This window comes from Prionailurus bengalensis, chromosome C2, assembly GCF_016509475.1.
Source record: "Prionailurus bengalensis isolate Pbe53 chromosome C2, Fcat_Pben_1.1_paternal_pri, whole genome shotgun sequence".
Lineage (NCBI taxonomy): Eukaryota > Metazoa > Chordata > Mammalia > Carnivora > Felidae > Prionailurus > Prionailurus bengalensis.
Window position 1 is genome coordinate 37,048,481 of NC_057350.1, and position 288,358 is coordinate 37,336,838.

Below are 288,358 nucleotides of genomic sequence, written 5' to 3' on the forward strand. Positions count from 1 at the left end.
TCCTTTGTTTCCATGTATCATCTCTGATCCACACCCCTCTCTCTTTACTCAGAATTTCTCCTCCTGGCTCAGCTATAATCCCTACCAATAGGGTAGACAAAACTAAGTGACTAACACTTTTTATCAGACACACTTGGGATGGGTGCTAGTGGATTTGACTGGTATTAAAAAAATAAATCACAGGATCGTCTGTGTTGATGGTGATGGAGTTGCAGTCAGTTAACCTGAATTTGGCTATATGGGGTGAAGTGATCATACATCCTACGGCACATTTAGGAATAGGAGCTGTCAAATATAACGTTATAGATAGAGTGCCTTATGTATTTATATGAACTTCTTTGGATATACACAGATTCACAACTTGGCCTGGGACTACAGGATCAGAAAAAATCAAAGGATTTTTGAGGTGGGAAAGATAGAAAGTTCTGTGCTTTCATCTTCCCCCATTCCTCATTCTCACGTTTGATCTTTGAAACCTTTCCAATCAAGTCCCTAGCTTACTTTATTTTATATGCAACATGAGGGTACAATCATTTTAAAAATTAATCCATACTTTCAATTAAACATTTTTATCACATATTTTGAATAACAGGTGCTTCAATTACTCATTTTAATTTTAATGTGTGATCACTGTTCTGAGGGTATGGCAGAAATATGGTATGCCCTTGTACTATGTTTCCTTGCTTTTTCTTTTTCTTTGTTTCCCTGTTTCCTTCCTTCCTTCCTTCCTTCTTTCCTTCCTTCCTTCCTTCCTTCCTTCCTTCTTTCCTTCCCCCTCCCTTGCTTCCATCCTTTTTCTTTTTTTTTTACATTGGTAGTCACAATATGTATAATTTGCTCTCTCAAACTTTTAATTATATTATCCAAAGCTGTTTCAGATACAAGATAAATAAAGCATAGAGTATGTGTCAATCCCAGTTAACAATAATTTGTAGCAGCCTGGGGTTATTGGTGTAGGTTCAATATAATCTACTTGCTAGGTATGGTGGGACTCTTAACTGTGCAAAAATTTTCCCCAAGCCATTTTCAAATGAATTCTCTCCTATTGAAAATGAGTATAATTTATTTTCCTTATATCAGTTTCATAGGATGCCAGGGTAATATGTGTTCTCTCTGTCCATCAGTGTATGATGAGTACTTGCATTTCAATATGTTTCATATACCTAGGGAGGAAGACTTGGAGGTCTCACAGAAACATTTGCCTTAGCATCCCAATACCTTTCTGGACTGGAAACTGATTTTGGGGTTTGATTATTTGTCTGTTTTGTGGCTGTGTGTGATATGTGCATATTACACACACACACACACACACACACACACAGTTTTCTACATGAACCACTTTAATTCTTTCTGTAAATTCCCACAGAAACTTCCATTACCAAGAACTCCATAGGATGGCATTTTTATTGTCTAGTCATCTAAGACTCTGTTTGCCTATTCACATATTACAAGGCCACTAGCTACCACCCAACAGTCTGCAAATATTCAAACAGTGCTCTAAGCACCCAAGCCTAATTTTTCTTCTACCACAAAGTAAACAACTCTCAGCTCTGACCTTCTGTCACTAAGATTTTACCATCTGCAGGGTGTACTGTAGATGATTTCCAGTATATAAGGACAACCTCAACTGGGATCCAGGTAATCTGTTTTGTCTCAGTTGGGGAGAATCATATTGTTCAGCTTATGAAGCAATGGAAGCAGGAAAGTCCTTTTAGTGCTCTATAGTCAGTCCTATGGGAAGTGAGTTAATCTGCTCATGAACAAGGTAAATTCCTTTGAGTTTTCCCTCAGCATGCCCAAGAATATACTATTTCCATCCTACGAGTGATCTTTGGTGAGCATCAGCTTCTCTGTTTTAATTTCTCTTATGTCACCCCAGTCATGATCAGTATTTCTGGATCCTGAACTGATGCCCTTTTATAGTTGGAGCAGTTTACACCAATATCCTATAAAAAGGTGGTGTATGTCTATTTAATAAAGAACAGTTGCATAGATAGCCTTTGAGTACAGAACTCCCAGGAATTTCAGACTGGACTGACACTTGAATTTTAGTTGGAATTATCACTTAGTGAGTTTTAGTACTGGTGACCACAGTCCTTAACTTTTCCTATGATTCTTTGTCAGAGGTGGCAAATCATGATATTATCAAGGTAGTGTATTAACACACTATATAATGGTTATCAAGTCCAAGTACGGTATCATTAGATTATGGCAATTCAAATACCCCTGTAGCAAAACAATAATTGTGTACTAAATTCCAATCCAGAAGAATGCCACATAGGGCTGCCAGATAAAATACATTATTTGTCCCATGCAATATCTAAGACATACCAAAAAAAAAAAAAAAACGGTATTTTTTAATCTGAAATTCACACCTAACTGGGCTTCTATGTTTTATTTCAAAATCTGGCAATTTTACCTTTGTGCCTGGATGGAATCCACGTTCATAGGAAAATGAAGGTATTAGCCTTGTGACACACTGTCCCCTTTAGCTTGTGGCACTTCCTACAGAGTCTACCCTTTATCAAGAACAGGTGAATCAACCTAAGGAATAACCTTTTTTTAATTCTGTTAGTCTATTGTCAAACTCCTGGAACCATCTATTTTGCATATTGACCACACAGGAGTGATAAAAAGGACCCAGGAGGAATTAAAAATCACCGTTCAACCATTTCCTCAATCTTAGTAGTGATCTCTCATTGCCCTCCGGGAATACTACATTGCTTAATGTTTTCTGTAGAGGAGAGAGGGGACAAGTTCAACAGTTAGCTTCACCAATTACCTGAAATGAAGAACAGATTTAGTCTGTGAAAAAGGTAAACGAAACATGTCCCATTCACACAAATATCAAACCCAAATTATTTATTCAAGTAAAGTCTATGTGACCACAGACTAATCTCTCGAGTCCAACTTTACAACTTGTTATTCCAACTTCACTTTAATTTCCTCTACCACACATCTCCACATGCTCCCAGAATAGCCTTCACACCTATCAGACTGCCATCTGTATCCACAGGGGGTAGGCGGGTGGTTATATTGAACTTATGCACCTAGAAAATCTAAAATGTGTTGTATACCATGCCCTGGACATGTCACCCATTATGCTATTGATGGGGTTCAGGACATGCTACCCCAAACTATGGCAATTTGCTATATTAAATATTTTTAGCTAAAGAAATTTTTTTATGTTTATTTATTTTTGAGAGACAGAGAGAGCATGAGCAGTGGAGGAAGAGAGAGGGAGACACAGAATCCAAAGCAGGCTCCAGGCTCTGAGCGGTCAGCACAGAGCCCGATGCAGGGCTTGAACTAATGAACCATGAGATCATGACCCAAGCTGAAGTCTTACGCTTAACCAACTGAGCCACTCAGGTGCCCTTAAAAGAATTTTTTAATGACAGAAGCAGTAAGGTCTCTCTGATCTTCCCCATCCCTGCCCTTCCTCCCTGAAAGTCATCATAAAACTCCCACGTAATAGGTACCCTCCCTATACCAGGAGGAGGGAAGACATTCTTATCACTAGGTATGGGGAGATGGAGGTGGAGGTGGGGGGTTGTACAAGAAATCTGTGCAAACAAACCTTAAACTATTCCTCGTATTCCTAGTTACTTCTTTACCATTTTTATTACCCCTACCTAAACCCTTCTGTCTTGTCAAATCTTCACAAATTTATTGTTTCTTTTTCCTGCTCTGGTCAATTTTTGGTTCTTCATTTTTTTTCAATGTTTGTTTCTTTTTGAGAGACAGAGAGAGACAGAGGATGAGTGGGGGAGGGACAGAGAGAAAGGGAGACACAGAATCGGAAGCAGGCCCCAGGTTCTGAGCTATCAGCACACAGACCAACACAGGGCTGGACCTCATGAGCATGACCTGAACCAAAGTAAGACGCTTAACTGACTGAGCCACCCAGGTGCCTTGGGTCTTAATTTCTTATGAAGGCTTCCCCATACATGTAAAAATGTAATAAAATTTGGATGCTTTTCTCTTATTTATCTGTCTTTGTCAGTTTACCCAGCCAGGAACCTTATAAGGGTTGAGGAAAACTTTTTTCCTCCCTTATCTTATTATATGCCAATACTGTCCCAGGCATTGGGCATATAGGTGATTTTAAATATAGTTAAACATAGACATATACCTATAACATACCTGAATGTAAAAGTGACTTTTATATTTTCTATCTTTTTATGATCACATATAAACTAAGATCTACAGTGAAACCAACTCTTTAGCAAGTTAATGAATGAGGGTTTTATTGTGTTTTTATTTTAAAAAGTAATTTTCAAGATCCAGTTTCTCTATGTAAGGGTCAATGTATAAACACATTGAATAGATGTATTACTATTTTCATTTAATAATTAGTTATTAAGTGCCTACAACTACTCAGATATCTTACTAGATCCTGGGAGTACCAGAAATAAAAACAAAAACAAAAACAAACAAACAAACAAAAAAACCCACAATAGTTTCAAGTCTAAAAGGTAAAATATTCCCATAATTTGTGGCTGGGAAACTACAAGATGTAAATGACTAGCAGGTATTAACTATCCACTAATTCGCCATTTCCCTTTTTCATTTAATTTCACATGTTATTGAGAAACTAATTATTTGGGCAAAAACAAAGAAGCTTTTTGAGACCAGAATGGAGACAACTAGGGAGAGGTTGGAGATTTGGGTAAAGGCCAGATTGTGTATGGCCTTATTTCTCACGTGAAAAGACTTTCCATTATCCTAAAAACAACAGAAAACCATTAACTGTGGGGAGAAGATAATTATCAGATGTACATACCTAATAAGACTCTGGTTATAGTGTAGAAGCATGATTAGAGATGTAAGAATTGGATGCAAATACATAATGTTGATTGTCATGGCTAAAATGGTTCAAAACTATACTGACTGATTTCATCTCAAATTCTTGACCATAAATCTCAAGTGAGCCTCTGATACTGTTGGGCAGGCACACTACATGATAGTTACTCCCTCTTACGCTCTTCTAATAACTCTTTAAGATGTTCTCTTTTCTTCTCAAACTTGTAACATCTACTCTGCTAAATTACTCCTCAGCTTGTGACCTTGCTTCTTATCTCATTTTCAAGCAGAAGACAACTAACTTGCTCAAACTCCTGTCCTCCAATAAAGGTACCCATATTATCCACCTTCTCTCTGTATATTAAAATGAATAGTTTGTGCTGTAGTCTAAAGACAACTATGCCACTTGGGCACCAGATTTCATTTGAGAGGCCTGTATTGCCTATCCAAAGCAAGGTAAGATTCTTTTCTCTGTCCTATACCATCAGCTTTTCAACTCTACTAGATCATACCTGTCATTACACAAGCAAAATATTCTCTCTCTCACCTTATAAAATCCTCTTGAGGTTTCACTGTTTAATATATATATATATATATATATATATATATATATAGGATAATTCCTTCATAGAGTCATTGATGCTTGCTTTCTCTGATATATCTCTTCCAATTCTTTCTTTCATTGTAGTGCTAAATAAATTATCTGGGCTTGTTTTCCTTTTTTGACCTTTTACAATAGAACTTATCGGATACATTAAAACTTAAAGAGAATTATGTAGGGGTGCCTGGATGGCTCAGTCAGTTGAGCTTCCAACTTCTGCTCAGGTCATGATCTCACGGTTTGTGAATTCGAGTCGTGAGTCGGGCTCTGTGCTGACAGCTCAGGGCCTGGAGCCTGCTTCAGATTCTGTGTCTCCTTCTCTCTCTGCTCCTCCCCTGCTCACACTCTGTCTCTCTCTCAAAAGTAAATAAAGATTTAAAAAATTTAAAAAAATAAAGAGAATTATGTAATAAACCTACATATATACGTCAGCCAGTTGCATTGATTATTAACTTACAGACAGTATTGTCTCTCTCCCACTCTCTCTCCTCATTTTAAATTATTTTGAAGCAATTTATAGATATGGCTATCTACCCATAAACGTGCTAGAATGTCTCTCTAAAAGATAAAGGCTTTCAAAAATTCACAATATTATTTTAAAACAGCAAAAATATTCATTTAATAATAAAAGGCTCAGGTCACGATCTCGCGGTCCGTGAGTTCGAGCCCCGCGTCAGGTTCTGGGCTGATGGCTCGGAGCCTGGAGCCTGTTTCCGATTCTGTGTCTCCCTCTCTCTCTGCCCCTCCCCCGTTCATGCTCTGTCTCTCTCTGTCCCAAAAATAAATAAACGTTGAAAAAAAATTTTTTAAAAATAATAAAAGGCTCAAACTGCCCTAAATTTTTCACAAATGTGTTTCTTTCCAGTCTGTTTGATTGAATCAGTATCTAATAAATTAGTAAATACTTTGTAATTGATTGGAAATTTATTATGTCTAGAATAAATCCGGATCTTTTTGTGATATCAGCCAAGTGATTACCCCTTGGTTTTATTAATTCATTAGTCATCCTTTCTTTCTTTAATTTCACACCAATTATGTGTTTGACCACGCAACTACATAGAAAATGTTCTTGTTAAGGTCATCAAAGACCTCTGTTATTAAGCACAATGGTAAATTTTCTGTCCACAACTTACTTTGACATGTTAGCAACATCTGACACCACTGTCCAGTACTCATCCTTAACATGCTTTCATCATTGGCCTTCCAGGAAACCACATACTACTTTGGTTTTCCCTCCCACCAGACAAGCTACTCATTCTGTTTGCTCTGCTGGCTTCTCTTTTTCCCAAATACTATTGCTGGTGTGTCTCAGTCTGTGGATCTACACCCCTTTTTAGTAATATCAGCTTATGGTTAATATCTCATCCAGTCTCATGGCTTTAAATATCATATATTATACACTGACAACTTTAAGATGTAGATTTCCAACATAGGTCTTTTCTCTAAACTTCTTCATACATAACCTCTTCATTTGTTTGTCTCTTTTGTTTCTTAAATCCCACATATCAGTGAAATCCTTTGATATTTGTCTTTCTCTGACTGACTTATTTTGCTTACCATAATACACTCTAGCTCCATCCATGTTGTTCCAAATGGCATTATTTGACTTTTGAGGCCTTATATTGAGGGTATGTTGCTCCATTAACATATACTTAACTCATTTGTTTTTATTCTTTCCAAATTGAAACCTATAAATGAGGATATTCAATACTCTGCCAACTCATCTTCTCTGCATCAGGAAACTGGGGAGTTATAAGGAGTACCATGACACTCATGCTGAACCTCATAGTTAGCGTTTTTCAAAGCATACTGTATGTTAGATTAATTTTCTCTTTGATTGTTACCGGTAAACTTTAAATCTTTTTTTCTCAATTTTGGGGTGCCTTTGTTAAATTATAAAGGTATTTTCTCTGATATTGCAAAGTTATCTCTGTATTAATACCTGACTTACCCTTAGTTTTATAAACTATCAAATTGAGCTATTAGCAATACTTGTCTCATAGTCCTGTTTTGGATGTTACCTAAGTAATGAAATGTATAATGTTTGGTGGATAGACCTGCACAAAGTTGTTGACACAAATCAAATTAAACTATTGTTATCACTCACTTCTAAATATGGTACGGAAATGTGACACATATACAAACAAAATTATATTAGAGAAAGAGATAACATTTCCAAATGTATTTATCATAGAAGTTTCCTTTGGATATTTTCTTGAAACAAGACGTTAAATATATTTTAGGCTACATAAACAAAAAAAAAGCCTACACATATCTTAGAATGGGTATGGAGAAAAACCTTGCCTTCTAAAGTAAAAGTAGCATTTTTAATTTTAGAAATTGTATTCTAATGAAGCAGATGGAAAAGCTGTAGGTAAACTTCAACTGCCATTAATTATGTATATCTGTTGGATTTCAACAGCTGGTATCATTATAAACATTATTAGCCTTATTAGGTATGTATGTAGCATTTTATTTGCAAGATGCTTTATAGTGTTTAATTAACGCACAACAGTCTTAAGAAATGGATGAGGTGGTTATTTTAAATTCCTAGTAATGGAAACCAAACGTACAATGATTATCTCTACAACTAATGCGGTTGGTATTTTGGGTGCAAAATAAATTCAAATTCCTAAGTAAGTGCTTATAATCATGTTCTATATTCTTGAAATTCAGCTTTTATGCAAATATTATAATGCTATTTTATTACTCTGTCATTTTCATGTTTCTGACATTTTTCCTTCATTCAGTACTTTTTGAATAGTTTTTTTTGGGGGGAGGGGTGTTGGTTTTATTTTTTTCCTCTACAGAAAAATGTTCATGTAGGAAATCTACAGCAATATAGTAAACATTATTTATTGCATTAATTTTACTTTAAAAATGTGACAAAGGCAAAAATTTATGTATCATAAAATATTAAGGTTTACTTTCCAAGATATCTTCTTCTATTGAAAACCATCAAAGTTCCATCCACAGTTTTTGTCACAATTATTTGTATTAATCAGAATCTAAAACTCAGGGTTTGCAAATGTGTTTATTGTAACGGTGCAGAACTCCTGATGCCTAGAGTAATATCCAGTCAGTTTGGGTTGATTGAATAATTAATACCCACTCAAAACTGAATGACATTACTCTGTGGATCAGAACTCTAAACCTAATTGTGAGGATTGGATTGTGGAGATGATGACTTTTGCTCTCCTTAAAACAGTGAAGACTCAAGAATATATAATTCTCTTTATAAAGTTTCATGCATGTTTAAACACTTTTAAAATACTTTAAAACTGGGGTTCCTGGCTGACTCAGTTGGTGAAGCACACAACTCTTGATCTCAGGGTTGTAAATTCGAGCCCCATGTTTGGTATAGACACTATTAAAAATAAAATCCATAAAAAATGGAATGAAATATTTTAAAACTATATTTATACAGCAATCAGAATGTGAATGGTTAATAGAATGACATCAAATCAAAGATCATAAAATAATTTATATAAACGTGATAATATAAGTTGATACAATGTATTAATTAGTTTAAATTAGTATACATAGACCTTTTAATTAAGATGTTAATTAGCTAGTTATAGGTATTTAAATATATTCTTTCCTTTTCTACATTTACTATCTCCTTCTCCCTTATTTATTTTTTTTTTATAAATTTTTTTTCTCAACGTTTATTTATTTTTGGGACAGAGAGAGACAGAACATGAATGGGGGAGGAGCAGAGAGAGGGAGTCACAGAATCGGAAACAGGCTCTAGGCTCTGAGCCATCAGCCCAGAGCCCGACGCGGGGCTCGAACTCACGGACCGCGAGATCGTGACCTGGCTGAAGTCAGACGCTTAACCGACTGCGCCACCCAGGCGCCCCTCTCCTTCTCCCTTATTAACCAATCTTCTCATTACCACAATCTCTAGAAAATACATACTCCACACAAGGACAAGTACAAGTTAAAAGGTATGGTGAAGGAAAATTATATAAAAAGAATTATTGCTACACGGTTCTTATTAAAATAAAAACAGAGAGATATACCATTTCTATATTTATTGTAAGGGTCATCAGGGTGAATTGTAAAGTACCATATAGAATTATTAACTTCAGACAGTTCAACTGAAATAAAAACTATATTAGTGCATATAATGCATTCTTATATTGCCTTAGGGAAAGTACCGTACAGTAATCATCACCACCAGTATTTACTAAATAGCCATTTATAAATTGGTACTACCCAAAATCCATAAAATAGGTTTAGGAGTGATACCTGTGCCCTGAGGGCATAATATCTGAGACAAATATAACTTTATGAAAAAATGCCTAGTATAGACTAAAATATTCACTTTTCATTGGGACAAAAACTTAAGTGTACTTTGTAACGTAATGAAGAATAATATGTGACCTTCTCAGAAATTTGTTATATCAATTCTGGAAATAATCACTAACTCCAGCATAAGCAAATATTTGCATAATAAAAATAAATAAGGGGTATATTATAATTTCAAAAAAGAACTTCTATTTTGAAATTGGATTAAAGACAAAGGTGTTTATAGTAAGATTAATTTTCAAAACTGTAAAATTAAAGACACCAGTCATAGTAATTAAAATGGATTTTCAATTACACATGTATTCACAATCCCTTTAAAGAGAAAACTTCATGAATAAGTCTATTATCCAAATTTTAATCTTTTGAATTATGTACTTTTCAACGTGTTTTTTTCCAACAACGTACTTTTTAAAGGAAAGCCTGAAGTAAGTTAATTCCTCTCTAACAAATAAAAACTATAAATGTAATTCACTTTGGTTGGGTGGGTCTCTGTTGCCAATAAGTTACCTATTGGTGATTGATAATGTATCTTGGAACAATGGTTCTCAAACTTTGCTGCTTTTTATAATCACCTGGGAGGTTTAAAAAAATCCATGTCTAAGTTGCACTTGCATGCCTACTAAATCAGATTTTCTGGAGTTAAAAAAAAAGCATCAGTACTTGCAAAAAAAATTCTGTTTCCAATGCTTAGCCAATTTCTTAGAACAGTATTTGCCAAACTTAAAATGTAATTTGTAATCTAAGAGGTCTGAGGCAGGGCCCAAGAGTCTGTGTTTCTAACTAGCTCCCAAGTGATGTTGCTGCAGGTCCTTGGACTTCACCTTGAGAAGCCAGGTCACAGAGCACCTTTATCAATTCATCACTCAAATACTATTTCAAAGTTTAACACTGTATGTGTTTTTCTGATAAGAGAAAACAGCATTATGTAAAATTTGTTACTTCTTTCTTCCAAAATCGGTCATTTAGTATAGTGCCGTTAATGTTAGCTTTATTAAAATCTTAAAAAATTGTTGATCATAAGTTTAAATTATTTTTCATATAGGTATTTTTCTTAATGTTTATTTATTTATTTTGAGATAGAGAGAGCACACGAGCTGGGTAGGAGCAGAGAGAGAGGGAGAAAAAGAATCCCAAGCAGGTTCCTTGTGATCAGTGCCAGGCACCCCCATTTTTTATATGAGTATTTAGAAATACTTCCTAATGTGAAGACATATTGTCATCTTGGTAGACAGTTTTGTACGTTAAGCCTGTTCTAATTCTTCTATAATATTTTTCAAAGAGTTACAACTTGTGTAAAATTAGAATTCCTTTAGTCCACAGAAGCTTGAAATAATTTAAAAACATTTTTAGGAAGTTTGTCCATGTGAGTCTAATGTTTCACTGTATTATTTTATTTGAGTTAACCAAAAAATAGCAGGTTCCAGATTATCTTCTTTCATAATAATTACAATAATAATATGTTATAAGCACCCTTCATCTGAAAATTTTAAAAGTCAAATCTTATAACCTGTTTGTAATGTAAAGATGGCTTAATAAATTTACCATATTTTGGCTTGGTTATTGAAGGAAAAATTAAAAAGGAATACAACCAATATGCATCCTGTGCCTATAATTCTGAAAATTGTGTTTGTTTTTGTTTTTGTTTTTTACTGTATGCTGAGGAGATATTAGCAGCATTAATTTGCTTCTTTAAATTTACTTTGCTCTTGTTACTAATATTCAGCAGAAAAATCTCATTTACCTTCACTTAATTACATTATATTAATCAAAGCAATACATCTATGCAGCCATTTCTTTTCTAGTTATCTTCATATCTGATTAATATAAGTGGTTTTTTAAAATGATCCTGCAAGTATATTAAACATTAGGTGAAATGGTAATTGAACCTATTTTGATTTTGAATATTGACATCCTGGGTTAGAAGAGGAATACATTATAATTCTCTAAAACTGTTTCTTAATCACATCACTTGATAAAGTTGAGTAGAATGTATGTTATCCCTAATTAAGTACTTGATATTTTTTATTGTCAGAACTACTACCACCACTACCATCACAATCCCAATAAGAAAAGTGTAAATCATCCTTCGTTTGGTAAGGAAGACACTGTTTGAGAAAGAACAAATTTTGTTGAATTTTTAATTAGGACAGAACAGCCACACAGTCTTTTTTAAAATATATGAGCCAGGGGGAAGTGGGAAATATATCAAATTAATGTGTATTAATATCACCTATTAAAAGAAAACCTCAGGTAACATTCCCTAGAATTATAAAACCGAGGTATTCGTCAATGTGTTAAACTAACTCACTTCCATGCAGTGGTTGAGGTGAATTAACTACTGTCATATTGAAATAACACATGCTATGGTAGATGCATAATGACTTCTTGGGAAACAGATGCCAATTAGAAAGTTACTCTTATTACCTCTTCTGCAGCATGCATTGATAACGAGGTCCACAAGTCATGGCACCAAGGCGTAAGTTTCCTTTCTTTCTCATATTTGAAAACAACTGGAAAAAGTTATCTGACACAATAATCCAATCTCCCCTAATCAATAGTGCTATGGTTTCTCAGATCTTAATATATTTTTTTCTGAAAAGATATTCATAAGCTTTTAGTTTTGAATGAAATTTATCTTAGAATCTTGAGAACCTTAGAAGGAAATCAAATTATATACCTAAAAATATAATAATTGTAACTGAAAAATTATACATGAACAATTTTGATTATTATATATTTAGATATAAACTATGGTGGCACTATGAGCAAGAAACCATCACAGTGTAAATAATGTTGAAATTATAAGTAAATTCCAAAGCTAAAAATTAGACTTAAATTTATAATTCTCATGTCCTTTCATTTTTCTTTTGAAATAATTTTATATGCATAGAAAAGATACAAAATAATACAGATTATTTCCTCTGCACCCTTCACCCAGCTTCCCCTAATATTAACACCTTGAAAAATAATGGTATGATTAAAACTAAGAAATTAATGTTAGCACCATGCTATTAACTAAACTACAGATTTTATTTAGATTTCATCAGGGGCAGCTGGGTGGCTCAGTTCAGATTCTGTGTCGGCCTCTTTTTCTGCCCCTCCCCCACTCACGTTCTGTCTCTCTCAAAAATAAACAGTACAAAAGAAAATTATTTAGATTTCATCAGTTTTCCACTAATATTCTTTCTCTGCACCAGTCCAATCTAGGATTCAAAACTGAATTTAGACAACATATCTTCTTGGTTTCCTCTAATCTGTGACAGTACCTCAGACTTGTCTTTCATGACCCGGACATTTTGAAGGATACTGATCAGATATTGTCTACACTGCCCTTCAGTTAGGGTTTGACTGAAATTTCTCATGATTAGATTTAGTGATACGCTTTTTTTTTTTTTTTTTTGTAAGAATAGCATACAGAATTGCCCTTCTCAGTAAATCTTATCAGTCATACATAGGATGTCTGGTTATTGAAGATACTAACCTTGATCATTTTATTAAAGTTGTGTTTTGAAGTTATTATGTGGTAAAATTATTTTTCCCTTTACAACTCAGAAATATCTTGAGACTCTTTAAGAATATATTAGTATCTATTTCTTTTCAAACTTCCGACCACAAATTTTAGTAGTTATTGTGAATCTTGCCTTCTTCAGTTATTACTGTGGGGTTCTAATGTTGATTTTCTATTTTCCTCATTCCTTCTACATCATCCATTGGGAATTTTCTCTAAGAGGGAACACTGTCATGTTCCCAATAATTTATGTATTCCATTTTGTTTTAATCTATAAAAATGTGGACTCATGTTAATTTGCTCTATAGCTTACAACTTGATATTATTATTATTTTCCTGCTCTAATTTTCCTGCTCTCAGTTTTAGTCAGAGAGTTCTTTCAGAATGCCTCATCTACCCTTTCTACATGCACATATATCTATGCTTATGTCTACATATACTTCCACAACTATGTTTTTATCTATCTATATCTATATCTATATAGTACTTCCCTATTTTTTATCATTATAAGTTTTTCCAGATTCACCTTGATTTTTCTGCCACAGCCCTAGAATCAATAATTTATTTAAGGAGAAATGGCATTTAGAGATGAATATCAATGCTCACTGCTAAATGTGCTCATTCTTACAAGAGTATCATTTCTAGGGTCTCTCAATAAAAACAGAGCTAGGAAATATAACCACATTATATTATATGTATATAATATAATGCATGGATAGTTAAATCAATAGATCAATCGATAGATAGATAGATAGATAGATAGATAGATAAATGAGTCCTTACATGTGATACCAGAGAACCTATTTCTCCAACAGTGAAAAACTGTGTCCTACTTATTTACAATATGTTTATTTATTTGTTAATACTAGGATATCCATAAAAGTCTTAGAATTGTAACCTATACACCTGTGAAAAAAAATTACTAAGTATTATTTATAGAATATAGTATCTATGTAGTTTCTTTTCTTTAGTCTTATATTATCCAGCCAAAATACTGTTTTCCAAAGTCACATAGGTTAGTTCTTTTCATCCCCACATTTTTCAGTGTAGTTGTCAATTTGAATTGTACTTAATTCATAACTATATCCTACTCTCAGTCCTCCTCTGTCTGGACTGCATCTTATCTAGGTTGAATTCATAGGTTGAAGTCTAACCCCCAATAAGTATTTGCAATAGGGTCTTTAAGGGGGTAACTAAGGTTAAATGAGCTCCTAAGGGGCCCTAATTCAATAGGAGTGGCACCCTTATAAGAAGAGACATAGGGAGTGTGCCCACTCATGTAGGGACATAACAAATCAGTGGCTGCCTGCAAGCCAAGAGAGGCCTCAAGAGAAACCCTGTTCAAAGTAAACTGGAATATTATAAAGCCCTAGAAAACAAAGCAAATAACAGAAATGCTTGAGTTTAAAATGATACTGTGACTGGGTTTATATTCAACCAGCTGGAAGTGAAACTCCAGACTCCAAAATAATTCATATTTTGAAAGAAAAAGAGAAAGAGAGAGAGAAAGGAAGGGAGGAAGGGAGGGATAAAGGCAGGAATGGAGGGAGGAAGGAAGGAAGGAAGGAAGGAAGGAAGGAAAGGAAACACTAGAAATTTTCTAAAGTATGGCCTCTGTTACACACAGGAAAAAAAAAAAAAAACATGACTGGATTCCAATGGATTCCATCCTGCTTTCCTAGAGCTCAATGAAGAATAAATAAAATAGAGATATACAAGAATTTGGCATCTATAAAAAAGCAAGATGAAGCATAAAAGGATAAGTAGGAAAAAGAAAGCACAACAGAAAAACAGAGAGGTTGGGAAGCCTAAGATGACCCTCATCCAGATCGCCTTCCCCTAGAAGGTGAATTTCCCCGGTCATGAAGACTGGGCAGTCATTCTCCATCTCATCTGCACAGAACCAAGATTTGCCCCGGGGGGGGGGGGGGGGGCGGTGGGTGGTGGTGGTGGCGTAATCCTTCCCTAGCCGCTGAAATGAAGATGCCAGAGCTCCCAAAACCTTGGGTGAAAGTTAAAGAAACTTCAGTGCAAGAGGCCACCTCTACTAGTAACATCCTAAAAGTTCCCAAACCTGAACATGTATCAGACTCTAGAGAACCTTCTTGGGGTTGGGGCGTGGGGGAGGGAGTAAAGAAAATTACAAAAATGAAAAGGACAAACATACTTACTTGACCACGTTCCAAATTGAACTCCCAAATGCCTTCTAAGTCTCCTTCTCATTCTCAATAGAGCCAACACCATAGATCCCAATGAAGATCAGTGACTCAGGAGGTGGCCTAGCCCACCAATGAGGCCATTTCTCAAAGAACTCCACAGGACAGGTGTCTCCTCCACCAGACAGGCGTCTCCTCCATCAGACAAGTATCAACCACAAGGCATAACAGGAGAGATCTCCAATGAAACAAAAATATGCTCATCTGCAACCTTGTCTGGGAACAACATACTGTCCTCCTTTTATGTCACCATCAAGGAAACCTCCCACAAGAATATCCAGTCCTCCCGGTAAAACTAACAGGTTATCTTCCACAAGTCTTCCAAGAAGGTGCCGGCTGTAAGCTTCAGCAACTCTCCCGCCAAAAACGTTTCCCTCAGCACTGTACAATCCAACTACACAAGAAAAAGACGTGCTTCTGTCTCTCCAGACAGAACTTCAAGTAAAATGATAAAACTTAAAGGAACTGAGAAAAGACAAGTCCTTTACCAGCACTCAAACCTAGAAAAGTAGTTGTTGAAACCAAAAAAAAAAAAAAAAAAAAAGTTAAAGAGAAAGTAGAGTGATACAAGCAGCAGCAGATTCGGTTCAAGACGCAAAGATGGCCAACAAAACTAGCAGCCTTTATATGACTCAAGCTCTTTCTCTCAGCAACTTGTGACTCTTGAGGTCCCATGTGAATTATAGAGACAGGCAGGCTGCAGAAACACCCTCCTTCCCAGGGTGCCTATCCACGAAAGTGCCGGAAAGAGATTTCCCTTGCTGCAGAGGGGGGAATTGCCGTTACCGCTGCATCAGAGGGCAACGTTTTTCCTCCTTCTTTCTTCCCCTGTCTCTCCCTTCTCCCCCATCTCCTCTCCCACATCCGTGCTCACCTTCCCCAAGAAGACACTCATTCTAGAACACAGAGGACATATTCTCCAGAGAAGAACCGTCTCCGCCCAACCTCCTAAACAAAAGCATCACTCTCGGAACCACAGCAATGCAGAGGCTCACCCCATTCTTCACAAAGAAGCTTAGCAGTCACCAAGAAAAATTTGCCTTTATTATCAGAAAAGCATAAGAAAGGGCCTTCCCTGAGCCCATTTAGCCAAGAAGCACCATCACTACAACCAACCAGTGTTTGCCCTCACCACCACCTTCAGATCACCATAGCACCCTTCACTGTTTTCTGCCCAGTCACCCCCACCTTAAGAGTAGCAGCAGCAGCTTACCACAAAGAAAGCAGTCCATATCTTCAAGTCTTGGGGCCAGGACTCTGGAATTCCAAAAGGTGAGAAAACAAAATAAAACTAGGCAGCATCGGCATCCCCAGTTTATAAGAAGAGTTATCAAGCTCCAGATCTGTCTCAGGATCTCATGATCTGCCGCAATCTCCATCCCTGATGTCACCCAGTAACAAAGAAAACACAAGAAGGAAAAGACTGCGGCTACTCATGTGCAGGTATTCTAGCCCCTGCAGCCATTTCTGTTACTGCAAGCACAACAGCACTGGGAACTCCAGGGACTGAACTGGAGCCTAAGGGGAGACTGAAAGTGAAGCCCAGGGTAACGTAGAAAGTGCCCGGAGATCAATGGGGTAGGCTGATGGATTCCCTACATTTGGAAATATTTGGTATGATGTAAATTATATTTCATTTGTACAACATGGATTTATATTGCAAAAGGTATAGCATTTTAGTGGCATTTATTAACAGCTGAATAATTCATTTAGAGTGAAATACTTTAAGCCAAAAATTTCTTTAAGAAGGCTGTGGGGGCACCTGGCGCAGTTGGTTGAGTCTAACTCTATTTGGGCTCAGGTCATGATTACAGGATCTTGGGATTGGAACCCCAAGTTGGGCTCCGGGCTGAGCGTGGAGCCTGTTTAAGATTCTCTGTCTCTCTCTCTCTCTGTCTCTGTCTCTCTCTCTCCCCTTCTGCCCTGCTGCCCTCTCTCTCTCTCTCTCTCTCTCTCTCTGTCTCAAATAAATTAAATTAAATTAAATTAAATTAAATTAAATTAAATTAAATTAAGATGGATTTAAATATGGTTGGCATTCTTGCTTCCTTTCAATGCCCATGGCTATTCCCAGGGGATTTTTTTTGTATTTATTTACTTTCTCTCATTTGAGTCTTAATGCCCTTTTAAGTTATGATGATTTTGACCCTTTTATAGTTTATAATCTTTCCCAGAAATTTAACCATTGGTGAACAATGAATAATAACACATGAACAAAATGAACACAACAATTATATATAAACAAAATTGTAAATGAATTTTAATGACACAATCTTTACTGTTTATTTACATAAGTATACAAAATATAACACCTATACTATACACCTTTTTCAGAAATAGAAGAGGAAGAAATACTTCCCAACTCATTTTAAGAGACCAGCATTAGTTTAATACCAAAATATTTCTGGTAATATCTTTCCAGAAATGAAATTGCAGACCAATAGCCCTTTTAAACACACTACATATAGGTGTCATGTTTTCTTTAATGGAGAATTTTAACTATGAATTCAATTTATCTGATAGTTATTGAGCTATTGATTATTGGTTTCTTCTTGAGTGATTAGCATTTATATTAACATGCATTTTAGACTTTAATAAGTAATTACTACATTGCTTTTCAATAAGGCTATTTTAATTTACTGTTTCCAAAAGCAATGTATGAGAATTTTGTTTTCCCTACAATGCTAAAGAAGTAGTCATAATCACAGATTTTAATATTTAAGCTGATGTTGTAAAGCATTATCTCATTGTTATTTTATTTTACAATAACATGACTAGTAGTGACTAGGTAGTATCTATGACTACTTACATTTATTGCTATTTTGAATTTACTGTTCTACAACATGCTTAATCATCTTTGCACCACTTTCTTTTTGCATACTTATGCTGTCGATGACATATCACAGGCTTTATTTCCTATGTACATATAATTTTTATATTTATTTCCTATATAAATATTTGTTTGTCTAGTTGTGGATTGTGATATGTAAATCTCATCAAGCAGGAATCAGCATACGGACCAAATCTGGCCCATCTCTCATTTTATACATAAAGTTTACTGAACTACAGCCACATTCATTTCTTTATGACTGACTACCCGTGGCTGATTTTGCATTACAGAACTGAGCAGAGTGGAGTATTCACAATAGGGACTGTATGGACCAAAACACGTCAAATAATTACTCTGTGGTCCTGTACTGACCCCTGCCATAGACCACAGGTAATAGGATTTAGAACTAGAAGAAAATAAAACATATATTTCATTTTCTATTTGCAACTAAGGAGACAGAATTAAAGCATGGAATAATTGGCCTAATTAAATATATCTAGTTACTCTAACCAAGATGAGAACTCTAGCCTCTTGGTTTTCATTTTCATCATTTCTGTACCTGTATCTATTTTTCAAAATCTGTAATTATGGCCAATTACTATGTAAACATTAAAGAAAATCAATCTTTGGCAAAATAAATACTCAGGAGACTGCAAATATTTTACCATAACAGTATCTTGCCTGAAATATAAGTGGTGAAATTAAAAGATTGTTATTTTAAAATATATGATGATGACATATACCTTATAATAGAAACTATCAATTTAAGAATAGAATCAATATCTAAAAACAACACTTTTGTTGGGGAAGGTAAAAGATTTTCCACTATAGTGTTTGACAGCATTTAAATTATTTTTTAAATGTAACTCACATAGCATAAAGAATTAGAAATGATATAATATTAATAACAGGCATAATGATCAAGAACAGCATAGTTAAAGAATGTTAGGAAATGACATCACACCTTTGTCCTTATCACTCTTCAAGGATTCTACTACTAACTCTTTTTGTTTTCCACGATGAACTTTATATAATAAGCATTTTTTAGTTACCATCTTTTACTTAAGATAATTGAATATATATGTATTAGTTTGCTAGGACTATCGTAACAAATACCTTAGACTGGGTGACTTAAATAATAGAATTTTTTTTTAACAATTTTGGAAGCTAGGTCCAAGAACCAATGTGTCATTAGGATCGGTTTATGAAGGGCTTTCTCCTAGGCTTGTAGATAGCCATATCTTTGTGTATTCACATAGTTTTTCTCCGTGTTTCCACATGTCTGTATCCAAACATACTCTTCCTACATGGACATCAGTCATAATGGATTAGGGTGCTCCCATATAACCATAGGACCCACTCATTTTACCTTAATTGTATCTTTAAAGACCCTGTCTCCAAATACAGTCACATTCTAAGGTACTGAGGGTTAGGACTTCAACATATGAATTTGAAGGCAAAACAATTCTACCCATAACAATATATGACCCTTATTGTCCCACATTATTTGGTGACATTTTTTTGGCTATTTAAACTACATATTCATGAGAGAGATTGCAAAGTCTATATTAATGAAATATATAAAAATCTGAAGAACAAAGCCAGGAAAGTCTATATCAGAGCAACAATATTTTAGTTCTTAGCAGTTAGGCTTTTTCCCTAGGCTGTGAAACAAGTGTCTGTGCCTTTGCATAGCAAAGCTTTCCCAAGAAAGAAGTTATATTAAATTGTGGATATAGTGGTACATTCTCAAGAAGAATAATTCAGATGCTGGCTTCCTGCACGTTGTTGATACAACTTGTGTTAGATTCAAACATAGAGGTCACTTATATACATTAAATATTTCCTTGATATGGAATGAAACTAAAAAAAGTAAAGAGATGTTTCACAGATCTAAACTTTAGGATATGGAGGAAAAGAATGGCACTGTAAAAATTTTTTAAAAAGCTAAGATGAGCAAGCTAAGATCTACATGTGTAATTAAGGTATGCATTCTGAGTTCTGTTTACGAGAAAGTTATCTATTAGGCAGAAGTTTGTTGAATTTTTTTGTCTGGTAAGTGATACTTAAAATAATTGTTGGCTTCAGGCCTGCTAATTCTAAAATGATCAGTTCCTTCTGTATGATTTAATTATTTTTTCATTCCAAATTTTGTCTTGTTATTTTTTCCATAAATTTAAAGGTACCATGATCACAATCTGTCACTAAAACCCACACAGAGAGGAAAATTAAAGATAGTCAAATTTATTCATATGAAAAATGAAACTATTCATTTCATAGGCCTAAGATTATCTACATATGTAATTTCAGATCTATCATGATTTACAGTGTTTATGTTCTATTGTTCTTATCAGTATCTCTTCAGTTACTCAATTTATTTATGTTAGTTACTAATTTTGCTGACTTTGTTATGCTTTACCCTCATAAAGAGTTCTTTCCACTTAGGCAACATAGATTATCTAATAATTAACATTAATAATAATAAAATAATAAACAGCATCTAAATTTTTGTGACAGTAACTACTATTTCTATATTTAATATATTTCTATACTTCTACAAAAATTTTCCAGAGGATTTTCAAATGACACATTTCATAATCATAACCATAATTATCTGAAAATAAAATTAGATTCACCATACAAAACCATCAATATCTGCTGAAAGCTCCGTATGACATACCTGTTCTCAGAAGTCAATGTATCTACATTTTGAGGATTCCTGGACAGTTCCCTCTTAAGATCCCTAATTCTCATGGGTAACTTTTTATTTTATAAACTGGGAAACAAAGGGGGTGAAACAATTTATTTGTATGCACATAGTAGGAGAACAGACTTCCCAGGTCACTTGACTTCTTTTTACATTTGTATTGCATGATCCCAAACAACGTGTGAAATCATTATTCTAAGACACATATCTTAAAATTATTATTTTGTAATTATGCTGTCATTATTTCAACAATAGAAAAGTATTCCTCAATGTACATAATGAACAGCTAAGTTTGTATAAAGCCAAAGGTCACTAATATAGAATTTCTGAGGTTCAGCCACATTTTATATTAAATTTGGTGAAAATAACATCCTCATTTCTAAAAATTTTATAGAGCTAGAATAGCCCAAAACTATTCAGGTATAAAAGAAATAAATGTTTTTGTAATGCTGCAGTATATTATAAAACATTGATGTGCATTTAGTTTTTTGACTGATTGTTATTATAAGCCTTTATTTCATAGGAAATTAATTAAAAATGTAATGTTCGTGAATGACTCTGCTTAATGATACTCTTTATATAGCTTCAGAGCTTGTGGCTACTGTATTAGGTTTATTTCAAAAAAAAAAAAAAGTTTAAAGCCCTGCAGCTATCTGTAGCATTCAGAATCTTTGTTTTCATAAGGAAAGGCATATCTGAGTACAGACAATAATCTTTTCAAGTTTTAAGGTTGCTGTGAGCATTTGCTCCTACTGAGGATCAACTGCCTTAAGCTGCAAAGAAATCACAACCTTCAATCCTCCTGCTAATAAGAAAATCCAAAATGGCAGAAAATATTTTTGTAGTTTCTAAGATAACTTGTGAAGACCTTAGCTGCTTGAAAGTATAGAAAATGCCAAAGAAAAGAAACACAGGCAATTAAAGAAAACTATCTCTTAAACACAATTCAAAATGGAAAGCATATAAAAATGAGAGTGAAAAAAAAAGCATGACAATCTTATTTTCAAATTAAATAAATATCTTTAGTAATATAATCTGGCTTTTATAATATCAGATTTTTTTAATTTTTTAAAATGTTTATTAGAGAGAGAGCAAAGGAGGGGCAGAGAAGGGAGACAGAATCTGAAGCAGGCTCCAGGCTCTGAGCTGTCAGCACAGATCCTGACACAGGGCTCCAACTCACAAACTGTGAGATCATGACATGAGCTGAAGTTGGATGCTCAAACCGACTGAGCCATCTAGGCACCCCTGTAATATCATATTTAAACACATGCTATTAAACTAAAGTTTTCATATAATAAGTTTTTTTTTCATTTGGCTTTCAAAAAGAGGCTAGCCAAAAATTATAGGCAAGATGGCGGCTTAGGAGGACGCTGGGCTCACCGCACGTCCTGCTGATCACTTAGATTCCATCTACACCTGCCTAAATAACCCAGAAAACCTCCAGAGGATTAGCAGAACGGAGTCGCCAGAGCCAAACTCACACGAGAGGCCCACGGAAGAGGGTAGGATGGGCGGAGAGGCGGTGCGCGCTCCATGGACTGGTGGGAGGGAGCCGGGGCGGAGGGGCAGCTCGCCGGCCAAGCAGAGCCCCCGAGTCTGGCTTGCAAAAGCGGAGGGGCCTGACGGACTGTGTTCCCACAACAAGCGCAACTTAGCGTCTGGGAGGTCATAAGTTAACAGCTCTGCTCCGAAAGCGGGAAGGCTGGAGGACAAAGGGAGGGAGAGCTGCTGAGCCCCCTGACAACAGAGCTCAGTTTGGTGGGGAACAAAGGCGCTCGCCAGTGCCATCTCCCCCGCCCATCCCCCAGCCGAAATCCCAAAGGGAACTGGTTCCTGCCAGGGAACTTGCTCGCTCCGCGCAAACACCGAACTCTGCCCTTCTGCGGAGCCAAACCTCTGGCAGCGGATCTGACTCCCTCCCGCTGCCACAGGGCCCCTCCTGAAGTGGATCACCTAAGGAGAAGCGATCTAAGCCTGCCCCTCCTGCCCCCGTGCACCTTGCCTACCCACCCCAGCTAATACGCCAGATCCCCAGCATCACAAGCCTGGCAGGGTGCAAGTAGCCCAGACGAGCCACACCACCCCACAGTGAATCCTGCCCCTAGGAGTGGGGAAGAGAAGGCACACACCAGTCTGACTGTGGCCCCAGCGGTGGGCTGGGGGCAGACATCAGGTCGGACTGCGGCCCCACCCACCAACTCCAGTTATACACCACAGCACAGGGGAAGTGCCCTGCAGGTCCTCACCACACCAGGGACTATCCAAAATGACCAAGCGAAAGAATTCTCCTCAGAAGAATCTCCAGGAAATAACAGCTAATGAGCTGATCAAAAAGGATTTAAATAATATAACAGAAAGTGAATTTAGAATGATACTCATAAAATTAATCGCTGGGCTTGAAAACAGTATACAGGACAGCAGAGAATCTCTTGCTACAGAGATCAAGGGACTCAGGAACAGTCACGAGGAGCTGAAAAACACTTTAAACGAAATACATAACAAAATGGAAACCACCACAGCTCGGCTTGAAGAGGCAGAGGAGAGAATAGGTGAACTAGAAGATAAAGTTATGGAAAAAGAGGAAGCTGAGAAAAAGAGAGAGAAAAAAATCCAGGAGTATGAGGGGAAAATTAGAGAACTAAGTGATACACTAAAAAGAAATAATATACGCATAATTGGTATCCCAGAGGAGGAAGAGAGAGGGAAAGGTGCTGAAGGGGTACTTGAAGAAATCATAGCTGAGAACTTCCCTGAACTGGGGAAGGAAAAAGGCATTGAAATCCAAGAGGCACAGAGAACTCCCTTCAGACATAACTTGAATCGATCTTCCGCACGACATATCATAGTGAAACTGGCAAAATACAAGGATAAAGAGAAAATTCTGAAAGCAGCGAGGGGTAAACATGCCCTCACATATAAAGGGAGACCTAGAAGACTCGTGACTGATCTCTCTTTTGAAACTTGGCAGGCCAGAAAGAATTGGCACGAGATTTTCGGGGTGCTAGACAGAAAAAATATGCAGCCAAGAATCCTTTATCCAGCAAGTCTGTCATTTAGAATAGAAGGAGAGATAAAGGTCTTCCCAAACAAACAAAAACTGAAGGAATTTGTCACCACTAAACCAGCCCTACAAGAGATCCTAAGGGGGACCCTGTGAGACAAAGTCCCAGAGACATCACTATAAGCATAAAACATACAGACATCACAATGACTCTAAACCCGTATCTTTCTATAATAACACTGAATGTAAATGGATTAAATGCGCCAACCAAAAGACATAGGGTATCAGAATGGATAAAAAAACAAGACCCATCTATTTGCTGTCTACAAGAGACTCATTTTAGACCTGAGGACACCTTTAGATTGAGAGTGAGGGGATGGAGAACTATTTATCATGCGACTGGAAGCCAAAAGAAAGCTGGAGTAGCCATACTTATATCAGACAACTAGACTTTAAATTAAAGGCTGTAACAAGAGATGAAGAAGGACATTATATAATAGTTACAGGGTCTATCCATCGGAAGAGCTAACAATTATAAATGTCTATGTGCCGAATACCGGAGCCCCCAAATATATAAAACAATTACTCATAAACATAAGCAACCTTATTGATAAGAATGTGGTAATTGCAGGGGACTTTAACACCCCACTTACAGAAATGGATAGATCATCTAGACACACGGTCAATAAAGAAACAAGGGCCCTGAATGAGACATTGGATCAGATGGACTTGACAGATATATTTAGAACTCTGCATCCCAAAGCAACAGAATATACTTTCTTCTCGAGTGCACATGGAACATTCTCCAAGATAGATCATATACTGGGTCACAAAACAGCCCTTCATAAGTTTACAAGAATTGAAATTATACCATGCTTACTTTCAGACCACAATGCTATGAAGCTTGAAATCAACCACAGAAAAAAGTCTGGAAAACCTCCAAAAGCATGGAGGTTAAAGAACACCCTACTAACGAATGAGTGGGTCAACCAGGCAATTAGAGAAGAAATTAAAAAATATATGGAAACAAATGAAAATGAAAATACAACAATCCAAACGCTTTGGGATGCAGCAAAGGCAGTCCTGAGAGGAAAATACATTGCAATCCAGGCCTATCTCAAGAAACAAGAAAAATCCCAAATACAAAATCTAACAGCACACCTAAAGGAACTAGAAGCAGAACAGCAAAGGCATCCTTAACCCAGCAGAAGAAGAGAAATAATAAAGATCAGAGCAGAAATAAACAATATAGAATCTAAAAAAACTGTAGAGCAGATCAACAAAACCAAGAGTTGGTTTTTTGAAAAAATAAACAAAATTGACAAACCTCTAGCCAGGCTTCTCAAAAAGAAAAGGGAGATGACCCAAATAGATAAAATCATGAATGAAAATGGAATTATTACAACCAATCCCTCAGAGATACAAACAATTATCAGGGAATACTATGAAAAATTATATGCCAACAAATTGGACAACCTGGAAGAAATGGACAAATTCCTGAACACCCACACTCTTCCAAAACTCAATCAGGAGGAAATAGAAAGCTTGAACAGACCCATAACCAGTGAAGAAATTGAATCGGTTATCAAAAATCTCCCAACAAATAAGAGTCCAGGACCAGATGGCTTCCCAGGGGAGTTCTACCAGACGTTTAAAGCAGAGATAATACCTATCCTTCTCAAGCTATTCCAAAAAATAGAAAGGGAAGGAAAACTTCCAGACTCATTCTATGAAGCCAGTATTACTTTGATTCCTAAACCAGACAGAGACCCAGTAAAAAAAGAGAACTACAGGCCAATATCCCTGATGAATATGGATGCAAAAATTCTCAATAAGATACTAGCAAATCGAATTCAACGGCATATAAAAAGAATTATTCACCATGATCAAGTGGGATTCATTCCTGGGATGCAGGGCTGGTTCAACATTCGCAAATCAATCAACGTGATACATCACATTAACAAAAAAAATGAGAAGAACCATATGATCCCGTCAATCGATGCAGAAAAGGCCTTTGACAAAATCCAGCACCCTTTCTTAATAAAAACCCTTGAGAAAGTCGGGATAGAAGGAACATACTTAAAGATCATAAAAGCCATTTATGAAAAGCCCACAGCTAACATCATCCTCAACGGGGAAAAACTGAAAGCTTTTTCCCTGAGATCAGGAACACGACAAGGATGCCCACTCTCACCGCTGCTGTTTAACATAGTGCTGGAAGTTCTAGCATCAGCAATCAGACAACAAAAGGAAATCAAAGGCATCCAAATTGGCAAAGATGAAGTCAAGCTTTCGCTTTTTGCAGATGACATGATATTATACATGGAAAATCCGATAGACTCCACCAAAAGTCTGCTAGAACTGATACATGAAGTCAGCAAAGTCGCAGGATACAAAATCAATGTACAGAAGTCAGTTGCATTCTTATACACTAACAATGAAACAACAGAAAGACAAATAAAGAAACTGATCCCATTCACAATTGCACCAAGAAGCATAAAATACCTAGGAATAAATCTAACCAAAGATGTAAAGGATCTGTATGCTGAAAACTATAGAAAGCTTATGAAGGAAATTGAAGAAGATTTAAAGAAATGGAAAGACATTCCCTGCTCATGGATTGGAAAAATAAATATTGTCAAAATGTCAATACTACCCAAAGCTATCTACACATTCAATGCAATCCCAATCAAAATTGCACCAGCATTCTTCTCGAAACTAGAACAAGCAATCCTAAAATTCATATGGAACCACAAAAGGCCCCGAATAGCCAAAGGAATTTTGAAGAAGAAGACCAAAGCAGGAGGCATCACAATCCCAGACTTTAGCCTCTACTACAAAGCTGTCATCATCAAGACAGCATGGTATTGGCACCAAAACAGACACATAGACCAATGGAATAGAATAGAAACCCCAGAACTAGACCCACAAACGTATGGCCAACTCATCTTTGACAAAGCAGGGAAGAACATCCAATGGAAAAAAGACAGCCTCTTTCACAAATGGTGCTGGGAGAACTGGACAGCAACATGCAGAAGGTTGAAACTAGACCACTTTCTCACACCATTCACAAAAATAAACTCAAAATGGATAAAGGACCTAAATGTGAGACAGGAAACCATCAAAACCTTAGAGGAGAAAGCAGGTAAAGACCTCTCTGACCTCAGCCGTAGCAATCTCTTACTCGACACATCCCCAAAGGCAAGGGAATTAAAAGCAAAAGTGAATGACTGGGACCTTATGAAGATAAAAAGCTTCTGCACAGCAAAGGAAACAACCAACAAAACTAAAAGGCAACCAACGGAATGGGAAAAGATATTCGCAAATGACATATTGGACAAAGGGCTAGTATCCAAAATCTATAAAGAGCTCACCAAACTCCACACCCGAAAAACAAATAACCCAGTGAAGAAATGGGCAGAAAACATGAATAGACACTTCTCTAAAGAAGACATCCGGATGGCCAACAGGCACATGAAAAGATGTTCAGCGTCGCTCCTTATCAGGGAAATACAAATCAAAACCACACTCAGGTATCACCTCACACCAGTCAGAGTGGCCAAAATGAACAAATCAGGAGACTATAGATGCTGGAGAGGATGTGGAGAAACGGGAACCCTCTTGCACTGTTGGTGGGAATACAAAGTGGTGCAGCCGCTCTAGAAAGCAGTGTGGAGGTTCCTCAGAAAATTAAAAATAGACCTGCCGTATGACCCAACAATAGCACTGCTAGGAATTTATCCAAGGGATACAGGAGTACTGATGCATAGGGCCACTTGTACCCCAATGTTCATAGCAGCACTCTCAACAATAGCCAAATTATGGAAAGAGCCTAAATGTCCATCAACTGATGAATGGATAAAGAAATTGTGGTTTATATACACAATGGAATATTACATGGCAATGAGAAAAAATGAAATATGGCCTTTTGTAGCAACGTGGATGGAACTGGAGAGTGCGATGCTAAGTGAAATAAGCCATACAGAGAAAGACAGATACCATATGGTTTCACTCTTATGTGGATCCTGAGAAACTTAACAGGAACCCATGGGGGAGGCGAAGGAAAAAAAAAAAAGAGGTTAGAGTGGGAGAGAGCCAAAGCATAAGAGACTGTTAAAAACTGAGAACAAACTGAGGGTTGATGGGGGGTGGGAGGGAGGAGAGGGTGGGTGATGGGTATTGAGGAGGGCACCTTTTGGAATGAGCACTGGGTGTTGTATGGAAACCAATTTGTCAATAAATTTCATTTAAAAAATAAATAAATAAATAAATAAACGCAAAAAAAAAAAAAGAGGCTAGCCCTTTCTACTACAGGATATATCCTGAGGGAATCACAAACTAAAAACAAACTACATAATTAAAAAAAAATCTGTATGTAAACCACACAATAATCTATCTTGTATGCATAGCTCAATGCATAGAGAATGTCTAGATAATTATAGCTAAAATGCTAATGAAAATAATGTAACTTAAACTTTTGCATTTGTATTTTTGAAAATTGATGTTTGTTTTGCCATACCGATGTTTTTTACGAAACGAATAAGAAATCCATTGTATAATTATTCCTAAATTTAGATCTCCAACCCTGATATATTTCTGAACTTCAGACTCATATATTGGATATCTATGTTAGTAAGTGTAATGGGCAGTTAAACTTAACATTATAACACTCTTAAATTCTACCATTAAACATGTTTCTCCCACAATATCCTCCATTAAGATGGAGGTAAGTGGCAAAGTTTATTTTCTAGTCTCCCAGGACAAATATCTTGTAGTTATCCTTGATTTCTCTTTTAGTAAACACCCTAAATTCAAACCTTGACAAAATCTTGTCAACTTCAATTTCAAAAGATAGCCAAAAACACCACTTTTCCCTACTTACACTGCTGACATCTTAGTCTAAGCCACCATTACCTCTTGCCTGGATGTCCTAACTGGTCTCCAGGGTCTTGCCCCTGTTCTTTTAAGATTTATAGCCAACAAGGCAGGCAGAGATAACCTTTTATAAGTAAGTTTTTCACATCTTCTGTTCAAAATCGTCTGAAATGATTTCTGATACTTAGCAGCATAAAATATCAAATCCTTATCATAGTACTGCAGAGGCTACCCGACATCCATTTTTGCCCAGTTTGTTCTATCCTCATTAATAGAATTCTGATTTCTTTGAAGTGATAATGTGATTATCCCCAAAACTTTATTTCCTATCATGCCTTACAGATAGGGTCCAAAAAGATGTAAGCTGACATTTTACGGTAATTTCAGGAATGTTCCTACAATAGTGGCAGGTTCAATCGGCACTCCTTTTTGCTTTTATTTGTTTGTTTGTTTGTTTGTCTTTGGTCTTTCCTCATTACAGTGTTATGGAATATAATTATGCTATTTAAACTGGTCAAATATCTTATAAGAATAGAGACCATGCTCTATGGATGGTGTAGAAGATAGCTATAATTGCTATCTGAGTTTTTGATGAAAAACTAGATCCATCATAAAAGCCCTGGACCTCGTATTATGCAATAAAGTTTTTAAAATATAAATTTAAAAATGAAGGGTTTCCAGGGTGGCTTACTTGGTTAAGCGTCTGACTCTTGATTTCAGCTCAGGTCATGATATTACAGTTTGTGAGGTCGAGCCCCACATTGGGCTCTGCTATGACAGTGCAGAGCCTGCTTGGGGTTCTCTCTCTCTCTCTCTCTCTCTCTCTCTCTCTCAATCTCTGTCTCTGCCCCTCCCCTGCCTGTGTGCATGTTGTGTCTCCCAAAATTAATAAATAAATAAACTTCAAAAATTTTTAAAAATTAAATAAAAGTGAAATAAGTCACTATTTGAGTGTTCTATTACATGTAGCTGAACTTAGTCCTTACTGGACACATTTGATCTTCAAAGACCTAGATATATCTGTTTCTAATGCCCTAAATAACCACCTGTATTAGTTTGCTAGGGCTACTATAACAAAGAGCTACACACTGGGTAGCTTAAAAGAAGAGAAACATTTTTGTCTCACAGTTTTGGAGTATAGAAGACTAAAATTAAGGCGTCTGCAGTATTATACTTCCTCTGAGACTGTGGGTAGAATCCTTCCTTGCCATCTACTAGCTTCTCGGTATAGCCAGCAATTTTTACATTCCTTGGCTTGCAGCTACATCAGTCTAATCTCTGCTTCCCTCATCATATAGCCATCCTCATATATTGTCTTCCTTCTGTGAATGTCTGTGTCTATGTCCAAATTTACTTTTTTTTATAAAGTCACCAATTGTATTGGATTAAGGGCACAATCCAATCCACAATTAACACTGCCCCTAGTGATTTTTTTTGCCTGATCTTTGTATTAATACAGCATAATGCAATTCTTTATTGAATATTCCAAGTGTGCCCTTGTCTTGGAGTGTTGGAGTAGTGGATAGAATGGTGGCTTCCATAAAGACAATGACTACCCCTTAATACTTGGAACCTGTGATTGACCTTATTTGAAAAAAGTGTCTTTGGAAGTTTAATGAAATTAAAGATGAGATAAATGAAATGATCCTGGAATACCTGGATGTGCCTTAAAGTTAAAGTCCTCCTAAAAGAGTACTACTACTGGAGGAGAAAACAGAGAAAGCAGGAGAAGACAAGGAAAGAGGTGGGAATTATGCCAAAAGCCAAGGATACCTGGTGCCACTAGAAGGTAGGCGGGGCAAAGGATTCTCTGCTAGAGCCTCCAGAGGAAGTGTGTCCCAGCTGACACCTTGATCTCTGACTTCTGATCTGTAAAATTATGAGATAAGACCTGAAACTATAAAAATCTTAGAGAATACAGGCAAGTAACCTCTTTTGTTGCTGCAGCAACATTTTCCTAGATACGTCTCCTAAGGGGAAGGAAACAAGCAAAAGTTAACTATTGGGATTACATCAAAATAAAAAGCTTCTGCACAGGAAAGGAGATAATTAACAAAACTAAAAGGCAACAGACAGAATGGGAGAAGATATTCGCAAATGACATATTGGATAAAGGGTTAGTATCAAAAATCTATAAAGAACTTATCAAATTCAACACCAACACCCACAAAATAAAAAAAAAAAGTGAGAAGACATGAATAGATATTTCTCCAAAAGACATCCAGATGGCCAAGACGCACATTAAAAGATGCTCAAGATCACTGATCATCAGGGAAATACAAATCAAAACTATAATGAGATATCACCTCACACCTGTAAGAATGGCTAAAATCAACAACAAAACAAACAACATATGTTGGCAAACATGTGGAAAAAGGCGAACCTTCTTGCACTGTTGGTAGGAATGAAAACTGGTGCAGCACTCTGGGAAACAGTATGGAGGTTCCTAAAAGTTAAAAATAAAACTTCCCTATGATCCAGCAATTACGCTCCTAGGTATGTACCCAAATAATACCCAAAGAATATGAATTGCAAGGGATACGTGTACCCCAATGTTTACAGCAGCATTATCTATAATAGCCAAACTATGGAAACAGACCAAGTGTCCATCGACTCATGAATGGATAAAAAAGATACGGTATGTATAAATATTTATATATATACATATATATAAATTAAAATCTTGCCATTTGCAATGACATGGAAGGAGCTAGAGAAAATTATGCTAAGCCAAATAAGTCAAAGACAAATACCATATGATCTCACTCATATGGAATTTAAGACACAAAAGGGGAAAAAAAGAGAAAAGGAGGCAAACTACGGAACAGACTCTTAGCTAAAAAGAAGAAACTGATGTTTGCCAGAGGGGAGGTGGGTGGGGGGTATGGGTAAAATAGGTGATAGGCATTAAGGAGATCCCTTGCTGTGATGAGCACCCTGTGATGTACAGAAGTGCTGAATCATTATATTGTACATTTTAAACTAATATTACACTATATGTTAACTAGCTGGAATTTAAATAAAAACTTCAAAAAATAAAACTATAAGATAATAAATTTCTCTTCTCTTTGAGTCATCCAGTTTGTAGGAATGTGTTACAACAGCCTCAGGACTTCAATATAGAACTTTTGCATAAGCTCGTCCTTTGTCCTAGAACAAATTTTTCTTACGTATTTGCTATAAATTTTGCTTCCTAACTACATTCAAGTCTCAAAGGTTTGTTTTTTATCAACCTTACATATAGTTTTCATCATCTCACATATCACATATCTCTGTTATTTTGTGTCTGCTTCTCTCACTAAAATAAAGGAAACATGAGAGCTGAAACTTCATTATCATCAGCTCTTAGAAGATGCCTACATCAGAGTAGACACACAGTAAATACTTGGTTGATCTAATGTAACTAATTAGGAACTAATAAGTATTGATTAAACTAATGAACAAAACTGAAAACATTAAACTGACCTCTACATGTGGTTTTATTTAGTCTTATTTTAATCACTAGGAAAATGAAAAGTCATGACTTTCATAATTACATCTCAGTTTATCCTTTATGATGTTAGGGAATGGTATCAATAATATGAAATGGATAGGAAGACAAGAGCACTACAATTTATTTATATATTTTCATTTTCCAAGCAGCACTTTCTTTAATTCACTATTTAGAAGAAAGACATATTGACTTCAGGCAAGTGTGTTATTCTGAAAATATAGAGCATATATATTTTTATGTATAAAATAAGCTAATAAGTTTGTGAAACATCAGCTATTCATTTTTAAACTTAAATAGATACACAAAAATAGACTTTTTTACATCAATGCTATGTTGTTCACAATATATATGTAACCCTTCATTTGTAGTCTCATCAACCTTCCAGCCAAATCCTGATACTACTAAGGGCCTTGAGACAGGACTTGGCAAAGTATGGAAATGCAGAGACAGAGTACAGAAAAAGTGAATCGTTAGCCAAGAAGCGTTTGGAATCCTAAAAACAGCTTCAGTGGAAGAGTATTTTGAAATCATAATATGAATAAACATGATTGAATAGTCACATGCATCTTTGGTGAGTGTGTAATAGAATAAAGAGGGCAAGATGCCTATGCCAGAGATGGACCTCTAAAAGGGAAACAAACAACAAATATCCTGAGATGAATGTGGCAAATCTCCTTATAGTTTAATTAATAATAACACTGTCTGTGTCTTTTATTCTGTCCTATGCATCATAGCTTATTTAATAATTTAAATTTAAATCAAGAAAGTTGATATTCTATTAATTAGCTTCTCAAAATTTTATGTGACTTGAAACAATTTAAGTGGTAAGGAGAAGGTCTATAATATTACCCTCTACTGCTAGTAATATGTAAACTGTACGTTTACTAAAAATGTGCTATTTTACTAAAATATTATATATAAGCAATTAAAATTCGATTTTATGGTATCAAATAAAGCCATCTTACAGGAGGTTCTCAAAGCCACTTCTTCTCCTTAAAAAAAAAAAAGAATTTTGTTTTTTGAAATGTCAATTTATGAGTTCCACAAAAAGCCTATTTTTAAAAAGTAATTTTTTAAAAAATGTTTTATATAGTTGTGTGCATGTGTTTGCCCTCTGATTCTAAATGCTATGAGAGCTTTGGGGAACAGTGGCTATTTGTTCATTTGTGGAAATATTTAAGAATAATTTTAATATACAAAATTTACTCATTATTTTGAAATATATCTTACTATATCTTTATCAGTCCAAGAAGAATATTTTTGGATAAATGTTTATCTTTCTAAAAATAAGATTCTATGAAATATGATAAAATAAACAGGAAGAAAATTTGTTACTTCAAGGAATACATTTATAATTTTAAAATCATATCTTAATATAGATTAATCAGAATTTTATATTAATTTGTTTCTTAAAGTAAAGAACTGGTGTATACAAGTGGTCTTCCTAGAAGAGTTTTAATATATCATTAAGGCTCTTTATATGGAGATAGATAAATAGATAGATTATGTATACATTTATGCACAAAAAGCATACATAAATGTATCCACACATTGAAGTCTTATTTTTTTCTCATTCTCATTCATTTTAAAATAGAAACCAGAATAATTTAGAGTGAATTAGTACATAGCATCAGGGACAACACTAAAGGCACAAGTGTTTTCATGTCTGCTGTATGGGAGCCAGAGCTATTCAGATTTGCTGCAAGCTTCTTCCATAAAAATAACCCAAGAGACCGCATTCTTATACCACTTGGGGGTACCTCTGATGGTACATATTAATTTATATTGGCAGGAAGTTTTGGAAGTCAGCCATTTGCCAGCTTTCCAAGTACAAATTGTATAGCTACAGATGTTGCAGCAGTAGGTAGGTACAGAAAAGTAGAAACCATGAAAAATAAAAATGAATTACTATTATTTTTTTAGAGTTTGTATGTAAATAATTGAGGGATGATAACATTTTCAAATTGAAAGACTAATTTCAAAGCTTATTTGAGCAAATTAGTCTGTGTATAAATAAAATAAATTAAGCTTCACTCAAGTGCAGAAATATAAGTTTAAAATTTGGATCTACAAATAAATGGCAAAGAAAAATATGTCGATTCAAAAAATGGGCTGCTTCTGAAGGGGAGAATCTTTGCTTATTCAAAAAATGGGCTGCTTCTGAAGAATCTTTGCTTGTTCAAGAATTCTCAATCTATCTGTATAAATGTATATAAAACCACTAATATACTTTCAGTGTCATTGGCAAGAAAACCATAAACTATCATTTCCATTCAATGGTTTACAGCTAAATGGTTTAAAATATGAATTTGGCAAGGGAAGAGAAAGGGGGAAAAAATGAGATCTATGACCTGAATTGTTCACACAGAGATATCATTTTAATAGAGTTTTTAAAAGCATTTTATTCAATCTTAATATCCCAAATTTGAAAGATAATTAATCTATTTCAACTATTCATACCTCCTCATAACCCAGTTTAAGCCAGTTCCCATAAGAAATATTAACTCTCATTATTATTGAAAATTGCATATCTTTAAATTAACCCATTGATTTGCTAATTACACTGTACTCTGGAAAATTCTTCTGTTAGCTTCACTAAAGAACAGAGGAAATTATTAGGGTGCATTTTGAATTCTGTTTTTTTACGCATTTAAATAATGATTATATTTGTAAGTTATGTTTGTGATTTAAATACTATTTTAATTCCATTGAATATGAATGATAGAATCATATATCGTTTATAGGAAAGAACATTGTCTTCAAAACCATTGCTCTAGGAAGCTTTAAATCCACTGATATCCTTGCCATTTATGGCCACTATATTTCAACGTATAGATTTTGTTTAGCTTTTAAACTGACTTAAAGGTCTGACAATATCAATTATTCTTCCTTTGAGGGTGAATATGATTTTTGAAAATGAAAATGCACTAATTGAATAAATTTATGGTGAAAATAAATAATGCAAAGTAATGACATATGCACTCTTGGAGATAACAGTATTAAGGTTCCAGTAGAGGTGGAATTTAATCCTATGACTACAAATAAAAACAATATGGCTTTATACAATTCAAATGAACTTTCATGTTTAGGTTTGTCTACAAAATGGATAGTTTAGGGGCATCTGGATGGCTCAGTTGGTTAAGCATCCAACTCTTGATTTCTGTTCAGGTCATGATCTCACAGGCATAAGATCAATAACTCCATTGGGCTCCACACTGAATGAGGAGCCTGCTTAAGATTCTCTCTCTCCCTCTCCCTCTGCCCCTCCCTTGCTCACATATGCAGGAGCTCTCTCTCTCTCAAAAAAAGAAAAAACAAACAAAACAAAATGGATAGTTTATATCAATTTACTTCATTTTCAAAGCTGAATTTAAAATTATTATGTTACTTATTACATGTAAAATAGATTGTATTTATTTAAATATTATCAGATTGTAGAAAATGTTGCAGCATATGAGAAAAGAAAAGTGGAAGTCCCCTGTAATCTTTTTGTCTTGCAAAAACTAGTGTTAATATATACATATAACATTATATGTATATAAAAGATATCATACTAAAGAAAAATGGAAGAGAGAACACTTTTTAATAAAAGAAGTAAATATTTTCTTTTTTTAAATATATTTTTTAGTGTTTATTCACTTTTTTGAGAGACAGAGATAAAGTATGAGCAGGGCAGGGGCAGAGAGAGAGGGAGACACAGAATCTGAAACAGGCTTCAGGCTCTGAGCTGTCAGCACAGAGCCTGACGTGGGCTGAAACTCACGAACCGTGAGATCATGACCTGAGCTGAAGTCAGATGCTCAACCTACTGAGCCACTCAGGCACCCTTAGAAGTAAACATTTTCATCTTTGGGCCAAGATGGAGTAACAAGAGCCAGATTTATCATCCTAACTTAAACAAATAGAATCTAGATAACATCTGAAAGACTGTTTTCAGACATTAGACAACAAACAGCACAGAACTGTGAGTCCCTGACACACGGGGCCAAAAAAAAAAAAAAAAAGATAAGTCCTGAGAAAAAGAAAATCAGAACTTATCTCATAAGTGAAAAATAAGGCAGACTGGGGCACCTGGGTGGCTCAGTCGGTTAAGCTCCGACTTCAGCTCAGGTCATGATCTTACAGTCTGTGAGTTCAAGCCCCAGCGTCAGGCTCTGTGCTGACAGCTCAGAGCCTGGAGCTTGCTTCATATTCTGTGTCTCCCTCTCTCTCTCTGCTCCTCCCCTGCTCATGCTCTGTCTCTCTCTTTCTCAAAAATAAATAAAAACTGGGGCGCCTGGGTGGCGCAGTCGGTTAAGCGTCAGACTTCAGCCAGGTCATGATCTCGCAGTCCATGAGTTCAAGCCCCGCGTCAGGCTCTGGGCTGATGGCTCAGAGCCTGGAGCCTATTTCCGATTCTGTGTCTCCCTCTCTCTCTGACCCTCCCCCGTTCATGCTCTGTCTCTCTCTGTCCCAAAAATAAATAAACGTTGAAAAAAAATTTAAATAAATAAATAAATAAATAAATAAAAACTTTAAAAAAATATTAAAAAAAATAATAAGGCAGAAAATCAGAAAGGACATAGAAGAGTAGAACAATATGTCCTAATTAAGATTTATAGAACAACACAATCAATGGCAGTATAATACACATTTTTTCCCAAGTGTAGATGGAATATTTACCAAGATAAACCATAATTTGGCCCAAGAGTCAAGTCTCAATAAATGTAAAAGGAAAAACAGCATGGGATGTATATTCTCTGAACACAACAGAATTACAAAATAAATCAAAATGAGAAGATATCTGGAAAATTCCCACATATTGAAAATTAATCAACAAACTTCAAAATAATCCACACATTTAAAAAGAAATACAAATGAAAGTTTGAAATTATTTTAAGCTGAAATACAAAAAAACACTTTTAAATAACAAAATATGTCAGATACAGCTAAAAGAGTATATAAAGCAAAATTTGTAGCATTGATCACATTAGTAAAGTAATAAGGTCAGGACATCTGGGTTGCTCAGGCCATTAAGTGTCTGACTCTTGATTTTGGCTCAGGTCATGATCTCATGGTTCTTGAGATAGAGCCTCATATTGGCTCAGAGCTGACAGCATGGAGTCGGCTTGAGATTCTCTCTCTCTCTCTGTCTCTCTCTGCCCCTCCTCTACTCATTGTCTCTCTCTCTCTCTCTCTGTCTCTCTCTTTCTCCAAATAAATAAACAAACATTAAAAAAAGAAAAAGAAGGAAAGTAGAAAGGATTAAATTCAATGAGTAAGTTTTCATCTTTAGAAATTATAAAAAAAGCGAATTGAACTCAAAGCAAGAAAAGAATTAATAATTATAAAAATTGAAATCAAATGAAATCAATGAAAAGCATAATAGAAAGCAGAGTAGAAAAATAAACCAGAAATTTCTTTCTTTCTTTCTTTCTTTCTTTCTTTCTTTCTTTCTTTCTTTCTTTCTTTCTTCCTTTCTTTCTTTCTTTCTTTCTTTCTTTCTTTCTTTCTTTCTCTCTTAACATCAATACGATTGATTATAGCCATACTGATCAGGAATAAAAAGGCCAATGTTAGAGAAAAGAGAATAGGCATTACATGGGTAATAAAGAAATACAAATTATGACATGCATATTAATGTATGAATTATGAAAAACTTTATGGTAATAAATTCAACAAGTTAGATATAAATATATTATCTGAAAGATAAAAACTATCAATATAACAATGTATAGCAAGATAACAATGTAACAAACTCCATAGAAGATATTGATAATCTGAACAGCCATATCTCTACTTAAAAATTGAATTCATAGTTAAAGATGTCCTACTTAACATTTAAGGAATATTTGTGCAAATTCTTCTCAATCTTTTCCAGAAAATGAGAGACAACAACACGTCCCAATATTTTTTTTTAATTTCAATGAGCTATACATGAGAGTATTCCTATATGCTTATTTTCCCTCCTAAGCTTTTATTTAAATTCCAGTTAATTAGCATACAGTATGGATGAAAGATCTAAATGTGAGGCAGGAAACCATCAAAATCCTAGAGGAGAACACACATAGACAAGTAACCTGTTTGACATCAGACATAGCAACATCTTCCTAGTTATGTCTCCTGAGGCAAAGGAAACAAAAGAAAAAAAATAAATTATTGGGATTTCATCAAAATAAAACTACCTCTGCACAGGGAGGGAAACAATCAACTAAAACAAACAAACAAAAACTACAGAATGGGAGAAGATATTTACAAGTGACATATCTGATAAAAGGTTAGTATCCAAAATCTATAAAGAACATCAAACTCAACACCCAAGAAACAAATAACCTAGTTTAAAAATGGGCAGAAGACATGAAAAGACATTTTTGCAAAGAAGACATGCAGATGGTCAACAGACATATGAAAAGGTGCTCAATCTGCCAATTCTTTTTATGAGACCAAGAGTGATTCCCAAAACAGACATGACACTACAAGAAAAGAATAATATAGACCATTATTGCCCATTAATATAGACCCAAAGAACCTTACATTTTTAGCACATGGAATTCAATGATTTATAAAAAATATAGTACCCACATTGGAAAAACCGAGTTCATTCCAGAATGCACAATTAGTTTAAAAGAAAACTCAACCAATGGAACTTATAATATTAACACATTCAAAAAGAAGTACCAGTTGAACATTTCTATAGATCCAGAAAAAACATTTGAAAGAGTTCAACACCCATTCATTATAAATTCTCAAAACTGAATGAAAATTCCTCAACCTGAAAAAGAATTTCTATTAAAATGTGCAGCTAACATTATACTAAACAGCGAAAGCCTGAAAGCTTTACCCAAATTTCAAAAACAAGGCAAAAATGTGTTTTCACTACTTTTAATTAACAATATACTGTATAACCTAGCCAGTGCAATAAGAACATAAACAAAAACAATGGAGGAGCACCTGGTGGCTCAATTAATTAAGCGTCAGACTTGGACTTAGGTCATGATCTCTGGGTTTGTGAGTTTGAGCCCTGTGTCGGGCTCTGTGCTGACAGCTCTGAGCCTGAAGCCTACTTCAGATTCTGTGTCTCCCTCTCTCTCTGCCCCTCCCCTGCTTGTTCTCTGTCTCTCCCTCTCTCTCTCAAAAATAAACACACATTAAAAAAAAATCGATGGAATACTGGTTGGAAAGGAAGAAATAAAAGTGTTCATTTTATTGGATGGCATAATTTATATAGAAAAATCAAGGGAATCCATACAAAGTCTCTGAGAACTAATAAGGAGATTCAGCTAATCTACCATAATCAAGTTGTAGTTTTATATAATAACAAATAATTGGAAATTCAAGTTGAAGTATACTACTGTTTACAATTATAAATTATTTAGAAATTTATTTTTTTTTAATTTAACAAGATATGGACAAGTTTCATTAACTAAAAGCTACATAAACATTGCTGGAAGGAATTAAAGACAATCTAAAAAATGAGGACATATACCATATTACAAATGTGGAAACTCCATATTATTAAAAAGACAATCCTCAACAAGTTGATCTCTAAATTGAATGCCATCCAAATGAAAACCCAATAGGGTAGAGTTTTAGGAGAGGGAAGAGGTAAAAATTGACAAGCTGATTATATGGAAAATCACAAAATCTAGAATAGCAACAATTTTTGCCAAGAAAAAAAAACAAGGTTTTAGGACTGTAGCTTCCTGATGTAAAGACTGACTGTGAACCTACATTGTGACTGTCAATAGGTTATTGACATCAGGATAGATATGTAGATCAGTGAGGAAAAAATAGAAACCCCTGAATAGATTTACCTGCATAGGGTTAATTACTTTCAGCAGAGGAGCAAAGAAAATTCAACTAAGAAAAGATGGTCTTTTCCAAAAAATGCTTTTGAAACAAGTGAATATTTATGCAAAAAAGAAATCATAAAATTTACCTAACACCATATACAACATTTAACTTAAAATGGACCAAAGATAAATATAAGAACTTACATTAGAAGAAAACATGGGTGCTATTAGACACAAAGACAGAAAAATCGATGTAAGAAATAGAACAGAGAATACAAAAAACACATCTAGCAATATGCAATTTGGAGTAAAATTTCAAAAATTATACAGAATGCTTAAAAATCAAGAGATGGCCAAAGTAAATGGAGATTGCCTGAGTTTTCACAACTTAAAACGATTTGACTGAGAACTAAGACCACCTGCATCAACATAACTATTTGCTCCAAGATACTTTTACTCAGGAAGTTAAGTAACTTCTGTGTTTGCATGAGGAAGTTCTTGCAAAACAGTTTGTACAGGTATACACTTTTCTCATCTGGGCAAAGGGCTGTCTACCCAGAACATCAATTGTTCACTGAGATAAACAGTTCAGTTATCTGAGCAAGTATTTGACCACTAAAAGTTGCTTCAGTCTTGCCTCCATGGAACAGACTTTACCTAATCCCAATTAATTTCCAACAATGGAAGTCTTGTCTTAAACTGCTCATCACCAAATCCAAAAATTCTCTACATCCTTCTCTAACTTTTCCCTTTTGACACACCGTAAAGAATGTCAAACTATTTCCAGTTGATAATGTAAAAAAATGAAAGGAACTCCTTATAAGTGAAGAAAAATATACATAAGACAAGACTAGGCCTCTGAAAAAAAAACACAACAAAAATCTATTTTGACACAGAAAAAAATGCTAACATGAAATCACATAAACATTTTAAGGATTCACTAAGAAATTTGGTTTTGTTGCTAGGGAAAATTAAATGTCACAAAGGAGTCTTGGATAAATAAAAATAGACCATTTCAAATTTTATGGTAAATAGTCAATACCATAATAAAATACCAATGCAACATATTATAGTATAATGTAAGACAATTCAATATAACATAGTGAAAATATAATTCCTGAACAGATATCAATATGTTTATAAATTTGAAATTTAGTGAACTAAGTTTTCAATAAAACAAAGTTATTAGAACACTATTAGTAAACTGTTAGTAATTAGAGTAATTAGAAATTAACTAAGACAGCATAAAAGTAATGGAATTTTGCATAAAACAAAGAGTCTCACAAATAGCAATTCAATTAAAAAATGCCACATCTAACTTGAAAACAGAAAGAAAACACAACATTAAGAAGGAAAGGAGATTTAGTGAAAAAGATGTAGGAGAAATTTTTAGAAACACTACAATGTTCAACTCTAAAAGAATAATTTAGAAGATATAAAGATGATTTTCTAGAAAAATTAAATTACCAACAGAAGGTAATTTATACTGATAGGCTGACAAGTTAAAATAAATTTACAAAACAAATGAGCAAAGGGGAAAAGAGAGAAGAGCAGAGAGGCATCCCAGAAACAGACTCTTGTTTTTATTCAAAATACTCATTTATTTTAAGAGAGAGAGAGAGAACACAAGCAAGGGAGGGGCAAAGAGAGATGGGGAGAGAGAGAGAATCTCAAGCTGGCTCTGCACTATCAGCACAGAGCCCCACTTGGAGCTCGAACTCACGTACCCTGAGATCATGACCAGAGCCAAAATCAAGAGTCAGATGTTTAACCAACTGAGCCACCCTTGCGCCTCTCAACAGACTCTTAACTATACAAAACAAACCGATGGTTACTAAAGGGCAGGTGCATAGGGAATGGGGGTGGGGATTAAGGAGTACACTTCTGATGAGCACCAGATGTTGTATGGAAGTGTTGAGTCACTGACTATATTGTACCCCTGGCATTAATACTACACTTTATGTTAAGTAACTAGAATTTAAATAATAACTTTGAAAAATTATAACTAGTTTAAATAAATAAATAAATAAATAAATAAATAAATAAATAATAAAATTTGTAAGGCTTGTCAAAATTTAAGATCCTTAAGAAAGGCCATTTGGTAAGGTTAGGGTATAAATTACCGAGCTCGTCATTTGGAAGGTATCAGAGAAAATTTTCTATATAAGTTTTTAGCTTGCCAGCCTGAGCCAAGGAAATGAAATCCTTCCCTGCATTTTGGGCAGAATCTGTGTTTTGGGACCCACCCACAAAATATTTGTCTCCTCCTAATGTGAGTGATATCAAATCAATATAGGGATAACATCAACATTTCTGATTTTAGAAAGTGCTTTCTAATCAATTGTATGGATATAACTTTGATACAAAGAATCACAACAATAAAACCTTAATTCCAATATTCTTCATAAGGGGTTTCATGGGCTACTGATTCCTTGGAAGGTGTGTGTGTGTGTGTGTGTGTGTGTGTGTGTGTGAGAGAGAGAGAGAGAGAAAGAGAGAGAGAAAGAGAGAAAGAGAGAGAGAGAGAAAGAAACAGAGAGAGAGAGAGAGAGAGAGAGAGAGAGAGAGAGAGATCTAAGTTCCAAAACTTTGTTCCAGTTTTTCAGGGTCCCAAAGTCCCTCCTCATCCTTCTCACAAAGCAGGTTTCATTTGCTACATATAGAAAGATCATGATTAACACATCTCTGTTTCTAAATTCTTCAATGGCTTGTTTCATCTGGCTGGCTTTCCTCTTCCTCTCTTCCTGAATTTCTAATGAGTCTTAAAATCAAAAGTCCATCAGAGCACCAGGTTAAAAGAATATTCTTCCTACACTTTGCTCTATTTTTCTCTTTTGTTTTGTCGCTCTTGCTTTCTCAATCTTTTACATTTTCCTCCCTTCAATTTCCCCTTTACTTTGGCCTTTTATCTCCATGTACAAACAAATAAAGTACCATTCAACTCTACTACCCTATGTCATCATCTTCTTTTTCATCCTTGAACTCTTCCAAAGATTAATTCACAGTATGCTGCTTTCACTTATCAGCCATTCATTCGCAACAAGTTTCTACCTTTGTTAACATATAATAAAAACAGTTCTCTGCCTTTCCATCATTCTTCATACAAATAGCATGGCCCAAGGGGATATACTAATAAAAATTCAAATCACAACTCTGGGATCTTAGATATGTTAGTCTTTATAATGTTTAGGTTTCATGTATATAAAATTTCTTTATTTTTATATAATTCTTTGATAAAATATATGTAGAAATGTTTCTGTAAAAAGCATCACTCATGTTGTTTTACTTTAATCAATCTTTATAGCTTCTGAACTTGCTTTTGTATGTAAACATTATCTTCTAAAACTTTTCAGTTCTGTTACCTTATGGTTTTGTTTTTTTTTTTTTTTTTTGATTATCTTAATCAGGATTATTCATTGAAAACTTAGGATTCTAAAAATGTCAGGAGATAGAAAAAAGTGGGGAGCCATTGAACTCTACAGGTAGCTATAAAGGGAACAGGAAAAATGCAGTTGGCCTGGAGAGGAATGGAGCAAAATTGTCAGGATCAGAATCCATTGTTACAGGATAAACAAGTTATAAAGATAAGCATGGTAGAAAGAGTATCATGGGAATAAACTAGAGAAATGTAGTCCAAGTGTATGATAAATGTTTGGGTAAGTGCTGAACAAATCACAGTATAGTCAGGCAACATATATCTCATTGGTAATTGTGAAATGCCATTTATCCCAGTAGAAATGATAAGGAAAAACAACTATGGCTTAAGTTCAGGATGTCTTAGAACCCAAAGAACAGACAAAAAGTCAAGCCTGAAGATTTAGAAAGAGCTGCTTGAGGAAATGGAGTCCAAGCTAAGATCCAAAGGCTTTTCTAATAAAGAGGAAAAACGTGAATTCCTTTTGGATGGAGAGTGAAAATACAGCCTTATAAGAATGTTGTATTGGACACACTCAAGTGTGATGACAGTGGCATTGAAGAGACAGGGTAGGTCAGTTGGTGCTGTGGCTTGATGAGCCTTATGAACCCTGTTGAGGTACTTGGACTTATTCTTAAGCAAACAGATGACAGTGAACTCTCTCTAGTTTTACATATATGCAGGTCATAGAAGATCATAGGCACAAAATATATTTCTTGAAAGTCTGATTTTTGTGTGTCAAATGAGTCATCAAGGTCACCTCATAATCTGTTGTTCATACCAAGAATACATGTGTTACTCTTTGAACAGCTATAAAAATCCATGCATAATACTCCAACTGGTTCTACATTATAATGATAAAACAAGAGTTCAGAAACAAAATAAAAAGGCTTTTGTCTTCATGCTTTATAATAATGATCTAAAAAGACTAAAAAGAAAAAAAAATGATTTTAGGAGTAGTTATTTCAGACTAAGAATCATTCAACCAATCTCAAAATCTGTTATGAGATGGCTGCAAAATACAGCATAAACAGGCTTTCTTTTTATACCAGGATTTTAAGAATTATCATTTATCTCTATTTCCAACTCCTTTTCCCAGGCAGATCCCTGACTACAACCTTCCAAAGGTTTGGCTGGTTCCTTGAATATTTCTGTCTCTGAAATTCTATGTTGATATTTTTTGACTAATAGAATTTATCCCTTTTTTGAGATTCAAATTTATCCTTTGAAAATAATTAGCATGATTATAAACATCTGTATTCTCTGGAAGTTACCCAGAAATGCTAAGGAAAGTATATAAATTATTAGGAATTTATGTTAATATTATATTTAATATTATCTTGTATCTATTTGATTTTATTGACTGTTTTTTTCTGTCCATGTGTTGAGCCTTGCAGTTAGCCATTCCTGGGCTCCAGTTATAATTATTATTGGACATAGAGTAATGCATCATGATGATAACTTCCTAACTTAAAATTTCATGGCTTATTGCACTTCCTTTTATTTTTAAGAACAACAGCATTTTGTTCATTACAATGCTTCTATTTAGCAAGTTTCAAAAACTGAGACTTTTGCACTACAGTCTTCTGAGGAACTTTGAACCCAACCTACTTCAATAATAGCCAGCTGACTGGGGTCTGTCTGGAGGACCTAATTGGTATGAGTGACGCACAGTAGAAGACAGCAGCTCAATTTGTATGCAAGCGTCAGTGTAAGAAGTATGACACTCACAGTGAGAGCAGAAAACAGCAAGCCAACAGTTCAGGACTAGTCATTCAAATGGACTCAAGGTCACTTCCTTTTGTCTATGTTTTTTACAAAGAGTTACTTAGAGATGGGAAATGGAAGAAATGAATTTTTCATGAAAGATAGTGCCCGAGGAAAAGGAAGAAAAATGTCTATTTCATTGTGCAGACCTAGAGCAAAGCAAAGGCAGGTTGGCTACAAAAAGTCCCGGGCAAAGCTTGACTCTTTCTTCTACCACAGAGTTGGATGAATGGAGCTTGGCAGTGAGTAATAATGTATCAATTTCCCTTAGGTATACACCTGGATGGTAAAAGAATATAAGAAAAACATCTTTCATCCAGAGCCAGGGAATGATTCAGAATTTCCTGTATCAAGATCAAAATCTAAAACTGTCTATATTATATAATATATGACATTTTTTTAATATTCAAGGAAATTTTCACCCATATTTCTGTGTGTTTGGAAATTTTGCAATATTTTCATTACATTTATATTATAAATTAGAGTTCATAATTATAAGGGATATTTTAAAGAAGTATATCAGTAATATCTTCTTCCTTATTGCTAGTACTCTAAGCAATCTCTATAGGTCCCACTGTGACTCCTATGACCTTATGTAAGGAATAATAAAAGAGAAATGGATTTTAAAAAAGAAACAAAGAAGGAAAGAGAGACAACAGTGAGAAAAGTAAAAAAAAAAAAATTGAGGGGCGCGTGGGTGGCGCAGTCGGTTAAGCCTCCGACTTCAGCCAGGTCACGATCTCACAGTCCGTGAGTTCGAGCCCCGCGTCAGGCTCTGGGCTGATGGCTCAGAGTCTGGAGCCTGTTTCCGATTCTGTGTCTCCCTCTCTCTCTGCCCCTCCCCCGTTCATGCTCTGTCTCTCTCTGTCCCAAAAATAAATAAACGTTGAAAAAAAATTGAATGAAAAAAAGGATGGAAGGAAAGAAGGGAGGGAGGAAAGAGCAAAAGACTGACTTTACAATAGAAGACATATGATTATATAGTAGTAACAAATTAGACAATAAGTGTGTAAGTGTTATAATTAGTAAATAGTATCTTAAGCCACCCAAGAGTTATATGCATTTAAGATGTTAGAATAACCATCTGAACTGAATATATTTCTAGGTGTTATTTAAGTGAACATAAATTTATTCCAATGAATATTTTTGATTGTTTAATATATATCAGCCCTACTCATATCTACCCATTTACCACTGGTTTTTCTTCTTGAACCCTAATACAAATGAACCCTACTTACGTCAGAGTTGCTTGATTTTCTCTGATACTAAACTCTTTCTCATTTTTTTTTCTTTTTTCTTTCTCCTCTTTCCTGCTTCCTTCTTACTTTTGTTCTTTTGTTCCACTTTCTTTTTCTTTTCTTTTCTTTTACCTGCTTCCCTTCCTGCCTTTCCTATTCTATTTTCTTTCCTTTAATTACCTGCAATACACACCACATGAGATTTCACATTTTCCAGTTGGAGGTTTCGTTAGGCTGATTATTAAAAGTTTGGTCACTATCATCTATATTAACAAAGTAACAAGAGGCAAAATGACTAAAACTGTCTAAATAATGGCAGGTAATTAAAAGGATAAATGAAATTAACTGAACAACAGTTTGAAATAAAGAGTAGGAAAATTAAACAACACCTGTTTCTTACGAATTGCTATTGGTTTTAGTGCCTAAAAAGGAGATCTGGTAAATTCTGTTACCTTAGGGAACACACTGGCAGTGAGGATGGGGCAGAGCTCTTTCACTGAATATAAATTTTATTTGAAGAAATTACGGTAAGGATCTGAGAATGAGTTCTGCTTTAGGTAAATTTGACACAAAATTTTAGTATGAAAACCAACAAATACCCTGAGACAGAAGTAGTGGAAAATGTTACGATTTGACAAAAAAAAAAAAAAAAAAATCAAAAAACCCCCACCAAATACCAATTTATCCTAATTAAAACAAGAACATATTAGAGCACAGTGACTTTCAGTCACAGTCAACCTTGTACCCACCAGGAATGCGAGGATTTAGAACTCTGCATCTACTACACACCGGAGCTACGAATCCCCAAGAAAGTTTTCTATAAATGTATTTAATTTGTTTAATTGACATCTGAAGGAAATTACTTCAGTATTAAAACATAATTCACTTTAAGTAGAGGTGTTAAAATTCCCTGAATTTATGATATTGAAAGTAAGAAGCTAATTCTGGCCACCATCTCCACATTTAAAAAAATCATTACAGGGGGCACCTGGGTGGCTCAGTCAGTGAAGCGACCGACTTTGGCTTATGTCCTGATCTCACTGTTTGTGAGTTTGAGCCCTGCGTGGGGCTCTGTGCTGACAGCTTAGAGCCTGGAACCTGGAGCCTGTTTCAGATTCTGTGTCCCCTTCCCCCCCCCCCCCCCCCCGCTTGTGCTCTTTCTCTCTCAAAAAATAAACATAAATTTTTTGAAAAAATAAAAAAATAATTTAAAAAAATTATTATTTAACTCCACTTTCCATCTTGTATCATGTATGTGTCTCACACATTCTAGCTTCTAGATGATGGATCTATAGGAAGCACTTTTACGAAAAATAAAATTGCATGTAGCATGCCTATGAAATTATAATTTTTCTACATAGAAGAAATCTAAATATGGTGCATATGGCACTCCTGTCCTCTCCTGGAGCATGTGACATAGGTCAAATAAAAGATTTGTTGATTTTTCTTTAATTTTAATCTATCACTATGCAATTCTTTAACAACAAAATTCTTGATAGTTATCAAGTACATATTAGGACTCATCTGAAGAAGAGTGTCCATTAAATGTTTATATAGGTTGAACTTGGTAATTCCTATAATTCTTGAAAAAATATTAAATAATTTACTTTACACTTTGTATTTTCATTGAACTAAAATTTTATGATCTTTACATTTTTTTTAAAAATTTTTTTTTTCAACGTTTATTTATTTTTGGGACAGAGAGAGACAGAGCATGAACGGGGGAGGGGCAGAGAGCCAGGGAGACACAGAATCGGAAACAGGCTCCAGGCTCTGAGCCATCAGCCCAGAGCCTGACGCGGGGCTGGAACTCCCGTACCGCGAGATCGTGACCTGGCTGAAGTCGGACGCTTAACCGACTGCGCCACCCAGGCGCCCCTATGATCTTTACATTTTAAAGAAATTACTGCACTAGCAAGTTTATTGGTTAAAGACAGCTCTCTCCCCCCTCCATAAGTCCATTACTGTAAGGGCACAAGGATCCTGTTTCATATTTCTATTTCGGATCCAGTGAGAGCATCTGGCGCATAGTAGGGGCATCCATTTATAGACTACAGATTACTATGGTACTATACCTGTTCACTTGTTTTCCTTTGTACCTTCCATATTGAATAAGAACACAACTGTTGAGAGCATTTAATTGTGTGAGTTCATAGAATGAAACCTCATATCCTCTTGTGTGTCTGTGTTGCTGGGAGACCTAGGTTACTGCCTACAATATGTTTTTGTACTGAATAAAGCTGCGGAAACCCAATCCAACAGTTTTTGGCAAGGAAGCTCCTTTTCATCATGAACCACCCTCCCTTGGGACTTGGACAGTCTTCTCTCCTTGGAAGGCTTAGGCATTTGTAACTTTTTACACCTACTATGTCCCTTGAGATATAGTATTTCCCCAGATTTCAAGAGAAAAGTTGGATTGACATTTTCTCACATTATTTTTTCACACTTCTTCCAATTTTCAAGAAAATAAGAACCACTTGATAGCTAGGCCAAGTGCTATTGCTGCTTCTGTTATTAACTCTTTACTATAATACCACGACTTAATCTACCTAAGCTAAATTGTCATATTCTTAGCCTTCTATTAAAATATTTCTTTGAATTCACCTGAGTTTCTTTGACAACAATTCTCAATACATGGCTTAATGATTCCAGGTACATCAGCATGAACATTAACTTTTGGATCTTTATCCTTTACCTTACATAACTTTATAGTTTTACCATGAAAGTAAATAATAATTTTCTCACTATTATCAGTAATGGTATTTTGATTAAGATATTATTTTGCACATGTGCTGCTGAAATACTGCAACCCTAACTTATTTTGAACTGTCTTTTCTATTTTTCATGCTACAGAGACAGGGGGAGAGTACAGTTACCATTATGTAGCATTTCCCTAGTTAATATTTAAAACATTGTGGGGAGCCTTTTCAAAATCACAGCATTATATAAGTTTCTTTGCTAAAGTTCTTATCTTCCACAAACTTACACCAGTAATTGGCAAACATTTTCTGCAAAAGGCCAGATAGTAAATATTTTAGTTTTTCAGGCCATATTTCAGGTTTCTATCACAACCACAACTCTACTTTTGGAATAAAAACAACAACAACTACAACAACAACAACAAACAGCCACCGAAAAGAAACAAATCAGCAGGGCTGTTTATGTGGCTTTATTTCTGGATACTTGATATTAGTTTGGTAGGGCTGCCATAATAAAATGCCACATACTGAGTGGCTTGAGTACCAGAAATTTATTTTCTCACAGTTCTGAAGGCTACAAGTCCAAAATCAAAGTGTAGACAGTGTTAAGTAACGAAAATTAAACTGAATAAATTCTACAGCTCTAATTGGCTTTATTAAATGATTTATGAATCAGGCAGCATCCCATCTAGTAAGTAGAGGCAAGATCTGAGGAGTTGTACAGAATGTCAGGTTTTTTTTTTTTAACCTTTATTTATTTTTAAGACAGAGAGAGACAGAGCATGAACGGGGGAGGGGCCTAGAGAGAGGGAGACACAGAATCGGAAGCAGGTTCCAGGCTCTGAGCTGTCAGCCCAGAGCCCGACGTGGGGCTCTAACTCACGGACCACGAGATCGTGACCTGAGCTGAAGTCGGGGGCATTTAACCGACTGAGCCACCCAGGCGCCCCAGAATGTCAGGTTTTTATAGAAGGAAAGTGGCAAAAAAATTACTAGCAAAAGAAAAGGATTATTCTAGGCAAAGCTTGAGGGGGAAAAGCAAGTGGTTTATGCAGGTTCTGTCATCATTCTTTGGGGATGGAGAGGACCCATGTGGCAAACTCATTGGCATCTACCAGAAAATTCCTAACTCACCCATTAAGAATGTATTTCTGGGGCACATGGGTGGCTCAGTAGGTTAAGGGTCCAACTTTGGCTCTGGTCATGATCTCATGGTTTATGAGTTTGAGCCCAGCGCCAGGCTCAGTGCTGATAGCACAGAGCCTGGTGCCTCCTTCAGATTCTGTGTCTCCCTCTCTCTCTGCCCCTCCCCCATGAATGCTGTCTCTGTCTCTCATAAATAAATAAACCTAAAAAAAATTTTTAAAAATAATGTATTTCTTTTTTTTTTTTTTTAATTTTTTTTTTCAACGTTTATTTATTTTTGGGACAGAGAGAGACAGAGCATGAACGGGGGAGGGGCAGAGAGAGAGGGAGACAGAATCGGAAACAGGCTCCAGGCTCTGAGCCATCAGCCCAGAGCCCGACGCGGGGCTCGAACTCCCGGACCGCGAGATCGTGACCTGGCTGAAGTCGGACGCTTAACCGACTGCGCCACCCAGGCGCCCCAAAAATAATGTATTTCTGAGGAAGTTTGAGATTGCAGTTAGATTAGCAATTAAGCCCCTGTTTGGGGATGCCTTTTAAGCCTATGGTTTTCTTTTTAACAACAAGTTTAGTTACCTCTGAGATCTTTTTGGCATGCAGATAACACCTTCTGATGCCCTCACATGGTCTTTCCTCTCTGCACTCGCATTCTTCATGTCTCTTTGAGTATCCAAATTTCCTTTTATTATAAAGACACAAGCCATATTGGAGTAAGACCTACACTAATGGCCTCATTTTAATTTAATTGCCTCTTTAAAGGCTGTATCCAAATATAGTCAACATTCTGAGGTACCGGGTGTTTAAATTTCAACTTGTGAATTTGGGGGCAAATATAATTTTTCTACAACTTTGCTCATAACAACACTGAAACTTGAATTTCATATCATTTCCAAGTAACCTAAAAGATTATTATTTAAAAAAATATTTTCCAAACATTTAAACTGTAAAAACCTTTGTTAGCTCTCAGGTCAGGCCCTACAAAAACAGGCAGCAGGACAAATTTCACCCATAGGCCTTGCCAAATTCTGCCCTAGAGAATTATTCCTTCCCTTAAACATTTCACTTGTATCTGAAAACAGTAAGTCAAATTATATACATTATATAGTACATTGGTGCTTTCCTGTTAAGAAGACACTGTTTTCATTATAATTCAATTTTATATATAAACAACAAAAATAACCCAATATATGCGATTAGTATCAGGTTCTCCAATTTTATCAGACTACTCTTGCAGGGTATAATTTAGTTTATGTTCATATTTTAACTCTTTTTACAAAGATATGCATGTAGTGCTCTCTTTGGTGGCAGCACATATATAGATATACATGTAATAATAATGCCTTACATTTGCATATTAAAATTTACTATTTAGTTTGATTTGATTTAGTTAGTTTGATTTTCATATTTTTGCTTTTCAGTGTAGTGATAGTGCCTTGCTTAATTATCTTGTCAGTGTTAAATAACCAAGCATAATTTCTGCTCCATTGTTGATGAGCATTGCATATAAATAAATGAAAAAAGGCAGACATCATTCTCAGATTATGTATAGATAAACTAAGACTCAGAGACTTTAAATGATTATCACACGATGAGTATGTTCAAAGCTGTAATAGGACAAGAGATTTCTAGTATTTTAGATTACTTAATGGGATAAAGACATACCAATCAATGCACTTTATTTTATATTTACTAATATAGTCATATAATATTCCAGAATAGAAAGATGCATCATTCATGAATATTTACTATCATTTTTTCTATATAGAATGATAAACTATTCAGGACATTGAGCATAAGATTAATATATATGATTTTTTTTTAATATATGAAATTTATTGTCAAATTGGTTTCCATTTATATTTTTAAACCATATTTTGTTACAAGAATCCAAAAATAATTAAGGCATCATCTCTCAGTTTTCTAAATAGGAGAAATAGTCACGAAAACATGTGGTTATCATATTATAAGAAATGTGCAAATATAGATCTATAAAAATTTAAATTGTACATCAAAAATATATACACTTTGGGTCATATCTGGAGAAAACTGACAAAGGTGGGGTGCCTGAGTGGCTCAGTCTATTAAGCATTGAACTCTTAACTTCTGCTCAGGTCACGATCTCCGTCATGAGATTGAGCCCTGAGTTGTGCTCCACACTGGGCGTAGAGCCTGCTTAAGATTCTCTCTTTCCCTCTTCCTCTGCCCCTCCCTTGCTCATGCTCTCTCTTGAGTCTTTCTCTGAAGAAAAAAAAAAAAGCTGACAAAGGAAGTAATATTTGAGAAAAACCTTGAAATAAAGAGTGTTCCAGTTCATCATGACAGTCTGTGCATACACATTCAGGTCTCTTTTCACCTCATTTCACATTAAAAAAAATTTTTTTTCAACGTTTTTTATTTATTTTTAGGACAGAGAGAGACAGAGCATGAATGGGGAAGGGGCAGAGAAAGAGGGAGACACAGAATCGGAAACAGGCTCCAGGCTCTGGGCCATCAGCCCAGAGCCCGACGCGGGGCTCGAACTCATGGACCACGAGATCGTGACCTGGCTGAAGTCGGACGCTTAACCGACTGTGCCACCCAGGCGCCCCTCATTTTACATTTAAATTTCATGAGAAATATAAAAAAATTTAAAAAATGTGATTGTAGCAGTTCTGAGAATTCAGGAGGCGTCTCATGATCATACCAAGAAACTAAATAATTTCTGACAGATTTTATGAAAATGACTAAGAACCCACAACTCCATGCCAGGGAAAATCTCTAAAATGTATGTCACATTGGAATTGCAATGAAATCAACAATAGCAGAGTCTAGAGAATGAAATGGATCACTATAGTCACCAGGGAAACTGAGTAAAAATTCAGGTAAGGCATAATTGAGATAAATGAGATAAAGGAAGTTAAAAAAATGGTTTTCATATGTTGAAGCCCTAGTTTTCCAAAGACTATAATTTTATTTGTTTCTTCAAAGCTTTCCTTAATTGTTACATAAACTAATCCATGATGAGAAGATATCACTAAAACCTTTTGTTTAAATTCATCAGTCTATTATCCATAATTACTTCTTCTTTTTCTATTCATTGATGTTATTAAGTGTGTGAAAGTTTGACTTTTATACTGTTACTTCCTTTTGACAAGAGTGGTAAGTCAATTCAATGAAAAAAGAACAATCTTTTCAAAAAATGGTGTATGGACAACTGAATGCACATATGCAAAACAATACAGTTAGACTCCTATCTTGCATCATACACAAATATTAATTCCAAATTTATCCTAGTTCTAATATTAAGAGCTGAATCTATAATAGTTTTAGAAAAAGAAATAGGAGTAAATCTTTGTTACCTTGGGTTAGGGAATGTTTCCTTATAAATCATATAAAAAGCACAAATAACTACAAGAAAAACAGATAATTGAACTTCACTAAAATTTAAAAATCAAGGACACCATCAAGAAAGTAAAAAGATGATGCACCGAATGAGAAAAAAGAATGTTGCAAATAACATATCAGATGAGGAACTTGTGTCTATAATATACAAAGACTTCTCATAACTCAATAATATAAAGAACCTAATTTAAAAGGATACAAAGGGTTTGAGTAAACATTTATAGGGTAGTATACTTTTTAATAGTTTATTAAGATATAATTTATATAAAATTCACCCATTAAAAGTGCATAAATTAATATTTTAAATTATATTTACAGATATGTGCAGCCATCACCATAGCCAATTTCAGAATATTTTTATTATCTCAAAATGAAACCTAATACTCTTAGCTTTTAACCCCTTGTATCCCTCTACCTCCTCAAGGTATTTATTCTTCAGAAACAAAAATCATAAATAAATCTTAAGCTGATCTCAATGATTTTATCATATTATTATAATATTGGCTTTATTCAAGTACATAAAATAACAAAAACAAATGCATATATGTAATGAGGAATCAATATTTACAAATATAATCAAGAGTAAAATTAAAGATATTTTTAAAAACTACTTTTTACTATTGAATGCCAATACAAAAATAAACTCACAATTATCTTAAACAAAAGGTATTTCCTGGTATTGTTAACAGGATGAACACAACTCATTCCCAGTTTTTCCAAATATCATTTACATAATAACCAACCTACGGCTCCTTGGAAAAATCATTAATTCCAGGTCTGGAGTATAAAGTATTCATGAACAACATTTTACATTAAAAAACAAGGAAGTACATGACAACTTATGATAAGAGTCATGTCAAATGGACAAAAAATCCAATTTTAAGGTGCTCCAATGGCCACAACTGGAATAATTTAAACATCACAAAAAATAATGCCTGAAATTTACTGTTTAAAATTAAATAATCATCCTTTAAATCATAATGATACTGAAAAAAAAAAGAAAAAAACTCATTTAATATCCATGGAGGAAAATATTTCATAACTACTTACTAAAAAGCTACTTATAATGACTCTATCAAGCATTTATCATTTCATATTTTTGAATAATAATTAATTTTTTATTGTTACTAACAATTTTTGAAAAAATTTTCCACCAGTGGTGGTAATCATCATGCCAATTTCTTCCTCAAAAAAATTGATAATTAAAATTATAACTACTTACACTTCCTTTTTAAAGGAAGACTAGCAATTCAAATAAAACCTCAAAGGAATGGCAGATAAATTTAGAAGCAATGATAAACAGAACATCATGTTTTCAACCTATGAGAAAGTAAATGATTCACATAATGATCACTAAAAAATCCTGAAAACATCAGTGAAAAGTTATCAGGGAACAGAATATTTGCAAAGACTCAAAGTATCCCCCAACATGGCACTTGCTGATTCTAAAAAGAATGACATTCTTTTATATTTTTGAGACCTGGTAGTTATATTCTTTAAAATACGGTGTTGATTGTTAAAAATGAGATAGCCTGGTATCAAGTGACCTCTGATGTGATTCCACACAAAGTGCTTAGCATCATCTATGAAATGCTCTTATCACAAATATTTACCCTGTATCCATACCATCCTCTAGGTTACACTAATCTGGCTTCTAGTCTACATGAAATATAGGAAATGGAGAAAGATATTACATAATACTGTGAGAAAACAATCATATACACAGAGAATATGGACCATTCTACAATCAATTAAACAGCTTTGTCTATTTACTTCAATGTTATTTTTTAGAAAAGTGAGGTTAACCAAATGTAAAAACCAAGTGCAATAAGTGAACCTATTTGAAAATATGTGTATAACTGATATTTCTATCATAATGGTACATTTAGGGACACTTAAGTATGAACTAGAAATTAAACAATTCTAAGAAATAATTTTTGAGTAGTTTTAGATTGGAGGATATTTTTTAAAAAGAATGCATACTTAGTGGCAAAGTATTATGATTTTTCAGTTTTTAAACCAATTCCAAATAAATAGCAATACTTCATATGTGATTCCTATACCATTTATCTTTGTGTATCTATATATTTATGTTTAGAACTATACATGCAAATAATGCAGACATGACAAATTTTAATAATTATTAAATAAATTACATCATTATGTTATTCTTTCCATGAATCTTTAAGTTTGAAATTTTGCATAATAAATAGCTGTGAGAATATGGTGACAATTCAGTAAGTCATAATGACAGCTTCATGGTTTTCAAAGTAGAAATGAAAGAGAACATATCATTTAGTTATGCTGCAATAAAACTATCATTAATAATAAAACCATACTTGAAATATTTTTATTGATTAAAATATGACTTTCATAGAACAGATGATCAAAGCAGAACTTGAAAGTTTGATAAAGTTTCCTAAAGTATGGGTATTCAGTAGAAATATATTCTGCTCCAAGGGTCAACAGAAGCAGTAAAGAAAAGGTGTGTCTACACAGGGAAATAGAAAGTAAGATTAATTTACATTGTATTGCCTGACCAGATGGTACTAAATAGCTTGTGCAAGATTTCTGCCACTTGCCTTTTCTTTTTACTCTTTTTTTCCCCACCCTTTTATATTATAGACCTCATTAGCCTCTGAAAAATATAATATGCAATTATTAAATCATATTTTCTTCCTTTAAAGAGTGAATGGACTAACTTCTATTAAAAAGGAGACAGACTGAATTAAGAACTTTATGGGGCGCCTGGGTGGCTCAGTCGGTGAAGCGTCCGACTTTGGCTCAGGTCATGATCTCGCGGTCTGTGGGTTCGAACCCTGTGTCACGCTCTGTGCTGACAGCTCAGAGCCTGGAGCCTGTTTCAGATTATATGTCTCCCTCTTCCTCTGACTCTCCCCTGCTCATGCTCTCTCTCTCTCTGTCTCAAAAATAAATAAATGTTAAAAAAAATGAATTAAGAACTTTACTTAGGCTTCTTATTAGAAACAATATTTTAAACAATGTCATGGAAAAAAGTTTGGAAATTGTTATGGACTCCCATGGAAGTCTCTGTGGGACAGCTCACCACAACATGAAAGTTTGTGTCATTAGAACGAACAGCAAAAACAGCCAGAAGAAGAGAGGGGGAAACTAGACAGAAGACATAGTCTTTTTATAATCTCACTTGTATAATCACACTGTAGGGGAGGTGATTATACCAGAACATGAGTACCAGGTGTCAAAGATCATAGGGAGCCATTTTCAGGAGACTGCCTACCACAAGTGACAAATTCAAAGACCCAATTTCAGAAATTTGTTATTTCCTAACAAATATAAGTTATCCAAACATACACAAAGAGGTATCGGAACCTTAAATAGACCAATTAATATAGAAAACTTTTCAAATATGAATAAATTAATGTTATTGGATCAGTATTTGATGGTTAATTTCTTTTGAGCTTAAAAAAGACCCATATATTAATTATTTAAGCTACCCAGGTTTTTAAAATAAATTTAAATAAGACTAAACTTTCCTAATCATACCTAATAAAGACAGAGTGGTCGATGACATAATTTGATATTGTCCCTACTATTCTCAATGATTATTTTACTTAGACATATGTTTTACTGTTTTATTTCTTTTCATCCCAGTGTAAAGTAATATTCATGCTTTTAGAACCTTTACTGTATGTTCACTACTATATTCCCAGTGACTGGAATAGTGCCTGGAATATAAAGTGTTTTTAGTAATTGACTATATTATTAATTAAAAAATCAAATAAGGTATTATGATTTTATTTCTCTTAAAATCACGTATGTGTCAGAAATAGGCATATTAATCAATTATCTATAGTTTGCAATAGACATCTATGGGAGGAGAAGGAAGATAGTGTACATTAAAAGGGGAGTAATAAGCATCTCTGTATTAGTAAATCGTTGGACTTTTTATGTCTCTGTTGCTCTGGACATTTCATAAATAATAAAATAAATAAACATAAAAGGGTAAAAGATAAATATCTCACTAGAGTTTATTGGAAATTTAATGGATAAGGAGTATTAAGAGAGAATTTTCTGTGGCAAGGAATATGAAACAGCACAATTATTATTATTATTACTAATATTATTATTATCACAACTAAATGCTTCTTTTCAGAAAGAAGATGAGAATAAAATAAATATTTTTAGTCCTCTGATGGGGAATTTTTATTTCAGTGATCAAGTACATTATGATGTAATATTTCAAGTAAAGGGTTTTACCCTTTATGGGAATGGATTAAGAATTTCAGATACTTATGTATATTGAAACTAAAGCTAATTGAATACATTGCACAGAACTGAAGAGAAATATAATTAAAATGTTTAATGTACTTTAGTGTTCCAAAATTGCTGTAAAGCATTTTTTAACATGGAAAAAGAGATCTGCATTTTGTTCAGCCTTCCTTTTGGATTCCCTTTGTCACTTATATTCTATCAACAAAACTATTGTGGTAGGTAGAATTTGCAGATAACTCATAAGATTTATACTCCTTTGTATACACAACATATATATTACTCCCTCCCTTTTAATATGGCAGAATTGAAGGGATTTTACAGATAAAATTAAGATTCCCAATCAAAAAGGAGTTCATCAAAGAGGAGATTATCCTGAGTAGGCTTTATCCAATCAGGTGAGCCCTTAAAAGGAACTGGACATTTACTGAGGGAAGATATTTAAAGTGTGAGAGGGCCTAAGGAGGGGACCATGTGCTAAGGACCTGAGTATGATCTCTAAAAACATAGAAAGGTCTCCTACTAACAACTACTAAGTAAATAGGAATGTTGGTTATATAGCTGCAAAGAAATAAATTCTGCCAACAACCCAAGGGAGCTTTAAGACTGACTTTTCTCTAATCAAACTTTAGTCAAGGACACACCCAGCTTTGTCAAGTCTTGAACAGAAGACACAACTAAAATGTTCTGGACTCCCGACCCATGGCAAGTATGAGATTATAAATCCCATATATCCTGAAGTTCTGTATTGATTTCAGATCATGGATATGTTTGGGCTAAACCAGTTTTTGATAATTTCATGTTGGTCATAATAAGATTCCAGGAGTTACACTAGTAAACAGAATAGTTCCTAAATCATCCTACTCAGAAATTTCACTGTTTCCTCCCAGTGTAATTGCAGAAAATAATATTTCACAGATGACTAAGAATCCATTGATTTAATAAGTAGAAAAATTATTTGGTTGATATTTACTATGACAAATTTGATTAAATATGTTTTACACTTTAGTGTTTTTTTGCAATTTTGAGAAAAAACATTAATTGATGCATGATAACAGCAAGTGTGGAAGATATATTTTTAGTCTGTTGGAGGAGGTCATCAAGAGGCTGTGACTGCCAGTTGGACCCTGACAATTGGAGACTTCCACCTCCTCCCCTGTCCTTGGAATGTGTGTGAAGCTTGCCTTTCCCACTCACAAACACTGTTCCCAGGCTGTCTGGACTGGGTATGTGACTAAATCATTTTAAGGTCTCTTTATAAACTTCAAGGATTCTAGAAGGCAGGTATAGAAATCTATTTGCATTGTGGCTACCCAAGATAAGCCTTAGAAGTAAGTTCCCATGCTTATTAAACTTGCCACCTACCAATCTGGAAGTGGCCTGCCTCTTTTTTCAGTCTCTCTTTGTCCTTCAAGTACAGGGCTGGTTTCAGGGTTCACCCAGAAATCTCCCAAGAAGGTTGTGAGCTAACATAGAGTCAAACAAAAATTATGATACAGAATATCAAGGAGCAGATATATCCCAAGGGAATAATTGAAATAATTATAATGAAATCTGTATACTTCATTTGTTTAAACTGTTTTTGACATCTTAATAGATAATTTTAGCTTTATATAATAAATATATAAGAACTGAAGTTATCAGAAAACATTATCCTCATTAAGAATATGTTATTTTATTCCTAGCTATTCTTACCTGCTTGTTCTAATGATGCAAGCTTTCATGTTGTGAGCTGCCCCATAAGGAGTCCCATGTGGTAAGGAACTGAGGAAGACCACAGATTGACAACGAGCGAGCAATTTTAAAAGAATTTATATGAAGTGATTATGCCCCATTTGTTATCACCTCTTTAATAACTCTACACATAAGTTTGTAGTCACATAAAATAAAATAAAAATATAAAATGCAATTCCTGATAGCTGAGTTGAATATGTTAATCTGACACAATGTTATACATTTTCTATGAGTAACAGTACTGATTATAAACAAAACAAATATAAAATGGTATATCAGAACTTTAGAAAGAAGAATATAATGTTCTAAAACCAAGACCTGCCAAAGTTTAGAAGTAAGTCACATATAGTAATTTTACCTACTCAACAAATGTCTTTGGTAATTTTATTGTCATGAAGTCATAAAATTTTATCTAATGTACCCAGTTTTATGTCTTATGCCTTTAAGTACCAGTAAATATGACATGATACTAGAATGACTCATACCTGCATAACTTAACTAAATATTCAAGATGGCTAACAAACTGTCAGTGAAAACAGTGTAGCAACCGAAATGAGAACATATAAAGAGGTATAGGTATGCCTAATCTTTACTAGGGATACCACTTTACTGGGGAAGTACTAGTCTCTTTAATCCTGAGATGAATTAAAAATGACACTGTATTAGTGACTTATAAATATTGCTCCTCACAATACCAGCAGTCTGGAAATACATTGGGTCTAGATAATAATGAGTCAGGCTTCCACGGCTCTGCTCCTACCACTGATTTGTTATTAATGGTATTGTCCAAGCCTCTAAGCTCTTACTTAGTAAAGATGAAGACATTCTGAAGGGTCGTTAAAAACTTTGATCTTCCCAGTTCCCATAGTTTTCTCCCTTTTCCCTGTGAATGGTATTGAGTAAAATTCCTCTAAATTATCTGTTTGTATAGGGACTTTGCTGTCTTACAGGGATCCTGTGAAGTACAATTCTAACTCATGCTCCCTCTACATCACACCTGAAGTATCATGCTCATTTCCTGCTATTGTAGACCCCTGTCAGTCCTGCACTAAGCCAGTAACTGACTCATCAGTGCTCTTAATCAACACCAATGGAATCTGTAGGAATATGGGAGGTCCTATAAAAATATGGGAGAGGATAGGGGCACCTGGGTGGCTCAGCTGGTTAAGCATCTGACTCTTGAGAGGCAGCCAAGATGGCGGAATATCATGGAAGTTTTTTGTGTGTCTCACATCCATGAAATACAGCCAGACCAAAACTAAACCATCCTGCCCACCTAGAAAACTGACCTGAGGATTAACACAACAATCTGCACAACCTGAACCACAGAATTCAGCAGCTACCTGGTGTGGAGAGGGGAACTTCAGGAGAGAGAAGCTGCAGAGGGCAGGGAGGTGCTTTTGTGTGTGGAGAGAGGATAGAGACAGTGGGGAGAATATGGGAAAAGCACCCTCACCAAAAGCAGCTGGAAGGAAAGTGGAAAAGTGGAAACAGCCACAGGGACTGAACTAAAAAGGGAGAAAGGAGAAAAGAGAAAGAAGAGGGTGTAAATTCCATTAAGACTGTAAACGGGGAGCACAGAGAGTCTGCAACTCTGCAGCTCAATACCTGATGGTGCTCTGGTGGGAAGGACGAATCCCCAGGAGCACAATGGGGTCCGGGAGGTTCTTGGGCAACATGGGGAGAAGCAGTCCCACTGATGGAAAGAGATTTGGTAGACGCTGTGAGGCAACATGGACACAGCAGATCCCAGAGAACGGCTGCATTCACTGGTGCTGGAACAAGGTCCTTAAGGGTGAAACCTGGTGCCAGATGTATGTTGTGATTTTCCATAATCCCTGAAAAGCTGCTGCTACACTATCTCGTGAACTTTTTCTGGGGCCAGCTGGCACCTGGCCACAATCTCTGGGCTTTGGCAGCAGCAGGGTCCCGCAAACGTTCGTGGGTGTGGCTGGCATTTGGCCATTGCTCCATGAGATACTCCACAGAGGGGCAGAATGGGTCAAAGCCACAGTCCCTCAGAAGTAAGAGGCTGGGGAAAACAGCCGCATTTGAGACAAAACTCAAGAGAGAGGTACTACCTGGGGTTGGTCACAGACAGTGAATAAATGGGGAGTGGATGAAAGCTAAAGACAAAGGACTAGTGCGTGATTGCTGATTGGAGAGAACAGAGTTCCAATACTAGAGACTGGGTAATTGGGTGGCGCCATTTTCACCACTCCCGCGCGTGCGCATATGCACCATAACACTGCACGTCAGAAGACTAGCAGGGCCATCTAGTGGATAAAGGAGCCATTATGCTAAGCCCGCCCAACTGGGCCAACATCGATCTTCAAGAACACAAGTCTCTCCGCCTGCTTAGTTTATGGACTATAAAGCACTTCATAGTCTGACTTCTAGGGGAAAACGAAGTAATTTCAGTCCTATTTCAATCTGTTAGCAGGTCCATCTATTTAATTTTCTTTCTTTATTTTTCTTTTTCTCTTTTTCACTTTTCTTTTTCTTGAATACAGAAAGAGAAAAAAAATTATTTTCAATTTTTATTAAAAATATTTTTCTTTAATTTTTTTACTATATATTTTACTTTTGTGTCAATTTTTTCAAATTCTATTTTCCTTCCATCATTTTATTTTAGTCTACTTCAGTTTATTCATTTTTTTCAAATTTTCAAAAGATTTCTTTTTTTTCTTCTTTCCCCTTTTTTCTCTAATATATCAAGCCACTTTCAACACCCAGACAAAATCACATCTAGGATCTAGCATCATTCGTTTTTTTGTGTGTATATTTTTAATTTTTTAATTTTAATATTTTTTATATTTTAATTTTTTTACTTTAACTTTTTCTACCTCATTAATTCATTTTCACCCTTCAAAATGACAAACAAAGGAGTTCATCCCAAAAGAAAGAGCAGGAAGAAGTGACACCCAGGGACTTAACCAACACAGATATAAGCAAGATGTCTGAAACAGAATTTAAAATCACGATAATAAGAATACTAGCTGGAGTCAAAAATAGATCGGAATCCCTTTCTGTGGACATAAAAGAAGTAAAAATTAGGATGAAATAAAAAATGCTATAACTCAGCTGCAATCTCTAATGGATGCTGTGGGGGCAAGGATGGATGAGGAAGAACAGAGAATTAGTGATATAGGGGACAAAATTATGGAGAATAACGAACCAGAAAAACAGAGGGAGATTAAGGCAAAAGAGCACAATTTAAGAATTAGAGAAATCAGTGACTCAAAAAAAGGAACAACTCAGAATCATAGAGGTCCCAGAAGAGGAAGAGAGACAGATAGGGCTAGAAGGGTTATGTGAGCAAATCACAGTGGAAAACTTTTCTATCTTGGGGAAAGACACAGACATCAAAATCCAGGAAGCACAGAGGACCCCCATTAGATTCAACAAAAACCAACCATCAACAAGACATATCATAGTCAAATTCACAAAATACTCAGGCAGGGAGAGAATCCTGAAAACACCAAGGGAAAAAAAAGTCCTTAACCTACAAGGGAAGACAGATCAGGTGTGCAGTAGACCTATCCACAGAAACTTGGCAGGCCAGAAAAGAGTGGCAGGATATATTCAGTGTGCTGAATCAGAAAAATATGCAGCCAAGAATTCTTTATCCAGCAAGGCTGTCATTCAAAATAGAAGGAGAGATCAAAAGTTTCCCAAACAAAAATTAAAGGAATTTGTGACCAGTAAACCAGCCCTGCAAGAAATTTTAAGGGGGACTCTCTGAGGGGAGAAAAGATGAAAATATAAATAAATAAATAAATAAATAAATAAATAAATACCAAAGCATCAAAGATTAGAAAGGACCAGAGAACACCACCAGAAATTCCAACTCTACAAGCAACATAATGGCAATAAATTCGTATCTTTCAGTACTCACTCTAAACATCAATGGACTCAATGCTCCAATCAAGAGACATAGGGCAACAGAATGGATAGGATAACAAGATCCTGTTTACAAGGACCCACTTTAGGCCTAAAGATAACTTCAGATTGAAAATAAGGGGATGGAAAACCATCGATCATGCTAATGGTCAAGAAAAGAAACCCGGAGTCGCCATACTTATATCAGACAATCTAGACTTTAAACTAAAGACTATGTATCAAGAGATGAAGAAGGACATTATATCATCATTAAAGGGACTGTCCACCAAGGAGACCTAACAACTATAAACATTTACGCACCAAATGTAGAAGCACCCAAATATATAAGTCAATTAATCACAAACATAAAGAATCTCATCAATAATAATACCATAATAGTAGGAGACTTTAACATCCCACTCACAGGAATGGACAGATATTTTTTTTTTAATTTTTTTAATGTTTATTTCTGAGACAGAGACAGAACATGGGTGGGGGAGGGGCAGAGAGAGAGGGAGACACAGAATCAGAAGTAGGCTCCAGGCCCTGAGCTGTCAGCACAGAGCCTGATGTGGGGCTTGAACTTACAAACCGTGAGATCATGACCTGAGCTGAAGTTGGTCGCTCAACCTACTGAGCCACCGAGGTGCCCCTGGAATGGACAGATATTCTAATCAAAAGATCAACAAGGAAAAAATGGCTTTGAATGACACACTGGACCAGATGGACTTAACAGATATATTCAAAACATTTCATCTTAAAGGAGCAGAATATACATTCTTCTCCAGTGCACATGGAACATTCTCCAGAATAGACCACATACTGGGACACAAATCGGCCCTCAGCAAGTACAAAAGATTGAGATCATACTGTGCATATTTTCAGACCTCAACGCTATGAAACTTGAGATCAACCACAAGAAAACATTTGGAAAGGTAACACATACTTGGAGACTAAAGAACATCCTACTAAAGAATGAATGGGCTAACCAAGCAATTAAAGATGAAATTAAAATGTATATGTAAGCCAATGTAAATGATAACACCACAACCCAAAACCTCTGGGATGCAACAAAGGCGGTCATAAGAGGAAAGTATATAGCAATCCAGGCCTCCCTAAAGAAGGAAGAAAGATCTCAGATACACACCTAACCTTATATCTTAAGGAGCTGGAAAAAGAATAGCAAATAAAACCCAAAACCAGCAGAAGACAGGAAATAATAAAGATTAGAGCAGAAATTAATGCTATCAAAACCAAAAAACAGTAGAATAGATCAATGAAACCAAAAGCTGGTTCTTTGAAAGAATTAACAAAATTGATAAACCAATAGCCAGTTTGATCAAAAAGAAAAAGGAAAGGACCCAAATAAATAAAATCAAGAATGAAAGAGGAGAGATCACAACCAACACAGCAGAAATAAAAACAATAAAAAGAGAATATTATGAGCAATTGTATGCCAATAAAATGGGCAACCTGGACGAAGTGGATAAATTCCTAGAAACATATACCTTACCAAAACTGAAATAGGAAGAAATAGAAAATTTGAACAGACCCTTAACCAGTAAGAAAATCGAATCAGTAATCAAAAATCTCCCAGAAAACAGGAGTCCAGGGCCAGATGGCTTTCTAGAGGAATTCTACCAAACATTTAAGGAAGAGTTAACACCTATTCTCTTGAAGCTGTCCCAAAAAATAGAAATGGAAGATAAACTTCCAAACTCTTTCTATGAAGCCAGCATTACCTTGATTCCAAAAGCAGACAGAGACCCTACTATAAAGGAGAACTACAGACCAATAGACCAATTTCCCTGATGAACATGGGTGCAAAAATCCTCAAAAAGATATTAGCCAACTGTATCCAACAACACATTAAAAAAATGATTGACCATGACCAAGTGGGATTTATAACTGGGATGCAGGGCTGGTTCAATATCTGCAAAACAATTAATGTGATTTATCACACCAATAAAAGAAAGGGCAAGAACCACATGATTCTCTCAATAGATGCAGAGAAAGCATTTGATAAAACACAGCATCCTTTCTTGATAAAAACCCTCAAGAAGGTAGGAATAGAAGGAGCATACCTCGAGATCATTAAAACCGTATATGAACGACCAAACGCTATTATCATCCTCAATGGGGAAAAACTGAGAGCTTTCCCCCTTAAGGTCAGGAACAAGACAGGGATGTCCACTCTTGACACTCTTATTCAACATTGTATTGGAAGTCTTAGACCCTGCAATCGGACAACACAAAGAAATAAAAGGCATCCAAATCGGCCAGGAGGAGGTCAAACATTCACTCTTCTCAGATGACATGATACACTATATGGAAAACCCTAAAGATTCCACCAAAAAACTGCTAGAATTGATTCATGAATTCAGCAAAGTTGCAGGATATAAAATCAATGCAGAGACATCGGTTGCATTCCTATACACCAACAATGAAGCAACAGAAAGAAATCAAGGGATCAATCCCGTTTACAGTTACACTAAAATACCTAGGAATAAATCTAACCAAAAAGGTGAAAAATATATAAACTGAAAACCATAGAGAGCATACGAAAAAAATTGAGGAAGACACAAAAAAATGGAAAAAGATTCCATGCTCTTGGATAGGAAGAACAAATATTGTTAAAATGTGAATACTACCCAAAGCAATCTACATATTCAATGCAATCCCTATTAAAATAGCACCAGTAAAATAACACCAGGAACAAATAATCCTAAAATTTGTATGGAACCAGAAAAGACCCCATAGAGCCAAAGCAATCTTGAAAAAGAAAACCAAATCAGGAGGCATCACATTCCTGGACTTCAAGCTATACTACAGAGCTGTAATCATAAAGACAGTATGGTACTGGCACAAGAACAGACACTCAGATCAATGGAACAGAACAGAGAACCCAAAAGGGACCCATAAACGTATGGCCAACTAATTTTTGACAAAGCAGGAAAGAATATCCAATGGAATAAAGACAGTCTCTTCAGCGAGTAGTGCTGGGAAAACTAGACAGTGACATGCAGAATGAACCTGGACCACTTTCTTACACCATACACAAAAAGTAAACTCAAAATGGATGAAAGACCTCAATGTAAGATAAGAAGTCATCACAATCCTCGAGGACAAAGCAAAAGAGGCAAAACCTCTTTGATCTTGGCCACAGCAACTTCTTACTCAACACGTCTCTGGAGACAAGGGAAACAAAAGCAAAAATGAACTACTGGGACCCCATCAAAATAAAAAGCTTCTGCATGGTGAAGGAAACAATCAGCAAAACTAAAGGCAACCGACAGAATGGGAGAAGATATTTGCAAATGACATATCAGATAGAGGGTTAGTATCCAAAATCTATGAAGAACTTATCAAACTCAACACCCAAAAAACAAATAATCCGTGAAGAAATGGGCAAAAGTCATGAATAGACACTTCTCCAAAGAAGACATCCAGATGGCCAACCGACACATCAAAGAATGCTCAACGTACTCATCATAAGGAAATACAAATCAAAACCACCATGAGATGCCACCTCACACCTTTCAGAATGGCTAACATTGACAACTCAGGCAACAACAGATGTTGGCGAGGATGCAGAGAAAGAGGATCTCTTTTGCATTGTTGGTGGGAATGCAAGCTGGTGCACTTGGAAAGCCACTCTGGAAAACAGTATGGAGGTTCCTCAAAAAACTAAAAGTAGAACTACCTTCGACCCAGCAATTGCACTACTATTTATTTATCCAAGGGCTACAGGTGTGCTGTTTGGAAGGGACACATGCACCTCCATGTTTATAGCAGCACTATCAACAATAGCCAAAGTATGGAAAGAGCCGAAATGTCCATCGATGGGTAAATGGATAAATGGATAAAGATGTGGTAATATATACAATGGAGTATTACTTGGCAATCAAAAAGAATGAAAACTTGCCATTTGCAACTATTAGGATGGAACTGGAGGGTATTATGCTAAATGAAATTAGTCAGTCAGAGAAAGACAAAAATCATATGACTTCACTCATATAAGGATTTAAGAGACAAATCAGATGAACATAAGGTAAGGGAAACAAAAAATATATATAAACAGGGAGGGGACAAAGCATAAGAGACTCATAAATATGGAGACCAAACAGAGGGTTACTGGAGGGAATGTGGGAGGGGGGATGGGCTAAATGGTAATGGGCATTAAGGAATCTATTCCTGAAATCATTGTTGTACTATAATCTAACTAATTTGGATGTAAATTAAAAAAAATAAAGTATTATGATAAAAAATATCATCTGATTCTTGATTTGGCTCAGGTCATGATCTCATAGTGGAACTGAGCCCCGTGTGGGACTCTGGGTTGACAGCACAGAGCCTGCATGGGATTGTCTCTCTCTTCTTCTCCTCCCCTTACTTGTGCACTGTCTCTTTCATTCTCTTCTCTCTCTCAAAATAAATTAATTAACTAAAAAATATAGGAGAGCATATAGTGGAAACAAAGAATATTGACATGGAAATGGTGATGATATTGAAAGGGTAAGTGCTAGATTTTAGATCAGTCAAGATGTTTCACCATAAATGATACAAAAACTTAATTAGCTTAATCTCTAAAAAAGAAGTAAGAGGCAAGATAATCTTTCCAGCAAGTCAGTACTCATATCAACATAATCTAAAAAGAAATAATAAAATTCTCTTTTCCCCCTTGCATCATGTGTCCATCCTCTCAATCAAAGGCAGGAGATGGCAACTGGTGGGAATTGATATTATGGATATTAATTAAACCACATGGGTTGAAAATGTATTTTCCAAGGAAAGTACTATTAAACATAATTGTTAGAACATAGAATTTAGTAGAATTTACAAAGCCTAATAATTACATTAATATTGAAATGGTATTACATGAAGAGTGGATAAAACTAACAGTGAACTGAGCTTTCTGAAGAATACATCAGACTCAGAGCTTTTCCTGGAGAAATGGGCAACCTAGTTGGTTCATTAGTCAAATTCTACATGTGGTAATTCATGTTAATTTATAACTGCACAGTTTAGAAAGAGATGTACAGATTATTGGGTACACTTAGTACTCAAAGTGTATTCCTATATTTGTGCTTAGAAAAAAGGGGGGCGTTCCCTTGGTTAGGTGTCTGACTTTGGCTCAGTGCATGACCCCGCCATTAGTGAGTTTGAGCCCTGCATTGGGCTCTGTGCTGACAGTTCAGAGCTTGGAGCCTGCTTCGGATTCTGTGTCTCCCCCTGTCTCTGCCTCTGCCCTGCTCATGCTCTGTCTCTCTCTTTCTCAAAAATAAACAAACATCCCACCTCCCCTGGAAATAATAGTGATTATTCAGGTGGATATTGTCTCCCAGAATTATTTAGGTTGATTGATTCTGTTAAACCAAGTCTGGGAAATGATTACGTTGTCAAACTCTATGCTTTAAAATAGAATAATATCCTCTAAGTTAGTGACACTAAATGTTGAGCCAACATATCAAAATGTATGCAGTTTAGAGGTTGATGATAGAAAGGTCCTGAGGAAGTTCTGTTTTCTGTTCAGAGGAAGTCCCAGCTAGCAGACTGAGCATGGTAGCTGTGCAGTAGTAACTCAATGCACCACAGAGGAGACAAAGAAAAGTAGTTACCATTGGGAGATTCTAAGATGGCACAGTATGTTGAGGTGTTTGAAGCACCTGAGCAGACAGCAGGAGATTAGCAAAAGGTAAGGTTTTCTGAGAAAAACACTGACCACCTGTCCTTGTGAAGAAAAGCAAAAAAAAAAAAAAAAAAAAAAAAAAAAAAAGAAGTCCATTTACTTAAAAAGAATGGTCAAAAGTTCATATTGGAAACAAACACATTTATGAAAATTAGGACTCGAGTTCAGTTAGGTAAGAAGGGTGTCTGCTATTAAGTTCCAGAATGTTTCCCAAGGTAAAAAGTAGGACTTAGTTTCTAGCTAAAATTAGGCTTTCCTATAGCTGTGGGTCAAGTAGCACCCTTAAAGATAATTTGGACAAAATTAAAATACCAGACAAGCCCTGAACTGTATTATTTGTTTTATAAAATGTTTTTGTTCAATGTATTTGTTTTGTAAAACTGTAATTTTACAATTGTAATTGTTGTAATTACTCAGAGCAAAACTGATAACATGAATTCTTATTAAATTCTTTTTTAAATATTTTTATATTAATTATCAGAAAATGATTTAAACTGAAATAGTAAATCAGTTTATTTAAATAAAGTGTATGTTAAAGGCTGTGAGACTATAGTTCGCAATAAATTTTTTAGATTTGGTTGTCTTGGAATTTTTTTAGAAATCTTTAATCTAGAAATATTCAAAGAGCTTTTTAAAAAGAACACCTGCTTAAAGATTTTTTTAGAAGTTGTCATTTTTATAATTAGAGAAATTATTGGAATTGTGATTCTCAGCTATTTATAAGAGACTTTAGCTTGGTATTAGATCCAAGTCATCTGATTTTTTTTTTTTTAATTTTTTTTTTCAACGTTTATTTATTTTTGGGACAGAGAGAGACAGAGCATGAACGGGGGAGGGGCAGAGAGAGGGAGACACAGAATGGGAAACAGGCTCCAGGCTCTGAGCCATCAACCCAGAGCCTGACGCGGGGCTCGATCTCACGGGCCGCGAGATCGTGACCTGGCTGAAGTCGGACGCTTAACCGACTGCGCCACCCAGGCGCCCCATGATTTTTAAAAATTCAAGTAAAATTGAGTATTAATCTTGGGGTATCTGGGTGGCTCCCTCAGTTAAACGTCCGGCTTTAGCTCAGGTCATGATCTCACACTTCATGAGTTCGATCCCCACGTCGGGCTCTGTGCTAACAGCTCAGCCCAGAGCCTGGAGCCTGCTTCAGATTCTGTGTCTCCCTCTCTCTGCTCCTCCCCTGCTTGCACTCTGTCTCTCCCTCACTCTCTCAAAAATAAATAAACAGTAAGAAAAAAAAACTAAATAAATAAATTAAATATTAACGTTGATTTTCTTTTCTTAAGTTCAGAGCCCACCAAATAAACTATCTCTTATGGCAATCTGGCATTTTACCTGTAAAAGCTATAACTGATAATGCTATAATATTTGCAGTTTGCTATGCAGTTTTTGAAGTGATCAAAATTTACTTTAACTACTCTCAATTAAAATATCACAATTAATTACCTTAATATATGTTAAATTAATTAAAGGTTGTGCTTAAGAAGCTAGGAATGTATCATTTTTGTTTACATTGCCATCTGTTCTAATTACATATCCAAGGTTACTGGACATTATCCAAGAATGTGTAGTGACTATTGACCTAAAAAATTGCTAGCTGAATTCTTTTTACAAAATAAACAATGATTAAAAATAGACTACTCTTTTGGAGTAGGAAACAAAAAAAACCCTGGTAAATAGGCCTGGGTTGTTCATCAAGGAGACAATTTCTCTGAAGTTGCCTTCAGTAAAAAAAAAATTCACATTCACTTATCTTGTATATAGCAAAGGAAAAATGTTTGGGGGGGGGGATTAGTAACTAGTATTTTCTCAATTCTGTATTTTTAGTTTCAAAGTCTAAGTTTCACACTCTTATAAAATCCACACATTCTTTAGGTTCTTGATATACAGTTTAAATATTCTTTTTTTAAAAAATTTTAATGTTCATTTATTTTTGAGAGAGAGACCACGGGCAGGAGAGGGGCAGAGACAGAGGGAGACACAGAATATGAAGCAGGATCCAGGCTCTGAGCTGTCAGCACAGAGTCTAACGAGGAGCTCGAACTCAAGAACTGTGAGATCATGACCTGAGCCGAAGTCAGATGCTTAACTGACTCAGCCACCCAGGTGCCCCTCCAATTTAAACATTCTGTGATAAGATTGTACAAATATCTAAGGACTAGTGTTCTGGATCATCATTGTCATTTTCTGACCACATGTTTATTTTATCATATTAATTGAAGACATTGGCATCTGTCTCCTCCACTTTCCATTTTAAGTTTCACCATTTTTTGTGGGACCATATTTTCCACAAGAATAAACTCTATCAGCATTTATTATTTTTAAGGTCAAACTCTGTATTTGTGAACAGTGAACAGGAAGTGACAATCTTGTTCAGCTTCACTCTGCTATCATCTCTATATGTGTTAATCAGGATTCAATCAGGAGGTAGAAACCACATAGTAATTTGAAGAACTTAATATAAAAATGTATAAAATATAATATAACATATAATTTAACTTAATATAAAAATGTAGTTATTAACTACAACAGGGAAATAGAGTAATGAGGAATTGGTGCATAGGATGTAAATAGAACTCAAAAGAAACGTAAGAGAAGTATATACAAGTATAGTTACTACCCCTAGAATGGAGACATCTACAAAAAAGGACCGCCCAAGGCTAGATCCAGACCTTGCTGGAGAAGCACAGTGTTGGCTACTGGCATAAATTGCTAGAAAAGTGTCCTCCAGAACTTGTCATGAATCTACCCGTTAGGGTACTAGTGAAATCTCCTCACAGGGAAATGTATCATCAGAAGGACTCCACCAGAAAATCAGCAAAAGGGAAATTGCATTTAGATGTCATTACCAAGAAGGCAGTGGGGTACACTAATTATTTAGGTTATTGAAACTCTTTGGAAACTAAGATGTTGAAAAAAATGCTAAAGTGTGTAGAATATGTGAAAAACTTGAATTTATAGTGAAATATCAAAAGAGCTAATGCAGAGGGTATATAATCTGATTGCCTATACAGCCTCAAAATAAGTAATTTTTCTAGCCAATCAACCATTTCAATGTTGCAAACCAATATTTTTAAATTATTCATGTAATTTCATCAGAATAATCAAGTAAATATAGCCTCTAAAAGGATGTAAGATTTTTTAATGCGATTATGTAACAAGATATAAAGATTTCAGAAGAGAGCATTCCTCTTGAAGTTTGAAAATCTGCAAGTAGGAAAAAAAATGAGATTGCATTTGCTTGACTTTCTTATAACTTCCACTTTTTAAAAATTCTTTGGTCCTAGTTTAGAGTATATTGTTTCATAACTTCAACATATTTGACCCTAGTTTCGATGTGGGAGTTGGTGAGATGAGAAACTTCAAACTGTGATTTTTGAAACCCCCAGTTCAAATGCTCTGGGGTTATACTGTGAAGAGACTATTCCTTAAAATAAATGATTTGATCTTCAATCAAGAAAAGTGTTAACTTCCTGGAAACTTTCCAGTTTGCTGTTCTGAAGAACTCAATTTAGCAATTTCATCAACTTTCACTTATCCATGTTATTGGAGAGAAGCAGTGGCATGAATAATCTAAAAGTGCAGTTAATTTTAAAAGAATTTATATGAAGTGATTTTCTGTAGTAGATTTAACATCCTAGTTGTGTTGTACCTAAGCTAATAATAAAATTAGTTTTTCTTTCCTCAGGGCATAATAATTGGTACCTCAGTAAAATAATGTGTGATAAGAGAAAGGCAGGCACTTTTGTTAGTTAACATGAAAAATTCTTTAAGGAGTACAGCCATATGTGGACTGTTAGTTGAAAATTGTTGATAATAAGAAAGCTTACTGTGTGTGAAAATCTGGAGAATCAGTACAACCGACTCTGCATTGTGAGATGCTGACTGGACCTCATTTATATGCACATTAGTTAGGTGAATATACTTTACTAGCTTATCCTTCTGTGAATCCATGGATTTCAAAGCACTCTGTAAATTATAAAGCATTAGATAAATGTATCCTAAATTGGAAGTTTTCATAATGTGGTCTACTGATTCTTTATAATTCTCTCTCTCTCTCTCTCTCTCTCTCTCTCTCTCTCTGTATATATATGTGTGTATATATATTATATTATATTATATTATATTATATTATATAATGTATAATATATATATGGGAGTTGTCCTTTTAAAATGTCACTGTTTTTCCCCATATTTTCTCCTTTCTTGTTTCCCAACTAACTGGGTGGCAGGTTCTGTGACTCCTTATCTCAAAGAATGATCCTGGAAGACATTTATTTCCAAAAGCCTAAGTCTACCAAAGAACAAGGATGACAAGAGATGGTTTCTAGTAAATTAAGAAAGGAAATTCTATTATGGAATAATATAGGAGAATATGATGAAGTAGTTTGGCAACTTTAGGGAAAATGAGGTATATGTATAGGGCATTAAGATTCTGGTTCATGCTGGGGTGCATGAGTGGCTCAGTCGGTTGGGCATCTGGCATCCGACTTCGGCTCAGGTCATGATCTGCCGGCTTGTGAGTTCGAGCCCAGCCTCTGGCTCTGTGCTGTTGGCTCGGAGCCTGGAACCTGCTTCAGATTCTGTGTCTCCCTCTCTCTGCCCCTTCCCTAGCTCGCACACTCTCTCTCTCAAAAATAAATAAACATTAAAAAGTAAATAAATAAAAAAAGGATTCTGGTTCATGCCAAATCAACTGCAAGCTCAGTCAGCTGAGAGAAACAATCCTGGAGTAGCTACAGTAGCTAAAGGAAAATGTTGATTTTAGTAACTAAAAACAACAAAAACAACAGATGTAACCAACTTGAAAAATCTGTAGGGAGATTGGAGTCTTTCTAGTCAGTGTATGTGGGAGATTGAGGGTTACAAAACTGGGAGAGGCAGAGACAGAAGACTTTTGAAGGAACATTTTAAATACTATGGTTCTTTTACTTGTTGAATCTTTATTTTATCAACTTGAGGCAACAGGAGTAGTATCAGGGCAAGATCAATACTCTATGCAAGAAATTGATAGAAACTGGTGTGCCCTGACCAGTCATTTATAAACATTTCTTTTCCACCTCCTCCTCCTGAATCACAAATTTTGCCAACTGTTTTCTCCTAATGTTTCTCAGAGTCATGCTCATGAATATATGAAAAGTTAATGTATAATAAAGGTAGCATCACAAATACATGTAGAAAGGACAGATTGTTTATTAGATAGTGTTGTAAAAACTGGCTCATTATATGGAGAAAAATAAATTTGGATTTCTACCTAACTCCAAATGGAAAGGTGAACTCCATATGGTTTAAAAACTTAATGAAAAATAAAACTATAAAGTCAATAAACAAAAATGTTAGGGGCGCCTCGGTGGCTCAGTTGGTTAAATGTCCAACTTCGGCTCAGGTCATGATCTCCCAGTTCCTGAGTTCCAGCCCCACGTCGTGCTCTGTGCTGTCGGCTTGGAACCTGGAGCCTGCTTGAGATTCTGGAGATTCTGTGTCTCCCTCTCTCTCTTCCCCTCCCCTGCTCACATTTTCTCTTTCAAAAATAAACATACATTAAAAAATTTTAAACAAAATGTTAAAGACTATCATTGTTACCAAGATACCATGAAGAATTTCTTAAACAGGACTTTCAAAGCACTAACCATGAAGCAAAACAAAAGAAAAAGATGAAAGAATGATAATATTCAATAAAGATACCATGAAAAATATAAAAACAGAAATAATGCACAAGACTGATAAGGATTAATGTTTAGCATATAGAGACTGTAATAAAATATGCTAATAACTATAAATCAACTAGAAAAAGATAGCAATCCAACTAGGAAAATGAACAAAAGAGAGAGAAAATGTATAGAACAGGAAACTCATAAGCAAGATATGGAAATATTTTGTAATTCACTAGTAGTCAAACAAATTGAAATGAAAATAATTAGATATCGTATTAAACCCTTCAAATTGGACAATAGTAAGTCTTGTAGGATATGGGGAAGTAGAGCTCCTGTTGTAACATGATGGTGCAGCTATTCTTAAGAGAAGACTGACTGTTCTTGGTCAAATTAAATGCACGACCTATGACCCAAGACTTAGAGACATAAGATATTCTTGTGTAAAAGCATTGAAGGATATATACAAGATATTGTACAACCTATTGTCTGCCCTTGGAAGGATGAATAACTGAAATGTGGTGCAGCCATCTGACTGAGTGGTGTATTAGTTATTAGCAACTAGGCAGTGATACATATAACAACATGTATTAATCTTAAAAAAAAAGCACTGAAGAAACAAAATGTAAGAAATAGAGTAAGATTTATTACATAATACGGTCATACATTTAAAATGTGTGCAGCTAAAACAAGACATATATTCCAAGCACACATACAGGAGACATATTCATACAAAACATAATAAAACAACTATACAGAAAGGGTGAGAAAGAAGAATGTAGATAAAGTAAAGGACTTATTAGGAACAAATTAAAGGCTGAGATATCAGTGATAAGGCAATGGACATAAACTATGTTTGGAAAACTGAAAAGCCACATGCAAAATAATTAAATAGGACTCTTATATCCTACACAAATATCAACTCAAAATGGATTAAAGACCTAAAAGTAAGACCTGAAACAGTGAAACTCCTGAAAAAAAGCATAGGGGAATGTTCTGTGACATTGGTCTTGACAATGATTGTCTAATATTTGACATTAGAAGCACACATAACAAATGCAAAAATAAAGTGTTACTATATCAAACTACAGAATTCTCCACAGCGGAAGAAACAATCAACAAAACCAGAAGGCAAACCATGGAATTAGAAAAAATAATATTTGCAAACTACATATCTGAAAAGAGATTAATATCTACAATATGTAAGGAACTCTTACCACATAATAGCAAAAAGTCTCACAAATAACCTAATTTAAAAATGGGCAAAAGACCTAAATAGATATTTTTCCAAGGAAGGCATATCTATGACCGACAGTAAATGATATAAGAAGGTACCCAGCATTACTAATCATCAGGGAAATGCCAATCAAAACCACAGCGAAATAACACTTCACATTTTTTAGGATAGCTATTGTAAAAAAGTCAAAAGATAACAGAAGTTGGCAAGGATGTAGAGAAAAAGGAACCCTTTACACTGTTGGTAGGAATGTAAATTACTACAGGTAATAGGGAAAACAGAATAGAGATTCCTCAAAAAATTGAAAATAGAACTACATTATGTTCCAGCAATCCCGCCCTCAGGTATACATCTAAAAGAAATAAGTCACTCTCTTGAGGAGATACCTGCACTCCCATGGTCACTGCAGCACTATTTATAATAACCAATATGTGGAAACAACCTAAATGTCTATTGTTGGGTGAATGGATAATGAAAATTATGGTATATATACATACAATAGGAATCCTGCCATTTGTGACAACATGGATGAACCCGGAGGACATTATGCTGCATGAAATAAACCAGACACAGAAAGATAAATATTTCACAATCCTATTTATATATGGAATCTTATAAACAATGTTGGATTCACAATAACAAAGAATTGAATGGTGATTACCAAAGGCTAAGAGTATGAGGGGGAAAAAGGGAGGTTAGAAAAAAAAAGTAGAATGGAAGGTGCCAGGGGCTGGGGGGAAGCAGTCATGGGGAGTTACTGTTTATAACTCCCCATATATACCAGGGGTATAGAGATTCACTTTTGCAAAATGAAGAGTTCTGGAATTAGATGGTGGTGATGGTTACACAACAATAAATGTACTTAATATCATTGAACTGTATACTTACAAAAGTAAGATAATAAATTGTATGTTATATGTATTTTACTATAGTAAAAAACTGGGGAAAAACTTAATTCTGCCGCTGGATGCTATCTTGGTGACTATACAGCAGGGATGATGATGATCAATGTCTTGAGTCTTTGAGTTCTTTCTGAGCTTCTTCATGAACCATGTGAATTATATGAATTTTATCCATCACTCAACACACCAAAACAACAGTGAGAAATTGAAATTTGGGTGACCTTTGGAATCTAGTGAGAGTTGAGGTATATGCACATAGAGAAAACATCACAACCTGAACTTGTGCATTGGATGTATGGACTAGATCAAAAGAGTTTGAGTCTCTTAGAGCTAATATAATGATTAAACTAATTCAATCTCCTTTTCTAGATTAACACTTACATCTTTCAGCAGCAACAAATAGTATTTTGGAAAAGACTGAGTAATATTAAAAAAGGGCATACAAATTTGAACACAGAAAAATATCAATCTAATGAGAAGTCAGTCAAAGCTTACAATTAAAAACAATGGAGATATATATATATATATATATATATATATATATATATCATATGTATTATACTGTATACATTCCTTTTATATATCATGCATATATATATATATATATATATATTATACATACACATACACACACACCAAAAAACAAAACCTTTTGAGTTAGACAAATTAAAAATCTCTACTTTTGCAAGCAGTAAAACCCACTATCAACACTTGAGGAAAATCAAATCTCTAAAGGCACAGTAGAGAGCATATGAGTAGCATATGGAATTAAAACTAAGAAAAACCCACATAGAAAAGATTAACATAGAAAATACAGTTCCATTGGTTTTGCTGAGTAATAATTCAGAATGAATTCAGAATGAATGGAAGAGTCCAAAGAATTTTAAATATATTTATATAATTGAAAAATATTGAATACAGAAAAATATCTTTTATAATTTTAATAAATCAAAACAAAATAAAACCTAAGACACTTTCTGATGATTTTGATTAAACTGAAGTAAAGACATCTTCATTAGAGAGTACATCATTATTAGAATAAAAACTAGGAGAAAAAAATGCAAAGCAAAAAAATTTTCACAAATCTAACAGTAAATGGCCATGGTTATTTCTGAACCTGTTTTCAACTCTAATATTTCATTTTATACTCACCATTATTATATGACAGTGTGTGTTTTAAGTCCTCACATTATTTAATATTCTCAAATTTTAAAATATTGTCAATCCAGTAAATGTTAACAGACATGTTGTTTTTAGCCTGCATAAAATTAGATATCTTTTCACTTTTTATTTGCCATCTGTCCTTAATTTCTATGAATTGCTTGTTCACTTTGAGGTTTTAATTTCATGATTTGCTCTGCTGGACCTTTTATTTCTATATGAATAAAAAGCTTTGATTTGTAATAAAATACACAGTACAGGTACAATTGTAAACAGTATGCAAAACTCGGTCAAGTTGTTGCTTTCTTTTCTTTTACTATTTATTTCAAATTCATTTCAAAGTTAAGGAAAGGATTGAAGAACAGTGAAAAGAATACACCATTTACCTTTAATTCAGATACTTAATTCAAATTCTAAAAATTTTTCCAATAATATACTTTATATCAAAAAGATTCAGATCAAGATCGCATGTTATCCTTAGATGTCATTCAGTCCAGAGCAATTCTTTGTTCATTCTTGACTTTAATATCCTACATATTTTTGAAAACTACAGACGGTATTTTTTAGAATGTTCTTTAATTTGTCTCATATCTCCTCATGATTAGATTTAAATTATGTTTTTTGAGTAGAAATGTTATAAGAATAATTTTGTATTCTTATCATTGTATCTCAATAGCTGCCATGCAATGTGAATATGTTCCATCATTTGTATTGCTTGATATAATTACTTGAGGTACTGTAAGCAAAGACTCCCTACTGCAAAGTTGCTTCTTTCCCCCTTTTTAAAATAGGTAAATATTTTGGGGGTACACACATAAGAGACTATGAAGATATCCTATTTCTCATCAAGGTTCCAATCAGATTTTTTTTAATGTTTGTTTGTTTATGTATGTATGTATTTATGTATTGTGTGTGTGTGTGTGTGTGTGTGTGTGTGTGAAAGAGAGAGAGGATTGCCAAACATGCTTCATGCTGTCAGCAAAGAGTCTGACATAAGCCTGGAAACCATGAACCAAAAGATTATGATCTGAGCTGATCAGGAGTTAGATACTTAACTGACTGAGCCACCCAGGCACCCCTAGGTTCCAGTCACTCTTAAGCAACAATTGACGTTACTTGCCTCCATTTAATTGCTACAATATTAAAGTATAATTTTCTAATTTCATCATTTCTTCTAAATTTGTTACTTCTGAATTTGTGGATTCCTATTTTATCCAGTGTGATAAACACACATACTATTATGATCATTATTTATTTTGGAACTCAATTTGTTCAGCTGAGCCAATGACAGTGCTAGCCTCTTTAAATTGACTTCCTTACTGTTACAATATGTCTTCTCCAATCTTTAAATATTTCTTGTTTTCTTGTGCAATAAAGTTTTCCAGAGCCATGTGGTTCTTTCCCAGACCAGTCCTGGAATCAATAATTTCTCCAAGGAAAGGTAATTCCCTTCAGTGGAAAATATTTATTGACTAAGTTCTGAATTTTAGGTATTTTCAGTTCTATCGGGAACTTGCGGTCCCAGGCCATTCAGTGGATAAAGTCAAGGAATAAATGAATGCATATTCATATATAGGGGTATTACACATACACACAAACATAGTTTAACATCTATAATTGTTTCTATACCTATGAACTCACACCTCTACTTCAAAGTTCAGAATATTACTTTAGGACTTATTCTAGCATTCACTATTTTCATATTTCACAGTCCTTTCTCCAAATGTTAAATTTGGCTCTAATTATTTTCCTTGTATTTATTTACATATTCATTAATACCCTGTATTTAAGCAATTTCTGAACTTTAATGGATTGCTGCCCCACTTACTTCTGCTTAATGGCTTTTTAATTAGGCCAAGGAAGGAAGGGTGGAAAGAAATTAGGAAAAAGGAAGAAAGGAAGGAAGAAAGAAAGGGGTCTTATGAATTTTTACGTATGTGTCTATTAGTGTAAGCTTCATCCCCGTTAAGACACAGACCCTTTCTTATCATCTCAGTAAGTTCTGTCATGTTCTTTTTCAGTCAACTATTCATTCTACTTCAATCATTGCTCTGTTTTCTATCAGCATAGATTAGTTTTATCCATTCCAGAAATTCATTTTAATTGGATCACAGAGTACGTATTTTTTTGTGTTTGATTTGTTCTATTCTGAGCAAAATTACTTTAAAATTCATTATGTTGTTGTATGTATTGCTATTTCATTCGTTATGTCTTTCTGAATTACAATAAATGATATGAATATGCCGTAATTTATCTGTTCATCAACTATTGGATAATTATTTCCACTATTTGATTATTAGGTAAACAGCTGTTATAAACATTTTATACAATTCTTTGAATAAATATATTTTTGTTTCTCTCGGGTAAATACCTAGGAGTGGAATTGTAGGTCATAGGATGTTTGTACTTTCATTTTAAGAGAAATCTGTTTCTAAGAAAATATTTTTCAAATGAGAAACATGTTTTCCAAAGTGATTATATCATTTTATACTGCCACCAAATATACTTAATGACATTTTTATATGAAGCAATACATTTCAATACCAAGATATAGATGTATATTCTCACAGACACATTCATTCTAATAAATCATTTCTAAAATATGTGCTTAATATTATTTAGAATCTCTAAGAATATTCATTCAAATATAATTTTTTCAGAAAATAAAGATAAATCCTTTGGTGTTTGAAAATGAATGACACAACAAGGCACTGAATGGTTTATAGAAAAGTTTGTCACTCCTTTCTCTTTCTATCTTTCCCCTCCACATATTGAGAAGGAACAAATAGGTGATCGAAGTGTCTACCCTGGAAAATTATTTCAAATAAATTACAATAATTTAATAGAAGCTGATATAATCTCACATTTTACAACAAAGTATAAAGATATACCTTTTTCCTTCTTAGTGCTAATTTCTCCTTGCTTCATTGTTTCTTTTTTTTGGTCTGATAAAGCATTATATAGTGCCATTTTGAAAAAGTTCTATTTTCTTCAGACATATACCTGAGCCCTAATTAATTGATTTGTTACTGTGTTAAGGAAATCTTTTATTTTTGATGGAGCACGAACTACAAATTCATTTTTGTATAATTAAAAAGGTTGTGGGGCGCCTGGGTGGCTCAATCGGTTAAGTGTCCGACTTCGGCTCAGGTCATGATCTCAAGGTCTGTGAGTTCCAGCCCTGTGTCGGGCTCTGTTCTGACAGCTTGGAGCCTGGAGCCTGCTTGGGATTCTGTGTCTCCCTCTCTCTCTGCCCCTCCCCTGCTCATGCTCCATCTCTTTCTGTCTCTCAAAAATAAATAAACGTTAAAAAAATTTTTAAAAATTAAAAATGTTGTAATAATGCGTGTAAAGAATTTTAAATTTTATACAATTAACATATATGCTTATTTCTGTTTGTCTTCCACAAGTCACATAGCATAACAAAAAAAGCCATTAAAAATCAAAGAGTAACAGAATTAGATGCTGTAAAAAGTTCCCATAAAATAGAAACATTTGCAAAGTAAAATATTATATGTAATTGTGTTTTCAAAAAATATTTTAAGACATATATTATTAAACAGAGAAACAGCCTTGAGTGTATAAATTCTGATAATGAAGTTGTATATAAATACTTAGTAATATACTTTTTCGTAGTAAGTATAAGCATTAATAAGAGAAAGAACTAAATATAGACATGAAATATGGTGGTCTGGTTATGCACCTGTTAAATTAGAACTGATGTGTTATCTATTATGGCCATTTAAAGTAATACTTAGTGGTCTCATTTATTCTTCCAGAAACTTTAAAACCCACAATTGTAAAAGAAACATTCTTGTAAACCTTTTGATCTTTACTTATATTGGAACAAAATTGAATAGAATGTAGAATATAGAACTTATTTTGGCATACTTTTCTTAGCGAATAATACACACTAGCCTTGTGATGGTAGTCAGTAAAAATATCCATTGGGAAACCTTCATTTAATTAGAATAAAATACACCTTTAAAAAAAATAGAAAAAGCATAATCTCAACAATTGCCAAAGTATTCTTTTTATTTTATTCTTCCACTTAATTCACATTAATTTTGATAATATAACTGATATAGAGCAAGTATTCTTACTATTGCAAGCACTGTATTTATTGGAATAAAGTAAAAAGATAGTATGGAAGAAAAAATACTATAAGTAAAAAGGAGCATAAATATTTGTATGATATTAGTATTTTTTGGCTACAAAAAAACCAAATAATGTTGACTATGAGATTAAAGCAGATAGCTCAATATTTCTTGTCTTTCTATAGCTCAAAATAAGACTCGGAAATTAATTTCACTAAATAAATACAAAACACATATGAAACAGATTAATGAATAAAAGGATTTAAATTTAAGTAAATAAATTGAATAGTGGGCAACTAGGGAAGAACAACATCACTTGTTTAATTCATTCGTAGGGATATGGTAAAACTTCCTAATAGTATCATATATAAAAATCTTGAAATTACCAAAAATTACTAACAATATGATATTTGAAATACATTCTTTATATTACAACATAATAAGCATCTTGAGGATTAAATATTTCAATTGTCCAATAGATATTTATTGCTAAAAATGTATTATTTGTCTCCCAGTTAAGTATAATATACAAACTTTTCTTACTTTCTTAAAAGGAAAATATGAAAGAGTGAGAAAGCAGAACTGAGGTATTACCTATATTTTGGTAATGCTTATGTGGATTTGTAGTTCATACTGAAGGAAATAAATGAGACAAGGGTAACTGAAAATTACTTTAGTACTTTACTGTGCATGAAAAGAAAATAATAGGGAAAACAATCTAAAAATTGAGTCACATAAAGAATGATTATTAAAAAAACAATTTTCTGTAAGAAGCTGAATAAATCTTCCGGGGGAAAAAAAGTTCCTTTTAATGTTAAAAAATATAACAGAGAAAAAAGGCCATGAAAGAATATTCAAAGAAGAGTTGCAATATAACAATGGATAATTAGATGGTTAATTTTATGTGTCAACTTGACTGGGCTAAGAGATGCCCAGATACCTGGTAAAACATGATTTTTGGGTGTGCCTGTGAGGTGTTTATGGAAGAAATTAGCATTTTAATTGGTAGACTAAGTAAATAGATCCAATGTGAGTAGATACCATCCAATCTGCTGGGGGCACAAACAGAACAAAAAAGGCAAAGGAAGGGTGAATTTGCTCTCTTTGAGTGAGCTATGATATCCATCTTCTCTTGCCTCTGCACTCAGATAGGATTGGGACTTATTATGGTCCCTAGATTCTCTGGCCCTTGGACTCAGGTTGAATTACACCACTTTCCTAATTCTCCAACTAGCAAATGGAAGATTACAGGACTTTTGGAACTCCATAATCATGTGAGACAATTCCCATAATAAACTCCTCACATATTTATATATATTATCTTGTTTTTTTCCTCTGAAGAATCCTAACTAATGCAGTTGATAAGACATATAAAAGTGAGATGATAAATGATTTAGAGAATTTCAGAAAAGAAATGGAAGGAAGGAAGTTACCCTGGGAAATAATCAATGTTACAGAAATCAAAAACAAAACAAAACAAAACTAATGTAAGAGAATTGTAATATTAATTTTGCTTTAAATTCAAATGTCCTCAACTCTGAGGTTTAAGATAGTTTTGAGAGAAGTATAACATGAAATGAAAAAAGATGTATATAAGAAGTGTGTATATTGATATAGAAAGCTTTCCATAATATAATGTTAAGCAAAATATAGTAAGTAGTCTTATATTGTCATTTAATACAATGAATATTTATTTTAAATGTACAAAAAGATGATACATATGTAAATTCACATTTTTGTAAGCATACATAAAAATTTATGTGATTCATATAGATATAAATATGGTCTCAGATATAATAGGCCTAACTATGCACAGATAATGTTTGTATTGACAAGGTTAAGTTATGAACATATTAAAGGATGTTAAGTTAATATTGAGAAAATGTTAAGTCACTCCCTACTGTAGCGTTATTTCCAACAGTGTAAGAGTCCTGGCTTCTTTCTGATCTATTATACATCTTCTTATCGAGTAAAAGTTTTTCATAACTGTGAATGTGGAAAAGAAAACCAGGTCTGTATATGTAGCACAAGTTCTTTCCCTCTCATCTCTCTAGATTTACCAGACTGCAGATATTACAGGTTCTTAAAGCTTTCCTCCATACCCTAGATTATCTGAAGCAGGTATTAACAGGTATTTCCTGTAGCAGGTGGGAGAAAGAAATTAGAAAAGTGAATGACTATTTATTGAGTAATAAAGTATTTTGGGGGCACCTGGATGGTTCTGTTGGTTAAGTGTTCTATTCTTGGTTTCCTCTCAGGTCATCATCTCATGGCTCATGGGTTCGAGCCCTTCACCTGACTCTGTGCTAACAGTGTAGAACCTGTTTGGGATTCCCTCTCTCTCTCTCTCTTCTTTTTCTCTCTCTCTCTTCCTTCCCTTGCTCACATGCTCTGTCTCTCTTTCTCTCTCTGAAAATAAATATACTTTTAAAAAAACTAGAAAAAAATCTTTTGAAAATCAGGTAATATCCATTCTTCTCTTTCAGCAAAATTAAAGGAATATCTAAATTACTTTTTACGATGAATCCCATTTTTTTACAGAAGTTATTCAAAGAACTGAATTATAGTGCTACGAAAAATTAATTCCTGAATACTTACATAAGTGACAAAGGGTTTCCCACTTATTAACATCATACTATGAAGAACAGGAATAAAGTGAAAAATGAGATTACAGAATGAACACTATCCCATTTAGCATTGAATAACTCTCATTCACAGGTAATAACGAATTAAAATAACTAATAAAAATTTTTCCACTGATAAATGCACTTCCAGTAAAAGTTTAATTGTTACATTTAATTTATGTTTATGTGCCTGATGAATTATTTACTAATAATTTTAATGATAACTCATTTATAAATAAAAATTTTAACACTAAGCACTCTATAGGCTAAAATTATTTTCAGTAAATTTCAATGTTTAATCCTTATTTTTATAGAAAACTATAAGGAAATTAATATAAGACTATGAAGTATAACATCATATTATGTAAACATTTTTGCTTATAGTTGAATACTTACATACATGTAAGTATTTTTTAGTAAAGTCAAATTTTCCACAGTTAAAGATGAGCTTTTTGATATATTTTTAAAATGGTTATTGGTAAGTTTCAAGTTATCTGGCTCAGGTCATGATATTGTGGTTAGTGAGTTCGAGGCCCACGTCAGTCTCTGTGTTGACAGTGAGGAGCCTGGAGCCTGCCCCTCAGCCTCTCCCCTGCTCACGCTCTGTCTCTTTCCAAAACTAAATAAACTTAAAAAATTTTTTTAAAGCATAAAAAATAATTTTTTAATGTATTTAGTTTTGATTGAGAAAGGGAGAGAGGCAGAGCATGAGAAGGGGAGAGGCAGAGAAACAGAGAGACACAGACTCCAAAGCAGGCTCCAGGCTCTAAGCTGTCAGTACAGAGCTCAACACTTGGTTCGAACTCACAAGCTGTGAGATCGTGACCTGAGCTGAAGTCAGACACTTAACGACTGAGCCACCCAGGTGCCCCTAAAAAATTTTTTAAAGACACATGATATTTATTTTAACCATACTACATTTTTGTTACCATATCTTAAGTGATGAAAATATGTAAGTAATCAAAGGGACTCAAAATTATATATTTGCATATGCTGTGTGATTTCTGAAATTTATGACTGTATGGTAAATTTAAACAGACCACAATACTTTGGCTTTTTTATACATGTAGTATGTACTTAGCATTTTATTACATGATACAAGGTCCAAAGCTCTCCTATATATCATTTCTCTAAGGAAAAGTGATGGTCGGGATGCGAAGTTGTTTTCTTCTTTATTGAACCATTCACTCCTGATGTATCCAAATTAGTCTCTAGGACTGAAAGTTTCTAGTCAACTCTTGCATCCATTATGTGAAACAATACTTTGTAGGGAAGAAAATTAATCACACTACAAAGGTTGAAAGAATTTCCTTTAATTACTACTGTACACCTTAAATTTTTGTCACACTTCCCTATTAGCAATCGCTATATTAATAGAATTGGGAAAACAAAGAAAAAACTGAATCTTAAAAAAAAAAAAAGTATTCTTGAGATCAACCAACCCAGTCAAAAAATGAACAGATAAGAGTTAATGGATATGGCACTGGGGAGGTCATTTGTCAAAGCAGATGTTCTGCATAGCAATACAGGCAACATTAGCCATGGACTGGTGAAAATAGACACCACATTCAAATAGCTGAGGAAAGAATAGGAAGTGAGGAAGCAGACAGTAAATGTTGATGACTCTGTCAAGAATTTTGGCAGTATATTCTATAATGATGAAAAAGATGAACTTGAGCATTAAGACACCAGGGTTTGAATCTTGATTCTGACATTAGCCATGCAATTTGTAGTAAGTCATACAATTCTTGACTTTCAGACTCTTAAGATGTCAGTTGATGGTGAGGATATCTACCTCATGGGGTTATTGCAAGAATCATAAGAAATCGTCTATAAAAAGTATTTTACATACAGCTTCTCATATGGTAAGTACATAATACATGGAATATACATAACAGTATATAAATAAAGATATTATGAGGGAAAAATAATTTAAGGGTATATTTTACACAGTAATTTGAACTATAAAATGTACCTACAAATACCTAGGCTTATTGGAAAAATCAATTTATATTGGAATTATTGACAACATTGTAACTTAATGGTTACATTTATCAGGATTAACAACAAAACTTTTAATTCCAGGTAGGGAGACCAAACAGAAATTCCTCATTTGAAATGTTACCTGTGGCTTTTTATTTCCAGTTGCAAACTAAATACTTGGAATCTTAAAAGTGTTAATAAATTGGATCAATGTTAATAACTCTTCTTGAGTTATATCTAGATCTATGAAGACTCCAACAGAAATTATGACTGCCAGAAAAAAAAACTTCAAACCTCTCAGCTTCTCCTGCTTTTAATTTTCAGTTAATTCAGAAGCACTATACAGTTTAATTTTACATAGAAATTCTGTAATAAAATTAGGGCCATTTCTTAAAAATGCCTTTGCCATAGGTTTATACACATGCTTGTCTGATTTTTTTTGTGCTTGTTATAAATCATAGAATATATCTGATTTGAAACCATTAAGATGAAGTTAGTCACCCAAAATGTAACTAACTTTTTCATTTTTAACAATGTAGGTGATAATGCTTAAAAGTCTAACTATATTCATAATTTGAACATGAACTATGAACTATAGACTATGAACTATATTCATAATTCATAATTCTGATTTGGAACAAAATCTTTAGTTTTCAATTTATTTATCAAATTCAGATAATTGCCTCTATCTCAGAGCAAAGAAAAAAAATGTTGTCATGGTTGTTTTTGCATTTTTTATTTTGTTTTTATGTAAAAGATGGTGTCTTTTTTCTTTAAAATTTATTTATTTATTTTGATAAAGACAGCACAAGTAAGAGGTGGGCAGAGAGAGGGGGACAGAGAGAGAGAATCCCAAGTGGGCTCCTCACTGTCAGTGTGGAGCCCGATATGGGGCTCAAATTCACAAACCACGAGACCATGACCTGAGCAGAGATCAAGAATTGGATGCTCAACTGACTGAGCCACCTAGGTGCCTGTAAAGAATGGTGTCCTATTCTGTCTGCAGTAGAATAATTTCAGAACTCTTTAAAATAAGCTTAAATGACACGGTTTATGGACATTAAAAATCAATGTTCAAAAACCTAAAATATTTTACATTACTAATCATGCTAATGTGCAGATCAAGTATGAACGTTTATTTAGCATCACTGTTATAGGTATAAAGAAATATGGTAATGTTAGAAAGCTGATGATTTTTACACATTATGAAGTAAAAAAAATCTTAGATTTGCATACCATTACTAAATTTATATTAATCATACTATGATGATCATATGTATTTATAATGAAATTGCATATTTTAAATTGATATGCTCATATATGATTGTTTTAATTTTGTAATAAAATACACATAGTTTCATTTTTTCAAATATCTAGTATTTCAAGTGTTAAAATTCACTAAAACTTTGTCTTTTTCCTCAATACTATTGAAGGACCAAATGAATCATAAGAAGTACATGATTAAATTGATGTATTAACAATTTGTCATTTACATATATTAATATATTTCAACTTCAATTTTAGTGTATTGAGAATCAATAAAGGATAAAGTACTTGTCAATGTAATTGAGCAAAACCACCTAAAAATTTTAAACCAATATAGGTGTACCTTCTTTTCTGAAAACTTATAAATGGTTACTTTCCTGGAGCATTAGAAAATTAACTTTGAGTTAAGCTCAAAGTTATTCAGGATGATTCTTGTTGAGCAATAACATAGAAGGATCTGTCAATACTATTTGCTTTTAATTGTTCATTTTATTAAATATAATGGGTACAGGTGCACTGAGTGGTGTATGAAATACTACTACTTAGTGAAAAATTCAAGTAAAATATACATGGATTGTCAACCAAAAATAACTAAAGTAAGGGGTACCTGGGTGGCTCAGTTGGTTAAGCGTCTGACTTCAGCTCAGGTCGTGATCTCATGGTTCATGAGTTCGAGCCCCACGTCTGGCTCTGTGCTGACCGCTCAGAGCCTGGAGCCTGCTTCAGATCCTGTGTCTCCCTCTCTCTCTGTCCTCCCCCACTCATGCTCTGTTTCTCTCTCTCTCTCAAAAATAAATAGACATTTTAAAAAATAACTAAGGTAAAATAATACAGTAAGTGATTTCAGGATGCTGAAAAATCAAACAGGTCTGCTAATGATTTAAATGTTTTACTTAATACACTGCAAAATATTCCATAGACACACTTCATAAAATACAGTGTCATGAGGCATGGACAAGGTTACAGAGCAAAGTAGAAAAAAATGGTAACGAATGAGCTAGAACTTAAAAAGCCCAATGTGGTATCAAAGAGAACAAAGTTAATAGTTTTATAGAGTATCAAATATAATTTATTATTCAGAAACTGTATAATTATGAGAGAGAAAACAAATCACTCAATTGTAATTTACCATATCCTGATTTTGCAGTGCTCAGAAAAAGTTTACACTTATGCTTTTTTATTTGCAAATAGCATGCTCTGTCAACTCAGTAAATATTTGTGTGTTGCCAAAACAGATAATAGATTTGCAATTTATTTAAGAATGTAATTTAAAAATTAAAAAAAATATACACATAGAAACTACATCTTGAAAAAATATTACCCTGCTCAGAAGTATGATTTTAAACCAAGCAAAGATAGTAATGCATGAAATAACAATTTTAAAAATATATAATGTACTAAAAATTCTGAAGCTTATTTACAAATTTTGTGGACAAACCCAGGAAAATTAAATTTTATCATTTAGAAAATTGTGTATTTGATTACTTATGATACTTTTTAGCTAATCTAATCCCAATTTGAACACCTCTGTAGTATCCTATTTGTTGCTTCAAGATAAACCTGTTACCTATGGCTGATCACTTTATCCAGTTACAATAGACGGAAGACTCTCCAATCATTTAGGCATTGTTATAAAATAACTGTTTCTGTTCCAAATGCAAAATAATGTGTCAGGTGAGGACTATATGTATCAGGATGTATCAGCAGAAATTATAATTATTTTATTTACCTTTCAGTTCCATACAGTAAGAATGCAATGCTTAAAATGATTGGGGATTTTAAATGTTAGAAAACTAGAATTCTAAAATCATAACGTTCATGACTATTGAAATCTTCAAGTCAGTAAAAAGAAAATTGATACGCAAGCTAACTCTATACTAGCTATAATTTAGCATTATAAGTAATTGACAGGAATAGCACCAAACTCCAGCTTATCAGATATTATGAAAATATAATGCTCATTTTTCTCAATGTGCTGGAAGAGTGTAGATGAGGAGACCTTAAACTACAGTATTCTGCTTACAGATGTATTGAAGTGATCCATAGTATTGACCAACATGGTATCAATAATGATACATATTAAACAAGTCGTGGGGCACCTGGGTGGCTCAGTCGATTGAGCCTCTGACTTTGGCTCAGGTCATGATCTCAGGGTCTATGAGTTTGAGCCCCCCAGCGGGCTCTGTCCTGACAGCTCAGAGCCTGGAGCCTGCTTCGGATTCTGTGTCTCTCTCTTTCTCTGCCCCTCCCCCATTCATGCTCTGTCTCTCTCTGTCTCAAAAATAAATAAACATTAAAAAATAAAATAAAATAAACAAGTCACTGCTGTATAAAAGTCAGGAATTTTAGCAAACCTCCACCGTCAACAAAACCAAGATTACTGGAACCTCATTAGTAATGGAAGGTTTGGAAAAACTGGTTACACATTCCAAAAGAAAGTGAATAGCTAGAAATGAGTAGGGCTGCTCCTCCACCATTTCCTATTTTCTGTCACAGATATGTTTGTCATTTGCCATTTCTTACTGTCCTTTAAAATGATATGACTTAAAAGGAAAGTTAAATATTTCTAGTAGTTATGTCTCTAATAATAATTGGGAAATGAAAGATGAACTGTGAGGCTGTGTATTTAAATATTTTGTGGAAATAAAAATCTCCCAACTTATGTAATATTCAAATCACTTGCCTTCATTAATTTGTGTTACCTACATTGCCCCTATAGGTGTGTGAGTTTAAATTCTGAGCTTATATAATTGCTACTAGGAAACTAGATATTTTATTGTCATAGAAGATATAGATATGCTGATGAAACAATAATAGTAATAGACTCATCACACAGAAAATATTCATTGCCATGTACAGGTAAAATTTTAAAAAATACCAATGCCTTTGGTAGTAAGAAATGTATAAACTGTAATTCATTAAAAACAAATCTCACACTTTAATTAAAATTACTGTTAGATATCAAAGCAATCAATTACATAAGTATTTTAACCTGATTCATAAATGTATCATTTCCTTGAAACCTATAAGAAATTTATAAAATGCCAAACCTTGAAAACCACAGCAAGAATATTTTATAAGAAATCTTACCTTCAAGGGAATAAAATGCATGGTTTAAAAATAGTTTTATAAATAATTGAGAGTGGAATATTGATTTGTGACAAAAAAACCCTTGTTGATCTCAAATAATCAAATTGGATTTAGTATTGTTAATTGCATGCATTTACTATATCTAGATGATAGATTGATAAATAAGTGATAGGTCTCCCAATTGCTTGATACTTCCCAGGATCTAACCTTGATTTTTGGCTATTTTGGCAGAATTAGCAATGATGAACTCTGGCAAATCTCAGGGAAAACAATAAAATAATTTATTACAAAAAATGAATTTAAAGTATTATTAAACGTTAGTTTTTTCCCTTTCATTGGAGAATTTCTCTTTCCTTTCCATTTCATTCCCTTTCACATGTGTACTTTATCAACTGACCTGACTTAAAGATTATTATATTACTTCTTCCGATAAAATCATGATAATATATTACAAAATGCCTGGGTATAATTCAACATGTTGCAGAAAAAAACCTCCTGTTATTATGTACTCCTTTCTTTTGTTTTATAAAAAAATAAATCTTATTCAGCACATTGACATGATTAGATTTTCCTAAATTCACCCAACATCAATTTACACATGTATATAACATATATATAATAACATAGTACATACCTATAATTTCAGTACTAGCTTAAGAAAGTAAGCAAGAATAGTAAATATATATATTAAAAACCTACCTATGTCTTATTTATGTTAAAGCCACATGGATATTAAAAAAATAAGAGGCAATTTTATTTACATTTATATTCAGCAGAAATCTATACCAGGATTTTTACTCTCAATTTTGGTCACTTATAGGTGCAATCTTTATCAATGTAGTTCAAAAATTAATACTTCAAAAGAAAGAGGTTTGTTTTTGTTTTGTTTTGTTTTGTTTTTTACTTTCTCCATATTATTCTTACAACCACCAATGAAGTCCTGAAAGCATTACTTTGGACACTTTTTATTAGACAACACTGGGATAATACTTTATTTTCTCCACATAATCTACTGAAAGTTCTGGTTACATAAAAAAATAAGAATTCCTACCATTATATTTTAGTAAATAAGGATGGGATCACAAATGTATTCAAATCAACGGTGAAGTGAAATTGTTAAGCATATAAGGAGGACGAAAGTTACCAAAAGTTACAAAATTTCTAAAATGGATACAAATTGAAAAGGGAATATAAAATAGATGAGGTGTAAATTTTACCTGCATCCATGTCACACATTTATAATTTTGTTAAACAAGATATATGAGACCAATTGCTCTGTGGAATGTTAATAATGGGTCCAACTTAACTGGAAAAGTAACTAATGGATGGATGAATATAAACTAGTGCTCAAAACAGAGACACAAACAAAAATGCACAAAATATATATCCACATGAAAATAGGCGAAACTAGAATTTATGTGTTTCTGGGGCGCCTGGGTGGCTCAGTCGGTTAAGCAGCCGACTTTGGCTCAGGTCAAGATCTCGCGGTTTGGTTCGTGAGTTTGAGCCCCTCGTCAGGCTCTGTGCTGACCGCTCAGAGCCTGGAGCCTGTTTCAGATTCTGTGTCTCCCTCTCTCTGACCTTCCCCCATTCATGCTCTGTCTCTCTCTGTGTCAAAAATAAATAAACGTTAAAAAAAAATTTTAAAAAGAATTTATGTGTTTCAAAGGCCACATAACAGGCCAATAAAATCACATATGAGTCTACTTTTGCATATATAATTAATATATTCATTTACATAAGATAAAAACTTATATTCATTTACATACATATACAAAAATTATATGCACCCAAAATTCTGTGTGAGAGTTGTTTATAGAACATAAACCACAATAACAATTTGAAAAGTAAATTTTTATTTTAGAATAGTAATTTATGCCAAGGAATTAATTGATTTATAGAAAGTCCACAGTAGAAAACGACATATGACATTGAATGTTTTGAATGTTATGAATGTTTTCTCAACCTTTAAATTGTAAACAAAAAATCCAAAATGTTTAAAAATTGGTCTGGTTGGACATTTTCCGTTTCTCTAAAATTAAATGATGTGAACAAGAGTCCTCAGAAGACTACATGATTTTCAAAGTTACTTTCATCCTCTTTAGTTATTTGAAGATCCTACCTTAATTCATGGAAGATATTTAATGATACAGGACTTTTTATCCTAATTAAATTATTAGATGAGTGATATATGTCATATCACATAGTGATTGCTATATACAGTGTATGGACAAAAATTATTCCACTCAAGTTAGGCAATAAATAATATTTTAACATCAATTTTTTTGATTGCCAAATAGAAATTTTATATATAGAAATTATCTTAAGCAGTTATTTAATAAACATAAAGCAACTGAATACATTACTGAAAGGAAAAGCAAAAGTATTCTTTCCTTCAACAGCCATTTGATATGCAGTTTGTTGTTGTGGTCTAATCAGATAGATCTAACAATGAGAAATTGTCTTATCTTTTCAATTTGTGGGTCTTTGTACTTTAATCTTTCAGAGTTGAATGATCTCATAGTGCTGATATAATCTTATAAGAAATTGGAGGATATTTAAGACACATTAATCTGATTCAATATGTGTAATTTGACTTTTCAAGATATGTCAAAAGAAAAGGTTGTTTTCTATATAGTAGCTCAAATGTTTCCACTATTACCACATGAATGCCAATGCACAGAATATGAGATATGACGGATCCTTCAATTTTGTATTTCTAAAGTAAAGACATCTTTGGCTTGAGAAAAAAATAATAATCATTACTCCAGGGCAATTTTAAAATGCTACCTTTTTGTGGCATATATTTGATTTATGATAAATATTCTCCTTACCTTGTAGATGATAATTTTTAGGAAAAACATTAAAAAACTTTCTCTAACCTCAGTATTAAAATTTACTCATCAATTGAAATTCACTTATTTGAAAACTACAATGCTATTCATTTATTTCCTAGATCCTGCAAGGCTTGTATTTGGTATATTATAGTTTTGTTCTGCATTTTTTTTCTGTTAATCAATTATTACCCTAACAACTGCAAACAACTAGTCAACAAACTTCTTCAGTTACTCGAATCATATTTTTACCAAATACTACTGAAGTCAATTTTTATTGAACTTGATCTGTAAAAATATGTATTTCATTTTAATTTACATAATTACCTACCAACTTATTTCTTATATACTTTGAAATTAAGGTAGAGAGTGGTTTAATCTAACTAATATAAAAAATGAGTGAAAATTTAATTCTCAGACACTTAATTAAAAGGAAAGAGATGTAGAAATGATTTTCTCTTGCTTATAATCAGATAGTTATTCTTCTTAATGGTGATGTTTAAAAAATTGCAAAGCATATTTTTCAGTGAGTTTGGGTTAGGTTATGCATGTTATGTAAACCAACAACTTGTAAATCTTAGTTGCAGCAACAAGGGTTGATTCTCACTCATGTTACATGTGTGCTGTGTGTATTTTATCACCTAGGTTCTTTTCCATGTCTCCTCCATCTGAGATCCAGGCTAACAGAGAAGCCAGTATCTGGTATTACAGGTTTCCATGGTGGATAGGACAAAAAAAAAAAAGAAAGAAAGAAAGAAAGAAAGAAAGAAAGAAAGAAAGAAAGAAAAGAAAAGAAAAGAAAAGAAAAGAAAAGAAAAGAAAAGAAAAGAAAAGAAAAGAAAAGAAAAGAAAAGAAAAGAAAAGAAAAGAAAAGAAAAGAAAAAGAAGAAGAAGAAGAGAAAGAGAGAAATCTGCAAATCACTCACTGGCTCATAAAATTTCAGCCTTTCCACTGACATTTCATTCAACTGGTGGTTTTAAACATATGTTCCTTGGACCACCAATAGCAGTATCATTTAAGAACTTCTCAGAAATAGTTTCTGGCCCTACAAACCCCCCCGCCCCAGAATTAATTCTGGGTTTAAATACTCTGGGTAGTTAAATACTTCTGTAGTTAAATACCTAGTATATTTCTAACAAGTTCCTAGGTGATGAGGATCACAGATTCATTTAGTTGTCTGTATACTGAGCTGGGGTCTAGCAATCTATGTTTTAACAAGCCCTTCAGTAGATTCAGACGCACAGTAAAATTTTGAGAACAATGCATTAGACAAACCTTGTCTAAATCTAACTTCAAAGGGGTAGGGATGTACTATCCTACTAGTGCTGTGGAGAGAATAAAAAATATTTCATGGCCAAAGACAATGAATACACATAAGTCAAAACATGAGAAAAATATGATTATTTTTGGGCTCTAGGTCATTTCTAATATAATCTTTATATGAAAACCTTTTGATTGCACACCCATTTAAAAGGAAACATTGGGCTGCAAAGATTTGATAGAAACTTAATATTCAGAGATTGCAGTATAGTAGGAGAGACAGATTGAATAGCAACAAGAAACTGCCTACGTGGCATTGTCAATCAACTTGTATGGGCTGGTTGGCTGGAGCTCTGTATTGAGGACTTTGGATTATCATCACATACAGTATTAAAGAATGCTATGATCAATCCAATTAGAAATGTTCATGTTGGGACTGCATGGGTGGTTCAGTTGGTTGATTGTCCAACTTGATTTTAGCTCAGGTCATGATCTCTAGGGTTTGTAGGATTGAGCCCTGTGTCAGGATCGGTGCTGACAGTGTGGAGTCTGCTTGGGATTTTCTCTCTCCCTCTCCCTCTCTCTCTCTGCACCCCCCCTCGAAATAAATAAATAAACATTTTTTAAAAATAAAAAGAAAGAAGAAATATTCACTTGGGTAGGGACGGGAGGAGAGGGGCACAAATGTCATGCCTTTGTTAGCCTTATTAAACCAAAAAATGAAGAATGTTATGAGAAGAAATTAGATTTTTAAAAGTGAAAAGTGAGGATAATTAAAATGGGCAGCATTCCTAAGTTATGTGGCTCTTGTAGAAAAAAAAAGTTTCAGAAATTATGAGAGAGGACAGAACAACGTTTTCTACTATGCCAACATAAGTTCCTATATGGTGCTATCCTCTTTTCTGTTGTATTATTCCAGGTGGCTTTCTTTTCGTTCTGTCTTGTTAGAACACAGGAATAAAGTCCTTTTTGTCTCAATGCATTTAAATTCTTATCTTTCTGAAGCATACTATAATGTGTATCCCTAGTTGTTTTATTGTTTTATGCAATGAAAAAGTAACCATTATCTATTTTTTTTTTGGCATCTATCCTTCTAAGTAAAACCTTATGAAGTATTCCTTTACCACACTACTGTTGTTTTCTTGTAATCAATATCGGAAAGCAAATCTACTTAATTCTAACATTTCACTTGATAATTTTACACTTTGACCTACTTAATATTACTTAATGTCTCTATTGTATACTTGAATTAGCATCACAGATTTATCTAGCCATCTGTATAATTATAAAAACAGCTATACTCATATGGTTTCAAATAATTAAGAGGAATCAAATATTTTAAATTTTTATTTATTTTTGAGAGAGAGAAATACGAGTATGTGCGGGGGAGGGGCAGAGAGAGAAGGAGACAGAATCTGAAGCAGGCTCTAGGCTCAGAGTTGTCAGCACAGAGCCCAATGTGGGGCTCGAAACCGTGAGATCATGACCTGAGCTGAAGTTGGATGCTTAACTGATTGAGCCACATAGGTGCCCTGAAGAGGAATTAAATTTATATTTTTCCCCACAACAGAATGAATTTGCAAATCTGTACCAGAACAGGGATGGTGGATAGCTCTATCTTTGTAGCTATCTTAGTAACCAGAATTTTCAACAATATTATGTTATGTTATAACCTAAGTTATATTAGAATTATAATTTTACAATTTAATTTGAATTCTTTATAGAATTTTATTAAAAAAATTTTTTTTTCAACGTTTATTTATTTTTGGGACAGAGAGAGACAAAGCATGAACAGGGGAGGGACAGAGAGAGAGGGAGACACAGAATCGGAAACAGGCTCCAGGCTCTGAGCCATCAGCCCAGAGCCTGACGCGGGGCTCAAACTCACGGACTGTGAGATCGTGACCTGGCTGAAGTCGGCCGCTTAACCGACTGCGCCACCCAGGCGCCCCTCTTTATAGAATTTTAAAGGAAACATTTAAATAAATCTCTAACAAATATCCACTAATAGCCTAGGGTAGAAAAAGTCAAAATAAAAATAAAAATGAAGATGAAGAGAAGGTGAATCTCTTTAAGAATTTTAAGAGAAGCTGTAATTCATTCTGGAGCTATAACATTAGTTCATATTTTGTACCAAAGCCTTCTAAATACTTTGAATTTCTAGACATGACATTCTGAATAAGTTTAAGGGAAAATCCTTGAAGCTGAATGACAAAACTCTTTATTCCATTTGGAAAATAGATCTAGAATTTGAATTCTTGTCTCTTATCATATATGATTTGCTTTTATCTGATTGATTTCATTTTAGAAAATATTTAAATAAGCTCATTAAGTTCTTTTAAATATTTAGATTTCCAAAGAAGTGTGTGTGATAGAGAGAGAGAAAGAGAGACAGAGAGGAAAAAAAAAAAGAGAGAGAGAAAGAGAAAGAGAAGAAGCAAGATTTATTTTCCCTTAGTATGAGTTAGAGTATTCACATTTCAGTGACTTATGCTTAAATTCAGACCTACACAGCATCCAACTTCTACAAAATCTGGGAATAATCTAGTCAAACTACTAGCCCTGTTTGGTTTGAATTTCTATCCTAGTCCCTCCAATTCACAAAGCACTGGTTTCTTCTGTTTGTTAGTAGCTGCCTAATATTTATGTATTGAATACCATAAATATATAAGTGATAGGCATTCAATTTCAGTGTAACATTTCAGTAAAACATTTGCAAGTTTGCTCTTTGCAAAAAGGCCTTTATGCAATGTTTTAACTATTTTTTTTCCAATAATAGTGTTCTACTTGAAATGAATGGTTAATGTTTGTATATTTGGCTAAATATCATCACCCATATCAGAAGAAGATAATCAGAGAAGATGTCCAGAGAAGTCTAATCAGGAAGATGATTTACATGTCTTTATCCAGAAGCATGTCTGCCTCGGTGTGCATTGTTCTGATATATCCAACTGCTGTTTTGCTGGGGAAGAACTCTTCCAAAAGAAAATCATCATTATTAATAGCTTTTACTTTCAGGAATCTTAGTATTATTTTTCCTTTTAAATTCTTATCTCATCAAAATTAGACTTGTTAAATATTGGTGATGTTTGCTTATTAGATAATAATGATATTGATGGAGATGTCCAATTAAATGTTCTCTTCAAACAAGTACTTTCTGCAGCTTTTGGTCTCGAGCTGGTTTTTACTCCAGTTCCTCTACCTACTATTTGAATTAAGAAGTTTTAACATACTTTCTGGGGCTCAAAATTTTCTTCTGTGAGTGGGGCTAATAGCACACATTGCTCAAGGATTTGTGAAGGTTGCTTGAATTAACAAATCAGTTTCTAAATGCTTTTATCTCGCCTAATGATTCTTGGTTTTACAGTTGTAGCTGTTTTTGGCTTCATTTTGTTTACCTTTTATTTTCCTTGGGTTTACTATTTTGTTTTGTTTGGCTATCTAACTTTCTTATTTCAATGCTTAGCTCATTTAAGCTAAATCTATGTCTTTTTTACATTTTATTTAGGTAATATTTATATCGATCTCTAAACACCACTACTACTTTAGATGCATGCTGCACATTTTGGCATTTGTGTCTTTTTTCTTTATTATTCAGCTCCACACGTTTTACTATTCCCCTTATTGTGTTTTAGATCATAAATTATTTAACCTTGTGATTGGGAGTCTCCAAAATAAAATCTGGCTTTCTTTTTTGTTATTATTTTAATACTTTATTGAACTGCATTCAGAGAGATATTTTTATGATGTAGTCTGCTATAATTCCTGGTAAATTATTTGTCTTTAGACTACTGGTGATTTAAAAAATAATTTTCCACGTGTACTTAAAATTAATACATTTTTTTTAGTGTTTGGATGTAAGGATGACCATATGTACATTTGACCAAATTTACTGAATGTTTGGTCAAATATTCTATATCCAACAGTAGCAGGCATCAAAACTAATGCTAAAGGTATAGGAATGAAAACAAGGTGGGGTGGCATTGGTACAAGGATATATGATCGTACCAATGGAGATAGAGAGACTATAGAAATTGACCCAAGAGAGCCTGAATTATGAAAATATAACAATACCATTTGGAAGGGTTGTGAATAGTATTTTCAATAAATGGAACTACCAATTGGACAGTCATATAAGAATATATATTATATATATATTATGTAAACACATTAATACATACACATATATTGACCTCTAAATCAAAACATACAAAAAAATTAAATTCCGCATGGACTGCGGATCTAATTGTGAAAAGGGAGAATAATACGACTTTTAGAAGACACAGAAAAATACATCATAGTGATCCTGGAGCAGTCGGTTTTCTCAAATATGAAACAAAAGGGTTAAACTTAAAGGACACATAAAGATAAGGTGAACTGTATTAAAATTAACTTCTATTCATTAAAGGACACTTTTAAGTACATAATTCAGAGAAAAATACCTTGTGTGAGAAATTTCTGAAGAACCATATAAGTTAAGAAGTCAAAAAATATAGTAGAAAACTCAGAAAAGATTTGAACAGACACTTCACAAAATGGGACATCTAGATGGACAATGCCCTATATATACAAAGGTGTTCTACTTCCCTAGTGATCACAGGAATAAAGATAAAACCACAACTTAAAATCAGTAGAACTTGATGACTGAATTAAACCATAGCAGAAACACAACTCAGAACTCTCTGGTTTTATCTCCTAAAATTCAGCATCTGCTTACCCTATTACACGGCAATATATAACATTAGTAGGTATAGAACCAACAAAATGTGCACATCTGTTCCCCTACAGACACACGACAAAATTGTCACTATACATGATACTTGTGAGAGAACAACTCTGGAAACTACACAAAAACATATACTTCATGATTCTATTTATGTATAGAAAAAAAAAACAAGTGAAACTCATCTATACTCACAAAAATTTAGATAGTGGTCACTACTGGAGGGAAGGGTAGAAGAAAAAGAAGCCTCCTTTGATGTGTTCATAAGATTCAGCCCCTTGATCCAGCCCCTTGTTTGAAATAGTGTGACTTGTATGAAAAGGTATTGAGCTGCTCACCTGTGAGAATTAAAGCTTTCTGGTGTATTTTATATTTTAATAAACTATATCCTAAACAAATTCTATCTTGCTTGATGTGTCAGTTGATGAGAGGAGAGTAATGCTCCTATTCTGTTCATAAACTTGTCAATTTCTCCCTTTGATCACAGGATATAAATTTACATACCTTTAAGGTTATTATACACAATGTAATTATCATTTTATCTTTGTAATAAAAGGACTAGATTGGGGCGCCTGGGTGGAGCAGTCGGTTAAGCGTCCGACTTCAGCCAGGTCACGATCTCGCGGTCCGTGAGTTCGAGCCCCGCGTCGGGCTCTGGGCTGATGGCTCGGAGCCTGGAGCCTGTTTCCCATTCTGTGACTCCCTCTCTCTCTGCCCCTCCCCCGTTCATGCTCTGTCTCTCTCTGTCCCAAAAATAAATAAACGTTGAAAAAAATTTAAAAAAAAAAAAGGACTAGATTTACTGCACCATTGTTTGCTTACTTTTTCCTGAGATATATTCTTTTTCTATTATTTTATGGTATTCTTTTAAAATATTTTTAATTGAGCCATTTCCTATAGAAAGTAAATATCTAGTTGGTATCGGTTTGATTGCTTCTTTTTTTATTTCCACTAGAATATTTTTTCTGTTTTTCAGGTGATTTTAATATATGCATCTATTGCCATTGCTGACTTCTTTAATTTTATTTCTCCTATCTTAAACACTCCCAATATATAAACCTTTTTCTTTTCCTGTGTTTTGTTGCCTTCATTGACTGTGATAAAGATAATATTTCTGCATTCTTAATTACCTTTTTATTATTTAGAAGTTCTATATATAAAGGAATATAGAACTTCTTTAGTATTATATAAGTTCGATGAAAGTCTGAAGAGACAAAACGGTATAATTTGAACAGAAAATGTTTAATGTAAATAATCATAACAGGGGACTCAAATTACAAAGATTGGCTAGAAGAAAGTAAATAGAACTCTAGAGACTATAGAAATACCATATATATCATGTCATGTCATATACAATACACTCTAATATATAATAACCACTAAGCTTAAGGCTGAAATGCATTCAAGGAAGAGACTCCACTCCACTTCTACTGAGGCGTGACCCTCAGTGAAAGGCAGAGAAGTTGGTGTGGTACCACAATGATGAAATTTACTATAAATCATCCTTTTGTAACTTGTCAGAAATATGACCTCAAAGCAGAGAAAGATATTTATGTGCAGTGTTTCACTGAATATACCATGTGGTATGGATTGAATTGTGTTCTCCAAAAAGATATATTAACCTGTTGATGTGAACTTATTTGGTAAAAGGGTCCTTGCAGACATAATTAGATCAAGTGACAGGAGGACAAACTGGAGAAGGGTGGGCCCTTAATTCAATATGACTACTATCCTTATAAGAAGAGGAAAGAGACACAGGGAGAAGGATGTCATGTAAAGATACAGAAACACTCAGGAAGAAGATGGCTGTGTGATGATGGGGGCAGAGATTGAAGTGCTGTACTAAAAGTCAAAGAACATTATGGATTGCTAGCTAACATGAGCAGCTAGAAAAAGCAAAGAAGAAATTGCCTATACAGGTTTCAGAGGGAATATGGCCATACTGACATTTTATTTCAGACTCCTAGCCTCTGGAACTGCAAAATTTCTCTTGTTTTATACCATATCAGTTTGTATTACTTTTTTTTTTAATAGAAGCCCTGGGATACTAATAAACCACCCAAATTAGAGTGACAGGGTGAAGATGTTGGCCACTGAACACTGCTGACCGGGCAGTAGACAGTAGAAGCCATTCATGCAGGAGCAGAAATCACTTTGCACTGAAAGTTCCTACTGAAGAAAGGCTTGCAACCAAAAACCAAAACTTTTCTCTTAAACAGTCAAGTGTTCTTTAAACACTTTGTTAAAAAACAATCAAGGTTTCTAGAGTGTTTTAACATGAAATCTCCCTCATTTAATGGTCCATGTTTCTTTCTCATAGTTTAATTCCTTTGCTTTTATAATGTCCTATTCAAAGTAGTCATCTCCTTTTTTTTTTTAATTGTCAAGGCTTATCTGATTTACTTATATGTTTACAAGTAAATCTTTTCTCACCACTGATCATTTTTTATGATGGCTTACTTTAAAAATTAAAAATAGCAAAAAAAGTATAATACAAACCAATTTTCCTGATACTTGATACAGAACCAAACAATATCCTTCATGAACACAGATACATAATTCTTAACAAAATATTCACAGAGATCCAGCCAACTACATCTTAAAATAATATTAATATATTATAACCAAGTGGAATGCAAGATAAGGATAATAAAAATTCAGTTAATATGAGTCATTCTGAGAGCATAAAGGTAAAGCACATGATCATTCAACAGAACATTTGCCAAAATATAACAACATCCACTCATGATAAAAATTCTGAGAAACCTTATAACAGAAGGGAATTTCCACAGTCTCATAAGCGGCACCAACAAAAAGGTTGAAGCTGACATGTTTAATGGTGAAAGACTGAAAATTCTCCCCCTAATTGAGAACAAGGCTAGGGTTTCTGTTCTCATCACTTCTATTCAACATTGTACTAAATTACCTATCTGGTATAGGCAAGAAATAAATAAAAATATAAGGATTGGAAATGAAAAAATAAAATTTTCATTATTTTCAAATGTGGAAAGTCCTCAAGAACCTACAAAAATGTATTAGAGCTAGTATGTGAATTAAGCAAGGTCATAAGATACATAAAAATATATATAAAAACTAAATGGATTTTAATATATCACTAATAATCAGAAATGAAATGAAAAGTAATAGAGTCAACAATTGCATGACAAAAATGTATATAGTGATAAATTTAACAAATGACATTCAATGTCAGTAAAGTGTATAAAACTTTACTGAAAGGAAAAAAAAAAAGGACCTAGTAAATGGATACATATACTTATGAATTGGAAGTGTTTTTATTGTTAAGATGGATATTATCTATAGAGTGATAAAGGAACTTTTTGGAATGATGTAAAAGTTCTAAAACTGGTCTGTGGTGGTGATTGCACAATTATATAAGTTTAATAAACTTATAACTATGTTAAATTAATGAAGTTTATGATATATAAATTATATTTCAAAAATTTACTTTTAAAATAGAATTTTGTTTGTATGATTTTTTAATTGTTTTACTACAAAATTTTTCATGCTTAAATAATATATTAAATTTTTTGTTTCAAATTTTATAAACATAGATTCAGACTAAAATATGTCCATCTGACCCATGTTTTTCACTGAAATTTATATATATGTATATATACATGCAATATATACATGTGCATACATATAGTATATAAATATATGTATATGCACATACAATATATAAATATATGTATATATACATACAATATATAAATATATGTATACATATATACGTATATAAGTACATATACACATATTTTTGAGAGAGAGAGAGAGAGAGAGAGAGAAAGCATGAGCAAGAGAGAGGGACAGGCTCCACACTTAGGGTAAGCCCAATGCAGGGCTTGATCCCATAACCCTAGGAGCATGACTTGAGCCAAAATTGAGAGTCAGATGCTTAAGTGACTGAGCCACCCAGGTACCCCTGAAATTTATATTTTTAAAAAATATATCGGGGCGCCTGGGTGGCGCAGTCGGTTAAGCGTCCGACTTCAGCCAGGTCACGATCTCGCGGTCCGTGAGTTCGAGCCCCGCGTCAGGCTCTGGGCTGATAGCTCGGAGCCTGGAGCCTGTTTCCGATTCTGTGTCTCCCTCTCTCTCTCCCCCTCCCCCATTCATGCTCTGTCTCTCTCTGTCCCAAAAATAAATAAAAAACGTTGAAAAAAAAATTAAAAAAATATATATCTACTATTTATCCATGTTTATTGTTTTATAATATTTTTTGCAAAAATATGCCAAACAAATTCATGAATTCAAATGCTCATAGATACTTGAGTTATTATAATTTTTTACTCAAATAATGCTGCTATGAACAATATTTATGGTTGCCAGGTGCATTTCTGCTAAAGACTTACTTGAGTATATACATGGGGTAGTAGGATTTTGGGTTTTAGGATATATTTGTTGTCAATGTTACTAGAAAATATAAGAGCAGTGCTAAAAATTTACATCACCAGAAGTGTATAAATGCATTGCTCTTTCAGTTCTTTAACCATTGTTGGTATTATCACACTTTTACATTTTGTGAACTTGTATGTGTTCATAAAGAGGTATAAAATTACAGTTTTAATTTATGTTTTCTAGCTAATGAAATTAAACATATTTCAAATATTTAATTTTCATTAATGTTCCTATCTATGAAGTGCTTCTTCAAACCATTTGCTTTTTTGTATCTTCACTAGATGTCTCAATAATCTTTAATGTCCCCTCTGTCCTAGAACATATATATCCACAAGTCAAGTGGCTCTATTTTATGGTGCTGCCCGCCCATACTTGCATGAGTAACACAATATCTTAGTAACTATAGTTTCATAATCATTACCTATTTTTGCTTAGGTACATTCCCTCACATCTTTTCCAGGAGCCCTTTGCTATTCTTTGCTTTTGCTTTTCTGCATCTTTAAAAATTTTTTTTTAATGTTTTATTTATTTTTGAGATAGAGAGAGAGAGAGACCGAATATGAGCTGGAGAGGAGCAGACAGAAAGGGAGACACAGTATCCACGAAGCAGGCTCCAGGCTCTGAGCTGTCAGCACAGAGCCGGACGTGGGGCTCGAATCCATGAACCAAGAGATCATGACCTGAGCTGGAATTGGACGCTTACCGACTGAGCCACCCAGGTGCCCCTGCTTTTCTGCATCTTTTAAATGCAATATGTCAATGCAGTATGTTTCTCTTAAACAAACAAGTGAAAAACGGAATGGGTTTTTGATTGGATATGGATTAAATCTATAAAATCATATTGAAAAGTCTATCAAAATAGAATACAATTTTTATTTCTTTTTCTTTAAAGTTTTTCAGTTTCCCTTAATATTTTATAATATCCCACTTGCACCTTTTATTACTTTTTATATATATTTCTAGTTTTTATGTTTATCTTGTGTAATCTTTAAAAATGGTGCTTTTTATGTTGCATCTCATTTAATTAAATCAATCCCATTTTTGTATATTTATTTTCTAATCAGTAACCTTTCTAACTTTCATATTATTTTAGTTGATTCAAACCTGAAACAATATTTTAAAAACTTAATCAGAATTTTAGAGTATCTCAACTTCTTGGCAAGCTAACTTTTCTCTCTGATGTGTTTTGTGTCCTTCACGTTAAGTAATCTTGTTTGTGACTTCTTATTCTGACCTTTTCAGTCAAATTTTTTGTTTTGTTTTGTCTTATTGATTATTATTATTTTTAACCTATTTTATTTTTCTTACAGGCATCATATAACTTAAAATTGTGAAACCTCACTACTATGGCACTATTTTGAATTTGATCTTTTTTTTGGGGGGGGGCGTTGTTCACAGGACAAGGAACAATTTTTATATTAATTTGTGACTTGGGGATTCTTATGCCATATAGTTAAAATAGACTTAAAATATATAAAGCTTGTGATTTTTTTCTTTAACATTCTGTATGTTAAAGCATATACACCTTACCAAAAATTATTAAAATTATATTTATGACATTTTGTATAGTCTTGAAATATTCTTCTCTTAAAATATCACCTATTGTGATAACAATTTTTGAAACCATTATAGTTTTTTTCATTTTAGGAATAACTTAAATGATATGAAGTCAACACTTGGTATAACAATTAGTTCCCTAGGGCTGCTGTCACAAAGTATCACACACTGGGTAGCTTAAAATAACAGAAACTTATTTTTTCACAGTTTTTGGGTGTGGATAAACAAAATCAAGTTGTTGTCAACGATTTGTTCCTTCTGAGGGTTGTGAGGGCTGTTCCATGCTTTCCTCCTAGCTTCTGATGGTTACTGACAACATTTGCATAGCCTCCTTCACTACCAATACTCTACCCCTGACACACACACCAGAGTGATACATTTGTTACAACTGATGAACCTACATTGACATCATAATCATCCAAAGTCCATAGTTTACAATAGGATCATTTTTGGTGTTTTACATTCTACATCTTTTGACAATTGTGTAATGACATGTATCTACTACTCTAGTATCAGACAGAATCATTTCACTGCCTTAAATACACTTGTGCTCTGCCTATTCATCCCTCCTTTACTTCCAACTCCTGGAAGCCACTGACCTTTTTACTATACGCATAGTTTTGCCTGTTCCAGATATCATATAGTTGGAATCTACAATAATTGGATTGGCGTCTTTCACTTAGTAATATGCATTTAAAGTTTCTCCATGTCTTCTTTTTTAATTTTTTTAAATGTGTATTTATTTTGAGAGAGAGAGACAGAGTGTCAGTGGGAGAGGGACACAGAGAGAAGGATACACAGAATCTGAAGCAGGCTCCAGGCTCTGAGCTGCCAGCACAGAGCCTGACACAGGGCTTGAACCCATGAGGTGTGAGATCATGACCTGAGCCGAAGTCGGATGCTTAACCAACTGAGCCACCCAGGTGCCCCTCTCCATGTCTTTTAATGGTTTGATAGTTCATTTATTTTTAGTACTCAATAATATTTCAATGTCTAGATGTACAGTTTATTTATCCATTAAATAAACAACATCTTGGTTGTTTCCAAGTTTGGTATTTCTGAACAAAGCTGTTATAAAAATCATGTGTAGGCTTTTGTGTGGTTGTAAGTTTGCTTCTCTTTTCTTCTTTCTCTTTTTTGTTTACTAGATAGTTTATGTGGTGTTATAAGTTTTCAGCTCATTTGAATAAATAGCAAGGAATGTGATCACTGGATCATATGGTGAGAGTATGATTAGATTTGTAAGACACTGGAAAACTGCCTTCCAAAGTACATTAAACCTTGGTTTGTGAGCATAATTCATTCCAGAAACATGCTTGTAATCCAAAGCACTTGTATATCAAAGCAAATTTCCCCATAAGAAATAATGGAAACTCAGATTGATTTGGTCCACAACCCAAAAATATTCATATAAAAATGATTACAATACTGTAATATAATACAAAATAATAAAATAAAAAATATACATAAAAATAAACAAATTAACCTGCACTTAGCTTTGAAAACTTTCGTGACTATTGTGAGGTAGACAATAGAGAGGAAAGTTATTGTGTAGGATGACTTTCATTATCACTAACAGAATCACTGCTATCTATTGGCTCAATCAAATCTTTTTCTTTTCACACAACTTTAACAAGGAACCTATAAAATTACACTTGTTTTTGCCTACTTTTAGGATTTCGTGGAAATGTGACATTGCATTGATGGTCACCCAGAATCCAACAGCAAGAGAAAGAGAGAGAAGAACCATTGGCTCAGCTGTGATCATGTGATGTTTGGCATCACGTGCTACTTGTATTATAAGACATTGCTCATTTATCAAGTTAAAATTTATTAGAAATGTTTGCTTGTCTTGTGGAACACTCGCAAAACAAGTTACTTGCAATCCAAGGTTACTGTATTTCTACTAGCAATGGATGACAGTTCCTGTTGCTCCACATCCTGCTCTGCAAATGGTGTTGCCAACATTCCAGATATGAGCCATTTCAACAAGTGTAGAGTAGTATCTCACTCTTGTTTTAATTTCTATTTCCTTGATGGTGTATTGATGGTGTAGATAATTTTTTTCATATGCTTATTTGCCATTTGTATATCTTCTTTGATGAGGTATCTGTTAACATCTTTGCCCCATTTTTTTAAATTGGTTGTTCATTTTCTTATTTTTGAGTTTAAGAGTTTGTGCTATATTTTGGCTAACAGTCCAAAATATATCAGATGTGTCTTTTGCAAATATCGTCTTTGAGTTGATGGCTTGTCTCTCATTCTCATGACAGTGTTTTTCCAGAGCAAAATTTCTATATTTTAATAAATTTCAGCATGTAAATTATTTCTTTCAGGAGTCATGCTTTGGTGTTGTCTCTAAAATGTCATTGCCATACCCATGCTCTTCTAGATTTTCTCCTATGTTATTTTCTAGGAGATTTTTTAAAATTTTATTTAACTCTATGATCCATTTTGAATTATTGTGTATGAAGTGTGTAAGGTGTGTGTCTATATTAATATTTTTGCATGTGGGTGTTCAGTTGTTCCAGCACCATTTGTTGAAAAAAAACTATCTTTGATCCATTGTTTTGACTTTCCTCCTTTGTCCGAGATCAGCTAATTGTATTTGTGTGTCTATTTTGGGCTCTATTCTGTTCCATTGATCTATTTGTCTATTATTCATCAATGTCACACTGTTTTGATTACTATAGCTTTATTATCAGTCTTGAAGTCAAGTACTGTCAGATCTCTGCAGTGATACCTTTATTCATTTCCTTTTTTCCTTTTTTTTACTCTTGTCTCTCCATCCCAGTTCAATTCCACAGAGAGCTCTGAGAGTAATCCATTTTAAAAATAAATAAAGAGTTGCGGCAAGATGGCGGCCTAGGAGGACGCTGGGCTCACCGCACGTCCTGCTGATCACTTAGATTCCATCTACACCTGCCTAAATAACCCAGAAAACCGCCAGAGGATTAGCAGAACAGAGTCGCCGGAGCCAAACGCAGACGAGAGGCCCACGGAAGAGGGTAGGAAGGGCGGCGAGGCAGTGCGCGCTCCACGGACTGGCGGGAGGGAGCCGGGGCGGAGGGGCGGCTCGCCGGCCAAGCAGAGCCCCCGAGTCGGGCTTGCAAAAGCGGAGGGGCCGGGCGGACTGACTGTGTTCCAACAGCAAGCGCGACTTAGCGTCTGGGAGGTCAGAAATTAACAGCTCTGCTCGGAAAGCGGGAAGGCTGGAGGACAAAGGGAGGGAGAGCTGCTGAGCCCCCTGACAACAGAGCTCAGTTTGGTGGGGAACAAAGGCGCTCGCCAGCGCCATTTCCCCCGCCCATCCCCCAGCCGAAATCCCAAAGGGAACCGGTTCCTGCCAGGGAACTTGCTCGCTCCGCGCAAACACCCAACTCTGCGCTTCTGCGGAGCCAAACCTCCGGCAGCGGATCTGACTCCCTCCCGCTGCCACAGGGCCCCTCCTGAAGTGGATCACCTAAGGAGAAGCGATCTAAGCCTGCCCCTCCTGCCCCCGAGCACCTTGCCTACCCACCCCAGCTAATACGCCAGATCACCAGCATCACAAGCCTGGCAGGGTGCAAGTAGCCCAGAGGAGCCACCCCACCACACAGTGAATCCCGCCCCTAGGAGAGGGGAAGAGAAGGCACACACCAGTCTGACTGTGGCCCCAGCTGTGGGCTGGGGGCAGACATCAGGTCTGACTGCGGCCCCGCCCACCAACTCCAGGTATACACCACAGCACAGGGGAAGTGCCTTGCAGGTCCTCACCACGCCAGGGACTATCCAAAATGACCAAGCGGAAGAACTCCCCTCAGAAGAATCTCCAGGAAATAACAACAGCTAATGAGCTGATCAAAAAGGATTTAAATAATATAACAGAAAGTGAATTTAGAATGATACTCATAAAATTAATCGCTGGGCTTGAAAACAGTATACAGGACAGCAGAGAATCTCTTGCTACAGAGATCAAGGGACTCAGGAACAGTCACGAGGAGCTGAAAAACGCTTTAAACGAAATGCATAACAAAATGGAAACCACCACAGCTCGGCTTGAAGAGGCAGAGGAGAGAATAGGTGAACTAGAAGATAAAGTTATGGAAAAAGAGGAAGCTGAGAAAAAGAGAGAGAAAAAAATCCAGGAGTATGAGGGGAAAATTAGAGAATTAAGTGATACACTAAAAAGAAATAATATACGCATAATTGGTATCCCAGAGGAGGAAGAGAGAGGGAAAGGTGCTGAAGGGGTACTTGAAGAAATCATAGCTGAGAACTTCCCTGAACTGGGGAAGGAAAAAGGCATTGAAATCCAAGAGGCACAGAGAACTCCCTTCAGACGTAACTTGAATCGATCTTCTGCACGACATATCATAGTGAAACTGGCAAAATACAAGGATAAAGAGAAAATTCTGAAAGCAGCAAGGGGTAAACGTGCCCTCACATATAAAGGGAGACCTATAAGACTCGTGACTGATCTCTCTTTTGAAACTTGGCAGGCCAGAAAGAATTGGCAAGAGATTTTCAGGGTGCTAGACAGAAAAAATATGCAGCCAAGAATCCTTTATCCAGCAAGTCTGTCATTTAGAATAGAAGGAGAGATAAAGGTCTTCCCAAACAAACAAAAACTGAAGGAATTTGTCACCACTAAACCAGCCTTACAAGAGATCCTAAGGGGGACCCTGTGAGACAAAGTCCCAGAGACATCACTATAAGCATAAAACATACAGACATCACAATGACTCTAAACCCGTATCTTTCTATAATAACACTGAATGTAAATGGATTAAATGCGCCAACCAAAAGACATAGGGTATCAGAATGGATAAAAAAACAAGACCCATCTATTTGCTGTCTACAAGAGACTCATTTTAGACCTGAGGACACCTTTAGATTGAGAGTGAGGGGATGGAGAACTATTTATCATGCGACTGGAAGCCAAAAGAAAGCTGGAGTAGCCATACTTATATCAGACAAACTAGACTTTAAATTAAAGGCTGTAACAAGAGATGAAGAAGGACATTATATAATAGTGACAGGGTCTATCCATCAGGAAGAGCTAACAATTATAAATGTCTATGTGCTGAATACCGGAGCCCCCAATATATATAAAACAATTACTCATAAACATAAGCAACCTTATTGATAAGAATGTGGTCATTGCAGGGGACTTTAATACACCACTTACAGAAATGGATAGATCATCTAGACACACGGTCAATAAAGAAACAAGGGCCCTGAATGAGACATTGGATGAGATGGACTTGACAGATATATTTAGAACTCTGCATCCCAAAGCAACAGAATATACTTTCTTCTCGAGTGCACATGGAACATTCTCCAAGATAGATCATATACTGGGTCACAAAACAGCCCTTCATAAGTTTACAAGAATTGAAATTATACCATGCTTACTTTCAGACCACAATGCCATGAAGCTTGAAATCAACCACAGGAAAAAGTCTGGAAAACCTCCAAAAGCATGGAGGTTAAAGAACACCCTACTCACGAATGAGTGGGTCAACCAGGCAATTAGAGAAGAAATTAAAAAATATATGGAAACAAACGAAAATGAAAATACAACAATCCAAACGCTTTGGGACACAGCAAAGGCAGTCCTGAGAGGAAAATACATTGCAATCCAGGCTATCTCAAGAAACAAGAAAAATCCCAAATACAAAATCTAACAGCACACCTAAAGGAACTAGAAGCAGAACAGCAAAGGCATCCTTAACCCAGCAGAAGAAGAGAAATAATAAAGATCAGAGCAGAAATAAACAATATAGAAACTAAAAAAACTGTAGAGCAGATCAACGAAACCAAGAGTTGGTTTTTTGAAAAAATAAACAAAATTGACAAACCTCTAGCCAGGCTTCTCAAAAAGAAAAGGGAGATGACCCAAATAGATAAAATCATGAATGAAAATGGAATTATTACAACCAATCCCTCAGAGATACAAACAATTATCAGGGAATACTATGAAAACTTATATGCCAACAAATTGGACAACCTGGAAGAAATGGACGAATTCCTGAACACCCACACGCTTCCAAAACTCAATCAGGAGGAAATAGAAAGCTTGAACAGACCCATAACCAGCGAAGAAATTGAATCGGTTATCAAAAATCTCCCAACAAATAAGAGTCCAGGACCAGATGGCTTCCCAGGGGAGTTCTACCAGACGTTTAAAGCAGAGATAATACCTATCCTTCTCAAGCTATTCCAAGAAATAGAAAGGGAAGGAAAACTTCCAGACTCATTCTATGAAGCCAGTATTACTTTGATTCCTAAACCAGACAGAGACCCAGTAAAAAAAGAGAACTACAGGCCAATATCCCTGATGAATATGGATGCAAAAATTCTCAATAAGATACTAGCAATTCGAATTCAACGGCATATAAAAAGAATTATTCACCATGATCAAGTGGGATTCATTCCTGGGATGCAGGGCTGGTTCAACATTCGCAAATCAATCAACGTGATACATCACATTAACAAAAAAAGAGAGAAGAACCATATGATCCTGTCAATCGATGCAGAAAAGGCCTTCGACAAAATCCAGCACCCTTTCTTAATAAAAACCCTTGAGAAAGTCGGGATAGAAGGAACATACTTAAAGATCATAAAAGCCATTTATGAAAAGCCCACAGCTAACATCATCCTCAACGGGGAAAAACTGAAAGCTTTTTCCCTGAGATCAGGAACACGACAAGGATGCCCACTCTCACCGCTGCTGTTTAACATAGTGCTGGAAGTTCTAGCATCAGCAATCAGACAACAAAAGGAAATCAAAGGCATCAAAATTGGCAAAGATGAAGTCAAGCTTTCGCTTTTTGCAGATGACATGATATTATACGTGGAAAATCCGATAGACTCCACCAAAAGTCTGCTAGAACTGATACAGGAATTCAGCAAAGTTGCAGGATACAAAATCAATGTACAGAAATCAGTTGCATTCTTATACACTAACAATGAAGCAACAGAAAGACAAATAAAGAAACTGATCCCATTCACAATTGCACCAAGAAGCATAAAATACCTAGGAATAAATCTAACCAAAGATGTAAAGGATCTGTATGCTGAAAACTATAGAAAGCTTCTGAAGGAAATTGAAGAAGATATAAAGAAATGGAAAGACATTCCCTGCTCATGGATTGGAAAAATAAATATTGTCAAAATGTCAATACTACCCAAAGCTATCTACACATTCAATGCAATCCCAATCAAAATTGCACCAGCATTCTTCTCGAAACTAGAACAAGCAATCCTAAAATTCATATGGAACCACAAAAGGCCCCGAATAGCCAAAGGAATTTTGAAGAAGAAGACCAAAGCAGGAGGCATCACAATCCCAGACTTTAGCCTCTACTACAAAGCTGTCATCATCAAGACAGCATGGTATTGGCACCAAAACAGACACATAGACCAATGGAATAGAATAGAAACCCCAGAACTAGACCCACAAACGTATGGCCAACTCATCTTTGACAAAGCAGGAAAGAACATCCAATGGAAAAAAGACAGCCTCTTTAACAAATGGTGCTGGGAGAACTGGACAGCAACATGCAGAAGGTTGAAACTAGACCACTTTCTCACACCATTCACAAAAATAAACTCAAAATGGATAAAGGACCTAAATGTGAGACAGGAAACCATCAAAACCTTAGAGGAGAAAGCAGGAAAAGACCTCTCTGACCTCAGCCGTAGCAATCTCTTACTCGACACATCCCCAAAGGCAAGGGAATTAAAAGCAAAAGTGAATGACTGGGACCTTATGAAGATAAAAAGCTTCTGCACAGCAAAGGAAACAACCAACAAAACTAAAAGGCAACCAACGGAATGGGAAAAGATATTCGCAAATGACATATCGGACAAAGGGCTAGTATCCAAAATCTATAAAGAGCTCACCAAACTCCACACCCGAAAAACAAATAACCCAGTGAAGAAATGGGCAGAAAACATGAATAGACACTTCTCTAAAGAAGACATCCGGATGGCCAACAGGCACATGAAAAGATGTTCAGCGTCGCTCCTTATCAGGGAAATACAAATCAAAACCACACTCAGGTATCACCTCACGCCAGTCAGAGTGGCCAAAATGAACAAATCAGGAGACTATAGATGCTGGAGAGGATGTGGAGAAACGGGAACCCTCTTGCACTGTTGGTGGGAATGCAAATTGGTGCAGCCGCTCTGGAAAGCAGTGTGGAGGTTCCTCAGAAAATTAAAAATAGACCTACCCTATGACCCAGCAATAGCACTGCTAGGAATTTATCCAAGGGATACAGGAGCACTGATGCATAGGGCCACTTGTACCCCAATGTTCATAGCAGCACTCTCAACAATAGCCAAATTATGGAAAGAGCCTAAATGTCCATCAACTGATGAATGGATAAAGAAATTGTGGTTTATATACACAATGGAATATTACATGGCAATGAGAAAAAATGAAATATGGCCTTTTGTAGCAACGTGGATGGAACTGGAGAGTGTGATGCTAAGTGAAATAAGCCATACAGAGAAAGACAGATACCATATGGTCTCACTCTTATGTGGATCCTGAGAAACTTAACAGGAACCCATGGGGGAGGGGAAGGAAAAAAAAAAAAAGAGGTTAGAATGGGAGAGAGCCAAAGCATAAGAGACTGTTAAAAACTAGAACAAACTGAGGGTTGATGGGGGGTGGGAGGGAGGAGAGGGTGGGTGATGGGTATTGAGGAGGGCACCTTTTGGGATGAGCACTGGGTGTTGTATGGAAACCAATTTGTCAATAAATTTCAGAAAAAAAAATAAAAAAATAAAAATAAATAAAATAACTTATTTAGCAAAATCTTTCAGTAAGTCACATTTCTTTTAAGAAAAAATAGAAATTAGCATAGTAATCTAAAAGTCCTACATTGTCGAATGCCTGCGTTCATCTCCAGTCTTTTAGTCATTCTACTCTCTGCTCACAGTTACTTTGACTTCATTAAATTTCTGGAATATACCAAGATCTTTTCCCTCTGTGCATCTTCACAGTCTTTTGACTCTCTCTCTCTCTCTCTCTCTCTCTCTCTCTCTCTTTACCTCCGCCATTAGCCCAACAGTCTTCTATTCACTTTTAATTCAAGTTACTTCCACAATGAGGATCTCCTGAACACATAATTTGTTCTCTGCCTGTTTTGTGTTTGAATATATTTGTTAGTTTTTTTTTCTAATCTTTAACATCACTGAGATCAGTGACCATGTTCATTTCTCTCAGAAGTATGTGCATGACAAAATATATGTGATCATTTAAAAATGTAATTTAATAAATGGATACATCATAAATTTAAAAAATTTAAAAGGAAAAACAGGAAATTATGGAACTAACATTCTAACTTTCAAATAGTCTCTCTTCAATTATTTTGGAACTGTAAAAGCATCCCACTGATATCCTGTCTTCTGAATTTCAATATTTTCTTAATAAAGTCATCACACTGATTACGGTAAAGTGCGTTACTTTGTTCAAAATCCTCCAGTGGTTTCCTATCTCACTCAGAGTAAAAGCCAAAGATGGCACAACATGGTACTTAGCTACCTCTACTCTCACTGCTCTGACCATGACTGCAAACCAGCAACACAACATCTTTGCCAGTCTTCAAACACACCAGTAGCACTCTCATTTGAGGCCCTTGTTATTTGTTTTTTCTCTTGCCTGGAATATACCAAATATCTGCTGTCTGTTCCATCAGGAACACAGTTCACTACTCAAATAATGACCTTCTCAGTATTTTCATTCCTTGCTGCATGATCTAGTAATGTAATCCTGATCTCACAACTCATTTAGATGTGAACTTTTCAAATCTGTGTCTGTATTCTCAGGGGTGTGTTTGTCTGTGTGGACTTGTAAGCTTTTTAATCTAGAAGGATGCTACAAGTCATGAATTTATCCCATGTGACTCAATTGAAGAATGAAATGTGTATTTTCAGCTCATATTTTTGGTTAAAATGTCATATTAAAACAAACAAACAAAAAACAGTGGCTCAGTGGATTAAGCACCCAACTTTTGATTTCAGCTCAGATCATAACCTCACAGTTGGTGAGTTTGAACCCCACCTCAGCCTCCCAGGCTCCATACTAATAGTTGGAAGCCTGCTTGGGATTCTCTTTCTCCCTCTCTCTCTGTCCCTCCCTCACTTTCACTGTCTCTCTCTCAAAAAATAAAAATAAAAACTTAATTTAAAAAACAGATAAAAAATCCAGAGGCTTAGTACCAATTCAAAATTTATTATTTTAATAAATTTGTAAAAAAAAGGGGGCTATTGATATTGAGATGGTACTCATCTTTCAAATATTCTTATGTTTAGATTGTCAGCATAGTCCATAGCAAAATCAATGAATTAAAAACTTTGAGATATATATTAACAATTTTGGCAAATAACTACTTTTTAGAATATGTTTTCAGTCTTGACTGAAGGCAAAGGAAATCACTTTATGATTTATTAGAATCCTTTCCATCAGTATAATTCTAAGTAGTAGCATTCTTTTTAGAACATGCAAGAAAATAAGCAACAGATTAGCAGCAAAACCCAGCGTAAGTGGATTAGCCATCTGAGCAGTCTTGAAGGTAATCCTTTTTATTTGGGAGAAAAACATACTAAATGGAGAATTTATACATCTGTGGTATTAAGCTTTATTAACAAAAGGAAATTGAAAATGACAATAGGTCTAAATGCTTTTTACGGAATATTAACTTTATTTCAGTGTATGGGCTTGAGTATTAAATATGATCCACAAAATTTAACTCTGTAACTATGTGTGAAGTCTCAAAATGAATCATACTCCATATGTGTAGAGAAATTGCTGGTCTTTTGTCTCAACAAAATTGACCACAAATTCATGAGCCTTATGTTTGGGTTGAGGAGAAAATTTAGTCCTGACCAATATACAATCTTGTCAGCTCTAATAAATTTAAAATGCAACTTGCGTAACATTTAGTCTTCAGAGATAATTGTTCCTGCTCTTTTCCAAACTGGCATCTGAGGGAATGTAGAAAGAACTTTTATGATCTTTAGATGTTGGCCTCATCTGGTCCTCTAAGGCCTCATTCTGGTCCTTGGGTGTAGGTGGTTTGATTGTCGTTGAGAAGAGAGAGGTCTCAGGACATTCTTTAGCATTCACAGTTGGTATATGGGATGCTGTTAATTGATCTTCCTGAGCTTGTTAAAGTCTATTGGCTGTTCCTTGGAAGGCACAGACTTTCTCAGTTCTTATACGAACATTGTAATGTTCTCCAACCATTCTCTTGGTTCAGGACATCCAATTTCATAAAAATTTAAAGAGTAGTCTTTCTGGACCTAAACTCAGCTCTGAGTTACCTAGAATACATACGATTTAAGGATTATGAAACCCTATCCTTAATGTTTTCTTATACAAACTTCATCACCTTCTTATCTCTGCTATGTTATCTACAGTTTCTTTTTTAAAAAATTTTAAAAGGGTATTTATTTATTTTGAGAAAGAGAGAGCAGGGGAGGGGCAAAGAGAAAGGGAAAGAGAGAAAATCCCGAGTAAGATTTGCCCTGTCAGCACAGAGCGTGATGCGCGGGGCTCCATCTAACAAACTGTGAGATTTTGACCTGAACTGAAACCAGGAGTCAGACGCTTAAGTGACTGAACCACCCAGGCACCACTTATCTACATTTTATTAAATTCACTCCATGCTATATATAAACACTAAGAATAGAAATGTCATCTCTGAGAACCAGGACACATAAAGGAAGGATTTGGACATTTTTCTCATATCCTAAATCATAGATATAACAGAATTATGTATTATCTTATATCTTTCTTCCTTACCAGTCAAGGTCCATGGTTAATCCTGAATCTCAGACACATTATCTTCTTTATAGTAAAGAATTTATGACTTATTTTCTCTGTTTCAAGATTTACTAATGAAGCATGAAGTAAATTAAAAGATGATGTCTTTGTTTAAAGATAGATTTTTCAACTCTATTATCTTGTTAAAGACATCGCAATCCTATGCCTTTCATTTAGAGGTGATAAAATTTATGATTTAGCCTTCGTAGGGGAAAAGTGCAAAAGAACATTAATTAAGGGTGAAATTAAAATGTATCAATTTGATATTTTCAATTATTCTCTTTCTATTGTAAATCTTCCTGTCTCTACAAATTCTCTACTCTAGTGTCAGCTATTATAGTCCCTCAATAAAGTGGAAACTGGGTTCTTTATCCCAAACCTACTTTTTAAATTCCTTTTTTATTCCTTGCTGCTCCATGTTTTTCTTGATTTACCTGATTATTGGGTAAAAAATACCATTTTATACCTAGCCAGGTCCCCAAAACAATATTTTCTACATGAGGGTCATGACCCATTTTTATTTGTCATGATATTAATTTAGTTGGTTCAGTTGAAAGAAAGAAAAAAAAAAGAGGAAAAAATAAAGAATAGTGAAAAAGAAAGAAAGAAAGAAAGAAGAGAAAAAGAAAGAAAAGAAGGAAGGATGTATAGAGGGGGAATATTGAAAAAATTAAAGGGAATACAAAATAGAAAAGGATAAGTAATATAATTTTAGTTAAATTTTATTTGTTTGCATGTGAAAGTGTATATTCATGTTGTGCAATGACATAAGTATATTTCTTAGTTTAGTTATAGGTAAAAGAGGATGAAAAATTTTTGTTTTAACCTTTAGAAAATACTGCCATAGCCTCTTTCTGAAAGATATAAATTACATAGGCATAGCAAGTTTCTCTTCTAGGTGGGTCTTATGTAGCGTATGTGTGTGTGTGTGTGTGTGTGTGTGTGTGTGCGTGTGTGTGTGTGTGTGTGTGTGTGTATACACATGGAGGATGGGCAAGACTTTATGAGCATGTTTACTCAAAAACAGAAAGTTTAAAAAATTTTTTTAAATGTTTATTTATTTTTGAGGGAGAGAGAGCGAGAGAGCATGAGCAGAGGAGGGGCAGAGACAGAGGGAGACACAGAATCCAGAGCATGATCCAGGCTCTGAACCTGACATGGGGCTCAACACCACGAGCTATGAGATCATGACCTGAACTGAAGCCAGATGCTTAACCAACTGAGCCACCCAGGTGCCCCAGAAAGCTGGTTTAAAAAATTATTTATTTTGAGAGAGAGAGAGAGAGAGTGCATACACGTGCATGAAGGGGTGAGGCAGAGAGAGAAGGAGAGACAGATCCCAAGCAGGCTCCCCACTGTCAGTGCAGAGCCCAATGCAGAGCTCAAACTCAGGAACTGTGAGATCATGACCTTAGCTGAAATCAAGAGCCTGACCAGTTCAACTTACTGAGCTCCCCAGTCTCCCCAGAAGGATAGATTTATGAGTCAGCATCTCAATCTCAATCTCTTCCAAGTTCTCCCTCAGGTTCTCATTTCAGGGTTTGCCTTTAGCTATTTGACTTGAGAGAGAAATGCATGACATCTGATCTAGATTACAAGAAGCAGTGTGGCATCATGTTCTGGTTCTGTAAGATCTCTTAAGCTACTGTTAGCTACTATATACTTAATTGTGCAGTCTCTTTCTGGCTCATTTGTTTGATAACTTTCTTCAATTTGTTGTCTCTATATAGTCCACAAGTCATTTTGGCCCAAAATTCTGCTATTGGAATTGGATCTTCCCTATGAGAAGTTGTGGTCATGACTCATGTATGTGATACCAAAATAGTCAAACACGAAGCTAGAGCAATCCAAATATAATGATAAGTCTATCTTTTTTTCCCACTTGAGTAGCATGTGCACTTTATATACACCAATTACTCATTAGAGACCTGGTTTCCTCTTCTGTATATTAAGGAACCAAAAACAATTTAAATATCTAATTATGGTTTGCCTTATTTTGCAGCTAACCAGCAACAACCAAGATGTAAAATTCTAGGGACCACAATCTAGAGAACTTCATGAAGAATGGGAGGATTTCCTCCCACTTAACCCCACTCACACAAGGAAGGTGGGATTGTAAGCTTACCATAAGATACATTGATTGATTAAGTAATTATATTTGGTAGTGAAGGCAAATAGTCCATTGGTCATTGATAGAATACAAATTTACCACAAGTTTGTGGTAAATTGGCTGAATCAGGCAATAATAGTAAAGCAGAGAGCCTGAGGCCAATAGAGTCTGCAGTGTAGAAGTAGATACCTGATATGCCAAAAAACAAACAAACAAACAAAAACAAAAACAAAAACCAAAAAACAAAACGAAACAAAAAAAGCAAAACCCACTGACAGTAACAAACAGCAATTTCAAGAACACTGATATTAGGGATTAGGCAAACTGTGCAAACTGATAGTAGAATTTTTGACTACTCAATGTACAATCAGCAATTGTACTGTGTAATTGTGCTGTGTAATCACAGCAATAAGGGGGTTAGGAATGAAAAGGGAAAATTGACACTTATTGGCTATATATTAGGAGCAGAGTTTGCTACTTTTGCATAGAGTATAGAATATTTTCTCTCCTCTTCCTCCACAAATTTCCTCTGCTTACTTTTACCTCTTTTCTGATACTCTTGTTCCAAATTCAGTGGTATGAAAACAGAAAGCTGAGTTAATCACACACTTCAGTTCATAGCCCACTATTATTATTTGTTAGTACAGGACCTTCTTGTTTGATTTTATATTTTTGTACTTTATCTTTGATCTCATTTCCTGTCCCCAATGCAGACACCTATTCTATAGTTTTTTTCTCCCTCAGTCCATATCTCTTGGTCCTGTCAATTCAGCCTTCAATAACCCTGGCAATTATACCCATCTTATCTAGTCTAACTGCTATGCCTTTATTCTGGTCCTCATTACTTTGATCTTTATAAGAACTCCATAAGAATTTGGATTTTAGAATTAACTCTTCTCTGCAATTTTTTGTCTTCCACTCTGGCCTATCCTATACATAAATGACTTATTTAAGCTAGATTCTCTAAAAGCTCATTCTTACTTGGAAATTCTTGTACTTTTGGATGAGTTCACCAAGGGGATGCTATCCAGAGAAAGGAAATGACAAGTTCTGAATAGAGCAGGAGAGAAAATCCAAACCAGTATATGGTTTAGCTCAAGTCTACCTTCAACCCTCAGACTGCACTGGAGAATGAACTATTCCACATAGCTAGTGCCCCCATGGGCCAACCTTGTATATCTCTATGTCAGTCAGTCATTTTGCCTATGGAGTCCCTTCAGGCAGGAGGAACATAACATTATGGCTGAAGGCAACTTTGAGCCATGAGTAGCTAACACAGCAGCAGCAACCATTCTGAGAAGGAATAGGTTCAACTGCTCAGAAAAAGCTATCTGACCAGAGCATCAAACAGATTCACTACACCATCCACGTGATCTTCTAAGACTCTTTTACTCCTTGCTCACAATCCAGTGGCTTCCTACAATATTTGATATTAATTCCAAATTACATATCACGACATACTTTTGCTCCCTTTCAATTTATCCATCTTTTCACTCTATCCATGTGGACCTATTTTCAATTTTTATTTTAATTTTTTAATTTAAATTCAAGTTACTTAATATACAGAGTAGTCTTGGCTTCAGAGTACAACCCAGTGATTTATCTCTTACATATGACACCAAGTTCTCATCTCAAAAAGTCCTCTCCTTAATGCCTGTTGCCCTTTTAACCCATCACCTCTGCCACCTTACCTCCAGCAACCCTCAGTTTGTTCTCTGTATTTAAGAGTCTCCTACAATTTGTCTTCCTCTCTGTTTTTATCTGATTTTCCTTCTCCTATGTTATCTGTTGTGTTTCTCAAATTCCACATATGAGTGAAATCATATGATATTTGTCTTCCTTTGACTGACTTATTTCATGTAGCATAGTACACTCTATGTTGTTGCCAGTGGCAAGATTTCATTCTTTTTCATGGCAGAGTAGTATTCCATTATGTATACATGATATATATGTATGTATGTATGTATGTATATATATGTATATGTATATATATGTATGTATATATTATACATATAATGTATATATGTATAATATATACATATATAATATATATACATATTACATTAATATACATATTACATTATAATATATAATATATATACATGTCTTGTTGTCTACTGAAAGGACAACAGGAAAAGTAGTTAACTTTCTTGAGCCACACTTTCTTCCATTGTCCTTTACCCATGATGTCCTTGGCACGATCACTTCAATTTTTTGAACTTTGATTTTCCTGCTTAACCCTTCAAAGATACTTCTACATATGTATTACTTCATCTTTGCTTGCCTCTGTATTAGTTTTTTGCAATTCACATGCACACAACACATATGTACACAGCACAAACACTGTCACTCAAGCAATACCACATAATATCTAGCATAGCTATCATGTTAACATGCAGCTGTTTATATAAAGAAATTGGTGCCCTTCATTTAGATGTAGTTAAGACCAATGCTTTTACCTAATCCTCTATAGAATATCTTATTTTTTCATCCATGTCTCTTTTTTCTTCATTGCAAATTAATCTGAGTCAAATGGTCATTTTTTAATGGTGGTTCATGGGTACTAACTACATGCCCTCTGTTTGCAACTGCTTACTCTTCAAACTCAAATGTAGAGACTTCATCAAATATACCTCTGTGTTGTATGGAACTGCATCTTATTTATTCCATAAATCTTTGGCTCCTGCTTTTGATAGAAAAAGAGTAACTGCTAAGTTGAATTCTACCAGAGAAAGTCTTCTTCACTTTTCAAAAGTCATGGATTCTAAGTAACTTTCTGGGTTATACTTTCAGACATGCCTCTGGCTATTGCATCCTGAGGTTTTTCTTTTTAACAGTTTCATTTCCACTGGGCCAGTGCTACATAAGCACTGCCTAGAAAGGCTTTTGGTATAAAAGTGTTGACAGAAGCTTGAATCAGGTTCAGCATAGGTCACAAGGATGACAAAGGGAAAGTGACCTAGAAATGAGCCCAGCACTAATTAGTGACAATAGGAGCTGGAATAATATTACCTCTTCCATGTTTAACATGTATTTTGTTCAATCTACCACATTACAGGTACTTGCACCTTTAATTCTCAGGGTTATCCTTATGAAACAAATAGGATTTCCATTTCATAGATGAGTTTTAAGCAATTTGTCTGAGAACCTTGAGCCTGTAAATGGCAGGGCTGGGATGTGCCTCAGTGCCATCTTCTTAGCTAAATAGGTATTTGATCTAAACTTTCTGATTAGCTTTCTCTCTCTCGATTTACCATGCACTTGTATCATGCCCATATGTGCCAGGCACTGTTTTTAGGGCATTAAAAGTACCTAAGATATTTACTTATAATAATCCTATAATTAATGCATTAAGTCCTCATTTTAGAGAAGAGGAAACTGGGACCAAAAATGTTCAGTACTTGCTCAAGATTACACAGCAGATTTATACTTCATTTTCAATAGGTAGACATGTGTAACTAGATTCTGGAATGTAATAAAGTCCTTGAATTTTCTGAAATTTAGTTTGGTTTTAAAATATGCTTATAGTAAGAAGTAGAAATTTTAGTTTGAGCTCTAGCTATCAATTGTCCATGCCTGGAAGACATTTACCTTTTAAGCCTCGGTTGCTCTAAGTGCCACTACCACTATTTCCTTTTGGCAGCTACTAGATTTTCAGGCTGAGGAACTTGGGATTAATAATGGTTTCTAGAAGATGTACATTAGAGATCCAATATATTTCATTGATGACACATGCCCTACTTCCTCAATATCCTTCATTCTACTCAAGGCTCTTTGTGACTGGAAGAAAGAAAATACTTTGCAGCATCCCTAGAACTGCAGGCTGCTGACAAGGACCATTAACTAATTTAGATTTAAGTGTCTGTGGAATTGCTCGATAGAACTACTGCAGCAGTGCCAGGGGTTAATAAAGGTTTGCCTCTATCAGGGAGTCTCCAGCTCTGCCTGTGTCTCGTATTTCTTCTCACTATAACTTAATGCACTGGAAACTTTGTGGTGTGTGTGTGTGTGTGTGTGCGTGCGTGCGTGCGTGTGTTTATTGTTTAGATGAACACATGATGTGGTTTGAATAAAACGTAGATTTTACAGTATACAATCAGGTGGATAATTTGTTACATGTACAGCATTAAAGAGATCAGGAAAAATGTGTTATTGGTTACACGGGTCCTCTATGATGTTATTTGGCATGATGTTCTTCACATGAATTGCTCTGACAGTTTTTATATCTTGTCATTGCATGCAATGGCAGTGTGCAAATAGGTTTGCCACATAGGAATTACCTGTCCCACAAGTTCATTTTCAATGGCATTCTAAAGATCAACCATCCTTGCAGGAGTTAAGAAAGATTTATAGAATCATTACAATGCAAATCCTTAGACAAAAATTACTGACAGTTTTGTGTAGAAAAGAATATAAAGAAGTTCATTATTTTAATATTTTATATATTTTTTAGATTTAACTGATATACAATAAAATATAAAAATCAAATTTCCATAAAATCAAATTTTAATATCTTTTCTCCACATGTTAAACAACAGATCCTTACAAACACTTGTAAGGAGGCTATACTACAACCAACAAATAACTAGCATTTGCTTATTTTTATTTTATTATTTTTTAAAATTTATTTATTAATAATTTTTTGTCAAGTTAGCTGTTATACAGTGTATACAATGTATTCTTGGCTTCGGCAGTAGATTCCGGTGATTCATCACTTACATACAACACCCAGTGCTCACCCCAACAAGTGCCCTCCTTAATGTCCATCACCCATTTTCCTCGCCCCCTCCAGGTCCCACCATCATCAACCCTCAGTTTGTTCTCTATATTTAAGAGTCTCTTATGGTTTGCCTCCCTCTCTGTAACTTATTTTTCCTTCCCTTCCCCTGTGGTCTTTTATTAAGTTTCTCAAATTCCACATGTGAATGAAAATATATATCTGTCTTTTTGTTTAAGTGGTAGAAATGCCAACCTACTATTCGTTATACAAAGCTGCGATTTACATAGATGATAATCTGAATATAGATTATCAAAAAACTAGAAATTCGGATATTTTCATATTTTTAAATCTGCATTTACGAGGTTAGAATGGAAGAGAGCCAAAGCATAAGAGACTCTTAAAAACTGAGAACAAACTGAGGGTTGATGGGGGGGGGGTGGGAGGGAGGGAAGGGTGGGTGATGGGTATTGAGGAGGGCACATTTTGGGATGAGCACTGGGTGTTGTATGGAAACCAATTTGACAATAAACTTCATATATTGAAAAAAAAGAAAAAAAAAGAAATATGCATTTACTTGGATTTATTAAAATGTTGGTGAGAAAAAAACTAGCATCTTATTTTTCAGTTGAATGTGTATACAGACATATTCTATATGTGAATATAGTGCATTTATGCACAACATATAAGTGATACCATTCCTATACAGTGTTTAAAAACAGCAAGAGCGGGGCGCCTGGGTGGCGCAGTCGGTTGAGCGCCCGACTTCAGCCAGGTCACGATCTTGTGGTCCGTGAGTTCGAGCCCCGCGTCAGGCTCTGGGCTGATGGCTCAGAGCCTGGAGCCTGTTTCCGATTCTGTGTCTCCCTCTCTCTCTGCCCCTCCCCCGTTCATGCTCTGTCTCTCTCTGTCCCAAAAATAAATAAACGTTGGAAAAAAAATAATAAAAACAGCAAGAGCTATTACCTGATTTGCTTCCCTTGCACAGTTGGACTGATGATGTATTTTCCATTACTTTGTGGATGTACATGGCATTTTATTATATGTTACTTTATAGGCTAAACAATACGACAGTATTTATTATTATGCTTCTGCATTTTTAAAGGATTGTAGATGCAATTTAAAGATCAGGTACATAAAGGAAATATAATAAAAACAAAATCTGCATTCCAAAGGCCTCAAAGTGGAAATGCCTAGATTAGAAGTTTGAAATATAGTTGATTGAAGTCAATTAGGATATAATTTGAGATTTCTGGCTCATAAGTTTCTAACAGATTGTTAATTCCTTGAGGATAGTGTAGACTAAATTTTCTTACATAATATAAAGATCCACTACAGACTATATTTTTTTGAATAATATTAAGATTAATAAAATATTTGTTAAATAAATGAACTCAATGTTTTGAAGAAAAATCTCCATGTATTTTGTACTGACTTTACTCTCTCCATCTTCCTTTCATAGCCTCCTTTACAGATCAAGTTCTTGTTCTTGTGATATGCAAGCCCTGCTGTCACTTCCTTTTCCTAAATCTTTCATAGACTGAAACACTGTAAAGCACAGTTTAAAACTTTCCAGAACTTCACATTGCCTACAGGGAAAAGTCTGTATTTTTAAATAGAGTTTAATGGCAATAAAAACCTTTCCCTAATTTACTGCCTTAAGTCTTACGTCATTTTAACATTCATTCTACCAACTCTTCTTCCCAATCTCTTTCTTCTATTTCTGTTTTAGTGAGCCTACAACCTTAGTGCATTGAACTTCTTTTTAATTTTGTTTTATTCCCCCCAAACTACACTAGTCCATAATGATGCAAATATAAAGCACAGTCCCTATTTACTTGCATATCTGCTTGACTCATGGCTTTCACATTTCTCTTCTGTCTCTTTCAGACAAGTGAAATGATACTCATTTTCATGACCTGATTTTTCTTGGAAGCCATTCCAAATGTCAAAGAAAGAACTAATTATTTCTGCCTCTGTCCATATTACTGACACAGGCCTAATAACTCTGAGATATGGTTAGTTACATACATTGAGTGTTCCCTGAATTTTGATGTCGTTGAGCTCAGGGACCATATTTTACTAATATTTGTATTGCTAATAGAAAACACTGTGGTTTACATGTAATATATATTCAGTGATTGCTTGGCTGTCAATTTTATTAAAAAAATAAAGTATCCACATGTTTGGATCCATTTTAACTAATGTGATACTGCTCCCACCCCCTCAAATACTCTCTGCAATAGTATAACATAAATATGTATGTATATATGTAGGCATACAAATAGAAGCATCTATGGCTACAAAAATATTAGGAACTGGTGATTATGATTTTAGTGACAGTTTAGCTTCATATTTCAATTTAACACTAAACCTACCATCTATGTAAAATATTTTAATATTAAATGCATAAAGGATATATCATAGTATATAAATTACCATTAAAAATGCAATTATATAGTGTGCTTGGCTGGCTCAGTCTGTAGAACATCCAACTCTTGATCTCAGTGTCATGAATTCAAGTTCAGAGCCTACTTAAAACATGCAATTATGCATATAAACAAAAATTTTCTAATGCAGCATTTAATTTGATCTTAATTATAACCTATGATTATATACAATTATAAATAATAATTATATAATTTATATGCGTATATTATATATAATACATACTATATATAAAACAATTAATATACTCATATATTACTCATATAAAATTAGTAATAAAAGAATACTGCGGTGATATTTTCTTTGGAACAAGACTTATAAGTTGCTTAAAAGAAATTGTCACAAGGTAATTATTTTCCTTGAGACATAAATTTTTTGTTGTTGATATTATCTGAAATGACTTTTATGATGTCCTTTGATACATATTGATAATTTGAGAATATTAGTTGGTGTGTATATGGCATAATCTGTGAAGATCCTTACATTATTTTAAGGAATATTGAATATTTTATCTATTACAAACTATCCCCAAATAATCAATGTTGGAGAACAATGATATATTAATACTCAGAATATGAATATAGTGTTTCTGTTTCCAAAGACATAGTAGCATATATATTGTACTTAAAAAAAATTAAAACTAACTTCATACTTAAATTGTCTTTTCTGGAAAATGTAATCAACTTAGACACAAGAGGCAAGAACATTTGACATTTACTCCATGAGACACAAAAGGAAAAGCAAATGTACTTTGAAGGACATTGGCCTGTGGCATAAACAATTGAAGAAGGAAACAATAAAAACAACCATTTAGTTAGGTGTATGCCAAATTATTTAAAAAAAGTGGGAGAGATGTATCAAAATTGTCAACAATGTTCACTTACTCCAGTATCTGATAAGAGTAAAATAGAGCATAAAGGAATAAAAAGCAACACATTCAGCTCATTAGAGACTTACAAAATTTTCATGCTCAATTTGAAATACGTAAGAATTAGGAAATAAGCACTATAGAATGTTATAAAACATTTTTGTCTGTGTTACACATTAAAATTACATTATTATTGAGCATACACAAACTCACAAACATAGACATATATGGTACAACATGAGAGAGACACAGAGAGAGGAAGAGAGAGAAAGCGAGGTATCCATTTTTATTATGTACAGCAAGAAAAGCCCCCGAAGTATAGTATTGCATTGAAATACCACACCCTCCTAGTTTTCCTCTTCCTACTTCTGATTCTCTTTTGCTAGATTTTTCTACTTTTCCCAACCACAAAATATTGAATCATAAATTGTCCAGGTGTAATCTCAATTCTCATTTTTCTCTATACACAATCCCTTAGTTATCTCATCCACATCCATTTTATATACTGCCTCTGAAATGATAACCAGGAAATTTTAAATCTCTATTAAATTTCTCTTCTAAACTTTACCCTTATATATAGAACTATATTTGCAACATTCTACTCGGATTCTTTAAGGACAATTTCAAATCTAACTCCCAAAACAAAATTATTTTGGTTTTCTTACATATTACCAGCTCCTCCCCCATTTCCATAAGTGAGACCATCACACAGTTACTTGTTCTATCCAAATAATTCCTCTGTGACTCAAGAGTTACTTGATATTTTAAAATAAAATTATGAAAAGATCAGAAAAAAAACTTATCAAATATTTAATTGACTGTCATGCAGAAAACATGATTAATGAAGAATTAGAGGAGCTACTGATGTTGTCCACAGAAAGTGTAATCCTACTCACAAAATGTCTACCCTGAAATTATCCATAATTGAAAGTATATTTGAGGTTACCACTAACTATATGTAATTTTACTTTCCTATTTGACATTAAAATCTTACTCTAGAAGATGCAACTCCACCATTTATAATCTTTTTTTCTTTCATTTTTTTCAACATATTAATTATAATTTGTTCTAATATGTGGTAGAGTTAGTAGTTAGTCCTACTTATATATTTATTGTCTTTTAAAAACTATTCTTGCATGTTTATTTGTCTATATTGATTGGTATCAATTTGTGCAGATCCATAAAAAAAAACTTCTATTTATTTTTTAATGCAGTTGCTTTAAATTTATAAATTAATTGGAACTCACACCTTTATAACATGTAGTCATCTACAAAAAGTATCTTTCTAGGGGCACCCGGGTGGCTCAGGTGGTTAAGCATCCAACTCTTGATTTTGACTTAGGTCATGATTTCATGGGTTCGTGGGATCAAGCCCTGTATCAGGTCTTGAGCTGACAGTGCTAACAGCATGGAGACTGCTTGGGATTCTCTCCCTCCTCTATCTCTGTCCCTTTCCCCACTCACAATATCTCTCTCCAAATAAACAAACAAACAAACAAAACATTCAATTCTACTTGTGTATCTGTTAAGAGTGTCCTTTAGTTTTTCTTACATGTTTTGCATATTTTGGGTTTTTGTTGTTGTTGTTCATGTTAGCTTCTTCCTAACTATTTTTGTCTTCTTTATTTCTATTGTAAATGAGCTTTCTCTACAATTGTATCTTCTAACTGGTTATTTTGTGTATAATGAAGGCTATTGATTTCTGTATGCTAATCCTATGCCCTGTTATCTTAATGAATGTTTTACTGTGTGAAAGTTGAATTTGTTTTAATTTCCTTTATATTTCCTCTATTATTCATGAATTATTTATATCTTTCTTAAAACTTTCATGCAGTTAGATATTTTCTAATTATCTTGTTGTTCTTGAGTTCTAGTTTAATAATGCTGTGGTCAGTAATGATTATCTCCATTATTTTAGTCTTTTGCCAGACAGGCCTGAACTGGTAGGAGGAGATACAGATTAAATTAGAGTTTAGATAAATGTTTTAATTTATATCAGATGAGAAATTTAATATCCGAAAGCCAAAGTCTCTTAATTCCCAAAGGTAAATGTAAAAGCTGTGAATCTGCATAAAGTATTGCCAAGGTGAGTAACATTGCTAGAGAGTCACATTAAAAAAAGTAAAGCTTCGTGTCTTAATGAATGTACCTGGCTGAATTCAGCACTTTCAATGAACATTATAAAATCATATATTCTAGAACAATGGAGATGGTTTGGGGAAGACCAGTGCTGAAAGGGAAGGGGCTAATACTGGGCCAGGGAGTACACAACTATCCAAACTCAAGATTCTATAAGGAAATAGAGAAACTAGGTAGTGAGAAAAGGAAGTCATAATCTCTAGCCATGATGATTCAAGAAATAGGAAAGTAACTACAAAAAGATTGCTGAGTCTTGATAATGTAGTGCTCCCTTATCCAAAGCAATTAAATATGGCTACACATCCACATCTTAGTGAGAACACCCACTTGCTACACTCACACACTGTAAACTAGGATGAATACAGCATGACTAACCCAAGGTCTGTCATCCACTCCAGGAACTAACTGTATATTTGAATAAGAATTGATTTGGAGGGGCAGCTGGGTGGCTTAGTTGGTTAAGCGTCCGACTTCGGCTCAGGTCATGATCTCATGGTCTGTGAGTTCGAGCCCCGCATCGGGCTCTGTGCTGACTGCTCAGAGCCTGGAGCCTGTTTCAGATTCTGTGTCTCCCTCTCTCTGACCTTCCCCCGTTCATGCTCTGTCTCTCTCTGTCTCAAAAATAAATAAACGTTAAAAAAATTAAAAAAAAAAAGAATTGATTTGGAAATGACAGGGATTTTTGTAATACAATCTCATTATTGTACAATCTCATTTCTGCTCCGTTAAGGGTGGCATATTTGTACATACTTAGTAGACTTGGGTATACACTGATGCTTCCTGTTTTTTAAGGTCAGTTCTATTTTCATATATTATATTGGATCTCAGGTTGTATGGAGGACTTAAGGTTGTTTGCTTAGTGTACTATTCATAAAATGCATTTGGGGGCTGCCTGGGTGGCTCAGGCAGTTAAGCATCAGACTCGACTTTAGCTCATGTCATGATCTCAGTTTTGTGAATTCAAATCCCACATTGGGCTCTGGGCTGACAGCATGGAGCCTGCTTGGGATTCTCTCTCTCTCAAAAATAAACAAACAAACATAAAAATAAATAAATAAAATGCATTTGGTAAAAACTCATGGTAAAATTTTCCTTTTAAGGAACGTTTCTTTGGAATACAAGAAATAGAGTAGATAAACCAACTATGAAGGTTTTGCAATAAATAATAGTACACAGATAGTCATAGCATGCGAGTTACAGATGATCATGTTTTTATAAAGAATGTGGTAATGAAATGAAACTTTTAATTTGATGTATTATACATGATTACAGATCAAACATCTAAACAACCTAGTTTATTCATTTGGGTAAACCACTTAACCATTTGACCCTTTTGTCTCATCAGTAATAGGGAGAAAATAAAATCTCTTTTGACTATTTCCCAAGCTATTGTGGGAACAAATTAAGATAGTGATTATAAAATAAAGGCTTTTGAAAAATAAAAGTTACAATAAAAAATTAGATGCCATTGTAATTAGTTGTAAATGTTAATGAGCTCTCATAAATGTCTAAAATTAATATTACTTTCACTCTAAAAAGCCAAGTAGTATTTTTCTTTTCAGCCCCTCTTTATTTTTTATTCTTTGGTATTTCCAAATGAACACATGGAATCTGCCTTTATTACATATATTAGTATGTACATACTATCTGCCTTTATTACATATATTAGTATGTACATACATATACAAATTCAAAACACACACTTACACAACATAGACACATTTTTCTCTGACATATAGGTGACTTTTTTCTTTGTAACTATATGCTTTTCCAACATAACTATTCATCTTTGAGTTGTTTTTTTTTTTCTTCCCTCATGGCCAAACCAAACTGACCAGGTAATTAACATAAGCAGATTAAAAAGACCATGGTTGCACTTTATAGACCATAGATAAACATTACAGCTTTTAAAATTTAATACATCTGCTTGCTGCATTTATTTCCATTGTGTTAAGCAAGCCTTTCATCACAGTCATTAATCAAGGTAGATGATGTATTGTTGCACCATAGCTACTATGACATATGAAAGATTCCATAGCCAATTAGCTGCAGAAGGTTATGTGAGATCAGGAGGTCTAGGTTTCTGTCCATCTTCAGTTGCTAACAGACATTGTGACTTTGGGCTAGACTCTGTCATTTTGAAACTGTTTTCTTTCAGATAAAACAAGGTAATAGGGATAAGATGATCTTTCTGATCACTTCTAGTTTTAATGTTTTATGATGCTAGGGAACATTAATAATTTTGAAATCAAACCCTTATCTTAGACCTGGATTCTCTGAGGAACATGGGACAGCCTGAAATATGCCATAAAGGATTATTTAATTGTAATTTCCTTAACTTTTACAAGGTTACAGAGCTCTGCTACCATATCCTCAATAGAGGGGAAATGCCAAGATTATGAAAATGATACAACATCCCCAAAACAACAACAACTAAAACAAAAATCTTGACGACTAGATCTTTTGGTTTTATAACCAGGGAACAAAAATATAACTTTGAGAAAAGCATGATGAGAGTTCAAGTAAAAAATATGAAAGCATCCAATCACTCGATAAAACTTTGCCAACTACTATTGGCACAATTTAAAATTCATTGTCTACTAGAAAAGGCTATAGAAATCAATGTTGAACCTAAGAAGAATTGCAGACAAGATGGCACCTAAAAGCCTATCAATATCTCATTTCTGATGGCATGTTAAATTTTTCATATAATATGACTTCTTTACTTTATGTAATGAGATTTCTTTCTTTTCCCCAATGTGGGACATAGGAAAACTTACCTTATCCATATAAGCAAGGTAAAAGATGTATAAATATGTGATGATCTTCATAAATGTATGATGCCTCTCCTAAACAGAAGAGTGGTTGTGGTGAAGATGCCCATCCGAGTGCGAGAATGCATTGGTGCTCTTTGTGTGAGAGTGGTATATTTATCTTAAAAACCACCAATAGGCAGTGATGTGTCACCTCCTAGGTGCTTACATAGCATAGGACTCCAGAATATTTTCCTGAATGGGTACTAAATCAGTAATGTATCCTAGCAGGGGTTTGTAATCTAAATCTGATCAGGGCAAAATAAAACCATCACCAAGATGGAAAGACTGGAGGATGTGTAGGAAGAAAGGTTTTACACACAGAGTGTAGGAAGTAAATAAGTCTCTTGACTTCAGAGCAAGGAAGTGAGATATATTTTTCACTTGGATCCTCTGGACATGTGAAAATCCCCTGAGAGCTCAAGCCTATATAGGGGAAACTAAAGGCTATATTGGAGAAACTAAAAAACTATATTGAAGAAACTAAAATAATTTTATTTAGAAAATTTAATAAAACAAAATAACAGTTTTTGTTAATTTTTGTTGAAAATTTGATGTAAAAATTTAAGTTAATGTAAACTGTACTCATTTTGTTTCTCATGACATCTTATAGAGGCCATGTTATTTTAAAAGCAATGATATATACACTTCTCCAAGGAAACCAATCTATGTATTTTCAGATTTAATACATGTTTCAGTACAGAACAAAAACAAAACAAAAAATAAATAAAAGTAAAAAAAAGTCCAAACACTTACAAGATGGCTTTAAAATGTTGTATTTTTACTATTCTAAACCATTGTTTCAAATTTTAATTTCAAATGTGAATTTATATTAGTTTATTATTTCTATTTTGAAAACTCATTATAAACCAGCATGAAAAAACTTGCATTTCAAAAACAGAAATAATGTTAAATTAGATCTTATGAATTCTTCATGAGATCAAATTTAATGCAATTATTTTTAGAATTACTAGTTAGTAAATACATTTTCTTAGATAGGATTTTCTAAGGTGCTAATATAACAAAACAACAACTCTGCATGTTTCCTTTGTAATCAAAGATTTTTATATGACTGCAGTATTTATTTTTAAAAATTTTTTTTACATTTATTTATTTTTGAGAGATAGAGAGAGACACCATAAGCAGGGGAGGGGCAGAGAGAGGGAGACACAGAATCCGAAGCAGGCTCCAGGCTCCGAGCTGTCAGCACAGAGCCCGATGCGGGGCTGGAACCCACGAACCGTGAGATCATGACCTGAGCCGAAGTCGGACGCTTAACCGACTGAGCCACCCAGGTGCCCCTATGACTGCAGTATTTAAAACTGAACCCCACATTTTGTTTTACTAATAAATTTGAACTGTTATGGATTATCGCTCAAGAAATGGAATGATCGAATTATCCCTTTTTTTAAAGTTTTTATTCAAATTCCAATTAGTTAAAATTTGTTTTTTTTTTCAAGAATTGACTCAAATGATGAACTATAAATACTCAGTAACATGAACATGCATATCCATATAGTAAAAACAGAATTAATTTGAAATACCTATAAATTTTCAACATAGAATATAAACATTGGATTCAAAATTTAGTGGGTTTTTTTGTGAGACTTTAACATCAAGATAAATATCCAATTATTATTATTCCATGTATAAGAGATATGTGAAATTGTTATTAAAAATCTTTTCTGTAATCCCTCTCTCTCTCTCTCTCTCTCTCTCTGGTTGCATATAGCAAGCAACAAGGAAATATTTGGCCCCAAAATAAATTTAAAAATGCCATAATCTTATTACTTTAAAATGTCTGCTATTTGTGATCAGACATGCTTTGATAATTTGTGAATGTATAATGGGGTAATATGCAAAACCAATTTTAGGGTTTCCTAAAAGGGCCTCCTATATCCTCAATTAGCAAACTTTGTTTCTTTTACTTCTTTAAAATCATTTTTAAAAATGAGTTATTTCATAAAAAAGGGGCGATTTTAGGATATCAACTGTAAAATATGTTTGTTCTGGAGCTCAAGATAATTCCTGGAAGAAAGGATACATATTCTAGCATTAAAACGTATGGTAATAGGGGCACCTGGGTGGCTCAGTAAGTTAAGTGTCTGACTTCAGCTCATGTCAGGTCTCCCCTTCTTGAGTTCACCCTACTCTGCTGTCAGTGCAGAGTCTGCTTCTGATCCTCTGTCCCCACACCTGCCTTGTGCCACCCCACTCTTTTGCTTTCAACAGTAAATAGACATTTAAAAAAATGGTAATCTACTACTTCTCTATCTGGGCCAAATATTTTGTTGTTATATATTTTCTGATCATTGTTCCATATACTTGAGTAATTTTTTCTTTTTTTCAACTTTTTTTTAATTTTTTTATTTTTTTATTTTTGGGACAGAGAGAGACAGAGCATGAACGGGGGAGGGGCAGAGAGAGAGGGAGACACAGCATCGGAAACAGGCTCCAGGCTCCGAGCCATCAGCCCAGAGCCTGACGCGGGGCTCGAACTCACGGACCGCGAGATTGTGACCTGGCTGAAGTCGGACGCTTAACCGACTGCGCCACCCAGGCGCCCCGAGTAATTTTTTCTTCCCATTTCTGCGTAATTCAACAAGTTTCTCTCTTGTTTGGTTTCAAGTGTAAAGTCTTCAATTTAACTTTCAATGGTTTCTCAAATATAAATATTTCTCTTGTTTTTGAAGGAAAACATGTTTATTGTTTTCAGGGTTTTTTTGGCAATTCTTTTTTTAATGTATTTTTATTTATTTATTTTTAATTTACATTCAAGTTAGTTAATATACAGGGTAAACTTGGGTTCAGTCTTGGGTTCAGGAGTATAACACAGTGATTCATCTCTTACATATGAAACATAGTGCTCATCCTAGAGAGTGTCCTCCCTAATGCCTGTCACCCATTTAACCCATCCCACCACCCACATCATTCCAGGTACCTTCAGTTGTTCTCTGTATGTAAAGTCTCCTATGGTTTGCCCCTTCTCTGTTTTTATTTTTCCTTCCCTTTCCTTAAGTTCATCTGTTGAGATTCTCAAATTCCATATGAATGAAATCATATGATATTTTCTTTTTCTGACTGATTTCACTTAGCATAATACCCTCTAATTCTTCCATGTTGTTGTAAATGGTAATATTTCATTCTTTTGATTGCTAGGCAGTATTCCATTGTATATATATCTTCTTTATCCATCCACCAGGCAGTGGACATTTGGGCTCTGTCCTTAATTTGGCTATTGTTGATAACACTGCTACAACCTTTGGGGTGCATGTGCCCATTCAAATCAGCATTTTTGTATCCTCTGGATAAATACCTAGTAGCTCAATTGCTCAGTCATAGGGTAGTCTACTTTTAATTTTTTGAGGGACCTCTATACTGTTTTCCAGAGTGGCTGTACCAGTAGCATTCCCAAGAACAGTGCAAATGGGTTCTCCTTTCTCTGCATCCTTGACAACATCTGTTGTTTCCTGAGTTGTTAATTTTAGGCATTCTAACAGGTAGGTGTAAGAACATATCTCATTGTGGTTTTGACTTGTATTTCCCTGATAATGAGTGATGTTGAGCAGCTTTTCATGTATCTGTTAGCCATTTGGATGTTTTCTTTGGAAAGGTGTCTATTCATGTCTTCTGCCCATTTCTTCACTGGATTATTTGGTTTTTGGCTGTTGAGTTTGGCTAAGTTCTTTATAGATTTTGGATACTAATCCTTTATCTGATATGTCATTTGCAAATATCTTCTCCCATTCTATTGGCTGCCTTTTAGTTTTGTTGATTGTTTCCTTTGCTGTGCAGAAGCTTTTTACCTTGATGAGGTCCCAATAGTTCACTTTTGCTTTATTTCCTTTGCTTCCAGAGACATGTTGAGTATGAAGTTGCTGCGACCTAGGTCAAAAAGTTTCTGCCTGTTTTCTCCTGTAGCATTGTGATTCTCCTGTAGCATTGTGATACTTTCCTGTCTCACATTTAAGCCTTTCATCCATTTTGAATTTATTTTTGTGTATTGTTTAAGAGAGTTTTCCAGGTTCATTCTTCTGCATATTGCTGTCCAGTTTTCCCAGCACCATTTGCTGAAGAGATTGTCTTTTTTCCATTGGATACTCTTTCCTGCTTTGTCAAAGATTAGTTGGCCATATATTTGTGGGTCCATTTCTGGGTACTCTATTCTATTCCATTGACCTATTCTGTTTTTGCGCCCGTACCATACTGTCTTGATGATTACAGCTTGAACCCCAGAATTGTGATGCCTCCAGTTTTGATTTTCTTCATTACTTTGGTTATTCAGGGCCTCTTGTGTTTCCATACAAATTTTATGATGCTTGTTCTGACTCTGTGAAGAATGTTGGTGTTATTTTGATAGGGATTGCATTGAATGTGTAGATTGCTTTGGATAGTATCAATATTTTAACAATATTTGTTCTTCTGATCCGTGAGCATGGAATGTTTTTCCATTTCTTTGTGCCTTCTTCAATTTCTTTCATAAGCTTTGTATAGTTTTCAGCATACAGACCTTTTACCTCTTTGGTTAGCTTTATTCCTAGGTATCTTATGGGTTTTGGTGCAATTGTAAATGGGATCAGTTCTTTGATTTCTTTTTCCTCTGCTTCCTTATTGGTGTTTAGGAATGCAACAGATTTTTATACACTGAATTTATATCCTGTGACTTTCCTAAATTCATGTACTAGTTCTAGCAGCTATTTGGTGAAGTCTTTCAGGTTTTCTATATAGAGCATCAAGTTGTCTGCAAATAGTGAAAGTTTGGCTTCTTCCTTGCCAATATGGGTGCCTTTTATTTCATTTTGTTGTCTGAATGCTGAGGTGAGGAGTTCCAGTACTATGTTAATAGTGAGAGCAGACATCCCTATATTGTTCCTGACCTCAGAAGAAATATATATATACATATGATGTTAAAGTATGTTCCTTCTATCCCTACACTCTTGTGGTATTTTATCAAGAAAGGATGCTACTCCCTCTCTCTCTCTGTTCCTCCCCCACTCTCTCTTTCTCTCAAAAATAAATAAACATTAAAAAAATTAAAGGGGCTCCTGGGTGGCCCAGTCAGTTAAGTGTCTGACTTTGATTTCAGCTCAGGTCATGATCTCATTGTTTGTGAGTTCAAGCCCCACATCAGGCTCTCTGCTGTCGGTGCAGAGCCCACTTTGGATCCTCTGTCCCCCTCTCTCTGTGCCCCTCCCCCCTTCCTCTCAAAAATAAATAAACATTAAAAATTTTTTTAAATGCTGTATTTTGTCAAATGCTTAAATATTTCTCTTTTCTCTGAAATTCCACAGTATTTCATCTGTCAGTGTGCTTCCTTTAAGACATTTTTTGCCCTTTGTATGACATTTTTTTTAGGTTTGTACCCTCCCTTACTTACTATAATCTCTATTAAAGATGTTTATGGTTGATTGAGATTTTATCTTAATAGTGACCAAATGAATATTTCCTATGTAACAAGCACCCAAAATATGTGTTGGTAAATAAATAAATGAGTCACTGGATGTTTTATGTTCATTACTACCTCAAGGCACAGACATAGAATAAGGCAAGTTTTTCACAATCTTTCCAAAACTTTTATTAGAAATAATTTTGGGACACAAACTAATTAAAACCTTTCAAGATTAAAGAGTCAAAGTTCACTTATGCCTCAATTTCCTGGTAATTTCAAATTGATTTTGTTTGAGTTTCAATGTTACAGAAAATTACTTTCCATCTTGTCTTTTGTAACAGTAGAGCCAGTTTTAGTGATATATATATATATATCATATATATGTATGTATCATATATATGTATGTATCATATATACATATCATATATACATATCATATATGTATATGTATATATATATAACCACTTTAAAGAAATAAGTGACATATCATCTGCTTACCAGTACTTGCAACTAGTTTTTAAAATTTTCTTTCCATATTTGAAGTGGTAGCCTTATGAAGTATATATTTTCCTCAGAATAGAAGTTTTCAACATTGAAATTGTACATGTGATTCTAGAACAGATTGTTTCTTGAATATGCTCAATTGCAGTTTAAATCAAATGTACACTGTTGGGTGTATGATATTACTACACCTGAAAGTAGGATATGAAATATTTGAATCATTATGTGGTTCACACAGTGTGAAATGCAAACAGTACCATGAAAATTTGTCGATAAAATAAACATGAATTCCACTCAAGTTCTCAATTTAAAACTTCATTCTGATATGAAAATGTTTGGAAAATAAAATAAAATATTTGGAAAAAATATTATATTTATAAATTAACTTGCAACTATAGCGATGTCAAGGTGTTAACCTTAAACCAAGAGCAATGCATTTTGAAATTTGAAATACTCATTAATAGAAAGTGGCATTTCCACATCTCTTCAACCAATAACTCTGTGGAGTTATTATAAATGTACTGGTGGTACTTTTTAGCAAATAAGTCTAAGTGCCAATTAATCTGAATATTTGATCTGGGATTTCACTGCCTAAGGTGTGAACCTAAGATGAAACTCACCTTTCTTTTCTTTATTGTTTTATGGATCTGGTTTTAAAAATACAGGCCAGAGAAGAAATAGCATTATAAACAATAATATATAAGCATTATAAGCAGCATCATAAACAATTATATATAATATAATCAAGAAAAGCTATAATTTGTGATCTTTGACCACTGTTCTACTCAACATTCTTATGCACTTTATTATGATGCTTAAAATATTGTTCAGTTAAAGTAAGCTTATTGGAATCTTGTTGGATGATTATATGTCAAATCTATCTAACTTTTGGTTGATAAAGTAGAACTTCTGAGTGCATTGATTTAAAAATGTTGCTATAGTCTGAATTTGTCCTTTCCCAAATTCATATGTTGAAATCTTAATGGTATTAGGAGGTGATTGCAATCACCTAATGGTGTTGGTATTTGTCAAAAGGGGGGACCTTTGAGAGATGTGTAGGTCAAGAGGGTGGAAGAGTGTTCTTACAAAAGAGACCACAGAGACTTCCCCAGTCCCTTCTACTAAGTAGACAAAGAGAAGTCTGCAAACCAAAACAGAGACCTTATCTGACCATTTTGACATGCTGATCTCAGACTTTGGCTTCAGAAATAAATTCCTGTAGTTAATAAGCTACCCAGTTTGTGGTATGTTGTTATAGCAGCCCTAATGGACAAAGAACTGTGAAATAGAAAAGAGAATGATGTAGTTCTTCCTATTTTAGTTCCAGTATAAAGAAGAAAATAAGATTAACAGCTACTATTCATATCACCATTCAATCTAATGAGCATATTTATAAAACACATATCACTATGTAAAGTAAAATAGCAATTGGTCATTTCTTATCATAATTATAGTTAAATAAAATATAACATGAAGTTTAGCTGCAGTCCTGCTTATTTGGTTAAAAACCAACTAATCTAGAGTGAGAGACAGAAAGACTTCTCCAAAATTGTCAAATTAACTTGAATATATTAAAATACATCTTATTTCACCTAATAGAAAATACACCTTATCTCTAAAAGTTACTTCCTATCAATTATTTTTATTTATGGTATAATCTGTCATGTAATTAGTAAGGCTTTGGATTTTCCCCCCAAGATTTTATTTAAATTCAAGTTAATTAACATATAATAGTGTATTGGTTTCAGGAGTAGAATTCAGTGATTCAACACTTCCATACAATATCCTGTGTTCATCACAGCAAGTGCATTTCTTAATCCCCATTACCTATTTTACCCATCCCCCTACCTACCTCCCCTCTGGTAACCATCAGTTTGTTCTCTATAGTTAAGAGTCTGTTTCTTGGTTTGCCTCCCTCTCTCTCTTTTTTCCCCTTTGCTTATTTGTTTTGTTTCTTAAATTCCACATATGAGTGAAATCAAAGGGTATTTGTCCTCAGACTGACTTATTTTGCTTAGCATAATACTGTCTAGCTTCGTCTACATGCCTGCAAATGGCAAGGTTTCAGTCTTTTTGAAACCTGAGTAATGTTTATATATATATATATATATATATATATATATATATATATATATATGTATACACACACACACACACACACACACAACCTCTTCTTTATCCATTCAGTATATGGAAATTTGGGCTGTTTCTATAATTTGACTCTTGTAGATTATATTGCTATAAACAAACATCAGGGTGCATGTATCCCTTTGAATTAGTAAGTTTGTATTCTTTGAGTAAATACCAAGTATAGAACTCACTGGACTGTAGGGTATTCTATTTCTAATTTTTTGAACCTCCATACTGTTTTATAGAGTGACTTCAACAGTTTACATTACCACCAACAGTGCAAGAGGATTCCCTTCTGCACCTCCTCACCATCACCTGCTGTTTCTTTTGCTATCGATTTTAGCCATTCTGACAGGTTTGAGGTGATATATCATTGTAGTTTTGATTTTTATTTTCCTGATGATCAGTGATGTTGGCCATCTTTTCATGTGTCTTTTGGCCATCTGTATGTCACTTCTTTGGGTAAATGTCTATTCATGTCTTCTGCCCATTTTTAACTGGATTATTCATTTTTTGGGTGTTGAGTTTTACACATTTTCTTAAAATTTTTAAAGTTTATTTTATTTTAAGAGAGACAGAGAGACTGTGAGTGGGGAGGTGCAGAGAGAGAGGGAGACAGAGAATCCAAAGCAGGCTCTGTACTATCAGCTTGAAGCCAGATGTGGGGCTTGAACTCACAAAAATGTGAGATCATGACCTGAGCCGAAATCAAGAGTCAGACACAACCAACTGAGCTACTCAGGTGCCCCGAGTTTTATACATTTTTAATGAATTTTGTATACTAACCGTTTATCAGATGTATCATTTGCAAATATCTTCTCCCATTCCATAGATTTTCATTTAGTTTCGTGATTATTTCCTTTGTTGTACAGAAGCTTTTTATCTTTTTTTTTTAATTTTTTTTCAACGTTTTTTATTTATTTTTGGGACAGAGAGAGAGAGAGAGCATGAACGGGGGAGGCTCACAGAGAGAGGGAGACACAGAATCGGAAACAGGCTCCAGGGTCCGAGCCATCAGCCCAGAGCCTGACGCGGGGCTCAAACTCACGGACCTCGAGATCGTGACCTGGCTGATGTTGGACGCTTAACCGACTGCGCCACCCAGGCGCCCGGAAGCTTTTTATCTTGATGAAGTCCCAATAGTTCATTTTTACCTTTTTTTCCTTGCCTCTGGAGACATATCTAGAAAGAAGTTGCTATGGCTGCTGTCAAAGAGATTATTGCCAGTGTTCTCCTCTAGGATTTTTATGGTTTCAAGTCTCATATTTAGTCTATTTGAGTCTATTTTTGTATATGGTGTTAGAAAACCACTTTGACTCACTTTGAGTCTATTTTTGTATATGGTGTTAGAAAATGGTTCAGTTTCATTCCTTTGCATGTTGTTGTTCAGTTTTCTCAAGACCAGTTGTTGAAGAGACTGTCTTTTTTCCATTGGATACTCTTTCCTGCCTAAAATTATGTCAAAGATTATAATTGACCATATAGTTGTGGATTCATTTCTGAGCTTTCTATTCTGTTCCACTGATCTATGCATCTATTTTTTATGCCAGTACCATATTGTTTTGATCACATAACATCATTGATATACTGAAACTCATGCTCAATGCTGATGGTAATTACTAAGGTATTTGAGGCACTTTTTTTTTATATTTAAAAAAGTCATTTGAACATATGGGGCATATTTTTTTACAACAATGTGAATAACTTGTGCAAAATATTATTTTAAAAATACCCCTTGCAAAACTGATGTTTTATTGTTTCTTTTTTCCTCTCTAGATTATTAATATCATTTAAAACATTTTAAGAAATGATTTCCTATGGTTCATTCTGTTGGAAGTGTTTAAATAAATCTATTAACAAGGATATTTTATTTTCTCTTTTACTGGTTTACCTACATAACTTTCTGGGCAGCTTGATATTTATGTTAGATCCCCACATATCAAAACTCCAAGTAATATAATCATTCTGTTGTTGTTTTTAAAACATTTAATATGTTAAGTGTACAGGGAAGCCTGGGTGGCTCGGTCGGTTGAGTGTCCAATTCTTGATTTTGGCTCAGGACATGATCCCAGGGTCATGGAATCAAGCCCCACATCAGACTCCACACTGGGCATGAAGCTAGCTTAAGATTTTCTCTCTCTCCCTCTCTCTCCCTCTGCCCCTCTCTCTGACTCCCTCTCTAAAATGAAAAAATAAAATAAAATCAAAAGGGCCATTAAAAACTATGTTAAGTATACATATACCTTCTTTTACTATACATAATTAGACACATATTGTTTATTTACTATAGACAAATTTTAATTTTGATAGCTAAGAATTAGCTTAGTTTATTATATGTTTGTGAAATGCTTATTCCATTTTCTAATATCAAAAATAAACATGGGTGGTTGATGAGATGAAATATAGAGATCAAAAAGTGATGGTACATTGCAGGCAAAAAAAATTAATCTTCACAGTTTTAAGTAAATTTTTTCCAATGTGATTATCTTTATACATTACATATTTTTAATAAACGGTCTTCCTAGAAATTAAGAGAAATGCAGGAGCACTTCTCATGGGGTGTCAATATTATAAAATCAGTCCCTCTTTTATTTACCACCCAAGTATTGGAAAAGGTTATTGTGTTTATCTGCATAAAATATGACTAGCAGTCAAGCATGTCAAAGATTCAATTTGGGTCTCGAAATTAAACATAGAGTAATTTACTACTAGGGTCATGTGGCCAAATTTCCTTTACCCATGTGGTTAAGGTATTTTGTTTAAGTTCACTCTCGCTGTATCTATTTACAAGTGCAATAAAAACCACATATAACAGTGATAATTAATGCTATTCTTATATCCATATATATAGTTAACGAACCTAAATCTTCATCTATAAACATTTATCAATAAGTATATTATTAATATAATAACCCCCTAAGGGCTAACTATAGGATGAACCATGGCTTAAAGAAGTTGAGATTCCATACATGTAATTCTTCAAATGTGAGAAAATGTCATACTTGTAAATTAAACTGCAAGGTATTAATAGCAAGCTAGGATTTTTAATAACTGATGCTTAATGAATGTTAATGAAGAGAATGGGCCTCTACTGCTAAAATAAAGCTCAGAGGTCTCATCTGAAGATAGATCAAAAGAAAGTTTTATTAAAAATATATGTAATTGCACCTTCTTTCTCAAATTATTGTAATCAAACCTGTTTTAATTAACTTACTTTTTCAGTAAAGTTTCTAGCTTGAGATCACAAATCTAATAAGATTTAAGTACCAGTTTTTCCTTAGGTTTATAACATAGATTTTATTTTCTCAAAAATTTAAAAACTTTTCTCAAATAAAATGTCCTTCAAAAGGGCAATATTCTATTTTATTGATTCTATTTTAGTTATTTTGAAGGAAACCACAAATACCTGTCATTTATATTGTTTTGATTATTCTAATTAATGTACTTGATTTCTATATCCACTATGTGTGTTTTGTGGATGTCACCTTGCATCTTTCATTCATTACCTATTAATAAAGAAGGTAATTTTTAGTGTATCTAAGCTTGACGGAAGGTCACTACAACAACAGGTGAACAATACTTAGAACTTCTGTTATTTCAGCTGAGTGATGTGTAAACAATACAAGAAAAGAAAAACCTGATTTAATGCAGGTGAAGTGAAATCTGAAGGAAAGACAGGGTTTCAGATGGAAGTTTGGCCTGATCCTTGGCACTCAGGAAGATTTCTTAATCTCTAAGAAGTTTGTTTTTTTTTTTAAACGTAGAGATTAGGATAGCCCAAATTCAGATAAATTGAGAAAAAAATAGTAATTCTGACAACTTTGGAAATTTACACATGATGGACGTAATATCGTAAATTAGATTTTTTAAAGGCAAGGAAATTGATAACTTGGGTCTAGAACTTTTGAACTCTGAAAGTAAATTGTATATTGGCTACCTGTGATTGCACATTGGTAAATTACAGATTCTTTCCATACCTTTCTTTTTAGGCCTAGTTTTTTAAATATATGACTTTAACAAAATAAATTTAAAATTTTTTAAATCAAAATAAACATACGAGTAATTTTTTCTGATTACAAATAATTATCTTCAAATTGCTTTTCACCAAGAAATTAATACTTAACACCTAGGATTTATTTATATTTTATTCCTAAACCAATCACTGGCAACCATCAGGTGTCCACAGTGATTCATTCACACCCATCATTTTACCATAGGGGCCTGGGGAGAGGCCTCTACTAAGCTCCTGTTTTCCTAGCTCATGTTAACAAAACCAGACCATCCATCATAAACAGACCTACATGCCTTGTCTACTAAAAGATAAAGATCTTACTTAACAAAGTTCTTAATTTTTATTTCCTGGGATAAATACTGTGATCTCTTTGTAGATCATCAATGTTTACTCCTTTGGATAAATGTAACTCCTAGATAATTCCTGGGTACTTTAGTGAGTTACTATGACTTTCAATTATATCTTAATTTGTATCCTTTTAAATAGCTGTTTTGAAGTTTGCTTATTTAAATCTTAAAGGTTTCCATACTTCTTTTGTGAATAAATGTTATGCATTTGGATGGAACACCTCTAAGAAGACTTACTAAAAATAATTATAGTGTAGGAATTCACTCCCAAAGTGAAATCTTCCATACAAAAAGATGCATATTTTACAGAGTTTGAATCATTCTTCCAATCTTCGATATTTCAATTCTAAGATGAAGCATTGGAATCTCATTACTAATTACTCAGACATGCATTTGAATATTTCAAAATGAGATTCAAATCTATGGAGGTTTTTGATCTCAAGTATATTTAATTCTAACCATTGGTTAATTCATTAGCTTATGTATTATCCTAGAAAAAAAATTCCTTCTTGTTTTCTGTTACATATTTCAATGTAAGTAATTTTTTATGGCCAAACTTTTATTTAAGTCAACTAATGGTTGCTGTATTAATTAATGTATTAAATTGGAATTTAAAAATTCACTGTCAATCTCCTATTACATATTCTAGTACAGGTGATTTTTAATGGCAAAAATTATCAATGTTGTAAGCAATCATAACAATATATGAAATCATAGCAAACTTTAAGTAACATGGGAAATGATATATGGCCCATGATTTTTCATAATGGAAAGGCTTCATGTCATAAAGTAGTAAAAGTGGCTTTTTAACTGTTATTTTCAAAATAATAGTTTATAAGATTTTAGTAAAAACTAAGCAGAGAACAGAGAACACATATTATTTGTTTAAGTGACACTAGGCCAGGGGTGCCTGAGTGGCTCAGTCTGTTAAGCAGCCAACTTCGACTCAGGTCATCATCTCATGGCTCATGAGTTCGAGCCCTGTGTCGGGCTCTGTGCTGACAGCTCAGAGCCTGGAGCCTGCTTCAGATTCTGTGTCTCCCTCTCTCTTTGTCCCTCCCCCACTCACACTCTGTCTCTCTCTCTCTCCTTCAAAACTAAATAAACATTAAAAAGAAATTAAATGACCCTAGGCCAGTAGGAAATTATTGTCAAGCCATTTAAGAGTATCCAAACAATAAAAAATAAGTTATTTTTTGACAGACACCCATACTTTCTGGGAGGAAATAGAGTGACAGAAAAAAAAACTGGTCTTTGATGCTTCTTCAGCAAATAATTTCATATTCTAAGAAGATATAAAGGAATGTCAGAGCAAAGTTGTTTGATAAATAGTAACTTTATTCAAAATTTATTTGTTATATTTAAAGTTTGTTCATTTATTTTATAAAAAGCACCCTTATTTTCTTTATCTTTATTTGACTTCATACTCAGCATGAAAAATCTGTTGTCCTACTTACCAAGCTACAGAAAGTCATCCATGATTTGTGGGTCAAAAAGGGGGAGGTTTATTATTATCTCTTGCTCAAGCACTTTCACCTCCCTTGGCACTTGATTCATTAGATACTTGTATGGCCTTGGAAATTACTTTCAAGCCTTTCAAAGTTAATTGAGCTCTGAACTAAGGTCCAAAGCATCTGTACTTTTCTCCTTTACTGAAATAAAATATAAATCAGTGAACCAAATAGTTTCCTATATTTCCAGTAAGCTTTTAAATTTGCTATAAAATTGTCACATTATATATTAAGATAAAATTATACTTCATGATTGAAAAATGTATTTTTCCTCAACCAGTGTGAGATGTTTTAAACTACTTTTCCTTTCCTCTATGCTATAGTACTTATTTTTGAATTTGGTTTCATATTCTAGTCAAACAAACAAATGAACAAAAACCCAACCACTAAATAAACTAAACATAAACACTAAAAAAAAAGGAATCTGAGAAGATTATGAAAAATGTATTGTTTTTCAATGTCTTCAAGTACATATTTGGAGAAATGGTTTTTCATCTTTGACCAACTCACTTTATTTTTTTCCCTGTGAAAATATAACATTCAGACTTCCTCTTTCAGTAAGGATGAAGGGACAGTAGATATATTTATATCAATAGTTTTTCAGACACTGGACATCAAGCAAGAATGAATAGTTATCCCTGAGAGAAGAGAAACAAATGAGGTAATCTTTACAATGGCCCCAGTTTATTGAATGAAGAGAGTTTCCAGCCTGCCATACAGGACAAGGATACTCAAACAGAAGCAAGCTGTAAACTTTCTGCATAGAAGGGAGAGTATTCAGAGTTCATGGAAGCCTAGTTTGACAACATTTCAAGGGAAAATTAGTGGAGAAAAGAGAATTGTCCACAAATAGAATGGGTTCTGGATCTAATAAGGATTCTTTTCTGATCTTCAGTTGAGTACAGGTCAGTGCATTCATGTAAGAAAACTTCCCAAAGTCATAGACCACAAGAAAGGATCTGGCATATAAATCATTAGGAAACACACTGACCTAAGATTATGATCTAAGATTCATGGTCCCACAAACTGGAATAGAAAGACTTAAAGAAATTCCATGAATTTTAAAATAAAATTTTAAAATAAAATTAAGTGGTTGTTAAGAACAACTCCATGCCAGTGTATTTGACAACTTCAATGAAAAGAGCACATTTCTTGGAAAGATACTGAAACTCCATTAAGAATAACAATAATAGCTTTATATCTATTAAAGACACTGAATTTTTTGTTTAAACACTTTCCCATAAAGAAAAATCCAGGCCCAGATGACTTTCCTGGTGAATTCTATTAAACATTTAAGAAGAATTTAGTGCCAATTTTAGAGGAAAATAAAAGCAGGGGATGAACTTCCCAATTCATACTATAAGCCCAGCATTAACAAGACATTATGGCTTGATATAGATATTACAAATACAAATGATGTTTATATAGCAGCATTATCAACAATAGTCAAATTATAGAAAGAACCCAAATGTCCACTGACAGATGAGTGGATAAAGAAGACGTCTGTATGTATACACATACACACAATGGAATATTGCTCAGTCATCAAAAAGCATGAAATCTTGCCATTTGCAGGAACATGGATGTAGCTAGAGTGTATTATGCTAAGCAAAGTTAAGTCGTTCAGAAAAAAACAAATGCCACATGATTTCACATATGTGTGGAATTTAAGAAACAAAATGGATGAATGGAGAGGAAGGGAAAAAACAGAGGGAAGCAAACCTTAAAAGACTGAACTATAGAGAACAAACAGGGTTGCTGAAGGGGAAGTGAGCAAGGATGGGCTAAATTGGTGACTGATATTAAGGAGGGTACTTGTGATGGGCACTGGGCGTTATATGTAAGTGATGAGTCACTAAATTCTACACCAGAAACCAATATTACACTATCTGTTAACTAAAATTTAAACAAAAACTCAAAAAAAAAAAAGAAACCCAACAATATTAAGCCAAACTTGTCTGCAACAGCTTATGTAAATTCAAACTTAAATTTTTAAAAGATTTGGGTGAGTATAATTTTTTCATATTGGAAATATTAGAAGCTTAGTATTTATTTTTTTATTTCGGGGGAGTTTTCAGTCTCTATAATTTATATAAGCATTTACTTATTTCTAGCTGCTTAGAATAGAGCTACCTTAGGAATTTTATAATTTTATTTTGGTAATATTTTGTTAATTTGGTAGTTGAGAATTAAGAAAACATAATATATATAACATAAATAGACACAAATAGAGACCTAGAGCTTTCATTCCAAAATTTTAGCCATGTCAAACATAAACACAGGAATTCAAGTGTCATTAGTTTATAACAAAGAGTTGACTCTTTGCCCCACCTTTATATTTTTATCATAATTGTGTTTTTGGCAGATGGAGCAAGTTGAGTTTATTTGTTTAACATCAGGGCTAAAGAGTACCCACCAATATTTGCGGAGGAGACTTTTAGCATTTTCTTTGCCCTAATGTGTGACTTTATGGAGAGTTTGGACTAAATTTTGGGCAAAGGATGAAAGAGACACCATGTGGCCATCTGGGTATCTCCAAAGTCACCTGCGTATACAAAATATACAGTTTATTTCTAGTTAGCTTTTTCAACATCAGGTGGTTACTTTTGGGGTCCCTGAGCCCCTCAAGTGTCACCAATAGGAGCAGGAGGCCTCAGATTCTCGTGATTATAAGGAGTTGAGGAGCTGGATGGAGAGTGGAAAAGTTTGGCAGGAGTAGAAAAAGTGGTGGAGGAACTAGGGACATTGAAAGGAAGACAGATCATAGGATTCAAGGGAGCTGAAAGGAAAGTCAAAGAGGTAAAAAGGAAGAAGAAGGAGCAGGTACTTGGGAGGAAGAGGTCTTACATGAGCCAGTTTAGGAAGATCTCAAATTTTCCAGAGATCATTAAAGTTCCAGATTATCCATTGTAAAATTTTGCCATTTTAAAAGTTATTGAACAGACTTAATGCTATAGTGGTAAATCATACAGTCAGTGAGGGAATTATTGAAACTGCCTTTGAATAGCAGTTTATAAAAGACTGAAGGAATAGCAGTTGGTTATTTAAAGTCCACAATTCCATCACACTCCCAATCCCTAATGTTGGCAGTTACTACTCTCAAGTGGAGTGCATTTTGTTTCTTGAGGCAGAGACAGAAAGAAAATTAGGAATAAAGAAGGAATTCTCTTAAGTCAGTTAAGTGAGGGTAATAATATTCAAGAACCTCCACATTTCATTACCTCAGTTTTAATACTGGAAACTAAAGCCATCTATTAAGCAATGGGTAATTACATTCAGCACTTCCAAGAGTTTGGTTGGTTACCTATATGATTTGATCTATATAGAGAGGATATAATTACAGGGTGAAAAATGAAAGATTGAGAGGAAGACATGGGGAAATAAAAGTGCATTTGGCATAAAAAGGAAGGAATGTTAGGAATCATGGAACTGGTTAATTCAAGAGTTTGGGACATAATTCTGGGTATTAGCAATGCTTACTATATATCTCTTTTGATACATGACTGAAATGTAGAATAAAATACATTGACTTAAAGCCATTATTGAACAGATCAAAAAATTATGAATTTACAAGATAAACAATGATAAAATCTGATGTTTCATTTCCCAAATATCATCAGATAATTTCATGAAATACCATTTATATATTTTTGTCTATGTATGAGTTTAACATTTGCACATTATTTCAAATAAAAGGAGGAAGAAAAAAAGGATAACTGTTAATTTTAGTGTGAGGGGGGCGAAAGTGGCCCTTGTTAATTCATTTCTGGTAGTATAGGCACAGCCTCAGCTTCACTCTGAAGGAATTCAATAACTTCCTCAGGGGTAAGTTATGGCTGACTGCCCCTGGCTCTTGATTGCCATGCTCTCAAGCACTTGATAGCAAGATCTTTTCTTTACAGATTCAGTCATGCCCATTATCTCCTTTTAGGAGATTCTCTCAAAAGACATGGCCATAACATTTTCAAACTCTCTAGGGTCATTAGCACACTATCTCTCTTTCACCTCTCTCTTATCATTTCCTAGGCTTCAGAAATTTCAATTCACTTTTCAGTAAGTTGTTAAAACTCTGAGGATGCAGTTCTCAGTACTTACGATGCTAGGAATGTTGATACAGCATGACAAAATCTATCCATTACTTTCTAAATTTCCTCACACAATGAAGGCGTTTAATAGAATATTTATGATTCAAACACGAGGAATAAAAGATTTATTATGTAACTCTTCTGAGGAGGCATTTAGACCATGACTAATCACAGCTGCATAGTTATTTTACCTATTAAAACTTAAAGGATTCTAGACATTGCACCTTTGTCTTTCATATAAATTCCAAGCTAATAATTTAGATTACTTTTCATATGGAATGTTTAGTTATCTAATTAATGGTATAATAATGATGGCTTGAACATGAATTTTTTTTTGGAAAGCATCTAAAAAAATAAGAAATTAGTTTGGCATGAATAGAAAATAAATTAAAAAAACAAAAAATATTGTTCCTCCTCTTATTGTCATGAGTGCTGTCTCCTTGTCCAACTATAGTTTTCATAAAGCAAAATTTGAAACAGAGACATTTCCATGGTAATCTTTAGCAGTTTCCTTTTTAATAGAAGTAAAGTGTTTGTTCAAAACTCATTCTAATGGAAAGAAAATCTAATCTATTAAAATATTGTAATTTCCCTATGGTCACTATCAGACATTAATACATTATTTATGTAAAACATACTCATTGCTGTACATATTAAAAAACAAAATTTTACATGATTAGAATTTTATAAGGTAAAGAGTCTATATAGTGCTCTGATCAATAGCTATTTAATGTACTGTATTCTCCATTTAAAAAAATAAGAAAGAAGTCAACAAAGTGAAATATAGCTATAATTATTCTGACTTCTTTATCCATTCATCAATCAATGGACACTTGGGCTACTTCCAAACTTTGGCATTCATTATAAATGATGCTGAAATAAACATAGGGGAGCATTTATCCCTTTGAATTAGTGTTTTTGTATTTTGGGGGGTAAATTCCCAGTAGTGCAATTACTGGATCATAAGGTAGTTCTATTTTTAATTTTTTGAGGAATCTCCATACTGTTTTCCACAGTGGTACACCAGTTTGTATTCCCATCGACACTACAAGAGTGTTTTTTTTTCTTTCTCCAAACCCTTGCCAACATTTGTTTCTTGTGTTTTTGATTTTAGCCATTCTGACAGATGTGAGTTGATATCTCATTGTAGTTTTGATTTCCATTCCATGATGAATGATGTTGAACGTCTTTTCATGTGTCTGTTAGCCATCTGGACGTTTTCTTTAGAGAAATGTCTGTTCATGTCTTCCACCCCTTTCTTAATCAGATTATTATTATTTTTTGTGTTTTGATTTGTAAAAGTTCTTTATATATTTTCGATACTAACCCTTCATTGGCTGTGTCATTTGCAAATATCTTATTTCTTTCAATAGGTTGTCTTTCAATTTTGTTGATTGTTTCCTTTGCTGTGCAGAATCTTTTTATTTTTATGTAGTTCCAATAGTTTATTTTTGCTTTTGACTCTTTTGCCTCAGGAGACATATCCAGAAAAATGTTGTTATGACTGATGTCAGAGAAATTACTGCCTTTCTAGGATTTTTATGGTTTCAGGTCTCACATTTAGGAATTTAGTATATTTTGTCTCTTGTGTATACTGTAATAAAATGGTCAGTTTATTTTTTTTTTACATGTAGCTGTCCAGTTTTACCAGCACCATTTGTTGAAGAGACTTTTTCCCATTGTATATCCTTGCCTCCTTTGTCAGGGATTAATGGACCATATAATTGTGGGTTTACTTCTGTGGCTTTCTATTCTTTTCCACTGATCTATGGGTCTATTTTTGTCCAGTACCATACAGTTTTGATTATTACAGCTTTGCAGTATATCTTGAAATATGGGATTGTGATGCTTCCAGTTTTTCAAGATTGCTTTGGCTACTTAGGGTCTTTTGTGGTTCCTTACAAATTATTTCTAATTCTGTGGGAAATGCTGTTGGTATTTTGATAGGGATTGAATTAAATCTGTAGATTCTTCTGGGTAGTATATACATTTTGACAAAATTTGTTTATTAAACCCATGAACATGAAATATCTTTCCATTTGTTTGTGTTTTCTTCAATTCTTTCATAAGTGTTTTATCATTTTCAGAGTACAGTTCTTTCACCACCTTGGTTAAGTTTATTCCTAGGTATTTAATTATTTTTGGTTCAATTATAAATGATATTGTTTTATTAATTTCTCTTTCTGCTACCTTATCATTTGTGTATAGAAATGCAATGGTATTCTGTATATTGATTTTGTATCCTGCAGTTTCTCTGAATTCATGGATCAATTCCCTGAGTCTTTTGGTGAAGTGTTTAGGGTTTTCTATATATAATATCATGTTACCTGCAAAGAGTGAAATTTTACTTCTCCCTTACCAATTTGAATGCCTTTCATTTCTTTTTCTTGTTTCATTGGTGTGGCTAGGGATTCCTGTACTATGTTAAACAGAAGGGGTGAGATTTGACACCCTTGTCTTTTTTCTGATCTTAGTGGAAAAGTTCTCGGTTTCTCAACATTGAGTATGATGTTAGCTGTGGATTTTTCATATATAGCCTTTATTATGTTGACATATGTTTCTTCTAAATCTACTTGACTGAGGGTTATCACAAATGGATACTGTACTTTGTCAAATGCTTTTGCTGCATCTATTGAAATAGTCATATGGCTTTTATCTTTTCTGTTGTTGATATGAGTTATCACATTGGTTGATTTGTGAATAGTGAAACACACTTTCATCTCAGAAATACATCCCTCTTTATGGTGGTGAATGATTTGTGTGTGTGTGTGTGTGTGTGTGTGTGTGTGTGTGAATGATTTTTTCAAGTGAATTGTTGGATTTGGTTTGCTAATATTGTTGAGGAGTTTTGCATCTATGTTCATAAGAAATATTGGCCTATAGTTCTCTTTTTTAATAGTGTCCTTACCTGGTTTTGGTATCAGGGTAATGCTGGCCTCATAGAATGAATTTGGAAGATTTTCTTTCTTTTCTATTCTTTGGAATAGTTTAAGAAGAGTAGGTTTTAACTCTCCTTTAAATGTTTGTTAGAATTCGCCTGGGAAGCCATCTGGTCCTGGACTCTAGTTTGTTGGGAGTTCTTTGATTTTGGATTTAGTATTATTGCTGATAATTGATTCTATCTCTTCCTGATTCAATTTTGGAAGGTTATATCTTTCTAGGAACTTATCCATTTCTTCTAAGTTGTACGTTTGTTGGCATATAATTTTCCATAATATTCTGTTATAATCCCTTATATTTCTGTGGTGGTTGTTATTTTATCAATCCTCTCTGTCTCTCTCTGTTTCTCTCTCTCTCTGTTTCTCTCTCTCTCTCTCTCTCTCTCTCTCTCTCTCTCTCTCTGTCTCTGATGAGTCTGGCTACAGGTTTATCAATTTTGTTGATTTTTTTCAAAGAACCAGCTCCTGGAATTATTGACATGTTCTATTGGCTTGTTTGTTTTTGTTTTGTTTCCTAATTTGCTTATTTGTTTCGTTTCAATATCATTTATTTCTACTCTAATATTTATTATTTCTTTTCTTCTACTTGATTTCAGTTTTGTTTGTTCTTTTTCTAGCTCCTTTAGATGAAAGGTTAGGTTGTTTATTTGAGATTTTTTTTGCCTCTTGAGGTAGGCCTGTACTGCTATTAACTTCCTCTTAGAGGAGCTTTTGCTGCATCCCAAAGATTTTGGAACACTGTGTTTTCATTTTCATTTATCTCCATGTATTTTTTGGTTTTCTCTTTTAAATCTTGGTTGACCCATTCATTGTTGAGTAGCATGTTACTTAACCTCTATGTATTTGTAGTCTTTCCAGATTTTTTTCTTATGCTTAATTTTCAGTTTCATAGTGCTGTGGTTAAAAAGATGTGGGTTATGACTTCCATCTTTTTGAATTTGTTGAGACTTGTTTGTGGCATAATATGTGATCTGTGTATGTTCCATGTACATTTTAAAAGACTGTGTATTCTTCTGTTTTAGGATGGAAAGTTCTAAATGTATCTGTTATAGAACCATGGCATCAAATGTGTCATTCAAAAACCACTGTTTCATTGTTGGTTTTCTGTTTGGATGATCTGTCCATTGATGAAAGTGGAGGATTAATGTCTCCTACTATTATAGTATTACTATTGATTACTTCCTTAATATTTGTTATTTGCTTTATGTATTTGGGTGTTCTCATATTGGGTGCATAAATATTTACAATTGTTATATTTTCAGGTTGGATTGTTCTCTTTATCATTATATCATATCTTATTTTGTCACTTGTTAACAGTGTTTGTTTTAGAGCCTTTTTTGTCTGATATAAGTATTGCTACCTTGGCTTTCTTTTCACTTCCATTTGTATGATAAACACTATTCTGTCTCTTCACTTTCAATCTGCCTGTGTCTTTAGGTCTGAAATGAACATCTTATAGGCAGTAAATAAATAGGTCTTGCTTTCTTATCCATTCTGTCACTTTACCTCTTTCGATTAGAGCAGGTAGAGCTATTAGAGCATTAGAGCATTACATTCAAAGTAATTATTGATAATCATGTACTTACTGACATTTTGTTACTTGTTTTATGGTTATTTTTGTACTTCTCTGTTCCTTTCTTCTCTGATTGCTTCTCTCACAGTTTGTTGTTTTCTTTAGTGATATATTTGGATATATTTGCCTTTATTTTTTGCATATCTATTACTGAATTTTGATTTTTGTTTACCATTAGGTTTGTAAATGTCTTCTGCATTTAGAGTCTATATTAAGTTGATGGCTGCTTAAGTTTGAATCCTTACTCCTTTCCTTCCCATGTTTAGTTTATGGTGCTATATTTTACATCTTTTAATTTTGTGAATCCCTTGACTGATTTTTATAATAGTAATTGATTTTAGTGTTTTTGCTTTAACCTCCCTACTGGTTTCATAAGGAATTAATCTATTACTTTTATTATATGTTTGCTTTTATCTGTGATTTTTTTTCCTTTCGTAATTTTCTTACTTTTGATTATGGCCTTTTCTTTCCACCCAAAGTATTCCTTTTAACGTTCTTGTAAGGCTGGTTTAGTGGTGATGAACTCTCTTAACATTTGTCTGGGAAAACCCTTATCTCTTCTTATAATGTAAATGATAACCTTGATGGTTAGAGTATCTTGGTTGCAGATTTTTCCTTTCCAATACTTAAAATATATCTTGCCACTTCCTTTTGGCCTGCAAAGTTTCTGTTGAAATTTAACTGATAGGGGCATCTGGGTGGCTCAGTTGGTTGAGTGTCTGACTTTGGCTCAGGTCATAATCTCACGGTTCATGAGTTTGAGCCCATATTGGGCTCGTTGCTGTCAGCCTGTCAGCACAGCCCACTTCGGATCCTCTCTCTCCTCTCTCTGCCCTTCCTCTGCTTGTGGTCACCTAAAATTAAATAAATATTAAAAAAAATAGCTGATAGCCTCATAAGGTTTCCTTTTTATGGAATTATTTTTCTTTTCTCTTTCTGCTTTTAAAATTCTCTTTTTATCATTACTTTTGCCATTTTAATTACTATGTGTCTTGCGGTGGACCTCCTGGATTGATTTTGTTAGGAGCTCTCTGTTCCTCCTGGATCTGGATTTCTGTTTCCTTTCTCAAATTTGGAAAATTTCCAGCTATTATTTCTTCAAATAAATTTTTTGTCTCCTTTTCTCTCTCTTCTTCTATAATGCAAATGTTGTTATGGTTGATTATGTTTCTCTATTTTCATTTATTATTATTATTTTCTTTTTCTCATTTCTGTTCAGCTTGATTGCCTTCCATTACTCTGCCCTCCATGTCACTTATCTGTTCTTCTGCTTCCTCTAGAATACTATTTATTCTATCTAGTGTATTTTTATTTAAGTTAGAGAGTTCTTCACCTCTAATTTATTTTTATGTTTTCTCTTTGTTAAAGGACTCACTGAGGTCCAGTAAGTATCTTTATCACCATCATTTTAAATTCTCTACCAGGCATGTTACTTCTCTGCTTCACTTAGGTGTCTTGCTGTGATTTTGTTCTATTCTTTCCCTTGGGACATATTCCCCTGTCTCCTCATTCTGTCTAACTCTCTATGTCTGTTCCTTTGTGTTAAAAAAGTCAGCCATATCTTCTACTCTTGAAAGTAACGGTCTTATGAAGAAGAGGTCCTATAGTGTCCTGCAATGCAATGTTCCCTGTTCACCAGAACCTGGAACTTTAGGGGTATATCTTATGTGAATTGCATGCACCCTACTATTGTAGCTGAGTCACCTTTACTTTCATTCCAGTCATCTGCAATGGCTCTCTTTGCTTGTTGTGGGCATGGTTTAGTTCCTGTGTTGTTAATGGACTAGTCTAGGGCTGCCTTGGGTATTTGTCTTAAAGGAATCAGACCAGGTGTCTGCCCTGAGCCCACTGATGGTGTCACAATTGTACTGGTGGTGTATACTCTTTCTCTGGAGCTGGAGTCACTTTGGAGTGGTGCTAACCATTGTTGGGGCTGTTTGCATACTGCCAGGCTTGTGGCACTGTTGTGGATGGGCTCAGGCCAAGAGCATATTAGAGGGGGCAATATTGAAGAAACACATGGAGGCAGGGTGGGCTATGTTAGTGAGGTTTGCATTGGTCTGCTGTGGGAGGATACCTGCAGCCATCACGACCCAGGCAGACCAGGTTGGAGGATGTGGATACACAGAAGAACACAAGTGCAGGATCCAAGATGTTAGAAGCTTTGCAGGGGTCTGCTGTGGAAAGAGACATGGAGTGGAGGTCTGGCTGGAGGGGGCATATCCACAGAAGAATGGGGGATGTGGCATGCTATTATCAAGTTAGGTAGTACTAGCACTACACTGTTTCCTGTATATGTCTGTGTGTCTAGGCTGGGGGGCCAACACCTTTGTTCCTCCCAACTGATCCCTGCCCCTCCAGCACATGTTCTCAGATTAGTAAACAAATAGCCCTCCTGTTTGCCCCAGTCATTTTTCAAACTGCTTCTTCTTTGTTGTATTTCTGCCGGGCTGTGTATTATGCTGTCTCCTTAAGGGCAGAACTCAATTTCCTGTAGCATCCCCAGCTCTTCCAGAGCCAAGCCTGCTGATTTTTAAAGTTGCAGGTGTTTAGCTCCGTTGATCTTAAGAACTAATGAAATTTGGTTTCTCTGGTTTTCAAAGCCAAATGTTGTGGGGATTCTTCTCTGATGGGGTTCCCTGGTGTGAGAATCTGATTCTTTCCCCTCTCTGCACCCATAGCATCTCTCTGTCCTGAGGGCAGTCTCTGCCTTTCGTACCGTCTTCAGTGTGGCCTCTTCTTTATATTTAGCTGTGGACAGTTTGTTCTGGTAGTGTTTGGATCATATTCTGGGTTATTTACACTGAGGTTCACATTATCTCGTTGTATCTGTGGGAAGAGTTGAGCTTAGGATTCTCCTACTGCACCATCTTCCTCTTTTACTTGTCTCTTACTTTTACCTTCTCTTCAATACTGTCTTTTAAGAGTATTTCTTACAATAACAAACAGTCTGGTTATGTTTATGAAATCCATATTTAGTAATAACTGAGTTACTTAGCATTCACATGTACTTTATTAGATTCCAAGACTTATGTTTCCTATTTGTTTCTTTTTTATAATTATTTTCCTTTCTTATTTTTATTTTGCACGATATTAAGTACTTTTTGTTTTGTTCAATTTTAACTCCATGTTTTAACTCTCTAAGTAACTATCTTCCTGTTTCTTTGAATATATCTTGCCCTTATCCTTATTTTAATTATCAAAAAAAGTGACTTCACAAATTAATTCCCCTTAATCTCATCGCCACCAAAGTATTCTCTATATACACTCTTCCTCTTTGATGCCAATTAAGCAAGATCTCTGGAAAGTATTTAATGCTCTAAATTCCCTTAGAATATTCTCCATTTCTGTCTCCAAAAGCCTAGGTTCATGAGGTTTAAAATTTTGTTCCTGATAGGTGTTAAGATTTTCCTTCCAGTAAGTCACCTATTCTATTCCAAGAATGCAAATAGCCAATAATTTTCTCTTTATGTAGTATATATATATATATATATATATATATATAGTATAAATAGTAATACACACACACACACACACACACACATATATATATATATATATATATATATATATATATTAAAGCTCATTAGTTAACACTATCCTCCACCATTAATCTCCTTCTATACTGAAATGTCATAGATTACTCATATGATTTTTCCTTGGAGTATTTTCCTTAGATGCCATAGGTACGTGATTTACTCTCTCAATTCTTGCATATTAGCTAATATCTTTTCTTAACCCTAGGAAGAAAGTGATAGTTTGGTTATATTTAGGATATTAGTGTCACTATATATTTTTTATCTATAGTTTTTAGCTCTTATTGTACTGCTTTCTCTATAGTGTGTTGTAAATGAGAAGTCAGATGCCAAGTATTCCCTTAACACAATGTGCTTTTTAAGTCAGGAAATATTCAACTTTTTTCTTTCTTTCTTTCTTTCTTTCTTTCTTTCTTTCTTTCTTTCTTTCTTTAATACATCCCACCTAGATCTTGGTTAATTATTTAAAATGGCTATAGAAACTGTTATCATATTTATTATTATATGTTCTCTACTTCCTGTTTATTTTCTCTTTGGAACTTGTATCATTATCAAGTAAGTTCTTCAAGTTTCCCTTTCCTTTTTTTTTTAATTCTCTTTCCTTTTCATTCATATCGATGAATGTCTTTTTTTAGATTATGCATTACTTATTTGTGCATGATGATTTTTTCCTTGGTTAAGATTAATAATTTAATAATGACTATCATTTCATAGTTCATTAATTGGAGTTAATAATTCACAATTCATTTTTCTAGGAAATATTTCTTTGTAATTAATTATTTTTAATGTGTATACATAATATTGGACACTGATATTTTTACAAGTTTTTTTGTTTGTTTTAATCTCACCAGGACTTAACAGTTTTACTGTTCTAAGTGTTTTCTGCCTGGTTTGTCTTAGTTTCACAGTCTTACCTTTGATTTCCATTTTTTCCCATTTGTTTGCTCAAAGCTGCATGTACTGCAGTGATTAAGTCATGTATTTAGAATCCTTTCTATCAAAGAAAACCCACATGTGAGGGTGGTGGAGCCTGTGATGAGGCCCAGGCATCTCAAAAGTTTAAACTCTAGAAGCTGAGGCATTCCTAATTTTGTTCCTGATCTTCTGCTGCTAATTCCCTATTCTTACCCAATTCAGCAAGGATCAGTGTTTCTTTTCTAATGTATCTATCATCTATATCTATCTATCTATCTATCTATCTATCATCATCATCATCTACCATCTGTCAATCTATCATCTATCTGTCTATCCAACCATCCATGTTGCTACAGTAAACCTGTGGCTACTTTTGAAGTATTCCTGCATACTAACATGGAGACAGCAGACAAGTTTTTATAAGCCTGAACTAAAGTGGTATACATTATTTCCAACGACATTACATTAGCCAGAATCTGGATACAATGCTAAACCAAAGTGAAATAAATACTGAAAAGTGTACTGTAGCTATCAGTTTAGGAGGAATGAAAAATAGGTTTCATGAACACATACTAAATTCTACTCCAATTAATTTAATTTAGCCATGTAAGTATAATATCTCTACTTACAAAAAAGCAAAATCTCTGTTAGCCAATTGCAAAATTAAGTTTCTTGATTAATATTTTCATTAAAGCTACAAAACATCTAAAACCAATCTGACTGTAGCTAGTGGACTATTTCCTTCAAGTCTGCTCACAACTAGCTCTATTAGTTGAATTGAACAAGTAAGGTATGCCAGTTGAGTTTTTCTCTAAAACTTTTTGTGTCAGTTACAATTTTAGTTTGTATTTACATAAGTGAATACTATATAATTCAATGAATACCCATAAATTTATTGATTTTTACTTCATGTTTCAAAATTTCATTTAAATTTTTATTAAAGCAGGACACCTGGGTGGCATAGTCAGGTATCTGATTCTTGATTTCAGCTCAGGTCATGATCTCATATTTCATAATTTCGAGCCCCACATTGGGGTCTGTCCTGATGATGCAGAGCCTGTTTGGAATTCAGTCTCTCCTTCTCCCTGCCCCTCCCCCACTTGTGCACTCTCTGTTTCTCTTTTTCTCTCAAAATAAACATAAAAATATTAAAACAAGTTTTATTAAATTTCCTTGATGAATTGGTCCTTTTATTATTATGTACAGAACTTGTATATAGTTATTTTTTAAAATCTGTCTGGTATTTCACTTAGTATAACACTCTCCAGTTCCATCCATGTTGCTACAAAAGACCATATTTCATTCTTTCTCATTGCCAAATACTATTCAATTGTGTATATAAACCACAATTTCTTTATCCGTTCATCAGTTTATGGACATTTAGGCTTATTCCAAAATTGGGCTATTGTTGAAAGTGCTGCTATAAATATTGAGGTACAAGTGCCCCTATGCATCAGCACATCTATATCCCTTGGGTAAATTCCTAGCAGTGCTATTTCTAGGTCATAGGGTAGATCTATTTTTAATTTTCTGAGGAACCTCCACACTGCTTTCCAGAGCGACTGCACCAATTTGCATTCCCACCAACAGTGCAAGAGGGTTCCCGTTTCTTCACATCCTCTCCAGCATCTATAGTCTCCTGATTTGTTCATTTTAGCCACTCTGACTGGCAGAGAAAGACAGATACCATATGTTTTCACTCTTATGTGGAGCCTGAGAAACTTAACAGAAGACCATGGGGGAAGGGAAGAAAAAAAAAGTTAGAGAGGGAGGGAGCCAAACCATAAGAGAGTCTTAAAAAGTGAGAATAAACTGAGGGTTGATGGGGGATGGGAGGGAGGAGAGGGTGGGTGGTGGGTATTGAGGAGGGCACCTGTTGGGATAAGCACTGGGTATTGTATGAAAACCAATTTGACAATAAATTTCATATTTAAAAAAAAGAAAAAAAAGGAAAAAAGAAAATAAAGGGGTTAAGTTGTGGGCTAAAAAAAAATCAATTAATTAATAAATTCTTCTGGTATTAATATTGCAACTCCAGACCTCTGTGTTTAATATTTGCTTGCTATATTCTTTACATTTCTTTATTCTTACCTTTGATATATGTATGTATGAGTGTGTTTACTTGTGATTTGGGTACATTTCTTGAATAACCAAAATATTTTTTATATTTTTCCAAGCCACTGAAATGAACAATTGAAAATATGAATAGCTTTGAAAACATCAATTGCTGGAAGTTCATAGTTTAATTCTGACCAAAAGTCAACACTGATGTCTGCCTTTTACAGCTTCTCCTGGCAACATTGAACAATTTTCACATTTACTAAGTGATTCTCACTTGGTCCCAAATGTCAGCACTTATCTTTCTTAAGAAGTGGAAACAGGTGTCATGTTTCTTCTCACTTAGTCATATATTTTATAAATTCCTGCCGCATCACAGGTTTTCATATTTAATATCTGATCTTACAAGAGTTTCAGCTAGGAATTAAGATGAGAAAACATTTTAAGCATGGAACATGTCATATAAAAATACATAGTGACTGAGAAGGAGAGAAGACAGTTCTATTTCAGAACTATGTCATGATCATGGTATTAAAATAGTCAAAGGTATTATTTTTTAGTCTGTGCTTATATAATCCTGCCACATATAAGTGATATTACCATGGAAAAAGTTTCCACTTGAAGTTTCAATTTTCTAATCTATATAATGGGAATAATGGTAATACCTACTTTTGGCAGATAAAGGTGTGTATGTGTACAATTTCATTGATATTTCAAGACTTATGTCTTAGGGTTTAATTTCTATCTATGTATTTTTTTAGTTCTCACTTATTAAAGATGGGAAAATTAATTACAAAACTAATCAGTATTAATTGATATATTTCAATACTTTGATTACACTAAGATTAAAAGACAATTTAATATACAATAAACTGATATTATAATTTAAATCCTATTTAAATTAAATTTTAAATTCAAAATTGACACTTAAATTTAAATATAATTTAAGTTTCTTTTCCGTTTAACATTCTTAAATTAAAAAAAATTCCTTCATAACACTAATCCCTCCAAAACAAATTTTCAGCATACTATTTATTTTATTTAAGGTAGATTGACTCCACATAGTTTTATTTTCCTTTTGAATTTATAAGATGTGGTAAATGTAGTACTAAGACTTTATAATTATGTAAAATTACATAAAAAAATTATGTAAAATGCACATTTAACCTGAAAGTCTAATTTAATGTTACTATAAATAAAAGTGAATATAATACAGATCAAAAAACAGAGATATGCTTAATATTAATTTAAATTGCAATAATAGTTAACCTATAATATATTATGGTTAACGCTTCTATAGAACTTACTTTTGTCTGGGAAATTTTTGAGGAAGAGAGAATGGTTTACAAAATAACTCCGTGATTTCAGTGCTATTTTTATCTCTATTTTACATATAAGGAAACTGAGACACAGAAATAGCAAATGAATTTCCAAAGGTTATATACCTAGTAAGTATGCCGCCTTATTGATTTTATTTTATTTCTTTACATATAGAATTTTAAGTATTAAGTCCATATGTTGATTTTCTGAATTTTAAGGGTGATATTTAGTCATAGTCATTAACTTAACCTATTTTAAAGAAAGATTTTTATCTTATCCTAAAATTGTTTCAGTATGTGGAATATAGCATTGAGAAAGAGATTTTTAACAATTCTTAAAATAAAAGTGTATGGATGAATACTATTGTTAAAACAAATAAAACAAATTTAAAATGTAAACTATCGATGAGTGCAGTTAACATGGCAGAGTAGTAGGGGGACCCTATTCTTGCTTCGTTCCTTGAACACAGCTAGATAAATATAAAATCACTCTGAACACCCAGAAAATTGACCTGAGAACTGAGAGAACAATCTCCACTACTAGAGGGAGGAAAGAGACTACATCACGGAAGATGGGAGATGCAGAGTCGTGATTTGGGGGAGAAAAAAATTGTCAATGCTACAGAAGAGAGGGAGCCTTGATCAAAGAAGAGAGGAGAGAAAAGAGAGAGAGATAGAGAGAGCAAGGGACAGACAAGAAAAACTTTTCCCAAAACCCATTGACAGGGAAAATAAGAGGGGCTGATTATGACAAGATTTTATAAGCAACAGAGCTCAAAGTTTGAAGTTGTAGAAGTTTGCACCATTGCTGGGTGGAACCTGATGAGCATAGCATTTTTTAACAAGCAGAACAAAACACACCTAGTTAAAAGTTGCCACACAATGGACAAGGTGCAAACGCTCCCCACTGCAGGCAAGGACAAACTCTGCAGAAGCCTGTCTTGAAGGAAAGAGCAGTCAAACACAACAACAGACTGCACACAGCATATACCCGAAACACTTCGGGTGTGTGTTGGGCGATGGACTGTAAATGACCTCTTAATATAACCATTAGTTTCAGGATTAGGAAACATAACAGGATTTCCTAATACAGAGAAGACAGAGAGCTAGATAAAATACCAAGATGGAGAAATTAATCCCAAAGGAAAGAACAAGAAGAGGTCACAACTAGGGATCTAATCAAAATAGATATAAGTATTGCCAGAACCAGAATTTAAAACATGAATCATAAGGATACTAGATGGGATTGAGAAAGCATAGAAGATACCAAAGAGTCCCTTACCACAGAAATAAAAGACCTCAAACTCGTCAGGCTGAAATAAAACATGCTATAACCAAGATGCAAGCCAACTGGTTGTAATGACCATAAGCGTGGAAGAAACAGAAGGAACAAATAAGTGATTTGGAGATAAAATTATGAAAAATAATGAAGTTAAAAAGTAGAAAGAAAGTAAAATATTGGGTCACAAATGTAGGCTTAGGGAATTCAGCACCACCATAAAGCATAATAACATTCATATCATAGGTGTCCCAGAAGAAGAGAGGGAAAAAGAGACAGAAGGTTTATTTGAGCAAATTATAGCTAAAAACTCCCCTAACCTAGGGAAGGAAACAGACATCCAAATTTAGGAATCACAAGGAACTCCAAACAAAATCAACAAAAGCAGAACAACACCAAGATGTAATATAGTAAAATCTGCAAAATACAGAGATAGGGGAAAAATCCTATAAGCAGCAAGGGAAAATAATTCCCTAACTTACAAATAATAAGACAAATATGGTTAGCAGCAGACTTATCCACAGAAACTTGATAGGCCAAAAGGGAGTGGCATGATATATTCAATGTGCTGAATGAAGAAAATATTCAGCCAAGAATACTTTATCTTTGAGCAAGTCTGTCATTCAGAATAAAAGGAGAGATGGGTTTTCCAGACAAATAAAATCTAAAGTTCGTGACTGTGAAACCAATCCTGCAAGAATTATTAAAGGGGACTCTTGAGTGAGAAAGAAAGACCAAAAGTGACAAAGAATAAAAAGGAACAAAGAAAAATATCCAGAAACACGCACTTTATAGATAATACAATGACACTAAATTCATATCTATCAATAATCACTCTGACTGTAAATGGATTAAGTGTTCCAATCAAAAGATATAGGACATCAGAATGGATAAAAAAAAAAGACCCATTAATATGTTGCCTACAAGAGACTCAATTTAGACCTGAAGACGATTGAAAGTGAGAGGATGCAGATCCATTTATCATGCTAATAGATATCAAAAGAAAGTCGATAGCCAAAATTACATCATACAAACTAGATCTTAAACCAGACTAGAACAAGAGATGAAGAAGGGCACTATATCATAATAAAGGGGTCTATCCAACAAGAAGATCTAACAAAGGTAAATATATATGCCCCCAACTTGAAAACACCCAGATATATAAAACAATTAATAACAAACATAATGGAACTCACTGCTAGTAATACAGTAATTGTGAGGGACTGTAACACTCCACTTATAGCAATGAACAAATTATCTAATCAGAAAAACAACAAGGAAACAGTGGCTTTGAATGACACACTGGACCAGATGGACTTAACAGGTATATTCAGAATTTTTCATCCTAAAGCGGCAAAATACACATTCAAGTGCACATGGGACATTTTCCAGAATGGATCACATACTGGATCACAAATCAGGCCTTAATAAATACAAAAAGATTGAGATCACACCATGCATCTTTTCTCACCACAACGTTATAAAACGTGAAGTCAACCACAAGAAAAAAATTGGAAAAACCACAAACACATGCAGGTTAAAAAATATGTAACTAAATAATGAATAAGTTGACCAGTAAATTAAAGAATAAATAAAAAAATTGTTTTAAAAGATATGGAAGCAAATGAAAAAGAAAAATGTGGTCTGTAAACTTTGGGATGCTACAAAAGTGGATGTAGGAGGGAAGTACATAGCAATACAGGTCTACTCCAAGAAGCAAGAAAAATCTTAAATACACAACCTAATCTTACACCTAAAGGAACTAGAAAAACAACAGCAAATGAAGCCTAAATTCAGCAGAAGGGAAATAATAAAGATCAGTACAGAAATAAATGATATAGAAACAAACAAAAAAACCTAGTAGAATAGATCAATTTAACTAGAAGCTGGTTCTTTGAATTGATAAAATTGATATACCCCTACCCAGACTTATCAAAATTAAAAGAGAAAGGACTTAAGTAAATAAAATCACAAATAAAAGAGGAAAGATCACAAACAACACACAGAAATATAAACAATTACAAGAGAATATTATGAAAAATTATATGTCAACAAATTGGGCAATCTGGAAGAAATGGATAAATTCCTATAAACATAAAGACTACTAAAACAGGAAGAAATACAAAATTTGAACAGACCCATAACCAGCAAAGGTACTGAATCAGGATTAAAAAATGTCCCAACAAGCAGAAGTCCAGGGCCAGATGGCTTGCTAGGGGAATTTTACCATTTTACCATTTTACCATTTAAAGGAGAGTTAGTACCTTTTCTTCTCAAACTGTTATAAAAAATACAAAAGGAGGGAAACTGCCAAACTAATTCTATGAGGTCAGCATTACTTTGATTCCAAACCAGGACAAAGAGCCCCCAAAAAAGAATTATAGGTAAATATCACTGATGAACAAAATGAAAAAATTCTCAATTACTGGCAAGTCAAATCCAACAGTACATTAAAATAAGTAATCACCATGATCAAATGCGACTTATTCCTGGGCTACAGAGGTGGTTCAATATTTATAAATCAATCAATGACATACACCACAATAACAGAAAGGATAATAATGATATGATCCTCTCAATAGATGCAGAAAAGCATTTGACAATGTATAGCCTCCATTCTTGATAAAAACCTTCAACAAAGTAGTGACAGGTGGAACAACCTCAGTATTATAAGGTCATATATGAAAGATACACACCTAATATCATCCTCAATGGGGAAAACTTGAGAGTTTTTCTTCTAAAGTTAGGCACAAGACAGAGACATCCACTGTCATTATTAACAAAGTACTAGAATTCCTGACCTGAACGCTCAGACTACAAAAATAAACAAAAGGCACCCAAATCAGCAAGGAAGAAGTCAATCTTTTACTATATGCAGGCAACCTGATATTCTATGTAGAAAACCTGAAAGACTCCACCAAAGAACAGCTAGAACTAATACATGAATTCAGGAAAGCCACAGGAAATCTGTTGCATTCCTATAGACCAATAATGAAGCAAAGAAAATAAAATCAGAAAATCAATCCTGTTTACAATTGCACCAAAAACCATGAGATACATAGGAATAAATCTAACCAAAGAGGTTAAGGAGATGTACTCTGAAAACTACGGAACACTTATGAAAGAAATTGAAGAGAGCATAAAGGAATGGGAAAACATTCCATGCTTATGGATTGGAAGAAGAAATATTGTTAAATGGCTCTACTACCCAAAGCAATCTACACATTTGATGCAATCTCAATCAAATACCAACAGCTATTTTCACAGAACTAGAATAAACAATCCTAAAATTTGCATGAAACCATGAAAGACCCCAAATATCCAGAGAAATCTGAAAAAGAAAAGCAAAACTGTAGTCATCAAGACAGTATGGTGCTGGCGCAAAAACAGACACATAGATTAATGGAACAGAATAGAAGACCCAGAAATGGACCCATTAGTCTATGGTCAACTAATCTTCAACAAAGCAGGAAAGAGTATCCAAAGGAAAAAAGACAGTCTCTTCATCAAATGGTGTTGGGGAAACTGGACAGCAACATGTAGAAGAATGAAACTGGACAACTTTCTTACACTATGAACAAAAATAAATTCAAAATGGATGAAAGACCTAAATGTGAGACAGAAAACCATCAGAATCCTACAAGAGAACACAGGCACCAACCTCTTTGACCTCAGTCACAGGAACTTCTTACTAGCTACATCTCCAGAAGAAAGGGAAACAAAAGAAGAAGTGAACTATTGGGATTTAGTCATGACAAAAGGTTCTGCACAGTGAAGGAAAAAATAAACAAAAATAAAATACAACCTACATAATGGCAGAAGATATTTGGAAATGACATACCTGATAAAAAATCAGTATACAAAATCTATAAAAAATTTATTAAACTTTTCACCCCAAAAGCAAATAATCCAGTTAATAAATGGGCAGAAGATATAAATAGACATTTTATCAAGAAGTCATACAGATGGCTAACAGAACATGAAAAGACACTCAACATACACTCATCTTCAGGAAAATACAAATTAAAACTACAATGAAATACCACCTCACACACGGGAACACAGGAACTGATGTTGGCTAGTTTATGGAGTGAGGGGAACCCTCTGACATTGGTGGTGGGAGTGTAAACCGGTACAGCCACTCTAGAAAACAGTATGGAGTTTCCTCAAAAAGTTAAAACTAGAATGACCCTATGACCCACCAATTCCACTACTAGTATACACCCAAAAGATACATAAATACTAATTGAAAGATGCACATGTACCCCAATGCTTATAGCACCATTATCAACAATAGCCAAATTATAGAAAGAGCTAAATGTCCATTGACTCATGAATGGATAAAGAAGAAGTGGTATATGTAGACAATGAAATACTATTCAGCTATCAAAAAGAATGAAATCTTGCCATTTACAATAACATGGATGGAGCTAGAATGTATTATGCTAAGCGAAATAAGTCAGTCAGAGAATGACAAATACCTTATGATTTCACTCATATGTGGAATTTAAGCAACAAATCAGATGAACATAAAGGAAGGGAAAAAAGAGAGACAGAGGGAAACCATGAGACTTTTAACTATAGAGAACAAACAGAGTTTTTGGAGGAGAAGTAGGGAGCAGAGGGGATAAATGGGTGATGGGTGTTAAGGAGAGCACTTGTTGTGATGAGCACGGGGTATTATATGTTAGCGATGAATCACTAAATTCTGCTCCTGAAATCAGTATTACATTATACATTAATCAATAAGAATTTTTTAAAAACTTGAAACACAAATGTAAATTATATATTCATTTATTTATAGACAAAATATTTAATTAATATTTGATTACTACTCTTGACTATAATTTACTTCTAATAAAAATCAATTCCTTCATGTTTGAAGAAAATCATGAAATTTCTATAATCCATATAGTATGTCAAATCTTAGCTTTGATATATGCTTCTCAAATTATCTCATCCTAAGAAACTTTAATAAAAGAATGTTTTGAGATAAATGACTGAGTAAGCATCTATATAGAGAGTAGTTTTATAAGATAATTCCACCAATTAAAGAGTATTATTTATATGACTGAAAGTGGCTTAATTCCTATTTGAGTATTTGTTAAAATAAAATCTGTCTCATGCACAGTTTGGTGTAGAATATCAAAATAAGACAAGTGGAAATCATTTCACTATAGGACCTCAGACATTGTACTGATGTACATACTATTTTGTGTGTTTTAGAATACAGATATATTCAATCATTCCTATAATTTGGAGTATAACAATGTCTCTTCTTCCTTCTCTCCTACCTCACTTTATTCTTGATCTCTCCTTTCATACCTAATTTATTATTAAACTTTGGTGTAACTCTTTCCCCATCATTCAGGTGCAATATTTTTTGCCAAAGTCACCAATAATCTTCAATTTGTCTAATGAAATGATTATTTCTTTTTGTCTTAATCTTTCTAGATATTTCATCTGCATTTGCCTCTTGGCTTATTTCAAGAAATGCTCTCTGCCCCTTTCTTTTTTAAGGTACAATGCTACTAGTTCTCTCCTTTCCCTGACCAGTTGCCAGCAGGATGATTGATGGTTCAAACACAGGTTCTATCAGAGATTGTCTTCTAACCATGACCTATTCATGTTCCTTGACTAACTTCATTCTTCACCAGACTCTAGTAACTAAACACAATAAATATTTGGCCCAGGGATCTCCTTGATATTTATAGTTGGGTACTGCTTATTACCCCATGGGTATCTAAAACTGATGTGGGCTCAGCAGGAACTCCTCATCTCCTCCCTCAAATTTTCTCTTCATCCAGGTTATTTCATTAGTTTACATCATCTTTTTAGTCTTCCAAAATTAAAACTTGAGAATCAGTGTTGTCTGCTCCTCTCTCATTTGCCTCATATTCAGCCCCTACAAAATTGTATCACTGGAACCTCATTAACAATCTTCACATCAGCAGCCTACTACCCCATCACTACCTATGCTACCTTGATCCATAACACGAAAACCTCTTGTTTCTATCACTGTCCTCCTTCAATCCATCCTTTTAATTTTCACTGGATTATCATTGTAAAGTGCCATTATGATCGTATCACTCCACTTCTGAAAATTATTATTTTTGCTATATTTCCTTCTTATGCTTTATTTTTCTTTTGCTTTTACTGTTATCTTTTTTATTGAAACATAATTAAGTCATTGTATTAGTTCTGAGTGTACAACTTAATGGCTCAACAATTCTATACATTGCTCAATGCTTACTATGATAAATGTAGTCACCATATATTACCAGAGTTATTACAATATCATTGACTATATTTCTTATGCTATGCTTTTATCTCCATGACTTTCATTTATAACTGGAAGTCTGTACCACTTAATCCCCTTTATCTGTTTCACCTATTCCCCCCACTCACCTTCCCTCTGTTAACCACCACCTTCTTGTGTTTTATTCTTCTCAAACAGCACATTCAAGTAGATATTATGTTTTACTCCTTACTTATTCTTTGCCAAGCATCATGTATTCAATTAGTGGCACCACTTCATGCAGTTGCACCAAACTCGGTTACAGTTTAGGTTTATCTTTCTCTTTAAACAACCAAGCAAATGACAGTATCTACAATTTGCTGATAAATCTATATTCCAAACCCATTGCCTTAATCTATACCACCATCTTCTCTTTTCTGGATTACAAGGTAGAGAAAGACAAATAACATATAATTTCAATAACACATGAAATGTAAAAAACAAAACAAACAAGCAAATGGGGAAAAAAGAGGGAGAGGCAAACCAAGAGACAGACTCTTAATTGTAGAGAACAAACCGATGGCTGCCAGAATGGAGGTGGGTGGGAGGTTGGCTTAGATGGGTGTGGGGGTTTAAGGAGGCACTTGTGATAAGCACTGGGTGCTGTGTGTAGGTTTGAGTCACCATATTGTACACCTGAAACTAATATTATACTCTATGTTAACTAACTGGAATTTGAATAAAAACTTAAAAAAAATAGTACCCAGTTATGCATCCTATCTTTATTAATGCCATCTACCCACACTACAGGAAAGTACCCTTTCCAATACCCAAATATGAAAACAGCACTTTTCCTAATTCATGACTTCTTGTTTCCTTCAGAATGAAGCCCAGACTCCTTATTTTTGGAATCTACTTTCCTATGTTCCAGCTTCATCTTGCTTTTTTCACATTTTTCCCCAGCCACAATAAATACCTTATAGTTTCTTAAAAGTCACTTTCTTTGCTTCTATTCCTTTACACAAACCAGCCCTGACTTCTGTAATGTCTCTTTTCCTCAGTCAAACCCATACACTTTGCTGATTAATCTGTTCTGTAGGATTAAATAAAACATTTTCTCTGCACTAAGCTTTCCTCATGCCTTTTCCTCTTTAAAGAGTAATTCAATTATCACTCTAAAGTGTACTTTCCTGAGTGCTTGTTGGTCTCCTCAATATGTTATTAATAGTCTTGAGAAAGGAGAAAATACTGCTTATTGTATCCTAAGCATTGACTGAAAAACCTGACACATAGTAGCTAATAGATAAATGTTTTTAGAACGAATGAATTTTCTCCAACAACCAGGTACTTCATGATGTTTCTCTTTCACTGCCACAATGGTAATCAGCTAATTTCAATTTCCCAAAGTTTCTCTGCTGTCACACAGAGTTATATCTTTAAGCAGCCTGTTTGGATCATGGTGCTTATCCTCAGCATCTTTCCACACTGATTAATATTAAATTCATTTTGTTTACATTGGAGGTGAACTCTTCTTTAAAAAACTGCACACTGGGGCGCCTGGGTGGCTCAGTCGGTTAAGCATCCAACTTCGGCTCAGGTCATGATCTCGCGGTCTGGGAGTTTGAGCCTCGCATCAGGTTCTGTGCTGACAGCTCAGAGCCTGGAGCCTGTTTCAGATTCTGTGTCTCCCTCTCTCTCTGACCCTCCCCCGTTCATGCGGTCTCTCCCTGTCTCAAAAATAAATAAACGTTAAAAAAATTTTAAAAATAAAGAAAACAAAAAAACTGCACATTATTTATTATGACTTGATTAAGTATCTTTTCTTAGACTCTTCATGGGTCCACCTCCAATAGGCCTTTATTGAATTCTGTTGTCCTGGATTGTCATAGATAGCTGTAGTATATGTTCCACCAATGACTTCAGCTTTCTGATTCTGAATTTGTAATTCATGAGTTTTGCCTATTTCCCAACAGCTAATAGGTACTCAATAAATATTTCTTAAGTGAGTGATATAATCTATGCACTATCATACCGAATAGATTTGATCCTATTGTTTTTGTATAGAATATTCATTCTCCACATCAAGACCTGGTGAAATCTCACACATTCTCAATACTTTAGCACAAATACCCTCTTGCCTGTTAAATGTCACCTTAGACATCTCTCCCTGCCAACACTTATCAAGGCCACTTGAGCTTTCCCACAGGTGGTACACTTAGCATGCTTGATTTATATTGTCGTATATTCTTGTGTTGTAGTTTGACTATAAGGTTCGTGGAGACTGGAGCTTAGCTCCATTCATCTTCATATGTTCAGCACATAACAGATTGCCTTGCACATGGTTTGCCTACAATATTTTATTTTTATTTATTTTTTTGCTAAGTTGAAAGGCTCATTCTTTTTTCTTATAGGACTTAATACAACATTTTTAGGGAAATAGCTCCTTCTTTTAGACATTAAGGAATTTAGACATGAGATTGATGAAACCAGTATAATAGACTATATTTGTCACAAGTAAGAGGCATAACATCTTTAGTCCTATTTGCAGATAATTGTAATGTGACTCTAGGTCACATCACTAACTGATAGAAGAAAGAAATCTATGGATTTCTTGATTTTAATTTTCAGTATAAATATAGGCTATGAGAATTAGACCCAATGATTTTAATGTTGTGGAACTCTTTTCTATTGGAAAAGGGGATTTCCCTTTATAAGCAATCACACTGTCTCTCAGATTGAGTACTGTCTTTTTTTAAAAATTAATGTTTATTAATTTTGAGAGAGTGTGTGTGCATGTGTGGGGAAGGGGCACAGAGAGGAGAGAGAGAACCTCAAACATGCTCCACACCATCAGTACAGAACCCCATAAGGGGCTCCATCTTAGGAACCATGAGATCATGACCCAAGCCAAAATCAAGAGTCAGATGCTTAACCAACTGGTCCACCCAGGTGCCCCTGGATTAATTACTCTCTTAACTGTTAGTTGTAATACTTAGTTATAATACTACATATCAAAGTTCTCAGAGCTTGTTAAATTTTAGATAAACTAAACAGAAAGGTCTTAAACCTATAATAATAAAGAGAGATTGAAAAGTTTTGCAGAAACATAGATACAATTTTGAATATTTTCTTGGCTGTTGAATTTTGAACTTTTCTTTATAATAGTTCATCACTAGCGTATTCACATACAAAAATAAATAAAAAGGAAATCATTTTTTGGCTTCCAGAAATCTCTCTTGTACTTATTCCAAAGAGCACTTCATTTAAAGGTATAAGTACAAGCAGGCAGTAAGGTGGGGTGGCCTTTTACCTGACAGGATTTCTGTCTAAGCAGAAGAGAAGAAAAAAAATTTGCCCTTAGAGAATAATTTCAGTGTCAACTTTTCTACAGCTATTCCCTAGAGGTTAAGAAATAAACTGAACACAAACACGACTCTGAAGAAAATTGCTTGGGTTGGCTCAATTCTACACTGAAAGGTATAACTATATTTGCTTTATTTCCATTTTTATAGGAAGCTATATTTAAATGAATTATGCCTTAAAGGGGATATTTTAGAGATGGAAAAGAAGATGCAACTACTGGATATAATTGTTTTCAAATTGAGGTTATTTTAAGGAAATGTTTAACTATCAAAGTAGTTACTCTTCCTTATATAATTTGTTGTTGGCATATTTCCATTATTGAGTCAGCTAACACAAGAATAAAGCAGCAACTCCATTATAGGTATTTAGTAACAGAATATAAAATGCCATATGAAATAAGCATTTAATATTAAAAACCGTACTTTGTTTTTATAAGCCTGTTGTCTTCTATGTTCCTGGATTTTTTTGGACAAAAACTAGCAACTTTAGAGATAGGAGGATGACAGCAGAGGAAGAGGACCCTAAGCTTGCTTTGTCCCACAAATACAACTAGATAACTATCAAATCATCCTAAATATCCCAGAAATAGGCTTCAATACTGACAGAAGAAACTCCACAATTAACAGGAGAGAAGAAGTGACATAGAGAAGGTAGGAGGTATAGACATGTGGTTTATGGGAGAAACAGATCTTGGCTGCTGCAGAAGGGAGGGAGCCATGGTTATGGGAAAGAGCAAAAGAGAGAGAAGTGCACAGGGGAATGCACAAGAACATTTCACCTGGGGCCAATAGCTTGGCAATTGATGGGTGGTTGAATCTCATGAGTTCTTGCAACCACCAGGCCCTAAACTTGAAGTTTTAAAGCTCAGGGGGATTGTCTGGGATAGAGCTTGGAGAGCACTGAACTGCTTCTGGAGATGAGGCAGGCAAGCAACCCCCTGGGGGCAGACAACTTGGAAATAGTGATCTGAAGAGCATGTGGGGCACAGAGTGGGGAGATTATCTGTTCTTCTGAGAACATGCCTCTGAGAGGCAGCATTCATGGAGACACCTGTATGGGAAAAAAGAAGTTGTCTGGTGCCATTTCCCTCCCCTATGCCTCAGTATAAACCATAACCACCTTCAGGAAAAAGCACAAGTTACACATTGGCTGTCTAACTTGCTTATACTATGGCTCACCCCCCTGTGCTCTGGTGGAAATGTCATTCTGAGTCACAATTACCTCAGTCCCAATGTGGCTGGCCCTTCCTGCAGAAGACCAGCACAAGCCCTTGCCCACACCAAGTTTCCCAACCAGAGAGTTTTTCAGGGCCTCAGTTCTGGTGGGGGTAGTGACAAGTCTCATTTTACAGGAAAACTAGAGCACTCCTAGTTAAAACTTACCACATTCAGGCCAAGGACCAAACACTGTATGTAGATCATTTGCCTGAAGGTTAGAATGGCCAAAGCACAACAGCAGAGCACATGCAACACACAATGGAAGCAGCCCATGAAGCACCAGACCCTGGGCACTACAGAACGTCTTCTTCATAAGGCCATTACTTTCAGGAGCAGGTGACATAACTGGCTTTTCTAACCCCAGAAGAAGGCAGAGACTAAGGCAAAAATGAGAAGATGGAAGAATTTATTCTAAATAAAAGAACAGGATAAGGCCACAACCAGAGATCTAACAAAACAGATAAAAGTAACAAGCCTAATAAGACTTTAAAGCCACAATCATAAGGATATTCATTGTGCTTGAGCAAGAATAGAAGACATCAGTGAGACTCTTCCCACAGAGATAAAAGAGTTAAAGAAGAATCAATCAGAGATGAAGAGTATAATGAAGAAGATTAGAAACAGGCTTGATGCAATGAACAGCAGGCTGGAAGAAGCAGAGGAATAAATTAATGACCTAGAAGTGAAACTAATGGAAAGTAATTAAACTGAACAAAAGACAGAAAAAGAATTATGGAACACAAGAATGAATGTAAGAAAAGCAGTGACTCCATCTAACATAATAACATTCATATTATAGGAGCCCCAGAATACGAAGAGAGAGAAAAGGAGCAGAAAACTTATTTGAAGAAATAATAGCTGAAAATTCCCTTAACCTGGGGAAGGAAATAGACATCTAGATCCAGGAAGCACAGAGAACTCCCATCAAAATCAACAAAAGCAAGCCCACACCAAGACATATTGCAATTAAATATGCAAAATATAGTGATAAAATTCTTAAAAACATCAAGACAAAAGAAGTCATTAACTTACAAGGGAAAACCCATAAGGCTAGGAGGTTTTCAACAGAAACTTGCCAAGCCAGAATGGAGAGGCAAGCTACATTCAAAACCTGGGAAAAAAACTGCAGGTAAGAATGCTCTATCCAGCAAGGCTATCATTCAGAATAGAAATAGACATAAAGAGTTTTCCTGACAAACAAAAACTAAAGGGAGTTCATTACCACTAAACTAACCCTAGAAGAAATATTAAAGGTGAATATTTGTATGGAAAGGAGAGGCCAAAATTGACAGTATAAAGGCAGGAAACATAAAAACAATAAAAAGAAATAGTTCTGTAAAAAATAAGTCAAGATACCCACAAAAATAATATAAAATATAATAGCATATATCTAAAATATGGGGAGAGGAGGAGACAAGAATGGGTTCAAATTTAAACAACCATCAACTTAATATAGACTGCTATTTGCAAGAGGTTATATATAAACCTAATGGTAACCATATGTAAAAAATCACTAATAAACACGCAAAGAATAAGAAGGAGGAATCAAAATATATCAGTAAAGAAAATTAGGAAAACATGAAAGACAAGAAAGAATCAGAGAAAATCTCTGGATACAAGCACAAATAATACAATTGCAGTAAACACATATCTATCAATAATTATTCTGAATATAAATTTAATAAATACTCCAATGAAAATATATAGGCCATCAGAATGGATTAAAAAACAAGACCCATCTATATGGTGACTACAAAAGGCTCATTTTACACCTAAAGACACTTGCAGCTTGAAAGTGAAGGAATGGAGAAACATTTTTCCTGCAAATGTGTATCAAACAAAAGCTGGAATATCAATACTTATATCAGACAAACTAAACTTTAAAACAAAGACTGTAACAAAAGAGAAAGAAGGGCATGTTATAATCATAAAGGGGACAATCCTACAAGAAGATATACAAATTATAAATTATATATTATATATATAAAATATATATAATATATATATTATAAATTATGCACCTAACATGAAAACACCCAAATATATAAAACGATTAATAACAAACATAAAGGAACTAATTGGTAATAAAATAATAATAGTAGGGGGCTAGGGGGCACCTGGGTGGCGCAGTCGGTTAAGCGTCCGACTTCAGCCAGGTCACGATCTCGCGGTCTGTGAGTTCGAGCCCCGCGTCAGGCTCTGGGCTGATGGCTCAGAGCCTGGAGCCTGTTTCTGATTCTGTGTCTACCTCTCTCTCTGCCCCTCCCCCGTTCATGCTCTGTCTCTTGCTGTCCCAAAAATAAATAAACGTTGAAAAAAAAATAGTAGGGGGCTTTAATACCGCACTTATATCAATGGACAGATAATCTAATGAGTTAATCAAAAGGAAACGATGGCTTTAAATGACACAGTGGACCAAATGGACTTAATAGAAATACTCAGAATGTTCCAAAATAAAGTAGCAAAACACACATTCTTTTCAAGTACACATTAAATATTCTTCAGAATAGATCACACATTAGGCCACAAAACAAGCCTCTGAGATACAAAAAGATTGAAGCCATACCCTGCATCTTTTCTGAACAGAACACAATGAAACTAGAAGTGAACCAGAATTAAAAATCTGGAAAGACCACAAATACATGGAGATTAAACTACATGCTACTAAACAATGAATGGGCCAACCAGCAAATCAAAGAAGAAATTTAAAAAAAATACATGAAAAAAAAAAAGAAAATAGAAACACAATGGTCCAAACCTTTGGGATACAGCAAAAGCAGTCATAAGAAGGAAGTTATACAGGCTTACCCCAAGCAGCAAGAAAAAATCTGAAATAAAACACCTAACCTTATAGCTAAAAGAGTTAAAAAAAGAACAACACAGAAGATGGAAGTAAATTATAAAGATTAGAGCAGAAATAAATGATACAGAAACAAAGCAAACAAAATAAAAACAAAAAGAAACACAAACCAAACATAACAACATCAAAAAACCAAACCAAAACAAAACAAAGACAAAGAATAGATCAATGAAATGAGGAACTGGTTCTTTGAAAACATCAATAAAATTGGTAAACCTCTAGCCAGACTTACCAGAAAGAAAAGGACACAAATAAATAAAATCATAAATGAGAGAAGAGAAATAACCACCAACACCACACAAATACAAAGGATTATAAAAGAATAGTATGGAAAACTATATACCAACAAATTGAACAATCTAAAAGAAATGGAAAATTCTTAAAACCATAAAAAGTATCAAAACTGCAACAGAAAGAAATATGAAACTTGAACATACCAGTCTATAACCAGCAAATAAATTGAAGCAGTAATCAAAAATTTGCCAACAAATAGAAGTCCAGGACCAGATGGATTCACAGGCGAATTTCACTAAACTTTTAAGGAATATTTAATACCTATTCTTTTCAAACTATTCCAAAAATAGAAACTTCCAAATTTATTACAAATTTATTGCAAATTTATTACATCAGGCCAGCGTTACCCTGACACCAAAATCAGATGCACACCGCAAAAAAGAGAACAGTTAATATCTCTGATGAACATAAAAGCAAAAATTATTAACAATATACTAGAAAAACACACCCAACAATACGTTTAAAAAATAATTCATCATGATCAAGTGGGATTTATTCCTGGGTTGAAAGGGTGGTTCAGAGCCAGACCAACACTAAACCATTCTAATACCTAGAAAACTGACTGGAGGATTAACACAACAATCTGCATAACCTGAACCACAGAATTCAGCAGGTACAGGCTATGGAGAAGTGAACTTGGGAAGCAAGAAGGTGCAGGAAGGAGGGTGCTTTTGTGAGCAGATAGATGACGGAGACTGGGGGGCAAGGAGGGAAGAATATGAGAAAAGCACCCCTCCCCAAAAGCAGCTGGAGAGAAAGTGGAAAATTGGAAACAGCCGCAGGGACTAAACTAAAAAGGGAGAAAGGTGAAGAGAAAGGAGAGGATTTAAATTCCATTAAGACTGTAAACAAGGGGAGTGCAGTCTGCAGCTCCACAGCTCAGTACCTCATGGTGCTCTGCTGGCAAAGACGAATCCCCAGGAACAGAGTGTGGTCTGGGAAGTTCTCAGGTCACACAGGGAAAAGCGATTCCACTTCTGGAAAAACATTTGGTAGAGACTGTTGCAGCCACCTGGTCCCAGCAGACCCCAGAAATCAGCCACATTCGCTGGTGCTGGAACAAGTTCGTTGGGGTGAAGCCTGGTGCCAGATGTGTGTTGTGATTTTCCATAATCCCTGAAATGCTGCTGGTACACTATCTTGCGAACTTTTTCTGGGGAGGCTGGCACCTGGCCGTAGTCTTGGGGCACCAGCAGCAGCCTGGTCCAGCAAGTGTTCCTGGGTTCAGCTGACATTCGGCCATTGCTCATTTGGCCACTGCTCAGTGAGACCCTCCTGCAGAGGTGCTGAACGGGTCAAAGCCGCAGTCCTTCAGAAGTAAGGGGCCGGGGAAAATAGCCGCATGTGAGACAAAACTTGGAAAAGAGGTAATGCCTGGGGCCTGGTCACAGAAAGCGAAAAAACGAGGAGTAGATGAAAACTGAAGACAGAGGAAAGGTGCGCGATTGCTGATCAGGGAGGACAGACTGGGTAGCTGGAAGGCGCCATTTTTACCACTCCCATGCATGCGCATTCGCACCTACCAGTGCCACACACTCCACCTCACTAGGCTAGCAGCGCCATCTAGTGGAGAGCAGAGCCGTTACACTGGGCCCCGCCCAACCGGGCCAACTTCGCTCTTCAAGAAAACAAGTCTCTCTGCTGACTTAGTTTGTGGACTATAAAGTGCTACATAGACTGACTTCTAAGGGAAAATGAAGTAATTTTAGCAGGTTCATCTATTCAGTTTTCTTTCTTTGTTCTCTTTTACATTTGTTTTCTTTTCTTGAATAGAGAAAGAGAAAAAATTCATTTTATTTTTCTTTAATTTTTATTACTATATTTTTTACTTTTGTGTAAAATTTTTCAATTGTATTTTTCTTCCATCATTTTATTTAGTCTACTTCAGTGTATTCACCTTTTCAAATTTTCAAATGATTTCTTTTTTTCTTTCTTTTTCTTTTTTCTCTTTTCAATTCTTTTCTTTTTCTTGAATGCAGAAAGAGAAAAACTTCATTTTTACTTTCAATTTCTGCTAAAATATTTTTCTTTAATTTTTACTATATTTTTTGCTTTTATATAAATTTTTTCAAATTCTACTTCCATCATTTTATTTTAGTCTACTACAGTGTATTCCCTTCTTAAAATTTTCAAATGATTTCCTTTTTTTCTTTATTTTTTTTAATCTTTTTTCTCTTTTTCGTTTCTTGAATATTTCTTTAATACAGAAAAAGAAAAGATTCATATTTATTTATAATTTTTATTAATTCTCTTTAATTTTTTCCCACTTTATCCTTTACTTTTGTGTATATTTTTTCAAGTTCTATTTTACTCCCATCACCTCATTTTAGTCTACCTCAGCATATTCATTTTTTCAAATTCTCAAACAATTTCCTTTCCCCCCCCTTTTTTAATCTAATCTGTCAAACCACTTTCAACACCCAGACCAAAACACACTTAGAATCTAGCATCATTTATTCGATTTGTGTGTGTGTGTGTTTAATTTTTTAATTTTAATATTTTTAAAATTTTAATATTTTCTAAATTTTAATTTTTCTGCCTCATTGATTCCTTTTCTCCCTCCAAAATGACAAACGAAGGAATTCACCCCAAAAGAAAGAGCACGAAGAAACGACAGTCAGGGATTTAACCAACACAGATACAAGCAAGATGTTTGAACCAGAATTTAGAATCACAATAACAATACTAGCTGGAGCCAAAAAAAGATTAGAATCCCCTGTGGCAGAGATAAAAGAAGTAAAAAATAGCCAGAATGAAATTAAAAATGCAATAACTAAGCTGCAATCACGGATGGATGCAGCGGTGGCAAGGATGGATGAGGTAGAAAAGAGAATCAGCGATATAGAGGACCAATTTATACAGAATAATGAAGCAGAAAAAAAGAGGGAGATTGAGGCAAAAGAGCATGGTTTAAGAATTAGAGAAATCTGTGGCTCATTAAAAAGGAACAACATCAGAATCATAGTGGTCCCAGAAGAGGAAGAGAGAGACATAGGGGTAGAAGGGTTATATGAGCAAATCATAGAAAACTTTCATAACGTGGGGAAAGACACAGACATCAAAATCCAGGAAGCACAGAGGACCTCCATTAGATTCTACAAAAACTGACCATCAACAAGGCATATCATAGTCAAATTCACAAAATACTCAGGCACGGAGAGCATCATGAAAGCAGCAAGGGAAAAAGTCCCTAACATACAAGGGGCAGATCAGGTTTGCAACACACCTATCCACAGAAACTTGGCAGGCCAGAAAGGAGTGGTAGGATATATTCAGTGTGATGAATCAGATAAATATGCAGCCAATAATTCTTTATCCAGCAAGGCTGTCATTCAAAATAAAAGGAGAGATAAAAATTTCCCAGACAAACAGAAATTAAAGGAGTTTGTGACCAGTAAACCAGCCCTACAAGAAATTTTAAGGGGGACTCTCTGAGGGGAGAAAAGATGAAAATATCTATCTATCTATCTATATCTGATATATATATACACATATATATGTATAAAAGCAACAAAATTAGAAAGGACCAGAGAACACCACCAGAAACTCCAACTCTACAAGCAACATAATGGCAATAAATTCATATCTTTCAGTACTCACTCTAAACGTCAAAGGACTCAATACTCCAATAAAAAGACATAGGGTAACCGAATGGATAAGAAAACAAGACTCTGGGGCGCCTGGGTGGCGCAGTCGGTTAAGCGTCCGACTTCAGCCAGGTCACGATCTCGCGGTCCGTGAGTTCGAGCCCTGCGTCAGGCTCTGGGCTGATGGCTCAGAGCCTGGAGCCTGCTTCCGATTCTGTGTCTCCCTCTCTCTCTGCCCCTCCCCTGTTCATGCTCTGTCTCTCTCTGTCCCAAAAATAAATAAACGTTGAAAAAAAAAAAAAAGAAAACAAGGCTCAACTATATGCTGTTTACAAGAGACTTACTTTAGACCTAAAGACACCTTCAGATTGAAAGTAAGGGGATGGAGAACCATCTATCATGCTAATAGTCAACAAAAGAAAGCTGGAGTAGCCATACCTATATCAGACAATCTAGACTTTAAAATAAAGACTGTATCAAGAGATGCCAAAGGGAATTATATCACAATCAAGGGGTCTATCCACCAAGAAGACCTAACAATTGTAAACATTTATGAGCTAAATGTGAAAGCACCCAAATATATAAATCAATTAATCACAAAATAAAGACAATCATCGATAGTAATGCCATAAAGTAAGAGACTTCAACACCCCACTCATAGCACTGGACAGATCATCTAATTAAAAAATCAACAGGATATAATGGTTTTGAATGACACACTGGACCAGATGGACTTAACAGATATATTCAGAACATTTCATCCTAAAGCAGCAGAATATTCATTCTTCTACAGTGCACGTGGAATGTTCTCCAGATTATACTGGACACAAATCACCAAGTACAAAAAGACCGAGATCCTACTGTGCGTATTTTCAGACCACAACGCTATGAAACTCGAAATCAACCGCAAGAAAACATTTGGAAAGGTAACAAATACTTGGAGACTGAGGAGCATCCTACTGAAGAATGAATGGGCTAACCAAGAAGTTAAAGAGGAACTTAAAAAGTATATGGAAGCCAATGTAAATGATAACACCACAGCCCAAAACCTCTGGGATGCAGGAAAGGCGGTCATAAGAGGAAAGTATATAGCAATCCAGGCCTCATCTTAAGGAGCTGGAAAAAGAACAGCAAATAAAACCCAAAACCAGCAGAAGACACAAAATAATAAAGATCAGAGCAGAAATTAATGTTATCAAAACAGAAAAACAAAACAAAACAGTAGAACAGATCAATGAAACCAGAAGCTGGTTCTTTCAAAGAATTAACAAAATTGATAAACCACTAACCAGTTTGATCAAAAAGAAAAAGGAAAGGACCCAAATAAATAAAATCAAGAATGAAAGAGGAGAGATCACAACCAATACAGCAGGAATAAACACAATAATAAGAGAATATTATGAGAAATTATATGCCAAAAAATGGGCAACCTGGAAGAAATGGACAAATTCCTAGAAACATATACACTACCAAAACTGAAACAGGAAGAAACAGAAAATTTGAACAGACCAATAACCAGTAAGGAAATCGAGTTAATCATCAAAAATCTGCCAACAAACAAGAGTCCAGGGCCAGATGGCTTTCCAGGGGAATTCTACCAAACATTTAAGGAAGAGTTACCACCTATTCTCTTGAAGCTCTTCCAAAAAATAGAAACGGAAGGAAAACTTCCAAACTCTTTATATGAAGCCAGCATTATCTTGATTCCAAAACCAGAAAGCACCCCACTAAAAAGGAGAACTATAGACCAGTTTCCCTGATGAACATGGATGCAAAAATCCTCAACAAGATATTAGCCAACCGGATCCAACAACACATTAAAAAAATGATTGACCACGACCAAGTAGGTTTTATAACTGGGATGCAGGGCTGGTTCAATCTCCGCAAAACAATTAACGTGATTCATCACATCAATAAAAGAAAGGACAAGAACCATATGATCTTCTCAATAGATGCAGAGAAAGCATTTGACAAAATACAGCATTCTTTCTTGATAAAAACCCTCAAGAAGGTAGGGATAGAAGGAGCATACCTCAAGATGATAAATGCCATATACGAGTGACACAATGCAAATATCATCTTCACTGGGGAAAAACTGAGAGCTTTCCCCCTAAGGTCAAGTACAAGACATGGATGTCCACTCTCGCCACTGTTATTCAATATAGTATTGGAATTCTTAACCTCTGCAATCAGATAACACAAAGAAATAAAAGACATCCAAATTGGCCAGGAGGAGGTCAAACATTCACTCTTAGCAGATGACATGATGCTGTATATGGAAAACTCTAAGGATTCCACAAAAAAACTGCTAGAACTGATCCATGAATTCAGCAAAGTTGCAGGATATAAAGTCAATGCACAAAAATTGGTTGCATTCCTATACACCAACAATGAAGCAACAGCAAGAGAAATCAAGGAATCTATCCCATTTTCAGTCACACAAAAAAAAAACCATGAAATACCCAGGAATAAATCTAACCAAAGAGGTGATAAATCTATGGACTGAAAACTATAGAAAGCTTATGAAAGAAATTGAAGAAGACACAAAAAGATGGAAAAAGATTCCATGCTCCTGGATAGGAAGAACAAATATTGTTAAAATGTTGATGGTACCCAAAGCAATCTACATATTCAATGCAATCCCTATCAAAATAACACCAGCATTCTTCACAGAACTAGAACAAATAAACCTAAAATTTGTATGGAAACAGAAAAGACCCCGAATAGACAAAGCAATCTTGGTAAAGAAAACCAAAGCAGGAGGCATTACAATCTCAATCAGATGTAATCATCAAGACAGTATGGTACTGGTACAGAAACAGATCAGTGGAACAGAATAGAGAACCCAGAAATGCATCCATAAATGTATGGCCAACTAATCTTTGACAAAGCAGGAAAGAATATCCAGTGGAATAAAGACAGTCTCTTCAGCAAGTGGTGCTGGGAAAACTGGACAGTGACATGCAGAAGAATGAACCTGGACCACTTTCTTACACCATACACAAAAATAAACTCAAAATGGATGAAAGCCCTAAATGTAAGACAGGAAGCCATCAAAATCCTCGAAGAGAAAGCAGGCAAAAACCTCTTTGATCTTGGCCACAGCAACTTTTTACTTAACATATTTCCAGAGGCAAGGGAAACAAAAATAAAAATGAACTACTGGGACCTCATCAAAATAAAAAGCTTCTGCAAAACAAAGGAAACAATCAGCAAAACTCAAAGGCAACCGACAGAATGGGAGAAGATATTTGCAAATGACATATCAGATAAAGGGTTAGTATCCAAAATCTATAAAGAACTTATCCAACTCAACACCCAAAAAAACAATCCAGTGAAGAAATGGGCAAAAGACATGAATAGCCACTTCTCCAAAGAAGACATCCAGATGGCCAACCAACACATGAAAAAATGCTCAACATCACTCATCATCAGGGAAATACAAATCAAAACCACAATGAGCTACCACCTGACACCTGTCAGAATGGCTACCATTAACAACTCAGGCAACAACAGATGTTGGTGAGGATGCAGAGAAAGGATCTCTTTTGCATTGTTGGTGGGAATATAAGCTGGTGCAGTCACTCTGGAAAAACAGTATTGAGGTTCCTCAAAAAACTAAAAATAGAACTACCCTACAACCCAGCAATTGCACTACTAAGCATTTATGCAAGGGATATAGTTGTGCTGTTTCGAAAGGACACATGCACCCCCATGTTTATAGCAGCACTATCAACAATAGCCAAAGTATGGAAAGAGCCCAAATGTCCATCGATGGATGAATGGATAAAGAAGAAGTGGTATATATATATATATATATATATATATACACACAATGGAGGGTCACTCGGCAATAAAAAGAATGAAATCTTGCTACTTGCAACTATGTGGATGGAACTGGAGGGTATTACGCTAAGTGAAATTAGTCAGAGAAAGACAAAAATCATATGACTCACTCATATGAGGACTTTAAAAGACAAAACAGATGAACATAAGGGAAGGGAAACAAAAATAATATAAAAACAGGGAGAGGGCAAAGCATAAGAGACTCATAAATATGGAGAACAAACTGAGGGTTACCGGAGGGGTTGTGGGAGGGGGGATGGACTAAATGGGTAAGGGGCACTAAGGAATCTACTCCTGAAATCATTGTTGCGCTATATGCTAACTAATTTGGATGTAATTTAAAAAAATAAAAAATAAAATAAAAAAAAGTGGTTCAATATTCACAAATCAATCAACGTGGTATACCACCTTAATAAAGGAAAAGATAAGAACCATATGATCATTTCAATAGCTGCAGAAAAAGCATTTACAAAGCACAATAGCCATTGATGTTAAAAACCCTCAGCAAAGTATGTTTGTAGGGAACATACATCAACATAATAAAGGTCATATATAAGAAACCCTCAGTTAATGTCATCCTAAATGGAGAAAAACAGAAAGCTTTTCCACCATTGTTGGCAAAAAGACACTGCTGTCCACTGTAACCACTTTTATTTAACATAGTACTAGAAGTCCTAGCCACAGCAATCAGACAACAAACGAGAATAAAAAGCATCCAAACTGGCAAGGACTAAGTTAAACTTCACTGTTCACAGATGACATGATACTCTGTACAGAAAAGCCAAGAGTCCACCAAAATACTGCTAGAACCGATAAATTCAGTAATGTTGCAGGACACAAAATCAATGTACAGAAATCTACTGCATTCCTATACACCAATAATGAAACAGCAGAAAGGGAAATAAAGGAATTGATCCAATTTATAATTGCACCAATAATAATAAGATATCTCATAATAATAATAATAATATCTAATGATATCTAATAATAATAAATAATAAATAAATCTAGCCAAAGAGGTGAAAGATCTGTACTCTAAAAACTATAAGACATGGGTGAAAGAAAGTGTGAAAGAAAGAAAGATGACATAAAGAAATGGAAAGACACTCCATGCTCATGGATTGGAAAAACAAATATTGTTAAAATGTCTCTACTACTCAAAGCAATCTGCACATTTAATGCAATCCCAATCAAAATATTACCAGCATTTTTCACAGAGCTATAACAAACACTTGTAAAATTTGTATGGAACCGCAAAAGACCCCAAATGGCCAAAGCAAACTTGAAAAAGAAAAGCAAACCTGGTGGCATCTCAATTCTCGACTTCAAGTTATATTACAAAGCTGTAGTGATCAAAACAGCATGGTACTGGCACAAAATAGACACACAGATCAATAGAACAGAATACAAAACCCAGAAGTGAATCCATAATTATATGGTCAATTAATTTTTGTAATGCAGGAAAGGATATCCAATAAGAAAAAGATAGTCTCTTCAATAAATGGTGTTGGGAAAATTGGACAGTAAAAAATGCAAAAGAAAGAAACGGGACCACTTTCTTACATCATACACAAATATGAATTCAAAATCAATTAAAGACCTAAATGTGAAACCTGAAACCATAACCACAAATATTCTAGAAAAGAATACAGGCAGTAAATTTTTTTGACATGGGCTGTAGTAACTTCTTTCTAGATATGTCTCCTGAGGCAAGGGAAGCAAAAGCATTAATAAACAATTGGGACTTTATCAAAATGAAAAGCTTGGGCACAGTGAAGGAAACAGTCAACAAAACTAAAAGGCAACCTGTATAATGGCAGAAGATATTTGCAAATGACGTATCTGTTAAATGTTATTATCCAAAATATATAAAGAACTTATACAAATCAACTTTCTAAGAATGAATAATCCAATCATAAATGGATAGAAGACATGAATAGACATTTTTCCAAAAAAAAAAAACATGCATATTGCCAAGAGACACATGGAAAGACGCTCAACATCACTGATCATCAGGGATATACAAATCAAAACTATAATAAGAAATAACCTCATACCTGTCAGATGACTAATATCAACAACACAAGAAGTGACGGTTATTGGTAAGGATGTGGAGAAAGAGGAAACCTTTTGCACTATTGGTTGGAATTCAAATTGGTGCAGCCACTTTGGGAAACAGCATGGAGGTCCCTCAAAAAGTTAAAAGTGGAATTACCCTACAATCCAGCAATTGCACTGCCAAGTATTTAACCAAAGAATACAAAGTTACTAAATCAAAGGGATACATGCACCCTAATGTTTATAGTAGCATTATCTGCAATAGCTAAATTATGAAAATATCCCAGGTGTCCATCAACTGATGAATGGAAAAGAAAAGGTGGTATATATATATATACAATGGAATATCCCTGAGCAATTAAAAAGAATGAAATCTTGACATTTGCAATGACAAGGATGGAGCTAGGTGGTATTCTTCTAAGCAAAATAAATCAGAGAAAGACAAATACCATATGATTTCATTCATATGTGGAATTTAAGAAACTTAACGGGCAAAGGGGAAAAAAAGAGAGAGAGAGAGAGGCAAATCAAGAACTGATAATTATAGCGAACAAACTGATTGCTACCAGAAGTGAGGTGGGTTGAGGAATGGTAAAATAGACGATGGGGATTAAGGAATACATTTGTTGTAATGAGTACTGGATGATATATGAAGTGTTGAATCACTATACTGTACCTAAATCTAATATTAAACTGTCTATTAACTTACTGGAACTTAAGTACAAACTTAAAACATAAAAATAAAAAAATAGTAATAAAAATAAAATAAAAACGGGACGCCTGGGTGGCGCAGTCGGTTAAGCGTCCGACTTCAGCCAGGTCACGATCTCCCGGTCAATGAGTTCGAGCCCCGCGTCGGGCTCTGGGCTGATGGCTCAGAGCCTGGAGCCTGTTTCCGATTCTGTGTCTCCCTCTCTCTCTGCCCCTCCCCCGTTCATGCTCTGTCTCTCTCTGTCCCAAAAAAAATAAACGTTGAAAAATAAAATAAAATAAAATAAAAACAAAAACTATTAACTTTATATTTTTCTTGGACACAATAAACACATTCTAACACGTTGTGGTAATTGTCATATGTATATTTTATTTAATACATGGTATGATGTTAAATATAATTTTCTTAGCTTTCTGTGTTTTCAAAAAAATTTTTTCTGTGAATTTGCATTTACTATCCTTCTAATATTTGGGGTCATGATCTAGTTTGCCATTGCTTTTGGAATCTAATTCCTAGAAAATGCTATTTTCTATGAATTTCTAAATATAATAAAACTCTAAATAATATAGTTTTATTTATTTTTTTATTTTTTTAAATATTTATTTTTGAGAGGGAGAGATAGAACACAAGTGGGGGGGAGGGGCAGAGAGCGAGGGAGACACAGAATCTCAAGCAGGCTCCAGGCTCTGAGTTGTCAGCACGGAGCCTGAGGAGGGTCTTGAGCTCATGAACAGTGGGATCATGACCTGAGCTGAAGTGGGATGCCCAACTGACTGAGCCACCCAGGCACCCCTACTGAGAATAATTTTATTTTTTTTTTAATTTTTATTTTTTGGTCATATTTAAAAATATAAATAACATTTATAAAAATATAAATAAAAATAAATAAAATTTAAAAAATATATAAATAAAATTAAAAAAATATATAAGAAAAAAATTTTTAATATGGAATTTATTGTCAAATTGGTTTCTATACAACACCCAGTGCTCATCCCAACAGGTACCCTCCTCAATGCACATCACCCACTTTCCCCTCCCTCCCACCCCCCCTCAACCTTCAGTTTATTCTCAGTTTTTGAGTCTCTTATGGCTTGGCTCCCTCCCTCTCTAACTTTTTTTTTTCCTTCCCTGCCCCATGGTCTTCTGTTAAGTTTCTCAGGATCCACATATGAGTGAAAGCATATGGTATCTGTCTTTCTCTGTATGACTTATTTCACTTAGCCTAACACTTTCCAGTTCCATCCACGTTGCTACAAAAGGCCATATTTCATTCTTTCTCGTTACCAAGTAGTATTACATTGTGTATATAAACCACCTCACACCACTCAGAGTGGCTAAAATGAATAAATCAGGAGACTATAGATGCTAGAGAGGATGTGGAGAAACGGGAACCCTCTTGCACTGTTGGTGGGAATGCAAATTGGTGCAGCCACTCTGGAAAACAGTGTGGAGGTTCCTCAAAAAATTAAAAACAGATCTACCCTATGACCCAGCAATAGCACTGCTAGGAATTTACCCAATGGATACAGGAGTGCTGATGCATAGGGGCACTTGTACCCCAATGTTTATAGCAGCACTTTCAACAATAGCCAATTTATGGAAAGAGCTTAAATGTCCATCAACTGACGAATGGATAAAGAAATTGTGGTTTACATACACAAAAGAATATAGTTTTAAAGGTACATACCATAGGAAGAATTACAAATAGGGAGTTCTCTGACTTCTCCCATTGGGCATGAACATATAGCAAAAAGAACAAAAAATATATTGAATGCAGTAGGTGGAAAATTTTGATCCAGTAAGTCAATTGAGTTTTCTATTCCAAAATAATAATATGAAATACCATAAAAATGTAATGAAATGGCGTGTACTCATGACAACTTATGATCACTACACACACAGATTATTGTAATATTTCCCACATACATAATTTCTTATTTCATTTTCTTCAATATTATTAATCTTAAAAATTATTCCAGTGGGTTTATATTGTATTTTTAAAGCAGTTACTTAAAAATGAATGAGTTGGTTCTCATTTATAGTTTCTTAAAACTTATGACAACTTATAATCACTACACACATGAATTATTATAATATTTACCACATAAAAAATTTCATATTTCACTTTCTTCAAAATTGTTAATCTTATAAATTATTCCACTGGGTTTATATTGTATTTTTAAAGCAGTTACTTAAAAATGAATGAGTTGGTTCTCTTTTACAGTGTCTTAAAATCATAAAATCATTTGAATAAATATAGATTTACAAATTTATTTTGACAGCGGTTCCAATTTGCAACTAAATTCTATCAACATTTTGATTCAATGAATCTGTTCTTTAGGGGAGCCATTTATCATTTTATTGTGGAAAAGATGTACTTGCATATTTATTGTATATACAATATTTTTCATTGTATTGTGGAAAAAATGTACTTACATATTTATTGTATGTACAATATGTATTACATAAAGGTGTATTTATTACATCAAATACAATAAAATTAGATTTTCCTGATATTAAACTGAATTAAAAGAAAAATACATTGTATCAAAGAAAGAAATACATAAAGACAGAAAAAAAGAGAGAAGAAGGGAGAGAGAGAACTAGGCAGGAAAGAATACAAGAAGGGAGGGAGGGAGGGAAGCAGGAAGAAAGGAAAAAGGAGGGAAAGAGGGAAGGAAATAAGGAAGGTCGAACAGAAGGAAAACAAAACATGACATTGTCCCTCCTAATCCATTTGGCAAAGGACAAGCAAAAAAATTGGTCGCTTAAAGGGGACCTCTGTCGTATTGATTACTACCTCCAACACTGGCAAATCTTCTTAAGTTCAGGGCTTTATGGTTTATAATCAACTCAATAATCAAGCCTCTTTCTTACTTTATTTGTTTTACTCTTTCTTGCCTATTCTAGTCATTTATTCTACAAGCATTTTTTGCATGAATATATATGTAATAAGCTATCTGAATTTCCATCAAAGGAGATTGATTTAAATAAATTATGATGCATGCATAAAATGAACCACAATTAAATGAGTTAGAGATATACTTGCTGGTTTAAAGAAAATATCAATATAACTTCTTAATTGAAAAACAGAAATTGATAAGTGCGGTCCTTTTTTGTATAATGAGACTGAAAATCCATGCTATATAAAAATATATGAATGCTGACTATTTTAGGAAACGTACACAAAGAGTATAAAAAGTTTTCTCATGGAACAGTGACTACAAATTGGATGAAATATTACGTGCTTTATGATATCGTTTACAAAGTGTATTGAGTGAAGATCTTATCTCTGAATTTTTAATTTTAAGCAAAAAACTATCTTGGTTAAACATTAGTACAAATAAATAAAATAATTCTGCACAATTGCAAATCATATAACTTTCTTTGTAATATTTTAAATTCTACAATACATATGAAATAGATTATCTTTTAATTGAAGATTTTTATTTTCTAATTATAGAATAGTATACACCATATTGGGGAAACAATAATGTATTAATCAAAATACATTTGATTTTAGCAACATACGCATGTTTTGTACCTATTTGTGGTTGATGTTTTTATTTTTATATATTATGGATTTTGTATGACATCTAAAATATCACCTCAATGATTATAAATCCTTCCATCATATAAATATAATACTTGATTTATCATTTTATGAATAATATGTACATCTCTGAGTATCCCATAAGGCAGAATTAAAAAGTAAAATGCTATATAGCTCTAAAATCTCACTTTTGGAGGGACCAATATGGCAGAGAAGTAGGGGGATCCAAACTTCCTGTGTGTCTCAAACAAAGAAAGGTTGAAGCCAAAGGACTTTGAACCTCAAAAGTCTGGGAGGAAAAGAGACTGAGTCACTACCAGGGAGACACCGGGACAATCTGATGGGCCATAGGTGGGTGATTGCTAACTGGGAGAGATAAAACGGGCTGCATCTGCACGGAGGGGAGGGATCTCCTCTGCAGAGAGACAAAAGGAAGAGAAAGAGGCTGGGGAAGCATAGGACTGTATCTGGACAAGAGAAAAACCTTGGACCGGGATGGAGAGGGATCCTATCTCTAACTGCAGGGCTTTCTCTGGACTGGGGCCAGTTGCCTTGTTCATGCACCTGGGGAGGAAGGGAGCCACCCCGGTTTGGTGATAGGTCAGGGGTGCAGTCCACAGTAGGAGAAAGTGGTCCTTTCCTTGAAATGCTGCAGGACAGGATAAAACCAGTGGGACCACATAACAGGTGGCAAAGAGAGGCACTTCCCCAGTGCCGGGGTACACGGAGCAAGAGTTTGAATCCCAGCCAAGCACAGGGGCACAGGAGTTGGCAGAGCGAGACAGACCACCTTGTCTGTGCCCAAGGCACAGTGAGGCTGGCTCCAACCGAGTGATTTGGGACACTGGGTCTGTGGAGAAGAGACAGGGGAGTCGCCATTTTTCTCTCCACCACCACCAAGGTGGGGCCTCCACAGGACCCACAGTGGAGGCAGGACCCACCTACAACAAACCACGCCCCTCTGTGCCTGGTAACTGCATATCTACTGGAGCTGGACTGATGCTGAGGAACCAGACAGCCCCCTCCTCCAGACCAGCATTGGTGCACTGCCTGGTTTAATTTTCAGAGAATTCTTGTTATTTAGATATATTCTTCCTTACTTTTCTCCTTCTTATCTCTTCCCTCCTCTAGGGTGGTTACTCTGGTTGTTGGTTTGTTTAAGCAGACATATTTAATCCATTCTCTTGATACATATTCTACACCTCCTTCTTTACTTTCTCTCTCTCTCTGGAATAATCAAGCCATATAGTTTCTCTGTCTGGGTAATATCCTTGTTTCTTTTTCTCCTGCCTCCTTCTTTCCTTTCCTTTCTCTGTCTCTGGATTAAGCCCTTAGTCTCTCTGCCTGGTAAATGTTTATTTTTTCTTTTTCCCCCGCCCTTGTCATTTCTCTCTATGTATGTGCTCTTCCATCAGCACCACCTCCATCCTGTTCTTTACTTGTAGCTGGTGTTTATGTGTTTTTGTTTTTGTTTTTGGATTGTTTGTTTGTTTGTTTTATTTGTTTTGTGTATGTGTGCTTTTGTTTTCTGTTTGTTTGTTTTCCTTTCCAGGGCTACTTCGAGAAACAAATCAAAGCACACCTGGTGGAGGGTACAAAACATCACTATGAGTAGGGAAATAAAATAACCAAAGTCACAACAACAGAGAGCAAGTAACACTCTCCACAAAACACCTCCTGAAGGGCCAGACTCTGGACATTGTATGACCCCTCCTTTAATATAGTAGTGCTCACAGGTGCAGCATTATTATTCTAAAACTCATAAGGGACAGAAAACTAGCCAAAATGATGAAATGGAAGAATCTCCTCCAAGGAGATTCCAGGAAGAAGTGACAGCTAAAGAATTGAACAAAACAGATATAAGCAATATAACTGAACAAGAATTTAGAATAATAGTCATAAGATTAATTACTTGGCTTGAAAAAAAGCATAGAATACAGCAGAAAATCTATTTCTGCAGAGATCAAGGAACTAAAACATAGTCATAATGAATTAAAAAAATTCTATAAGTGGGGTGAAAAATAAAATGGAGGCAGCCACAGTGCAGATTGAAGAGTCAGAGAGGAGAATAGGTGAATTAGAAGATAACATTATGGAAAAAGAGGAAGCTGAGAAAAAGAGATATAAAAAAATCCAGGGTCACGAGAAGAGAATTAGAGAACTAAGTGATTCAATCAAACAGAACAATATCTGTATCATAGAAAATCCAGAGGAAGAAGAGAGAGAGAAAGGGGCTGAAGGTGTACTTTAACAAATCGTACCTGAGAACTTCCCCAACATGGGTAAGGAAGCAGACATTGAAATCCAAGAGGCACAGAGAACTCCCTTCAGACATAACTTGAATCTGTCTTCTGCATGACATATCATAGTGGAACTGGCAAAATACAAGGATAAAGAGAGAATTCTGAAAGCAGCTAGGGATAAACAGGCCTTAACATACAAAGGTAGACAAATAAGGTTAGTAGCAGACCTATCTACTGAAACTTGGCAGGCCAGAAAGGAATGGCAGGAAATCTTCAATGTGATAAACAGGAAGAATATGCAGCCAAGAATCCTTTATCCAGCAAGGCTGTCATGTATAATAGAAGGAGAGATAAAGGTTTTCCCAAACAAACAAAAACTGAAGGAAATCACTACTAAACCAGCCCTACAAGAGATCATAAGGGGGAGTCTGTGAGTTAAATGTGGCAAGGACCACAAAGTACCAGAGACATCACTACAAGCATGACACCTACAGATAACACACTGACTGTAAACCCAGATCTTTCTTTTTTTAAAAAATATTTTAATGTTTATTTATTTTTGAGATGAACGGGGTCAGAGAGAGAGGGACACACAGAATCTGAAACAGGCTCCAGGCTCTGAGCTGTCAGCACACAGCCTGACACGGGGCTCGAACTCATGGACCGTGAGATCATGACCTGAGACGAAGTAGGACCCTTAACCGACTGAGCCACCCAGGCACTCCTAAACCCAGATCTTTCAATAATAACACTGAGTATAAATGGACTAAATGCTCCAATCAAAAGACATAGGGTATCAGAATGGATAAAAAATTAATACCCATCTATTTTTTGTATACAAGAGACTCATTTTAGACCTCAGGACACCTTCAGATTGAAAGTGAGGAGATGGAGAACTATCTACCATGCCACTGGAAGTCAAAAGAAAGCTGGAGTAGCCATACTTATATCAGACAAACTAGACTTTAAATTAAAGGCTGTAAAAAGAGATGAGGAAGGGCATTATATAATAATTACAGGGTCTACCCATCAGGAAGAGCTAACAATTATAAATGTCTATGAACCGAATTTGGAGCCCCCAAATATATATAACAATTAATCACAAACATAAGCAATCTTATTGGTAAGAATGTGGCAATTGCAGAGGACTTTAATACTCCACTTACAACAATGGATAGATCATCTAGACACAGGATCAATAAAGAAACAAGGGCCTGGAATGATACATTGGATCAGATGGACTTGACAGATATATTTAAAACTCTGCATCCCAAAGCAATGGAATATACTTTCTTCTCAAGTGTGCATGGAACATTCTCCAAGATAGATTACATACTGGGTCACACAATAGCCCTTAATAAATATAAAAGAATTGAGGTGCGCCTGGGTGCCTCAGTCGGTTGAGCGTCCAACTTCAGCTCAGGTCATGATCTTGAGGTCTGTGAGTTCAAGCCCTGAATCAGGCTCTGGGCTGATGGCTCAGAGCCTGGAGCCTGCTTCTGATTCTGTGTCTCCCTCTCTCTCTCTGCCCCTCCCCCATTCATGCTCTGTCTCTCTCTGTCTCAAAAATAAATAAATGTTAAAAAAAATTAAAAAAGAATTGAGATCATACCACGCACACTTTCAGATCACAATGCTATGAAACTTGAAATCAACCACAGAAAAAAGTCTGGAAGACCTCCAAAAGCATGGAGGTTAAAGAACACTCTACTAAAGAATGAGTGGGTCAACCAGGCAATTAGAGAAGAAACTTAAAAAATATGGAAACAAATGAAAATGAAAAACAACAATCCAAATGCTTTGGGATGCAGTGAAGGCAGTCCTGAGAGGAAAATACATTGCATTCCAGGCCTATCTCAAGAAACAAGAAAAATCCCAAATACAAAATCTGACAGCACACCTAAAGGAACGAGAAGCAGAACAGCAAAGACACCCCAAACCCAGAAGAAAAAAAGAAATAATAAAGATCAGAGCAGAAATAAACAATATAGAATCTAAGAAAATAGAAGAGATCAATGAAACCAAGAGTTGGTTTTTTGAAAAAATAAACAAAATTGATAATCCTCTAACCAGGCTTCTCAAAAAGAAAAGAGAGAGGACCCAAACAGGTAAAATCACGAATGAAAATACAAGCAATTATCAGGGAATACTATGAAAAATTATATGCCAACAAACTGGACAACCTGGAAGAAATGGACAAATTCCTAAATACCCACACACTTCCAAAACTCAAACGGGAAGAAATAGAAAATTTGAACAGACCCATAACTAGTGAATAAATTGAATCAGTTATCCAAAATCTCCCAACAAATAAGAGTCCAGGACCAGATGGCTTCCCTGGGGAATTCTACCAGACATTTAAAGCAGAGATAATACCTGTCCTTCTCAAACTGTTCCAAAAAATAGAAAGGGAAGGAAAACTTCCAGACTCATTCTATGAAGCCAGCATTACTTTGATTCCTAAACCAGACAGAGACCCAGCAAAAAAAGAGAACTACAGGCCAATATCCCTGATGAATATGGATGCAAAAATTCTCAACAAGATACTAGCAAATCGAATTCAACAGCATATACAAAGAATTATTCACCATGATCAAGTGGGAATCATTCCTGGGCTGCAGGGCTGGTTGAACATTCGCAAATCAATCAATGTGATACATCACATTAATAAAAGAAAAGATAAGAACTATATGATCCTGTCAATAGATGCAGAAAAAGCATTTGACAAAATACAGCATCTTTTCTTAATAAAAGCCCCCAAGAAAGTTGGGATAGAAGGAACATACTTAAACATCATAAAAGCCATTTATGAAAAGCCCACAGCCAATATCATCCTCAATGGGGAAAACTGAGAGCTTTCCCCCTGAGATCAGGAACACAACAGGGATGTCCACTCTCACTGCTGTTGTTTAACATAGTGTTGGAAGTTGTAGCATCAGCGATCAGACAACAAAAGGAAATCAAAGGCATCAAAATTGGTAAAGAAAAAGTCAAGCTTTCACTTTTTGTAGATGACATGATACTCTACATGGAAAACCTGATAGACTCCACCAAAAGTCTGCTAGAACTGATACCGGAATTCAGCAAAATCGCAGGCTACAAAATTAATGTACAGACATTAGTTGCATTTTTATAAACCAATAATGAGGCAACAGAAAGAGAAATAAAGACACTGATCCCATTCACAATTGCATGAAAAATAATAAAATACCTAGGAATAAATCTAATCAAAGATGTAAAAGATCTGTATGCTGAAAAGTATAGAAAGGTCATGAAGGAAATTGGAGAAGATACAAAGAAATGGGAAAATATTCCATGCTCATGGATTGGAAGAATAAATATTGTTAAAATGTCAATACTACCCAAAGCAATCTACATATTCAATGCAATCCTTATCAAAATAACACCAGCATTCTTCACAGAGCTAGAAAAAATAATCCTAAAATTTGTATGGAAACAGAAAAAAACCTGAATAGCCAAAGCAATCTGGAAAAAGAAAACCAAAGTAGGAGGCATCACAATCCCAGACTTCAAGCTATACTACAAAGCTGTAATCATCAAGACAGTAAGGTATTGGCACAAAAACAGACACATAGACCAATGGAATAGAATATAGAACCCAGATTTGGACCCACAGATATATGACAAACTAGTCTTTGACAAAGCAGGAAAGAGCATCCAAAGGAAAAAAAGACAAGTCTCTTTAACACATGGTGCTGGGAGAACTGGACAGCAACATGCAGAAGAATGAAAGTAGACCACTTTCCTAGATCATACACAAAAATAAACTCAAAATGGGTGAAAGACCTGAATGTGAGACAGGAAACTATCAAAATCTTGGAGGATAAAGCAGGCCACAACCATCTCTGACCTCAGCCACAGCAATGTCTTACTCGACACATCTCCAAAGGCAAGAAAATTAAAAGCAAAAATGAACTATTGGGACTTCATCAAGATAAAAAGCTTCTGCACTGCAAAGGAAACAATCAACAAAACTAAAAGGCGACTGACAGAAATGGAGAAGATATTTGCAAATGGCATATTGGATAAAGGGTTAGTATCCAAAATCTGTAAAGAATTTACCAAACTCCACACCCAAAAAACAAATAGTCCAGTGAAGAAATGGGCAGAAGATAGACAAGACACTTTTCCAAAGAAAACATCCAGATGTCCAACAGACACATGAAAGGATGCTCAATATCACTTATCATCAGGGAAATACAAATCAAAACCACATTGAGATACCATCTCACATCGGTCAGAGTGGCTAAAATTAACAACTCAGCCAACAACAGATGTTGGTGAGGATGTGGAGAAATGGGAATCCTCTTGCACTGTTGGTGAGAATGGAAACTGGTGCAGCTGCTCCGGAAAACAGTGTGGAGGTTCCTCAAAAAATTAAAAATAGAAATTAAAAATAATTTCTAAAAAATTAAAAATAGAACTACTCTATGACCCAGAATTTACCCAAGGGATACAGGAGTGCTGATGCACAGGGGCACTTGTACCCTGATGTTTACAGCAGCACTTTCAACAATAGCCAAATTATGGAAAGAGCCTAAAAATCCATCAACTGTTGAATGGATATATATCTATATCTATATCTATCTATATCTATCTATCTATCTATCTATCTCCAATGGAATACTACTTGGCAATGAGAAAGAATGAAATCTGGCCATTTGCAGCAACGTGGGTGGAATTGGAGTGTATTATGCTAAGTGAAATAAGTCACAGAAAGAGAGATACCATATGTTTTCACTTTATGTGGATCTTGAGAAACTTAAGACCCCGGGGGAGGTGAAAGGTAATAAAAAAGTTTCAGAGAGGGAGGGAGGCAAACTATAAGAGACTCTTAAATACAGAGAACAAACTGAGGGCTGAAGGGGGTGGTGGAGAGGGAAAAGTGGGTGATGGACATTGAGGAGGACACTTGTTGAGATGAACACTGGGTGTTGTATGGAAGCCAATTTGACAATAAATTATATTAAAAAATAAAATAAAAGCTCCTTGTCTATCCTTTTTGTACCAATTAAAACTCCTACACAGTGTGAGAAAATTACTTTTCCAAACATTATGAAAACTCTCTTACGTTTAACTATCTTTGGTAATTTGATAGAGAAAATTAGTTTGTATAAATCCTTCTAAGAATTAGAAATTAATCATGTGTTTGAATATAGTTTCTCATTTCTCATTAAACATAAGCTACACATATTAATACCATATTATTTTATTAGACTAATAAATACTATACATAGGTTTTTTTAAATTTTTTTTTCAACGTTTATTTATTTTTGGGACAGAGAGAGACAGAGCATGAACGGGGGAGGGGCAGAGAGAGAGGGAGACACAGAATCGGAAACAGGCTCCAGGCTCTGAGCCATCAGCCCAGAGCCCAACGCGGGCCTCGAACTCACGGACCGCGAGATCGTGACCTGGCTGAAGTCGGACGCTTAACCGACTGCGCCACCCAGGCGCCCCTATACATAGGTTTTAACATTTTATTCAACTTTGGATTCAAATATACAAGATTTATCTGCCTTTATGTCAATGCTTATCCAGTGTTATAGTATGCCAGTCTTGTTTTCCTAATTCTGAATGATCTCTTTTTGGCTTAAATACCATGTTTAACAAAAATATTGAAGTAATAAAGTTTTGTGGTTTTTTGTTTCTGTTTTGTTGTTTGCCTGATATCTTTAAAAGGATCTTCCTTTTTGTCTTCACAAATAAGTTGAGAACACAATATTAATTGAATGTCAACTAGTAAAAATAAACAGGGAAATCTAAAAAGTGTAATAATTGGGGGGCCTGGGTAGCTAAGTTTGTCAAGTATCCAATTTTTGATTTTGACTCAGGTCATGATCTCACAGTTTGTGAATTGGAGCCCCATGTCGGGCTCTGCTCTGACAGTGCAGAGCCTGCTTGGGATTCTCTCTCTCTTACTCTCTCTGCCCCTCCCCAATGCATTCTCTCTCTCTTTCTCTCTCTCTCCCTCTCTCTCTTTCTCTCTCTCTCCCTCTCTCTCGCAAAATAAATAAATAAAGTTAAAAAAAAAACTTTAAAGAAATGCAATATTTTTTTTTACAACTATTCCTAAATTCTATATCTGAAGATGTATTGAAATTCTGACCAAAGCACCAATTAAATAAACAGAACAGCCAGACACAAGGACCACCACATGTGGACTGTTAAGAAAGGACAAAGAGCACATCTACTCTGGGACACGTGGTATAGTATGACACAGAATTCTCAGAGGTTGCTCTTCCAGGCTAGATTCAAAGGGCTGTTGCATATTGGGAAGCTTATTTGTTGTTGTTTTTGTTTTTATTTTTTCCTTTCAGTTTCAACTAATATATTTTCAAGTTTTCTCTTTAGAAAGATGAATCAAAGGGATACAATCATATAGAATTTGAAGATTAAAACTTACCATAGCTTTTATTTTCAGTATACAAAACCATTTCCCATTCTTGTTAGTTTCTCATTTTGCCTATATTTAATCCCCCAAGTATCTCCAACTACAATTTCTTCATTACACTACTCCCTTACAGAGCACTTTATTATTGAGCTAAATACTGATGATTGCACACTATGCACTCACTATACAATAAGCAGTAACAGGCATATTTTCTTTTCTTTTTTTAAAAAATGGTTATACATATACATATATATATATATAGTTTATTTTAGAGAAAGAGAGCAAGTGGGGAGGAGGAGCAAAGGAAGAGAGAATGAGAGAGAGATGGAGAAACTTAAGCTGAACATAAAGCCTGATGTGGGGCTCGATCCCATGACCTTGGGATCATGACCTGAGCTGAAACCGAGTCAGAGGTTCAACCAGCTGAACCACCAGGTGTAAGAGGCACATTTTCAACACACAGCCTTAGGAACTTAGAAGAAGTCTTTGTGGGAAGATAATTGTAAACATAAAATAAAAATTATAATATAAGAATGACTTTTGTTTGTTTTATTGCATGAAGTGTGGAGATAGACTTATTTTCTGAACTGAAGTCACTGATGACAATTGGAATAATGTAAGAAAATGTCAGGAAGAAAGTGTGTGTGGCTTTATGTGGCTTATGAATTTAGATAGGGTTTCTAAAGACTGTCATTAGGCAGATTATCAAGGGAAGCGGTTGACAATAACTAAAAAGTACAATGTGGAAACAATATTTACATAAAAGTGAACTTTTAGTTTGTAAAGTTTACAAGGGTCATTCACCTCAGAGAATAGTGGGTTGTAAGACATAAAAGGTATATTAAATATATTCTGAAAAATAATTCAATGTATTTCATTCAATATGATGAGGGATAAATACAGTTTAGTATAACTGTATCTTCAATAGAATGTTTATTTTAAGAAATAAAGCTCCCTCTTTGTTAGTTAGGGTGTCACTTTAGTTAAGATAAATGTTAATTAAATTCAGCATAAGGACGTGCATAAGGACATGTGTTCCTAACATGGTAATTCATTAATAGCAATTTCGGTCTCTTTTTTAATTTATTTTTAATTTTTATTTTTCTTATATGAAATTTATTGTCACATTGGTTTTCATACAACACCCAGTGCTCATCCCAACAGGTGCCCTCCTCAATGCCCATCACCCACTTTGCCCTCCCTCCCACCCCTTATCAACCCAACAGGCACATGAAAAGATGCTCAACATCACTCCTCATCAGGGAAATACAAATCAAAACCACACTCAGATATCACCTCATGCAAGTCAGAGTGGCTAAAATGAACAAATCAGGAGACTATAGATGCTGGAGAGGATGTGGAGAAATGGGAACCCTCTTGCACTGTTGGTGGGAATGCAAACTGGTGCAGCCGCTCTGGAAAACAGTGTGGAGGTTCTTCAAAAAATTAAAAACAGATCTACCCTATGACCTAGCAATAGCACTGCTAGGAATTTACCCAATGGATACAGGAGTGCTGATGCATAGGGGCACTTGTACCCCAATGTTTATAGCAGCACTTTCAACAATAGCCCAATTATGGAAAGAGTCTAAATGTCTATCAATGGATGAATGGATAAAGAAGATGGGGGGTGGGAGGGAGGGGAGGGTGGGTGATGGGTATGGAGGAGGGCACCCTTTTGGGATGAACACTGGGTGTTGTATGGAAACCAATTTGACAATAAATTTCATATATTTAAAAAAATAAATAAATAAAAATAAAAATAGCTCATAAAATCCACCCTGTAAAAAAAAAAAGTTGTGGTTTATATATACAATGGAATACTACTTGGCAATGGGAAAGAATAAAATCATGCCATTTGCAGCAAAATGGATGGTACTGGAGAGTGTTATGCTAAATGAAATAAGTCCGTCTCTTTTTAAATCGCTGCAGTGGTGATCTGCTTTTAACCACAGTTTCTTCTGCTTGCTTTCACAGATCACTTTTTCAAAACTTGTCACTAATTCCTTCCTAATCAATTTCTGAGATTTATCATATCTTCACTCTGACTCACCTTGTAGGTGCTCACCCACTTGAAGAAGTCATAAAATTTTCATTTTTTTAGTGTGGTATCTTGCTAAGCACTTTCATCAGTGAAAGCATTTCCACTTTTTCCAGATGTCATTCACCATAATGCAAATGAGTGGCAGCATGAGAGACCTTGAGTGAGGACACAGATGGGCAAGTAGCACTCAAACTAAAGAAAGTGCAATACAGCAATGTGGTACAATCATTATTGGTTGAGGGTATGTAGTAGTACTTGTATAATCCTACTACTGGGTGCTATAATAAATATATTTGGGTATGGACTATATGTGTGTGTGAATGTATGCATATATATATATATAATATATGTTATATATATATATATGATGAATCAACATTAACAGGTATTATTATATTTCATATATTCATATAATGTGGACCAGAGACATACTTGAATCAATATTTATTAAATTTCTGATTGCTTTTGAACATTTTTTTTACATGTTTTGCTAAATTCTTATATATAAAAGTAAAGTTTTACACTGGGTCTCTATAACTAGTTATCAAACTGACTTACTTTCAAATTCTGCTTATAGTCTGCAAAGTTTTTAGTGTGGTATGTATCTCCTAAGCTACATTTCATAAAGCTCATTAGAAACAGCCACTTATTTCCTTTCAGTGTGAAAAAAAAATGTTAGTTTCATTAGAATATTTAAATAACAGTTTGAAAATTTAATTAGATATCAACGTATAAATTGCTGATGGAAATTATAAAAATCAAGATTCTTATTTTTCTTAGAACATTTCATGATTTTTCAATATTAGATTGTCTATTTGCCAATTTCATGTGTGTCATAAAAGAAAACAATGATGAAACCCAAGATAGTCTTTTTAAAATTATTTTTTCCATACTTCAGCTATGAAGAAATCTAAAAAGTAAAAAGGACAGGGCAGAAACATCTTGAAAAAATGAGTATTACTGTAAAAGTCTATAAATTGAAGATGGATATAAGGTGAATGGTGATTAGCTCCTGTTTTCTTTCCATCTCCCATTCTCAAACAAGAAAGACTACAGTTCTTACTTATCTTGCAGAGTTATTAGGAAATGACTATTTCTTGATCATTCGATCCCAAATTATATTGTACAGTTGTCTACTGTAGAAGGTCCATTTTCTTTATTTTGAGCTTTTTTTGGTGACAGAATAGGTCAAACAAAAAGTATTGTTTTTTCTTAACCTCACGTAAAGATCCCTTATTTTAGGTTACTGGATTTTTGAATCCCGAGTATAGAATAATGGCAAAATCTCCTGTTATATATCAAGAATGGTAATATATATGAAATGCTTCTTTAAAAGAAAAAAAATAGGTTCTCTAGTATCTTTTAAGTAGAAATTCAAGTGAATAGACCTACATTAATTCAAAAACTATTCTATTTTTATATCAAGTTTAGGTAATGTAAATGAATTTGACCTGAGGAAAGGTTTGGGATGAAAACTGAACTAATTAATATTTACTTGAGAAAAGAACACAATGACTGGATATCTTCTAAGTACTGCATCTTCTCATGCTGCATTTCCATCTTTCTCCAGCTTGCTCTGTAGCTTGGGAGGTTAAATGTTATGGATAGTGTCAAGGACTCCTTTCTCTCTGAATTTGATTTGGGTTTGACTCATTGGATCCTACATGAAATCAGAGACTGGGAGTAGAAGGAGGCAAAGGTATTATTCCCAGGAATTGCTACCAAATATGTTGCCTCAGGTTGGTCGTGTCTGTCTCCAGACACTGCTCCTATCATGCACTCTGTTCAGGAGCTCTATTCACGAGCTCTGTGGTTCTGGTAGTATCATATTTGCCTGTTCGAGACCAAGGTAGTCATCCTACCTCCCACTGTACTGCACTGTCTCTTCTGGTTTCCCTAGACTTTCTCTGGAGAGTTGAAAACATCACTTTATTAAATTGTTGACAGTTTGAGTGTATATATTCTTCCTGTTTGAAAGCTGACAAACATAGCATAATTATTCAAGCATGCCTACTCTTTCCTTTTTGCTATACTTTACTAAAAAAAGTGACTGTATCAACTTGCAAACAGAAATGTCATGAAATATTTCATCATAATTAAAAACAAATAGCAGCATTCAGGTGAATTTTTACTTATTACTCTGTGGGTGCCTGAATGAAATAGATTATTGATTATTAGATAATAGTAGTCAAACACAAGAAATACATAGAAGGAAAAATCTAAGATTATCCTGACATTAAAACTGGAAAAAGTATTAAGGGACAGATGAAGTAAAATTTGATAAGCACTAACACTTTGATGTCCAAAAAGAAAAAAAAAAGAATAAATTAAAAATACATCATTTTTTCTTAAGTAACTTATTTTTAATCTTAAAATATTTCACCATAATAGGCAGTTTTGATAGGCAGGCCTATTTAGTACAAAGTAAATTTTACAACATTTTTATGCTTTAATGCCATACGAAATGAATTAGAGTAAGCTTGAAATTTTTATGATTAGTCATAAAAGTGTTAAATTGAGCTAAAAATAAAGTTAAAATGATTGTAGTTTGTGAAATGTAACATTATTTAAAACTAAAGTGAGATGATCAATATGATCTCATGGATATAATTCATAATATCTTTCAAAGAGTATACCTTGGTAACTACAAATTATCAAATGAAACTGGAAAGAGATCCTAGGAATTAATTGAGGCATGCCTCCCAACCTTTGATCTGTATCTATATTATCTATATCTATATCTTAAAAAAATTCTTAGTCCATCCTTTTGAAGAAGAGGAATTTAGAAAACACAGTAGGTATAAAAAAAATACTTAGGAACTTTAAAACTTTCTGAAATAGATTTTCTAAATTCAAGAATCAGAGAGAAGCCCCTGCCAACTTTTTCCTTTTATAGACATTATTTTATTATTTTAAATTTAATTTATTTTTTACGAATTTAAATGAAATGAAATACATGCATCTTGTTTATTTTGATGTCTTTTGACAAACATATATAAACAATAAACCATGCTGAAGTCAAGGTTAGAACATCTCCATTACATCAGAAAATTTTCTTGTGTATCTTTTAAAGTTTCACACAAGAGACATCCACGATTGTGATTTAGAAAAGTATACATTAGTTTTGTTTCTGTATGACGCTCATGAAAATATAATCATATAATGTTTTTTTTGTATCAAACTCAAATTAACATCTGAAAAGCTCATTCATTCTGTTCTATCAGTAACTTTTTTTTTTCAAATTTATTTTATTTATTTTAAGACAGATTGAGAGAAAGCCCATGTGTGTGCATGTGAGCAGGAGAGGGCAGAGAAAGAGGGAGGGAGAGAATCCCAAGCAAGCTCCACGCTGTCAGCATAGAGTGTGACATGGGGCTTGATCTCACCAACTGTGAGATCATGACTTGAGACGAAATCAGGAGGTGGGTGCTTAACTTACTGAGCCACGCAGCTGCCCCTGACATGTTCTTTTTTTTTTTCTTTGATTGCTGAGTAATACTCCATTGTACAGATATACATTTCATATATCCTTTGTCAGGTTGATGGACATTTGGGTTGTTTCTAGTTTTGTATTCTTATGAATAATGCTACCTATAACATTTTTATAAAAGATGTTTTATAAACACATATTTTCATTTCTCCTGAGTAAACCTGAGTGGGATGGCTGTATGATAGGGTAGGCTTAAAATGTGAAGAAACTGCTAAATTATTTTCCAAAGTAGAGATTTTAGTTTTTCAGTCCTACCAGAAAGTTATGAGAATTGCAATTGTGCCACATCTGTGACAATATTATATTCTGACAATTATTTTGATTTTAGCCATTGGATAAATATTTGCTGAAATAAACACAAAACTTTGATATATAGAATATAAAAGTTTTGAAAAATTAAAAATATGAATTATTATTAAAAAATTGGAGAACACAAAGTGAAAAATAACACAAAGTATAATTATTCAATTAGCATACAGAGAAAAAACTAACCTCACATATCATATATCAAAAAGCTGCTAATTAAATATGATCCCACTTTAATATATGTCAAATTAGACATCATTAAAAATTAAAACACAAAAATTCAGCAGCGTAGAGTACAAGAGAGATTATATGTTCTTTTGATTAAGATATAGATTTTTATATATTTCTTGGATATATTTTATATATTTTTATATATTTCTTTATATATTTCTATATAGCAGTATTTATAAAAAGTTATCAAAATATCCTATGTACTTGTTACTTAGTATTTCTTCGTCTACATACATGTGAAAAGGAAATAGTGAGGATATTAGAGATTGAGAAAGAGGTTTTGGCAAGACTGTTTGTTGAAAATGTGCAATGTCAACACACTAAAAACATTTGAAAATCTAATAGGTTTTTAAATTAAAGCCACACAAAAAAGAAGCCCATAAAATATTCTTGAATGATACATAGCCATTACAACATGTTTTATAAGAAATATTGCATAAGCCATCCATGTTTAAGCTTAAAAATACTGTGTATAATTTGCTTTCTATTCATAGTCGTATATAATCACATATATAAAATGTGCACAATAATATATATGCCTGGAGGAAACATTGAAAATTATTTGTACTACATCTGGGTGATGCCTTTATTTCTGATCTGTTTTCTTTCTGTTTTTGACATTTTTATAGCAAATATGTAGTATTTTAATTATTTAAAAATGACTTTTCTTTATGTTTATATATATATATATATATATATATATATATGATCTACCTTGTTTATCTTCTGTCTGCATTATCTCTAATTCATAAAGTGGTATTATTCTCTTGTCCTACTATTCTATTTATTTCCCATGGCCCTTTTACTTATTTGCTTGGTACTCTGGAAAATACTTCAAATAATGAAACTGTATCCCTTGTTCTACCCTCACTCACTATGGCTCCAAACATCCTCCTTCCCACATTCACACACATCAGAAACGTTTAATATGAGGGATACCTACCTGTCCCGTATTTATAACTGTAACATCTAACTTAAAGCACTGAAATGGGCATAAACAAGCACTGTAAATGCAGCACATAGTCAGGAATAATCCCCCAATTACTTTTTGTAAGAGTAGAGCTGCAGACTCATCGCTCCTCATGGTGAGTTCCTTCTGAAAGTGTTTGCCCTGTACAGTGCTTCAGATTTTATTTTCACTATTGAAACATTTCACATAACACCGGTTTCCAACTTTATTCAAAATATAAAAAACGATTTGAAAATAATGGGTGTGTGGCCCTGAAAAGCCTGAAAAAGAATATTAAATGTCCCCTGATTGTGGGTACTTTTTCCTAATGTCCCTTATAAATATAAACTGTTTTTATTGAAGCAAAATTCACATAACTTAAAACTAAGCATTTGAAAGTGTACAGTTATGTTTAGTACATACATAATGTTGTGCAACCACCAACTCTATCATGTTTCAAAACATTTCATCACTCCAAAACAAATCCCCATACTCACTAAGGAGTCACTTTCCATTTCCAACTGACCTCACTTTCTGACAACAACCAATTAGCTCTCTGTTCCTATAGATACACCTATTTTGGATATTTATTTCATATAAACGGAATCATACAATATGTAACTTTTTGCGTCGTCTTTCAGTTAGCATAATGTTTTCATTGTTCATTCTACTTTATTCTCTTTTATGGCTGAATGATATTCCATTGTGTATATATGCTATTTTTGTTTATCCATTTATCTGTTTGTAGACATTCTCTTTATTTCCCTACCTTTTGTACCTATCCACTATTGTGCATGGTGCTGCTCTGAAGACTTATGTATAGTATTTGAGTATTTGTTTTTAATTCTTTTGATTATATACTTAGAAGATCTTCTGAGTCATAAGGTATGTAATCACTCTTCATTACTCATCCACATCTTATTTTTCTGTGTTTTTTTTTCCAGCTGAATTTCAATTCTAAGTAGTCAATCTTTGCCTATGCAATTTATGGAATTCAAGAGAAACTGACCATTTATCCATGTCCAACAGTGAGTCCTCATTAGCTTTGGCCAATTATGATAATCTGATTTCTCTTGCAGATAATTGGTTTAGAAAAAAAAAAAAAGCTTAAACCCATCAATAAATGACATGCACCTAGGGATTGTTTTAGCCAATAAATGGATATGTGACCTAAAGTGAACCAAGCCAAATAAAGGAAGAAATTTTAGTCAAGCTTTGTAGGGAAGGCTCTCTACCATCTTCTGGACGAGAAAAAGAGATAGGTATCCTCATGAAGGAGCCATAGTGCAATGCAGAGATGAGAGGGATGACCTGGGAAAAATTGAACAGAGGCTCAATAACAGTACAACTTTATTGACCCTCTAGCTAAACTTGCAGCCATAAGAAACAAATTGCATTAGTTAAGTTGTTTGAGTCACACTGTTTTTTACTTATGGTGGGAAGTATCTATTTAATAACCCCGTTTATGAAGTATATACTCTTCACTTGGAAGAGATTCATTTGCATTTATTTCCATGGACTTATTTATATATTTACCCATTTATATTTTCTGTGTGGCTCTTAGGGGCATTTGAATTAGGAAATTTCAAAGAAAGATTATCATTCAACTAATCCTCCCCAAATGATGTTGTATGGCTGTGAGGAGAGAGGTAACAATTTTGAATACATATCTCCTACTATTGATAATATATAATATAATATACATCTAATATTATATATGTATAAAGAAGACATTTGATGTTAGATCTTAATGAAATAAAGCAATATATTTATAATAACTGTGTAGTTTAATGTGTGTATATCACTAATAAAAAATATTCTCCTCCCCATGAATCTTACAGTGCCATGAATTTCCTCAAAAATAACTTTGAAAACTGAAAATGAACAAAATTATTTTGGGTCAAATATTTATTTGGCCTATTATTGTATTTTAATTATATTACAATATAGAGTAATTCCCCTATCAATTACATGTAGAAAGTTAATGTTTAAGCATTTAAGATAACACATTTAAGAAGTTTCTTCTGGATAACGAAAAATATTGACTTTTATTGTGACACTGAGAAGTCTTTTGCTTAAATAATCACCAAGGAGTTGAGGAATTATCAATAACGTGCACTTAGAGTTCTTGACACAGCACAATGGGAAATGTTTATATTGCTATTTTCTTTATGAAAGGAGATAAAGGTAAATGCATCTATTTCATTCTAAAGTTCAATCAAGGGGCCTCTGGGTAGCTCAGTTGGATAAGCACTTGACTTGATTTTGGCATTGATCCCAGGGTCATGGGATTGAGCCCTGCATCAGGCTCCTCACTGAGTGTGGAGCCTGCTTAAAATTCTCTCTCTCCCTCTTCTCCTCTCCCCCACTCATGCTCTCTCTCTTTCTAAAATAAAATTTAAAAAAATTTTAAAAAGTTCAATCAAGAAATTAATAAAAAGTTAAAAAGAATGGAGACTAGAAAACATTTACTTTTTTAACTTAGCTAGAAAAGTTTTCTGATTATCTAAAGACTCCTCCCTGCCTGCCTTTAATATTAAAGTGTAATGCTATATTAATAAAACCCAGATATATGTTATATTGAAATTTTTGTGACTGAGCATATTAGAGCATAAGAAAATGTTTCAACTATTCTTCCCTTAACAATTTTTCACAATAAAAGAATCTTTGAAAATTATTTTATATAACTGATTTTATTTTTTAATTCTTACAGAATGATACAGCATGATAACACAAAAATATTAAAGGACATAAAAAGTAAATTACCATCTCAAATAAAATCATCTTTTTCTAGAAAAGTGGAAAATTACTTATGAATAAGTGTGTTTTTAAAATCATGTACAGCCAAAGAAGTACTATAATAGACACTTCATACTACACATACAATACTAATCCAGAAAATAATAATGGAATTGATGTGTTTCTAGAATATTGTATGACTTCAATATTTTAAAGAATTACTTTCACATATTATAAAAAGGCAATGTGAAAATTTTATGGAAGGAAGTTAAATAGTGGGAGCTTTTGAATTCTTTTTTTTTTTTAAATATTTTGTTTTTAAATGTCTACAACCAACTTGAGGATCAAATTTACAACCGTGACTCAAGAATCACATACACTACTGACTGAGCCAGCAGGGGCCCTGGGAGTTTTTGAATTCTTATCTAAATATTTTTTAGTGGGGTCAATAGGAATGCAGCATGAAAAGTTATTATGCTTAGCATAGTCAAGCATATTTCTTATAGTTTTGATTTCTCTAAGTATTATTAGAATAGATATACTATCTTAATTTTATAAATTTGTATTTTTTTCTATTTTTAACTTTATTTTTTATTTTTTAAATTTTTACTTAAATTCTCATTAATATGTAGTATAATATTAGTTTCAGGAGCAGAATTTAGTGATTCATCACTTATATATAACAACCAGTGCTCACCACAACACATGACCTCCTTAATACCCATTACCTATCTAGGCCACCCCCCACCCCCACCCCTCCAGAAACCCTTAAGTTGTTCTCTACAGTTAAGAGTCTCTTATTGTTTGCCTCCTTTTATTTTTTCCCCTTCCTCTATGTTCATTTGTTTTGTTTTTTAAATTCCATATGAGTGAAATCATATGGTATTTTTCCTTCTCTGACTTATTTCACTTAGCATACTACACTCTAGCTTCATCCATATCATTGTAAATGTCAAGACTTCATTCTTTTTGATGGCTGTGTAACATTCCACTGTATATATATATATCACCTCTTCGTTATTCATTCATCAGTTGGTGGACATTTGGGCTCTTTCCATAATTTGACTATTACTGATAATGTTGCCATAAACGTCAGGGTACATGTGCCTTTTTGAATCCATAATTTTGTATCCTTTGGATAACTACTTCCTGTGCAATATCTGGTCTAGAAGGTAGTTCTATTTTTAACTTTTTGATGAACCTCCATACTGTTTTCCAGACTGGCTGCACCAGTTTGCATTCCCACCATCAGTGTAAGAGGGTTCTCCTTTCTCCATAAACTCACTAAAATCTGTTGTTTCCTGTGTTGTTAATTTTAGCCATTCTGACAGGTGTGAGGTGGTATCTCATCATGGTTTTGATTTGTATTTTCCTGGTGGTTAGTGATGCTGAGTGTCTTTTTATGTGTCTATTAGTCATTTGTGTGTGTTTTTTTGGAACATGTCTATTTGTGTGTTCTGTCCATTTCTTAACTGGATTATTTGTTTTTTTTGGCTGCTGATTCCAAAACTAGATTAATACGCTACTATAGAGGAGAATTACAGGCCAATATCCCTGATGAACATGAATGCAAATATTCTCAACAAGATACTAACAAATCAAATCCAACAGTACATTAAAAGAATTATTCATCACAATCAAGTGGGATTTCCCATGGCTGCAAGGGTGGTTCAATAATTGCAAATCAATCAACGTGATACACCACATTAATACAAGAAAAGATAAGAGCCATATGACCCTCTCAAATGGATATAATAAAAGATTTTGATAAAGTACAGCATCCATTTTCGATAAAAACCTCAAAAGTTGGGATAGAGGGAACACACCTCAATTTCATAAAGGCCATATATGAAAAACCCACAGCTAATATCATCCTCAATGGGAAAAACTGAGAGATTTTTCCTCTATAGTCAGGAACAAGACAGGGATGTGCACTATCACCATTGTTATTTAACATAATACTGGAAGTCCTAGCCTTAGCAATTATACAACAAAAAGAAATTAAAGGCATCCAAATAGGCAAAGAAAAAGTCAAACTTTCACTGTTCTCAGACAACATGATATTCTATGTAGAAAACCTGAAAGACTCCACCAAAACTTGCTAGAACTGATACACAAATTCACCAAAGTCATAAAATATAAAATCAACATACAGAAATCTGTTGCATTTTTATACATCAATAATGAAACAGCAGAAAAAGAAATCAAGGAAATGATCCCGCTTGGGATTTGCATCCCAAACCATAAGATACCTAGGAATAAACTCAACCAAAGAGGTAAAAGATGTATACTCTGAAAACTATAGAACACTTATGAAAGATATTGAAAAGTATACAAGGAAATGGAAAAACATTCCCTGCTTGTAATGGAAGAACAAACGTTGTTAAAATGCTTATACTACCCAAAACAATCTACATATTAAATGCAATCGCTATCAAAATACTACCAGCATTGTTCACAGAGCTAAAAAAAAATCCTATGATTTGTATGGAATCACGAAAGATCTCAAAAAGCCAAAGCAATCTCAAAATAGAAAAGCAAAGCTGGAGGCATTACAATTCTGGATTTCAAGCTACATTACAAAGCTGTAGTCACCAAGACAATATGGTACCAGCACAAAAACAGACACATAGATCAAGAGAACAGAATAGGAAACCCAGAAATGGACCCACAACTCTATGGTCAACTAATTTTTGATAAGGCAGGAAAGAATATTCAATGGAAAAAAAGTCTCTTCAACATATTGTGTTGTGAAACTGGACAGCAACATGTAGAAGAATGAAACTGGACAACTTTCTTACACCATACACAAAAATAAATTCAAAATGAATGAAAGGCCTAAGTGTGAGATAGGAAACCATCAAAATCCTAGAAAATACAGGCGACAACCTCTTTGACTTCGAGTTCAGCAACCTCTTAGTAGGCACATCTCACAAAACTCAACCTATGGAACGAGAGAAGATATTTGCAAATTACCTATATGATAAAGGGTGATTATCCAAAATGTACAAATTTATAGTTTTAAATACATTATTTGTGTATGACTAGAACTAATTTCTTTGAAAATAAAATTAAGATTCATGTAGCTATTATTTTATAGAAAATTTACTTACCCATGGTACTCAATATTATGACTAATTGTATCATTTTCAAATTTTGAAAATATTAATGAAAATACATTGTTATTTGAGCAAGCAAGTATTTTTATATATAGATGGAGGAAATCCATTGGATGTAAGGAGGGAAAAATACATTTTGGGGGTAAAAAAGTTATAACATTACTGACTAAAATAGACAAATCATTCAAAAGGCAGTTTTTTAAAGGAATAATTGACCAATATAGCCATATTCATTTGTGACTGAAGATTATTCAAAATACTGAATTATATGAAATGTTTTAAAGCAAAATTGGAAATTATATGCAGACCCTAAAATAGAACTTAATGTACTTAAATATATACAACATCTACCCGTATATCCACACATGTCTCTGTCTAGCTAAATTTCTGTGTATGCTTTTACATATGCTGGTAGGAAAATATTATTTTTTGTAGCCTTTGGAAATGGAGTTAGGTTAAATAGCTTAAGCATTATTGTTTTGTGTTGTAAATTTTTTGTACGGTTTGAATTCTTATGATTTACATACAATTATTTATAAGGGAAAGGTCAAACTGATTTATTGATATACAATCAAAATTTAAAAATGAAGTTATTAATTCAAATGGTTGAAATAGATAAATCATGAATGACATAATTGTTCTAGCTGTTAGAAAGAAATGTAGATGGGAATAAAGATATAAATTGACAATCCAAACTCATCACCATATTGATGGCTGGTATAAAGAAACCTAGAAACTCTCTAAATTGAAAATATCTATAACTGGAAAATAATTACATACACTATTTTAACTGGCAAACGTGTGTTAAATGGCAAATAGGTAAAAAATTTGCCCCCAAACTTAAATGGTTTTTGTAAAGGACTAATGATGTCACTGTAGTTATTTTGTAATTGCAATAATACTCCCTTTATTACTGCTAAGTCAATACCTAAAATGGATCAACTCAGCATGGAGAGAAAAAAAGGACATTATATGGTTCCATATCTTATGTACTCAAGCCACCATTATAAAGGACATAAAACAAACAACAACAGCAACAAAACATTAACAATAACAAGAGCAGTAGATGCAACAATGCCAGGACGTGAAACAATGGGATAAGACAAATCTTACTTAGAAAACTATATGTAAAGTTAACACGTGAGAAATACATAATTAACTGATGTTTTTTATGAGGTTGCTGACAGATGAATGGACTCATATCAAAATATCTTTAACAAGGAAAGTACTAATCAATGCTACCATATTCCCTTTCTTTTCCATACCCTTGAAAGAGTCCATGGTTGCATGGACTTATACCTAAGTTCCTAAATGTTGATATGTGAATGAAAACTCCTTGGCATTTACTGGAGTTATAGTGTTTTTGAAAACCGTATTTAGTACAATTTGCTGATTTAGACAGAATATTCTATTGACTTCAATTGAGAGGGAATATATTGATTAGAGTATAGACCATCATCCCACTCAAAAATGTGTACATTTTAATATTTCACAGGATTTTTGTAACAACCATGACTTCTGCTATGAAAGAGATAATTTACCCAACAAACACTTAAGGGAGGACAAGATATATGCCCTTGTGAATTTTCCTACCTCATGCAAAAACAGAGAAAATATTTCTGGTAAAGGGTGGCATCCCTGTGTTTCAACTGTAGAAGCTGACAGGTATTAAAACTGAAAGCAAAATGCTACCTAGTAACTGAGTTTAAAAAAATGAGGTGATTTAATATTTATTGAGCACCTATAGGTGCCATTTAATTTCACCTTTATCATGTCATGTAATTCTCAAAACAATATTCTTAGGTAAAAATTACCCTGTCTTTATTTTTTAAAGTTTATTTATTTTTTATTTTGAATCGCTTCCTGGCCTTTTGGCTAAGATCAAGTGTATTTATTTTGAGAGAGAGAGAGAAAGAGAGAGAAAGAGAGAGAGAGCATACTCATACAAGTGGGGGAGGGCCAGAATGAGAGGGGAAGAGAGAGAGAATCCCAAGCAGGTTCTGTACTGTCAGTGTGGATCCAGTTGTGGGGTTCGAACCCATGAACCATGAGACCATGACCTGAACGGAAGTCAGACCAACTGAGCCACCCTGGCACCCCTACACTTTCTTAATTCTCAATATATTTCTATAAGTTTCAGAATTATAGAGGACGCTTCCAACGGTTAAACAACTAGTGCACTTCGTTCTCACCGTCACAAGAAATTTAAAAAGGAAAGATTAGGGATAAGTGGATAAATCACACAATTGAAAAAATACCTTTTATTGGAGTGTACCATATGTAAAGAGATAGCTATGAGTTATAACTATGCAGCTCAATGAGAGTCTATAAAGTGAATTCTCTCATGAAGCCAACAACTATGTCAAGAAATAGAATACACCAGCATCAAATACATTTCTGTTGCCTCCTTCCTGGCACCAGGATCATTGGTACCATAGATTTTCATGCTATTGATTTGTTTTCCTGTTTTTGAGTTTTAAAAACTGAAATAATACAGTACATACTTTTAAAATCTGGCTCTTTTTTTTTCAAATTTGAACTTGTGAAATAAATTCATGCTGTTGTTGCAGAAACAGGCTGTTCATCTTCAAAGGTACAATGTGTTTCTTCACACTTTGCTTTTGGTGGCCAATTATGTTGCTTCAAATTTAGGGCTATTATGGATAGTTCTTTTTATAAGTATTCTTGTGCATGTGTTTTTGTGAACATAGGTATGCATTTGTCCTGTGAAAGTGAAGAATTTCTGGGTGACAATGTATATATATTCAGCATTTGCAGCAAATGCCCAGCAATTTTGCAAAGGAATTATATCAGTTGCACAGCCATCAGCAGTGTACCAGAGATCCAGTATCTCCATGACTTTGTTCAAATGTCATTTTATATCTTTAAAAATATATATTCATCATCATGGATATCACAAATACAGACTATATTTTATGTGGTTTTAATTTTCATTTACATGATTACTAATAAATGGAGAGCACATATTTATATATTTATTGGCCATTAGGATGTCTTCTTTGGTGAATGGATAAAAAAATTTTTTGCCCATTTTTGTTCTTTATGGGTTGCCTTTTTTATGTTTTATTTAAGAAATCCTTGCCTACACTGAATATATGATTAGAGTCTCCTGTGTTTTATTCTAACATATTTATGGTATTACTTTTGTATTTAGATATACTGTCTTTTTTTTGGCACATAATCCATGATTTTTATTTTAGCATATAAAATTAATTTTTATACGATCGTCTAATTCATCTATAATAATTGATTAAAAAGATTATTCCTTTCCAACTATGTCATAGTGTCAATTTTGTCACGAGTCAAGTAAACCTAAGTTCAAGTTAATTTATTAATTTCTGTTATGTTATCTTTACTTATTTCTACTAATGCTATGATGTTATTGTAATTTTAGAGTAAATACTTATATTTATTACTATATACCCTACTGATTTGTCCTTCAATGTAATCCTATTTCTTAACCTTTGAATTTCCATAGAGAAACTACTCCTCAACTTCCACAAACAACACATTGGGATTTGGTTGGGATTCCAATGGATCTGCAAATCAATGTGGATTTGACTAAACCTTTTTACACTTCTCAGTACAGAGATCTTACAAATCATTTGGTAAATCTATTTCTATATTTCATTTAAGTGATAATTTAAATGGTATATTTCATAAACAATTTTATATTTGAGATATACACATAAATACACACATATACACATGCATATATATCTACACATACATATGATGTATTACTATGTAAGTTTCTTACTTTTTCTTGTTGTAGTTCTGGTAAATTGTATTTTCCAAGAATTGTACCCATTTTATCAAACTATTATAGTTAATTATAAAATTATTTATACTTTCTTATTATTATATTTATAATATATTTATAATCTTCAATATTATAACTTTATTATTCTGCATATCAGAATTTTATACCTTTTCTTACTCACTCTTTTAATTGTCTTCTTATAGTTATATCAATTATTTAATTATTTTTAGAAACCTCATTTTGGTTTTGGTATTTTTCTAATTTAAAAATGTTCATCAGGGCACCTGGTTCAGCTCATGTCATGATCTTGCAGTCTGAGAGTTCAAGTCCCACATTGGGCTCTGTGCTGACAGCTCAGAGCCTGGAGCCTGCTTCCAGTTCTGTCTCCCTCTCTCTCTGTCCCTCCCCCACTTGTGCTGTCCCTCTCAAATAAATAAACTTTAAAAAATATATATCATATGATTTCATTTATATGTGGAATTTAAGGAGCAAAACAAACAAGCAGAGGGGAAAAAAAGAGAGAGAGAGGCAAATCAAGAAACAGACTTTTAACTGTGGAGAACAAACTGATGGTTACCAGAAGAAGGTGGGTGGAGGAATGGGTTAAATAGGTGATGGGGATTAAGGAAGGCCTTGTGATGAGCACTGGATGTTGTACATAAGTGCAGAATCACTAAATTGAACATCTGAAACTAGTTATCACACTGTATTTTAACTAATTGGAATTTAAATAAAAACTTAAAAAAATGACCATCACATTTGTAAAAGCTATTTTACACTCAAAAGAAGAAAAGTTAACTTTTAAATTACACTGAAATATGCTTAATGTTAAAAGACTAAATGCTTTGTTCTTAAGTTTAAGAGAAAGGTAAGATATCTATTCTTACCAATCTGATTCAGAATAGCACTGGAAGTTCCACGTATTTCAATAAGGCAAGAAATGTTGATAGAAGGCATATAGATTGGAATGGAAAATAAAACTGTCCCTATTGCAGATGACATTATTGAGTAGGTAGAAAATTCCAAGAAACTACAAAAACATTCCTAGAACAGTAAATGAGTTCAGCAAAGTCACAGGATACAAGAGCAAAACACAAAAACCAATCATGTTTTGATATACTAAAATAAAAACAAGGACACCAAAACAACAACAACAACAACAACAAAAACCATTATCATTCATAATCAAAAATAGTGAAATATTCAGGTATAAATATAACTAAACATACATTGGGAACAACAAAATACTGATGAAAGAAATCAGAGCAGAATGAAGTGGATGGAGATATGTTCTGAGTTCAAGATTGGAAGACTTAATATAGTAAAGATGTTACTTGCCCTCCCCAAATTGATCTATAGGTTTAAAACAATTTCTGACAGGGGCGCCTGGGTGGCGCAGTTGGTTAAGCATCTGACTTCAGCCAGGTCACGATCTCGCGGTCCGTGAGTTCGAGCCCCGCGTCAGGCTCTGGGCTGATGGCTCAGAGCCTGGAGCCTGTTTCTGATTCTGTGTCTCCCTCTCTCTCTGCCCCTCCCCCGTTCATGCTCTGTCTCTCTCTGTCCCAAAAATAAATAAACGTTGAAAAAAAAATTTAAAATAAAAAAAATAAAACAATTTCTGACAGAAACCCAGCAACCTTGTTTATAGGCATAGAAGTTTATTCTTACATTTATATGAAAAGGTACAGACCACAGTTTAGCTAAAGTGATCTTGACAGAGAAATAAAGTGGGAGGAAACACCCTGCCTAATATTCAGGCTTTCTATAAAGCTATAATATTCAATCCATAGCCAACCTCCCACTCCCAAAACAAAACAAAACAAAAACAAACAAAAAACCCACCATCTCAAACTACACATTATAGTTTATCAAAATTGAACATAAATACACAGAAAATTTATAATACTCATGTATCAAAAACATAAAACCATAACCACTTCAGGAAACACATAAGATAAAACTTTTGGGATTTAGGACTGAGAAAAGAGTTTGTAGACTTGACGCCAAAATGTACCATCCATAAAAGAAAAAAAGAAAAAAGATAAATTGTACCTGATCAAAACAAAATCTTTCATTTTGTGAAAGTCCATGTGAAGAGAATAAAAAGACAAACTGGAAACTGATGGAAAATATTTACAAACCACTTACCTAGCAAAGGTTAGTAGCTATGCTATAAAACACACACACACACACACACACACACACACACACACAAAACCTTCAAACTTTCAACATTGAAAATAAACAATCTAATCAGAAAGTGGTGAAAAGTATGGATGAACACTTAACTGAAGAGGACATGTAAATGGCAAAAATGAATAAAAAGATGTTCAATGGCATTAGCCATGTGGAAATTCATATTAAATCATAATGATATATCCCTACAATCTACCAAAATGGCTAAAATAAAAAATAGTGGCATCACCAAATACTGGTGATGATATAGAAAAATTGGATCAATCACTCATTGCTGGTAGGAATGCACAATAGTATAAGCTTTTAAAAAAATCATTTGGAAATTTTATATAAAACTAAACAGTTTCCCAGCAATTATGCTTTCATGCATTTAATCCAGAAAAATGAAAGCTTATGTTTACACAAAAAATTCTCTATGGTTTATATAAACCTTGTGATAGTCAGAAACTAGAAACAGTATAGATGTCTTTCAACAGGTGAATGGTTAAACCGTGATATATCTATGCCTCAGAATACAAGGAATCCATGCCAGCATTATGAAGGAACAAGTTTTTCATACACACAACTTGTCTCAGTGAAAAATGCCAAATCCATATTGTAAGATTACATGTATACAACATATTTGAAATGACAAAATTTTAGAAATTAAGGGCAGATTATTTGTTTGCAAGGGTTAATAATGGGAGTAGGGGTAGGAGAGGCAGGTGGGGGTCATTATAAAAGGGAAACACCAGGGATCTTTGTGGTGATGGAACTATTCTTGTATGTACACTGTGGTGGTGAATTCACAAATACATTTGTGATAAAATAAGTAGAAGTAAATTCACATACACACACGTGCAACTAATGAAGAAAAGTAAAACTCAAGAAATCCGAATGTGACTGATCAATTATATCAATGTCATTAGTCAATATCCTGATTGAGATATTTTTACTACACAAGATGCTGGAGGAAATAAGAAGAAGAGTACATGACGTCTCTCTGTATTATTTCTTATGACTGCAAGTAAATCTAAAATTATCTTAGGGGCGGCTGGGTGGCATAGTCGGTTAAGCGACCAACTCTTGGTTTCAGCTCAGGTCATGATCTCATACTTTGTGGGTTCAAGCCCCACATCAGGCTCAATGCTGACAGTGTGAAGGCTGCTTGGGATTTTCTCTCTCTTCCTTTCTCTGCTCTTTTCCTGCACAAGGTCTCTTTCTCTCAAAATAAATAAATAGACTTTAGAAGAAATAAAATTTCTTAATAAAAATTTTAATGCAAAATGTTACCCTGAGACATTATTTCTCATCTAGCATATTGGAAAATTACAAAGCTTGACAAACCGTTCTTTTGGTGAGACTGTGAGGAAAGAGTTACTCTCATATATCACCTGTAGGAGATGAAATGAGTATATTTGTGGAGAATTTGAAAATACATAATAAAATACATATCCTTACTTTCTGATTCAGCCATCATTGTAAATATTTATCCTGACTATAATTCTCCAACAATATATATCTTATATATCTACAATTTTATTCCATTATTTATAAAGACGATATATTGGAAATAACCTAAATATTCAAATATGGGAAAGTAATTAAACTATAGTACATCTATTTTCACAATGAAGTATGATATAACTTAAAAATTATAGACTACCTTTATGCATTGAATTTGTAGGGAGTAATTCCCAAGATGTAGTTTTAAAGGAAAATGACAAAGTTTAAAAGATACCTGTATTATGTAAAGGAAATAGGGACAAATGCATGTATCTGCTTATTTTTCCTAAAAATAAAGAGGAGAAGGATTAAACCAGAAAGTACTCACAGTGATTATCTACAGGAAATGGTTGGGAATGAGTAAAACAATGAATAATGGGGATGAGGTGGGGTTAATATGGAAAAGCTGTACTTCTTTGAACATACATTTTTGTATACTTTTGACTTTTAGAACCATGTCAATATATACTAACTCAGAAAAAAAGTTTTAAAAAAGACTGGGGAAAAACAAATCTACAATAGAAAGCAAAACCAAATAAATCCAACTATATTTCAAAGGCTAAGTGTTGTGAGTGGCTAACTCCAATAGCCATTGAACAGAGTATTTTGGTGATAAACCCTGAGATTAAAAGTACAAAAATATAAAATGACCTAAAAATACTAACAATATTCTGAAGTGGGTACTTTCATCCTTCCCATTCTAAAGACAAGGAATCTAAAGCATTAATGTGATTTTCTCAAACTGAGATACATATTTGGAAATACAGAATAATTATACAAACCAGTATTTAAATCACTGTCTTAAACACAATTCCAAACACATTATTTACACATATTATTACAAGGATTCTTCAGTATGAAGAATCGCACTGTATCCAGTTACTATGTGCCACAGTAAATTTACTGAAATGCTAAATAAACCTTTTAAAATAAGTTTTATAGAATTTTATTAAAATATTAATTATTTCAGTAACTGGAAGAAAATTGAGTATAATAAATTTAAAATTCAAATATCTATGCTAAAAGCATATGTTATCTTAATATTACCAATTGACAGTTAACTCAAATTGTTTTACATGGTGCCATTCATATGTCAGTGCATTTTAATTTTTGGAAAAAAAAAAGAAAAGTAATGCTCTTGAAAAAGTTAATTTTGTTGTTGTTTTGAATTCATAAAATTAGTCCCAAGATATACCCTAAAATTTAAAAAAAAATTAGCTTATATACTAATTTTAAATGGAACATACAATAGTATATATTGTTTATTCAGGCAGAGAAATATGGACAAATTCTTATCAGTGCATTATAACAAAACTAACTTGGGGCACTTAGGTGGCTCAGTGGGTTAAGCTGACAGCTCAGAGCCCGGAGCCTGCTTCAGTTTCTGTGTCTCCCTTTGTCTCTGCCCCTCCTCCACTTATTCTCTCTCTCTCTCTCTCTCTCTCAAAGATAAACAAACAAAAAAAAAAACCCTTAACTGGATATTAAAATATTGCACTTAATTTCCCCTAAGTAGTTATTCTAAAGCCCTGTTGGATGATTATATGACTATTATGTTCACACATACATGCACATACACACACACACACACACACACACACACACATGCACATATATATATCTTAATTTTAATATGTTTAATTTTGTACATATGTTTATTTTTCCTCGATTCTCTGAACATCTGTAACTACATTAAATCTCAGTAATAGATAGCAAAGGGTTATGAAATACAGAAAGTTTAGCATATATTTAATGAGATTATATCCATAAATTACCTGGAATTTAGAACCAGGTGTTATATAAATGTATCATGACTATATGAAATGTAGGTGCAATTTAATTTTAAAAGCTTAAAATCCAATTTAATATGTTTCTGATTTTTTTTTTCCTTTTGGTGGATCAGTAGCCTGCCTTTAAAAATTGATTCAGTATCCTAGGAACTGAAGCAAGATTGATGCTCAGATTTCTGTATACTCCTAAAGATTATTTGACACCTTTCCAATTTGTATGCCATTCTGACCTGAACACTGTGTGTTGAAATATGCATTTATGAATGAGTCTTTTGAAGCTAACAGAATTCTCAGAATTATGCCTGCCCTGATGTGCAAATGTGCCAAACAATGCCATTTCAAAGACGTCATTGACAGTGAGACAAGGTCTATGATGGTTTAGTACATGACCTCCAGAAATGCCAAAAATGCTTTATGGATTAGTTTGCCTTCTTATTGCCAGGCCACTTTGACACATGTATCATTTCATCTTGGTCTGACCAATAGGTCTCTGTGTCAAATCTATTTGGAGTATAAAGTGTGTTGTCTCTGAGTTTATCTTTCTTAGTGCTTTAGTCTGTTATTTGAGGTCCTGTCTTCTTTGATGCTTTATTGGAAACACTAGGCAAGCACAAATGTAAAAAGATGAAAGGGATATCAAATAAGAAAAGATAAAATGTTATAGAGTGATTTCTATGACTTCCATTGTTTAGGTTTTCTTTTCTCTTATTTTTTTTAATGAGGCATTAAAGCATTTTCTATCCTTCAGGAAAATAAAATAGAGTATAAATAAGAAAAAACCAAAATGAATTAAAGATAATAATGAGTGTAGTAGATATAAACTATAGATATAGTCTGAAGAACAAGAATAAAGAAATTTAAGCATTTTTGCTTTAGAGACAAAGGGAAATTTTTTTTAAGTAAAAAGAAAAAACAGGAAATGGCTGCCAGCCAGCTAAAATATTTATAATCTTTCTCCATTTTATATTTTGGGTTGGTTTTGCTCCTTTGTCCACAAGCTATGACCATTGGGTCAAAATTGGCCCACTACTTATTTACATAAATAAAATTTTATTACAACAAAACTTACTCCTCTCTCTCTATGTCTCTGTTTATCTTGTCTCTCACTCTCTTGTTCATGAATTATATTTGATGCTACTCAAAGAAAGGTATAATTTAAGCCCCAAAAGAAATATCAATTTTTGGAGTGTGTGTGTGTGTGTGTGTGTGTGTTTTACAGATTGATTACAGATTCAAAATTCTTTGTATATGAAATTCATGGATGCTTTAAGAACATGGACAAAAATGTGCTATCAAATATGTTCTAAAGTAAGTACTACTGTTACATCAGCAAGGTCTACATAAACTACAAAATTACTAAAAATATCACATAGCCGAAATTTATTAACACCAAATCTCAGTATAATTATTTAAAGGCCAGATTAAATAGTTTCCTTTTTTAAACCTAAAGGAGAACATAACTAATATAAAATTTCACTTCTAATTTGTAATTTAATATAATAGTCAAATAAGTTTTAAGGGATAATTAAACCAGGATCTATTCAATAAAAGTTAAAATATCTAAATGCTTTGTTCAATATTTTAGATGTGGACATATCAAAAAATTGTTTCTATTATAAACAGCTAATTCAAATCTTTTGAATGTTTCTCTTTTCATATGTAAGATATTGGCTTAACTTCCATAAATATAATTTCATATGCAATGTCTTTTTCTTTACAGATGCTGTAGAAAATATATCTTTGGTTTCATTTTATTTGTATTTGGGAAATTCTTTCCAATCATTATTTCAACTAAAATGTACATTAAAATTTTATTGAACCAGGGGCGCCTGGTTGGCTCAGTTGGTTAAGTGGCCAATTTCAGCTCAGGTCATGATCTCCTGGTTCTTGAAATAAGCGGTGGACTTGAGCTTATGTCATGATCTCATGGTTCTTGAGTTCAAGCCCTGTGCTGGGCTCTGCGCTGACAGCTCAGAGCCTGCTTCAGATTCTAGGTCTTTCTCTCTCTGCCCCTCCCCAACTCATGCTTTGTCTCTCAAAACTGAACATTTAAAAACAAATTAGTAAAGCAAATTATTGTTTTTTTCTTACATAAATGACTTGAATTTAACACACATTTTATGAACTTCAGCTTAAATTGAGAAAAAATTTATTTCATCAAATGGTGAGTCAAATAGGTCAGACTTTTAAAAAAATTTTAATGTTTGTTTGTTATGTATTTATTTATTTATTGAGAGGGTGGGGAGAAAGCTTGGGAGGGGCAGAGGGAGAGAGAGAAAGAGAGAAATCCCAAGCAGTCTCCATGCTGTGAGCACAGAGCCCAACTCAGGGCTTGAACTCGTGTACTGTGAAATCATGACCTGAGCCAAAACCAAGAGTTAGATACTTGACCAACTGAGCCACCCAGGAGGTCCAGGTCAGACTTTTTGGTTTTAAGTGAGACAAAATTTACTCTAAATCAAAAATAAATGTACTGGCAGTTGGTGTGAACTGATGCACTTTTAGACTGTTGGCCTATTCCCATACAGGGACTCAAACAACACCATCAGGACTAAATTCCTTTTCCTGTTATCCACCCCCCTTTCTTTTTCTTCTAACTTTATTCGCAGATGGAGTCTCTCCTTTTCGACAAGACAATCTGCATTTACAGCAAAAGAAATGGACTCTGGCAGGGTCACAGACCCATCCATTCAGAGTAGCTTGGGAGCAGAATGCATAGGTCTAAATTGAACTGAACTACTGAACTGAACTGAAACAGAGCTACCGAAAGAATATAAAAAGTTTTTGATAGGATAAGGGCAATAGATGTTGGGGAGGCAAAGAGGAAATAAATGTTTATTCAGTAATAACTGAATTTGTGAGTTTAAATTTAAAGAGAAAATAGAAAGTGACCATTTGTCCCTTAGATACCAGTTTCATGTGTTATTTTTCCAGTTTTACTGAAGTATGATTGATAAAATTGTGAGGCATTTATAGTGTATAATATGATGATTTGATATATGTTTACATTGTGAAAGAATTCTTCCCATTGGGTTAATTAATATAACCATCCCTTAACAAATTTAGCTTTTTTTGTGTATGTGTGAGAACATTTAAGTTCGACTTTCTTAGCAAATCTTGATTATGCAATACGGTGTTATCAATTTTAGTTACCATGTTATCCGTTAGATCCTCAGATTATATCACGTGATATCACTTATATGTGAATTTTTTTAAAACAAAGTCGAATCCATGGAAACAGAGTAGAAAAGTGGTTGCCAATAGGGGGAGGTTGGCAAAGGGTGCAAATTGTCAGGTATGTGTATTATTTTAAAAATATAATTATAATATGGCATCTGAAAAGCATTTGATGAAGGTAACTTATTAATATTACCTTTATGCTGTTCCTGGAGTAATATTACAGAAAGAAAAAGTAGATAAATCACAAATAACATAATCAGATATGAATGTAAAAGGAAAAAATTTTAGTCCATTGGTGACAATGGGAAATTAACTATATCAAAACAATGTATGGGAACTAATAATTTTGATTCTGAAAAACATTAAAAGTCATCATACACTCTTGCGAATAGCTCTTAAGAGGAAAGAAATCTCAATTGTTTTAGTTACCAAAAATTTAAGAAAACAAAAATGAAATTAAGGAAAAGTCATAATGGCATACTATGTACTACAAAAAAAATATTTCAAAAATATATCTTGGTCACTGCCAAATTATGTCTTATAATAAAAATTATGCTTATAAGAATAGTTGCCCTTAAGCTTCAAACATTACACTATTATAGATAGCTAATAAAATTTTGCATTTCTTTTGTCTATAAATACTCCCTTTAGATCTAAAAGATGCTAAACAGATAAACATGGGGGGAAAAAGCTAGGCAAACCATAAAACAGGGTGTTTAAAATTTTTTTTAATGTTTATTTATACTTGAAACAGAGAGAGAGACAGAGACAGAGTGTGAGTGGAGGCTCACACCACCCAGGTGCCCCAAAATAGACTCCTAATTATAGAGAACAAACAGGATTGCTGGAGGGGAGGTAGGAGGAGGATGGGTTAAATGGGTGATGGGGAGGGCACTTGTGATGAGCACTGGCTATTATTAAGTGATGAATCACTAAATTCTACTCTTGAAACTAAAATAACACTGTATGTTAACTAACTGGAATTTAAATAAAAACTTGAAAAAGGAAAATAAGAAATAAATGAATGAATAAGTGTCAAGATGAAAAAAGAATAAAAAAATAAAATATGAAAGTCATTCTTAGTACCTTTATTAGAAATAATGAACGATTGAAAACCAATATTCTCAATTTGAAACAGTGTAGAGAATATTTTTCTTCTCTTACAGTATATTTGCTCCTTAGGAGCAGACATATTCTAACTGGAAAAGCAACTTGAAATCTATTATTTAGTATCTTCCTATTAGAATGTTTCTTGTCATGTCAACAGTTTAGTAATGTTATCTAATAATTTCTACTAAACGTGTATTGATGATAAAATATCGCCTTAATTATGTCACACTTCTTTTTAAATTTTTTTAATATTTATTTATATTTGAGAGAGAGAGAGATAGAGAGAGAGAGAGAGAGAGAGTTATGCATGAGCGGGGGAGCAACAGAGAGAGAGGTAGACACAGAATCTGTAGCAGGCTCCATTCTCTGAGCGGTCAGCACAGAACCTAATGCAGGGCTTGAACCCAGGAACTGTGAGATCATCACCTGAGTTGAAGTCAGAAGCTCAACCAACTGAGCCACCCTGGTGCCCCATTATGTGATGTTTCTAATTGTCACAACTCTTACTTAAGACACCCAAGTACTAATCAGGTTTTATATCATGTAAATTGATGTCATTTAGTAATATGTAAGTTGTAACTTGTCCCCATAATTTACAAGGCATCCACCAAATACAACCATTTGTGAGTTTCTCTAAGTTGAACTCTGGAACCAACAGTTTATTTTGCAGAGGAACAACCAATTTTGTTCAAGTATTTAGGACTCCATTTTTTCTAATATTCTTGTCTATATGGCACTACCTGGTGATTCTAAGATTTAACATGACTTGATAATAAAACTAACAATTTCCTGTTTCTAAAATGTCAAAAATACCCATAACCACAAACATCTAAGAATCCATGATTGTCATCTTTTTCTTTTTAGTAACTCAAAGTAATATAATAAGGGAAATATCTATTACTTTTTAAGTATTAATTTAAATTTGATGTGCCTAAATAAAAATGTGAATAACAAATAAAGTAAAAAAAAATCTTCATTCAAAATAAGCGAATTTTGAAGATTAGCATAGAAATAAAAAACAATGGGAAAAGTGATTGGGTCATACAGGAAAGAAATCAAGAGTAAGATATGAATATCTCAAAATATAATTGAATCACAACACTATCTGCTGAATCTCTTTTACAAAAAGCCCCCCTGAACAGTTTATTGGCATTATCTCAGATTTATCTAAATTGTTTTTACAACCCTAGAGTACAGACCATAATTGATATGAGATTTAGAGAAGTATGGGACTGTCATGTAAGAATAAGAACTGAGGGTAATATTTTCATAAAAATGCACTTTAGCATCAAGTTAACATATTCCTTTATGGGATATAATTTAATAGTTTATACATAGCTCTATTTTATCACCGATGTTAATAAGGAATGAAAGAAAAGAAATAGAGAAAAAGATCATATTTAGAACAATTACTCCAAATGAGCAGGCAAAGACGGAAATTCAGAATATAACTTAAAAAAGTAGTATTGGGAGCACCTGGATGGTTCAGTCAGTTGAGTGTCCAACTTCACTCAGGTAATGATCTTGTGGTTCATGAGTTAGAGTCCTGTGTTAGGCTCTGTGCTGACAGCTCACAGCCTGAAGCCTGCTTCAGATTCTGTCTGCCCCTCTCTCTGCCCTTCCCCCACTCATGCTCACTCTTTCTCTCTCTCAAAAGTAAATAGGCATTAAAACAATTTTAAAGAGTAGTATTGTATTTACTATATTTTAAGTATAAAATTATATCTAGAGCTGCAATTTTATTTAAAATGAACTGTTGTCCATTGCAATGTTTATATATGTACTTTAATAACTAACTAACCAAGTGTGCAAAAGAAGAAAGACATAGCCATTAATTTTTTATTTTCTTTTTGATAATGTTGATAATTATTAATTTTATTGTGGTATTTCCCCCCACCTGGACCACTATTTCCTTTCCCATTGCCCCAAATTTACTTTAATACATTTAATAAATTGTGTTAAGTGCATCTCCTTGACAAATACCTGTGCTTCTATTATTTCTAATTCAAATACATCTTTTTATATTCTAACACCTATTCATTTTGTATGTTCTTAAAAACAATACTAATTCAAGAAATTCTTTTAATTAGCATGATGATTTCAATTAGTTAAATACAATGCATTTAGAAGTATTTAATTCCTGGGGTGCCTGGGTGGCTCAGCTGGTTAAGTGTCTGACTCTTGATTTTGGCTCAGGTCATGATCTCACAGTCATGGGATTAAGCCCTGCATTGTTAAGCCCCATGTCAAGCTCCATGCTTGGCATGAAGCCTGATTGAGATTCTCTCCCTCTCCCTCTGCCCCAACCCTGCTCACACTCTCTTTCAAAAAAACAGAAAAGCAAAAAACAGAAAAAAACCCAAAACAAAACCAAAAAACATTTAATTCTTCTTCCATCTGAAACCCTCCTAAAACACCAGTAGAGAGTAAAAAGTAACCAACAATATGCTAAGTAGAGGAGAAAAGACAAAGCTGGAAGTTGGTAAATAATTTACCAGAACTGGGAACACTGAACCTAAGTATCCAGAGTATCTAAGTGGGGGACGGTGGATTCATATTGCACAAATCCACAAAGGCATAAGGATTGGAGACATCAGCATCTTTAAGACTAGGTGTTGGGGAGGGCTGAAAAGAGAAGGGCTGTTTAAACATAATGAGTTTAAAGCCCCGGATCACTTCCTACTCTAGAGTGATAGATAAAGGTCTCTGGATTCAGAATGAACAATCCTAGGATGGAATGAAAGATCAAAGAAGAAAGTTTTAACTGAAATTCTAGAATTCAACCATTAGACATACAAGATTTTTTTTTTTCTTATTCAACAATCAGAATATTGGCAGTCTATCTTATACACTCCAGACAGGATAGTAAAGTATTTATTACTTTCTGGGGAAAATAATATGTTCTAAAATAAAAGATACGCTTTTGAGGATTCCCAACCAAACTTCTAGTCCTATTACCATACAATGAGCCAGCATTTTAGAATCCTAATCTTAATATGAATATGCAGTTGAGCATCATTAGATATTTGAAGAAATATCCTCCATTAACAAAAAATGTGCAAAGCACATATGATAAAAACTTTGAAATATTACAAAATAAACCATCTTTAAAACCATCTTTAAAAGTGAGAAGACATAGTATTTATGGAAAAGCAAGTTTCTGTATCAAATATGTCAAGCTTCCTAGAGTTAATTGATGAAAACGTGATCTCAGTGAAAAATACACTAATATTAATATGTTTCTTTAAAACTAGATAAGTTGATTCTATATGTCATAAAGAAAATAATTTTAAAACCAATATTAAACATTGCAAAAGAAGCAAAATAAGTGAGGGAAAGTCATTTCAGATATTATAACATATTATAAATTCTCAGTAACTTAAGAAATGCTGTACTGAACATGAAATAGCTAAATGGAAGAAAATAAAAAGTAGAGACAGATGTAAAATGCATTTGGAAATTCCTTGTATGATAAGGTAACATCTCAACTCAGTGGGGCAAAACAAAAACAAAAACAAAAACAAAAACAAAAAAAGCTTCTATATTTCCTATCAGTTCCCTTCTTTCTTTTTATTGTGGGAATCTAAACATTGTTAGACTATGTCCAATAGAAATGATATTCTTGGTTTTTTTCTCCCCACTTTTTTTTTCTCTCTACTTCAATTTGGATAATTTCTATTGATATGTCATTCCTTTCATGTACTTTTCCCTTTGGTGTTTGTTCAGTGTATCAAAAATATTCCTGGGGCAACTGGGTGGCTCATTTGGTTAAGCTTCTGATGTTGGCTCAGGTCATGATCTCATGGTCCATGAGTTTAAGCCCAGCGATGGGCTCTGTGCTGACAGCTCAGAGCCTGGAGCCTGCTGGGATTCTGTGTGCGTGTCTCTCTCTCTCTGCCCCTTCCCTACCCACACTCTGTCTCTCAAGAATGAATAAATGTTAAAAAAATTAAAAAAAAAACACAAAACTCCTCATTCTGCCTTTTCAGGTTGCAGCTCCAGACCATAAGGAACTCCTGCCCACGCTTCTGGTCATGGGGTCCAAGGGACCTCTGCAGGCCAGGCAGGTCTTTGAACACAAGAAAATGGTCACAGTCATGGTGCTCTTAAAACAGGGCAAGACCTCACCAAGGTGAATGGGTGGCCCCTGGAGATGATAGGGCCGCCATGCTGCAAACTGACATACTTGAACATGTTCTGCTTCTAGGCAAGAAGCGATTTGCTAGTATGAATATCCAAGTTTGCCTGAAAGTTGGCAGGTGTGTGACCCAGATTCCTGCAATCCTCCAGTGCATCTCTAAAACTCTGGTGGCCTGTTACCAGAAATACTTGGATGAGGCTTCTCAGGAGATTAAAGGCATCTTCATCCAGTAAGACCAGTCCGTGATGATCACTGAGCCCCATCGCTGCAAATCCAAAATGTTAGTAGGTCATGTGCTGCTCATTACCATAAATCCTACTGATAAGTTTATCATGAGAATCAGGATTCACCTTTATAATAAACAATGGTGGTGGGACTTAAGGTTTCAAATATATATATATATATATATATATATATACACACATCTATATTATGAAGACTATATAATATATTCATAATATTTTGTTTTTCATTTATAGCATTTCCAATTTTCACCTTTTCATAGAGATCATATCTCTGCTAAAATTCTCCATCTGTCTATGAACATTTCAGTAGTTTTCGTTTTATCTGCATATATGGCAGCAATTTTTATTCTGCATTCTGACTATAGGGCAACTCTTTGAGTATTGTCTTTTCTTGGAGAGGCGTGTCACTTTTTCAAATTTAGTTCACCTGGTTGCCTTGAGAACGCAGCACTAAAACTGGCTCAGAAACACTACAATTTAAATGGATTCTATGGATTTTTCTCATGATTTGGATGAGTGTGATGTTTTCTTGTTTCTATTTAATTCCAAAACCAGAGAACAAAAGTTGAATTAAAAAAAATCAAATCATTAAAGCACTAGAAGAAAATATGAGCAAATTATGTTATGAAGTGAGAAAACAATATGTTAAACTATGAAAAAGTTGACATCTGGAAGTTTTTTTTTTTTAAATATCTACAAATAGGGGCTGCTTAATGGTAGAGGATACCTTAAGTGGCATCAAAAGAGATGACACACAGAATATATTCACAGAAGAAGACAAATCTTCATATAAATATGGCTCCCAGTAATTGATAAAGAGCAGAATAATTCTAAGAAGCCTCAGTAAAGTATATGATAGTTCACAGAAAAAGTAATACAAATAAGCTTATGTGAAAAAATGCTCAAACTCTATAATAAATGTGTCACTTATGTTGAACTGGCATTAAAAACACTGCAAAAATCAGTACTTAAAACAATGTTTTTATTACTGTTCACAAGCCCACAGGTTATATGTGCATATCTATAGATCTGAGCTGGGCTTGCTCTCGATCTGTGGTCAGCTGGTAGGACAGGTCAGAGTACTAGGCTCATCTAAAATAACATCACTCATTTGATTGATGGTTAGTAGTTTGTGGACTGACTGTTAGTTGGCTGGGGTAATAGAAGTGAATGGGTCTCATTATCCAGGAAACTAGGCCAGGCTTCTTTAAACTCTTCTTTTAGAAGAGTTCTAAAAGAAAGACAGAACAGAAATGTATGTTGTTTCTTGAGGCCTAGGCTCAGCACCGGCACAGTGTCACTTCTGCCAAATTACATTGCCAGAGTATGTCATAAGGCCAGCTCCTAATCAACAAATGAGGAAACAGATTTTACTTTCTAGCAGTATTAACTGCAAAATCACATTATAAAGAGTATGGATACAGGGAAGTTAGAGAATTGGGGTCGTTTTTATCATGTATCTACCACAATAAAAATACAAATTAAAACTATACTGAGATAAAAATTTTCACATCACAGACTGGCAGAAAAAAGGGGGCAAGGTGTAATTCCATTTTCTTTTGGTAACTATGTGTAAATAGGCACCCTTATTATGTCATATGAGGGCCTTTTCAGCAATTTTCATCAAAATTACAAGTGCATTTACCCTTTGATTCAGCAATCTCGTTGTAGGGAATTTACGTGCATATATAATTTACCTGGCCTGAGAAGTATGTAAATGTTATCTCTTACCAAATAAGCAAAAGACTATTAAAAAAAAAAGACCATTAATAGGAAATCAGTTTAATAGACTCATAGATGCATATGCTTATTAGAATGATGCAAAAGAGACAGAAAAATTGGTAATATATGCAAGAGTATTGAATATTCTTAAAAGGATACTGTTGAAGGGAGGACTTGGATTTACATGGAAGTATATAGGATAACACACTGTTCACAAAAATATGACACATACGATGCATACTATATATTGGTGCAGATATAAACTGTTGAGAAGTGGTGGCAGGAGATTTAGAGAGTCTTTCCTAGTTGTTCCATATATAACTAACAAAATCATCAAAAAGTATAAATTCATCACTTGAAAGTACAGATAATGAAGGTTATTCACCATTTCAGATTCAAAGGGATAACAGGAAAAAACTGTTGAAGATAATGGAAGAGTAAATATGGACTTTCTAAGCAGCACCAAGGATCAAGTAAAGGCTGTCAATTGAATGACACAATACAGTCATATACCTTCCTCCAGCCAGTTCCAGCTTCCTAGGCATTGGGTAGTGAGAGTGTTCTTAACACTGTTGCAATAAGACAGTAAGTGAAGGTTGAATTTAACTGGAGTTACATTTTTTCTTAAAAGATAAGGTGAAAAAAGTGAAGAGTGCTTATAAGAAAATTAGAATAATACTCCATAAGATGTAAGCAAGGGATGAGATTAGGTTATTAGGGAGGGGTAAGCAAATGGGTGTAGGTCCCAGTGGGGTCACAGAAATATTGGTTCTAGGTATTTGCGAGAGGAAACTAAAAATACAGAAATTTGTTCCAGAAAATGGATTAATACATGTGAAAATTATGAAGGAAGTATAAGCATTAGTAATAACAAAAGAAAATTATAGAAACAAGAGTGGCTGAGATAGGGTGAAGGATAGGATAATTGGGGGTGAGATACCAAGAAACTGAGAATACTGGTTATTTCAACGACTGAAATTTCCAGTGAACAATATAATAGGGAGGGTGGGTGGTCACACCAAATGGTCACCTAATCCTCAAAATTGTTTATTGTTGTTATCATTGTTATTATTATAGAGAGAGCAAAGTAGTGATCTGGATGCAGCTCAGAAAAATACCCCATCTCATTGCCTATTGGCATGAAGAGTATGATAGAGAAGCAGTAGATGAGTAAAATGGCTTTAAGTGATGCATATCACCAGGTTTCAGTTAGAACAAAAAAGTTAAAGGGAACATTAGACAAGTTGGATGATACAGTTGTTTTGCTGATTCCTGATAAAGCATTCTTGTAGGCTTTGGGGAAATAGTTGTGGGAGTGAGAGGGAGGGTTGGTAAATGAAATCAAATAGGATGATGGTAAATGTCATTTGGGGTTGTCGATTTGGGAATATAAGATAATCCGTTGGATTTCTTATAGGAATAGCAACAATGATAAATATTATTATGGAAATAACCTGATTGATTACCAATAGAGATATTGTTGGTTAGACTGTGAGTATTACAAGTTGGAGAAGGTTTTTTTTTTCTATGGTACACATGGCTCTGGGGCCTTTTCTTCCCTCTTGCTAATGCAATTTGGAGGCTAGTAGAAACAGTGGTACAGAAGAATGGGAACATTGTGAGTGCTCTCTTCATTCATTCACAATGGAATATGGTATCAGGGTTCACTAACCTCTTCCTCTCTTTTGTAGCATCCCAGAGTTGAGTTTAGGATAGGGTATCATAAGTAAACCAGCAGCATTCTGTTCTATGGCTTTCTTCTGTAGTCATGTCTCCTTCTGTCTTTTTAATATCACCTTTCTGCTTCTAAATTAATAAGGTATACTAAGTTCCTTAGGTAACCTATTAGGCTCTAGGGAATAGGACATGAACATATTTGGGGGGCCATCATTTAGTCTACCAGATTGTACTCTCTGTCTCCCAAAGATTCTTGTCCACCTGAAACGCAAAATGAATTTACTTTATCCCAAGGTCTCCTAAAGTCTAAACGTATACAGGATTGACCCAAAGTCCAAAGTCTTATCTAAATCTCATCATCTAAAAAGTTTCAAGAACTATTATCTAAATCATCTAATTTAGGCATAGGTGGGATTCTGGGTATGATCCGTCCTAAGACACATCTTCATCATCTGTGGACCTCTGAAACTAAAGAAACAAAGTATCTGCTCCCAAAATATGATGGTGCTATAGGCATAAGGTAAGTATCATAGACATACCAATTTAAAAAGGGAGAAAATGGAAGAAATCAAAGAGTCACCAGGGCCATTCTGAAACCTAGTCTGGCAAACTCCATCAAGTATCAAAGTCTAGGAATAATCTATTGTGGCTTGTGGCTTCACTCTCTGGACTTGTGCCTCTGACTTCTGAGTCAGAGAAATGTAATGTAATGTAATGTAATGAAATGAAATGTAATGACTGCAATTGACTAGTTTTATCAGCCTGTTTCCTGACTATTGAGATTTGGCATTCTAAAAGCCTTCTTTTAAGTCTTTCTGTCCTTTTTGGTCACAACCAGTGGGTAGTGTTTCTACTGGTATAAAATCCCCAGAACCTCATGGCTCTTCCATCTACGTCATGAGAATTTATTCCATTATAGAAGAGATCATACACAGATCTTTTGTAGATAATCCCATTTCTATTTTTGGCTTTTGTTTAGATGATTCAGGAAACACATCCATTGAGATTCTAAGATGCTTTCTGATTTGATTGAGAGCGTCTGTGACTTACACTCTTAATCTCTCTAAAGAGCCTTTGACTGAATCTTTTGACCCTTTGCTCTTTCCAATGTATTAGCTAAAGATTGTATAGCTAGACTTCAGTTCTAGAGTGCATGCTCATAGCAATAAATTTTAGCGTATTTTGCAATCTGGAAAGACTAAGAGATTTCCAAACCATCAGTTCCTGGTTTCTTTTTGTTTAGTAGTTCTTCTCTTAATTTATTTTTTTCCTCTTGTATCTTACTGTATCAAAGAAACAAGCCCACATCTTCAAGAACTTACTTGGAAATTTTCTCAGGTAAATGTCCAAATTTCATTGTTTACAAGTTCTACTTTCCACTTAACTTTAAAACGTATTTCTTCTAAGTTTTCGGTCACCACACAACAAAGATTTCCTTTCCTACAGTTTCCAATAATATGCTCTTCATTTTCCTCTGAATCAACAGTGCCTTTAATAACCGTATTCCTACCAACAGATGATTTAGATATTCCCTAATGTGATATACGCTTTCTATACAAGGATCTTCTCTTTCCAGATTCTAATTGAGATTTTTAACAACTATTCACAGTCTTTTTAAGACAATCTAAGCCTTTCCTATCTTGTTCCTAAAAATTCTTACAGTTTCTGTTCAGCTTCTTCAGCTTCTGTGCCCAATTCCAAAGCCACATTCACATCTGTAGGCATTTGTTATAGCAGTATTCTACTTCCAGGAATCAAAATATTTATGAATTTTCTACTGATACCATAGCAAATTACCACAAATTTACTTGCTTAATAAAACACAAATTTATTTTCATATAGCTCTGTAGGTCAGACATTCTAGACAGGTCTCATTGGTCTAAAATCAAGGTGTCAGCAAGGCTATATTCCTTTCTGAAGGCTGTAGGAGAGAACCATTTTCTTTGCCTCTTCCATATTCTAGAGACCTGTTTCCACTATCTTAAAAGCCAACAGTATTGCACATCTCTGACTCTGCTTTCTGTAGTGACATCTCCCTTTGACTCTTTTCTATTTCTGTCTTTTTAAAAAAATTATTTATTTAAATTCAAGTTAGTTAACACACAGTGTAGTATTGGTTTCTGGAGCAAAACCCAGTGATTCATCACTTACATATAACACTGAGTGCTCACCCCAACAAGTGCCCTCCTTAATGACCATCATCCATTTAATCCAACTCCCTTCCAGCAACACTCAGTTTATTCTCTGCCTTTAAGAACCTCTTATGGTTTTCCTCCCTCTCTGTTTTCATCTTATTTTTTCTTCCCTTCCCCTATGTTCATTGTTGTGTTTCTTAACTTCCACATATAAGTGAAATGATATATGTCTTTCTCTGACTGACTTATTCACTTAGCATAATACACACTAGTTCCCATCCACATTGTTGCAAATGGCAAGATTTCATTCTTTGTGGTTGCTGAATAGTATTCCATTATATATATTTACCACATCTTCTTTATCCATTCATCAGTCAATAGACATTTGGGCTCTGTCCATAATTTGGCTATTGTTGATAGCGCTGCTATAAATATTGGGGTGTATATGCCCCTTAAAATCAGCATTTTTGTATCCTTTGGTTAAATACCTAGCAGTGCAATTGCTGGGTCATAGGGTGATTCTATTTTTAATTTTTTGAGGGACATCCATTATTTTCCAGAGTGGCTGCACCAATTCACATTCCCACCAACAATGCAAAAAGAGTTCACTTTCTCTGCATCCTTGCTAACATCAGTTGTTTCCTGAGTTGATAATTTTAGCCATTCTGACAGGTATAAGGTGGTATCACATTGTGGTTTTGATTTGTATTTCTCTGATGATGACTGATGTTGAACATCTTTTCATGTGTCTGTTAGCCATCTGGATGTCTTCTTCTTTGGAAAAGTGTCTATTCATGTCTTCTGCCCATTTCCTCACTGGATTATTTGTTTTTAGGGTGGTGAGTTTGATAAGTTCTTTGTAGACAAGTTTGATATATTATTTGCAAATATCTTCTCCTATTCTGTTGGTTGGCTTTTAGTTTTGCTGATTGATTCCTTCGCTGTGCAGAAGCTTTTTATCTTGGAGACATCACAAATCCAGACTTCAAGTTGTATTACAAAGCTGTAATCATCAAGACAGTATGGTACAGGCACAATAACAGACACACTGAGGGGCACCTGGGTGGCTTAGTCAGTTAAGCATCCGACTTCAGCTCAGGTCATGATCTCATGGTTCATGGGTTCGAACTCCGTGTTGGGCTCTGTGCTGACAGCTGAGTCTAGACCCTGCTTCAGATTCTGTATCTCCCTCTCTCTCTCTGCCCCTCCCATGATCATGCTCTTTCTCTCTCTCAAAAATAAATAAACATTAAAAAATTAAAAAAAAATCACACACATTGATTAATGGAACAGAATAGAAAACCCAGAAATGAACCAACAAATGTATGGCCAACTAATCTTCAACAAAGCAGGAAAGAGTATCCAATGGAAAAAAGACAGTCTCTCAGCAAATAGTCCTGATAAAACTGGACAGCAACATGCAGAAGAATGAAACTGAACCTCTTTCTTACACCATAAAAAAAATAAATTCAAAATGGATGGAAGATCTAAATGTGATATAGGAAACCATCAAAATCCTAAAGGATAAAACAAACAGCAACCTCTTTGACCTTGGCCTCAGCAACTTGTTACATGACTTGTCTCTGGAAGCAAGGGAAATAAAATAAAAAACGAACTATTGGGACCTGTCTCTTTCATTTTTAAGAAAGAGTGCAATGATTTGGGGCATATCCTGATAATCTCATTATGATTTCCCCATCTCAAGTTTCTTAATCACATCTGCAAGTTTCCTTTGCCATGTAAGGTAATATATTTACAAATTCTTGGGATTAGACTATGGACATATTCAGAGGGCTATTTCTGCCTACCAAATCTCCTTAAAGATATGTATATACCTATATCTGTCTATCAATATATTCTCCACAATTGTCATATGTTGCATTATCACTCTGCTCAAGTCTTGGTCATTTCTTTCCTGAGGTATTTCAATAGCCTGTTAAATAGTGCATTGCTACCATGCTTGTTCACCTAAACTGTACTCTCAACACCTAAGCCCAGATGGCATTTTTTCCAGTATTATCAATATTATACTACCTTGCTCAAAAAACTCCAATGTCTTTTTACGTAACGTATGGTTAAATCTAATAACCTTACAGTGGCTATAAACCTATGGAATTTGTGACCTCCAGTACCTTCCCAATTTCACTTCAAACTATCCTTCTCTACCATGGCTTCCCCACTGTTTCTACAAATGGTAGGACTATAGCCCTGTAACCCAAAGATAAATTTATTGTATTGTCTAATTTTTTAAATGATCTATATTTCTGTCATCTTGAGAGACAATTTATATGTTCTTCACTGACTTTAAACAAATTGATGAAAATATTTGCAGTTCTTATATTGCTCTCTGGTTTGCTTTTATATTTTTATGTCTATCTATATTTCTATATTATTCTACTTTGCTTTCTAGGTGCTTTTAAGTTTAATAGGATGTAAGAGAAACAAAAATTAAATTTCTAGAGGATATATTTAGAAGAAAAATAACAAAAGTAATAATCAATGATAAGACACATTGTGTACTAAAAAATAAACCTATAGATTGATAGTGTTAATTATAATATAAGCAAAAATAATGAAATTAGAAAACATTTTAATGCAAGAAAAAGAAGAAAAAAGATCTGGTAGGAAAAATAACTAAATGTGAAAAAAACATCAAGTGATTTTAAATTATTCACTGCCATACTGAAAACTAGAAATCAGAAAACATAAATAAATGCATTCCAAGTCTGAGCATCACTTATTTGTGTCCCAAGAACTACAATGATAAATCAAAACTGTGTGAATGTTGTAGAATAAAATCTGTTCTAGCTACTCAAAAACTATACTAACCTTTGGCTCTTCTATGATAGGTTTCCAAATTTTTCATCAGGAGGACATAGTGAGATCCTACTTAAATGTACCCTTGTGATCTAAACTAGTGCCTCTTAAAAATTAATGTGTATTTGAATGACTTTGGAAATTTAAAATGCAAATTACGATGCAGTATACCTGAGCTAGGGCTTAAGTATCTTAAATTGTAATAATTTTCTGTGAGATGACAATGCTATTATTTATTCGTTGACCACTGAATAGGAAGTGCACAGAGCAATGATGGATAAATATATAAATAAACTAGAAAAAAAGCAGTGCAAGACTCAAGATAAACATCTTTATTGACTTAAAGGAATACAATTCAGAGGTGTAAGGAAAAAAATCTGTGGGTCTGTTGAGCTCTAGGTACTCATAAAGATAGTAGCAGGATGGAACATAATCCTCAGATTATCAGCCTGAAAGTGTTTAATGTGAGAGAAGAGCCTGCAGCCAGTTCCACAATTTAAAACCAGCAGCTGATGTGAGGTTCCTCTATCTGAAAAGCTGGCTAAAAAATAAAGGCTGCTCATGCTAGACCTGACGAGATAGCTTTAGAGTAAGTTGCAAGCCTCTGAATGGTGGAAGACAAGAAGCCTTGCAACCAGAAGCTGATCCAGTTCTCCCACTGGGCCCGTGGATAAATTTTGAGCCCCAATATCACTACAAAGCAGGAGCAACAGCCTGTGATTACAACACCTGGCTCAGGACAGAGGCTTATGACATCAGGCAGAGCCAACACAAAACTGTAAAACTGTGAAAAGGATAGGCATAGATATAGAAGAACAACAGCTAAAATAATGAAACAAAACAAAAATCCCTCCTCTTTACTCAAAAAGTGGCTGCAAAACAAAATTGCCAACATACAAAAAATATACATAATATCTAATGGTAACAAAGATAAGCTTTGCCACAAAAGAATATGACCTTAGCTCAAACTGAAAAAAAAATTTTCAATGTTTAAATTGGAAATATTCAAGCACTCAATATAGAAAGGATGGCCATCCACATGCTAATTACCTAGATTTAACAATTTTAATATTTTGTCATTCTTTTGTGTGTATGTTAATATGTATATATAGAAAATGTGCCAATATACTTGCACAGACCTATATGTGCTTTAGCATGTATTTGTATGTATGGAAGTGTGGGTGTTAGCGTTCATGGGTCATATTTATGGAAAATACGTGCAGGCAAAATGACTGTTTCTAAATATTTTAGAATGTGCATCATAAGACCAAGGGATTTCTCCTATATAAATAGTTTTATCAAGTTTTATAATTTTTATCTAAGTACTTAAAATCTCAATCATATTCAAACTCTCAAAATTGTTCTCAAAATGTGTTATATATCTTTTTTGTGTGTGCGTTAAATCAAATATCCAATCAAGCTTCTCATGTTGCTTTAGATATTTATCTTTTTAACCCCTTTTTAGTCTTGAAACATGACTTCCTCCCTACCTTTTTAATGTAAAATTGACTTTTTAATGAAACCTGACATGATTTCTTATTAAATGCTCTATATTCTGATTTCCTATAGATTGATATTTATGCCTAAAGACTTACTTAAATGTAGGTATTTTTTGAATAATATTAAGTTATGTTATGTATTTTATTATTATGTGGGTATGGTTTACTCATAATTATTGATGCAAAGTTTGATCTTGTATGAAATTTGGTACTCATCTATTAGGTGATAAGGTGAAATTATTGGCATATCCTGTTTGCCACCATATTATATCTAATTTTTATTTATTTTTACTTATTCATTTTTTAATGCTTATTTTGTTTGAGAGAGAGACAGAGCGTGAGCAGGGGGAGGGCACAGAGAAGGAGACACAGATCCAAAGCAGCCTCCAGGCTCCAAGCTTTCAGCACAGAGCCGGACGCGGGGCTGGAACCCACGAACCACCAGATCATGACCTGAGCTGAAGTTGGACGCCTAACTGACTGAGCCACCCAGGTGCCCCTATATCTAATTTTTAAAAAATACTCTTTGGTGTTCTTTCTAAGTATATACTTCTATTGAACATTGCCAAGGAATAATCTGTTAATTTTACATTTACCCATTTATGTTGTTAATTCTACATTTATTATTTGAGATTCTTCTATAAAATAGAGCTTTTCTTAATCCTCTGGAATGACATTTCTTATAAAATAAAAAGCATATGCTTACAGCTTTTCCCCTAACAACTATATTCCTTTTCTTTTTTTAATGGAAAACCATTAAAAAAATGAAGCAATTATCTTCATTTGTTGTATTTCAAGTAACTCTATATTTACTTTTTTTTGAAAACCTGCTTGTGTTTCCTAGTGCAAAAAACAAACAACAAAAGAACAACAACAAAACAAACAAAACGCACACACAAAAGAACAATCTAAAAATTGTTTTATAAGGTAAAGGAACCTACAACTTTAATAGTAAAAAGAAGGGCACCATAATTACCATTGTCATTTCTGCAGTTGTCATGTTTCTTAAGTAACTATCTTGTCTGATAACACAATGCAAAGATCAAGTATGAAAAACATACAAACATACATAAGTTCTAGAGACTTATTGAGGATTTTCTGTTGGCATTGGATAGCAAACTATATCCACAGCTGCAGGAGCAGAATATGCATATGCCTGTTGTTTCATAACATTGTGCATATTTGGAATGCTACTTCTATATTACTGAGTGCTATCATAACCATTCTGGGAAGTCCCCATTGGATCAGAGAATTGGACCAATTTTCAAATGAAAGTGTTGTTATACAGTTATCTAGAGTAGAAATATAAAATTTTAAACTTTTACTTGAGTTGCACAGTGGACTCAGATTTTTATTTAGTCAGTCTTTGAAAGCAATTAAAATCACTGCTTTTGACTTTCAAATTGTCTTGAATTTGGTGACTAGCAGCCTTGTGTCCATCTGTTTCACCTTCATTAATCTTTGAATACTTCTTTCCTTTTTTGGCACAAGTTACTCCAAACTTAGCCTGCACTTCTATGGCTCTACACCTAGAATCAGACAATTTTCTAAGGAGTCTTGGATTTTTTTATTGGGATGTGGAAATTAGGAGTGCTCATTTCAACTAATGTATCATTGCTTCTAGTCTCCTTTCTCTTAGTGAAAAGAGTTAGGTGATTATATATACATATATGTATATATTTTATCTTTATATATATTTTACAATCTTATATATATAGAAACTTTATATATATAAATTTTTATATGTATATAAATATAATATATATACAATATATATAATTTTAAAAAGCAGATATTGACCTTTGTGTTTACAGTTAAAAGTAAAGAAGGATACCTGGGTAGCTCAGTCAGTTAGTGTCTGACTCTGAATTTCAGTTCAGGTTTATCTCATGGTTCATGAATTTGAGCTGTGTTGAGTCCTGTGTTGGGCTCTGTGCTGACAGTGTGGAGCCCATTTGGGATTCTCTCTCTCTGTTCCTCCCTGTTCTCAAAAATAAATAAACATTTTTTTTAAAGTGGAGAATTGTTTTCTGAAGTTATATGACTTTATATTTGGATCTCTTCTCTTAAATAGAAATGACTTATTTTCTAGTACTACTATATTACTCTATTAGTGGTACTATAAATTAATAAAATTAAAAAGAAACAGAACAAAATAATAATCAAATCATGATTATAGATGGGAATTTCCCCATATTAATATATATCAATAACTATTTCTCTCTATTTATGGGACTAGGAATGTATATATATGCATATATAATGTTTGTATCTCCATTACATGCAATATCAGAAAACTCAAAACAACTCAAACGTCTAAAAGTGGGATAATAGATACATCATTTGTGGTATATTCATATAATGTGATATGGTACAGTAGTTACCATAATGAAGTAGAGTCATATTTTCTTTATGAATAGCTTCTCAAAAATAATGTTGAGTTAAAAAAAGCAAGTGGCAGAACAATAGGATGTAATTATATTTGAATAAAAGAGAAAATAATCAAATGCTATATACAGTCTGTAAGTGTAGTATTTATACCTCTAAGAGTTTAAAATATGCTAGCGACAGTACTTAATTTCAGGTAAGAAGGGGGAAGAATATATTCCTCATTGGATAAAGATGCATATTTTTACACACAATTCATGTATTTATTAATATATTCATCCAATAACATTTATTGGGACTTGTAAATGCTAGTCTTGGAAGTACAATAGTTATTAAAACACAGTTTATAAATCAGAATTTGGTAAGGAGAATATAGAAATAAATAATAATAATGATACAATTGGTCAATGCTTCAGTAGTGATTAACAAAAGACCATTAAAGAGAAAACTACAGGGGCGCCTGGGTGGCGCAGTCGGTTAAGCGTCCGACTTCAGCCAGGTCACGATCTCGCGGTCCGTGAGTTCGAGCCCCGCGTCGGGCTCTGGGCTGATGGCTCAGAGCCTGGAGCCTGTTTCCGATTCTGTGTCTCCCTCTCTCTCTGCCCCTCCCCCGTTCATGCTCTGTCTCTCTCTGTCCCAAAAATAAATAAATGTTGAAAAAAAAATAAAATAAAATAAAATAAAAAAAGAAAAAAAAAAAAAGAGAAAACTACACATCCTTGAATGCTCAACAAGGACTTTGGAGAATGAGAATCTTATGATAAAACTTGAAGTTAAAGCAATGAAGAAAAAAAATAAAAATTTCATCAAGGAGGCAGTATGCACGAAGATCTAAGAGGAAATATAGCATCAATGTATGTAAGCAAGCATTACTGGCAGAAACCAAGTAGCAGTAGAATACTTGAATATACCACTTTAAATAAAAAAAAACTTATAAAAGATTTGAAATTATTAGAAAGGAAAGTTGAAAGAAGTGTGTGTGAATGTGTGTATATATGTATGTATATGAAATCATTGATTCATTAATTATTTCTTCAAATAAATTAAAATAATATGGCCTCTATTCATTTACAGGAGAAGAAATGAATGGCTATTAAAAGCACAAGATTAGAGGGGCACCTGGGTGGCTCAGTCGTTTGAGCATCTGACTTTGGCTTAGGTCATGATCTCATGGCTCATGAGTTCAAGCCCTATGTCAGGCTCTGGGCTGACAGCTCAGAGCCTGGAGTCTGCTTCCAATTCTCTGTGTCTCTCTCTCTTTTGCCCCTCCCCGATCGTGCTCTGACTCTCTCTCTCTCTCTCGAAATAAATAAAAATTTCAAAAAAATTAATTAAAAAATTTTATTGAGAAAAATAATTTTTAATTAAAACTTTTTAATGTTTATTTAGTTTTGAGAGAGAGAGAGAGAGAGAGCAGGGGAGGGGCAGAGAGAGAGAGAGAGAGAGAGAGAGAAACAGAATCTGAAGTAGGTTCCAGGCTCTGAGCTGTCAGCACAGAGTCTGACACCAGGCTTGAGCTCACAAAACGTGAGATCATTGACCTAAGCCAAAGTCAGATGCTTAACCAACTGAATACTTAACCAACTGAAGACACATCACCCAGGTAGTCCTCGAAAAAATAAGTTCTTTAAAGTGTTTTTCTAGTTGCACACCACTGTGGTCAGGAAAGTTTCATGGTATGACTTTGATCTCTCAATTTCTTGAGACATGTCTTTTGTCCAACATGTGACCTATTCTGGATAATGTTCCATGTGCACTTATAAATAATGTTGTTGTTGTTGTTGTTGAAATGCAATCTTTACAGCTAGAAGAGTAAGCAAAAAATTAATGAAGATTCTCTTTTTCATACTTAGTTGATAAAGGTATAGAAGAGAATATTATTAAAAGAAATGAGGCACATAAAAATAAATATCAAACAAGTCTTTTTAAAAAGTTTAAGATTCATAGAAATACTGACCAGAAGGTTCATAGAATTCTCAAATACCCCTGTCCATATACATGCATAACTTCCTCCATTATCAACATCAACATGTACATTTGTTACAATTGGTGGATATACATTAATACATCATTATCACCCAGAGTCCATAGTTTGCAATATGGTTCATTCTTGCTGCTTTACATTCTATGGGTTTGGATAAATGCATAATGACATGTATATATCATTATGGTATCATGCAGATTTTTAGTTTTTCAGGCAGATTATTTTTACTGCCTGAAAAATCCTCTGCAATCCATATATTCATTTCTCCCTCTCCTGAACCACTGATAATTTTACTTGGCAACCACAGATATTTTACTGTGTCCAATTTTTAAAAAAATTTTAAAAGTTTATTTATTTTGAGAGAGAGAGAGAAAGAGCAAATGGGAGAGGGGCAGAGAGATAGGGATAGAGAATCCCAAGCAGGCTCAGGACTGTCAGCACGGAGCCTGAAGCGAGGTTTGAACTCACAAACTGTGAGATCATGACCTGAGATGAAATCAAGAGTCAGATGCTTAACCAACTGAGCCACCCAGATGCCCCACTGTCTCCATAATTTTGCCTCTCTCAGAATTCATAAAATTGTAAACATACAGTATGTATCCTTTTCATATTGGCTTCTTTCACTTAGTAATATGCATTTCAGGTTCTTCCATGTCTTTTCATGGCGTAATAGCTCATTTCTTTTTAATGATGAATCATATATCAAGGTTTGCATGTACTATAGTTTATTTATTTACTTGTCTACTGAAGGACATATTGATAGCTTCAAACAGGTCTTTTTAAACAGAAGTACTTATTCAGATAAGTCCTGAATCCTCAAATTTTTCATGCATCATTTGGAACATATATTTATTTTTCTAAAGAATAATTTTATTAATATTTATCAGATACTAAACTATGCACAAGACCCAACAGAGTTTAGGTATATATGTAATTGAATAAATGAGTTTAATGTAGGATTTTCATTGTGTAATGTGAGGTATTTATAATTAGATAGATATTGTCATTGTTAGCTTAAAATTTTAACTACAAATTATATGTAGTGCACATGTGCCATTTCAAAATCATTTATGTAGTAGGCTGGAGGTTGGGGAGACTATGAATACCATTTATTAAACTAAAAATGTATATGAAGATAAGATAGGCCAAGAACAAAGATGAAACTGAAGAAGATGAACACAGTGGGAGTATTTACCATACGCTATAGCAAGACCTCCTATAAAGCTAGAGAAATTTGGGGTGCCTGGGTGGCTCAGTTGGTTGAGTGTCCGACTTTGTCTCAGGTCATGATCTCACAGTCTGTGAGTTCGAGCCCTGCATCGGGCTCTGTGCTGATTGCTCAGAGCCTGGAGCCTGCTTCTGATTCTGTGTCTCCTTCTCTCTCTGCCCCTTCCCTGCTCATGCTCTGTCTCTCTCTGTCTCAAAAAAGAAAAATTAAGAAAAAAAATTAAAAAAAAATAGCTAGAGAAATTAGAACACTATGGCCTTGAAGGCAAGAATGGAAAAAATACATCTGGAAAAATATGAAAACAGTGGTCATATATGGAACAACACTTAAATGGACACTTCATTAATGGCAAGGTTAAAGAGCACTGGAGAAAGGAGAGTCTTTTCAATAAAGAATGCTGGGTCATTGTTACATATGTACGAGATTATACATATATGTATGAGATTATACATATATGCATAGATACATATATATGTGGTTGTATAAACATACACAATATTAAATATATTTATATTTACATATACAATTTTGTATATCATATGGAAAAAGAAAATTATCTCTAAACATATATTTACCTCCTACACCCAATATTAATTACAGATGAGCTATATATGTGAATGTCAAAGGGAAAACAATAAATCTTCAAAGACACATGTGAGAATGCCTTTTGTCCTTTGACTAAGATTTCTTAAACAAAACATAAGAAGTACTGACCATCAAAGAAAGATTAAAAAAAAAAAAAGGAAAAGAACACCTCATTGGCCACATGGTCATTTTACTGGCCAGATAGAAAATGTTCACGGTCCTGTTTATATTTGCTATTTTACCTTCTCGCTGCTCATTTTCTCTCTAGCCTATGCTAATTGGTTGTTGGTCCTCTGAAATTATTTTAACCAAAGTCCTTTTTGACCTTTATTTTGGCAAACCAATAGGTATTCTCTGACCTCACCTTACATTAAGCATCATTTGATACATTTTGTCACTTGCCCAAAGAGGAAACATGTTATTCTCTGGAATTCCAAGACCCTCTGCTCTTTTGATATTCCCATTACCTCACTGTCAGCTTTTCCTCAGTGGTTTTTGTTGGCTCATCCCACTGCTCCATCTAGAACATGAGAATTTATCATGACTATATAACCTGGCCTCCTTTTTATATACTTTCTCTGAGTGGCCTCAAGAAGTCTCATGATCTTAAAAAGCATCTATATGTTAATTATCCCCCAACATGTATCTCCGGTCTTGGACTGCTCCCTACTTTTCTGACTCATACATGTAATTGCCTAAAGTTCTCAGTATGTATACCCATAAAGCACTGCAAATTTAATGTGCTTGGGACATAACTATTCATTTCCTCAATATACCCCCACACCGTAGCTGCTCACCAATCATCCCACTTAGAGTAAACAAATTTTTTTGTAAAAAACTGGGAGTGTTCCTTTATATTTGCTTTCCCTGTAATGCTCATATCCAATCCATCTTCAATTCCTGTCAGTTTTGCTTCCTAAATTTAACCCCACTTTAACCTTTTTTCATTATGCATGGAAATACTTATACCCCCACCCACACACATCTCTACCTGAATTACTAAACAGTTTCCTGAAAGAAGTCACTATTTAAACACATGACCCATTCAATTCATTTTCTGTGTAATAGCCAAAGCGATTTTTTTTGAGGCGTATAGTGCATCATATCAACTCCTCCTCATAATATTTCCACTTCATGCCAGAATAATAAGAAAACCTTATGTTATGCCCTCCAAGTAGAAATTGCATTTTTATTTGTTAGTTCTCCATCTCACAATTTTTCTCTCTCTTTAAGGTTGGAAAGACAAGAATGCTATTTATTAACCTCAGCATTTGGTGAGTAGGCTTGCCATTTTGGCAAATAAGAGTGGAGTAAAGTAACAAAACGACTGAGATTTTGACATGCGCAGGCTATATGGTTTTGAGCTCAGGCCTTGGTAAGCACTGACTGGGGAGAACCTAGTAAAGCCAGCCATGGGTACTTTGTAGTGCAGGTTGTAGACACTGCTGGGAAATATGACATTTCAGGTTCAACTGAAGAAGTGGTTAAACCTGGGAAGAGGGTTTCTCAGTGAAGTCTTATCTGGAAATTATAACAGTGCTTTGTGTTTTTACTAGTCTCAATCAAGTCAGCAGGCTGAGGTTTTAAACTCCTAATCCTGTAGGGTCTATATGGATCATAGGGCTTATTGTTTTTATTGTTTTGGACTTCAATCAGGGCCAAGAGAGAGAATTCTCTTCGAGGCTTTATTTGGATTCATGTGGCTGGTCCAGTCTCAAATAAAAATCATCACCAAACAGTCACAAATTGTCTCTGAATTTCATTACAGAAACACTAATCAGTGCTTCTAATCTACTAAGAGAACAACAATTGAGAATTCACCTACTGATGAGTATGTATTTTATTAGTAAGCATACAACAAATATGTGAGCTCTTATTATAATGGCAGTTTTTGAGTCATCAAAGTTATTCAGTGTAACTACAGCAAGTCTAAAAACTAAGAAAACAAGTTTAAATGTCTGTATCTGGAATACTCTGATTTTAGGAATTGGCCTTCATTATGAAATGGAGGAAAGACACTTTTCAATTGGATTGTTATATCATTTTCATATAACTCAGTCATTTGTGTTTTCTAAAGTGAATAGTCTATCTTAACCGATTAGAAAATTAGACCATTGTGGTACAATTCTTTCAAAACAAACAACTATATGTATATGTAGAACTGACTTAGTCACCAAATAATGGAGACTTCAGGGTGGACACTGCAGATACAGCAGGGGGAAAAGCTGGACAACTTTCCTTTGCTATGGCAAAATTATTGCCTGTTTTAATTTGGAAGGCAGGTTACATGATGACTGATCCTGCAGATCTGGCCAAAACTATTGAAAAGAACAAACAAATTAGCAAGTATTGATCATTCCTTGTCACTTTTGGCAAGGTATTATAATAATAAAAGTATTGTAAGTATTATAACAACATGGGTAAGAATCAGTTGGTTAACAAGGAGACATTGGAAGAAACACAGAAATTGCAAACCTTACGGGACTCATAGATAAGGCTTGCTAGATAAAATACATAACTCTCAGTTAAATTTGAATTTCAGATAAGAAGCAAATATTGTTTAGTAAGAGAATGCCCAAATTATTGCATGGGATATAATAAAAAAATCATTGTTCATCTAAAATTTAAATTTAACTGGGCATCTTGAATTTTTATTTGCTATATCTTGCAACCGTATTTGAAACATAAAGAAGCCAGACTGCTTTTAAACCGTGAACAGATGAGATAAAGCTGAAAATCACTTTAAGCAATGAGATCCATTAAGAATTTTCACACAAAAATAGCCCTTTAGCAAATATAAAAACATAGCCTATATTTGCTATGGTGACATAGCCTTTTAGCAAAGATAGGCACATGAGTGTTGTCATCCTATTGAAACCTATTGTTTCAAGTGGTCTCAAGATAATGACATAAATGAAAAGACAGGCATGAAGGCAAAGAAGAAAAGAAATAAATCCAGTATAATAAACATGTCAAGAAAAGGAATTTGATTACAGTGTGGCTACTGACACATGAGAATGACTGGAAACAAGAGGATCAGAAGTCTTCTAAGTTTTCAAGGAAATTGCATTGTAAACTTACCACAAACTGTACTGAAAGAGTCTGGGACTGAACAATCCAAAAAATAAATGCCTCCCTGGTAAACTTGCACCAGGAGGAAGCAGGCATTTGAAGCTACAATCCCTCATCTAGACCATCAACTTCTGATGTGGTCCTCTGAGTATATTGGACAGGAAGAAATTCACAGATGGCATATCTGGAGCCATAATAAATAATGGTCAAAAAAGTTCCCCCAGAGAGTAGCACTTTGGTCTATTCAAGAAACTTTTTTGTTTGTGTGTATTTAATGTTTATTTTTGAGAGAGAGAGAGAGAGTGCTAATTGCGGAGGGGCAGAGAGAGAGTGAGACACAGGATCTAAAGTGGGCTCTGTGCTGACAGCGGAGAGCCCCATGCAGGGTTTGAATTCCATAGCCATGAGATCATCACCTGAGCTGAAGTTGGATGCTTAACCAACTGAGCCACCTGGGTGCTCCAAGAAACTTTAATTATCAGGTCAAGGTATCTTGAAACCATGCCTACCAAGGTCTCATCAATAACTTCTATGGAAGAGTAACCACGGGGAATTTCTAATCTTTCCTTTTTGATGGCAATTTTTATTGTGTTTAATTTCTCCTTGCTCCACCTTTAGATACTACATATTTGCAAAAGGGAGCAACATTACGACTTGCCTTTTATTTCTTAAGGTGACTGGGCCATAAGAAGCTCACTGGACTGGGTAGGCAGAATTTCACATCATTCAAAGGTCTTGGACTTTGAGCTAAATGGAACAACAAAGTGGATTTTGGGTTTCTAACATTAAGGAAACATAAGATGTGTTTTCTTTGCGTGACAAAGGCTGCTTTCAGATATTTGGTGATCAGAGAACACATTGAAGCTGCTGTCTACCCAAATCGGTTCTCCTCTTCTTCCCAAACTCTTGACTGCACTATGTTTGCTAGTCTCTATCTTACACCAAGGGAGAGCCATAAGTTCTCCAACAGCACGTAAGCATAAGGGATGGGACCACTTTCCAAGTCAGACCTGGACTATACAGCCTTCTTTGTGTGTTCCTTCATGCTTTTCCACTCCCAATGGGCTGGGAGTTTCCTTGGAAGTCAGTTCTTACAGTTGGCTGAGTTTCATTTCAATCCAATCCCATAGCCTAGTCACAACTACTAATCACTTTGTAATCTTCCTAAATGGGAAGAAAATGTCTATCTTCCTTTAGTAACTGAATTACTGTTGAGGCATTTGGTTTACTCCAAATAATGTAGGGTACAAAAGGTATTCATTACTCTTCATTTTTCCACATGGAGAAACTGTAAACAGTATAAAACCTCTGACTTCTCCTTATTCTCCCTTTTTCCACTATTTCCCAGGCAAGTGATAGTGATTTTCTTAATGGTGAGTTTGGGAGAGAAAACCAGACAACTCAACTGTTCCTAGCATCTTTCTTTATTGATTTACCTGCATTAGAAAACCTGCCGGTGTGAGCTTTTTGCTCACTTTAGTAGGATAGACTATGTTCCATGATGAATTTCTGCAAATAAGGGGGCAGGATCAATTCAAGTAAATGTTAGCAAGTCCTTGTGACTGCATTGCCAAATCATGTTCTCCAAAAATGCTTGTACTGATAACAAAGATGGCATTTTAATCCCCATTTATGTAAGTCTTTTGACTGCTTTTTCAAATAACATTGAACTTGGCTTGATAGGTAAAGTGTGCTATTTCTTGACACCTCCAAGAATAGTTTCAGGTTAAAAAAATCTCTTTTTAAAAAATTTTTTAAAGTTTATTTATGTGTGTGTGTGTGAGAGAGAGAGAGAGAGAGAGAGAGACAGACAGACAGACAGATAGAGTGTGGGGGGGAGGGGCAGAGAGAGAGGGAGACACAGAGTCTGAAGTAGGCTCCAGGCTCTGAGCTGTCAGCACAGAGCCTGGCGCGGGGCTCGAACTCATGAACTGTGAGATCATAACCTGAGCTGAAGTCAAACGCTTAACCGACTAAGCCACCCAGGTGCCCCTAAAAAAAATCTTTCTATGTATGTTTCCTGAAGTAATTAAGTAGCTCCCCCAAACATGGTTTCTTTCCTCCACTTCCAACTTAATCTTCCACTTTCACCACACATGCTTTTCAGGTTCCTTTTAGCTAACTAGAGATAAAAGCATGGTAGATTTCACATTCCAGTTTTAGTTTTGAAATGCACTAGGCCATGAACATAGCCCATTTAACATTCACTAAATAAAAATGAAATTGCAATGATATTATGCTCAGGTGTTTCTCTTTGTTTTTGTAATGTTTATTCATTTATTTTGAGAAAGAGAGAGAGAGAGAGAGAAGGAGGAGGGGCAGAGAGAGAGAGAGAGAGAGAGAGTGAGAGAGAATCCCAAGCAGGCTCCACCCTGTCAGCACAGAGCCCCATGCAGGGAACCATGAGATCATGACCTGAGCCGAAATCAAGAGTCCAAGCCTAACCTACTAAGCCACCCAGGTGCCCCTATCCTCAGGTGTTTCTGGTTTTCATTCATCAATGGGAAACAGTATCTGATGGGATGATTCTATTTAACATTGTAGTAGTGTGGATAGATTGGCATAGTAGTTTATGGCATAAATATCATTAAGGGAATACTACAAATATAGTGGGATTCCGGCAGGTTTAGAGAGCAAAAAAAAAAATGTATTTTTAAAGTGATGTAGAATTTCCATGGCTTTTCCTACAATGTAAGCAGCCCTACACTCCCCAAAATATAATGCCAGAGATGAACTAAGTTACATTCATGGGGCTATATCTAATAATATATATTCTTTGCATACCTAAACTATTATGATGAGTGCACTCTCTGATCCTATTAGTTTTATTTTATTTATTTATTTAAAAAAATTTTTTTTAATGTTTTATTTATTTTTGACAGAGAGACAGAGACAGAGACAGAGCATGAGCGGGGAAGGGGCAGAGAGAGAGGGAGATACAGAATCCAAAGCAGGCTCCAGGCTCTGAGATGTCAGCACAGAGCCCGACGCGGGGCTTGAACTCACAGACTGCGAGATCATGACCTGAGCTGAAGTCAGACGCTCAACCGACCGAGCCACCCAGGCGCCCCAAGTTTTATTTTAATTGGATGTTAAAAGTGGTGCAGGTTTTATGAACCTGGTGAATTTTACCTAAATAGATTAAGCACAGAAAGCAAAAAGTCAAGGAAAATCAATAAAAAGTTTTGCATAGACTAATGACTGTCCATATCTTCCCTACAAAACTTCTAGGAGACTAAATTTGCACAATGAATATTTAAGAACCCACTTTTTAGATATGGCCTCTAATTTAAAACTCACAGTAAAATACTATGCGTACCTAGAGGGAAAAAAAAAAAACCAGAATGAGAGAGAGAGAGAGAGAGAGAGAGAGAGAAAACCAAATTTCACACTTGTGAGACCTGATTCTAAGATCCATAATACAAATTCTTTTGGTACTGTTACTTCCTTGCTTAAAAGGATCTAAAACCTTTCTATTTATAGTTCAAGATTCTAGTGATGTAAAGCACAGGGGTAGAGTCGAACAAGCTGTCTAGGTTTGGAAGCTAACCCAACACTTTATTATTAAGATTATTATTATTATTAGTCATTCTGGGCAAGATAAATAATCTAGCCAAGACTCTTTCCTCCTCTCTAAAATAGCGATATTAATAGTCCATGCACTAAACATACTGTGAGAGCTGTATTAGCTGAGTTGTTCTCAATTTACCTTTATCACAATCACCCTGAATTCCTGGTGAGATTTTTCATTTTTAACAGGTTCTCAGATAGTGCTGCTCTAGAAACCACACTTTGAGGACCACTGTATAAAGTAATGTATGTAAAGTACTACTAAATTGTCTGACACTATAAGTGCTTGATAAGTCTTCACTATTAATTTTCTTTGAGGTTTGTTTTTCATCTTTATAGTTGTAAAAAGAAATAAACACTTACTTGGTAAATATTTTTACTTAATGTAAACCTTGCCTTGTTAGCATATATTTTCCTGAATATGTATCAATATCCTATCTAATTTCCTAATTTAAAGGATTTTTTTTGGTAATGATATAACAGAATGCACCTGATAAAAGAATACTTTATCAAGTGAATTACTCTGTTTTATCATTTGGGAAATTTACATCTTATATTTTCTTAAGAATGATATTCCTTTAATAGGTTGATATCTTAAACTGTGATTTATTAAGGAGATTCAATTTGGAATGCTAACATGCTCAATAATCTCCTCCAAATGCTTCATTGCCATTATGTGCAGGTATAAGATTTTCCCATATAAAATCATCACAAAGAATGCAGGTGTCTGTTTTTCCTATTATTTCACACTGCATAAAGGCAACTATTAAATATGTGATAAATGGTTAATATATCATATTACTTTGTTGAAATTTTATTTGACTTAACAATATGTTGCTATAATATGCACATAATAGAAGAGAATTGATGACATGTGCAAAGAAGAAAAACATGAAAAACAACTCATCCAAAATCCAAATAAAGACAGAAAATAGGAAGAACTCTTTTTTGATGATGATATGAAATGAATGATTACAGAAGTAAAAGAGCAATGAAAAAAATTATAACAAACGCAAAAACTTTTTATGATTTGTTCATTTGTTTGTTTGTTTTGCTCAAACAAGCTGCCAAGAAATTAAAGATGGCTACAGGAATGTCAGAACACATTTTAATTTTGAAATGAAGGACAGTTTTGTCAGTACCATTATCAGTCAAAACTTTGCATTATTTAATAAAAAATATATCTTGAAAGTGTTTATCCACTTTAAGTCATATATGTTTTTTCTCTGTTTCCTATCCTTAATGAATCCTCCAAAACTTTTTTATCTAACCCCAAAGAAAATATTTGTGTACTATCAAAAGAAAGGAGGAAAGAAAAATGCTTAGCATACATATTAAGCAGTAAATAGTAATAACAAACTATTAGTGACATCTACAGTTTTTCACAAGCCAAAACAATATATCTCAACTTATTTTCACCATTTTCCCCTACAATTGTGTCAAATACAATGGTGACAACTTTTACATTAAGTAGCTTGTGAAAACTGAACAAAGACTCTGAGCTGGTGAATACATTGTCTTCTTCAGTGAGATTATTTACTTTTTGACAGTTTCACTGTTGATGAGGACGCGGGGAAATTACTTTTACTGCAGGCTGTACGATATGTGGAATTTTTATCAAATGGTTGTTATTAAGTATTGTTTAAATGGAAAGTGACGTAGTCTCCTTTAATGCATTGAATCTTCAAAAGATTAGCAAGAAAAAAAGCTTCTAGCATGAACTCAATGTTTATCTAAAACTTTCAGTTTTAGACGGTTTTTAAGAGCTACCTGGAGTGGTCTTAATTCCTTATTCCCCTAGGAAGTTCCAAAATACCAAGTATTGTCTTTGGCTTCTTCTTGGGGGAACTTATTTCTTTCTTTGGACTTTATTGATACTTACCATCTCTGAAAACACAATTTATACCAACAAATGCTTTCAACACAAAGTAAAGAAGAATAAGTGATAAGACCAAAAGCAATAACTATATCCTGATGAAAAATCTAGACTGAAGGAAATGCTCTGTTTTTCCAGCAAACAAGAGCATTTATGCTTTATTTACAACTCTGACTATATTTTACTTCTTGTATGACCTTGGGAAACATATTCCATTGTTGAGACAAGAAGCATTTATTATATATATACATGTATTTATGTATATATGTGTGTATGTATATGTATATATACAAATATATATATATATATAACTAAAGAAGACTATATAAAAACATTAGAATATTCCAGAATAGTATTACTGTACTTTTTAGTCACGTATAATTATTCGCTGATGAATATCTGTTTTAGATGGAGAACAGTGTATAAATAAGTATATTTGCAGAAAAGAAGATTTGGTATATGATTATGTGGTTGAGTAATATTAACATATTGAAATAGTATCATTTTAAATATTATACACTAAATCTTGCCAATATTTGGAGCAAAATGTTAAGTAGAAAAATTTTGTCTTCAAAATCTGTCTTATGCAAGTAACTTTAAATTGCACTGACAAATAGGACGTGTTCATAATACCCTAGATTTAAAGCTCCTTAATGGCAGCTGTAGTATTTACTGGTCTATTCCTGTTCTGTAGTGAAATAATAGTTATATTATCAATGAGTGACAGAGACTCATTCTGTTATTCTCATAGGTAATCTACATTGCTTCTTCCTTGACATTTCATTAATTGTAAACCAATATCGTAAATTCAAATTATACTTTGCAATTTTTCTGCCTGTTCATTTGGCTAGATTTGAAATAACTGACCTTTTCTTTTTCTTTGCCAAAATCTCTTTACCTTTGCTTGAATGGCAATATAACTACCTGTTTATTTACATGACTTATTTTTCTTTTTGATTTATAATTTTTCTTTGTCTAAATTATCTTGCATCTCCTTTTCAAATTTTTCTTTGGTTCTTCTATTACTACCAAATTTTAAGTTATAATTTCTCAGGATTCTGCCCTGAGTCTCTTCTAACTTTTACATTCTTTCTCTACTTATCTTCAACCACTTTACACTAAAGGTCAATGATAAACTATGATTAAAAATATCTAAAAATTATCACACCTCTGAGATTACTAACACAAACTTCTAAATCTCCACAATCATAAACTTCCATTCTGTGACATCTTGATTGTTAAATAATTTCCAACCAAATTATTATATGTCTTCAGTGGAACCTCCAGATTATTGATGTCTTTTAATTTATCCCCTTTTAAAAACTGAACAATACATTCATATACTAAGTATTGTAATCAGATATATTTGGCTTTAAATTCCATGAATTTAATATGTCCAATATGGATCTATTTACATTTTTCTCCCAGATCAGGTCATTTTTAACTCCTTAAATGTTTCTTTTTCCTGTAAGGGACAATAGGCAAGTTCAAGTCAGATTCTAGAAGGTTATCCTATTTCCATATCCAATACATTCCAAATTCCTATAAATTCTTCACATTAAGTATTTTTAATTTTATCTACCTCCCTTTAGGTCTACTACAAGTGTGGTTATATCAATGACACCATCAATCTTCTACAAAGATGAAGTGAGTTTTGGATATCCACATTGCCTCTGCATGGTTCCAATACATTATTCACAGAGCAGCTAATGTCTTATAATATAAAATAAAATCATTTATCCAGCTGAAATATCTCACTGGCTACAAACATGACCCACAAATTATTTAAAATAATTTTTTAATGTTTTATTTATTTTTGAGAGAGACAGAGAGAGAGGAGTGTGAGCAGGTAAGCGGAACAGAGAGAGGGAGACACAGAATCTGAAGTAGGCTCCAGGCTCTGACCTGTCAGCACAGAGCCTCATATGGGGCTTGAAACCACAAACTGTGAGATCAAGACCTGAGACAAAGTTGGACACTCAACTGACTGAGCCACCCAGGCGACCCAATATGGCCCACACATTCTTTTGTCATGAGGCTTCTACCAACCTCACCAGGCATGTATCATGATATTTACTTTTCTTTGAACTACAGTCACACTGCATTTCTTTCTATTTCCAATGCTGGTTTTGTTCATGCCCATTTTTCATATGCCATTTCTTACTCCATGAATTCTATTCCCTTCCTCCCCACCCCCTTCCAAATACACATTAAATTTAATGACATGTTTCAACTTAATGTCCCTTTCTCTAGAAATCTTCCCTGGCCATTAAGGCTACATAATATCTTATAGCATTTATCTGCCTCAGTAAAACTAACACAAGTACTAGGTAAAAGCAGTGTTAGATTTGGATCCAGTGTAATCTTAGAGACACCCAGCTGGCTTGAAATACATTCAGAACTCAGTGCCTATTTACTAAATGAATGACCATCTATATGCTGACTACCCCTAAATCTGTACCTAATTCCAGGCATAATATTTTCATATAAATGTTGCATGAAAATTTCAAACTATGCATTTGTCATTTTCACATAGAAATCTGTGTGTTATTCTTACTCCTCATTCTTCACATACAATGCCAAATTTATCATGAAATGTTAATGCTTCTTCCAAAATGTAGGCTAAGTTCATCCACTCTTCTGCATGCCTATTACACTATTCTAGTCCAAGACTCCATCACTCATTATCTGCCTATTGTAAAAGCTTTCTACTTGGACTTCCTGCATCCAATGTTGCCACTATACAGCAAAAACAGGTTAGTTATGCAAATTTACTTCACCCACCTGTAATATTCTTTAATATTTTTTCGTTGTACCTAAAATAAACTCCAAATGGTTTAAAAGGCTCCCTACTATTAAATAATCATTGTTCATAATTTAAAAAGTTGAAGTTTTTAGTTTGTGGATATTTATACATAGGAGAAACATAAAATTCCTTCAATTCTGCATCTCTTTTATATAACAACACATAAGAAGGGTAGATACCTTTCTTGGAAAATACAAAACTAAGTTTTTTTTTTCTTTCTGAATTAAGCTATAGACAATTTCTAAGTGGTATCAAACCATTCCTCTTGTCTAGAGATTTATAGTCCTATAATTCCTTGGAATTACCCTTAATTATGCTGTGTCACAAATAGTGTGATGGCCCAATTTTGGACACCACAGTTTCTCATTAACATCTTTTTCTCTTACATGAGAAACTCATAAAGTTTCTCATAACTCATAAAATATCAACAAAAAAATTAAAAAAAAATTTTTTTTTCCAACGTTTATTTATTTTTGGGACAGAGAGAGACAGAGCATGAACAGGGGAGGGGCAGAGAGAGAGGGAGACACAGAATCGGAAACAGGCTCCAGGCTCTGAGCCATCAGCCCAGAGCCCGACGCGGGGCTCGAACTCACAGACCGCGAGATCGTGACCTGGCTGAAGTCGGACGCTTAACCGACTGCGCCACCCAGGCGCCCCTCAACAAAAATTTTTAATAAAATCTCAGAGATTATAGAACCAGCAAACACACAATCGGATAATCTGATTTTTAACTGAAATTGTTTGCATTATGATGTTGCTTACCATATTTTACTGATCTTTTGATATCCTACATGTTATGGTGCCACACAAGTTCCTATTAAACCAAAAACCCATCCTGGGGAATCTCATCTTTGCAAAGGCTAGACAAAAGAAAGCAAGTCTTTGACAGAGGCAAATATTTTCTTCTGCACCTTCCCAAACCCTTGTCTCTTGATTCTTACTTATTGTTTAATATCTTCATCTTAACTATATGAATAATAGTGTAGTATTCATATCTTTCAGGGAAAAAAAAGAGAGAGAAAGAAAAAAATAACAGAAGAGAGGCAGAGTGCATAGTAGTTAAGAGCATTAACCCTGAGTGAGTAGTTATGTGACTTTGTTTCTTATACACTTTGTACCTCAGCTTCCTCATCTGTAAAATGGGGATAATGAAAGTAACTGCCTTAAGGTATTGTTACAAAGATGAAATGAGTTATTTGTAAAACTGCTTAGACCAGTACCTGGGACTGAGGAGAACTATATGATTGTTAGTTACTATAACCCTAGAAAATGTGTATATAAGGAATATACACATAGCACAGAAGTTCTTTTGTAAGGGAATTTTGAAAATATTTTCAAAAAAATAATGCCCCTTTCAAAACTCTCACTTTTTTTACATTAGACATTCCTACTACTGTCACTCATTTATTAAAGAAGAACACTCTAAGCACCTGAAACAGCCTACCTATTAATCTCTCAATGCACAGTTGTGTATATTTCACACTTAAAATGTGAACTCTGAAAAGAAAATCCTGTAAGGAACGTAGCCTAAATGTAGAGTAGACCGGTAGCATCACCCATAATTCATTCATTTGTCTATTCGTTTATTCAGTTAGCAAGTCTCTGTTGAGTACTCACTGTATGCCAAGCACTAAGTGAGGCCACAAGGACACAAAGATAAATTTCAACCAACCACTTCCCTTAAACAGATCATTAAAAACATGGAAACTGTTTAGATAACACCTACACCCTCAAGGATGCTGAGGAATAAATTTTGGCCAATATGGTGTCAGAGTTAAGGAAAGAAGAAAGTGTCTTAGAAAACAGCAACCCCAAAATTGGAAGCTGTGGTTCGGTGAGGCAATATAGGATCTTGAGATATTTTTGTAAAAATTGTTTTCAATGCAAGCTTGGATTCTAGGATTCTAGATGATAACCACTTACATGAGATTAAAGATTTCTATGTAAACATGCTTTGGACTGGGGATGGTCAGTTATAAAGAACAATTTATTTTGTTTGAATGTTGCATTTCTTATGCTGACCAAGGACAGGGATTATGTTTGGTTCCCTATTGAAATGGCAAAGGAAAAGAAGGAAACACATTATTTCAACTGAATAGATGTTTACCCATTACATTTGTGAGGCCAAAAGCAAGAGAACAATTATATTTAAGAATTAGAAATACATAAAACAAATTGTTAAAATATGCTCTCCCTTCCTACTGTCATAATTACATCTCCAGACCAATAAATTAGGGAAATTATATAAAAAGCTATGATATTTATACAACTAAAAATCAGCAAAATACCAGGGACCATTTAATTTACTGTTTATGTTCCATGTTTGTTTAATTGAGGGAGTAATAATATTTGGATGAATAATAATTTAAAGATAATAAATTACTATATAATTGTTTCATAAAATTTACTTTTTGTCATCACAGAAGCAAAATCTCTTCTTGTTGGTGTAATAAGGATTTTCACAAAATTTGTGTCCTATTGATACTAGTATTCTAAAAATCAAAAGTTGTTATACTCAAAATGTATAATTTGTGCATATTTTTCCAAAGTTAAAATTAAAGTAAGTGTAAAATTCAAACATTTTATTTTTTTCAAAATATTTCTTTTCTAATACAAATGAGTGTTTACTAAGATTTAAAAAAATCAATGCTTTAAACTCAAAAGGGTATAAACATCAAGTTAGTAATTCACATTTTTGAAAAATTAATTAGATGGTTAACTCTTTATAATAAAACTATTCAAAATTTTAACGATCAATTTTTATCTCTTTACTGATATAAAGAATTGAAATCATGCTGTATATCATCTACACTTTCACATATGCATACATTTATAATAAGAAAGGTTGTTTAATATTTCAGTATGTTCTTCAATCACCGTGTACAACTGTTCTGAAAACCGTGTAATTCTGGAGTATCTCTGGAACCACGAAATTGAAACAAAAGTGAAGAACAAAAGGTCGCTCAGTGCTACTGGGAAATGATACTTGGTTATGCAGGAATCTGTTGCATTCATGCTGAAAGGAAGGATTTGACAAGTTAATTAATTTGTCTTTTCTGTTACCTAAATGCTTCTGCTGCTCAAATTGTCTCCACACTCTGTCGCAGTGCATTTTGTCATGTAGGCAGCAGCACAATCTACAAATGTTTTTGATATTCAGACATCCATTATTTCAAGGATGTGTGCAAGAGATACAATAAAGCATTACCCCCAATCCAGAAAGACATTACTCACTGGAGCAAATGTTTAGGGTTATGGTCACCGCCAAACCCTGATCATTGGATCCAGAATGACAGAGTTGCCCACGTGCACTTTATTAAATTATTCTTTTCTATGTGTTTACTATCAATGTGTCTTCTGATATACTGGACATGATCGGAGGCCTCTTCTGCCCTGTTCAAGGGAGATGACTGAGAGATATATGTGTACCTTACAATCTATGGAAGATATGAATACACATGTTAGTTTGGTTGGAGAGAAGATTCATAATTGTTTCTCAGAAATGGTAAAACATAGAGTTTGACTGGATGGATAGTGAAGAATCTATAGAACTATATGAGAATTTAGAGATGAGGCCATAGGTGAAAATCTGGCTTTATAAGTAAACGGGACCTTACATAGCATGCTAATGAACCTGGACTTTAATCTTCAGGGTTAAAGGAAGCTGTTTTATTACTTTTAGTCACAAAAAAAGCAGTTATTTTTGGAAGAATGATTGCCAGCATAGAGGCTTGAAGGAAAGCAAAACTGGATGCACAAAAGCTAAGGCTCTGTTGAAAAAATCTGGGGAAGAAAGGTAAAGACTTGAACTAGAGCAATGGCGGGGTGTTAGGGAAAAAGCAGTATTTGAATCAGTATATGGGATAGTTACCAGACTATGTCTGCAGTTGAGGATCTCATTAGGTCTTCTCAGAGCCACATCCCACTGTTTAGATATTGATCTGACAGTAAAGTAAACTCTAAATTTATTATACATGTAAATGACTTATAGATGCTTTATTTGAATTGTAATATATGTAACTATAAATTACCAGTGTAATTTTCTGAAAGAATATTATTCGTTAGAATATAAGTACTCAGAATCAAATATTTAAAGATGGAAGGAAGAATAAAAATTTAGTCCAGCTTATGCATTTTACAGATGTGCACACTGAATATCAGAAAAGTGAATAGATTCACCAAAGGTTCTCCAGAAAATTAATACTACTGTGATGGCTAAAACCTGGTTCCAAGAGCTCTATTCAATTCACAGTAATATTTTTCTCTATATGGCACCAAAAACTAGGAGAGCTATTTTTATAGGCATAGAAAGTTTACTATGTTACATGTACTAGATGTGTAAAATATATGAAATATTTACCAATTTTCTAATATTAAAATATTAGAATTTATTGTGTAGTACATTAATCCTGGTCAAAAATTATAAGGAAAAATAACAAGAACTAAAGGATTCCATGATAAGCCCAAACTGTCAAAACCAGCCCTATAAGTAAGTTCCCACAGGAAACTGAGGTAGTCAGTGAATGGAAACCATAGAAAATAAATTTGAAGGGCCAGAAATATCCAATAACCAAAGAATATGTTGTTATAAACTTGGGGGAGATATGGTTCCTTAAAAAGCATGCCCTTGAAAACATTTGCTGTATTATAAAGAGGAATGTGTTCATTCTCCCCCCCCCCCCAAAATTAAGATTTTAAAACCAGTAGCAGTTTTCTTTCAGAATTTCCCAGGTCAAAAATATCAGACTATCAGAGATAAATGTAAAACAACATTGGATTAAATTCTGCCATTTTTAATATGCAGTTAAAAATAAAACTAAATAGCTTATCAATAGCATGCAAATTCATATAACAGTCACAGAATGTGATTCAAGACAATTGTGGGTATTTTTCAAAACAAATATTATATCTAACATCATTTATGTTAAATAAACATTAATGAGCAAATCTTTATAGATGAGCAAAGAATTCGTGATTTTGTTTTCTGTGACTTAATAATGAGGCTAATGAGAAAGCTATTCCTAAAACTATCCTATAGCATGTACAAAGTCCTATTATGCTGATTTTAAATTATATATACTAACCACTTCCAACAAGGAAACTATATACTTAAGAGAAATAAGTTAAAATAAATATATCTATATAATTCAAAACGTGAATTTCTAAAAAAACTCACTCAAATTCAGAGATGTGTTTGAAAACTATATTATCAACTATATTTAAAACATGCTTTCTGGCATTTTTATAAATAGAAGGATTATACTACTCTATAAGTATGATCTATGAATACATTTCTCAAGAATTATATGGGTTAGATGATAAACAACAATCCCTGTCTTATCCTACAAACTAAGAAATACTAACTAGACTAAGAAATAGTACTTAATCTTAGAGATCTTTTTCCCCTAAATTTTAATATAAAGGCAGAATAGGGCCTCAAAAGGGATTACTAACAGATTAGTTCTTCAATAGACGTAAATTGTTCATATGTTAGTGACTTTTTGAGTTTCTATATGAAAACTTGCAATCTGCTTATGGTGTGAATGCTAATAATAGCAATTATTTTGAAAAAGACACAAATGCCCACGGAGTCCTTCTTTGTAATGAATGGAACACACTGTGGAGGCTTTTATTACACACCATCAGAGAGGGAAGGACCTTAGAGACCAACTAGTCCAACCCTCACATTTTACTCTGACATTGTGGGTTTCAGAGAAGCCCAGAGACTTGCCAGAGGTAACAGTAGCAACAATTAGTGGCTAAGCTAGAATGGGGGTCCTGTATTCCCAGTGTCATGTCAGTGGTCTCTTTGCAAACGTTTCTTAACGAATTTTCCTGCCTCCAGTCAGGCCCACAACCGATCCATTCTCCACACTGCTGCCAGAATGATCTTTCATAAATACAAATCTGACCAACTTATTCCCCTGCTTAAAAGCCTTTAATCGGCCCCATCACTCACAGGACAAAGTTCAAAATTTTTAGCATCTACTACAAGATTCTAACATCTGCTTGATTTTCTGGCTTCTTCTCTCACCAATTCTTAAAATCTAGAGGCTGAGTCATTTGCATGTACATCTGCAAATACACCATGCTTTCTCAAATCCTTCATCCAAAAAAAAATCTTCAAAGGGCTATTTCCTTATCATCTATTATTACACAGCAAGCTACAGAAGTAGGATTTTATTTTTTATTTTATAAACAAAAAGATATTTTTCTATCTTAAATGTACACCTGGTTATTGACTGACTTAAAATGACAACCTCTATCATTTGCCCCTTAATGCTTTCATCAAGATCACCATGATCATGAACAGAAGAATCAAGACATAATGATTATACTGAAAGACAAATTTGACAAAATCAGCATGAACCATTTAATGTCATTTTTAAAGAGGAAATGCTAATATTAGAAAATATCAGTGTTTAAATTTTTATCCAATTTTTTATTTTACATAATGAAAGTGTTTAATACTGCTTTATTTTTGTTTTAAAAAGTAAAAAAATATATATTAAAATAAAGAACTTCATGGATAGACCTAGAAGGTATTATGCTAAAGTGAAATAAGGGAAACTGAAAAAGCTAAATTCCATATAATTCCACTAATAAGTGGAATCTAAAATAATAATAATAATAATAATTAAATGAAAAGCAGGGTGAGACTCATAAATACAATGAACAAGCCATTGGTTGCCAGAGAGGAGCATGGTGGGGCAGTTGGGGAAAATGGCTTAAGGGGAGAGGGAGAATCAGGTTTCCCATTATGGAATGAATAAGTCACATTAATAAAAGGCACAGTATAAGGAATACAGTCAGTGATACTGTAATAGTGATATAACAGGACAGATAGTAGCTACACTTGTGATGAATATAGCATAATGTATAAACTTGTCAAATAACAAATAACTAACCTAAAACTAATGCAACAGTGTGTGTCAACTGCACTCAAAATATAAAAAATAAAATAAGATGAAATAAAGAACTTCAAGTTTTTTTAAAGTAACTATTCTCAAATTTAGATTCCACTAGAAACTTGATCCCTAAATGAAATCAATGCATACTCTTTTATTTGTTAATTTTTAAAGTGACAGTTGAAAACACCAGGATAAAGCATCACAAGAAAACAATTAATTTGAATGGATCATGACCAGAGTCAAAATAAGAACAGTGGGTATTCCCCCCTATGTTCTTCTGTTTTGTTTATTAAATTCCACATATAAGTGAAATTATATGGTATTTGTCTTTTTCTAACAGACTTATTTTGCCTTTCAGAATAACTCCAACTCCATCCATGTCATTGCAATTGGCAAGATTTCATTCTTTTTTATGGGTGAGTAATAGTCCATTACCTGATCAATGGATACAGGAGGTGTTGTGTATATACATAATGGAATATTACTCAGTCTTCGAATATTTTTTTATAATTTATTATTATTTTTAAATTTGAATTCAAGTTAGTTAATATACAGTATAATCTTGGTTATAGGAGTAAAACCCAGTGACTTATCTCTTACATATGACACACAGCGCTCATCCCAAAAAGCACCCTCCTTAATGCCCATCACTCATTTAACCCATCCTCCCACCCACCACCCCTCCAGGAGCCCTCAATTTGTTCTCTATAATAAGACTCTCTTATGGTTTGTCTGTCTCTCTGTGTAAAAAAAAGAACATTTAGAAAACCAAATCAAGGACATTAATGTGAGAAGGTTTATATTAATTAAAGTTTTAAGAAGAAAGCTAGAAGAAAGCTAAATGAAATATGTATTAAATTTATCAACAAGTATTTCCACCTGAAATCACTTGATATATGTGGGTGGAAATTTCTTTGCAAACACTTTTATTTCTCCAGTGAATCAGAGTTCAAGGTTTAATAATAAAATAATTTTAAAAAATGAAATGAAAGACTGATTTTTCCAATACTTCATAAAGTAAACAAGTGGTAGATATTTGATTTTATTAAATGATATACTCACTGATATATTTGGAATTAAAAGCTGTTATATATATTTAAAAAATATGAATCTGTAAAGAATAAAATAAATTTATTATTTATTGACAAAAATAAATGTTTAAAACAATTTAGACTTGTAAATAAACCAAGTATTATAACTCATAATATGTGAGACAATTTGAAATTTATTTATTATGAGCATAAACAACATAAAATATGAAAGATGATGAATCTACAAAATAGCCCCAAAATAATGTTTTAGTGCACAATAGTAATTTATTTTTATTTAATTTATTAATGTATTTAGTACAGCAATTAGTTGGGTGGATTCAGATAGATAAATAATTTTATGAAATTCTTAAATAATAAAGAGGAGATAAACATAAAGCAATGAGCATATCAACTATTTATCATTGTGGCCAAATAAGAGGGAAATTGTCAATCAAATTATTTGTAGGATCCTATCATAGAGATTTAGTGATCATACAAAAGAGAAATAGAACTTTTTTCAAATATATGAAAAATGAACCCCATGAATTCAGAATATTTTAACAATTTAAGTGAAAATTAAAATTTAATCTTTAGCACTCCATCATATATATGTCAACATTTTCCTCAATAATTTAAAAACATTTAAAATGTTTAAGTTTGTATTAGGGTTGCTACTTTTAATACATAGGTTGAAATGCTGAATAAAAATAACTTCTCAATTAAAGCATTTGCCTTTAAATTATGACAATTAGATCCACAAATGTAGTATTTTGTTATTTACTTGGTATATAAGCCAACAAGAATCTATCTGAAATGTTAACTATACAGAAGACATTTGAAATAGTAAAGATTTGTTTCATTGTTTGCTTTATTATGTGAAAATCTACTTCTCAAAAATTCAAACCTTAATATGATATTTTATGTCCTTTGGATTCTTCATCGTGGATTGCATACTCTACATTTATTTATATTATAGAAGAAGGCAATGAAATAAATGTAGTTGAAAAAATATATTGAAATGGAAGTCAAAATCTGAGATTCTAGAATTGGTATTTGTGACTTTAGAAAAGGTTTTGGTTTTTTTTTGTTTCTGTCACTGTTACTTTATTGTAATTGAAACAATTAAGACAAATTACTAACAAGGTCTTTTACCAATTCCATTACTGCTTGAGCTTACAATTATTCTTTTACAAAAAGATTTTCTCCACAATTCCCTTGGAAAATGCAGTTATAAACTCTTGATTTAGAGATGTTTAATGTCCACAAAATGATTATTGGAGGTTCTTGCTTTCAAATATTGTTAACAAACACTTAAAATAGGATATTAATGTAACTTCAAATGGAAATATAACTTACCTTAAAATTTGGGGGGTATTAAAAATTACTGAAAACCATTCAATTTTGAAAAATCAATTTGTAAACATAATAACACTTTCCGTATGTAAAGCAAAACATTATTTATGAAATCCTCAAATTCTTTAATAACAAGGCAAACTTTTGTTAATAAAATAATTTAATGTCCCAAATATTTTGGCTTAATATAATTTTACAATATCACAATTTAATATTGTTGAAATGAGATAAAATGCGTGTAAATTCAAAGAAACTATACATGTAATTTGGAAATCTATAAATACATTATTTAAATCATTTCTTTCTTGTAGTATATTAGTATAGTAAAAAAGCATGACTTTTAAGGTAATTCAGACAAAATGTTTACATGCCAGCTCTTACAGTGACTATGTCAACGGAACATGTTACTGTAACTTTCAGCATCTTGACTGTCCCTGTCTATGAAAATGGGACAATAACACGACCTCTGATGTACTTTTTTGTTTGTGTATTAGAGATTTCGAAGAAGGAAATATTTGGCCCATTTTCATTCTCACCTGCTATTTTAGTGAAAACTCCAATCACGCGTGCCTAGACTATTGTAACATAAGGTATCTAGTATCTCCATTTCTAATCTCCTTCCTTTTTATCAAACTGATCCCGTAAACTGGTGCCAAATTATTACTTGACAGACTTAGGTTGGACTAGGTCATGTTATGATCAAATATTAATGCCTTTCCGCCCTCAGAAAGAAATAAAAACATTTTTATCCTGAGAGTTAAGGTGTTTCACAATCTGAAGTTACTTCATTGTTAGTTTCCTTTGCTCACCGTAAGATGCAATAAAAGAACAGTTCCTTGTACCACTATTTTTTTTGTCTTTGTTTACTTCTTTCGTCTAATATAAACAATTTCTGTCAACTTTTTATGGCCTTTTCATCAAGGCTTGCCTCAAAATTGTCTCATTTACCATAAAACCTTCTGCTTCAAATAAAAGATAAGTACTCTATTATCCTAGAATATTTTCCATACACACTTGCAAAATATTACTACCTTCAATTATAATTATTTACTAAGAGACCTTAACACTTGTACTAGATTGGAAAACAAGAAAACGCTTAACTTCATATTTTCTTCTTTTTTCATGACCTTTTACCATTATATTCGTCTTAAATCTTGCAAGACACTTATTAATCACACAAAAAAATCAATAAACAGAAAATACATAACATGTTATACAACCAAAAAAGATGGTTTGGGCATGGAAGAAACTCTATAGATGAGTTATTTTAGTTAAACAGAGTGATGTCCAATTATGAGTTATATAAGAATATTTCAAAGCCCCTTCCAAATATTTAATTAATATAATTTTAAAATTCAAATAATTTCTATTATTAATAACTTTTCTAGTAGAAATCTCAAATACTTAGTTTTACCTTCATTTTTACTTCCTGATAAAAAGAAGTTGATAATGAAATTGTCAAAAAGCCTTAGCCAAAAAAGAGTGTAAGATTTGTTTGAACAAGATCTTTGGCTCTTTGCTCGGAAAATTATAGTGTCAAATACATTTTTTATTTTTAAAATCATTGTTAATTTGAGATCCACTCAAATCCTCAGTTCCTATGTACACAGAGAATTGTATATGATATAAAATGTCCTGAAGAATTGTTCCCTACCTGCCACCCTCGTGTTTCTGTGTTAGTTTCTTGACTCCAAGCTTTGGAAATGCTGTTTCTAACACTCCAAGATGATTATAATGTTTAATCAAGAATAAGTCACATTAAATTTGATCTCTAAGAATTGTAATATCAATTGAAAAATCCCCTTTTGCCACAAGTTTGTTCTTCATTTTCTCAGTTTTCTTCTGTCCAAAATTAATTAATCATATATAAATATACAGAAGATTTATACATCAAGATAGTAGACTGAGTCTATAGTGAAACCTAGATCTTCTACCTTAAATATCTACAAAGGGTAGACAAAACAAAAAAACAAATAAAAAATAAGTAAATATATATATATATATATATAATGATATATAACATGATATAAATATTTTAATGTCTCAAATATTTTGGTAATTATATACATTATATAATATATATGTGTGTATACACACACACACACACACATACACACTACGTTTGAAAACTGAGGAAGGAAAACTCTATGTAAGAAAACCCATGATAATGAGTAAAAGTGTATCCTAAGGAATTAGGCAGAACTGAAATGGATAGATGTATGTAGGTCAAGGCCTGGAACATTACCACCAAATACAGCCAAGTTTCAAACAGTGTCAACCACATGAAAAAACATTCAGAAATATCTGTCCACAAATAAATGAAGGCTTAAATGCCTTTATTATTCAACCTAAGTTCAAAATTAGAACTGCTTAACTACTGGGACTAAGCGTTTGAAAAATACCACTCAATTATGACTGTATTTGGGGTTCTTTGCAAATATTATAAACCAAAACACACACAACTGTGGTTAAATATGGTAGTGATTTGTTTTGTTTTTGTTTTTTTTACTATGTGGCAAACTGTCTCCATTTACCTTAAGATTTTCTTTTCTTTCCCTTTTCATTTCTTATTCTCTGACCCCAACTACACATGTATAAAAAAAAAAAATGAAAAGAACAATTCAGTTTGAAAGATCCTGCCGAATGCAAAAGGCACAATAAAAGACAGAAAAAAATCCATGTAGATACATTACAATAACATTGAATATTAAAATATTAAAAAACTAAACTATGAAATTGTGTACAAAAGAAAACATATAAAGCACAGGCATTTATAAAGGGGCAAGAATTACATTGATATCTATTTATTCAGTCATAATATTGGATGTTGTATTGGTATTGAAGAAAAAACATTGAAATACCCAATTTGGTATGTAGTAATTAAAATCTGAGGGAATAATCAAAATATTCTCAGGGATACTAAGTCTCATAAGAATCAACTCTCAAAAAACAAATTTTGAAAGCAGGACTTATATAAGTATTTAATGTAGAAGTGAGACAAATCCAGGATGTGTTACATGAGTTATAGGAAATAAGTCATCATGGATGTTTATACAGTTGTTCGAATTCAACATGAGACAGAGATCTTTGGCATAGTGAATATTTTAAGCTGAAGTGTTTGACAAAACTCTCACTGTTCTCCCTTGAAACAGGTCATAAAATCCTCATGTTATGGGTGCCCTCCCTGTACCTGGAGGTAAGGAGCATCTTTATCTCCAAAGATAAAGAGACACCAAAGAGAATTTTAATTTTAATAAGCTGGCCTTGCCAAGTTTCCCTTATTTACTATAATTATTGCATACTTTCTAACTTATTATATTCCTCCAGGAATGACCAAACTCCATCAATCCACAATAAAAATACACATTTAACTCTTTCCTTTATTTTTTGTCAGTTTAATTTTCATACCCAGCCAAGGGAGCTAAGAAGAGGGTGAAGGAAAACTTCTTCCTCCCTCTAAAGAAATCAAAATATGTGATAGAAATTTTAAAAAATAATCTAAAAAAAAGTGGAGAAACTTGAAAGAATAATTAGGGTAGAAATGACAAAACATATCACAAAATAAAATTAATTGGCCAGCCACTGTACTTTTAAAAATCCAGATATGTGTTATTTATAGAAACATATAAAGTATAAGGACACAAAAATTAAAATAAAAATTAGAGGGAAAAAAGCACATCAGATGTTAACTAACAATAATGAAATAGCATAGCTATTCTGTAGGATAAAACATACTTTGAAAAATATTAAAATCATAGGTTAAAAGTGTCATTGCATAATAATAAATGTTAAAAGTATCAATTTGTCCAAAAGATGTAACTCTTAAATGTGTATACCAGTTGAAAATGATGTAAAAACATTAAAATATATATATTATATTTAATATAGCTATAAAATATTTTATATAAATATATAAATAAATCAGTGTAAATACAGAAAAATAATAAACCCTTAAGGCCAGATTTTTATGCCCATGTATTGATAAATGATAGACTAGATTAAATATTAGCAAGTATATAGTTAAAATAAACAACACAATTAACAAGTTTAACCCCTAAGATATAAAGGGAGTTCTCAACCATAATTTAGATAGTATACATTTTTAAATAGTGTACAGAAATAAAGAAAAGATTTATAAAATATGCCAAAAATAAACCTCAGAATAGGCATTTCTAAATAGGCATCATATATGTCATCATATCTGAGAACAATAAAAAAGATATAAATAAAACAAACAATAAAGATAATAACAAGAACAAGCTGGGGCGCCTGGGTGGCGCAGTTGGTTAAGCGTCCGGCTTCAGCCAGGTCACGATCTCTCGGTCGGCGAGTTCGAGCCCCGCGTCAGGCTCTGGGCTGATGGCTCAGAGCCTGGAGCCTGTTTCCGATTCTGTGTCTCCCTCTCTCTCTGCCCCTCCCCCATTCATGCTCTGTCTCTCTCTGTCCCAAAAATAAATAAACGTTGAAAAAAAAAATTAAAAAAAAAAAAAAATAACAAGAACAAGTTAAAAATCCCCACTTATTTGAAAGAAAGGCACACATATGCACAAAGACTCATATCGATACATAGTTTGTAGTTTAAAACAGAAACCATATGAAAATTTTTAAGTGACTAGATCTGAATAATTATGGAAAAAAATTATGAAAATCTTAGGAAAGAAACAGAAGTTATAAAAAGAACTAATGACTACAAAGAAATGAGCAATGCAATAACCTGAAAAAGAAAACAAACTTCCCTACAAGGATTCCAGAGTAGAGTGGAAATGACAAAAGATAAAATCTTTCAATTTGAGGATATATCAATAAAATTTACCTCAACTGAACAGCAGAGAGATAATAGACAAAAAAAAATAAATACATAAAACAAAAACAAAACAGAATGGAATCTCAGGAAACTGTTGGACAACAACAAAGCAGCTAAAATTTGAATGATCACAATCCCAGAGAAGATAGAGTGGGGTTGAAAGAGTACCCAAAGAAATAATGGCTAAAAACTTCCCATTTTGCCAAATGATTTAAATCTACAGGTTTAAGAAGTCTAGTATGTTTCATATAGAAGCAAAGAAATATATTCCAGGACACATCATAATTAAATTTCTGAAAATTAAAAATAGTTCAAAGCAGCCAGAAATATATTAAATATTACTTATAGGAAAAAAGCAATTGAAAGACAGTGAATTTCCCTGTTTTTAAAGTTTTTATTTAAATTCCAATTAGTTCACAAGCAGGAAATATGAGTTTCAGGTGTAGAATTTAGTGATTCATCACTTACATACAACACCTAGTGCTTGTCACAAGTGTCCTCCTTAATGTCCATCACCCATTTAGCCGATCCCCCAACCCCACCCCTCCAGCAACCCTCAATTTGTTTTCTACAGTTAAGAGTCTGTTTCATGGTTTGCCTCTCTCTATGGTAAATATGATAAATGATTAAGTATTGAAAATTACATGTGATGGCTGGAAAAAACACTATAATACCATCTGAATTGATGCTCAATGTATGTAGAGGAAATATTTAGGATGATTATAGTTTTTTTAAGTTTAAAATTGTATACGGTGTTATAAATTTTCATAATCATATAGTTAGTTATGCCAGCATATCTCACTAAAAAATACATTTTTTCCACTAAATGGAACTACTACTTTGATATAATATTAATTTCTCCTATACATTAGAATATAATCTGACTTCTCTATTCTGTGACTCTGAACTACACTAAACTTACAGGATTTGAGAGTACAATGATATATATGAAAGTCTTTCATTATTGCTGCTTTGATAGCTATCTTCCTTAGCATTTGTCCTTTGTTTGAAATTTAAATTTCACATTGTCTACATTTTAAAAAATGCTTAGTTTCTAATAGAATTTGCATTAAATGCTCACATTACTATGGGGAACATCAAATGTTTATTATATTAAATCTTCTCATCAATAACATTTAATACACCACAATTAACTCGGGTCCTCATTCAAATGACCTGAAGTGGGTGTTTCTTGGTTATAGATTGTGCAACCAGATTGGGTTATGAAACATTACATGGAATTAGAAAATTGTGTGAATTGTGGTGCCTTCAAATGAGCTGTGTTATGTAGAGGAAATGGAAAATATATTCCATCTTGAGAAATAAGACTTGTCTAATGTAATAGAAATGGCAGATGACACAAGTGGAATTGATGGCTCATTTTCCACATGTTTTAAATAATAAAATATAATTTTGGCAAGTTAAGTGATTTAACATGAATTAATGTAAAGTCTTTGCATATAAATTAAAGATATAATTAAATGGGATAGAGAACATTTTGTTTGACAGCAGTTTATATAAAATATGAGAATTTTAATTGACCTCTAGCACCTTATGAGATGGTTGAAATTGTTGTGCTATAATATGCTGAGGCTACAATCAGAGCATATTAGTACAGAGGATACCAACCAAGACAAGGAATGAGCCCATAAAGGCTTGATGATATTTGAAAATCACTTCTATTTATGGGCATATTAGAGGATTTTAGTCACATTAGAATACTTTCAGAAGGGGGTGAGTACGGGTATGAAAGTCTTGGAAAATAGGGTGAGGCTATTAAAAAAAATAGAGATATTAAATAGTTGAAGGGAAATTGCATTGGAGAAGTTGGAAGTGTGAAGGACATGAAAACTGGTTTTAACTATTTGAAAAACTATAATGAGAAAATAGACTTATTCACTTTTCCTGTAGGTTTAGATTTTGTTTTATTTATTTAATATTTTCAAAGTTCTTATTTTAGAGACAGAAAGAGAGCAGGAGAGAAGGGCAGGGAGAGACAGAGAGGGAGAAAGAGAGAGAATCTCACACAGGCTCCATGCTCTGTGTGGGGCCCGACATGGGGCTCCATCCCACAACCCTGGGATAGTGAACTGAGCAGAGATCAAGAGTTGGTCACTCAGACGATTGAGCCACCCAGGTGCCCTTAGATTTAGATTTTGAAGGGAACATTTAAACTGAATGGGTGAGGGGCCCCTGGGTGGCTCAGTCAGTTGAGCGACCTACTTCTGCTCAGGTGATGATCTCACAGTTGGTGAGTTTGAGCCCCGCGTCAGGTTCTGTGATGACAGCTCGCAGCCTGGAGACTGCTTCAGATTCTGTGTCTCCGTCTCTCTCTGCCCCTAACCCACTCTCATTCTGTCTCTGTCTCTCTCAAAATTAAATAAACATTAAAAAAAATTTCTTTAACTGAATGGGAGAAAAAATGCTACTGTTTCCAGTTTTGGTGTACGGGTGAATTTGTTTTCAAAAGCTAGTATCAATAAAATTAAAAATGATTTTTATTGTATTACTTGATAAACATTAAAAGTGATTCAATTAATAATTTTGGATAACACTTAAAACTCCTTTTCATTTTTCTAATTTCTGATTGTTTACACCCATCAGCTTCCCTGGAGATTCCCCACCTTTACTACTCCAACTTATTGTTAGACAAGGCTAGCTATTTTTTCCACTGTTTCAGCTCTTCATTAAGTAGATGGATTTGTTCACTTGTCTCTTAGTTATTCTCCAAGAAATAGGACAGCCCAAGAGCGGATCAAGCAAACAAAAACCTTTCTCCATATTTGGTTGGGGATGGTTTTAAGGAGGGAGTGTTTGGGGCACCTGAGTGGCTCAGTCGGTCTTGTCTGACTTTGGCTCAGGTCATGATCTCATAGTTGTTGAGTTCGAGCCTTGCTTTGGGCTCTGTGCTGAGTGCTCAGAGCCTGGAGCCTGCTTCAGATTCTGTGTCTCCCTCTCTCTCTATCCCTCCCCTGCTTGTGCTCTGTCTCTTTATCTCTCTCTCAAAAATAATAAACATTAAAAAGATTTTTAAAAAAAGGAGGGAGTGTGTTTAATAATATTAATATATTATCTATGGTACATGAAAGATACAACTCTTTTAATCAGAGAACAACAAACAAATTTTTTAACATCTGCATTGTATTTAGGCATGGGAAAACTCAGAGATGAGTAATTCAAAGGGGTGGTCAGAATTTGGACTTAGATAGCATCTTAACAAAGGAACAATATTTTTCTAGAGAAACAAAAAGACCAAAAAAAAGGATTTTGAGCTCCTAACAAATTATTGGAAGGCAAATATCATGGGGAAACTAACAATAGATAAAGGCTAATTTTACCCAGATTTGTTATGTAGATTATTCTGGTGCCCCTTGTGAGATGATAAGAGTCTTAAGTTTTCTCCACTGATTAATTTCTGTCCAAACCACCCACTTTTAGACTAGTATGATACCACAGAGGGCTTTTCTTGTACCTGTTTCTTAATCACTGTCATCTCAAAATAATCCCTATGCCAGAGTAGCGTATAGTATGGGGTTGATAAATTCTGCTACCGTTCAAAAGACATGGGCTCTTGGGGCGCCTGGGTGGCGCAGTCGGTTAAGCGTCCGACTTCAGCCAGGTCACAATCTCGCGGTCCGTGAGTTCGAGCCCTGCGTCGGGCTCTGGGCTGATGGCTCAGAGCCTGGAGCCTGTTTCCGATTCTGTGTCTCCCTCTCTCTCTGTCCCTCCCCCGCTCATGCTCTGTCTCTCTCTGTCCCAAAAATAAATAAACGTTGAAAAAAAAAATTAAAAAAAAAAAAAAAAAAAAAAAAAAAGACATGGGCTCTTTATGACATAGTGCATTCTCTATCATACAAAACTTTAGGAAAGTTCCAGAAGAACATTATTATTAGCAGTATTGTAGAAAAGATTATTTCTGAGCAAAATAAATAATAAATTTCCTTCAACTTTCCCTACAGGAAACAGCAAAACTGCAATATATGTATTATATATATGTAATATATATGATATATAATATAATATATATTAAAAGCTAGGGAACCATATTTTTTATTATACTTGAAAGAAGAGCTGGTGGAATAAAGACATTATGATTTAATACTTTTTAAAATAAAGTTAATAAAATTTAGCCAGATTTTTCCATTTGTTTGTTTCTAAAACCATAGGCTTGAATTTTTGTTTGCTTTTTTATTGAGCACTTTATTTATTTTTAAATATTTTTTCTTTTTCAAGTTTCTATTTATTTATTTATTTATTTTAATTTATTTACAAGGCAATTATTGTTTTTTAATTAAAAAATTTTTGTTGGTTAAATTTTCTGTTGTTTATTTATTTAGTAGTTTCAAGTTTTTACTTAAATTCCTGTTAGTTAATGTACAGTTTAAGTGGTTTCAGGAGTAGAATTTAGTGATTCGTCACTTACATATAAAACCCAGTGCTCATCACAAGTGTCCTTAATATCCATCGTGCATTTTACCCATCCCTGTGCCCACCTCCCCTCTAACAACCTCAGTTTGTTCTCTATAGTTAAGAGTGTTTTATGGTTTGCCTCTCTTTTTTTCCCCACTATGTTCATCTGTTTTGTTTCTCAAATTCCACATATGAGTGAAATCATTTAGTATCTGTCTTTCGCTGACTTATTTCGCTTAATGTAATACATTCTAGCTCCATCCATGTCACTGTAAATGACAAGATTTCATTCTTTTTGATGGCTGAGTGATATTCCATAGTGTGTGTGTGTGTGTGTGTGTGTGTGTGTGAGTATCTTCTTTATTCATTCAATTCATTCATCAGTGGATGGACATTTGGGGTCCTTCCATAATTTGACTATTGTTGATAATGCTGCTATAAACATTGGAATGTATGTATCATTTCAAATCAGTACTTTCATATCGTTTAGGTAAATACCTAGTAGTGCAACTGCTGGATCATAAGGTAGTTCTATTTTTATCAAGTTTTTATTTAAATTCCAGTTACTTAACAGACAATGTAATATTAGTTTCAGGTGAAGGATGTAGTGATTCATCACTTACATACAACATTCAGTGCTAATCACAAGTGCCTTTTTTAACACTCATCGTCCATTTAACCCATCCCCCTGCTTACCTCCCCTTCAGAAACCCTTAGTTTGTCCTTAGTCAAAAGTCTGTTGTATGGTTTGTCTCTCTCTCTTTTTTTCCCTCTATGTTCATCTATTTTGTTTCTTAAATCCCACCTATGAGTGAAATCATATGGTATTTGTCTTTCTCTGACTGACTTGTTTTGTTTAGCATACGTAGTGAGCATATACTATGTTTCGCTCAAGCATACATAGGCTTGAATTTTGAGTGATTTTTTTATTTCAGAGTATCTTGAGTTTCTCCTGATATTATATATTTCAAGGTAAATATAAACATATGAAGTATCATGGTGTTTATTTGATAACTGTCATAAGCATAGCAAATGAGTTTTTTTTTTTACTTTTTTGATAAATAAACTATTTCATTGTTTTATTTCATGAGCTTTGTGGGGTTTTCTTTAAATTAATTTCTCATTTCATGACCTTTGTAAGGCTGAGTTTTGATCCTAAATTTTTCTGGTGTAATGGCTTTAACTTTGTGTCATATATGTAGCAGGAATATATACATGTATGCAGGGATGTGTATATATTTACATATTCCATTATGTAGAATGAGAGCGTAATAATTACAATTAAAACATTTATTTGTAGCAACTAAAATGATGAATTTTGTTGACAGTTTATTTCCTACATCCAGTCAACTAAACCTGATAGTGGTAGCCTCAACAACATGATAATTTATACATATATTATTATAGTAATGGAAATATACAAACCCCACTCAGACAACTTGAAATTTAAAGATCAGGGAACATGTTACTTAAAAGAAGTAAGTGTTTAATCCATGTAAAACAGACAATCAAAAGAATTTGAAATTTTAAAATATTTTACCTTAATTGTAGAGATTTTTCAATCTAAAGAATTATTATTAACATTTGTATTTCATTCATTTCAACCAATGAAGTAAGGAACTTAGAAATGTGTCACATTTTTAAACATGCTACATTTGAAATCATTTTAATTTAGGGATTTTTGTTAATTTCTTGCAATAGATAAGTTGAAGTTTTTTCATGAAACTTAATATTTTATTTATTTATTTTTTAATTTATACTTTTTCTTGTTCCATACAGTAACTTAGATAGCAAGGTCAATTCTTTTTTTTTTTTTAATTTTTTTTTCAACGTTTATTTATTTTTTGGACAGAGACAGAGCATGAACGGAAACAGGGTCCAGGCTCTGAGCCATCAGCCCAGAGCCTGATGCGGGGCTCGAACTCACAGACCGCGAGATCGTGACCTGGCTGAAGTCCGACGCTTAACCGACTGCCCCACCCAGGCGCCCCACAAGGTCAATTCTTAACACATGGTTTTGCAATACCAAATATATGAAACCACATGAATTTTTCAAATTATGCTACAAGTTCTATCTTTAGGTTTATCTTTTTAGTTTAACTTACACTTTTACCAAATGTTCTAGGGAAAGGCAAAAATCAAATAAAAGCTGACATGAGGAAAATATCTCAATGTGTCATAAAAATAAAGCATATTTAGCACTAGTGAGAGAATATATACCTATTTATAGATCCCCTACACTCATTTAACAAGGAAAATAGATGATAAGCATTGGCCTATGAAGTTTGCAAAGACAAAATAGTTTTCTTTAGTGATTAAGCTTATTCTGTCAAATTATGATATCAATGTAACTCAATCTGCTTTAAAAATGCATATCCCATTCCTCCTACACTTCTCTAATTTAAGCAGGTGATTTTCCAGCCTTATAAAATAGCAGATCATTTGAGGCATAGCTAAGATGCATACATACACATTTCATAAGAATTTAACATGTAAATAAAAGTAATTTCTTCATATAAAATTTACAGCTTTAGAGAATAAATTCAGCTGCTTGTTAGGGAGGAGAGGAAGTTTGTCTGAGAAGAACAAACTAAATTCTGAAATATGCAGCAGTGCTTTTTCTAATTCAATTCTCTGTAAGTGCTCTAATATAGCCTTGGGCAGGATTCAGTGCCTGGCTCAGAGGTCAAAGAGAAATGCAGTCCTGTCTTTCCAAAGCTACTGCTGTTCAAATTAGTCTGCCTCATGGGGAACGCAAGTGCCTTTTCCAGAGGATCATCTCGAATTCTAAATTTGGTACTTTAGGCACAAACTCAATTTAACCAGAATGGAAATATTAGATATTTGAGATACATATGTGCATATGTCTTACAGATAAAATGCATTTGTTGAGCTTTAATATATATATATATATATATATATATATATATATATATATATATATAAAGTGTAATATATATTAGTTATATGTAAATATATCCTAAAGATATATATTTAATATATATCTATAACCTTCCCCACCACATTGCATGATTTTGTCATTAAAGATCTTAAAGCATTTAGAAACCAAAGAGAAAAAAATAATATGTGTGAAACTTACCAGGATTCCATAGAGCTGTGGCATCAGAATAATTTATCTTCTGTTTTAAACTGCATATCAGGCACAACATTTCAAAATGCAATAATAGGAAAAGAAATACATATATACCTATTACATACCTTTATCTCAAGTGTGTGTGGGGTGTGTGTGTGTGTGTGTGTGTGTGTGTGTAATGTGTTTTCTGTCTGGCCCTACTGAGGTCCATAATTCATGAGTTTTTGTTATAGCATTCCTATTGAATTCAAAGGGCCAGACATTCATTCAGGATAATTTAAACAAATGTATATTAGTCCAACATCAATTCAGTAAGCCACAGCAACAAGTTGTAAGTGCAATCATCTTGTGGCCTGTATCTCATGGACATGAAAGCAGAAAGCCACACATTTGAAGAAATGTAGGTACAGGCATTTCAGGATCATTATAATAGTATTGCTTCATTAATGAGATTCAACCATTTTTTGATTCTTGCTTCTAGTCAATTTTCCCTTCTTTGAAATCCTTTCCCTGTGCTTTCCTTCCATAATCCTCATCCATTCCACATAATTTTCTACATCATTGATGATCATTTTAAATTTTGGTTTATTCATATCCCATAGTCTAATTCATATTCTTAATCTGTTCATTCATTATTTTGTAATTACACATTTCTCTCATTATTTCCTAATACAGTTTTCTGAAAAGTCAGACTTAAACCATGTTAGGAATAGACATTATCACACTATGCCTTCCAATGATCTAGCAAGTGTACTGAATGATATCTTTACCTCGGATATCTACTATTGGTCCAATTATCGCCACTTGGGCTATAGGAGCGGAGAATTTACATGCATATTTGGCTTCTAGGGCACTTCTAAGCTACCCATCAGTAGGAATTACAGACAGACACATTTTTATTGTAAGGGGTTCAAATATGACAGGCTTGACTACTATCTTGTATGTACTTTCTGAAATTAGGAGCTTAAATCTCTTGTTCTCTCACTGAACAAAATAAAAAGACAAATATTATCCTCATTGACCTATGAGAAATTATGCAGGTTTGAAAATAAATTTGCCAACACTTAAGCCATTTGCTAAGACTTATCTAAGAAAAGCCTTGGCCTACTCGGCTTACTCTCAGTGGGGAGGGGTTAAAGAGAGGTTGCTGAATTACAAGTTAAGGATGAGCTACTATGATTTAAGGAGAAAAGGAACATTGACAACAATGTGATCCTTAACAGAAACAAGATAAAACAATGTATCCATCACTAGTACTCAACACTTACTTGAAGACTCAAGATTTGCCTTTGTAAGATCTCAGTTATCTAAAGCCATGAAAAAACATGGGTAGTTGAAAGAAAAGAATTTACATCAGAATTAAGATACCATGAGGGGAAAAAAAAGTATCCTTTACATTTTACAAATAATTGAACTAATTATATGTTCATATAGTTCATATAGTTTATATGAACTAATTTTGTTAAGTAGGAAAGTCAGTTGGATGGAATAAAAGGGGTAGTTAGAATCCAGTAGCCCACACAACCAGACATCAGAGAGTCTATCCAGTTTGGTGGCACAAGGCTCAAGGGAGTGCAAAAGAGGTGTATATCACAAAAGCTAGGGCTTTAGACTAAAGCTTGTATTTTGGGCTATGGTTCCTCCCACCCCCTTCTTCTGTGATTCCCAGAATTCTGGCTGCCTGGTATTTTCCTGCTGAGCAGAATATGGGAGAACCTCTGTGGAAGCCAACTTGCTAAAAGAAAACATATGCTGATAATGACATTTGTGGGGCAAGGTAAGTCTAGTTCTATGATCCAGGCAGGGAAGAATTAGAAAGTTCTCAAGAAAAAGATTTAAGTCTTGAAAGTGACAGAGAGGCAACATAACAATGAAAGATGAGTTAGAAGATTACAGGTGAGCCAAGAGAACAATGCTGTTGGAGTTTACAAAGCTCCAGTGCTATACAATGAAACAAAAGCAGGGGTGCCTGGGTGGCTCATCGGTTAAGCCTCAGACCTGGGCTCAGGTCATGATCTCATAGTTTGTGGGTTTGGGCCCCGCATCGGGCTCTGTGCTGACAGCTCAGAGCCTGGAGCCTGCTTCAGATTCTGTGTCTCCCTCTCTCTCTGCCTCTCCCTCACTCACACTCTGTCTCTCGCTCTCAAAAATAAATAAAACATTAAAAAACATTAAAAAAAAAACAATGAAACAAAACCAAAGGACGAATCAGAAGAAGCAAGATTTCTAGTTTTCCATGAGCACTTTATTTTAAAAGATTTTTGTAAATAAAAGTGTAAGACCATAATGGAATCATATTTGAAATTTTAACATAATACAAAATATTGTGAAGAACCTATGAAGAGATTAAGAAATTAAAGTGGTTATGATAAATAAATGTAATTTAATTAAAAAAAGGGGGCAACTGGGTGGCTCAGTTGGCTAAACATCAGACTTCTGCTCAGGTCATTGTCTTGTGGTATGTGAGTTCCAGCCCCACATCAGGCTTTCTGCTGTCGGCTCTGAGCCTGCTTCAGATACTGTGTCTCACTCTCTCTCTGCCCCTCCCCTACTTGCGTGCATGCTCTCTCTCTCTCAATAAATAAATAAATAAATAATGTAAATAATAAAAATGTAAATAATAATATAAAAATAGTTTTTATATTTAAAAAATAATTATTAATAAAACTTATTTAGGATTCTGTACTGTATTAAACCCTGTATACTAAATGAACTGCCCTCTCACTCCCTCTATGTGTCAAATTCATTTGCCCTAATAAGGAAATTATGTTATTTTCAGAAGAGCTACATTAAGTTTATTGCATTTAGACTTGAAGGGCTTTTTAAATTTCTGTTTATACAGTATTAACTGTGTTTTGTTAAACCGCACAGGGTATCTGTGTTATACGGAGTGAAAAGGATGAAATATCAGAAAGGATGAGGAAGAAATCCAAAATGAAAATACTTTACCTATAGTTGATATGCATTATTAAAATATCATTACATGTGAATGCACACTTATTTAATGTTTATTAAGACAAAATATAAGCTAAGGTTGAAGATCCTCCTTGATCTGAATTCAGACTGACTGGTTTCAAATCTGGACTGTTTTACATAATAGCTTGAGTGAGCTTTTTGTCCTGTCTGTGCTCTTCACCTTTAAATGGAGTTAATAATCGGATTTAGACTCCCTAGTGTTTTTATGAGGTGTAGCAGACTGAATGTTTGTGTCCCTCAAATTCATATGTTGAAACCTAATCCCCATTGTGATGGTATTTCGAGGTGGGCCCTCTGGGAGGTGATTAAGTCTTGAGGGTAGAGCCTTCATGAATGGGATAAGTGCCCTTTTAAAAGAGACCCCCAAAACCTTCCTTGCCTCTTCTGCAACATGAGGACAGAGTGACCAGGAAGCAGGGCTTCACTAGACATTGAATCTGCTGGTGACTTGATTTTGGATATCCCAGGGTCCAGAGCAATGAAAAATAAATTTCTGTTGTTTATATACCACCCAGGCTGTACGGTATTCTGTTATGAAAGCCCAAAAGAATTAACACATGAGAATTAAGTAAGTAATGTTTGTAAAGCTCAGATATCAATGTTTGGCACATAGTAAGACTATGTGGTTGTTAAAGAAATAAATATTTTGAAAGTACTATATGCAAATTGGAAACAAAAATGTAAAAAAATTGAACAAATTATTTTCACATATAATATCAAGCAATTAAACTGTGTATGAAATTTTTCACTTGTATATAGAATGTACAAACATTTATCTGTCAATATAAATAGATAATAGCTGTTAAGAGCTCAGAGTTTGTTTTTTTTTGTTTTTTTTTAATTTTTTTTTCAACGTTTATTTATTTTTTTGGGGACAGAGAGAGACAGAGCATGAGGGAGGGGCAGAGAGAGAGGGAGACACAGAATCAGAAACAGACTCCAGGCTCCGAGCCATCAGCCCAGAGCCTGACGCGGGGCTCGAACTCACAGACCGCGAGATCGTGACCTGGCTGAAGTCGGACGCTTAACCGACTGCGCCACCCAGGCGCCCCAAGAGCTCAGAGTTTTATTGATCTTTATAGTTGCAAATGCATACTATAGAAACAGAAGTTAATTCTCATATTGTCTTAATATTTGTTATCTGTTATTGATTACATTTGCATGTAATTTCCAGTACGTGGCTAATCTATAACTTATAGGTCTCAAAAGAAAATTTTGTGCTTTTATTTAAAGAGTTCATAATACAAAAAATACACAATAAAATTTGTATGCTTCAACAGTCATTTGTGATATTTATAACTGACTGGAATTTAATGCAGATCATTATTTTTCCTGAAAAGTGTACAGTAGCCAAAAGTCATCATTTATCTTGTTTGTATTTAAATAATTTTTAAGTTATGCACATATTTGTAATTAGAGTCAAATACATTTTAGTCATACTAATCACATATAAAATTTTTAAAAATATATAAGTATGTAACAACCTGTGAACTTCATATTCCAAGATTCTAGCTTATGTGTTTCTCATTATTATTTATGGTAAACATCTTTAGGAATTTAGGTTTTCTATCCTTGGAGTTTCCGGAACACTTGATTCAAATCTCTGGTTATACGGTATTGTATATTTCTGCCAATCCTAACTAGAGTGTAAGCTCTTAACTGGGGACAGTGAGATGAATTATTTATCTTTATATTTCCAGCAGTTATCATAGCTACTATCACATAACAACCACTTGATAATTTTAGATAAATACACTACACATGACAAATAGGGGCTGAAACTTATACAGTTTGGGAAGTCCATTTATGAACACTAATGCAAAATTACAAACACAAAATTGCCGGGGTCCCTCTTGGGATTTTGGAAGAATACTTCCAAAGTACTTTGGAAGGTACTTCAGGTTAGAGCCCTGAATCTCAGGCTTCATTAGTTTCACCATGAACTTGCTTCTACACATCATGTAAACCTGAGCCTTTCCTCAATTTTCTTCTCTGCCTGAACTTTTTTCCTCCCAGAATAGTATAGCAGATGACTCCACATATGACATCCAGTGTGTTTTTCTCTTGTAAACAAATACTTAAGACATTATCCCTTTTGATTCCCCCCCCCCACCCCTGACCACACACAAGTTACTTAAGGTGAAACCATACTGCTTTCTGCAAAAGAGGAACAAAGTTGAGTGGCCACTGTGTAAAAGGAACCATGTAGATATTAATTTCCTAGGCTGCATGGAAAATGAAATTGTTCTACTTATTGAAATAGCCTCTCTTCGAATTCTTGTGACTTACTAAAAATGACCATTAACATTTCCAGTTGGTTCCATTTTGAGTTTGGTCAGAGTTTCTTCTGAATTGAGTTTCACTGACAATTTGGTGATGTTTACCCTTCACTTCCTTTATTTTCTGATGCCTTTTGGGACTGAGGCTAACGGATGTGTTGCTCTTGTTGTCACAACAACTTCTCTCTCTGGATAGGATTGACTGAGATCTGATGCTCCAAATATGACAATAAATTATATTTTTCTTTTCAAAGCACTTATTTACTCTCCTTAATATTATGTGTAAGAACTTCTTGTGAGCATAGCATAAACCAGCCTTATTTGAGAATTCAACAGTAGATAAAGCCCTCTCCTCACCTCAAAGAGAACTAACAGGAATGTCACATAAGTATATATAAACAATAACAACAATAATGGAATAGTAATACAGTTGACCCTTGAATAATGTGGGGGTAGGGGTACTGACCTCGCACAATAGAAAATCTGCATGTATATTGATTTTGTAATAAATGACAAAAAGAATAAAAAGAATAAAAAGAAAAAAAATAAAAAGAAAATCTGCATATAACCTTTGATTCTTTTGAAACTTAACTAGTAAATTCTATTTTAATGTACATACAGAAGTATGTACATAGAGGAGTATTTGAAGAATTTGAATAATGGTATCTAAATTAATTTATTAATAAAGTCATATTTTAAAAAGACATACTATCTATATTATAATAATAAACCAAAAGTCTATAAGGTCCCAAAGCATGATAAAAGAATTCTATATAGAACTTGGCTTAAGGATGAGGGTGCTTCTTCACAAGAGAGAAGCCAAATTATGCTTTAACATACTCTGTTTTAGAATGTACTATACAAAAGGAAACAAATATAAAGCCCCAACAATTTATAATACTCTTAAAATATTTATTTGCCTTCTTATCAATGAGTAAAAATCAACAATAAAAGGAAGGTCACTACAGTATACCTTTTGTCAATAATATTCACCAAAAAACTATCATAAAAATGCAAATTATCAAAAGTAACATTTTAAATCTTTTGCATAAAATTTCCTCACTTGGATACTTTCATAAATTATCTTTCACCTCTAGGCTAAAATTATAATGGAATGTTGTAAGATGAAATACAAAATTATTGAGATACATGAAAACATATTTGCTTCAGGAAGGTTTTTGTTACATAATTTAGAAATCTTATATAAAAAAACAATGCACTAGATTCATCACACTCATTTTGGGTCACCATGATCGAAGCAGAAAGTAAGGTGCACTGCTAACTAAGGAAGATTCCTGACTTTACCATTTACTAAGTGTGTATAATTTAGACGATGTGTTAAATCCCCATGTCTTATTTTAGCTCTCTTTTTCTATAAAATGAAAATATTAATACTTACAATGTCTTTATGAGGAGAAAATGAAATAGAATGAAACTAACACAAAACTCTGTCTGGCACATAACCGTGCTAGACAAATTTCAATAAATAAAATCTAAATTAAAAATAATTTTGTGACCAAATCATATTTTAATAAAATTCATAATGTCCACTATTATATCATTGTTCATTTTTAAAAAAATCATATTTACATCAGTTTATACTTGTTTACCAAAGAATCTTTAATGATTTGGACAATGTTTTCATTGATGGTGTTCCAAATAATTATTATTCATTTTACCAAACCATGTATACCCCTCAAGATTCCCAAATATTTTTATATATGTATTATTTTAAATTTGTTTCTCTAACATTGCCTTTGAAATTCACTAGCCTGCTGAGGTTAGGACATAGTTTCTCATAGATAGTGTTAAGCATATATTGCCATAGTTTGGGACTAGAATATTTTTCATTTTTTTAAAGTGACTATCATGTTAATGGTTAAATATCCTCATCAGAGTCACAACTGTATAGGATCCATGTTTTGCAAACTACACAGTTAAGGGCTTAACTAATATAATTTTTCATTTTGGTGAAAGTGCATTCTTTATATGTATAAATATATAATTTGTCAAATTAACTAACATACAGTGTATATGGTGTGCTCTTGGCTTCAGGAGTAGAGATCCTGTGATTCGTCGCTTACATAAAATCACTGTCTTTGTCATCTCCTCTGGTCTATGTAAGAGTTTTGAAAATTTTTAATCATAATCTTTATCTCAAGTTTTAAATGCTTTTCTTAGAGATTTCTTTGATTTCAGGCCTTGTATAACAGTTTGTTTTATTTTAAACAAGGGACAAAAAAGTTTACCTCTTATAATCCAAGAAAATATTATGTTGTGCAAATTGATTT

General features: G+C 34.1%; 1 long non-coding RNA gene across 1 annotated transcript; it reads right to left on the reverse strand.

Moving 5' to 3' along the window:
- Positions 1-128,367: 128,367 nt before the first annotated feature.
- Positions 128,368-132,202, reverse strand: LOC122492341. The gene is made up of 2 exons (XR_006299590.1): positions 131,953-132,202; positions 128,368-128,617 (listed from the first exon to the last, which is right to left on the reverse strand). It is a non-coding gene; the product is annotated as an uncharacterized LOC122492341 (long non-coding RNA).
- Positions 132,203-288,358: the final 156,156 nt, after the last annotated feature.